Source organism: Felis catus, chromosome D1 (assembly GCF_018350175.1).
Source record: "Felis catus isolate Fca126 chromosome D1, F.catus_Fca126_mat1.0, whole genome shotgun sequence".
In the NCBI taxonomy this organism is placed as follows: domain Eukaryota; kingdom Metazoa; phylum Chordata; class Mammalia; order Carnivora; family Felidae; genus Felis; species Felis catus.
In genome coordinates this window covers 73,847,340-74,135,697 of record NC_058377.1, presented here as the reverse complement: position 1 = coordinate 74,135,697, position 288,358 = coordinate 73,847,340, and the positions used below count along the sequence as shown (strand labels likewise).

Genomic DNA, 288,358 nt, shown 5'->3' with positions numbered 1-288,358 from the left:
TAATTGAGAATTGAAGTAGATATGGAATGAAGCTTGCATAAATCTGTGTGTAAACAGACTTGTACCAAGCAGCTCTTCCTGTAAAGCCATTCGGGTGTTATCATAGATGAGTGTTGACTGAAGGTATCATGTGAAGATTACTGTGCTTTTTGGAGGAAGATTTAATAGATTTGGATCTTGAGGACTCAACTGATTATGTCCTGGCCTGATCTCTCTCCTTCATCCCTTTGCCTCATCAGATTACTTTCCATTTGAGCATGGGTGGAATCCCATATGGCCTGTAACATCTGAGGTGTTGTAGTAACAGCCTCTGATTCATACTCAGATACACACATGAGGCTTTGACCTTTCTGATTAAGGATTACAGACAACATTTTGTTTTATCATCATGTTTCCCATTTCTCTCACATCCACTTGATCATTTTTGTATTCATTCTTTCTCAACAAATATATATTGAATAATTATTTATTGAGTACCTCTGTAACAGGTGCTGTGCTGGATCCTAGGCTATAGGGATGAAAAGCACCGGTCCTTGTTTTCAAGGAGTTTATGGTAAAAGAAACAAGGAAACAAATAATTGTAATCCATAGACGGATAAGCTCAGGAGGCATTCCTGCTGCTATTGTAGCTTCTGGAGGATGGTTGCAGTTTGTTTCAGAGATCCCCCTTTAATTCAGTGGCACAATCTGAACTAAACACATATTCATTCATGGGAGTTGAAACCTAGTTTCCTCTTAGAGGTGGTAGCATGGCAAATAAAACAGCACAGCTGAGCAAGAGAACAGCTAGTTTCAGGTTCTTATGCCATTTACAAGCTGTGTAACTTTGGAAACAGTAGCAAAGAACCGTTCTGAGTCTCTGTTACTCTAAGGACAAGTAAACAATATAGGGGTGCCTGGTGGCTCAGTCCGTTAAGCATTCGACTTCGGCTCGGGTCATGATCTCATGGTTTGTGAGTTTGAGCCCTGCATTGGGCTCTGTTTGGACAGTGCTGCTTGGGATTCTCTCTGTCTTCCTCTAACTGCCTCCCCCACTTGTGCTCTCTAAATAAATAAATAAATAAATAAATAAATAAATAAATACACACACAAAAAAAGTAAACAATATAAATAAACGTACTTTGTGAAATGGAAAACACTATATAAATTTAAGAATTTTTTAAGGAGAAAAAAGCAGTTTGCCACATGCAGGCACAAACTAAAGACTAATAAGCACAACTTTTACTTTGGGTGGGCCTAATTTTTTTTTCTTTTTTTTTTTTTTTTACTTGAAAAGACATTCTTTTTCTGTCTGAAAGGATCTTTTAATCATACATATAAACCACACTGTGATAGGCAAACCAGATCTTCCTTTTGCCTAAGTCTCCAGTCACATGGGAATTAGGAAGTATGCATTTTAGACCCTCAGTTTGTGTATAATACAGTATTAAAATCCCCATAGATGAGCCTTAGAATAACTGCAGAGAATGATTTTCCCTAAAGGGGTACATACTGTATAGCTGGGCTGCACTTCAGTCTTACTGCACACACACAAACAGTTCTCCATACATTCTGTACCGTATACACCCACATTTAATATATTATTTAATAACTCAGCACTAAAAATTCAACATGCCTGTTGCCATCTTAGAAGTATAACATCTTGGTACTACAACTTTTAAAAGATAAATGCTAGTTATCTAGTTACATGAATGCTAATGTGACTTTTCAAAGTTTGATGAGGTATTTGTATAAGGATTTGGAGTTAAAACATGTAATAAAATAAGTGTTCTTGCCGGTGGTGATAGTATTCTGTATTGAAGAGCCACAAGGAAAGGGAAAAAGAAGGAAACTTGCAATTACCTAGTGCTTCTTATATGCTAGGACCTGATCTAGGGAATTTACATACATAATTTTACGTGTGTATGTGTGTGTGTGTTTAATGAAAGCACCTGGCTAAATCACGTATAAGAATAATGAGAATTAAGATGTATATAGGGCTAAACGTTTTATATCAGTTTTCATGTGCACTGCTTTAAAATAGGATGGGGGAAATAGGAGTTGCCAACATGTGGGTCAACAGTTGTATCTAGAAACATCATTGTAGACAAAACTGCATTACCACAGCATTAAAACTATACATTTCAACTTTGTTCTCTCTCCTGAACTGCCATGCATGTAGCATAGTTGCTGGGATGAAAATAAAATGATGTTACAGGCTAATCTCAACTGCTTGCCAAACACCTCCCCAGAATGATCCACATACAATTCAAAATCAAAATACAGCATGTTCATACTGAATTCATCTTCCTCTTAAAAACTTTTGCTCTTGTTTTCACCTCTTAATAGATTCCTATCCAATGAGGTGCTTAATTTAAAATTTAGAACCATCTTTTAAAATCTTTCTCCCTAGGGGCACCTGGATGGCTCCGTCGGTTAAGCGTCTGACTTCGGCTCAGGTCATGATCTCACATCTGTGAGTTCAAGCTCAGATGCTGTGCTGACAGCTCAGAGCCTGGAGCCTGCTTCAGATTCTGTGTCTCCCTCTCTCTCTGCCCCTACCCCACTCACGCTCTGTCTCTCAAAAAAATGAACAAATGTTAAAAAAAATTTTTTTTTAAATCTTTCTCCCTACCCAAATCTCCAATAAAATATACTGGGCAGATTTTATACTATATAACGCCTGGACATCTTTTGCTTTCCTGCAGTCGTTCCTTAAGGTGTCATTACGTTTCTTCAGGGTTATCAGGATGGCCCAACTTGACAAGCAACTTTCCTCTCCACCACAGTTTATCCTTCATTTGCTAATTTGCCCAAATCTCAGACTGACTACAGCCTTTCTTTGGTTTACAGCCTGTTTGCAGAGAGAAATTTGTCCAGTCGACCAATGATTTTGAGTCCAGCACATCTCTTATTTACCACTCCAGCTACAGGCATAATCTTATTAATACAAGAGCCTCATGAGGGAGATAATAATATTTCTATTTTCTGGATGAAGAAAGGTTCAGAATGGTTAAGAAATTTGATCACACAGTAAATAGAGTAGTTGGAATTTGAATTGAAATTTCACTGTAAAACCCACTTTCTTACCTAAAAATGCTTCACTTCCTGTACCTATATTGCACAAACACTGAACTGTGATCACACAAAATGCTGTATTAGTTTTACTTGTTATTTTCCTGGAAGAGACACATGAAAGGACAAAGACAGCAAGTTTCCAGATTTGGAACACTTTTGGTCACAGGAGTATTCTGAAGGTATGATACCCATGCAGTCTTCCGGAAAATTGTTTTTTCAAGGATTTACCTCAAGAAAATAAAAAGTTCATGGCATAGAAGAAACAGTAACTTATGGGTCAGAACCCTTTTGTTTGATTTAAAAAAAAGGGGAGATCAACCTTCAGGTGTGGCTGGTTCCAGATACTCAAACAATGTCTTAAGTCCTGCTTTATTTTTCAGTGTGCTCTTCTCCTTGTTGTTATCACTCAGTAAGTCTTCACTGGATGACCTCCATTAGCTACCGGCTTTTATCATTCAAGTGTAAAGATAAAAGAATCTGTCTTCTTCTAAATTATAAACAAGTTCTTGGGCCTGATTCTCATTGGTCCAAACTGGGTCATATGACCATCACGGACCGCACCTCCACCCCCCACCCCATTAATCTGGCTAAAGGCTGGCAATCCTCTGATAGGCCAGTGTAGAGCCATGAGACTACCCTGGGGCTAGGTGGGCAGGATAGAATCAGGTTCACCAAAACCAAGTGGACTGCGAGTGGGAGTCAGGAGGAGTCTCCAGAAGAAACAGCTTCTGTTAACAGAGGAAGAGGGAATAGATGTAAAATATAAGGTACAGCACTATCCTCTATAAGCAATGAACCAATAAGCCAGGAAAATTGTAGTTAGGATCAAATAATCACTGATAATGTGGCATTTGATGCAATTATTAGATGTTAATGTACTAACAATTTGCAAATGAAATTCCAGATGATTTCAACACAGGGTTGAGGCTCAGTAAAGATTTGTTGAATGAATGCATGAGACATTTGGAAGTTTGGGATAGAGTAGGCAGGGGAAAAGAGAAGCAAGAGCCTTCTAAATTCTTTGTCTTGTTAAGGAGAGAGTTGTAGATACTGATTAATCTTGGTGCTGACAGGATTATGTACGTTGAAGTGTGTTTATTAAGCATTTAGGGATAATCACTATTAAAATAGGAAAAAGATGTGGAATTTCTAAACCACTAGATTACAAAAGGGAGGGGAAGCAAAGAAAATTTGGTCAATCCAGCAAAAATCTGGTTGGAAAAGAAATAGTGCATTTTAAAACTAAAGATACCCATGATATAAATGTGTTAAATTCTCGTTATTAAAAGGTAAAGATTTTTCTGTTGAGACAAAATCAAGTTTTATGTTGTTTAAATTTTTTTTTTAAGTTTATTTATTTTTGACACACAGAGAGAAGGAGCATGAGCTAGGGAGGGGCAGAGAGAGAGGGAGACACAGAATCCGAAGCAGGCTCCAGGCTCTGAGCTGTCAGCACAGAGCCTGATGTGGGGCTTAAACTCACGCACCATGAAACCATGACCTGGGCCAAAGTCGGACGCTTAGCGGACTGAGCCGCCCAGGTGCCCCAAGTTTTATGTTGTTTAAAGGAGACAAATGTGACAACACACAATAAAGGGATGGATAAAGAGAAACTAGGTAAGTGATAAAATAGAAGGCAGGAATCGAAAAACAGAATTCAAGGCAAAAAATTTAAAGGGACTTTTGGTCTAACTTATAAGTGATACAACTAATATGATAGCATGCCTGTCTCAAAGGCTTATATGAGGATTACAATCCTTTGAGAAAGGCTTGCTACCTAATCTTCATTTTACAGATAGAAAAGCCAAGGCGTGGAAGAGTTAAGTAACTTGCCTGAGGCCACAGAGCTAAGTAAATGGCAGAACTGCATTTGGCCTCAACAGTGCGTGCTCTTAATTCCTATGCTCTAAATGCACACGTGTATAGATCTTTGTATCCTACAGTGGAAAAAAAAAATATTTGGGCTCTTCATATTTCGTTCCCATCTTCCTGGATTTCTAGGGAGATGGTAGCTATCTTGCACTAAGGAGGGGCATTGTGATTAGTTGTAGTCAATGAAAGAAAAGCCATAGCATTTAAGAGCTGGCATGCCACCTCACAGCTCTTTTCTCTCTGGTGACAGCCACAGATTGAGACAGTAGAGGCACAAGGTGGAAGTTACCAGAATCCCTGAGTAAGCACCCACCCAGAGAAGCACATGGAGAGAAGCTGCCCTGCAGGGTCTTCCAGTGCATGTTGGATTTAGAGAGAGAGAAATGAACCTTTATTGTGTCAGCATAAAAAAAGGATAACTTGTTATTGCAGTTAGCCTGATTATTACATACCCCCAAATGAAGAATTCACATTCTTTTCAAATTTAATGGAATATCCATAACGTTTGATAATGTGATGAGGCACGAAGAACATCCTCATAAATTTCCCTAAGTAGAAATAAGATAGGCACATTCTCTGACTCCAGTGTAGTAAATAAAAACATTTTTTAAGGGAGAAACCAAAAGAACACAACCACATGGAAACCTTTAAATAGTGGATAACTTTCTAGGAAAATAGTCAATACTAAAATACTCAAAAAGAGACAGAAAACCTTGAAAGGTTAATAATATTCACATTGGAAAGATAGTAAAAAAACTATCCTTGTTTCTATCTCAAGGCAACAGAAAATGGTGGGAAATTTCTGAATTCTACAGAGACAACAAAATGCTGTTTACAAAACTCGGTAAGAACAGTCACACACACAAAAGAACTATAGGCCAGTTTTTCTATTAATATGGATGCAAAAATTCTAGACAAAATGCCAGCAAATAAAATTTAGCACCATATTAAAAGATATATAAAAATAGACATTTTAAATAGACATTAAAAAAAAGGTATATAAAAATAGACATCATGACCAAAGTGAGTTTATCTCACAGGTGTACAGATGGTTTACGTTAGGAAATCTTTTTTATTTTTTTTATTTTTTACATTTATTTATTCTTGAGAGACAGGGACAGAGCACAAGTGGGGGAGGGGGAGAGAGAGAGGGAGATGCAGAATCCAAAGCAGGTTCCAAGCCCTAAGCTGTCAGCACCGAGCTCACAAACACAGGGCTCGAACTCACAAACCATGAGATCATGACCTGAGCCGAGGTCAGATGCTTAGCCGACTGAGCCACCCAGGCGCCCCAGGAAATTTTTTAATGTACTTCACTATATTAATGCATTAAAAAAAGAAGAGCTGTGTGATCATTTCAGTAAGTGCCAACAATTCATTTGATAAAATTTAACATCTATTTCTGAGAAAAACCCCTTTATAGTCTGAAATAAGAAAACTTCATTAATATGATACCTATAGCAAATATTCTTAATTAAAACATTAGAAACATTCCCATTAAAACCTGGAACAAGGGGTGCCTGGGTGGCTCAGTTGGTTGAGCGTCCGACTTTGGCTCAGGTCATGATCTCACGGTTTGTGGGTTCAAGCCGTGTTGGGCTCTGTGCAGACAGCTTGGAGCCGGCAGCCTGCTTTGGATTCTGTGTCTCCCTCTCTCTCTCTGCCCTCCCCTGCTCATGCTCCATCTCTCTCAAAAATAAACATTAAAAAAAAAAAAAAAACCTGGAACAAAACAGGATATTATTATATGAAACATTGTTCTGACAGCCCTACCTAATACACTGGATGAAAAACAGATAGGTATAAGGTATAAATATTAAAAAGAAAGGATTAAACAATGCTATTATTTTTACAGTTTATTTTGTTTTTCATTAATCTTTTTCTTGTCAAATAAAACACAGAAACAGAAAACTGCGTGAAACCAATGTGCATCTTATTGAAAAAGCAAATACTGCGGTATCCATCACCTAGCTCAAGAAATAGAGAACTTTGTCAGTCAACCAGAAGCCCATCTATATGCCTGCTCTCAGTTGTAACTCCTGCCTTCCCCCAAAACAAACCACCCTGCTGACTTTTATGATGATCACTTATTTGAAAAGTGCTGTTATTTTTTTTTCATGTGCCTTTTCAGAGGATATGACTGTGTACCTATGAAGTCAAGAGACTCAGCTGACTGACCTATTAGAACTAATGAGATCACTAGGATGGACTTTGCTCCTACAGTTATTCTCTGACTTTCTAAATCATCCATTTCTTCTGCCCTACTGGATCATTCATTCTTTAGTATTTCCTATCTTAACAACAACAACAACAATCCTTCCCTTTACCCCATATCCCCCTCTAGCCGCTACCACATTTTTCTGCTCGTCTACAACAAAACTCCTCTGAAAGAGTTGACTCTGTGACCTAATATCACCTCTGCGCATGTAATCTGGATTCCCTCTGTCCCACACCACCAATTCCCAATTGTCCCACAATTGCTTTTATTGGTAATCCCAGACTTCCCTGTTGCTGAATCCAGTGGTTACATTTCTGTCCTTGAGTTGAAGTAGCATTAAATGCAATTGACGATTCTTTCCCTCTTCTTAAAACACTTTCTCCTCTTGGCTTCCTGGACACCACCTTCCCCTGAGTTTTCTCCCTCCCTGGTGTCCATTCCTTCAGCCTCCTTTTCCTCCTCTTTCTGGCCTCTGAACATTGGCATGCCCCAGGGCCCAGTCCTGGGCCTCTTTCTTGTCTCTTGACACATTTTCTCCCTAGAAGTTTCATCCAGCCCTGTGATTTTATATACTATCTTTATATATGATCATTATACCAGTGACTTATAAATTTGTATCTCTGCCTGTGATCTCTTTCTGAATTTTGGACTCCCACTGCTTGATGCCTACCTGACATTTTCATTTGGAAAAAAAGGAGGCATATCAGACCTAACAAGTTCAAAACAGGACTTCATTTTCTACCCCTTACCAAACTTGCTCCAAATGCCAAGCAAAGAGCTTATAAATCATCCTTGAAACTCAGGTTCCCTTACTAGGTCCACCACCCCTGTCATCAGCTGATCCTATGGACTCCACCTCTGAAGTTGGTGGGTATTTCATTCTCTTTGTCTCTACTTTACCCATACCCACCATCATATCTCTCAGCTGGACCCCTTCAGTAGCCTTTCAGCCAGTCTCCCTGCTTCCACGCTTAACTCCTTACACCACACCCACAACGAATCTCCCCTTGTCCACCTTAGAACTGGAAGGAGGGAGAAGGGGGTGACTTGGGGGCCACTTTAAACTCCAGCGTAAAAGATTGATTTGACTTTATAAAAACAAAAACAGTTGCAAAGTATAAGACATCTGTAATGAAATTAAAGACGAATGAAAGGCTTAGGGGATAATGATGCATATATAATAGTTACTATCCATAATATTTAGACAGCTCCTCCCTATCAAGAAAAATATAGCCTGATTAAAGAATGAGCAGTGACAGGAAATTCACATGTGAACAAATGTCTGAAAAGATGCTCAGCTCTGCTAATAATTAGGAAAGAGCTAATTAAAAATTAGATACTTGTCTTTGCTACTCAGATTATCAAAATTGAGATTAATTGCATCCACTGTTGGTTGGGATGAGGATGTTGTTTTATATTCTTGGGAGTAGGAATGTAAGCTGATATAATCTTTTTGGAAGGCAATTTGGCAGTATTGCACATCTGGGAATGAGTTCTACAGAAATGCTAGATTGAATGCATATATGGGCACATATTTGCAAATAGGTTCTATCATTCAGTTGTCATTAATTGAACAAATATATTGAGAAACCCCTATGTGCCAGGCACTGGGATAGCCATTGGAGACTTAACAAAAAAAACAAAAGCAAAAAACAGAAAATTTTTTCCTTGTGGGAGATATAAGTAAATAGAATCACACAAATAACTGATAGCTGTTGTTACAAGTGCTCTGAAGTAAAAGGGCAGGGTATGAAGAAAGGGGCGGATGAGAGCCTAGTTTAGACTGGGGGATAGTTTACTTCAGGGAAGGAATTGATCCTTATGTGAAAACTTAAATAAGGGATGAGAAAATATAATCAGGTGAAGAGTCAGGGTTGGAGTGTGAGGGTGGAGATCTTCAGGGTAAGGATGTGGGAAGGTCCTGAAACGGGAAGGAGCTTTGCAGAGAGGACTAGAATGCAATAGTAGAAGGAATGTGGTGAAGAAAGGGAGAGTGAAAGGGCAACAAGCCAGAGAGGTGCATACGGGCCAGATTGGAGGCCTTTGCAGATGATGAAAGACTTTAAACTTCATCATATGAATAATGGGGAGCCTTACATGGTTATGATCAGTGTAGTGACATGATTGTGTTTGCATTTGTAAAGTGTGGCAAAAATTATCGTGTAGACTCGACAATAGTTTTTGGCATATTTAAAAAATGAGAATGGAGCGGGGCACTTGGGTGGCTCAGTCAGCTGAGCATCTGGCTTCAGCTCAGGTCATGATCTCACAGTTCATGGGTTTGAGCCCCACGTTAGTCTCTGTGCTGACAGCTCAGAGCCTGGAGTCTGCTAAAGATCCTGTGTCTCCCTCTCTCTGCCCCTCCCGTGTTCACGCTCTTTCTCTCTCAAAAATAAACATTAAAAAAAATAAAATAAAAATGAGAATAGAGGAAGAGAAAGGAAAGCCAGTGAGGAGACAATTGCAGTATTTCAGAGACAAGATGGTGTATTTGACTGGCAGAGTGGCAGAGGAGATGGGGAGGAATGCATGAGTTCAAGTCTGTATTAGAGATAGAAGAGACCAAATTTCTTCATTTGTGAAATGAAGGAGATGAGAAAGAAGAATATGCAGGAAGGACAGAGACTTGAGGGGGGGGGGCAGGGAAATCATTTACCTTTTCTATTGAGGTGAAGTTCACATAACGTAAAATTAACCGTTTTAAACTGAACAGTTCAGGGCACCTGGGTGGCTCAGTTGGTTGAGCGTCTGACTTCAGCTCAGGTCATGATCTCACGGCTCATGAATTCGAGCCCCATGTAGGGCTCTGTGCTGACAGCTCGGAGCCTGGAGCCTGCTTCAGATTCTGTGTCTCCTCTCTCTCTGCCCCTCTCCTTGCTCATACTCTGTCTCTGTCTCTCTCTCTCTCTCAAAATAAATAAACATTAAATTAAAAAAATTTTTTTAATTAAAAAAGAACTGAACAATTCAGTGGCATTTAATAAATTGACAATGTTGTGTAACCACTACCTCTGTCTACTTCCAAAATATTTGGAATCAGATCATTCCAAAATAAAACCCTATACCCATTAAATACTTACTCTTTAGCTCCTCCTCCCCACCCTTGGCAGCCACCACACTGTATCTGTTTCTCTTGATTTACCTATTCTGGATATTTCCTATAAATTGAGTCATACAATATATGGCATTTTGTGTCTAGCTTCTTTCAGGCAGTGTAACATTTTCCAGGTTCATCCAGGTTGTAGCATGTATGAGTATGTTCCTGTTTTTTGTTTTTGTTTTTAAATCACTGAATAGTATTTCATTGTATGTATATACCACAGTTTGTTTATCCATTTATCCACTGATGGGCATTTGGATGGACATTTGTTTCTACCTTTCGGCTATTGTGATGAATGCTGCTGTGAACATTTGTGTATAAGGATTTGTCTAAGAATCTGTTTTCAGTTCTTTTGGGTGTATACCTTGGTGTAGAATTACCAGGTCATATGTTAATTCTTTGTTTAACTTTTTGAGGAACCACCAACTGTTTTCTGCAATGGCTGAGTCATTTTATACTCCCACCAGCAGTGTGCAATGGTTCAGATCTCTCCACATCCTCACCAACACTTGTTACTTTCCCAGGGTCTCTTTTGGATATGTTAAGATGCCAGTGTGTTACAGAAGTGGAGATATAAAATAAGCTATTGGACATAGAAGATCTGGAGTTCAGAAGGAAGATTTGGGCTTTGAATATATATTTTGGAATTGTTGGCTTACCAAGGGCACTTAAAGACACGAGAGAAGATGACATTGGCAAGGAAAAGTGTATAGACTGTGAGGAGAAGAGGGCCTTAGATCTTTGCTCAGAAGAACCATGGGTATCTGGAGGGAAGAGGAGAAGGAGCTGGCAAAGATCAAGGGGGGGGGGGGCAATCCAAACATACCACCAAGTCAGCTTAGCAAATGAGAAGTGGAGTTGGGATGTGTCCTGTCTCAGATAGGTTCTGCTGAAGATCCAGGAAGTGCAATGAGGTGTTTCTTCATTACCATCCATGGCACCAGTACTTTCTATATCTCAAAAGGCACATCTCAGGATCAGAAAACTCCTTGCTATAGATTTCCACAGAAATAGAATAGTACAAACATAAGGAGAAAGACCCTTTCCCATCTTCTAATTTTGGTACAGATACGTCCACATCCTCATCTCTGGAACCTGTGAATATGTTATTTTACATGGCAAAAGCGACTTTGCAGATGTGATTAAATTAAGGATTTTGAGATGGAAAGATTATCCTGGATTATCTGAGTAGCCACAAAGTAATCAGAAAGGTCCTTACAAGTGATAGGCAGGCCAGTCAGAGATTTAAAGATGCCACATTGCTTGCTTTGAAGATAGATGAAGGATTAAGACAAGGGAACTTTTTTGAGGTGATGGAAATATTGTATATTTTGATTGGTAGTCGCACAACTGTATATGTTTGTCAAAACTCACAGAACTGTACATCTCAAAAGGGTGAATTTTACTGTGTGTAAATTATACAGCAATAAACTTGACTTGACATGATCTCAGTTTGCAGGACAGAGTCCTTCCGGCTCCGTGCTCTTAGCAGAGCCTGCTTGGGACTCTCTGTCCTCTCCCTCTCTCTCTGTCCCTCCCCTGCATGCGCTGTCTCTCTCTCTCTGAATAAATAAACTTTAAAAAATAAACTTGACTTTAAAAAAATTGAAGAAAAAATGTCCTACAACTATAGTCTTCAGTCCCTAGACTGAGCACTCAACCAGTAAATAACTTCGTCCAAATTTTTGGTTTCTGTGCCATGTTGTTCACATATTTTTTTCTACTAATATAGCATGCTCATCTGCCTGCAGCTTTAAATTTTAATTGGAAGAGTAATGAGCATTTCCCTTCTAAAAAGTTCAACAATTGCTCTGCCTCAAGGAATAAGGGAAAGCACCAAAAGAATGGTGACGAAATAACCTAGAAGCACAGAGGCATGTGGGAGGTGGGTGAATCCCTGCCTTGGTGCCAATCTGGAGAAGCAGGCAAGACTATAGGCAGGAGGTCATTATGTTGAAAATAGATGTCATCTTGGTTTGGAGGGAATTTCCGACTCCGGATTGTTTAATGTTAGACTTATGTAGTTAAGGATGGCCTGGCATTAGCTTAATTAAAACACCAGTCCGTTGTACCTAAAGGCTAAGGCGCGCGAATCTCTGCACAGGCTGGCAGGGACGGTCCTCACCGAGCAGGGGTCAGCTCTCGGCCAACTCTCTCCAGCCCGGCAGGCGAACGGCCTTCTCATTGGCCACTGTCCGGCTGCCTCGGGCGTTCATTGGCCCTCTCCGAATCCCGTTTACTATAAGAGGCGGGCAGCCCTGGTCCGCCGGCAGCACCAGCTTATCGCCGGCGGCAGCACCACAGGTGAGTGGGGTGGCTCCTACTGGCGGGGACCTGGTCGCGGATCTGGGGACGGTGGGCCGGCACGGGGCGGAGGCAGGGTCACTCCCCCAGGAGGTAACTACTCTTGGGAATCTGGATCTGGGGAGTCAGAGTTGTACCCCTGTGATGACTTTTCTCCTTTCCTTCTACCCTCTTTGGGGAGAAAAGACACAATTTTTGAGGGCCTGCTGTGTGCCAAGAACAGGCTCTTTACACATCATCTTATTTCACCTTCACAACAAATCCTGTGAGGTGGGTATTTCTTGCATTTTACATTTCTCAGCAAGTTCACAGTTGAACTGAAGTCTGTATGTATGACTCCTTTATGTTAGCAAACACAAATGCATTCTTCTTCCTTTCCTTCTCAAATAGCAACATCTCTTTCTTCCTTCTTTCATTAAAGGAACCATCCCTTAGGGGCGCCTGGGTGACTTAGTGGGTTAAGCATCTGGCTCTTGATTTCAGCTCAGGGCATGATCTCATGGTTGGTGGGTTTGGGCCCCAATTTGGGCTCTGTGTGGACAAGCCCGGAGCCTGCTTGGGATTCTCTCTCTCTCTCTCTCTCTCTCTCTCTCTCTCTCTCTCTCTCCCTCTCCCTTTCCCTCTCTCTCTCTCTCTCTCTCTCTCTCTCTCTGCCCCTCCCTCCTTGTGCTCTCTCTCAATAATAAACACACATTAAAAACAAAAAAGGGAACCATCCCTTAGACATTTCCAAAGGAAAGAGTATTTCAGCTGCAAAGCCTCTCAGCCTCACATCCATCTTTATCACCGGCACCCTAACACAGTACTAAGAGCTTTGGTACAAACTTACAACTGACAAACAGTGCTAGTGGTTCAGATTCAACAGGTAAGCTTAACCTTGCCTCTGACCGTTTGGTTTCAGTGGTTTAAAATTAATTCCCAACTGATGTTCTAGTCTAGTTGGCTTGAGGGGTGGGGTGGGAAACTAGAGTTAAACTTTCTGGTCCAGTAAAAGTTTGTGCCTGTCAATTAATTATTAAAGAAGAATGGAATTCATTTATTTGCTTTAAAAGGAGATGCGAGCACAGCTTAAAGTAACTACAAGTGTTTGCGTGAAGCCATAATCTGTGGTTTATGAATTTCAGCACTGAAGTTCACTTGTATACATGTTGTTATCATATTAGCTTATCTTCAGATAAGGATGTGGCTTCTATTTCCATTTTCTTTGCCAGTGCCTGTATTCCCTAGAAAAATGCTTTTCATGGACACTGTTTTCTTTTGTATTTCATTTCTACTTTCATTTTTATTCCCTTCCCCCAGTCAGAAAAGAAAATCAAGATTCTCTGGAAGATTCTCTCCCTCCATACCAGTCCTTCCCACACCATTTAGTTCTGTCTTCAAACAGCATCCGTGCTTCCAAATATTTTAATTTGATAGTTCTTTATGATTATTAGATCAGATAAATTTAAATTATACTTGTTACTGATTAAACTGAGGGGAGAAAAGAGTTAGTCAATGTAAACACTTTGACCTCTACTCTTTAAAGAGACTGTTGATCTTCTGACCTCCTTCTTGGGATGTCCTCCATATTTCCAATGGTATATCCTCCACACCAGTGCATCTCCAGTCAAGCCAGGAAATGCGGCAGGAGAATGACTCCCTGCCTTTTACAGGAAAAGGGAAAATACCAGTTGGCATTGGCTCATTAGAGTGTTACTTTAAAAATAAAATCTATACTTGTCTTGATGAGATACGGGTTTAAACAAGTGTGACCTCTTGGACACTCGATAGCTTTTATCTTACCAGTCTGTGCTGTGGGTTTTTCTTCTGAAGGAGTAGGAAGGGATAGGTATGTTGAAGGGGGGAGGGGGGGGAGGAGGGAAAAAAAAAGTGACAAGAGAAAATTTTGAGGTTCTGAAAAGGCTTTGGGGGTAATTGAATAAAGGAAAAAAGAACTTATGCTTCATAAGCTCAACCAGGCAAAATTATGGCCAACTTTCAGTGGAGATCAAACCCCTGTGCTCTGTAAGCTTATTTGGGGGGATCTGGTGGTGGGTGGAGGGTGGCAATAGGGGAGTGAGTGAGAATTGTTTTCTTCTAGTTTCTTAGCAAAAGTTCCTTTTGAGAAACTTCATTCTTATATTGACTTAAACAAGAGGGATAGGAATGTTTCAAAATCTCAACATAAAATGCCTTGTACATGATAAATATTCAACTAATGTATCCTTCACCCTTCTCTGCCCCAACCCACTAAAGAGATATTGGTAGCAAAACTGGATCCATTCCAGAACCAGGGAAAGAAGAGAGAATTATGAATCCCAAAAAGATGGAGTGAGATCAACCATGAGTGTTAGTGCCTTTTTACAGTGGTTCCCCGAGGAAATTAAGGATTGGTTTTGAAATGTGAAAGGAAATCTTTATATAGTTTTATATGAAGAGTTGTATTCTAATCTCTAAGAGATCATTGAAGGGTGAACTGTCAGGCTATCTGAAATTCTGTCAGTTTTCCCACTGACTGGCAAAAATCACCTTTCTTTGCTGTTCTCTGATCCTTGCTCCCAGTTGTTAAATTTGCTTTCATTATGAACATGGTGGTGGTCTAGGAAGTAGCTTTTATTTGCAGAATCCTCTTCCTTCAGCATGTCATGGTGACAATATCAAGGAAAATGGGGACTTAGTAAACAGAGGCTGACCGGAGTCTTCATCTGTTTGTTTGCAAAAGAATTGCTAAATTCTTCACTTGTGATTTGGAACAGTATATTTTAGGAGTTTCATAATAAAAGAACTAATGAAACTGAAAATCACCTCAAGACAAAAGAATACTTACATTTTATGTTGCAAAACAACCTTTACCCTCTTGTAAAATGCTTAATTCCCAGAGCAAGAAAAATTCTTAGCTAAGGTAGTTTAGAATGTCAATTTTATTACATTTAACATTTTGTCTTTTTTGGAAGATGGGGAAATTTGGGATGCACTTCCCATTGGTAGAGCTAATATTTATTGAGTACTTGGTGTAGGTTAACAACTGTTCTAACAGTTTTATACATTATATATATATATTTACTCCTCCTTATAACCATGAGATTGATATCAATTATCCTCCCTCCAATTTTGTAAATAAGGAAACTGATGCACATAGAAATCAGAACTTGTCTAGATAAATTTGTAGATGAATTTATTACTAGCAATTTGCTATCTGGTTTTATGTCTCTCTTATTGTTTGTATCTGCATATAATAGGACAAAATCACCCATGCTCTGGGTGGAACAAAAAGAATGACAGTTAGATAAGAATGTTTCCAAAGATTTTCACATCTCTAAAAGCAGTGTGAGAATGCATCCCTGAATTTTTAGCCCAGAGCCACCAGTTCAGACTTTCCTGTGTATACTTAAAGTTCACCAAAGGGTCAGTTTCTTTGAAGCCATAAGTCTCTCTTAGGATCTCTTGTTTCTCATCCATCAATCCTTTCTGATCAGACTTATGGATGGGCCAGAAGCCATCTCCAATTAGCTTTAGGATATTGGTCATGGCGTGGGGGAAATGAGGGGGTGATGTGCTCCTCAGATATCATAGCTGGATCTCAGGGTCCCATTCTCTTCTGCTTATTTGTACTTATTGGGAGGTCTGCCTCTCCTTCCCCCACCCCTCATACATAAGTCTGTGAATTCTTTGGAGGCAATTTGTCTTATTTTTTAATCTTTACTTCCTTAACACTGACTATGATACTTCATACACTTGAATGCACCTAAGTTGAAATTTCATTTACCATTAGTAAACAGTTGAGCTACAGAACAATCCAGATTATTATTAAATTTAACTGGAGTGTTTGGTTTTAAAGTATTTGACATAGAGACTGTTTTAGTTATAGAGAATAAATTGACACAATTAAAAATATTTAGGGGTGCCCGGGTGACTCAGTCGGTTGAGCGACTGTCTTCAGCTCAGGTTATGATCTCACCATTCATGGGTTCGAGCCCGGCATTGGGCTCTGTGCTGACAGCTCAGAGCCTGGAGCCTGCTTCAGATTCTGTGTCTCCCTCTCTCTCTCTGCCCCTCCCCTGCTCACACTGTGTCTCTCTGTCTTCTCAAAAATAAATAAACATTAAAAAAATTAAAAAAAATATTTAAGCAGTTTTGATTTTAAATCCAATGAATAAATAAGTATTTGTTAAATGTTGAATTATATATCTCAGTCTTTTCTTGGTGCCCTAAGTAGCCTAGTTTCTTTCTTATGTGGGGAAAACATCAGGATGCCAAGTCACATTTTGTGTTTTAAAATGGGTGAGAGAGTACCGGGTTTTTGAGTTCCAGTGAACTGTTTGGTAATTTTGCTGTATTAGAAAGGTTAAGAGGCACCTGGTTGGCTCAGTCGGTTAACCATCCCACTTCAGCTCAGGTCATGATCTCACCGTCTCATGGCTTGTGGCTTCTAGCCCCGTGTCAGGCTCTGTGCTCACAGCTCAGAGCCTGGAGCCTGCTTCGGATTCTGTGTCTCCCTCCCTCTCTGCCCCTCCCCTGTTTGCACTCTGTCCCTCTATCTCTCTCAAAAATAAATAAACATTAAAAAATAATTTTAAAAAAGGTTAAATAACATGCCCAAGGTCATATACTGATAAATATCAGACCAATGAATAGATATGTCTGACTTCACCTTCCAAATATGTCTGTACACTATTTAGCAATGTAAATAGGTGCTCGAGAAGATGCCAAGGTAGATCTCTAGTTCATCTTCTGAGAAGACAGCTCTCAACTAGATGCCAGGAATTTTATACTACCTTCTATGTTTCTGAACATAACCAAATACTCACTGAAACCGAGCTACAACTGCATCTGTGACCATTGCTATAAACAGGAGGTATATGTTGTGGCGATATTGAACTCTGAGGGGAATGGACTTGGGAAGATCAGGGAAGGCTTCCATGAGTTAATGAAGTTTGAGCTGTGGGGAATTTGACACAGTCTATGTGACTTCAAGCCACAGCATCATTCTATACCTGTTCTGGGTGATACTGCTTCAGACTTGGATCCATGAGTGTGAGCAGCTAAAAGGCAGTGGAATTGTTCACATCCATCTAAGTTGTTAAAAGTTAATTCCACTAGAACTGAAACACAAAACTGGGCAATTAGGAAGAATTAATAAGAAAACTAATAAGAATAAATACTCCATATACTGTTTCCATTTATTAATCCAGATCTTATTTTTCAGGTGAAAGTTATTATACTCCACTTTCATGCCCACAATATCTTTACCTCCCCCAACACACACACACAGAGTTGGATTTATAATCACATAGCTCTTGTAGGCTAATAGGCTAAATGGCCTTTCAGGGCCCACAGCCTGGGGGATTCCAAGTCGGAGAAGAAAGAAGATACTTAATGTGGAACCAGAATTCTCTTGGCTAGCTGTTATTCTTGTAGCCCCCATGTGTCCAGAGCTGCCCAGGCTCTTGAATTTATGGAAAAAAATAGAAGGCCTTGTCCTTGTTCTAAGGGGCTTGCTGCCCTGTTAAAAGACAAGACGATGGGAATGCAAACTGGCACAGTTACTCTGGAAAACAGTATGGAGCTTCCTCAAAAAACTAAAAATAGAACTACCCTACGACCCAGCAATTGCGCTACTAGACATTTATCCAAGGGATTCAGGTGTGCTGTTTTGAAGGGACACATGCACCCCAATGTTTATAGCCGCGCTATCAACAATAGTCAAAGTATGGAAAGAGCCGAAATGTCCATCGATGGATGGGTAAAGAAGTTGTGGTATGTATATACAATGGAGTATTACTCGGCAATCAAGAAGAATGAAATCTTGCCATTTGCAACTACATGGATGGAACTAGAGGGTATTATGCTAAGTGAAATTAGAGAAAGACAAAAATCATATGACTTCACTCATATGAGGACTTTAAGAGACAAAACAGATGAACACAAGAGAAGGGAAGCAAAAATAATATAAAAACAGGGAGGAGGATGAAACATAAGAGACTGTTAAATATGGAGAACAAACAGGGTTACTGGAGGGGTTGTGGGAGGGGGATGGGCTAAATGGGTAAGGGGCATTAAGGAATCTACTCCTGAAATCATTGTTGCACTATATGCTAATTTGGATGTAAAATAAAGAAAATTAAAAAAAAAAAAAAGACAAGACGTGTGCGAATAAAACTTGAATTTAAGACCCAGTATAAATAAATAAAGTGCTGAAATTGTTGCGGGAGAGGAGGTAGGCTTTAACAGAGAAAGAGTGGCCAGTTCAGGCACAGTAGGAAGACTGTAAGAAGCCAGTAGGCACGAATCATGCCCTGAAAGGATTGAGTTAGAAAAAAAGAAAAGGAAACTACTAACATGCATTGTATGCCTATTATATTCCAGGCACTGTTAGGCAATGTTTTATCTTACGTTGGTCTCATTACAGTCTTGCAAAGCATGTCTACAAATCCATGTTTCACAGGTGAGGAAACTAAAACTTGGTTAATGTTATCAAGTATTGTCTTTGGTTTCAAATATTGTCAAATACAGCCTCTCTTGCACAACTTCTCTTTTCGACCTCTCTATTTTCATACTTTGTTTTTAGAGAAGTACACCAAACTCATCATGATTGAAGACAATAAGGAAAATAAAGACCATTCCCTAGAAAGAGGAAGGGCGACTCTCATTTTTTCCTTGAAGAATGAAGTTGGTGGACTAATAAAAGCACTGAAAATCTTCCAGGTAAGCGCTCTCCATATTTTTATACTTTTGCATAAAATCCTTCTAAAAGGAGTCTCCAGAATTACATTTAAAGTGTAAACTATTGTAAATTCTTCTTAAGCACTTCAATTTCTAAAATACTGCTCAATTCTCATTTATGGAAGAGAAGATACAAATAACTAATAAAGGAGCCCAGAGGAAAGAGTCACTTCACGGATTTCAGAGAAGCAAATTTTCATTTTATTTTAATTAAATAAAATATTAAAATTTAATATTTAATGACATATTCATAATATATTTAATGATATTTTTAAGATAGCAAAATAACAAAGATTCTACAGTTATACCGTTCCCTACTGTCAAAGCTTTAATGCATTTGGGACTTAAATACACCTTTGGTATGAGGGTAACTTAGTATAATGCATAGGGAAACAATAGGCGGAACAATCGGTAGTGCCTTAAAATGTTCTTGTATTTTGAGGCACCTGGGTAACTAATTGTCCGACTCTTGATTTGGGCTCAGGTCATGATCTCACGGTCTTGAGATCAAGCCCCGTGGGGTTGGGCTCGGCACTGGATATGGAGCCTGCTTGGGATTCTCTGTCTCCTTCTGCCCCTTCCTCTCTTGCTTGTATTCTCTCCCTCCCTCTCTCTCTCTCTCTCAAAAAAAAAAAAAAAAAAAAAAAAAAAGTTCACATATTTTGATCCAGTAATTTCACTTCGATAAACCCATCCTAAGGAAATAGGGGTCAGTCAGGCAGAACATGAATATTTACTAAGTACTTACTGTGTGCCAAGTGCCCTGCTAGAATCTAAGGATGTAGACCTGAACAGAGTAGACACAGTACCTCCCCTCACAGTGTATATAATCTAGGGAGAAAGACAGAAAATAAACAAATAATGATAGTAAATAAATAGTTACATGTGTATAAAGTGACCTAAAAGAAATACCAGATAGTACTATGATAGCATTGAACTGGGGGACCTAACCTGGTTTATGGGCTTAGGGACACAAAGACTTATTTATAAGAACTAAAATTATAAACAAAGTACTTGTCCAAGGGGAGGGAGCAGGTTAAATTATGCTAATAGAACTTCACTGGCATTAAACTCTTACGCTCTGGAGGCAGACCACCTGAGTTCAAATCCTTGCTCTGTCACTTATTGGCTAGGTGACCATGGAAAAATCAATTGGTCTCTCTGTGCTTCAGTCTTTGCATCTATAAAGTGAGAACCCTGCCTCCCTCATAGGGTCATCGTGAGAAATAACAGAGTTAACATATGTAAAGAGCAGATGTTAGCTCTTTTAAAAATCAAGTTTATATCATATGACATGCTTTTTTATAGCCATGTGAAAATAATACTTCAAGGAATTAAACATTTTACATAGAGACCAGTAGTCTAGAAGAGTTTGCGATGAAAAGCATGTTTTTCTACTCAATACACCAACCATATCCTAGTCCCATTCCCTAGAGGCAACCACTTTCAACTATTTCTGGTGTTTAATTCCTTTGACGCCGAATTTATGATATCTAAATATTGTTTCGATCCCTCTCTTGGAGTTATCAACTTTACATGATATTTATTTATTCTCTCTTGTGAATGATACTGATAACCATCACTTCTTCCTCTTCCTTCTCCCTAAATTTGATAATTACATGATTATTTTAACTTCTTTATTGATTACCTTTGAGTTTTTAAATAACATACCTTTATTTCTTCTTCTACCCACTGTCTTTTTTATTTTATTTTTAATCAAAGAATGTGTGTGCATGGTTTAAAAAGTGAACCCACACCATAAAGCTTATAAAGAAAATAGTAGTCTTCTGCTTCATGTCTTTTCATTTTTAAGGTAAGTTTAATTTATTTTGTTAACCTTAGGGCGGAGGGTTGACTTAATCATATATCTTAGATCACCTGTAAACGATCATCATCGACTTATACAGCCTCCTCCTGTTTTTTTTTTAATTTTTAAAAATTTACATCCAAATTAGTTAGCATATAGTGCTAGCCTCCTCCTATTTTTTATTTTTTATTTTTTATTTTTTTAACGTTTATTTATTTTTGAGACAGAGAGAGACAGAGCATGAACAGGGGAGGGGCAGAGAGAGAGGGAGACACAGAATCTGAAACAGGCTCCAGACTCTGAGCAGTCAGCACAGAGCCCGACGCGGGGCTCGAACTCACGGACTGCGAGATCATGACCTGAGCCGAAGTCAGACGCTCAACTGACCGAGCCACCCAGGAGCTCCTCCTCCTATTTAAAAAAAAAAAAATTTTTTTTTAACGTTTATTTATTTTGGGGAGCTAGAGAGAGCGGGGGAGGGGCAGAGAGAGAGGCAGACACAGAATCCAAAGCAGGTTCCAGGCTCTGAGCCTGTCAGCACAAAGCCTGACGCGGGACTCGAACCCACAAAGTGTGGGATCATGACCTGGGCGGAAGTCATTCAACCGACTGAGCCACACAGGTGCCCCACCCTCCTCCTGTTTTATTTTATTGTTCCATTCGATTTCCATTTCTCCCGCCTGATACACAACTGCTCTGATATGTTTGATCTGTACACTGAGTTATTTTCATGTGCACTTTACAATATGTGGAGTTTTTTGTGCGTGTCTTAGTAATTTACAATTGTAACCGTATGATACACTTTTTCTTTCAGTCAGCACTACCCATGTATCCATTTCCTTTGTTCTTCTAACTGTGGCATCATTTCCAGGGTGCACTCATTCTACTCATCTTCAGCCTGCAGGAGGCAACTATTTGAAGCTCTTTTAACTGTCTTTTCTAGTGCTTACTTCTATGGGTTTTTTTTGCTTGTTTTGTTTCTTGTTTTTTGAAAGATTTTATTTTTAGGCAATCTCTATACCCAAGATGGGGCTCAAACTTACAACCCTGAGATAAAGAGTCGCATGCTTTACCAACAGAGCGGCCAGGCACCCCTACTTCCATGTTCATAAACAATATGCTCATTCTGCTATTTCTTGATTTTTTTCACTCGTAGATATTACCTACCGATTTCTTGCAATGGAAGTAAAGACTTAGCTTTTTTGACACAGCTCCCTTTCCAGTGGCACCCTCAACTTTCCTTCCCCTGAATCTTCCCAATGCAGTCATGTCCCAGTTTTTGGCTATGCCAGTTTTTAATGTTTTCAATATTAAAATTATATAAGTCCTGCTCAAAGAAGGCCATATTATCCATTATTTTGACTTCCTTTTTGGTAAACAGGATTACAATTTAGTGTTTAAAAGCATGGAAAGTTTGGGGCGCCTGGGTGGCTCAGTCGGTTAAGCGTCCGACTTCAGCTCAGGTCACGATCTCGTTCGTGGTCCGTGAGTTCGAGCCCTGCATCGGGCTCTGGGCTGATGGCTCAGAGCCTGGAGCCTGTTTCAGATTCTGTGTCTCCCTCTCTCTCTGCCTCTCCCCCGTTCATGCTCTGTCTCTCTCTGTCTCAAAAATAAATAAACGTTAAAAAAAAAAAATAAATAAATAAAAGCATGGAAAGTTTGAATTCCAGTTCTGACACTTATTAGCTGTGTGTCTTTGGGCAAAATGCTTAACTTCTCTGTGCCTCTGTTTCTATAATTGAAATACATGACAGGGAATGTCTCACTTATTACTTCTACTTTATATAAAATTTCCTGGATCTTCCTGACTAAATTTTTCTTGCAGATGGAAAATAATAATTTTAAATTATGTAGTTATATTTCCTAACCAAATTCCATCAAAATTTTGATTTTGATAGTGTTCAATTTATAGAGTAATTCAGGAAGAAATGACTTATTGCTTCTTTGTCTCAAAAAATGTAATTTAGCTTTATATTTATTCATGTCATCACTCAGAAAATATTTATTGGGGTCCCTGGGTGGCTCAGTCAGTTGAGCATCTGACTCTTGATCTCAGCTCAGGTCTTGATCTCAGAGTTGTGGGTTCAAGCCTCATGTTGGGCTCCACACTGGGAGTGGAGCCTACTTAAAAAAAATATTTATGAGTGCATTCTTATTATAAAAATTAATAAGAAATGGATTAAACCCCCCTTTACCTCTTTCTAAAAAAGTTTTAATTCCAGTGTAGTTAACATACAGTGTTATACTCAGATACCACCTCACGCCAGTCAGAGTGGCTAAACTGAACAAATCAGGAGACAACAGATGCTGGAGAGGATGTGGAGAAACGGGAACCCTCTTGCACTGTTGGTGGGAATGCAAACTGGTGCAGCCACTCTGGAAAACAGGGTGGAGGTTCCTCAAAAAGTTAAAAATAGATCTACCCTATGACCCAGCAATAGCACTGGTAGGAATTTACCCAAGGGATACAGGAGTATTGATGCATAGGGGCACTTGTACCCCAATGTTTATAGCAGCACTCTCAACAATAGCCAAATTATGGAAAGAGCCTAAATGTCCATCAACTGATGAATGGATAAAGAAATTGTGGTTTATATACACAATGGAATACTACGTGGCAATGAGAAAGAATGAAATATGGCCTTTTGTAGCAATGTGGATGGAACTGGAGAGTGTTATGCTAAGTGACATAAGTCATACAGAGAAAGATAGATACCATATGTTTTCACTCTTATGTGGATCCTGAGAAACGTAACAGAGGACCATGGGGAAGGAAAAAAAAAAGGTTAGAGAGGGAGGGAGCCAAATCATAAGAGACTCTTAAAAACTGAGAATAAACTGAGGGTTGATGGGGAGTGGGAGGGAGGCGAAAGTGGGTGATGGGCATTGAGGAGGGCACCTGTTGGGATGAGCACTGGGTGTTGTATGGAAACCAATTTGACAATACATTTCATATTTAAAAAAAAACATACAGTGTTACATTAGTATCAGGTATACAATATAGTGATTGAAAGCTTCCATACATAAACCAGTGCTCAACACGCCAAGTGCACTCCTTAATCCCCATCACCTATTTCACCCATCCCCCCACCCACTTCCCCCCGACCCAGCTCCCCTCTGGTACATGTCAGTTTGTTCTCTGTAGTTAAGAATCTGTTTCTTGGTTTGTTTCTCTCTCTTTTTTTTTCCCTTTGCTCATTTGTTTTGTTTCTTAAATTCCACATATGAGTGAAGTCATATTGTATTTGTCTTTCTCTGACTAACTTATTTCACTTAGCATTATACTCTGTAGCTCCATCCACGTCATTGCAAATGACAAGATTTCATTCTTTTTTTATGGCAGAATAAAATTCCATTGTATATGTGTGTGTGTATATATATATATATATATATATATATACACACACACATATGTATATGTATACATATATTTATGTGTGTGTGTGTGTGTATACATACACACACAACATCTTCTTTATCCATTTTTTTATTGATGGATACTTGGGCTCCTTCATAATTTAGCTATTATAAATAATGCCCCTATAAACATAGGGGTACATGTATCCCTTCTAATTATTGTTTTTGTATCTTTTTGTGTCAATACACAGTAGTGTCATTACTGGATTATAGGGTAGTTCTGTTTTTAACTTTTTGAGGAACCTCATACCGGTGGCAAGTGGCTGCACCAGTTTGCATTCCCACCAATAGTGCAATGCAATTTCCTCCACATCCTTGACAACACTTGTTATTTATTGTGTTTTTATTTTAGCCATTCTGATAGGTGTGAGATGATATCTCATTGTGGTTGTTGGGTTGTTGTTTTTTTTTTTTACAAACTTTATTTATTATTTTTTTACGTTTATTTATGAGACACAGAGACAGAGCACAAGAGAGAGAGGGAGACACAGAAACCAAAGCAGGCTCCAGGCTCTGAGCTGTCAGCACAGAGCCCCATGCGGGGCTTGAACTCACAAACTGTGAGGTCATGACCTGAGGTGAAGTTGGTCGCTTAACCAACTGAGCCACCCAGGCGCCCCTCATTGTGGTTTCAATTTGCATTTCCCTGGTGATGAGTGATGTTGAGCATCTTTTAATGTGTGTGTTGGCCATCTGGATGTCTTCTTTTGAGAAATATCTGTTCATGTCTTCTACCCATTTTTCAGTTGGATTATTTGTTTTTTGGATGTTGAGTTGTATCAGCTCTTTACTATACATTTTGGACACTAACCCTGTATCAGATGTATCATTTGCAAATATTTCCTCCCATTCAATAGGTTGCCTGTTAGTTTTGTTGATTGTTTCCTTCACTGTGCAGAAACCTTTTATTTTGATGTAGTTCCAAAAGTTTCTTTTTGCTTTTATTTCCCTTGCCTCAGGAGACATATCTAGAAAAATGTTGCTACAGCCAATGTCAGAATCTCTCCTGTACCTCTGATCAACTCCAGTATATTTTGTAACTGGCTTTCTTCCATTGATTCCATGATAAAGTCTGTATTCCAGGATAAACCTTGCCCATTCCAATTTTCCAATATCCCTGATACTCTTTTTTTCTGGTCAGTTCATGTTCCTAATAGTTCTTACTTCATCCCTACCTTTACATATGCAGTTCCTCCTGTTTTGAATCCGCCTTCTTCTTTTCTGTCTTCCCACTCTATTTCTTAAGACTCATTTCAGTTCCTATCTGCTCCATGGAAACTTCTACTTCCTCCAGCCCATAATGCTTTTTCCCAGGACATCTCTGCACCCAAATACTTATTACTTCTATTTCTTTTAGTCTTTCATGTGTTAGCTTACCAGATTATAAACTCCTTGCATATCTTACCTTTCTTTGTATGCTTCACAGCGCTTACCTGGCTATATAGGTGTTCACCAAGTTAATTCAAATTGAACTGGTTAGTGTTGGAGATTAGCTTTTCCAACCTTGTAATTTTTTTGTTTTTGTTTTTGATGGAAAAACTGTTGGGTAATTGGTTCTTATGTTTCATTATTATGTCACCGGGGCTGGTCCTCAGCTATCCAAATTGGTAAGAGAAGATATCCTCCTCCCACAGGCTTGCACATATGGCACCCAGCTCAGGCTGGCATGGGAGAGAGCAGAAGAAGCAATCTGCTTCAGCTGGTTACTAAGTTTGTAGCTTAAGAGATTTGAGGTATTAAATACTCTGTTCAAGCTGTTCAGCTAATTTTATTAAATGCATATTCGCAAAGGAAACTTTTCTTTCTAAAGGACTAACATTAATATCCCTTTTTGAAAACTAGCTTTCATTTGTGAGAATCTTTGAAAAGTTCTTTTTATCTAGGAGGTTTGAGAATTCTACCACTGAACCACCAGTGCTCACAGGTTTGATATTTTGGTTTGAAGGCCATCCATTTCTAGCAATTCGACGGACTTTCTAGTGGGTGATTAATTTTTCAAACTTTTTTGAACAGTACCTAATTAGGGGGAATTACTTTGCTTGTTGCATCAAAAACAGCCTCTTTCTCCTTTGATATTATGGTGAGTGTGGAATTGATTTTTAGTGGTAATGAATGTGACGAGCTCAGTGACTAATACCATTTGAGGCTGTCATATGTATCTTCACTCTCTGCTTTACACAGGAGAAACATGTGAGCCTGTTACATATTGAGTCCCGAAAATCAAAGAGAAGAAACTCAGAATTTGAGATCTTTATTGACTGTGATATCAACAGAGAACAATTGAATGATATTTTTCATCTGTTGAAGTCCTACACTAACGTTCTCTCTGTGAATCCACCAGATAATTTTACTGTGAAAGAAGACGGTAAGTTCGAAAAGTGAAAATCCCCTGAGAAGATTAAGTACATCATGTGTGTCCAATCTTGTATTTATCTTGGAGGCATGAAAATAAAAATAAAACACTGTCTCCTCAAATTTCTTACAGTCTAGTAGTGAAGGAAACCCCAAATGTAATTGCTTAAAATACTACAGAACAATTATAAAGCAACATTTTTATCAAGTGTGAGGGAATGTGAAAAGGAAACGTTGGGTGCAAGAAAGAATTCAGAATAGTCAGAAATTGATTAAGTTTTCTCAGTTTCCAAATCATCAAACATTTCTTGATTTCACAAACCTTCAATTTACAATCCCCGAGCCCTTAGAGACTCCCACAGGGCCTACCATCTGGCAGATATTAAGTGTTCAAATTTGTTGAGAATGTTGACAGTTGCTGATGATTATGGTATGAATACACTCTTTACATACTCCTCCCTGTCCCCACTCCCACCAAAAGCAAGTGAAAAGTAACACAGCCTTCTAAGGTTTCAGATGGCTAAGATCTTCTGTTGTGAAAAAAATCCTCATAGTTTACTTGGGACAAAAGACAAAAAGATAATCCAACCACATTGTATATATGTTACTCAATTTAAAATAGTCCCTTTAAGAGAGCCAAAGCATAAGAGACTCTTAAAAACTGAGAACAAACTGAGGGTTGATGGGGGGTGGGAGGGAGGAGAGGGTGGGTGATGGGTATTGAGGAGGGCACCTTTTGGGATGAGCACTGGGTGTTGTATGGAAAACAATTTGACAGTAAATTTCATATATTGAAAAAAAAATAAAAGGAGGTAAACAAAATGAAAAAAAAAGAAAAGAAGCAAATGAAATGTCACAAAAATATTATTATTGATTTAAAATGTATTTTCTGAAGTAAAATATTAATCTGTAAAAAAAATAAAAATAAAATAAAATAGTCCCTTTAGATTATGCACGACATTAGGGCATAATCAGGACTGATGCCGATCTGTTATGCATTTGCATGGCTGTGTAAGTTATTAAAAATACTAATATGCTTCCATTTCTAAGTGGCAGATAGCTGCTTCCCCAAATCCCTTGAGTGTCCCCCCCATGCCCAAAGTCCCTGTGCTCCAGATGCTATCCTAGGTGTCCCAGGCCCACCACAAACAAACAAAGGATTAACATCTGGCAGAGCAGGAGCCTAGGACTGGTGCCCCTGTGGTATTCGGGGTTAAATCTGACTATCAATTCTGGGTATGTTACAAAGAGCATTAAATGGCTAGAACAAGAAGGATTGAATTCTAGTCCTCTCTCTTCCAATAGAGATGAGTTACCTTGGATAAATTACTTCTCATCTCTGAGCTTTGGTTGCCTCATCTATAAAATGAAGAGTGTTTTAGGGGCTAAATGGTTCAGTTGGTGTTTAGGGAACACCAAGTTGTGTCAGATGTCTCTACTAAGAAACAGGGATACAGATATACGTAGTCCCTCCCCTAGAGTCCTTCCCATTCTTTCCTGTAAGACACAGATATGAACAGATAATGTTTTAAAGAATCAGAAACAGTGTCACAGGAGCCCAGAGGACAGAGAAATAGCTCAACCTACAAGGTCAGGGGAGGTTCATTAGATCTGAGTCTTGAAGGAAGAGAAGGATATTTTCAGGAAAACAGAAGGATGGGGTGGAGGAGGAAGTGGGGGTGGGTTATAGGTTTTCCAGGGAGGAGAATAGCATATGCAAAAACCCCAGAGTTCTCAGAGGGCCTGTATGTCTCAGGGAGGGTGAGAGATCAGAGTGGCAAAGACATAAATGGTCTCTAAGATCCTTTGCATCAACGAAAATAAACGTTCATTCTTATTAAATTTGTACCTTTGGTCTGCAAAGTTGTACATCCTTACTCTGCTCTTTTAAGGATAGCTGAGTTTTAGGTTTTTTTTTTTTTTTTTTTTTTTTTGTACTTTAGGTCTATTTCTAAAGTACAGCATTTCTCCAACACCTAGGAACTCAAGGAAATCAAAAAAAGTTTTAAGCTCAAAAATTTTGGATAAACTTTACTTATTAAGAGATAGAGCAATATACTTGTATAAATTTTGCCTCAAAGTACAAGCTAAGATTAAAAATCTCCTCCAAATGTGTCCATGACTTTCTTAATTTCTTCTTCCTTCTTGCCTTATTTAAGATCATCTATTCCACATTCAGTGGTTTTGTATTTTGCAGGTATGGAAACTGTTCCTTGGTTTCCAAAGAAGGTTTCTGACCTGGATCATTGTGCCAACAGAGTTCTGATGTATGGATCTGAACTGGATGCAGACCATCCTGTAAGTATCTTTAATAAATCTTTTCAAGAGAATATTTTAAAGCAAACTAAAAATTAAGGGAAATTATTTTCTTTTTTGGAGATTGTGGTTATTCTAGACTAAATAGGATCTTGTTTCACTCTGGATTTTGGGAAGTTCTGGTAGTCTTCCTTGTTGGTGGAATCCAGACTAAAGGCCTGAAGAGCATCCAACCTCAGTGGCTCCAAAACACCTGTCGCATGCCTGGCATTCCTATTACTAAGAGCTATTCCAAAAGTTATTCTAAAATGAAGACAGAATCTGAAGCAGTTTTTATTTATTTATTTATCTATCTATTTATTTATTTATTTATTTATTATTTTTTTAATGTTTTAGTTATATTTGAGAGAAAGAGACAGAGCATGAGGGGGAGAGGGACAGAGAGAGAAGGAGACACAGAATTGGAAGCAGGCTTCAGGCTCTGAGCTGTCAGCACAGAGCCTGATGCAGGGCTCGAACTCACAAACTGTGAGATCATGACCTGAGCTGAAGTCGGATGCTCAACTGACTGTCCCACCCAGGCGCCCCTGCAGCAGTTTTTACTAAAGTGGGGCATGGATTGTTGGAAAGGCATGTAAAGATAGGAGCGAGAAAGACTGTCCAGCATGATTGATTTATTAGGTGGTTGATGAACTACAAAATTGTTTCTTTGGAAAATTACCTGGGAGACAGTATAGGCATGAGTTGGAGAATTAGTAAGCCCAAAGCATCAGGGTTGTTTATGGAGTTCTTCGGTCCTGGGAAGGTGGAGAAAAAAGATCGCAATTCTGGAGTCAACACCAAGGTTTTGATCTGCCACTTACTAGCTGTATACATTGACTGTGTATTGCCTTATCCAGTCCTTAGCTGATCTGCCTATTTTTTTTTTCTATAATATCTTATTAGGCAACTTATTAATTGCGATTAATACATTGCTGTACTTGCTCAGTTGGATAGATAAAGCACACATATATGAATAAACACAAGATCAAATTGTGAAAAGTGCTAAGTGGCACAGATAAATTGCTTTGAGATGTACACAAGAGGACAAACACGTCTGGTTGAAGAGGTCAGAGGTCAACCTCTTAACTAGGCTTTGAAGGATTTTGGCAGGAAAGAGATGGAGAGGAAAGATAATTCCTTGCAACATGAGCAAAGGGTCAGAGGCAAGAAAATCTGGGTCATGTTTACGGAGAGGTGACTAAGTCAGTTTTACTGATCTACTACCAAGTACTGCTGATTTTGATATCCTAAATATTGCTTCAATTTGTTCCTTATTTATACCACACCTTTAACTCATCTCCCAGCTTCCAGCTTGCCACCTTAAACCCATACTCCTCATAGTAACTAGAGCAATCTAAAACCTCAGGATGAAAAAAAAATAAAAAATAAAAAATAAATAAAAAAAAGAAACGGGGCGCCTGGGTGGCTCAGTCGGTTAAGCGTCCAACTTCAACTCAGGTCACGATCTCGTGGTCCGTGAGTTCGAGCCCCGCGTCGGGCTCTGGGCTGACAGCTCAGAGCCTGGACCCTGATTCCGATTCTGTCTCCCTCTCTCTCTGCCCCTCCCCCATTCATGCTCTGTCTCTCTCTGTCTCAAAAATAAATAAACGTTTAAAAAAAAAAAATAAAACCTCAGGATGATCATTATCCCTTTTCTGACTAAAGATCACCACTGATACCTAGGTACACATCTAAGAAAATTGAAAACATATGTCCACGCAAAAACTTGTACACAAATGTTCATAGTGGCAAAAAGTGGTCCATCCACTAGTGAATAGACAAGTAAAGTTTGATATGTCCCTAAAATATAATATTATTGGCCATAAAAAAGCATGAAATACTGATATATGCTACAATATGAATGAACCTTGAAAACTGATAGTAAAAGAAGCCGGTCACAAAAGACCGTATGTTATATGATTCTTTTTATATGAAATGCCCAGAATATGCAAATTCATAGAAACAGAAAGTAGGTTAGTGGCTGCCAGGGTCTGAAGGTGAAGGGAAATGGGGAGAGTTTGTGAATGAGTATGGTGTTTCTTTTGGGGATAAACATTTTTTGAAATCATAGTAGAGGTAGTTGCACAACACTGTGAATGTACTAAAAATCACTACTCTGTACACTTTAAGATTTTATGGTGTGTGAATTATATCAATAAAGCTGTTACTCACTCACTGATTGATTGATTGGTTGATTTATAGAAATCACCAGTGGCTTCCCATTACCCAAAGATGGAATCCAGGCTGTTTCAGACCTTTACTAGCAGACCTCAAACCAGTCCACTCCATGCCCCACCTCCTCCTCCAAACTCCAGCAACACTGGGTTGCTCCTGTTTCCCTAGGCCCAGAATGCTGTTTTTCAGCTCTGCACTGTCACTGCTGCTGTCCTTTCTGGCCTTTTCCATCCAGCTATCTCCTTTCCTCTTTTGAGACTTAGCTTAGGAGTTGTTGTTGGGAAACCTTTCCTGACCTACCCCCCCCCCCCCCGTCCCCCATACTCTTTCACATACTGTCTGGGTTGGGACTTTCTCTCTCTTTCAAAGTTTCTCTTTTGAGTCCCAGTGGCATTTTGTGCATATCTCTAATAAGGCAGTTATCATATTGTCTCATAATAATTGGTGGATATAAACTCCTTGAAGACTCAGATTGTGCTTCATTCATATTTGTTTCTCTGGATTTTAGCACAAGGCCAGGTGCATAGTAGGGGTTTATTAATCTGTGTTAAAGAGAAGGAGACTCATTCTCCCCTTTCATTCTCCCCTTGTTTCTTATTTTGCATTATTGGCCGCTTTCTCCTGGGTTTTGCATTTTGATGTCTTATTTTATCTATTTTTTAAAAAATTTTTTCCTAGGTATAGATTCTAATGTTACTATTTTATCTTTTTATTATCATTGTTTGCCTTTGCAAATACGATTATGTTTGCATTTTGCGATAAAATCTAAGGCTAGATTAAGTTGTCATGATTTTGTGTGTTATTAACTACTATTTTATTAGTAATTACTATTACAGGAAACTATAACTGAAGATGTAGGCAAACGATTAAGAAAAAAAGAATCTCACCCTTGGTAAAGAGTCGTGTATTTAACTAGGATGTTGCTTTTCTTATTCCTCAAACTATTTTATTTTTGTAGTCACTATAGGATTTTTGTGTCTTTGTATCTATAGAATCTTTTGTCCTGGTAGCAACTATCACATAAAGCTTTCATGTAACATCGACTTTAAAACAAAAATGATCATCAATTTCTAAACAATGCTTACTCAAAATAATTCTGTAGCCCTTTAATTTCATAGCTTGAGTAAAAGTGAAATGTTTCCTAAAGATCATTTGTCAAGTATTTTTTAGGGTGGATATTTAAAAACTTTTCTTTAATTATCAGGGCTTCAAAGACAATGTCTACCGTAAAAGACGAAAGTATTTTGCAGACTTGGCTATGAACTATAAGCAGTAAGTATATTATAAATAACACATATAAAATAAATGAATAGAATAAGTTATACTCATTTAGTAAATAGAAAGTGAGTGCTACTATTTATTGAATGCTAATTCAAAATAACATCTGTGTCTCATTAGTGGAGACCCCATTCCCAAGGTTGAATTCACTGAAGAGGAGATTAAGACCTGGGGAACCGTGTTCCGAGAGCTGAACAAACTTTACCCAACCCATGCCTGCAGAGAGTATCTCAAAAACTTACCTTTGCTTTCTAAATATTGTGGATACCGGGAAGATAATATCCCACAATTGGAAGATGTCTCAAACTTTTTAAAAGGTAATAAGTGAATTACTTTTTTGTAAGGGGAATGTTGAACTCTGTTGTGATCATGACAGAATTTAAAAAAATTTTTTTAAATGTTTATTTTCGAGAGAGAGAGACAGAGTGTGAGCAGGAGAGGCGCAGAGAGAGAGGGAGACACAGAATCCGAAGCAGGCTCCAGGCTCTGAGCTGTCAGCACAGAGCCCGACATGGGGCTTGAACTCATGAACCGCGAGATCATGACCTGAGCCCAAGTCGGACATTTAGCCAATTGAACCACCCAGGAGCCCCATCCATGACAGAATTTTTAATAAAAGAATAAAGTCAAGGGGCTCCTGGGTGGCTTAGTCAGTTAAATGTCCGACTTCAGCTCAGGTCATGGTCTCATGGTTTATGGGTTCAAGCCCCGCATTAGGCTCTGCACCAACAGTGCACCAACAGTGCAGAGCCTGCATGGGATTCTCTCTCTCCCTCTCTCTCTCTGTCTCTCCCCCCACTTACATTCTCTTTCTCTGTCTTAAAATAAATAAATAAACTTAAAAAATTATTAAAGAAGAAGAAAGTCAAGTACATAGGAGGTCAGATTTTCCTTACTCCGTCCTGGAGTATTGGATCCAATATGGGGCACCCCATTTGAAGAGGGACAATCATAACTTGGAGTCGGTGTAGAGGAAAGTGAGCAGAATTATAAGGGGATTGGAAAACATAGTATATAAATAAAATTTGGAGGACGCTTAGGATATTTAGCCTGGAGATTTAGAGGACATTATAGCTTTATTTAGGTACCAGATGATCATCTTATGTAAGAGAGGAATTACTATGTGGTCCTAAAGTAAATGACAATTGGATTGAAACTGCAAGCTTTTGGCTCAAAATGGAGAAGACCTTGTGTTAAAAGAGCCATTTAGAAATGGAATGGGCTCATGAGATGATTATTTCTGCCTCCCCGGAGGTTTTCATACAAAAGCCCTATACCCACTTGTCTGGGATATAGTAGAGGAGATTCAAGCTCCTTAGGGGAAGATTGGTGTAAATGATCTCTGAAGCTCCTTTCCACACTAAGACTCTATCAGTTTCCCAAGGAAGATGTGCAAGTAGAGGCATTAACAGAGTAGGTTAATTTTTTTCCTTTTAGTTCTTCATGCTTCTTTGGTTCACGTTTCCTTATTTTTTCTAGCTAGTTTAGGATGTAACCTGATCAGTAATTTCCAGGGTTTACAGTATGTAAGAAAAATATATATCCCCTTTGATCTCACGGAACAAATAGAAGTTATGCTTTTCACTCAAATGGTTTAGTTTATTTCCACCGTGGTCTGAAATTCCTATCACTGAATTTCTTACATAGATTGTCATAAAAGTCTATGAATTTACTCAGCTCCATAATTCTTATTAGTCAACCACTATGCACAAAACTAAGAACTAAACAGGAAAAGGCATGATAGTTTTACAAGGGAAGATTTCGTGTCCATGGTTCCTATAAAAACCAGATTAAAAAAATAGTGATGGGGGCGCCTGGGTGGCGCAGTCGGTTAAGCGTCCGACTTCAGCCAGGTCACGATCTCGCGGTCCGTGAGTTCGAGCCCCGCGTCGGGCTCTGGGCTGATGGCTCAGAGCCTGGAGCCTGTTTCCAATTCTGTGTCTCCCTCTCTCTCTGCCCCTCCCCCGTTCATGCTCTCTCTCTGTCCCAAAAATAAATAAACGTTGAAAAAAAAAAATAGTGATGAAGGATGACAGAGAACCAATGCACATGACCTCATGGGTCTTACAAAGATGGACAAGTATATGCTATGGAAGTTATCAAATTAAATTTTCTTGAGATTTGGAGGAAATATTTTGTTATGGGTACAAAACTGAAAGCTATTCACTTGGGGTCTGGAGCTTGAATTGTCTGCAGAACATGTTGCTACAGGTGTTTCAAGAGAAACTGCCAAAGAGGGAAACCAAACTTAAATGATACTTCAAACAAAACATCAGTTGGAAGGAGTTCTCTGCACTGTCAAATATGGTAGTCCCTAGACACGTGTGGTTGCTTAAATAATTCAAATTAATGTAAATCAAAATGTTAGTTTTCTATCCACCCTAGCCACATTTCAAGTGCTTAATAGCCATATGTGGTTAGTGGCTACCCTATTGGGCAGCCTAGATATAGAACATTTCCATTATCATGGAGAGTTCTATTGGACCATGAAATCTACCCATCAGAGTGGGAGAATCCAAGTACAAAGCAACGGGGTGGAACTGGAAGATCAGAGGGTGAGGGTTTGAAATGAATGGAAAGAGTAGAGCTTATAGAGTTCCCCTGAGCCACTGTGGCCTACTGGCTGGTCTCTTTTTATAGAGGGCATACGCAGTTATAGCTGTTGGGGAATAAACGAGCACCATCCAGTTTAGAGAAAGTATAGAAACTACTTTGCAAGAGGTAATACTGTCTAAAAATGGCATAGATTAAAAAATCGTTCTGATTTCAATTAATAGATCTTAGGTTTTTTTTTTTTTTTTTTTTTTTTTTTTTTTTTTTTTTTTTGCAAAAGGAAGTAAGATTCTCTAAGAGATATTCTAAATCCTTTAGGGAGACAATAAGGTGTAATATAAGGTGACCTGGGCTCCCTTTCTACCTTTATTATCTACTGTGTGACGTTGGATACTTACTAAGTCTCTGAGCCTCAGTTTTATAGTCATTACAATGAGGAGAATAAACTTTAATTCAAATTGCAAACATGAAAGGAGGTATGATGTATAAGGTCTAACTCATTGCCTGACCATAGTAAGTGCTTAATAATTATCACTTCCCCTTAGTGCACACATGACACATTTTAGTTTCCATGTTCTCCCTCAAAGTGTTACTTGGTACCACTGGCAGTATTAAAGCGTGGCGGTAACTGGTCTGTTTGGGTGAAGATTTTCTTCATTTTCTCCTTTGCTTTGCAGAGCGCACAGGTTTTTCCATCCGTCCTGTGGCTGGTTACTTATCACCAAGAGATTTCTTATCAGGTTTAGCCTTTCGAGTTTTTCACTGCACACAGTATGTGAGACACAGTTCAGACCCTCTCTATACCCCAGAGCCGTGAGTACTTCTACTTCAGCCTTCATTCATCAAATAGTATTTGTCATAGTGGTACTCATGTCATGAGTTTTGTGTGAAGATTAAATGAATGAACGCATGTGAAGCATTGAGAATAATGCCTGGCACATGATACATGCTCCATGCTCTGCATATGTTAGCCATTAGCATTACCATTAGTAACTGACAACCTGTTAGGTGCCAGGTGCTATTCTAAGCATAGGGAGTGTAGCATTGAAAAAAATCAGGCAGAAATTTCTGCCTTCGTAGAATTTATATTCCAATGGGGGATAAGGATAATAAACAAGTAAATAACATATTATATTTGATGGTGAAAAGTGCTATGGAGAAAAGTAAAGCAGAGCAGGAGGAAAAAAGTGTTATGTGTGGAGTGTTTCTGTTTTGGAAAGGGTGATCAGACAAGGATTCACTGAGAAGGTGAAATTTGAGCAGAAACTTGATTTGGTGGGGGTGTGGGGGGCACACGTCTATGGGTATCCTATGTGTGTATGTTTCTGAGTGGCCTAGGTTTTGAACCAAAATAGTTTCTCTGCTACATTGTTAGTGTCCTTTGTGATCTATTTCCAAGTAATACCACCTGAATAGAAGGAAGATCAGATTCTGGCTTGATTGAATTGTTGATTTTGCATTTATGTGTGACATAAGCATCACAGTGTGACAAACTTGTACCTCTTTTTCAGAGATACCTGCCATGAACTCTTAGGTCATGTCCCCCTGTTGGCTGAACCTAGTTTTGCTCAATTCTCCCAAGAAATTGGCCTGGCTTCTCTTGGAGCTTCAGAGGAGGCTGTTCAAAAACTGGCAACGGTATAAATCTGAAAATAGCTGTGTAGATCAGTAATTCTTATCTGGGGTGGGATATGAGTGTCAGTTTAAGAGTACAGATTCAAGATGGCTGTTAGATTTGTCTTTGTTCATATTTAATTTAATTTAAATGATTTCTTATTTATTTATTTATTTATTTATTTATTTTTAATATGAGATTTATTGTCAAATTGGTTTCCATACAACACCCAGTGCTCATCCCAAAAGGTGCCCTCCTCAATGCCCATCACCCACTTTCGCCTCCCTCCCACTCCCCATCAACCCTCAGTTTATTCTCAGTTTTTAAGAGTCTCTTGTGATTTGGCTCCCTCCCTCTCCAACCTTTTTTTTTTCCCTCCCCTCCCCCCATGATCTTCTGTTAAGTTTCTCAGGATCCACATAAGAGTAAAAACATATGATATCTGTCTTTCTCTGTATGAGAATCTCTTATTTCACTTAGCATAACACTCTCCAGTTCCATCCACATTGCTACAAAAGGCCATATTTCATTCTTTCTCGTTGCCATGTAGTATTCCATTGTGTATATAAACCACAATTTCTTTATCCATTCATCAGTTGATGGACATTTAGGCTCTTTCCATCATTTGGCTATTGTTGAGAGTGCTGCTATAAACATTGGGGTACAAGTGCCCCTATGCATCAGCACTCCTGTATCCCTTGGGTAAATTCTTAGCAGTGCTATTGCTGGGTTATAGGGTAGGTCTATTTTTAACTTTTTGAGGAACCTCCACCCTGTTTTCCAGAGTGGCTGCACCAGTTTGCATTCCCACCAACAGTGCAAGAGGGTTCCCATTTCTCCACATCCTCTCCAGCATCTGTTGTCTCCTGATTTGTTCATTTTAGCCACTCTGACCTGTGTGAGGTGATATCTCAGTGTGGTTTTGATTTGTGTTTCCCTGATGAGGAGTGACGTTGAGCATCTTTTCATGTGCCTGTTGGCCGTCTGGATGTCTTCTTTAGAGAAGTGTCTATTCATGTCTTCTGCCCATTTCTTCACGGGACTATGTTTTTTGGGTGTGGAGTTTGGTGAGTTATTTATAGATTTTGGATACCAGCCCTTTGTCTGATATGTCATTTGCAAATATCTTTTCCCATTCCGTTGGTTGCCTTTTAGTTTTGTTGTTTCCTTTACAGTGCAGAAGCCTTTTATCTTCATGAGGTCCCAATAGTTCATTTTTGCTTTTAATTCCCTTGCCTGTGGAGGTGTGTCAAGTAAGAAATTGCTGCGGCTGAGGTCAGAGAGGTTTTTTCCTCCTTTCTCCTCTAGGGTTTTGATGGTTTCCTGTCTCATATTCAGGTCCTTCATCCATTTTGAGTTCATCTTTGTGAATGGTGTAAGAAAGTGGTCCAGTTTCATTCTTTTGCATGTTGCTGTCCAGTTCTCCCAGCACCATTTGTTAAAGAGACTGTCTTTTTTTTTTTTTGCATTGGATATTCTTTCCTGCTTTGTCAAAGATTAGTTGGCCATACTTTTGTGGGTCCAATTCCGGAGTCTCTATTCTATTCCATTGGTCTAGGTGTTTGTTTTGGGGTCAATACCATGCTGTCTTAATGATTACAGCTTTGTAGTAGAGGCTAAAGTCTGGGATTGTGATGCCTCCCGCTTTGGTCTTCTTCTTCAATATTACTTTGGCTGTTGGGGGTCTTTTGTGGTACCATGCAAATTTTAGGATTGCTTGTTCTAGCTTCAAGAAGAATGCTGGTGCAATTTTGATTGGGATTGCTTTGAATGCATAGATTGCTTTGGGTAGTATTGACATTTTAACAATATTTATTCTTCCAATCCATGAGCACAGAATGTTTTTCCATTTCTTTGTATCTTCTTCAATTTCTTTCATAAGCTTTCTATAGTTCTCAGTATACAGATCTTTTACATCTTTGGTTAGGTTTATTCCTAGGTATTTTGTGATTCTTGGTGCAGTTATGAATGGAATCAGTTTCTTTATTTGCCTTTCTGTTGCTTTATTATTAGTGTATAAGAATGCAACTGATTCCTGTACATTAATTTTGTATCCTGTGACTTTGCTGAATTCATGTATCAGTTCTAGCAGATTTTTGGTGGAGTCTATTGGGTTTTCCATGTATATCATGTCATCTGCAAAATGTGAAAGCTTGACTTCATCTTTGCCAATCCTCTTACCAGGCTTCTCAAAAAGAAAAGGGAGATGACCCAAATAGCTAAAATCATGAATGAAAATGGAATTATTACAACCAATCCCTCAGAAATACAAGCAATTATCAGGGAATACTATGAAAAATTATATGCCAGCAAACTGGAAAACCTGGAAGAAATGGACAAATTCCTAAGCACCCACCCGCTTCCAAAACCCAAACAGGAAGAAATAGAAAACTTGAACAGGCCCATAACAGCGAAGAAATTGAATCAGTTATCAAGAATCTCCCAACAAATAAGAGTCTAGGACCAGATGGCTTCCCTGGGGAATTCTACCAGACATTTAAAGCAGAGATAATACCTATCCTTCTCAAGCTGTTCCAAAAAATAGAAAGGGAAAGAAAGCTTCCAGACTCCTTCTATGAAGCCAGCATAACTTTGTTTCCCAAACCAGACAGAGACCCAGCAAAAAAAGAGAACTACAGGCCAATATCCCTGATGAATATGGATGCGAAAATTCTCAACAAGATACTAGCAAATCGAATTCAACAGCATATAAAAAGAATTATATACCATGATCAAGTGGCATTCATTCCTGGGCTGCAGGGCTGGTTCAACATTTGCAAACCAATCAATGTGATACATTACATTAATAAAAGAAAAGATAAGAACCATATGATCCTGGTAATCGATGCAGAAAAAACATTTGACAAAATTCAGCATCCTTTCTTAATAAAAACGCTTGAGAAAGTTGGGAATGAAGGAACATACTTAAATATCATAAAAGCCAGTTATAAAAAGCCCACAGCTAATATCATCCTCAATGGGGAAAAACTGAGAGCTTTCCCCTCTGAGATCAGGAACAGGACAGGGATGTCCACTCTCACCTCTGTTGTTTAACGTAAAGTTGGAAGTTCTAGCATCAGCAATCAGACAACAAAAGGAAATCAAAGGCATCAAAATTGGTAATTTAAATGATTTCAATAACATTAAAGGAGGATGTAAGATTTTTAAGGTTCATCAAAAGGAGACATGGGCCTTAAAAATGGTAGAGAAACACTAGAGTTCAATAACAATAGTTTGTAGATATTTCTTTGGTAAAAATGATAGGCCCTCTAAAGATGATGCTAAAAATATTCTTTGAGCACTAGGTACCAGATGTCGTGCTAGAAATACAAAGATGAGGAAGGCCTGGTTCCTGCCTTCAAGGAATTTATACGCTACTTGAGGAAGCTGTTGTGTTAGGATGGGATGAACTGTACAGCGAAGTTCAGGCAGAGTGGTCTGGGAGGACAGAGAACTGCTTGGGGGAGGTTTCATGGAAGAGGAACATCTGGACTAGCCCAGGGAAGATGAGTCATGTTTTCACCTGCCAAGAAAGGGAGGAAGAGCATTTCTGGATGAGTGCACACAAGGGAAGACAGGAGGTGCTTGGTGTGTCTGGGGAAATGATGAGAAGCTGGAGCAGCATGTGTTAGGGTCGGGGAGATAGTATGAAATAGGCTAGACGATTAGAACAGTGCTTCTCTAGTTGTGGGTCGGGGACCCCCTAGAGTCCCTGCAACCCTTGCACAGGGTCCTTAAGTGAAAGACCCACTCAGAGTGCAAAGTGGCTTTCAATATAAGAAAGGCTAGAGTTCATTGGTATAGTTTCAGACTCCACACTACAGCTGAACTCTAAGAAATTGCCACTTGTTGAGTTCTGATGCACCAAAGAGGAATACCCACAATTATCTGAAAAGGCTATTAAAATATTTAGCCTTCTTCCAACTACTTTTCTGTGTGAGGCTGAATTCTCTTTGTATACTTGAACCAAAACAACATATTGCAACAGGTTAAATGCAGTAGCAGATGTGAGAATCCATCTTGTTTTCCAGCCAGACATTAAATAATATCTAGCCAGATGTTAAAAAAGATTTAGAGCAATGTAAAACAATGCCTTTTTCCTGACTGTTTTTTGTTTTGTACAGTATAAGTCACTTTGCATTAAATTGTTATGTTACCATAACATGGTTTATTACATTTTAAATTTAATCAGTAAACATGTAAATGTTTTCAGTTTTAACTTTTACTGCCGTAAATATAGCAAGCTGTAACCCACATAAACAAAAGATCTTTCAGGTCCTGAGTAATTTTTAAGAGTGTGTAAGAGTCCTGGGAACAGCAGTTTGAGAGGGGCTACCTTAGAACAAGCCCAGATTATAGAAATACTTGTGAACTGGTCTGGGGGTCTTGAACTTAATTCCAGGACACTTTGGGTCAATCTCTAAGGGTTGCAGTTTGTTTTAAATTGAGCTAATTTAGGATGTGAAAGTAATATCAATGTCCTTTTGCAGTGCTACTTTTTCACTGTGGAGTTTGGTCTCTGTAAACAAGATGGGCAGTTGCGAGTCTTTGGTGCTGGATTACTTTCTTCGATCAGTGAACTTAAAGTAAGAGCTGTAAACCTCTGCATATAGTCATGTTCACTTAATATGATTGATACGACCAGAAAGAGTTTTTGGATTTGAACAAGTGTCTACTATGGAAAATACTTGGGGTGGCAATAAACATTACTAAAGAGACAATTTTCTCTATTTCCCAAGTTTATAGCGATATCTTAAATTGTTTTTTTTATTTATATGTGGACTTTAATTACTTAATTTCTCTTTTTTGAGTATAGTTGACACACTATAGATATATCTTTTAATAAAAAGTACTTTAGAGCTTTTGCTTGCAAAGTCTTGCTGTTCTCTCATCATTTTTAGTGTGCTAGCAATAACTTCTCCTAAATTCTAGAGAATTCTTTGAGATTGATTATTTATCCAATAAAGGAATGAACTAAGTATGTTTGTTGAGTAATGGGTGTGTGTGAAACACTGTCCATGGTACTGTCTTGCTCTCAAGGAGCCTACGACCTGATGGTGGGTACAGTCATGTATAGGAATAACTAGTACAGGATGGAAAGTAGGTGTCCTAATGCAGGAATATATAAATAAAGATCACTGGGGGGCTCTTACATGGAAAGTGTGTTAGAACAAAGCTATGGGATGATCTTGGGGCACTTATGGGGAACAGCAGTTTGTTTTGCTGAAGTATATTGTGGGTTAAATAATGCTGTAGGAAATAAGTTTGGAATTGTAGGTTGGGGCCATTGCATTAGTACATTCAGAGGTGTGCTGATTGTGGTGGTTGTGTGTAGGATGTGATCCATAAAATTAGACAATATTCTTTGATTCACTGACTATCTTCTAGCATTCACTTTCTGGACATGCCAAAGTAAAGCCCTTTGATCCCAAGATTACCTGCAAACAAGAGTGTTGCATCACAACTTTTCAGGATGTCTACTTTGTATCTGAAAGCTTTGAAGATGCAAAAGAGAAGATGAGGTAAAGTATATCTTCCTCATGCCTAACTTTCCTCTGCAAAAGATAAGTCCAGGGGCGCCTGGGTGACTCAGTCAGCTGAGTAACTGACTCTTGATTTTGGCTCAGGTCATCATCCCAGGGTCATGGGATCAAGCCCCATGTCAGGCTCTGTGTTGAGCATGGAGCCTGCTTGGGATTTTCTCTCTCTCTTCCTCTGCCCCCTCCCCCACTCGCGTGACCTCTGTCTCTAAAATAATAAAAATAAATAAATAAATAAATAAATAAATAAATAAATAAATAAAAATATTAAAGAAAAATATAGGTCCAATAATGGTAACAAATCACAGAAGTAAGCAGCTGGATAATTAGAAGCCTACTAGGTACCTTCTGCCTGTGATATATCTCCCTTTCACAACAAATATTTAGAGTATGTTGTTTATGGTGATGTTTGGTGACTGCATATATGAATCAGATACATTGAGAAATTGGTTTCTTCTCATCAGAGTTTATAATCTAATAGGAAAAATAAACTATATACAAATTGCTACGTAACAACATAGGAAGCCTTACAGCGATACAGATGAAACTTTGTTCTCCATTTTATTCAGGAGCAATTTGTTCCAGATGGAGGAACAGGGAAAGTTTAATGACATCTGAAAAAGCACTTGGAGGATAAATAGGATTTAGGTATGTTAAGTTTTAGGCTAAGGAACAGCATAAAAAAGGTAAGGAGATGGAAACATACAAGAGTGTGATGCAATCAAGCTATGTGTTATTTAACTATTGATCAGCTAAGTGTATTGTTAAGAAAGAAGGACATTGGAGGCAGAGAAACTACTTAGGAGATTTTTGTAATACTTCAGGTGAAAATAAGGGTCTGGGTCAAGACTGTAGGACTATAGAAGCAGAATTAACAAAACATTTGTTAGAAGGTGTCATGAGGTCACATTGTGAGATCGTTGTGGGAAGACATGCTCCTTGTCTTCCAGGGATTTTCTGTTACTCGAGGAGTTAGGCCATGCACAGAACCAAATAACAATACTAGCAGGGCTTCCTCTAACACATATGACCCCCTTTTGCAGACTAGAAAAAGGGGTCCCTTCTGGGTAGACCAGTTGGATTGCAAGCTGCATTTCAGCCCTTACTCCTGTACAGCTGTCTTCAGGTGTGTTCCTAGGGGTCTTGAACACAATTGTTCTTGGGGGTGCCAAATGAGAGGTTCAAATGTTGGCCTGATAAAGAAGGCAGAACTTTAATGTGTGAAGAAAGGGTAGAAGTTAGGTCATTTGAGAAGAGGCTAGAGGATGACATTCTAAACAGAAAGAATGTCCATGTGCAGGAGGCAGGCCTCCTGGCCTGTTCCTGGCCTGTTTCCATGTATGTGTGTTTGTGTGTGTATAGCTGTAGTTATGTAAGTCACAGCTGAGGAGTCTGTTACTAGGTGGTCAAGGGCTACCATTGTCTACTGATAAAGCTACTGTAGTTGGTCTCCTTAGCGTAGCCAAGAGATATATAAAGGAATAAATCATTAATACAGTCATCCACAGGATCTTTCCCTAGAAATGCAGGGGTGGATGTGTCTTTGACAATTTTAGGTTTCCTACCTGTGTAGGATTCCAGGGGATCTCTGCAAAGGCAGTGTAGGGAAATAGGTCAAATTGGCTGTGTCTTTTGTCTAGTGTGTGAAATAGGTTTGCTATTGCTCATTCCGTTTTCATCATTCTGCCTCCTAGAAATTGATTGCCTCTTATTTTCTTCAATAGAGAATTTACCAAAACAATTAAGCGTCCGTTTGGAGTGAAGTATAATCCATACACACGGAGTATTCAGATCCTGAAAGACACCAAGAGCATAACCAGTGCCATGAATGAACTGCAGCATGATCTTGATGTTGTCAGTGATGCCCTTGCGAAGGTCAGCAAGCAGCTGAGCATCTGATCCTGAGAGCATCTGAGCGCCAATTCAGAGAGAGGCCTGGGGGCCAGCTCCTGCTTTTCTTGAAGACCTGGTCATGGAGGGACAGTAGCCAAACAACATTCTCTACTCCCATTCCTTAATTAGTTCTTTGGAAATTTGTACCTGGATACTCTATACCACTACCTTTTTTTTTTTTTTTTTTTGTAACAGCTTAGTGAAATATGATTCATATACCATACAATTCATTGACCACTCATTTAAAAAAAAGTTTTTTTAAACATTTTGTTTATTTTTGAGAGACAGAGACAGAGAGTGAGTGTGGGAGGGGCAGAGAGAGAAGGAAACACAGAATCTGAAGCAGGCTCCAGGCTCTGAGCAAGCTGTCAGCACAGAGCCCGGTTTGTGGGGCTTGAACCCACAAACCGTGAGATCATGACCTGGGCCGAAGTTGGACGCTTAACCAACTGAGCCCACCCAGGCGCCCCTGACTGACCACTCATTTTTTATAGAGAAGTTTTTTAACCCCATGGATAGATCTAATACCGGCTTGATTCTCTTTTCCCTAATTTTTCTTGAGTAAAATGACCTTTATGATCATTTAAAATGCCTTGGTGGGTATCATGGAGCTGACCCATATTGACACCTAAGATCCTTTTATTTCTAAAGTATCTTACTTATCATTGGATTTGTGCCAAGCTTGATCGCATGCAGAGCCATAAAGTTAATAGGAGACCCACTGTCTCCACTGCTAGCATGGGCAGAAGTATAGAGACCTTTCCACATGAAGCACACCTCATAAAGAACAAGTAGTCTAGTTTCAAGTATGGTATCTTGTAAGGAAATAGGAGTAGCTAAATCTGGAAAGGTTGATTAGGGCATCATCCTCAAGACCAGGTTATGAATTTGGGACTTTATTTGGTGGGCACTAGGGAGCCCCTTCCCATGTGACCATCCTCCTTGAGTGAGACCCTTTGTTTTCTAAGGCACTGCATGATGCTGGTTTTGTTTTAAAACTTTTTTTAAACGTTTATTTTATTTTCGAGACAGAGAAACAGGGCATGAGCAGGGGAGGGGCAGAGAGAGACGGAGACACAGAATCTGAAGCAGGGTCCAGGCTCTGAGCTGTCAGCACAGAACCCACTGCGGGGCTCGAACCCACGAACCATGCTATCATGACCTGAGCCAAAGCCAGACGCTGACTGAGCCACCCAGATGCCCCATGCTGATTTTGTTTCAGATTATCTGTTCTACTCATGGGTCCAGCGGGGAACTTGGAGGCCAGGCATTTGCAAGGCCCTATACTCAGACGTGTAGCGTATCATGATGGGATTTGCCCTTAGGTTAGCAGAAGATATTGTCAAATGGAGAGTTCAAACTGAGACAGGTGAGAGAAGCACAAAGTTAATGTTGGAAAACTGATGTTGGGCACTTCATTTCCAAGGTTTAAGGTGAGACTGTAAATAGGGAGTCAAGGCATAAGGGTGGAGGGTGGGGAAACGGCTGAGGAAATGGGATGTGAGAAAGGTCAAGAAGACCATTTTAGGTCTGACGCTAATAATGCAAAGGTGCAAGGACTGGTTTTTATGTGGTGTCTGCTGTGTAGTACAGGGAGTGGGCCTGATACAAGCAGGTGAAGCTGGACTCCTCAATACGTGCTGTGTCTGTTTAATTTGCTCCTTTTCTCTTCCCCACTCCCTCCTCAAATTTCTTCTGTCTTTGGTCTTCTCTTTCTGCCATCTCTTTATGGGAAATGTTATCCACATCCATGACTTCAATTATTATTTTGTATGACTCCCGTGTTTGCAATTCTAACCTTGAGATCTTTGTTGAATTTTTGCCTCTGAAGTCCATCTGCCTGCTAGATATTTTCCATCTAGATGTCCCATAAATCAGGCCAATGTTGTACAACTTCTTGTGGTACCATCCACATAGAATGAAATGGGTTTATACAACACGGTAGACCTGCCAAGTATCTCACACTCAGTAGGTTAAAAAAAAAATAACCCATGAATAAAAACCTCAGGATCACCTGAATATTACACCCCACCAAGTTCCTCTCCCAGTGATGTCATTTCTGTTAATGATATATTATGGGTCATATTTTTAGCCAATTCTTCATTCTTAATCAGGTACTTAAAAAACTGTCTTTACTTTTTTTCACATTAATAGTCAAATGGTATACCATTTAACACATTGTATCTCAACAGACCACTAGATCTTTTCATTTATTTTAAGGCCACAAAAGAAATTATAGAAACTTAAAAAAATTTCTTTTATTTTAGGTCATACAAGGAAATAGAACTGGGAAGAGTAATTCATGCTATTTCAGATTTTTATATTACTTATAATTTTAGTTAAGTATAACTTAATATACCTTTGATAGTAATAGATCTAAGTCAGCAAATCTAAAGTCATTTAAAATATTGATTAGCTAGTTTATAGTTAGTGAATTTGGTTGCAAGGAAATCTGTAAGAAAACCATGATAGATAACAATTAATAGCAAGTTATGCATATCATATTTGGTTATTTTCATATAACTTTGATCATGGTATAAAGAATCATAGTTTTTGAATTTTAAGATTGTGGTATTTAAAACCACTCTGCATAAAGCACACTAAAATCAGTGTTAGAGCACAATCAATATTACTTATAACTTCAGAATAATGGAAATATTTAATGATTGATTTTAGTTCTTCTAACCTCTGGGCTTGTGATATTTATTTGGTACATCAGGAGTCCTGAGAGTCTTAGAATTTTAAATAAATATTTTAAATATATGTCGTTAAGGCATCTAAGAATATGTTAATATTTACTCCAATATGAGAATAGAATTGAGTCGAAAGTTTGGTTTATAATTCTTTTTTTTTTTTTTTAATTATCTCAGAAGGCTAGGGCTTCTTTTTTTTAATTTTTTTTTTAACATTTTATTTATTTTTGAGACAGGGAGAGACAGAGCATGAACAGGGGAGGGTCAGAGAGAGGGAGACACAGAATCTGAAATGGGCTCCAGGTTCTGAGCTGTCAGCACAGAGCCCGACACGGGGCTTGAACTCATGGACTGAGAGATCATGACCTGAGCCGAAGTCGACCACTTAACTGACTGAGCCGACCCAGGCACCCCTGGTTTATAATTCTTAATCAATGACTTAAAGATGTAGGTGGTATCTTTCTGACTTTTTGAAGAAAGCTCTAAAAGCTAGCTGGTTGTCAGAATACCTATATTTCTTAATCTGCCTATGTTGTAATTTGGAGTTATATATTGTAATGACACACCAGAATGTACACAATTATACTTAATTTGTAAGTTGGCTTCAAAACTGAAAAAGGAAAAAATCCTGGAGTTCTTTAAAGGCACACATAATAGAGTCCATATAGTAATTTCTAGGAAATGTATAAAGATGCTGTGGTCCATTTCAGTCTAGTGTTTATTGTACTATGTAATATATATTTATGATTTGCAAGTTTGTTATTCAAGCAGATAATAATAAATGGACACAAAATTCATGTTCTTAATAAGCCTTTTTTTTGTCAAACATGTTAAAAACGGATTTCAATATATATTAGCAATTTTATAAGTTTAAGAAATTTATAACATCCTATACTTCTTGAAAAGCTTGTGAATATGAGATATAAGGGGAACCCAACACACTTGGAACTTAGTAACTACTTTTGGAATTTTTGATAAAGTCTCAATCTCATGTTTCTCATCTGAATCATTAGCTAAATCTACTTCATTGAGGTATTGGAGGAATTATGTTGTAAAAGGACATTGTAAAAAGAAACTTGTTATCCAGATGTAAAGAATCATTAATACACTCACTGTCCTGATCCAGGATCTCCCATAGCTTCTGGATGACTTTATCTTCTTCCAGAAGGAATTCACTTTTGCTTCTAACAGGCAGTATATAATGGCATGCAAGATCTTCTTAGTCCAATTAGGGATTAAGCTAATTTGAAGCTGAACTTCAGTCTTTGTGAGGGCTGGTCTATTTCCGGTTCACTCTACTCCCAGGGTGCAGTGCTTTAGGGATCCCAAAGGAAAGCTATGGGTGTGTACGAGGGCTTCTCTTTGGGGACCCTGGATGCCTACTTTTGTCCCCTCCTCCTGTCATTCTCCTCACCCCTATAAGATTGCTGAAAGTACTGTTCAGCTTCTCAGCTTCTCAGCTGCAGCTTTCAGCCCAGTTTCTTAGCCTCCAAGTCACTACTTGCTAATTAGCAAACACTTCAAGTGGAAAAGCAGTGCCAAATATAAACTCTCAGCTTCCAGATCTTGGCCCTTCAAGTTCTGGCTGCTTTGATAATTTTCCAATGACTTGAAATAGATTTTTAAAATACTATCCCCCAGCTTTTCTAGTTGTTCTTGTGAGAGGCTTGATCTACAGCTAACTAATTCGCCTGTATCAAAAATGGAAATCTGGGGCGCCTGGGAGGCTCAGTCGGTCCAACTTCGGCTCAGGTCATGATCTCACTCTTCGTGAGTTCGAGCCCCGCATTGGACTCTGTGCTGACAGCTCAGAGCCTGCAGCTTGCTATGGATTCTGTGTCTCCCTCTCTCTCTGCACCTCCCCTGCTTGCTCTCTCTCTCTCTCTCTCTCTCTCTCTCTCAAAATTAAACGTTAAAAAAAAAAATGGAAATCTAACCTGGGAGTAAATTATCTAACTTCTTTGAGCCTCGGTTTTTCTCATCTATAAAATAAGATAATCTAAAGGAAAACATTTCTTAATTTGGATGGTACATAGATATAGTCTAGGTGGTCCCAAAGTACTTTATACTTTCCTCTTAAGGGGAAAAAAGGCATTTGAAATTGATATCATCAAATAGTTTGGCCCCATTCAGGAACTGCCACTCAACCACGCTGCTAATGGGAAGAGGTACTCAGTGACATGTATGTAGTTGAAATAGTGACAACATCTCAACACTTCCAAGAAATTGTATTAAAAGATATAATAATATAACTGTAAGTTAACTGAAATATAGATGCATGTATATTCAAGGGGTGAAATTGTATCCTTCCAGATCCGCTCTCTATCAAAACTGACTCTGTAGATAGTTCTACTTGCCCCTTCAGCTGAAATCTCAGGTCCTGGCCTCGAATTTTCTGCTCATTTTCAGTCCTTGGCTTCTAATTTCTCTCTTTCTTGTTCCTCTGTGCCCACTCACTAGGATGCCTCTGGCTCCTCCAGGGTTTGGGAATGGTGGTGGGAAGGAGAGGCAATGAATAGAAAGTTCTGTTTGGTTTGATACTGTCGTGAGTTGGCATCAGTGCTTTCTGTACTTGGTAAGTATTTAATGCTGACTCATTCTCTGTGGGTGTTTTGGAAGACCTTCCCACCTCCTTATTTCTTGGGAATCTCTGGATGTGGGTAAATCTACCTCTCTGACTGGGCTGTTGTATTCATCTCCCTCACTCTCTAGGAATCTAGTGGTTAACTCTATTGGGGTGTCCCTTCACCCTTCCAGAAATTCCTCTGGACAGGGTCAAAACCACCCCCTGGCCAAACTGCTCCAGAGTGGGAAATACTTGCCTGGGAGATACTCTGGGTATGAAAGACCTGTCCAAAGTATCAATCTCTCTTTGCTCAACTATCAGAGTAGTTATCTGGCCACAAGCCACCGGATTTCTCAGCACAAATCTACAGACTGCCCAGGCTTCAGACTGGAGGGATACATACCAAGCTCTCTAAGTGGTTCTGCAGAAGCACCCTTTCCTGAGACATGAGATGGGTGGAGCTCAAAGCACATTGACAACAGTCCCCCTATATCCTATCAGAATTCTCTCTGCCTCTCCAACCTCTTTATAGACTGGAAGTCATATGCTGGTTTCTCGACATCTCTCTCACAAATTTGTATTTTTCTTAGCATGGTCATGGATGTTCTCAAGATGCCTCAGCCTGGGAGAGGAAAAAGTGAGGTGCTGCCCTCAAGTGGACTTACAGGCAGAAATGCTAAGGAGTGGTTGGTGTGAAAGAACAAGAAAGGTGTGTTCAGAGCTCCCTGGAGATACATACATTCCAGGGCTCCCAGGCATAAAGGGTGGTGAGGACTGGAGGCTTATGTCAGCAGAGGAGGTCAAGAACTAGTGAATATGGATTATCAATTTTTTTTAATGTTTATTTTTGAGAGAGAGAGAGACAGAGACAGAGACAGGGAGCAAGCAGGGGAGGGGTAGAGAGAGGGAGACCCAGGATCTGAAGCAGGCTCCAGGCTCTGAGCTGTTAGCACAGAGCCCAACATAGGGATTGAACCCACCAACTGTGAGATCATGACCTGAACTGAAGTTGGAGGCCTAACCGAATGAGCCACCCAGGTGCCCCTGAATTATCTTTAATGTGACCCATTTGTACCCACAAGATTATGTATGTCTTGGAAAATGCAGGTTATGTACAAAAAAAGTACAGCAAAGAAAATAAAATTCAGCTATAATCCACCACCCTGAGTCTATGTGTTTGTGTGTGTGTAGAATTGCTATAGTATATTGCTATAATACTTTTATGACATATCATGAACGCTTCCCTTATTTAATATTTTCCAAAACATATTTTTTTAAATGGCAACCTAGTATTCCACTCACTGTATGGCTATGCCATAATGTAATCAATTTAATTTTGGACTTTCAGGTAATAAGTTCTTTCCTATTATGTACAACTCCCTAACAAATAACTTGCATTCTAAGACTTAGTGCAAGGCTCTGATTATTTTCTTGTGATAAATTAACAGGTGTGGAATTTACTGGGTAGTTTACATTCATATTCCTAATATGCATTACCCCATTTTCCTTCGGAAAAATTGTACTTGTTTAGCTCCCACTAGTAGTGTAGAAGGGTATCTGATAAAAGCCATTTTATATGAAAACCTTTGTTGGGTGAATATTATCCAGTATTGATGATCGGAATCAGGGCAGGACCGTGCTCTGCGCGCTGAGGGTTAGAAGGCTGCCCTGGCAGGAATCCATGAGAACCAGCCTCCTCAGTTCAGTGTCCCGAGGTCTAAGTTCCTACACACTCGTTTATCAAAGAGCTTTCTCAGATTTTGCAAACACACACCAAAGCAGATCCAAAGGCAGCTCCGCTAAGACACTGGAGGGGACCCTTTCCACCCCTCCCAGGCTCAATTTTTCCCGGTCAAAAGGTGATACAATCCCTGCCCTGTCTGTCCTTCCAGGCTATCTTGGGACTCCAAAGAAATAAAAACGTGAAGGAGCGTAGTGCACTCGTATATTACTAAAAATAGAGTGCAAGGGAAGGGAGAGAGAAGCAGAGAGGCACTGCAAGGCTGGAGGCGGGAGGCTGACTCACTCAGAGCGCGCCCGGGCGGAGCGACTGGGAGGCGACTCCAGAGCAATTAAGGGGCTCCCGCGGGCCCTTCTCCGCTCCGGCCCCGCCCCCACAACAGACCACGCCCCAGCGACGGCCCCACCCCCGCGCCCGTCCCTCTCCCTCTGCAGACCCTTCCCCAGCGCCGGCCCCGCGCCCACTATAGACCCCCTCCCTCGGGCCAGCCCCGCCCCCACCTCATTCCTCTTCCCAGCTATGGCCCCGCCTTCACCGCAGACTCCGCCCCCTCATCGGCTCCTCCCAACCACAGACCCCTCCCCCGTCAACCCCACACGCCAGTTACTAATCCCTCCCCTGGCGGGCTCCACCTCCGACCCCTCCCGGAAGCGCCGGCATAGCGTCCCCACATGGAGCGCGAGCCAAGAGCCTCCGAGGCCGCCCATGAGGCGGCCGTGCTTTTCGCCTGGGTACGTGACTCCGCCCCCGGGCCGGGGCCGCTGGGACTGAGGGGCGCTGAAGGGATGGGAGCTGGAGGCCTCCGCGTGGGCTGTCGTGGGCTGTCGTGGGCTTGGTGGCTGAGGTCCCGGCCGGGCTCTGGGCTGGGGGACCCTGGGCTGGGGCCTGAGGAGGAGAGGGTCGGGAGGCAGGGGTCCTCACGGGTGACTTAGGGGCCTGCTGGCTGGTGGGGTCCGAACCCGAGGGGCTGCGGCGCCGGGGGAAGCATCTGCCTCCTGGGCAGAGCGTGTAGTTCCGCCAGAGCCCTCAGGCCGGGCTAGCGCCTGGAGAGACGGCGTGGAGGTATCGCCCCGTCCCGGAGCCATTGTAAGGCCACCTGTGCTCGTCACCCTCTCATTGCCCGGAGGATGCCGGCCCCTTCCCAGCCCCGCCCCAGCCTGGAGAGAGCACCGTTTGCTGCGAGGCCTGCAGTATTTGGCCGTGCACATTTGCTGATCTTCGTCTGTGACCGGATCTTGCCTGTGTTGGGGGCGTGGGTGTCTGCTTAATGTCAGTCTCTTTCGCTAGAAGCGTCATGAGGGGGGATGTATTGTGCCTGTCTTGTTCACGGTGCCTAGCAGATATTTGGACGGATGAATGAATGAGACCCTTTTGTATGCCTATGTGCTGGTCTTTGGGGGAAAAACACAAAACTGAAAGACCCAGCTCTGGCGTTGAGGGAGCGGGATAACACCTAGATTACTGTTAAAACTACCATGTATTTGACTAGTCAAAAAAAGGTAATGATCAGCACCAGGCAGCACTTGTTGAGTGTAAGCCTGCATATACCGGCAGAAGGGAGATCGTGGGGCCTGAGGTTAGCTGGCTGGCTGAGTACTGTCTTTGGGGTGGCACTTGAGCCGGGGGTGGAGTTGGGGTTGAATGTGTGCCTGCGGTGGGTGCTGGTGCTGGCTTTTCCCAGGCGGGAGACTGAGGTCTGGGTGTCAGATAGGGCCTTGTCTACTGCTTGGAGGCCTGATGGCCTTCCCGCTGCATTATGTGTGTGGAGGGGTGTGTTAGTTTGCTAGGGCTGTCATAGAAAAATACCAGAGACTGAGACGTCTTAAAAAATGGATTTTATTTTCTTGTAGTTCTGGAGGCCAGAAGTCCAAGAGCAAGGTGTCTGGCAGGTTTACTTTCTTCTGGGGCCTCCTTCTTTGGCTTGCAGATGGCCGCCTTCTTGCTGTGTCCTCATGTGGCTTTTTCTGTGTTTGAGAGCATCCCTGTGTCTCCTTCCTATATTGGATTAGAGCCATACCTTTATGACCTCGTTTAACCTTAATTATCTTTTAAAAGGCCCTATCCCCAGATACAGTCACCTTCTGAGGTACTGGAGTCTAGGGCTTCAACAAATTAATTTTAGGGGAACACAATTTCCCTAACAAGGGGAGATTTACCTCCTTGGGGTTGTGTGTGTGTGTGTGTGTGTGTGTGTGTGTGTGTGTGTGTGTGTGTGTGTGTAGTATGTCTGGAGTGTTTGTAAGGAAGGGAGGCAAGTACGGCTAACATGTTGTATTGAATTTTTCTTTGTTTTGCTTTATCCTGGATTTTGGGCCTCTTGCTGTGTTTCAGAAATTGAGTGCCATAATTTGAGCCCCAAGTGCATGTGTCTCTCTCACTTTCTGTTCAACAGCTTGTAGTCCTGGTAATGGGGCAGCCACAGAGATCTCCGGCCTGATGGAGGCATCCTGTGCATATGTACTCCACAGCATGCACATCTTTCATTTGATCTTTCCTAGGTAGGGCCTCATCAGATCATATATTCATTCACTATATTCATTCTAAAATATATACACACTTTCTCTGGGGCAGCATAGTTTCAGATGCATTTTCAGGGAAAATGGCAGTGAACAAAACAAAGTTCTTGCCCTCATTGAGTTTACTTTGCAGTAGGGGAGGTAGACAGTAAACAACTAAGCAAATGTAATGTCAGGGAGTTCTATGAAGAAAAAGCATAAAAAGGGAATAGAGTGATGGGGTGCTATTGTAGATACAGTCATACAGTTAGTGTCTTGCCAGGTAAGCTCAGGGCTGAATTTCACCAAAAATCCTTAGGGACATGGTATAGCTTAGTGAAAGGAGGAGGGCATATCTGACTTCTTGCCTTCCCAGCTATGCAACTATGCAACTTAACCTCTCTGAGACTTAGTTTCTTCATCTGTAAAATGAGAGCCATAAATGTCTATCTCCTCTGTTATTGTGAGAATTAAGGGTGAATACTAAGTATTGAGGAAGCAGTCAGTAATTGGCAGCTAATACTGCCCCTGAGGGCCTTGGACCTGTGCCCTTGCCATAGCTTGCTTTTTCAGCGTGGAGTCCTTGCAGCCCAGGATGGCTATGAAATAGACCATGAGGGGCAGGAGTTTGTATGTATGTATGTATTTTGGGTAGTTATTTTAAATTATTTTTCTTCATTAAAATGTCTTAGAAAACAAACACATTTGGAAGGTTTTACTACTTATCTCTAGGAAGAACCAGCCAGGAGTAATTATAAGGAATTATGAGGATTTCTGAAATCTAAAGATTTTTCTGCAGGTCTACAATTCTTTATCTTCAAGTTTGAATACAAAAAACAAAACAAAACAAAAACCTCCAAAACTCAAACTGACCTGACATAATGCTATTTATAGTCTATGCGCAGTTAATGTATTTGTACCTTTTACTGCAGAAATAATACTATTTTGCTTATGGGGTGCTGCTCCTGGACCTTGCAGCAGTATATATGATTTATATACAGTATTATTTTTTTTTAAGCCTATAAAAGCCTGAATCTGAAATACATCTGGCAGCAAGAGTTTTGGATTTGGGATTCTGGACTGTTATTTCATAATAACAAAGATAGACATATTGCCCACCAAGGGGAAATCTGTTCCCTTACAGGAATCTCACCATGTGAATCTTAGAGTCTCAAAGCATTGTACTTGGAAAGGCCCTTAGAGATCATTGCCAACCTCTTTCACTGTACGATGAAATAACAGTGAGGTGACCTGCTTGAGGGCACAAAGCCCTCAGTTAACTTTGATTAAAGAAGTCCTTGCCAGTTTTCTCAGCGAGGGCATGAGAAGGGACAAGTCCAGTGCATTTCCCACCCACTTGGCTGCTATTTCCTTTCCTTATTTCTTTTCTTAGCCTCCCTAGAGAATTGGCTTTTATCACAAGGAACTCCCATGCTGTCTCCCAGAGGCAACACATGTGGGCTGGGGCATTAGAAGGAGAAGGCGAGGACTATCTTTGGATAAATAGCGGATGCTAAGAGCTCCTCTCATGTGGAAATCGTCGTGTTCTGGGTATAGGGCCACTGTCTAAGTATGGGTTGCATATAGCAACCTCTTAAGAATGAGCTTATGAAATCTCATCTGTTAGAGGCTCTGGGAGGTATGTCAGGATGAGAAAGATAGGGACAGGTAAATGCACATTGACAGTTGTGTTTCCTGTACTCTTTCATCCTTGTCTTATTTATCCCTAGGGTGCAAATAGCTACGGGCAACTTGGCCTTGGCCACAAGGAGGATGTGCTTTTGCCCCAGCAACTGAATGACTTCTGTAAACCTGAATGTGTCAGGAGGATCACGGGAGGAGGGGGCCACTCTGCTATTGTCACAGGTAACATCCTTCTGGAGTAGATATTTCTTATTTAGACATTTCTCCCTAGCGTATTGTATTGCCATCTTTCATCCTTTTGTATTTTGCAGAGGAAAACATTTTGGTGAAAAAGCCAAGTTACCAGTAGAGAATTCTAGATTGTCAGAGCTGAAAGCCCTTCAGAGATCTAGGCTCTCCACCCCCATTTATACAAATGAGGCTTGGAGAGGAAAACCAGTTGCTTAAGGTTACAAGACAAATTAATGGCGGAGTTGCAACATATACCACATTTCATACAATATATTGTCATTTAGCTTTCACATGTTAGAGTTAGAAGTCTTTGCAGTTAGAGTGAATATTCCTTGAGAGCAAGAACTTTGTATTTTCTTTAATTTCCTTCATAGTACCTATGATAGTACTTAACGAGTACTCCAGGTGCCATGATATTGGAAAGGATGGTGTATTGAATCCTGATTAAGAACATGAGTTCTGGAATCAACTGCTTGGGTTCAAATCCTGGTTCTGTTATTAGCTGTGTGGCCTTGGGCAAATTAATTTCTCTGTGCCACTTTTCCCTCTGTTACATGGGGATAAAAATGATGAATGAAGGGAATCAGTGAACTACAGGGCTGCATTATGACTTTCATGGGTCCTTGGCACTCTTGCCTTTGTGGACCCCTTCTTCCTTAAAGAAATATTAAGAACTATATTTTACGGCAGCTTTGATATAAAGATTAGTATAATCCAGGCTAGATTTAGCATTGTGTATTCATTATTATTGCATTTATTTATTTTTTTTATTTTAGAAGAATATAAGATTAAAACATTTTTGTGGGCCTCTGAAAGTATCGTGGGCCCTAGGCATTCTGCCTAAAGGATAAATGAGCCCCACAGATAAAGCTCTTACAAGAATACCTGGCATATTATAAGTTCTAAATAAATGTTGGCTTTTCTTATTATAGTAGATGCTCTATTTGGTGATTGGCCACTGCTCTAGGACTTGGAGTTTTCATATAGATGCTAGACTTGAGCCCCTTCGCCCTATGCCATTTGGGCCAGTGCACATTAACGTACATGGCTTATTAACGCGGGTGGGAAAAAATTTATTGGGTTTGTGACTGCAGTTAATTAGTAAAATCCTTTTACTCGCTTTGATAGTTGTAATTTCCCCTGTGCACACCATCACCAAAGCTTTTGCTTTCTGCAGATGAAGGAGGCCTTTTTGTTTGTGGCCTGAACAAAGATGGGCAATTGGGGCTTGGTCACACAGAAGATGTTCTGTATTTTACCACCTGCAGATCCCTCCTTGGCTGTCCTGTCCAACAGGTGGCCTGCGGCTGGGATTTTACCATTATTCTCACAGGTGAGTTCACTCATGGGTAAATCTTTATCACCACAAAGGCATTGGGTGAGAAGAACTCGATGGTGGTGATACTGATTAAGTGAAAGTCTCTTTATGTGTAAACATACATACAAATTTCTCTTTGGTTGTTGAGGAAAGTTGTGGGTGCCTTTTGCAAGGAGAGTTTGAACAGCAAAATTTTGGGCTGGAAAACTTTTACTAGAGACTAGGGAAGAGACTGGATCACCTTTGGTGGCTACTTCCTGTCCCAGAAATTCACGATAGCTGTGTGCCTGGGCTAGCTGGCCATTAGTACCGGTGAAGGGTTACTCATGGGGAAATGTGGTGGGGAAGCAGGAGGAAGTCAGCGGTCACACAACAGTGATGGCCGCTTTTCCCCCACTGAAGGATTAAAAAAAAAAAAAAAAAAATGGTTGGGCACAACTCTTTGCTCTCTGCAAAGCCGGATAGCAGAAAAGGGTGTAGAGGGATATGGCCAAAGGGCTAATAGGATAATGCTCTTGGGAGCAGCTAGCAATAGTTACTTTTTGTCAGCTGACTTCTCCCCAGAAGTAGTTTTGTCCTGTCTAGCTTGCCATTCTGGATGGAGAAGACCATGTATAGTTTCTGACTAGACTCCCTCTTTGACACAGTCATCTGGCAAGGGCATTTTCTGACCAAATCCTCCCCACCCCACCCTTGTAGATTCTTTTTTTTTTTTTTTTTTTTTTTTTTAATTTTTTTTTCAACTTTTTTTTAAATTTATTTTTGGGACAGAGAGAGACAGAGCATGAACGGGGGAGGGGCAGAGAGAGAGGGAGACACAGAATCGGAAACAGGCTCCAGGCTCTGAGCCATCAGCCCAGAGCCTGACGTGGGGCTTGAACCCACGGACCGCGAGATCGTGACCTGGCTGAAGTCGGACGCTCAACCGACTGCGCCACCCAGGCGCCCCCCACCCTTGTAGATTCTTATGTGCACAGCTCAGATCCCAAACTTCCACACATAGCTTCAATTACTGTTCCCTACATATCCCTGTTGTTGCCTTGTCTTTTATTCTCCACATTCTTCATACTTTTCTTTCTAGAAATACCAAGCAGAATGTTGTTCTCTCTCTGGAACAGTCCCTTTTTCTGATGACTCATATCCTTTCTTCAAAACCCTGCTCAGGCATCAGCATCTCTCTTTTGCAGAGGGATTCTGTAATAGGTGCTGAATTTGGTACTAATAACCCTGAATAGTAGCCATCATTTCTGAAGTGCTTATTGTGGACCATGTTGGGGTTGTAGGGAGTCTGTGAATAACACTCTATTTCCTGCTCACTTTTGGAACCAATTGTGAGAAAGGTGGAGAGCAGTCAGATAGCTGGAGATCACACTGTTGGCTTTTCACTGACAAAGGCTATGTTGGAGAACAGGGTTAATGGTCAGGCCAAGTGCTTCTGCTAATTCTCCTCTGATCCAGAGTTATTCTGCAAACAGTAGGTTATCTCTGTAGGGGAAACACTTACTGTGCATCAGTCTAGAGTACCTGAGAGGAAGGTGCCAAGCCACACATGCTCTTCCTTCTCCCAAACTTATCAGTTGGTTAAGTTACCCCTTTTCTCCTGGAAAGCAGGGAGCATACGAAGGGGCAGGGAGAGAGGCCTGAAGTATTAAAATAATGAAAATTATGTCACATGGAAACATGAAAAGTGGGGCGTGGGGCATCAGTATCCCATCCCAGCACCAGGCTAATGTTCTATAACAGATAAGTTGCCATTAATTAGGTAGTGTGATAGAGAATCTGTAAAATGCTTAGCCCAGTGCCTAGTGTTTTTATTCCTAGAGGAACAATAAAAGCAGGGACTGTGGTTTGAATGTGCTAAAGTGTAAGCCCCTCTTCCTCCTCTCATTCCCTTTGCTCCTTCCATCCTTCAACATTTACTCACTGGTCAAAGATATCTTACTTCTGAGGTTATGATTTAAATATTTGAATTTTGCAGAAAATGGTCAAGTTCTGTCATGTGGATCCAACTCCTTCGGCCAGTTAGGAGTTCCTCATGGCCCTCGAAGATGTGTGGTTCCCCAGGCCATTGAGGTAAGGATGGCACCTCATATATAGCTGACCCACATACTATTGAAGCGTTTCCCTCCCCAGACTAAGAGACTGGCTGGGTCCCTGAAAAGCCATGAGCCACTTAGAATTTAAGTTGAAAAACTTAGGTTCTTCTGGGAAGGATTAGGTTGGGGGGATGGAAGCTGTTAGTGAAAAACCTCTGTTAGTCCTCATACACATTATGAATGTTTGTGAAATAAAACATTGAAGGTAATATATGTCATAAAGGCATTTTAATGACATTTTACAATACTAAAATTAGTAATAATGGGAACTATGTTAGAAACAGGTCCTGATAGAAGCGACTTACCTAAAGACACTAAGCTTGGCAAATAGTATATAGGCCAGTAGCGCCCAATAAAAATATGGTGTGAGTCACATATGTAACTTAAAATTTTTAGTAGCACTATTCAAAGAGTAAAGAGAAACAAGTGGAATTAATTTTTTAAAATAACAGCTTTATTGAGATGTAATTTACATGCCATAGAATTTACCCTTTAAAAATGTATAATTCAGTGGTTTTTAGTAGATTCACAGAGATGTGCAGCCATCAGCATTATCTAATTTTAGAACATTTTCATCACCAAGAAAGCAACTGTGTACCCAATGGCAATTACTTCCCATTCTGCCCTCCCCCAGCCCCTGGCAACCACTAATCTGTCTCTGTGGATTTGCTATTCTGGGCATTTCATATAAATGGAATCATACAATATGTGGCTTTTTGTATCTGGCTTCTCTCATTTCATATGATGTTTCAAGTTTCATTCATATTGTGGCGTGTAGGTGAAATTAATTTTAATAAATCCAGTGTATTCAATGGATAATTTCATTTTATATGTCACTAATGTAAAAATTTCCTAATGAGATACTTTATATTCTCCATTTTTTTTAAGATTATTTATTTTGAGAGAGAGAGTGTGTATGTGTACATGCTAGTGGGAGAGCCTCAGAAAGAGAGGGAGAATCTTAAGCATGCTCTCTCCTATCCGCATGGAACCTGATGCAGGCTTGATTCCATGAACTGTGAGAACATGATCGGAGCTGAGATCAAGAGTTGGACGCTCAACCAACTGAGCCACCCAGACGCCCCTATATTGTCTACTTTATACTAAGTTGAACTCTGGTGTGCATGTTGTTCTGTGAGTGATCTCAGTTCATACCTACTCACATTTCGGCTCTTTAGTACCTACATGTAGCTAGTGGCTTCATAGTGGACAGCACAGGACTAGACAGGACTCCTGGCCCTAGTTCAGAGCCCTTTCCTCTGCATCATATTTAAAATGTACACATTTTTGTGACATTTATATGATAAGTAGTCATAAGAGGGCTGTGGAATTTTGAAAGAAATATGCTGGGATCTAAAATGAGTTCACCACCTAAGCTGCTCACGTCTAGCTAATTTTCTTGAACTCTGACTCAGAGTGGGAGATCTGTTTTCACTGGAGAGAGCTTGGTCAGCTCCTGTCATGTTGCTGAATTACAATTGCTGGTCTGTGGGATAGTATTTGAGGTCATGATCTCCACAGTGTTGTAGTGTGTTTGGGCTGCTGTAACAAAAATACCATAGATTGAATGGCTTAAGCAACAAACATTTATTTTTCACATTTCTGGAGGCTGAGAAGTACAAGATTGGGGTATCGGCAGATTTGGTGTCTAGTGAGGACCCCGTTCCTTGTTCATAAACACTTATTTCGCTGGACAGAGTTGCCCTCTGGGGCCTTTCTTATTAAGGGCATTTATCCCATTCATGAGGGCTCCATTCTCATGACGGCTCCATTCTCATGACCTAATTAATAACCTCAAGAAGACCCCATTTGCAAATACTATCACATTGGGTAATAGGTTTCAATATATGAATTTCAGGGGCACGGAAACATTGAGTATGTAGCACATGATATGCACAGAAATCTAGACTCTATAGTCACTTGTAGGAAGTGTTACAGTTGCCAATTACAAATGGATGGTTTTTTTAAGAACCTATATACATTGTAATTAATGTAGCTTGGGTCACATGATTAAAGAAGACAGAGGAAAACAATCGTTAAAATATGTTGGATGACAGAATCAGGAGGTGAAAACATTTGGGATACATCAAGGCTGTATCCTCTTGAACAATGGGAGGAATGTGGCAAAGTGAAATATAGTAGAAATTCATTCATTTATTTAATAGCAACTATTGGGTGTATAGGTGCTGGGTTTAGGCAGTGGGGACAAAGGTGAGGGTCTTAGTATTTGAGGTCTTAGAATTTAGTGGTACATGTTAGCATTTGAGAGTCTTAGAGTTTAGTGGTACGTATTAGATATAGAGACACCTAAATGTTAAACTATGGTAGATGCAGGTGTAGCCTCAAAGGAGGGAATATTTTAAGTCTTTCTAGGGGGAGGTGGAGTGAGAACAGGCTTATGCAGAGTCTTGAAAGTTGAGTAGAAATTTACTTGACTTGAGATAGGATGCATAGAATAGATACAAAAGAAGAGCATTCCAGACAGAAGGAACTGTGTAAGCAAGGGTGTAGAAGCATGAAATATCAGGGTTTGAGATACTGCAAGCAGTTTAGTATGACTGGAATATAAGGAAGTGGTAGAAATTCTACTGGGGAGGGGACAGTCAGGGAGGTGGTGCATGGCAAACGGTAAGAACAGTGTGTTAGGTCGGGGCCCGAAGGGGTAGTGAGGAGGAAGATTATTCAGGACACTCTTGCTAATAGTCCAGACAAGAGGTGATCCTGGTCCAAACTAAAGCCATGGCAGTGGGGATGGAGAGGAAGGAATGGAGGTGAGTTGAAGAAATTGAGGAGATTGAATCTACATGTAGAGCCCTTTAGTTGTTGTTGTTTTAAAGAGAAAATACTTAAAGGGCAATATGTTCAAGTTGTATTAGTAGTAAGATTTGATCTTCCCCAAAGCTAATGTGGTTGTGGGTTGTATTAACAGAAATATAGTCTCTAAAAGAAGGGAAGCCAGAGTCCTGTCCTTTTTGGTGCTAATCAGACTGCATATGGGATGTTGTATTCTGTTGATTTAGTGCTTAGGTCCTGGGCATAAAGGTGAATAAGACTTAGATCCTGCCATCGAGGGTCCTAAAGTTTAGGAAGGCCATGTGGATCTGTAAATAAACACATGTAGTAAAGCTGCACAGGGACCATGATTGATGCATATACAACCTCCCCCCCCCCCCCCCGCCCGCCCTGCTTTTTTTTGACAGAGAAAGAGAGAGAGGGAGTGTGCACATGCACACACACATGCACGCATGCCCAGGGGAGGGGCAGGGAGAGAGAGAGTCTTAAGCAAGCTCCATGCCCAGTATGGAGCCTGACATGGGGCTCGATCTCATGACCATGAGATCATGACCTGAGCCAAAGTCAAGAGTTGGACGCTTAACTGACTGAGCCACACAGGTGCTCCTATACAGTCTCTTTTAAAAGAGGGAGATTGAGTAACCAGAGCATATTTAGAGGAGAGAAACCAAGAAGGGAATGGAATTTGAAACCAGGGGATCACTGATGGAATTGGGGATGTTTGGCCAAAAGAAGAGATATGTATTAGTTATCTATTACAGTGTCATAAATTACTCTAAATTTAGCAACTTTAAACAACAGGTATTTACTATCTTAGTTTCTGAGGGTCAGAAATCTGGGCACAGCTTAGCTGGTCTCATGAGGTTGCAACTCATGAGGTTCAGTGCCTTTCTATGGGGTTGTTCAGACATGGCATCTGGCTTCCTCCAGGAGTGATTTGAGAGTGAGGCCAAGCAGGAAGCCTCAGTGCCTTTTATCACCTAGTCTCTAAGCCACTCATCACTTCTTTATTCTTTTCACTAGAAGCAAGTTGCTTAGTCCAGACCACATTCAGCAAGAGGGGAATTAAGCTCCAGCTCCACATCTCGAAGGGATGGGTCTCAAAGAATTTGAAGACTTAGTTTTAAAGTCACCACAAGATATCTTAGAGAGGACATGACAGTGGTCTTCATGTCTTTGGAAAGCATTGTGAAAAGCTGTAGGCAGATGTTTGGCTCCACCTAAGGAGATAAATGGAACTGCACAAAGATGGAATAGGCACCTGGGGAAGTAGTGAGGCTGTGCCATAGGAAGTAGGTGCTTGGCAGGGGTTGGATGATGATTTGTGGGGGGTTGTGGAAGGGATCTGGCATTGAATAGAGATTGGACTAAATCAAAGGTCGTCCAGCTAGAACCCTTGGTAAATAAATCTTCATTGGAATGTAGCCATGCCCATTCATTCATGTATTGTCTGTGGTTGCTTGTATGCTACAATGGCAGAGTAGAGTACTATGACATAAACCATATGGCCTGCAAAGTCTAAAGTATTTACTATCTGGTCTTTATTGGAAACATTTGCCAACTCCTGGACTGGATGACTTTGAAGGTCCCTTGCGGCCCTGAGACACATTGTGATATATTATTTTTAAGAGATTTTTCCTTTTAGGGATACATACAGAAGTATGGAGGGATGGAAATGTTGGGAGTTGGGGACTCTAAACCAATCAGACATGTAATGAGGGCTGTGCTGCATTGTGTCAGGGCATAAATTCCAAAGCATTTTGCAGATGGGTGATTCTAAGACCTCAGCCCTTTTCTTTGTTTTCACAGCTCCTGAAAGAGAAGGTTGTTTGCATTGCTGCTGGACTGAGGCATGCTTTAGCTGCTACAGGTAATCATTTTGCTTTTATTTTCAAAATAGGGACATCACGAGGAGAAGCAGCGCTTTAGAGCAAACAAACTTTAAGGAGTAATTCAGAATGTCCTGCTGTGCTGCATTTCTGATTAAAAGGAGAGGACATAAGGCCAAAGTCATGTGGGAAATCTTTAGCAGGTAGGGTGGAAAGAAATGAAGTTTTCTAGCTCTTTATTATGTTCTGGGCATGATGCTAGGTTCTCTTGATTTAATTAATACCTTATTTAATCCTCACAACCCTGCAGTGATGTGAGTTACATTTTTACATGTGAGGAAACTGAGGTCCGAAGAGGCCGAAGTGCTTGTCTAAGGTTACACAGGGGGTAAGGTAGTAAAAGGTAGAGCTGGGAACAGAGTCTGAGGTGGTGTAGTTTCCAAGGCCCACATTCTTTGCTGTGAACTCCACTGCTTGCCTTGTGCATTTTAATGTTTATTAGTTTAAAAGCTTCAAATGAGCTTGTCTCCTGTACTATGAGAGTGTGGTGATGGACGTAGGGCTGACAGTGTGTGTGAGGTTTGAAGGTGGCAAGTGGAGAGAGGTGGTCATCTGCAGAAGAGCAGCGGCCCTTTTTTCTTCCCCAGGCTCATTTTTCTGCTCCCACTCTCGTGGGGTGAAGTGCAGCCCTAACTGGCTGTGGCAGCTGAGGCTCAAGTGTGGATGCATCCAGTCGTGGCCTGGGGAAGGTGGAGGAGGGGAGGAAGAGTCTGGTGCAGCACTGTACTGGTGTCGTCTGAGGCTTAATGTTGCTCATATAGTAAAATTTTTCTTAACCCTATTATTTTGAGATATTTTTCGATTTACATGCAGTTGTAAGAAATAAAATACATCTCATGCACTATTTTCCCAGTTTCTCCCACTGGTAACATTTTGTGAAACTGTAGTGCAACAGCCCAGCCAGCCTTGATACGGTCAGGACACAAACAGTTCATTGCCACAGCCATCCTGCCTGTGGCCCTTTTATAATACCCATTTTTATACACCCTTTTATATTTTCTTTTATGCGTCTATTATACATCCACTTTCTACTTACCCTCACCCCTTCTTAGCTCCTGGCAAGAACATTATATAAATGATATCATACAATATATAATTCTTTAGGGTTGGCTATTTTTGCTCAGCATGATTCCCTGGAGAGTCATCCAAGTTGTGAGTATCAATAATTTGTTCCTTTTTATTGCTAAGTAGTAGTATTCTGTGTTATAGATGTACCACTGAATTAGTCATCTCAGGCTGCCATAACGATATACCACAGACTGGGTGGCTTAAACAACAGGAATTTTCTCACAGTTACAGAGGCTACAAGTCTGCGATCCAGATGCTATGAGGGTTGGTCTCTGGTGAGGCCTCTCTTCCTGACTTGTAGATGGCTGCCTTCTTGCTATGTCCTTACAGGGCATTTCCTCTGTGCGCTCATGCAGAGAGGGAGACGTCTGGTGTCTCTTCTTTTTTATAAAGACACCAGTTCTGTCAGATTAAGGCCTCACTCTTATGACCCATTTAACCTTTATTACCTTCTTACGGACCGCTCCAAATACAGTCACACTGTAGATTAGGGCCTCAACATGTGAATTTTTGGGGGCACAACTCAGTCCACAACAACACAGTTTCTTTCACCATTCACCCACTGAGGGACATCTGGTTGTTTCTAGGTTCTGGCTATTAAGTATAAAGCTATAAACATTGTGGGCAAGTTTTTATGCAAACATAAATTTTCATTTCTCTGGATAAATGCCCAGGAGTGTGATTGCTGAGTTGTATGGTAGTGATTACATCTTATAAGCAGCTTCTCCTCTTAGATTAGTGGGACTGGAGAATGGCCTATTAATGGTTTAATTCCCCCTTTCCTCCCAACTTTCTGTGATTGCTAGTCTTACGTATACATTTCTGTCCAGTTACAAAGCAGTACGGTTTCCATTATGTGTTTGATTAACTTAATTGTAAGTCCTCCTCTCCCATTTAATCTGTAAATATTTCTGCAGGCATCTCTAAATGATAAGGACTCTATCGAAAACATTAACAAAATGCCATCATCATACCTACAAGAAAACTAACAATAAATCTGTAATTTGATCAAGTATCCAGCGTTTACATTTTCTTGACTGTCTCAAAAATATATTTCTTAACAGTTTGTTTAAATCAGGGTTTGAATTATGTCTCTACACTGCAGTTGGTGGATATGTATGTCAGGTATCTCTATTTTAAAAAATATATATTTATTCCTCTTAATTTTTTTATTATGGTAAAATATACATAACACAATTTACTGTCTTAGCCATTTTAAATGTACGGTTGAGTGATGTTAAGTACATTCACGTTACTGTGCAGCCGTTACCACCGTGTATCTCCAGAACTTTTTTTATCTTGTGAAACTGAAATTATATCCACTAAACAATAACTCTCCATCCCCCCTTTCCCCCAGCCCCTGGCAACCACCATTCTACTTTTTGACCCTGTGATTTTGACCACTCATACAGGTACCTCATATAAGTGGAATTGTATAGTATTTGTCTTTTTGTGGCTCATTTCACTTAGCATAATGTCCTCGAGGTCTGTCTGTTTTGTAGCATGTGTCAGAATTTTCTCCCTTTTTAAGGCTGAATAATATTCCATTACTTGGATATGTCACATTTTGCTTATCCATTCACCGGTTGACAGATGCTTGTGTTGCTGCCATGTTTTAGCTATTGTGAATACACCTGCTATGAATGTGGGTGTACAAATATCACTTTGAGATCCTGCTTTTGGTTCTTTAGGATATATACCCAGAAGTAGAATTGCTGGATCATATAGTAATTCTATTTTCATTTTTTTGAGGAACTGCCATACCCTTTTCCACAATGGCCATACCATTTTAATTTCTGCCAGTAGCACGCAAGGGTTCCAAATAACTTTACATCCTTGCCAACATTTGTTACTTTCCGTTTTTTTTTTTTTTTTAAATAGTAGTCATCCTAATGAATGTGAAATGGTACCTCATTGTGGTTTTGTTTTGCATTTCTCTTATAATTAGTGATGTTGAGCATCTTTTCATATCTGCATTTCACCATTTGTATATTTTCTTTGGAGAAATGTCTATTCGAGTCCTTTGCTCAGTTTTGGAATCAGATTTTTGTTGAGGGTTTTTTTGTTTTTGTTTTTGTTTTTGTTTTTTTTTTAAAGTAGGCTTCATGCCCAGTGTGGAGCCCAATGCAGGGCTTGAACTCATGACCTGAGATCAAGACCTGAGCTGAGCTCAAGAGTCAGACGCTTAACGGACTAAGCCACCCAGGTGCCCCTGTTGTTTTTGAGTTTTAAGAGTTCTGTATATATTCTGATTATTAATCCTATATCAGATATCTCAAGATTCATTTTGCTCCCTTTTTTACCCTTTTGCAATTTATTTGTGGAAGAGATGGTAAATTTTGTATTCAACAATTGTGTTTTTTTTAATGTTTATTTATTTTGAGGAGAGAGACAGAGTGTGAGCAGCGGAGGGGCAGAAAGAGAAGGAGACCCAGAATGCAAAGCTGGCTCCAGGCTCTGAGCTGTCAGCACAGAGCCCGATGTGGAGCTCAAACCCAAGAACTGTGAGATCATGACCTGAGCCGAAGTCAGATGATTAACTGACTCAGCCACCCAGGTGCCCCTGTATTATTTGCGTATTGTGTTTTGCTCACATTGTGCTCAGTCATCATCACTTATGTTTCACAAAGCAGACTTGTCTGTTTATAGCCTAAAGGACTGTTGTTTGTAGGATACGTTGAGAGGAGTGGAACCTTAATGTGCTGTTGGGTGACGGATCCTAGTTACACACATCTGACTGTAGATTAAATATATAAAATGTCATCTACACATTTGTATGAGGTTCAGAACATGGGCACATGAATTAGATTCAGTGGATAGGGAAATAAAAGGCCATTCCACTGAAGTAGTGACTATTAAGAAGCTATCTTGCAGTCATAAATATGTATTTATTTGGTAATTAGGAGTCATTGAATTTATCTTGGTGTAGTGGAAAAGACACTGCATTAGGTGTTAGGAGAGCTGAGTCCTAGTATTTTCTCTGCTACTAGCTCCCAAGGATGACCTTGGGCAGATCACATCCTCTCTTCCAGACCTCAATTTTCTCACCTATTAAATGTGAGGAATGGACTTGATAATCATCAGGGTTCTTTCCTGCTTGGTCTGGAGTTTGAGTTGTCCTTTCAGGTTAGTCATGAATAAGGTGTTGTTCTAGTAATTTGACTCTGAAAGAGCCATATGTCCTGGAATTTTTTGGAGGGAGTTTTAGTATGTGGGAATTTTCTTGAATGGTCTTAAATTGCCCTGAAGATTGGACTTGTGATTGGCTTGGTGATAACCAAGCCATAGGACCCCTCGAAGCCCTGAGCCTGTCCCTAGTAGGCGTGTTAACGAGAATGAATGGAGAATCTCCCATGACAGTGAGGCTCAAAAAGCAATCTGGTAGTAATCCCATTAAGCATTTTCTTCATTTCCTCCTCTGTTCCATTGGGAAGCAAGTGGCATTGTGTTCCAGTGGGGAACTGGTTTGGCATCATCTGGACGGCGGTTATGCCCTGGGCAGACTCTCCCATTGTTTTTGACAGCAAAGGAGCCAAGCAGAGTGACAGGTAAGGCCCTTATTTCTTGAGTCCTATATTTATTCTTTGTCAAGAAATAGTGACACACACAGGTAGGAAATGGGTAAATGGAATCTTGCTTTTGCTGTTTCTTAGTTCCTCTGTCTTAAGTCTCTGTGTTGGCTGGTCTGTTAGTCTTGTTAGACTTTTTGCGAACCCAGTAAAAGTACCTTCCTCGATGCCAGAGTTTGCAGCCCGTTGAGAGATAGATGCGAGTCAGTTAAGTGGAGACCAGAATAGTAGCACTAGAACTGTTAATAGTTAGGTTGGAAGACATGACTTAGGTGTTTGGAGATAATGTGTAGCAATAGTGAGCCTCTAGATTCTGAATCCCAGATTGGATTTACTCACCAGGCACTGTGGCAGGTGCATGGCGTCAGCCCCGCTAAGCTCACTGCATGGCTGGGAGCACATGAGGAGGCACCCTCTCTGCAGGTAGGCACATCCCAAAGGGAGAACCTAGAAGGACTGTGCCTCACATGCCCAGTTCCTCTTTCCCAAAAGGAGAGCAGGAGTGAGTGAGGAGGTAGAGAGAGGGGCCAGGAGTGTTACTCTAGGGAAATCTCTGTACATGGGCACATGAGTAGGTAGTGAGCACTATGCCCATGGGTCTGTTGGTGTGTCTGTGTTGGTCATTTAGTCTGTAGGCTTTCTCTCCTGTTTTTCACTCTGGGGCCCAGCCTCTTTCGGCTTCTCTCTCTGCTCACCTCTCCCTCTGCTCTGTGCTCTCACGGTGGGCCCCTCTCTTTCTCTGTATATAGCACCATGTCTGTATCTCCTCTTCTTCCTTTTTTGCTCTCTTACTTTGTGGCCCAGTCTTCTGAGTGTTGGCTGTAGGAAAAACTTGCACAGGAAACCTCTACTCTCCTCTAGGTGAGAGCAAAGGAGGAATTTTTGAGGGTGGGATAGGAAGTGGGGAAAGAAGGGAAGGGAAAGCCATGGTGGGAGTGATATACAAGGTGTTGGGGTTGTTCTGATTTTCCTAAGTCCTGGAGTCTCTCCTGTTCAGCTGGCGGTGAGATTGGTCACCCTGAAGCCCAGTGGTGGAGTTGGGGAGGGTACTCTTAGAGAAGGAGAAGGGGGCACTGGGTGCTAGATAGGCAGTCCAACTCACATGACCTTGAAAGCATTCATAAAATAAACTCATACTTCCCAGACATTTTTTCCTGCCTCATCTAGGTATTCACTGCTCCCTGGGCATTTTCTGCTTTCTCATTCCTCTGTGTCTATGGGTAAGCTGTTAACCCTGTCTGAAATGTCTTTTCCTTCCTGTTCCTTCTGGTAATCTTTATTCTGTTGTGATCATTTTTCAAAGCATAGCTCAGATACAGCTTTCTCAGTGAAGAGTCTTCCCTCTTCTGACACCATTGCATTTTCTTCACATGCCTGGATAGCACAGTGTACTGCATTATTATGAATTGTTGATATGTTTTCCCACATGCCAAAGACTGAGCTTTTTCAGGGTAGGAACTGTGTCTACTTTCTCTTTCAGCATAGGACTTGTAACTGGAAGAAATCAGAAATGCTTTTATTTGATTTAAATGACTTGTTTGGGTTCTGATTTGGGCACAGCTTACGTTCCAAGTTGATTGGGGGAGTTTTATGATGAGACATTAGAATAGATCGTGAACTTCCTGCCCTCAGTCTTTCCCTTTTTATTCCTCCATCTTTACTTACTTGCCACTGCTTCTGGAGCTGCAGCCCTGGGTGTCCTTTCCTTGCCTGACCACAAGGCCTCTTGCTTCCTCTCTGATGAATGTGTTGGAAACACCTGTTTTGTCCCTTTCTCATTCTACAGGGTACTTGAAGGTGTGAAGGGCATTTTATTAAGACACTAGTTAATTAAACAGAAGTGTCAGAAAAGACGGGGGCACCTTGGGTGGCTCAGTTGGTTAAGCATCCGACTTCAGCTCAGGTCATGATCTCACGGCTCGTGAGTTTGAGGCCCGTGCCAGGCTCTGTGCTGACAGCTCAGAGCCTGGAGCCTGCTTTGGATTCTGTGTCTCCCTCTCTTTCTGCCCCTCCCTGCTCGTGCTTTGTCTGTCTCTCTCTCAAAAATAAATAAACTTAAAAAGTGTCAGAAAAGAGTTGCAGAATAGATTGTATTTCTCTGCATGTTAGACCCAGTGACCACAGTTTCTAGCAGAGTTGGTTGGGATTATAACTTGTCAGTGAAGGCAGTATAATTAAGGGAGAAAAAGTGCTGGATTTGGAAAGCAGGTTCAAATTCTTAGTTCTGCCTGTGTGTTCTTTGGAGTTTTGGGTTTGCCTGCATGTGATGGCAGCTGAATGTATGAGATCTTGTTGCTTCTAGGCCTGCTGATGGACAGAGCTAGGAGATAGACATGTGCACACACACATTTACACATATGTACACCCGTGTCTATTTGTCTGCTTCTACCAGGAGCTATGATGGTTTACAATGATTTCTCTAAGACAATCCACTATCCCATGGTCGATTCTAGCCTTCCACCTTTTTACGTCTGTACCTTTCCTCTTCTCTCTGCTAGTGAGAAATCTGGCTTCTTTATCTCCAGTAACACTAACTTATTTGTTCAGTCCCTTGGTAGGTAACTAGTCTCCCCACCATGTCGTTCGTGTTCTTGGTCAGCGCCACCAACTTAGACCAGCCTGCTCTGGCTGCAAGTTTCTCCTGGGCCCTGGTGGTGCTGCCTGAGCTCCTTCTCTGCCCAGTTTGTTCTGTTGTGAATGTGATTTCAAAAGATTTTTTTTTTTTTTTTTTTTTTTTTTTGTAGGCCTGGAGAATTCTAAAGCAACCTGTGTTCTTGCTGGCTCAGATCACTCAGCTTCGTTGACGGGTTGGTACCAGCTCTTTTAGTCTAACATGCCATTCAGAGTTCTGCACCATTTCTGCCTCGCGTGGTGGATGTTGGACACGGAGGGAAGAGCTGAGTCAGAATTCTGCTGCCACCCCTGGTCTTATCTTAGGAAGTTTCTTTACCTTCGGAGACTGTTGTCTTATGTATCAAAATACTCTGGATAGTTGTGAGAAGTGAAGATGAAAATACATGAAGGAAATACCGGCTCACTTCCTTTCCTCTCAACTGTACAGTAGGGATAATATCTTCCTCTGAGGGTAATTGTGATTGCCAAATCACACAGCCAATAGTTAGTTTATATATCACATTGTTATCTTATCCATCAGATCCATTTTGGTGTCTAATTCAACTGTGTATTTTCTCTAGATGTTTGCTCTCAGATTAACCTGTTTTATCCACCTCTATCTTCTAGTCTATTTATCTACCTGTCTGCTCTGTCTGTATTCATCTATTCTTTATTTATCTACTTGTCTCCATTTTTATTTACCTTTCATCTTTGTATCTTTCTATCTAATCTATGTGTCTGTATATCTTTCTAAATCGAGTTATGCACATAATTCTCTAATTTATTTGTATTTTTATGTATTTTTCTAACCTATTTTGTATTTTTATGTATTTCTAGTCTGTTTCGTCTCTTTGATCCCTCCATCTCTGTCTAATCTGTTTTACTCTCTCACACTATATCTCTCTTTTTGACTATGCATCCTTTCATCCATTTGACACCCCCCCACCAATATAGTACAAACTTCCCATTGGCGATGCAACATATTCTTGGAAGTGAAGGTGACCTCTTCCAAAGGTTTTCTTTCAAAGCCAAGATTTCCCTGATCCCTACCAGTAGACTGAGACAAGAGGTCTGAGAGATTTATTTTGATAAGACTTCTCACATGGAGCTGAATGCAGGGCATTTTTTAAGCAAAGGGGAATGACTTTCACACTTAGTATTTTCAGTGTTTTATGTGGAAATTAAGGTGTGTACACAGTACGTGTAAATTAACAGTGACGTGCGTTCTTCAACATCAAATTTGTAATGCAGTCCAACTGAGAAGCTGCTACTGTTTCCAAAATACAAGAACCATAGTGTGAGAGTTTAAATACATTATACATTCTAAACTACAGATAACTGGTGATTTAACAAATTCAAAATAAGCAACCAACAAAAGAAAAATCTACTTTTAGCCTATGTCTCATATTAGGTAGACTTACATATATGTTGAAAGTGTTGAGTTGAAGTGAATGCCAACTATAAAGGACTCCCCTGGGCATCTGGCCCCACCTCTCCTTCTATAGAGGAAGGGCTGCAGACCCCAGGGTGAGAAGTGACTAGTTCATGCCCTATAGTCAGTGGGGGTTGAGGAAGGCATTCTTTTCTTTTCTTTTTTTTTTTTAATGTTTATTTATTTATTTTGAGAGAGAGATGGCATGAGCAGGGTAGGGACAGTGAGAGAGAATCCCAAGCAGGCTCCACACTATCAGTGTGTAGCCCAATGTGGGACTCTATCCCATGAACTGAGAGATCATGACCTGAGCTGAAATCAAGAGTCGGACACTCCACTGACTGAGTCACCCAGACGCCCCAGCAAGGCATTCTTTTCTGAGAATAAGAGTATACTAAGAGATGTTTCTAATCTGTCCTGATTAATTTGATGGCAAGTATTATGTAAACTTAGAGATTCTCTAATTGCTTGCTAAAAGTTTCTTAGAAAATCTTATGATTAGTGAAATTATTTATTATTTCATATGTGTAACACTTTTATTGTGTTTTTAAAACGGATGTTGAGTTTTTATTTTATTGAGATGTAATTCATACATAAAATTTGTCTCTTTAAAGTGTATAATTTAGTGATTTTTAGTACATTCAGAAAGGAAATTGGTTTTTGATACTTTAAAAGTGGGTTAAAAATGATCAAGATTAATATCCCTTTCTCCTGGTCTAGTTCGAGCTGTCACACACTGGATTTTGCTCATTGCTCTTTAGACCTTTACTCTGGAGTTGTGGTGGATTATATAATTATTTGGCATTGCAGGAGAATTTAATTTTGCCTGCTGATGCAACAGTGTAATGATCCGCATGTGGAAGACAGTTTGTCTTTGCAAAAAAGCTGGTTTAGACTTACTAAGATAAATGAAGGCTTATTATAGACACAGGCGCACTATGAGTGGCATCTTGGTAGCTAACCAGTCCATTAAATGGGTTGAGACTGGCTGAGGGGGTCCTCATAAGGGATCTTCATACTTTGTACACTCTGGTGAAGTCCAGGGAGGTTGCCCTCTCTCAGGGTATGAAATAGACCAGATTCACATCATAGAACTGCAGAATGTCAGTGCTGCAAGGTCATCTGGGTGATAAAATGGCTCCACTGGTTTACACTCCCTCATTTTAGACCTGATGAAACAGAGGCCCAGAAGGTGAAGAGATGCACCCAGTATCAAATAGCTATTGAGGGCGTCTGGGTGGCTCAGTCGGTTTAAACGTCTTGGTTTTCAGCTCAGGTGATGATCTCACAGTTCGTGGGTTCAAGCCCTACATTGGACTCTGCACACACAGTGCAGAGCCTGCTTGGGATTCTCTTTTCCTCACTCTCTGCCCCTCCCCCACTCATTCTCTCGTTCTCTCCCTCTCTTTCTCTCTCTCTCTCAAAATATATAAACTTAAAAAAAAAAAAGCTTGAATAGTAGCTCTGGAACTTGAACCCCGAATCTTGGTCTGATGTCTTTTTCGTTATACTCTTTGGCTTTCTACCAGACTGCCCTATGGCAAGCAGCACTGGAAAACTTTTTTGGAAGGTCACAAAATGCAATGGAAACAGAGGGCTTGGTTTCCGCTTCCACTTGACTTGTTATTAGCCATGTGATCTTGAAAGTCATTTAACATCTCCAACCCTTGCTTAATTTATCTTCTAGAAGAATGCTAATCGAAAATATAATGTGTGCACCATTTCAAAAAGTAAAAAGCAGGTAAATTAATTTTAATAATATATTTTATTTGACCCGGTATATCCACAATATTGTTTAAACCAGTAATCAATATGAATTTTATTAAGGAGCTACATTCTTTTTTTTTTTTTTCCAATGTTTATTTATTTATTTTGAGAGGGAGAGGGAGAGCATGCATGAGAGAGAGGGTGTGGAGGAGGGGCAGAGAGAGAGGCAGAGAGCAAATCCCAAGTAGGCTCTGCACTGTCAGTGCAGAGCTTGATGCAGGGCTCAATCTCACAAACTGTGAGATCATAACCTGAGCTGAAATCAAGAGTCGAGTGCTTAACCCACTGAGCCACCCAAGCACCACCCCCCCTTTTTTGGTGTGCTAAGCCTTCGTAATTTGTTGTACTTTTTTGGTTTTACAACACTTCTCAATTTGGACTGTCCACATTTCATATGTTCAGTAGCTACATGAGCGTGCTGTGTGCTATAGAGTAGAGTGTAGAAACTTAGAATGTTAGGGTTGGTTGCAAAAGCTCTTAGAGACCATTCAAAGAGTCATAAAGTATAGGTTCTTGGGCCAAATTTTGTAGTTTATGGCTCCATTTGGTGTGGCTTCCAGTTAAAAATGGTTTAGAACGTGAATGCCTCGTAGACTAGCATGTGTCCTCTAGCTTGCCACTGTGGCCCACAAGTCTCTCTTGTGGCTGATATCATCAATTACACTGCCTGCCCTTCTAGGCCAACCGCCCTCCCCTCTGATTTTCAGCTGGTGAAACTAAGGCTTAGGAAGTGATTTGCCCAAGGTCAGTAGCTAGTTAGCAGGTCCAGGAATAGAAGCCAGCATCACTTGACTCTGAATTTGCTGTCTTTCTGTTAATTCACATTGTCAGTCAGTCGCATTGCTGCTTATACCTCAGAAGGACTATGAGGTTCCAGTGAATTATGGTGCTGCACAGAAGGGAGGCAGCAGCATGATGTTTTCTGCTAGACAGGGTGTGTAGAGAAATCCTCCCAGGTCAGAAAAGTTTAAGCTTAAATAATGTATCTTTTAACCTGTTATTTAAAAAAATTAATACATATTTTTCCTAACCACAGGTAATACAAGCATACATTAAAAAAATGTAGAAAATGGAGAAACATGTTTTTCTTAGGGTAGACGTTCAAGAAATATTTGCTGAATGAATTAATGAAAAAATAAACTCATACGTTCCTATTCCTTGACAGACTAGGAAGAACATTTGGCCTCGTTTCCTATTTATAGAATTAAAAACAATCTTCTACGTTAAAATGCCGTACATGAATTTTGTATCCTGCTTTCTGTAGGCCACGTTGTAGCATAAGAATAATACAACTTCTTTTAGCCACTTTCTTTTTTCAGATTGTGTTATTTTCCATCATTTTGAACTAATGTTCCTTCACCTCTTTTGTTCCCCTTCTGTTTGTTTAAGATGCAGGAGAGCTGTATGTTTGGGGAAGCAACAAGCACGGGCAACTGGCTTCCTTGGCTGCTTTCCTTCCTCTGCCCCAGAAAATAGAAGCACATTGTTTTCAGAATGAAAAGGTCACTTCTGTCTGGAGTGGGTGGACACACCTGGTTGCTCAGACAGGTGAGAGAGCAGCAGAGAATTTGTGGTTGGTGAGAGCAGTTTTGGCGGGAGGGGACAGCTGTCTAAACAGCTATGAATGCTCAGGGCTAAGTAGGTAGGTTTTGACAACGAAAAGCTTTAAGGACTGGGATGGGGAGGATCTGGGATCGAGTTCTGTGGTCAGCCAGATATGGAGCCTTTCCTGTCTGGATCAAAGGGCTGCACCCAAAAAGGCAAGGCTGGGTTAGATGAACTCTTTCTGGTCCTATGAATTCCTTGAGGTTTTGAGAAGGAACCTGTTGCAGCAGACGTTCCCAGAAATTTGTCCAGGTTGTTGGGGAGGTGGGGAGTCTTTGCCTTGTCATAGCTGAAGAGATGACTTTACTTGCGTTTCCACCTGAGTCTAAATTAAAGGTTTCAGAAACTTGAAGATTGGTATTTGAAGATTGAGGCAGGAGCATTATTTTGAATTACGGCTGGCATGATATTTTGATTTAAATTTCCATTAACCCTAACAAACCTTTGGTTTGGACATCAGCTGTTCCCTTATGGTGCCATGCATGCCATCCGGCTGTTGGCATCTTTATCTTCTCTTGAGTCTCCATTTCTTTCTTGTCTTCTCTGTGGGGCAGTTCTCCTTTTGTGGTCTCCACATGGCTGATTTTGTTCTCTGGGGTTGTTGTTTTGTGGCCTCTCTTCTTCCCTGCCTTCCCACAGCTCCTGCTGACTTTGGTAGGGTTTCTCAGACAGGCAGTTTGTGATTCTCAAGATCTGTTATCATGTCAAAGTCTCTTGAACTTCAGGGGTTCTCAGGAGTCCCTTTGCCTGCCTTTGGCCTGCTTGTTAGCTACACGCAGATCTCTAGGCTCCCAAATACCTACCTAGTGACTGTCAGTTACTGCAGTGCTTTCTGGTTTTTGTAGGTGCTCGGGTGAGCTTCAGTTATCCTTGGGAAGTCCCACATACTACACATGTGAACACACATACACTCGTGAGTGTTCGTATCGATGATGCTTTTAATTGGTCTTTTAAAAAATTTTATGACCATTTTGGAACAGAGGCCTGTGTAACAAAGGCATAAAATAAACTTTCTGTACTGACCACTTCAGAGGCTGCTCTAAAGGGGAAAAATCATGACTTTTCTCAAAGAGGTTTAGACTGCTTGAAGATTGGGACTGTCTACACAAAGTCTTCCTTCTTTTTTTTTTTTTTTTTTTTTTTAATTTTTTTAAATGTTCATTTATTTTTGTGTGTGTGTGAGAGAGAGACAGTGTGAGCCGGGGAGGGACAGACAGAGAGGGAGGCAGAGTCTGAAGTAGGCTCCAGGCTCCGAGCTGTCAACACAGAGCCTGACACGGGGCTTGAACTCACGAAGCGTGAGGTCATGACCTGAGCCAAAGTCGGACTCTTAATGGACTGAGCCACCCAGGTGTCCCTACACAAAGTTTTCTTAAAGCATAGTAGTTGTTTATTTGTATAATTGTTAATATTTGTCTATTACCCCAGACACTGAGCTCTGTGAGGGGCGGCACCATTATTAGTCTTGTTCACTTCTGTATCTTCACTTTCTAGTTGAAAGAGAGTAAATATTCAAATGCATATGAGTCAGGGTGGACAGCTAGGATTTCTGATCTCTCTTTCCTTGGTGTCACTGGTTCTCTTTGCATTCATGACTCCAACCAAATCAGTTATTGTTTATTGGGAACCCATTGAGCAATGTGGTGAGTGTGGGAGAAACAGAGGAGAAAAGAACTGGGCTGTACCCTCCGTAAAATGTGTAGACAGGCCTAAGTCTAAGAATATAGACATGGAAGACTTTACCCTCCATCCGTCCATCCATCATACGATGGTGAGGATCTGTTTATGTACCATACCTTGTAGTATATCTAAATCCTGCCCTCAAGGAGCCCCTTGTCCATTAAGGGAGAGAGACCTGTTATCCAGCTTCGGTACATTACGGTAGGAGATACCTAACAGTGGAGCTAAGACAGTGCGCAGGAGTGCCATAGAAGGTAGCAGTAGTGTGAGTAATTGGGTGTTAACACGTGGCTGTTTCATGGTTAGTCAGTCTTCAAAGAACTACAGTGCAATGAAATACACTTACTACCAAATGGCAGTGAGTTCGGTTGAGTTTGTCAGTAAACCCCTTAACCAGTTATGTAGCTGACCAATGAAAGACACAAAGATGCTGCTTCTTGGATGCTAACTTTGTAGCATTGTAACTGATACTGATTTCGACTTCTGGGCTAAAGCCCAGCCCTCCCGGTGGGAGGTTGGAACCCAGGGCCCTAACACTGTTTGAGTCACCCCAGCTGCTCTGGAGCTCAGCTTCACATCTCCACCTCCACTTGACAGCAAGATTTTTTGGTAATGTTTCAGCTGTTTAATTAGCTTGTTAATTCAGATCTCTTGTGTGTATACTCTGTCACTTTCCCCTTAGTCCAAGAATGGTCGTAAGCTGGTCTGTCTGAGTGTCCTGGCTCTTGTATTGAATTTGGGTAAATGGGAGTCTCCTGCTTTTTGATTCACCAATTTTGCACTCCTTCTAGTGGTAGTAGAAGCTTTTGCTCTGGCCCAGTGTCATTGAGAAGAAACACCCAGGGCTCCTGGTTTAATCAGACTCAGCTGCTCATATTAATGGGAACAAGATTTGCTCACAGGGTCAGAAGCAGCTCATTAGTGGAACAAGGAGTTACTTGACTGTAGTTGTACAAGCTCCAGTGGTGAATTGCTCTTGGGACCTGCTGGCAGGCCACATCAGCACAGGGCTGCTCTCGGTCTAATTCTGGAAGGCATTGGTTGTGTGATCCTGATTAAAAGAAGGATCTATGCACACTGGCCATATATCTGTCCAGTGAGATGGGATGGGATGGAGTGGGTTAGGATGACAGACAGAGAAGCGGACTCTGCTTTTCCCTATCTCCATGGTCCCTAGACCAGTGATTCTCAACCATAGGCGATTTTGTGCCCCAGGGAATGTTTGCAATATCTGGAAACTTAGTTGGTTGTCACAACTGAGGGGTGCTGCTGGCATCTATTTGGTAGAGGTCAGGGATGCTGCTGAACATCCTGCAATGCAAGGGCAACACCCCACAACAAAGAAATACCTGGCCCTGAATGTTATTCTCGCCAAGATTGAGATATGGTGCCCAGGACTCACACACATCCCTGGTGGTAGGTGCTTAGCTAGGGCAGTTCACATGCTATCAGGATAACTTTAGAACTTGTCTGTATGGGAATCTGGGATGCAGTCTCTGCCCTCCTTCTTCAGAAGACTGGTGCCTGCCTGCAGTGTTTGCGATGGAAAAGTACTTTTCTCTGTTAGTCAGAGGCACTTGGAAAGAGTCCAAGAGAACCTGTTCTAATCTGGGAAAGTTGGCAAGGATACCTGTGTCTCAGGCTGGAGGAGCTGCATTCTAGAAACCTTTCCTAAGCTGCTTAATATCCCTGATCATTGTTCTCAGGAACTTCGTGGGACTCCTGGGTGTCTTTATCCAGGCCCAGTGACCTGCAGCTGTCTCATCCGAGAGTCATGATTTCCCGGCCCAAGGTGCTTCTAGTAAGATTTGGGTGGCAGATCTGGGTGCCTTCCTAGCTTGGCGACCTTCACCTTTCTTGGCCTCTATTTCCTCATCTCTCACGCAGTGTGTTAAAACCTGCCTGCATTCTACGTGGGGCCGCCGTGAGGTTCAAATGAATGAATCTGTGTGAAAGATCCCCAGTAATTGTAAACTTCTGTACACACCTAACTAAGTGAGGGGTGCCTGAAGCTGGGATGTGTGAGTATATTAAGGAATAAGCAAGACTTTTAGAAAGACTTCCTTGTCATCAGAGTCTGTGCAGGGCTTGAGACATACCAGCTTTCCCCGAGGGCTTATGCGCTGTCCAGAGAGGCGATGCTCAGTGCCCAGCTCTGAGAGGGAAAGGTTCCTAAAGTCTTTCACTTACACATAGCTGGCAAGTGGCTGTTTCATTAGGAAGAGTTAGGACAATCTATCTTTGTGGCCGCCCAGGTAGTTTTTCTGTGAAAATCTCTGATCACACTATTGTTCCTTCATGCTACTCATCCCAATTTGTAATCATACATACCCACCCTGAGAGAGCCGTGTCTGTTTTGCTTGTGGCTGTGTCCCCAGCACCTGGCATAGGCCTGGCACATAGTAGATGGTTAGTAGCTAAATTGCTGAATGAATGAATAAATGGCAAGGTAGAAAGCAATGTGGACTTTGAAGTCAGACGGACCTAGGTTTCTGAGTCTCAGCTTTGCCCCCTTCGTGAGTGCGTGGTGGTGGGCAGCCCCGCCTCTCTCCACCTTTGTGGCCACCACCGTAGGTCAGGCCCCTGAAACCTCTTGCCTGGATCCTGCAGTGGCCTCTGACATCTTCATCCTCCTACACTCACTCCCTTCCCCCCAATCTGTTCTCTACACCTCGGTTGGAAGGTCTTTACAAACCCATCGTTTCACGTTCCAGTGGCTTCCCAATGTTCTTATGATGAAAACACACTCCTTAGTGGTCCCGCGAGGCCCCATGTGGTCTGCCCTCTGCCTGCCTCGCTAGCCCTGTGTCATACCATGCCAGCTCTGGCTAGCCAACCAGTCTCCACTGTGGCCTTTCCCTGGTATCTTGAATGCATCATGTATTTCCCACCATAGTGCCTTTGCGCCTCATGTTCCCTCTATTTGGCACGCTTATTCCTATGCCCCTTCTTCATTTTGACTTAGTTATATCCTTTTCTTCTCAGATCTCAGCTTGGTCATTTCCTCCCTAGGGAGGCCTTCCCTTGCTCTCCCTGACTAATCACTTTTTCCTTTTATCTGTCTCATAGCACTACAACCTCTCCTGTGTGCTGTTTTTTGTAGATTCCTCCTCCCCTTAGACTGTGAGCTCTATAAGGGCAGGAACTACAATTGGTTTCGCTCAGCATTATATCCCCAGTGCTTGGCAAAGTAATTGGCACATATGAGTTTGGTACTCAGTAATGTTGGGCAGATGAAAACATGAGCTTATTTTCTCATCAGGAAATGGGGAAATATTGCTGACCTTGTGTGAGGATTAAATGAGATGTTGTCTTAAATCTTCCAGTATCCGTGGGGACTGGGCTCATGTGTCGGTTCAGTACACATTAGTTTCCTCTGCTCTTGAAAGCTCTGGAGCTCTCTGGAGGTCACATGCCCCATATCTTCTCCTTCCGGCAGAAGTCTCTGTGGCACTGATGTGGATGTCTCTGGACAGGTAACAGGTTGATTCAGGACTCTCCTGGAGAGTGCGGAAAGATCAATGCTTACAAATGCTAAGTGCTGGTTGCTGGTGATTTATTAGAATCTCAAGGGGAATGATTTACACAAGATTCAGACCTGAATGTGGGATTGGTCAGAGTGTCTGGAATCTGGTTGCTTCCCTCATACTGGAAGCTTTCCCTGAGCCACGCAGTATCCCCAAGTAGCCTGTGGTCTCACAAAGGCTATAGACTGAGAAAGTGAGCCCACATACGATTGTTGACATTCTTCACTTTCTTCAATGTCACCAAAGAAAGTCCTGGAGAGTTGGAGGTTTTAGAGAATCCGAGATGGCAGAAGACATCTCCTTACCTTGCCGATGGGAAAACTGAAAGAAGAGAGCAGGTGACCTTATGGCAGCATTTAAGCTGGCAACCTGATTCTACTTTTCAGTGAATTTTCCCCCCTCCCATCACAGTGCTCCTGGTTCTTGGTTATATCCTTTTAACTGAGATATGTTTTATTCTTTTGTTTCTTTAAAGTGGAGAACTGCATGGCACACATGGAAGGGACCAACTCTTAGCCACTCTCCTTTCTTCAAGTGTCACTGGCCAAGAAATATTTTATTCTATTTGATGTCTAAGCATTAGTGAAATCCAAGCCCAGCAATTGATTCACACTATTTTTTTTTTTTTTTTGAGTTTATAAATATATCTAATGCTGATTTTTCTGTTTTGGGGCCAAGATCCTTTCTAGAGTAGGGTGACAGTGTATATTACTCCATCTTCTTTGGGACCATGTATCGTGAAACCTCAACCGAGCTCAGGAGATTCTGACCTCATGGGCTCTATTTAAAGCAGATGCTTTGGAATTCATGATGTTTATGCTTTAGAACTCTGAAAACACAATGGTTGAAAGTCAAATCGAGCCCAAAGGACTATTTTGAAATGAATAGTTTTTGCTTCTCATTAAAGTCATTAGTTTTTATCCTAGAATCCTTAGAATGTCAGGAATGGATGGGAAATTAGAGCTCATCAGGCCCAACTCCTTCAGCTTAGAGATGGGGAAACTGAGGACTGATGAGGGGAAGGGCGTGAAGGAGGTAGGGCAGAACTCAGATCCCAAAGCTCTCGGTCCGGTGCTCTTTCCACCTTGTCATATTCTTTCCAGAGATGATGAGGAGATGTGGATGGCTTTACTAATCAACCCAGGGACGTGAACCAGGAATAGCAGTTCCTTCTGTACATGAAGTTGTTTCAAGAAAACTGATTCTTACCTGAAATGTGTAGCCGTAGATTCCCTTAACAGATTTGTGTGTGGAGCAGAAACTAGGAGATGGTGCCCAGGAGCAAGGGTCAGGAGGCCATTCTAGGATTCAGAGAAGCAGCTGCATTTCTGCTTATGATAATACAATCATAGTTCTTTTTTTTTTTTTTTTTTTTGAGAGAAAGAGGGCACAAGTGAGTGAGGGACACAGAGAGAGAGAGAATCACACAAGGGGCAGAGAGAGCGAGAAGTGGGGCTTCTCTGGGGTTCACGTTTTACCTGAAGCGGGGCTCGTGCTCACTGGAAGTGGGACTCAAACTCACCTGAAGTGGGACTCAAACTCACCCAAAGCGGGGCTCGAACTCATGAACTGTGGGATCATGACCTGAGCTGAAGTCACATGCTTAATGACTGAGCCACCCAGGTGCCCAGTCATAGTTCTTACGGACCACTTTTATCATTATATAGCGCTTTTGTATCCATTTTCTCATGTGAAGTGGCAACATGGGTGTTATCCTTGTGTCACAGACAAGTCCCTAATTGGTTAGCTGCCTTTCCTTGGTCTACTAGACTGGCAGAGCTGAAACTTGAATCTGGTCCCTAAGCCTGCTATTCTGATTCCAAGTATGTATCTCAGAATGCTCTTACTCATTAGCATCTTTCTCCAATTTTTGATTCTTCTAAACAATAAGGAAGGAAATTCTTAGTTATCCTTGATCCTTCAGCAGTTATTTGTGGAATGCTTACTTATATGTGTATAGCACTGTGCTACAGGGGTGCCTGGGTGGCTCAGTCGGTCTGACTGGAATTTGGCTCAGGTCATGAACTTGAAGTTCGTGGGTTCGAGCCCTCCATTGGGCTCTGTGCTGGCAGTGTGGAGCCTGCTTGGGATTCTCTCTTTCTCTGCCCCTCCTGAGTTTTTTCTCTTTTTCTCAAGGTAAATAAATAAACTGAAAAAAAAAATGTTTAGCACTATGCTATAGAATACAGGGGAATATAAAATACTTCAGGAAGCTTGTGGTTGGATGAACAAATGAAATACTTAGTAGAAGAATAAAAAAGAATGTGGCAAAGAGTCAGAAGAGTGGCCAAGACACTGAAAGCTCTAGGGTTTCGAGGGAAGGAGAGGTCAGTGTGGGGGAGGGTGGTCAGAGAAGGGTGCGAAATCCTTAGGGAAAGTCACATTTTAATGGGTGGAGAGTTTGGGACTTGGCTCTGTTGCTTTCTTTTTGTCCTCTGGCAAGACACAAACCCCCCTGGTCCCTTTCTTCCTATCTGGGCAATAGGAAGTTGTGGATGTAGTGATCTCTAAGGACCATTATGGCTCTGAAATTCTATCCTATATTCAAATAAAACTGGCCTAAAGAAATAATTATGGAGCTGTTGGAAGATTAAGTATAATGCCATTCATTGCAGCCTGATTTATAATGACAACAAATGTGTGGACACAAAGAGGGATTGTAGGGGGATCAGTTAAAATAAATGATGATACAACATATGTTAGAATAGATAGCTGTTAAATAGAATGCTTTAGAAGGATATTTAATGACAGAAGAATATACTCATTATATAGTAAGTGAAGAGTAGTTTACAATAAGTTACCTCATTATAACTTCTATTTTTTTTTTGTAAAGAATGTTTGCATAAGAAAGACTAGAAGGAAACAACGAGAATTTTCTCTCTGATGGTGAGATTATGTGAGGCTTTTATTTTCATTTATATTTTTATGTTAAATAGTTTGCAGTCTGGTTAAGTCTGATTGAATGTTAAGATTAATTGAATAAAATTTCTTGCCTGTCTGTGCAGGGAACTAGCCCCTTCACCACCCTTTCCTGGGTGTATGTCCTTGACAAGTCACTTCCATGGGCTTCACTTGGGAGGCATGGAGGTGAGGCAAGAGACTATAGAAGGAGGCAGGAACGCAGAGATCTATTTTTGGCTTAGTCATGAGTCAGCTTTGTGACCTCGGACAAGTCCCTTCTGAACATCCCTGAGCCTTGGTTTCCTCATCTGAAGAGGGAAGTTGGAGGTCACAAAAGGTCCTTTGAGCTTCAAGCTATGCTTGTTCTGAAAGATGGGGGTTTCTCCACTGTCCTGGATTGGCTCAGGGCCTCATTGGTTCCTGGTGGCCTTGCTTTCTTTACTGCTCCTCTGCACTGAGTGCGAGCTGATTTTTTCCTGTTCAAAGTCGAGGTGGGGATTGAATATACTTTGTTGATAGGGCTTGGAGCTGAGAGGGTGTAGTGACAGCATTACACCACTAGAGGGAAGCATTGTTTGATTCCTCTTTCCCACTGTGCTCTCTGCTCTTCAGGAGAATTGCCTTGATTTGCCCTGATTTGGTTTCAAATTCTAGAATTTTAGTATTAAAAGGACTCTGAAGATCATCTGGTAGAACTCCTATTATGTTGCAGTTATGATATGATAGAGGCAAGAAAAGGCAAGTGACCTATTTAAAGTCACACAGTATGTTTTTTTCAGGGTCTGCACTATAGCGTTTAGGAGAAGGCTGCAGACAAGAGCCAAGAGTGTGGTCACATGAGTCCAAAAAACGTAGACAGTTCCGACGATTGTGCAGGAACCTGAGAGATCTGCCTGGATATACTTTACCAAGCTGCTCTGGCCAGGTGTTGAGAGGCCTGGATATAGAGAAGAAAAGATATAACTCTACCCCAAGGAGTTCATGTCTGGTGGGAGAAGCACGTGCAAACACGTGGTGCTGCCCCAGTGTGTCTTCCTTGTTTTCTGGTTTCTGCCTCGATTGGGATCTGTGCTGTGGTGGTGACTTGGAGGCTGGCTTATGGAAGGCCTGCAGGTGTCTGCATGAATGATGCCCTCCAAGGTTAGGAGATAGATGCCCCGGGTACCTCCAGTTTGTTATTTCCAGTGCATCATTTCAAGCAGTGCTCACATGTTCCCATGCCTGGTCTTACCATTTCTTGAGGTTTGCAAGGAATCCTGACAGTTTGTTTCCCAACTTTGAAAGGCTTTGTTTCCTTGGCCCTGGGCTGGCTTTATTTTTGGTTTCCAGGGTGCCCATCAGCCCTAAGCATTGTGGTTAAGTGGAATTATGGCTGATCTGTGCAACCTTGGGCAGTTCCTTCCTCTCTCTGGGCAGGGAGGTGAGGTTCTCAGCTACAGTGGTGTCATCTCTGCTAGAGAGATGAAGTTCTGGTGTTATTTTTGGTTTTTATTTGGCAATGAATACCCATTGATCTGTGGTCCATAGAAGTATAGAGTGTGTCCAGCTGAAGCAGAAGCAAGATCCACCCTTTGAAGCAGGATCATTCGAATAAGGGGCATGCCGGGCGGCCTGGCCAAAGCCAAGTGCAGCTGGGCCTACAGGGCCACCAGATGGCAGCAGTGGGCAGGCAGACAGCCTTGGGATGAGGTGAGTAGGGCCAGCATCCAGAGTCAGAATTAGCAAGGTCAGATCTGACCTAGAGGTCACCCAGGCCCTCTTTTTATGGATGAGAAAGCTCAGGCCCAAAGAGAGAAGAGGTTACCTAAGGTCTTGCTGTGAGTTAATACCTGATTGTCTCCTCGCTTGTGAGGAGAACTGAGATTGGTTTGGCCTCTAGCTGGCTGCCCCCCAGGAGAGCCAGGAGACAAAGGCCTGGGCCCTGGGCCAGTGAGCCAGAGGTGGGAAGGGAAGAGGACACAGTGAAGTGTCCGCCTTGATCTTGGTTTCTTTGAGTGTCTGGTCCTGGTGATTTTCATCCTTGCACGTGCAGTAAGGGTCGTGTCTGTTGTCTTCTCCTGCCTGTTGGCCCAGTTCTCTGGGCCAGGGCCCTTCCATAGTCTGTGCCGTGATGGGATCTTCCTCAAGGGTCATCTCACAGCCTCCACACCCAACAGATAGGTAGGTGCAGTAAGACACGAGTTGACACGATTGGTTGAACAAAAAAAATTGTTTTAATTTCCCAGGGGGTCAGGTAGGGCAGGGGACCAATCTTTGCCAAGCACTTACCATGTGCTAGGTGCTCTGCCAGGTGCTGCTGCTTACATACTCCTCATAACTCTGTGAGGTAGGCTTCACTTCCCTTGCCTTGCAGGTGAGGAAATTGAGGCTCAGGGAGGCTGAGTGGCTTGTCCAAAGTAACACAGATAGTTAAGCAAAACGGACACTTCAGCCAAGCTCTGTGTGGTGTCAAAAGTCCGATTCATTTCATTGCATCGTGCTGCCGCCTTTCAAAGTGTGCTGGAAATGTGGCAGGTGTCTCAAGCTTCAGGGCAGGGAGGAGCAAATGTTGTTCTCTCATTCTGGGAGTCGGGGAGTCATGGTGGTGGGCTGCTGGGGAGGAGGCCTTAGAAGCAGTGAAGGGCAGGCAGTCCTGGCAGGTTCGGGTGGAGGCTGAGGGGAGGCCGAGTCTCTGTGCCTGTGCTCCAGCAGTTCCTCTGCCAAGAGTGCTCATCTCTGGTCCCCACGAAGCTACTGCCGCACTTGGGCACTTTCTGCCCATCGTCACATAGTGGCCCACCCTGTCCCCCCCCCCCCCCCCCCATCAGAGGTAGCCACCACCATCTTCTCAGCACACTCTTCTCCCTGCCCTGCCTTATTTTGCTCTGTAGCAGTTTTCACTGCCTGAAACCATGGTATCTTTATTTGTTTACTTGTTGTCAGTGTCTTCTCAGCAAACGTGACCCTCCTGGGTGAGGGACTTGTTCTGTTTTATTCACCTCTGGGTCTCGCCTGGCATAGAGGAGAGGCTCAGCGAGTGTGAATTGCATGGGACAGCTGCAGTTTTTGGATGGGGAAGCTGTGCCATTTCAGTGGCTGTGCTTGGGAGACCCAGCCTGGGGCCCTGCCCTCTTCCTGCCTTCTTGGAGGAGCCCAGGGCAGCGAGCCTCAGCTCCCTGAGGCTGACAGTGATGTCTGGTGCCCTACGGTCTCAGGGCCAGCTTTGACCCTGTGTGTCTCCAAGGCCTTGCCTTGGGGTCCTTGGTTTCCCTTTCTGTCCACAGTGGATGGGGACACCAGTCATGCCGCGAGCTCACCAGATGGTTCTGGGAAGGGCTCAAAGGTCCCAGGCAGAGGATTCAGTTTCCATTCAAGGAATCCTTCTCCTCTTTCCTGGTGGGGATTGATTTGTTCCAGGAGCTTTCTAAAAGTGAGCATGCTTTAAGTGACTGGCCTGTAATTTCACCATCATTTTTAGGTTCTTGACAGATGGCACTGTGCTTGCCCTTTCTCAGGGGACCTTGCCTGTCTCATGGGAGCTGTCAATAATCATAGTGACAGCCAGTGCCGTAAAGTGCTCTCAGATGTGTGCCAAGAGGAAAGTGGCCCATTTTGAGGAATCTTGGGTCAGCTTTTTCCTAATCTGAGAGTGACTTTTTACTTTAAGAGGAAGCCTAATGTGGCCAAAAGAGCCTGAGGAGCCAGGCACAAGTTCTATTTGGCTGCTTTTTGGCTGTGTAATCTTAGGCAAATCATTTAACTTCTCTGGTCCTGAATTTCCTCATCTGTTAAATGAGATTCAGAATTTCTTTTTTTTTTTTTTTTTTTAATTTTTTTTTTTCAACATTTATTTATTTTTGGGACAGAGAGAGACAGAGCATGAACGGGGGAGGGGCAGAGAGAGAGGGAGACACAGAATCGGAAACAGGCTCCAGGCTCTGAGCCATCAGCCCAGAGCCTGACGCGGGGCTCGAACTCACGGGCCGCGAGATCGTGACCTGGCTGAAGTCGGACGCTTAACCGACTGTGCCACCCAGGCGCCCCGAGATTCAGAATTTCTAGTTCTTCTGCCTCACAGAGATGTATTATGTCATTCGTTCATTCACACATTCCTTCCTTCATTTCTTCACCCTGTTATTCAACAAATATTTGTTGAGTAGGCAGAGGTGAGGAGAAGGCGTTCCAGGCAGAAGGAATACTGGAAACGAAGGTATAGAAGTGGGAGGCGCCCCTGGGCATCGTTTGCTTAGCTTGGGGCCAGGTAGAAGGGACTGGAAGCGTTCAGGTATAATAGGCATGGGTCCTTATTCAGGCTTTATCTGTGAGCAGTGGAGGGAGAAGCTGAGGTTTCTGTGGGGGTGGGGGTGGTGGTGGTGACAAGTGGGAGCGATGAAGGAAAGGCCCTGCCTCCGGGTGGCTCTTGCAGGCTCCTCTGTCGCAGCCTCATGCTTGCTTTCCTCTTCAGGTCTCATCTCTGTGGCTGATTTCTAGGTACTTTGGATTGTCAGAGTGGGGGCCCCATCCCCCATGAACGAGGTGACTCTTGGAATGCACGAGATTGGTAGGGACTGGCATTAGCTGGCTCATTGGTCTACCTTCTGGGGAGCTGTCTCGGGCCACGTGGAAGGCCACTTAGGAAGCCGTCCTTTTGCCTTCAATAAGCATTTTTTAAAGGTCTAAAAATGAGCAGTTTTGGGGCTTATCCTAATCTCCCTGAGGAGATGGGGGTGTGTGGGGAAGGGCTGTTCACATTTACCAGAGACACACTGTGTGTCGGGCATTCTGCCAGGGCTTTACAGAATCATCTATTTAATCCTTACACAAAGCTTGCTGAGTAAGGCTCGCTTCATTTTACATGGGAGGAAACTGAAGAGAGGTTAAGAGATGTGGGCTCACCCTACCTGGTTACTTAGCCTTAAAGTGCTCAGTGTGCAGTGGGGGTCGGACAACATCACCTTGTCAACTCGAGGGTGTTGTGAAGACCAGGTAAGATCCTGGATGTGAATGCACTTTGTGAGCTGGAAAGCGCTGTGTGCACAGGCAGGGAGTCAGAGTAGTACCACTTCCCAGTGAAATTGCCGGAGATTTGCTTGTGTCCTTCCTGCCTGGGCAGATAGAAAGTTCCAACCTTTGGCTTCTCATCTGTGCGCTTTCCTCCAGGCAGCCCCGGAGTCTGACTGTGGCTCCACTCAGCACTTCTCCCTTTTAAGCCCACAAATAGGCAGGACGCCTCTTTTTTTTTTTTTTTTTTTGTAAAGCAAATTAACCCTGTTGTACAAAATTAACATCAAAGTCAGACTTTTTTGCCATGTTGGTGAAAACAATAATAAGTCGTGGAATTTTAATGCTGCAGGGGACCATCTTCTCCTTATTAGAAATGTGGGAAAACAAGCCCCAGGGAAATGGTTCTAAAGCTAATGGATGCAGAGCCAGGGTTGGAACCCAGTGGGACCTGTGCCCAGGGCCTCTTCACTGCCCCACATCGCCCCTCTTAAGAGAGACTTCAAGTGCTTCATTGCCTTTATAGAGGAAGAATCCAGCTTAATAAATTTCATTACACCAGCCCCTTTATGTAACCAGGCTGTTTCCGGGTCCTGGCAGATGGTCCATAGTAACAGTGCTTTGCTGATTTGGTTGGAGCTGATCCTATGAAATGAAAAATCCTGTGCAGCAGATGCCTTTCCCAGTCTCTGGCCATGGAAAAGTCAGCCTCTCCAAGGAAGGCACTGTAGCTTTGGTTACTTACTGTCTCTGGTGTGACCAGAGGTGAGCGACACTGGAGGGAGACTTCAACCATGTCAGGTTTTCACAGAAGGTCACACTGGAGACTTAGAGTTTCTTGGCAGGTGGGGCACTGGTAAAGAGTGTTTCTTCTGGTGCCTGAAGGACAGATGGGAGCAGAAGCAGAGTGGGAGGGTGATGAGCAGATGTGGAAGGGAAGGACAGACTGTCCCACCGTGGATCTGGCCTGGCGGACCTTCACACATTCTGAGGCCACGCACCTGCAGATGAGCAACTTGAATATAAATGCAGTGTTTGTCACCCACATCAGCCTTGACAGTAGTCTTTGATCTCACGCCTCTCCCAACCCCTTCCATTGAAATTACCAGGCCTCCAGGTCTCGTGATTATCTTGCCTTTTCTGGTGGCTGCTGGATCATAATGGGTTCTCCTCAGTGGCCTCCTCTGGCCATGCTCATTACTGACACTGTTTGATGCGAGTGGCAAATCCCCAAGCCATTGTGTGTGGAGTGGGCGTCACTTCCACGGGTCACTCCTTACCTTGTCCTGCTGCTCAGTTCTTGCCCTTGAAGGGCCCTCAGACATGGCAGTGGGAGAGTGCTCCCCTATTTGTGAGTGCAGCTCTGTTAGGATCCCTACAGGTCTTTTATGCTCACCTGTCACGAAGAGCCCGGGAGAGTTCCCTGCGGGTGCACTTGGAGGAAATTTGAGAGGCACCAGCCAAAGTCATGTCCCAAGACATTCTCACTGGTTGAGCACACACTGGCATCCCAGGACAGGCTCCCTCCCCTCTTTGCTCCTGCCCCTGGTGAATTATTTGCCCACTGAAAGCTTGGGGCAACCTTTGTCTCCCCTGTTTGAAGATCTTAACCTGCACCCCTCAGTAACCAAAAGCCAGTTTCTCTTTGGAGTGCAAGTAGTGTTTCTGGGGGGTTGTGGGATTTTTTGGGGTTTCAGAGGTGGAGTCCTAGCTTTCTACATGACAGTTTTTTTTTTAAATTTTTTTAACTTTTATTTATTTTTGAGACAGAGAGAGACAGAGCATGAATGGGGGAGGGTCAGAGAGAGAGGGAGACACAGAATCGGAAGCAAGCTCCAGGCTCTGAGCTCTGGGCCATCATCAACCCAGATCCCGACACGGGGCTCGAACCCACGGACCGTGAGATCGTGAGCTGAGCTGAAGTCGGACGCTCAACCGACTGAGCCACCCAGGCGCCCCTCTACATGACAGTTTTAATACCATGGTGAGCTTTGCAGGATTCACGTCCCAGTTTATGGTTTGTCTCTGGGCCTGTTCCTGCAGGGCCTCAGGGTGGTCTGCAGGGGGAGCTGTGTTCCCACAGCCAGGTGCTGGGATTTCACTGAAGGACTTAAGTGTTCTTCTCTGCAGGCCAGTGTGCTTGGGAACTGCGTCTTTCCTTTTCCTCGGCAAACCAGCCTCTCAGGTCTCATTCCCAGCTCCAGCCTGCAGCTTGGGCATTGTGAGTCATCATCGGCAGCAGAAAATGCGGCCTCGCCAACAGCTGGGTGCAGCACCTGGCCTTTTTTCCCCTTCTCTTTTTGTAACTTCATAGAGATGGAAGCTGCTGATGACCTTTTGTAATGGACGGTGACTGAAGGTGGAGGCCAGGGCTAGGGCAGCAGCTCTAGGTAGGGAGAGGAGGACCCTGAGGAGATGGGGTGGGGAACGTGTGTCTTTCTTTCACCCAGCCCTTGGGCCTTCCAGAAAGTCATTCCAGGGAAAAAGGCAGTGAGGGACTGCGTGAGCTTCACCCGTCTCTCTTCTTTTCTGCCAAAGATCCCAGAAAGCCTTAGTTGATGCAGGTAGCAGTGGGGGCTGTGAGACGTTACTGGTGCCTTTCTCAGAAGCTGTGGACAGGATGTAGTAGAAGTCAGGGTAGTCTGGGTTCTAGACTTGTTTCGCTTCTAACTCACTATTTACCCTTGGGCAAGTAAGTCACTTTTCTTCCTGGGCCTCATTTTTCCGGGCCTCACTTTTCCCCAGCAGAAGCAGACAGGATAGAGTGCTCTGAGGTCCCTTCCTTCTATGAGTGAGTCTGTAATGAATGTAAAGAATTTTGAGCCTTGTTCCCTTGATCATCTTGAACATCTGAAAGCTGTAACTACTTCTCCAGATGAATAGCGCTAACTGCAGAAGGACAGAGGTATGATTCTCACTGTTGAAAAACTTAGGTCTTCCTCCTTCCTTCTCCCCACAAGGCAGTACAGAGGGAAGCAGGGAAGCAGAGGGATTCTAGTTTTGGCTCTGCCAAAACACATTGTGTGTCCTGGGGCAAATCATTCCTCTCCTTCAGCCTCATTCTCGTTTTCTCGAAAGTCAAGAGATTAGACTTGCTTCCTGGCTCCCCGCCCCCCCCCCCCCCGCCCCATTCCCCTGCCCCCATCCCCACTGGAGCCTCCTACTAGCTCTTCTGCAGGGTGTGATTCTTAGCTGCAGAAGCCCTGGGGTATAGTTTCCTTCCTTGCTGGGAGGGAGAGTAGCAAGATTATTTTTTTTAATTACGCAGCTAAGATTAGGCAGCAATCTGCATTTTAAAATGTTATTAATAAGAGTCTAAAAGTGTGCGAAGAAGCTCTGGAGTTTGAATGTGACATGAGCTGGGAAACATCTGCAGAGCCCCCAGCCTCCACCAGAGAGTTCTCTCCGGGCACCAAGCAAGCGCTGGGTATGACCAGCGGCCTGGTGTGTGCCTGGACCCTTAGAGGAGCAGGGGACCCACTCATTCAGCCAGAGCAACCCTCTGAGAGCTGGGACTCACAGACCAGCCTCTCTTGATGGTCCTTCACAATCTGGCTTTAGAGAAAAAGTGATGGTTGTAATATTACTAACACCTCTGCTAGAGTTTACAAAATACTTTCATGTCTATTGTCTCCCTTACTTTTCATCACAGTCCTGAGAGGTAGTTAGAGCAAGTTTCATTGCTCCTACATGGGTTGGCTGAGTTCTCTTAAACTTAAGATTCTTCATTTAAGCAAGGTGGTGTGCAACAGAGGAAAAGCACCAGATGGGGAGTCGGGAGCTAGGTGCTGGTCCTGGGCCTCTGCCACCCTCCCCAGCTCTGCCTGTTCCTTTTCTCTACTTTATATTCTCTATAGCACTTAGAGTCGTTTGCTGGGGCATATGTTTTGTGTGGTTTTTGGTCATTTGCCTGTCTTCCTCCTGCTTTAATATTCCTTGAAGGAAGGACAGAAGAGTTCTGTTTTGTTCATGGCTGTGGCCCCTAGCACCTGGGACAGCACCTGGCATATAAATAGTGGGCAATAATGATGTGTTGAATATTGTGAATACCTGGTTCTGCCTCCAAGTAGTTAGTGTGACTTGGAAAAGTTATTTTCTTCAGTTTTGTCTTCTCTTTGGGAAGTCAAATGGGATGGTCTCTGATGTCCTTGGTTGCATACAAAAGTCCGTGGTAAGAGCGATGCCTAGTACTCTTCTGTCAGCGAACATTGAGCCCCTGCTCTGGGTCAGGTCCTGTGTTAGGTGCTGTGAGGAGTACAGAGAAAATGTGAACGGATCATTGCTCTTCACTCTTTAGTGGGTATGGTGCTTAATTTTATGTGTCAACTTGACTGGGAGATGAGGTACCCAGTTATTTGGTAAATATTTTGAGTATTTCTGTGAAGGTGTTTTTGGGTGAGATTAACATTTATATTATAGACTGAGTAAAGATTGCCCTCCCTAATGTGAGTGGGCCTCATCTAATCAACTGAAGGCCTGAATAGAACAAAAGGCAGATCCTTCCCCAAGTAAGAGGGAATTCTCCTGCTTGTCGGCCTTCTAACTGGGGCACCAGCTCTTCCTGCTGGGCAACCTTTGAACTGAGATATTGGCTTTGCAGATTTTGGACTTGCCAGCCTCCATAAAATCATGTGAGCCAATTCCTTGTAAATCTCTCTCTCTCTCTCTCTCTCTCTCTCTCTCTCTCTCTCTCTGTCTCTCTCTCCTATTGGTTCTGTTTCTCTGGAGAACCTTGACTAATTTAGAGGGCCACACAAGGCATCTCATCAAATAATCTTACATTTGGAGGCATAGAATAATTGTTGGTGCAATGGTACAAGCATCAGGCCAGTGGCTCCCAAAGCAAGGGGCGTCAGAACAAGGGGATGATGGGAGACTTTGGCCGTGGCATTTGAGCCAGGACCTGAAGGGTGAGAAGGAGTTCTGTAGGTGGAACAAGTAAAACCCACCAGCGTTATGGGCTGACCAGCCTTGCGGACTGGAGCCCAGCATGACCCGAAAGCCTGGGAGGGAAGAAGCAAAGTATGCCCTTGACAAAGGGGCAGCCATCCAGCATTGAGAGAACATAGGTGTTTACGGAAAAGGATTGTGTGGAAGGCCAAGGAGCCACTTAAATAAACTAGAACCCAGTTTGGGAGAAGAAAGCATTCCTCCCTTTTGTCTGGGAAGCCCCAGCCCTGCATGGTATAGATAGTCCTGTGGCTGGCCTAGGGCCGCCTCAGGGTGCAGTCTGTCTTGACCTCTATTACCAGTGCTCCTGATTTGACAGCTAATAGAGTCAGTGATGAAAATGGAGCAGCTGTGTGGAATGCCTGGCATGTTGTAGGATTCTGATCTCTGCCATGTAGGCCAAGGATGAAGCTCGTGCAGTCACTCAGCAGCTAGGCTCTTTGCATCCCTGTAACCCTGAACAACCTCCAGAAGTCCTTGGGAATGTTCACTTTTGAAGAGGCACTGTGACCCAGCAAAAAGCAGTATATCCTCTGCAGGGTAGTGAGTGAGGGCACCGGTTCTGGTGCCAGGCTGCCGGATTCCATCTGCACTCTGCCACTGACAGTTGCGGGACCCTGAGCCTGAGACTTAACCTCTCCTGTGCTTTAATTTCCTCGCCTATAATTTGAGGATTATAATAATGCCTACCCATGAGGGGATTCTGTGGACCGAATGGGACAACCCATGTAGAGTGCCCTCAGAATATTAGCTGTTATTATCATCATCATCATGATAGCTTTGCAGCATACTAGTTGTGTGATCTTGAGCAAGTCATTAAAATCCTGTGATGTTTCTTTACTGTAAGATGGGGCTCACACCCATCATTCAGGGTTGATTAAGTTAGAGAACAATGGCAGTGCCTAAAGCAGAGTGGTTTTTTTTCTAAATTAGAAATAATTTTTTAATGGTGAAGGAGAAATTAAAAATATTATCATTTTTTTAATTGAAATGCAGTAGACTCACAATGTTGTATTCAGGCATATATTGTAGTGATTCCGTGTGTATACATTATGCTTTCCAGATACCTATACAAGTGTAGCTATAATGCGAAAGCATGCAACACTTTATTACAGGATTAACTATATTCTGTAGGCTGTACCTTGTATCCCAATGACTTATTCATTCCATAGCTGGAAGCCTGCAACTCTTTCTCAAAGGTGTCAACTGTTGTATTTAACCCAAGTATTTTGGTGGTAAACACCATTACCTGTAGTTCAGCATGTGTGACCTCCTCGTGGCCGATTTGGATGCCTTTTATTTCTTTGTGTGGTCTGATTGCAGAGGCTAAGACTTCCAATACTGTGTTGAATAACAGTGGTGAGAGTGGACATCCCTGTCTTGTTCCTGACCTTAGGGATCTCTCAGTTTTTCCCCCTTGAGGATGATATTAGTGGTGGGTCTTTCATATATGGCCTTTTTGATCTTGAGGTATTTTCCTTCTATGCCTACTTTCTTGAGGGATTTTATCAAGAAATGATGCTGTATTTTGTCAAATGCTTTCTCTGCATCTATTGAGAGGATCATGTGGTTCTTGTCCCTAAAGTAGAGTTTTACCCAGAGTCAGGTCTCAGTAAAATTCTCCCCAGTCCCTTACCTTTTGTCATTCTCTTTGTAGGCTTCTTCTCCCCTTTTCAGTTGGACAGCGTATGGGGGAAATTTTATTCCTGCACTGACTTCTCAAAAATTTCAAACCTTTTCCATGGTGGTATTGTTCATGATACAACTTTGGAGACTAAGGAAATTTCACTAAGAGATAACAGGATATACAGTCGATCCCAATCTTTATTTGAATTGATAACTATCCGACTGGTGCTTTCTTTCAGGACACTGGTCAGACTAAATATTACAAAGATACTAATAAAATTGGATTGTAGGGCACTCATTTTGATAGTGAAGATTTTTAGACATCCTTGTTGAAGTTAGATCAGGAAATGGCTCCAAAGCCATTTATCCCAGTCCTCTTATTTTATGTATGGGAAGCATAGGCCCCTGGAGGAGAAGGGGCCTGTTTAAGGTCACACAGCATAGAAGAGAAGCCAGGAAGAGGATCCAGGTCTTCTGAGTCTTAGGTTAAAGTTTCTTCTCCCTTCCCCACTGCTTTTTTTTTTTTCTTTCTTTTTCCCTAGCTTTAATCTGTTGGTATTGCATGATACTTCAGAGGCCTCTGATGTGCCAGACGCCATGCTTGAATCTTTTCAAAATCAAAATTTTAAGACAGAGCATTCAGTGCTCTTCTCCTTCTTTGGTTGTCTGTAGAGACATTGACCCCAAGACATTGGTAGGTGGGAGTTGACTGAGAAGATGTGACAAATTGGTAGACACTGTGGGTGGACACTGGAAATCCTTCATAAGGCTATGGAGTTCAGCCAGGAGAAGGAGAGTACTGGTGGCTAACATTTACTATGAAATGTCACATACTTTTTGCAAAAATATCCTTACAACAACCCTACAAGTAGATGTTATTCCCATTTTATAAATGTTGAGTAATTTGCTCAAGATTATGGAACCAGTGAATGATAAAATTCAGTAATTAATTTCATTTGTTCATTTGTTTATTCAGGCCACAGATATTCGTTGAGCACCCGCTTTGTGCTGAGCATTATTCTAGGGTGCAGGGATGTGCAAACACAGGCAGTCCCTGAAGTCATAGAGTTGACTGTCTGAAGGGGAGACAAACATTAATCAAAAGTGTTCCTAATGAGTGTACATTTATAAACTGAGATAAGTGCCTCAAGATGAGGAACGTGGTTCTCCAAGGTTGTTGCATAGAGGAACCTGACCTGAGCTGAGGGCTCAGGAGAGTTGAAGAGGCAGTAGGAGTTAACTAGGTGAAGGGGGCTGGGTAGTGGAGACAGCCAGGGACAGAAGGAAGCAGTGTGGCGGCCTGTGGAGGAGCAGCACGGCATGTTCATGCACATTCATGGCCTGGCGTTTCTGCTTCCAGCACCTGTGCTCTGAGCTCTGAGCTCTCTCCCTCTGCACTCTTCTCCTTCCATGGGAAGATTAGGCTGGGAGACTCCAGTTCTGTGCTTGACCAATTCTTGGTTATTAGCGCCTTTTTTTTTTCCCTAATGTTTATTTATTTTTGAGAGGGGGAGGGGCAAAGAGAAGCGGGGACAGAGGATTCAAAGCCGGCTCTGTGCTGACAGCAAAGCCGCCCTATTAGTGCCTTTTTATAAAATCTCTGTCCATGTGGCGGAACAAGGGATGAGTTATAGAAATCAGGTTCTTCTACGTTAAGGCCTTAGAATTAATAACCTGAGAGTAACTGGTGTTCGTCAGCAGATGAATTACAAATGTAACAAGTTCCTGACTGGAGGATGGCTCACTTCTTACATGTGTGTGCTCTAGGAGGCTTTAGCACCTGGGATATGCTATGGGAATATGCATATGGAATATGCTATATATATGAGGAGCTGTGTGGCCTTTTCTCTGCCTTGACCCAGGGGTGTTCTTTTTATAACATCTACCTCTGTTTGCTAACTCCCTTTGATGCCTTCAATGACACTCTTCCCTTTTGGGACATTCTTTTAAGAAAGGGTGAAGGTTCCTTAATTTACAGTAATCCATCTTCCTCTCACGTTTAGGACCCCTTTCCCTGGAATGGGGTAGAAATTCCCCTTAGCTGAAGAGCTTAGATGTTGCTGGAGTGGCTTCTCACCTGCCTTTACCACCATTCCCGACAGCCTTCCTATGGATGCTAAAGGAAGCTACCTCCTTGAATATTCACCACCTCCCCAGCCTCCTGAGTCTCCTCTGACTTCCTCTGCCCCTGCCAGGGCTTTGCAGAGAGTTCTCTTTTTCCTCACTTACTTCCTCTTTATTTATATTTGACTATTTGTTTGCAGAAGGCCCCAGAAGAGTTAACTCATTTTAGTAATGAAATAATATTTCATGATTCCCATCGATGGGACCCCGGATCTGGCATTTTAGCCCTTTTGTCTATTTCTTTTAATGTACCACCACCTTCCCACCAATCTTGAAATCTGAAATCCTGAAATCTCAGAGTGGTGTTCATCTCCTCCTGTTCCCTTTCTCTGACATCTGATAGGATGGCACGCCTTGCAAATTCCCATCTTGTTTTCCGCCCTGTGACTTCAACCCTTGGTTCAGTCCTGATCCATCTTAGGCTTGTGTAATTGTAGTGGCTTTCTTTCTTCTTTCCCCTTTCACTTACTACTGCTGTGCCTTTGGGTAAGCGCCTAGTTTCTTATCCATCAACTAGGGCTGGGAAGAGTGATAAGCAGAGTACCATATAGAGAATGCTTAGACCAGTACATAGCACACAGTGGATGCGATGCAAGTGTTGGCATGAATGTTCTTATTACTGGTGCCTCCACCTTTGCCTCATGCGCCAGCCCCAGACACTCCTTTGACCAGACATCACCCCCGTTCCCAGTGTGCAGTCTCCCCATGGTCTAGTTAGCAGCAGTCTCTAAAGTGAGCATGTGAGACTAATTGCCAGGGTATGGGAAGAACAAATCATGACTCCTTTTATGTGTTTTTATCTCGTTCTTTAACATTTTCTACTTTGTGAGTATATTTTACACTGTATATTTTTAAATAAGGGCATATTTATAATTTATGTATATAGGTAATACAAGTATATATTTTAATAAATAGATGAATATATGTGTATATGTAATGTGTGTACATGTGTATATGTGTGTATGTATATATATGTAATACACATATATACATGTAATATACATGTATATATACATGTAATATACACATATATAATATATATATATACACACACATATACACACACGTATACCTATACATACATACATATAATTACATAGTATGTTAAAAAATATTTTACTAATAGGTGAGTACAAACCAGACAGTTTGGGAATCCCTGATCTGGAAGGTGAGATGCAGACCCCGAGCCTGGCATTTCCCTGTGGTGGCCCCAGCCTGCAGTTCTGACCTGCTTTCCAGTCCCTCTTCCTCGTGACCCTCACTCTCTCTCTACCTGACCCACCCACCTTGTGCCTTTTGGTTTCTATCATCGCTTGTCCCCTCTCCCTACTCCTAGAATATTCTTCCTCATTCTCCCATTTTCTTTTCCTATCTAGAAGTTCCCTTGAATGTTGCTTCTTCCATCAAGCCTGCCAGGAGAATTCCAGCTTGAAATGGTTTCTCCAAGTTCCTTAGGCATACTTTGTCAATGCCACTTACTTGGCCCCTGTTGTTTTCTGTGTTGTGTTGGGATCTTTTGCCACCTGTACTTAATGTCTTGGCTCCATAGTGATTTTATGTCAATTTGCACATGGGCATACCTTGAAATTATATTTTACTTGCTAACTTTATTTTGTGCTGTTGGTCATTTTTCTCATTTATCTGAAGATACACACTTATACTTTTTGGATGCCATTAATGTATCTATCTTTTATCACAGTAATACATAATTCTTTACTATTAGTAAAAAACTCATTTGTTACATTTGTGCTCTGAATCTCCTTGGATTTGATAGTATACTTCTGCTTGAGACATATTTTTGTCTACAGTGCATTAGTGAACATTTTTTTGTATGTGGATTCATTGTTTTCTTTTACTCTGGGTGACCCAACATCATTTTCCTGTGTTAGATGCCTTCATTTCAACACTTACAGTCCTGAGTTCTGCGAGGTGTCCTGGGAAGTGAGCTGGTATGCAGAACATATCCATGTGACCTGGGCTTTCCCCCTCCTCAAATACTGTAAGAATTGACAGCAGCTGGGCAATCACTGGAGCTACCAATGGTGTTGGAGTCAGAATACACAGATTTTAATCTTGATTCCACCACCTGTTGGTTGTTTGGTCTTGACCAAATCATTTACCCTCATCTGTGAAATAAACTTAGTAATCTGTACCCCCTAGAATTATTTTGGGGATTAATTGAGATAGTGGCCCTGAATGTGCTGGGCACCTAAGAAGTGGTCAATATGTGTCTGTTTAAAAGAAAAGGAAAAATAAGAATCTCCTTTTTTTTTTTTCTTTTTTTTTTCTGCGAGCCTTCTGATGCAGAGTGTATTTTGGGGAGAAATAGACAGATAGTGTCAGAGAGTGCACCTACCTGACTGAGCAAACCTAGGCTGGAGAGTGAAGGCTGGACATCCAGTCAGCCTGGTTTTGGGGCTTGTCTCTAATAGAATGTCTGTGGCCTCCCCAGGGAACATGAGAATTAATTAGTTAATCTTTGTAAAGTGCCTTGAAGTTGAAAAGTGCTATGTAAGTGGAATGGTTGAATTGCTATTGGAGATGGAGTAATGGCGGCAGTCTTGCCTGTCTTCACATCAATAATCAATAGGAGAGAAGATGCTAAGATGTTTTACTTGATAAGAAAGGATTCATTGTGGGACTTGTGATAACATAATTCTTCGATAGTCTTGCAGATAGCAACGTGCTGGTTCTTTCCAGCAGAACAATGCTAGGGTGAGCTCAGAAGTAACAGTCTCCTCTTTTAGCTTCTTGGGACTCTCCCTGCTAAGGCAGTCTGGTTGTAAATCCTACCCAGCTCATGTAGAGGGACCGTTTGTCATTTTTGGATGCTTTGTGGGTCCTGGGAACATGGGCTTTTTTGTGGGTCCTATAGAAGTGAGGGAAGGATATTGAGTGTTGAGTGTTGGTTATCCAGTGATGCAGACCCATGTGAAAAGCCAATACAGAATAGTACCATGGGCTAGTAGAAGGAGATGTGGCTTAGCTGTGTGACCCTGGGCTAGTCACTTCTCTGAACCTTAGTTTCTCACCTGTTAAATGGGAACATAGTTGTTGATGAGGACAGTAATAAAGGTGGCTCACAGGAGGGTGGGTTTCACCCTTTCTGTGGAGGATTGAGGGGTCAAAAAAGGCTTCACAGAACTGGTGGTACATGAGCTGGACTGTACAGGTGGAGCCATAGCTTATCAAATGAATAATGTAAGGAAAGGGCTTCCACGGCAAAAGGAACAACACATGTGAGGCCATGAAATAGCATATCCGAGGGAACCCACTCCTAGTTCCTGTCATATACCTGGTACCCCATGGGCTGCACAGACTTTTTTCCCTCTTTGAGGAAGCTCAGAACTTCTTGTGCACTTCTTGGTATCTCCATTGGTGTCCATGAGCAGATTGATTCTGAGGACTTTATCCCTTCAATATTCCGACATTTCCCCTATGAGTCTGTAGTTGTATTCTAGCTGACACTATAAACCATATGTTGAATGTGGGGCCAGATGAAGCCTTGATACCAAACACAGTAGTATCATAATAGTAGGTTTGTCTAGAATTTAATATGCATTGCTTGGTGTTTTGTCTCTTAAGCAGAGTTTTTCTTTGTTAAAATAAACATGTATAAAGAATTTATACAGCGCACATGGTTATGCATATTTATTGCGGAGAATCTGTTAATAATCTATGCCTCATCGGATTTTGCATTTCTGTTGAAATAACAAATGTGGCACTTGGTACAACTGAACGAGTTCGGTGAATTTTTTCTTATCTGGGAGAAGAAAGGCGTTTCTCTTTTTTCCAAATTCCATTTTCTTCAATCATCTTTTGCACTGGCCAGCTTCCCAGGTGGTGCATCTGGGGAACTGAGGCTTTCCTGGCTGTAAATGATTTTGTCTTTTTTCCCTTCTCTCACTCCCTTCCTTCTCGCACACGTAGACACTTGCCTTGGGACTATGAGAATTGCTTTTTTGGGTAAGAGCTTAGACTCTGAAGATTCTTTTATGTTATATGGAAAGAAAACACATGAAATTGGCTTTAATGGTGCTAAGAGATTATGGCATGGGGCAGGTCAGGAGCCTGGGGGACTTCTGGGTAGCCGATGGGCCCCACCATGTTGGGTGAGAGGGAGGAGAACCTGAGAATAGAGATCTGGGCAAAGTGCAAGGAGAGATAGAGAGGCCATAAAGTGTGGTTGAAGAATTCCCTGTAGCCTGGTGCCTGTCTTTTAAAATGCAGGTGCACGGCTTTAGAGTCTGCCGTCTGCTGGAATCCAGCTCTGGTGCTCACTGCACCACAGCTTGATCTTGGTCATGTCGTTTTACCGAACATCAGTCCCCACATCTGTGAAAGTGTGAATAGTTGTGCTTTCCCTGTAGAAGATAGGATGGTTCCTGGTACATGGTAGTTGGTCCTAAAATAAATGTTCACAGTTTCTCTTGTAATTCTTTGCCTACCCATGAGAGTATAGCTGTGGAATATAGCCTTAATTCAACTAATGTTTGTTTTTAGAAACCGGCAGAGTGTTTACCTGGGGCCGAGCGGACTATGGTCAACTAGGGAGGAAGTTGGAGTCTCGTGAAGGCTGGAAACTACAGAGTCATGATTCATCCCTCCCCTGCTCAGGACCACAGAAGAGCATGCCTTCCTGTCTGCACTGCTTAACAGGAGCAGCTGAGGTAGGAATGACTTTCCATAGATGTGATACATCTCTTTTCCTTGTCTTTCATCGAAACAGTTACTGAGGTCCTACGGTGTGCTTATAGTGAAGGCATTATGGTATGGGTTCCATGCAGGACTCTTGCCTCAAGAGGCAAGAGGGGGTCCTTGCCTCAAGTTGCTTGTGGTTTAACATGGTAGAAGAGGGAGTTACCTATACCTCAAGGCAGACCGTGTGTAACTCCTTTAGAGAGATTCCAGATACTCTGTGTCCACTTCAAAGAATGAGAAATGAATCCAGGCTACTGTGATCGGGTTAGGCTAGTGTCATAGAGGCCACAGCTTTGAGCGGTGCCTTGGAGGATAGATCATGTTCGAGTAAGTGTCTGTAAGAGAGAAGAGGACTTTCAGGTAGGCACAAAGGCCAGAACAGAGTCACAGGGTAGGAAAGTAAAGAAACTATTTGGGGAACCACTGGTGGGTCAGTTTGCCTAGAGCGTGGGGTGTCTGTAGTATCCAAAAGATGGGTTGCAGCCTGATCAAGGGGGCTTTTTTACTGAGCTAAGTGTTTTGCACTTCAGTTTATGTTTCCCAGTGCAGAAAATACTGTAGTTCAGTTGCTTATCAAGCCCCTTTAATTCCCTGAAATGTCTTGAATTTCTACATTTAAGGCAGGAGTCTTAATTTCTCCAGGGTGTGTGTTTCTGTTACTAAATTTTACTTTACTGTTGTCCTTAAAAAAAGAAAAGGCTAGGTTTTTGAGAAGAATGAGGATGGCCACGGAGGAAATGTGCCTCTGAACCCAAGTTGGCTTAATGAAGGAGTTCAGTCTTCATTCAGAGTCTGTGAAAAAAATTAATAAGCCAGCGAGACTTCTGTAATTAGCATCAGACTAATTACAACCCTCTTCATACCTAGAGGGCTTCCCTTCCCCCGGGGCCTGCCTGGCCTCCTCCTTCCGGGTATGTAGGACGGTTCTCAATTTCTGCTTCACATCCCAGACCGCTCCTCCTGGGCCTTTCCTTAGTGCTGGGTTAAGTCTGTCTGTCTTTCTTGCTCTCTCTTTTTCTTTAATTGACAAGGCACTCATTAAACAAAATCAAAAAGGCAATTTAGACATGGTGGTAATAATAATAATAATAATAATAATAATAATAATAATAATAATAAAACCATCCTTAATCTTAACCACCTTAACAACATTCCCTTTTGCATGTACACATGTACATACTTTCCAAAGTTTCAGTGATAGTACTTATGATATTTGGTATTCAGTCTTCATTTATTTTATCACAGATGCTTTGCTTTGTTTTTCTGATCTCTGAGGCCATTTAAAATGGCTGTGTAACATTATATGATTCGAAGGCTCTGGGATTTTCCAAACCATTCTTGGAATGTTAGACATTTATATAATTTCTTCTCTTTTGTCACTGTGGTGGATTCTGCAGTGAATACCCTTTTGAAGTGTTTTTTAAGATACAGTCTTAAGGATGAAATTGCAGGGGCAAAGGCCATGAGCATCTTTATGACCTTTGCTATATTTCTCTAGATTCTGTTTGAGAGAAGTTGACCTCCCCAGCTGCGAATGAGGGAATGCAGCATTGTAGCTAGTACTGTCTGCTTAGCCAGTGAAGGTGCTGAGAGCTTGGTACCAAGTGCATTAAACCCTTTATTCTTCTCTGTCTTTTCCAGAACATTTAAGACTCCATGGTCAGGTAGCACAGCAGAGGCACAGAGGCTTCACGGATTTTTCTGAGTCTCTGGTTTTATTGGCAAGATCAGGATAATAATACTTACCACAAAAGGTCATTGATGAGGATTATACCCAAGGTTCTTGGCATGTCGCAGGCACTCAGTAACTGTTGGGTCCTTTCTCTTCTTTGCCTTTTAACACCCTGTGGTGGCCATCGTGTGTGGCAGCACTGTGACAGATATGGCCAGTGGAAACCTACAGCCTAAGAGCCTGACATTGATGTGACTTTTGTTTAGCTTCTTAGTAGAGCAATCTGAGGAGGTGGCTTGAGCCTGGAGTGCCATGGCCACTCCATTTTAGTGCTCCCTCCATCTCTGCTCCAGTCTCTGGAGTACTGGCACGTCTATTTGCTGGTCCCACTGCAGGTTCAGACGCCAGGCTATCTCCTTTTGGTAAATTGGGTCTGGGGATTATCCCCCCTGTTGATGTCCAGGTCTGACCCATCAGACATCTATTTGCCTGAGGCCCAGAGCCAGGCCAGTGGGCAGCTATAAGCCACTAGGAGTGGATTCACCTTGGAAAAGATAAAAGCCATCCTTGAGTAGGTATTGCCCTGGGAGGGACTTGGCCAGGGAGGTGCAGAGACACCTGGGGAGACAGGAACAGCCTTGAACTAAGCTGATGATTCCTGACCTTCAAGGAATTAAGAGTGGCCCCGTAGCTGACCAGTTGCCTTCTTCTGTGTCCAAGGGATAAGCAGAGTGAGGAGTGAGGTGTCTGGGCTGGGATCCAGAGTGACAGCCCACAAGAGGAGAAAGCACAGGTGGTTTAACCATCCCGTCTTGTGAACAAAAGAAAGCAAACGAACACAATGTTACTTGGTGGTGATTATGGTCCAGGCAGCATACTAAAAACTTTACGTGTGTTATTTCATCTTCTCAATAAAACTGCGTGCCGGTGTTATAATCACTGCTTTATGAATAAGGATACTCAGGCTCACAATGGGGAAGTCACTGGCCCCAGATCACACAGTAGGTCAACAAACAGTGGGGTTGGGACTTGAACTTGAAGTACTTGAAGCTTACATACTTTCTGTATAGATGAAATAAAGTTGCATCTGTCCTTTTGCATATATACCCTCACCTGGATGAAAGTTCTGGGAGTCTGGAAGGCAGAGTCTCTGATTCCCTGAGAGCCTCAATTCTTTCTTCTGAGCCATGCCTCATCTCCAGCCTGAGAAGGACTTTGAGATTATAGACCTGGCAGGCTTCCCTTTAATGTTCTCACAGTGGTGAAGACTATGTGTTTCATGCTCTATCAGCTTGGCCTTAGATACTCGGCCGTTTTGGCCACTCTTAGAAAATTCCAGGGATAGCAGAATAATTGGGATTAATCTCCCCCATGTACACATCAGGGCAGAGTGTGTGTGAACCACAGCAGTTTCTCAGACCCCAGGCAAGGCTGCCATGTTTCCCAGGGAACCTTGGCTCTAAACTCTGCCCAAAGATGGAGGCAGAAGTACTTGTGCTCACTTAGTGGGTCCATAGGGGCTCCCTAGGATTCTGAAGCAGCTAGAGCTGGGCACCTGGTGTGTTAGTGGAACCATCAGAAGACCTGCTTGACTGAAGGTAAACAGCCTCTGAGGGGACAAGGTCTGGATTAGGAGTCCGAAGACCTGGGTTCTAGCTCTGGTTCCGCCCTGATTGAGTGAATTTGGGAAAGCCCTTTTCCTCCTGTACCCTTAGTTCCCCCATACGTAGGTGGGGCATGTTAGACCAGATGATTCCTGATGTTTCTTACAGATCTAAGAGTACCTTCCATTTCTGATTCTTATTTTATGGAAATGATCACTACTTAAATTTATAATGACTCTTGCCCCTGGAGTCCCTCAGGGTCATAGCCAAGATCACTTGACCCCTAGCTGCTGGCTCAATTTTGGCAGACCTGAGCATGTTAACTGATCCAGAAGTTCTAGGCTTTAGTACCACCTGAGCCTTGCTCTGCCTTGTTGCCTTGGCTCTGTTCTCTGCCCTTGTTCCTTGTCCCCAGGGGCTCCTGTTCCAGTTTAGGTCATTGGGATTTTAGTATGATGCTGCCGCCTAGTCCTCCCAGGACTTGTCGTTCAGCTTTGATTCCTGTCCCCGTGGCCGTGACCTTATTGCCAGGGGCAGGCAGACGTTTGTGACACTACTTCCTACCACCTGCCGCCCTTCCCACTGGCTCTGTGTGTGCTGTCCCACATTTCCTGCTGTCCTGAGTTTACGTTCTTCTTGGCTTTGGGATCTTGCCTATTCCATAGTCAGCCTAGTAAATGTTGGTTGATGTCTGCCACGTGCCTATGTTGACCACACGGTGGTGGGGAGGGAGGTAGTTACAAAGATAAAAAAATACATGTCTGTGCCCTCAAAGAACTTCCAGGTTTGTAAATCCTTACTGTATAGAGTGGATGTGCTATTAGAATTGCATATGAGGGGCGCCTGGGTGGCGCAGTCGGTTAAGCGTCCGACTTCAGCCAGGTCACGATCTCGCGGTCTGTGAGTTCGAGCCCCGCGTCGGGCTCTGGGCTGATGGCTCGGAGCCTGGAGCTTGTTTCTGATTCTGCGTCTCCCTCTCTCTCTGCCCCTCCCCCGTTCATGCTCTGTCTCTCTCTGTCCCAAAAATAAATAAACGTTGAAAAAAAAAAAAAGAATTGCATATGAAAGGCCAAGGGAGCAGGGAAGATGGAATGATTTATGCTGAAGACAGCAATCGAACAGAAATGTTGTTTGAACTGGGTTCTTAAAAACAAGGAGTTTAGCAAAAGGAGGATATTCCAGGCAGAGGGGATAACATCAACTGAAGCTGTGAATCTAGATCTGTTCTAACTCCTGGAATGGTCAGGATGCCTGCCCATCCCAGTGGGCCAGCCTCGGTTTGTGGTCTAGCTGTCTGTCTAGCCTGTCCCGTCCCCACCACCCATCTTTCTGGTAGGATTACTGTCTGAAGGAAAATAACTTCCACAAACGTTATCTCATTTGATCCCAGCATGTTGCTGTGAAATAGGCCAGACTTGGAATGATTATCCTCCTTTTACAATCGAGGAAACTGAGGCCCAGAGAGGCTAGCTAGGAATTAGGAGACCGCCAAGACAAACACCGATTCCCAGTGTTTCTGAGGGCCTTGTTCTGGGCTTATTCTGCAGCCATGGTCCTGAGTCATGTTCCTGGTTTAAATTCTGCCCACGTTTGGTTGAGGAGCACCAAATCCCAGTCAGGGAGCTCAGTGTACATGTGCATGTGCGTGCACACACACAGCTATTGGAGCAGGAGCGGGAAACGTGGAGATAAACAAGAGTGGAACCAGGGATTGGGTAATTGTCAAGCCCGGATGCCATCAACCCTCACTTTGCTGCAGGACTAAAGCTGTTTGTTGGAGGATCTACCTGTGCACTGGGTCTGGGTGAAATCTGTCAGAATGAGTGGGAAAGAAGCTATTTTTAGTTTGCAGAGTCACTCACTCGGCTGTGCTAGCTGAGGTTTGAGCCAGTCCCCTACGCTTTCCACAGTGTTATTTCAGAAGGAGAAATACCACTCGGATGCTGTGTAAAACCCATTAACGAACCTGGAAGTTTCCAGGGCGTCTTTGTCCTGCAGCTCCCTCGGAAGGCTGCCCTTCCTGAATGACCTTCCTCCTTTCCTATATTTAATGCACTTCTAATTTTAAGTTTGTGTCAAGACCGTGGGACTTCGGTGCCCTAAATAACACAGAGATCTACCACCAGCAATCAGCTGAGTCCGGAGGGCTCTGACAGAATTCAATACAACCTGAAAAAGCATTCCCAAGTAGCTCTCTGGTAAGTAACCTCTAGCATCATTGCCGTTCTTGGAGGAGCATGAGGTCTCTGAGACGAGGCAGCCCCGGCAGCCCAGACCTTCCAGGTGTGGCAGGTTTTAGAGGCCACCCCAAATGGGGTAGCCGTGTTCACCCAAAGACTGTTTTTGTTCGGAGGTTAGCACAGCTAGCATATCTGTGCTGCAGCTGCTGACCTGGCAGGAGGAGTAATCACACAAAACGAACGTCGAAGCAGTGGACTGGATTTGTCCGTGTGAACACTCGGAAGAGACCGGGCTGTTTTGTTTGAGAGGGATGCTGAAGGACACGATAACAGCAAGCACTTCTTTACTACCTGCCGTTCTCTTATTTACTCACATTTATCATCTCTTCCCACTAAAATATTGGACCTGGGAGTGCAAGGGCCTTGTCTGTCTCGTTCAAAGCTGTGTTCCCGGTGTCTAGAATAGCTCCTGCACTGTGTTGGTCCTCAGTGGATGTTTACTGACTGAATAAATAAAAACAGAATGAAAGAAACGGTTTCAGTGGTACGTGACCCTCGTCAGCTCCTCTGCGCTCTCTCCCTACAGTCTGTGCTGCTCAGTCCCAGGCCAGCTCGGGAATAGGCATTTCCATGTGTTCAGACATTTGGGCATCACATGTCCTGCAGAGCCAGAGAACAGATAGGCTCTGACCCCGTCGTATGTTTGAACAACCCAGAAGTTTCTTACGGAATCTGTTGATAATGAGGCTTGTAGTCCTTTAGTGCTTCACAATTTACCAAGTGCTGTCACACATGTTCATCTTCAGTTTTTTTCTTTTATCCAGCAGATGCTTATGTATGCCTGTCTGTCCAAGCACTACGTTAGGCAAACGGGGGAAGCAGAGAAGGTGGAACAGTTCCTGTGTCAGATGCTCGTGAGCTACTGGCGGGGCTCAGATCAGTTCATTACGGGACAAGCTGAATGTGACAAAGGCTGGAAAAGAGTCTGATAATGATCCCATCCTTTCCCGTGTCCTTGGGGACCTTTTCTTTCTTGCATTTGCAGCCCCTCTGGTTCTGTTGGATCCTGTAGGGTTGGGGTGTGGGGTGGTTGGGGTGGGAGGTGGTGACTGGAAAGGCTTCCTAAATTGGAAGCTTTGACATTAAATTATTTCTCAAGGGAGCTAATGCAAAATAACAGGGGAATCTTGGCAAGAGCTTGCATTAGGAGGAAAGCAGAGGAAGAGCAGCCAGATAGAGACTGTGTATTGACAAGAGAGGGAGAAAGCAAGCCAGGAACTGCAGTGTTCTCAGAAGCTAAGGAAATTTCAACAGGGAGGTCAGGGAGGTCGGGGGCTGAGAAAAGATGGCTGGGTTTGGCGATGGGAGGTTTGTGGTGTCACCTCTGAGGGACTGAAGCTGGGACATAGGGAGTGAAGAGATGGCGAGAAATGCAGGCTGCGGGTGCATTTCCAGAGATTCTGTGGCCAGAGGAGGATGAGAACAAGGTCGGGAACTGGGAGGAGAGCTTGGCTCGAGTTAGTTTCGTGAGCTTGGGGAAACTGGAGTGTGTCAGAAGGCTGAAGCAGAGGATTAGAGAGAGGGAGAGCGCACTGTGGGTAGAGATGCAGGAGGCAGGGGGTTAGCGGAGCAGCGCGCCCAGGGAGATGAGAGAGGCTCGAAATCTCTGTGAAGGGGTTAGTGATAAGACGGAAGGACGCTTTCTTGCAGGACAGGAGTAAAGAAAAAAGGGGACATGCGAAGATGGAGGTTTGGAGGTGGAGAAGAGAAGTACTTTCATTAAGGTGTGTCCATCTTTTGTCGTTATGTTGCATCTTCCTTTTATTTATTCAGTAAATGTTTACTGCATCCCAGCATGACCCACACACAGTGCAGGTGCCAAGAATTCACAGAGCAGTGACAAAGTTGGTGCCCAGTGCTGTCACACGGTACTTACTAGTTGCTACGGTAATTATTAATACGTCTGTCTCTGAACCAAACATTGAGTTCTTGGAGCACAGACACTGTCTTATTTACCTATGCGCATTGAGGGCCCAGCTTGATCCACAGTGAGGCATTGGTGCAACTGTGCTGAGAAAAGGATGAGAAGCCCTGTTGGGTGGCCTAAGTCTTCCTGGTTAGGTTGAAAGTCAGCTTGTCTGCTGGAGTGATGACGTTAATGTGGGCAGGCCTCTGGGCAGGGATGAGTTGGCTTTACTCTGTAGTGAGTCCCTCCGGCAACTACTGGGAAATGGCAAAAAAAAAAAAAAAAAAAAAAGACACTTTTACTGGCTCTGACCCCCAAGTGGTGGGCAGGACAGTTGTTGCTGCCCTCATTCTGGGGGCGAGGGAGCAGAAGTTGAGAGAGAAAGCTGGCACGAGCTCCAGGTTACGCAGCACATGGTTACCCGGTTCAGGGCCTGGAACCCGGCTCACAGAGCCCTCACTCTTCTCATGGCCAGCTCTGTACAGCAACAGCTTCCTCGGGACGGTTCTGACCAGAATGTTGCCCTGTGCTCTGGCTTTGGCTCTCACTGGGTGGTAGTTCTGTCTGACGGACACCTAGCAGCTCTCTCCAGACTTGCAGTCTAGGTCACTGTCTAGTGAGGAACAGCAGGAGGACAAGGATAGCCCCAGCAAGGACAGGGGCAATGAGGTTCACTCACGACTGTGGTCAACCATAGTCCTGGCTGGGGTGGCGGGGCTGACAAGCCAGTCTTGAATGTAGAGTGAGACCTAGGTTGGAGTTTCTGCTCTGTCACCCACAATCCGTGTGACTTCGGGTCAGTCAGACCTCTCCAAATTCTGCTTTAATCTTGCCCACAGGGCTATCAAAATATGCAAATAAGATCTATAAGGGTTTCTGTAAACTCTAAAGTGACGTACAAGTGTTCTATTGGGTTCATTGGATATGAGCCACTCTGTGCTTCAGACGTGGGTTTTGTTGTAAGAATGGGTCAGAGCTGCTCGTCTGTCTTAATCACTTGGGATCTTAGGAGCTACATAGAACTGTCCTGGATCTTGTGATAAACACTTCCTAGAATCAGAATCAGTGAATGTAGTGGAGGCCAGATGCTTGGTAATCCACGACCAGTCTCCACGCAGTGCCACAGAGTGTGGATTCCTGTCGAGGTTAGCCATCAGTGTCGACAGCAAAGATGTTTCTGGCTGGCTTTCTCCCAGCTGCAGAGCAAATTCATCAGCCCTGATTTAAAGTCCCAGTGACCTCATGTGTCACCACCGTGCTCTGCAGCATTACGACTGGCCCAGGCCGCACTCAGGGTCACCCTAGAGCTGACCAGCTGTCTTTTGTTGCATTTGACCTTGAAAACTGGGCTGTCCCAGGGTGAAAGTAAATCATGCAGAGGTTTAGAGGGAAAGCAGAAGCCAATGAGAGTTTAAAGGAGGCTGCGGTGGTTTGATGAGAGAAATGTGAGTTCTGTGAAGGCCGGTTGGCCAAGGGACTAAAACTGTCTCCATCTCTGCCACTGTCCTTCTAGCTTGGACCCCCATTATCTACCACCTAATTTCAGTGGCATTGTCTCAAGGGAGAACCTGTTGTCTCTAGTTGGGCCTCATTCCAGCTGCCCCCACCCAGCTGCCAAAATGATGTACTAAAATATAAATCTGATTTTGTTATGCCCTTAAACCTTTTTTTTTTTTAAGATTCTTAATAATACAGAAAAAAATTCATTCCCACAATAAACATTTATTGGAACCCTACTATATGGAAGAAACTTAGCCAAGTCTTTATGATATAGAGGAGGATAAGACCCAGCCTCTTCCCTCAAGGGGAAGGAGAAACACAGTCTGTAATCCCCACAGCCAGTGTGCAAAGAATGGGGTTACTAGAGCTTAAGTTTTGGGGTTGTTGTTGGCCTTGTTCACCACTGTATCCCCATCACCTTGATTAATGACTGGCACATAGTAGGTGCTCAGCAAATAATTGTTATAGGGATGAATGTGTGCCTTTACTTTTCAATGGCTTCCCACCCAGAATGAAGTCCAACATCTCTGGCTTGATATAAGAAGCTCTTCTTGGGGCACCTGGGTGGCTCCATCGGTTAAGTGTCCAACTTTGAACATGATCTCACAGTTCAGGGGTTCAAGCCCCACGTGGGGCTCTGTGCTGACAGTGTGGAGCCTGGAACCCGCTTCATATTCCCTGTCTCCCTTTCTCTCTCTCTCTGCCCCTCCACTGTTTCTGCACATGTGTGGGCGCTCTCTCTCTCTAAAATAAATAAATAAACCTTAAAAAAAATTAAAAAAAAAAAAAAGTTCTTCTTGATCCTGTCCCTGTCAGGATACCCAGCCTCACCTCCTACCAGTCTTTCCCTTGCATTCTGCATTTCATCTGTACTGAACCAACAACATTATCATATTGTTTGATACTTCTGAGTCTTTGCACATGCTGGTTCTTCTGCTTCCCTTTGCCCTTGGCTGCTGGGACAATTGCTACCCGTCCCCCAGTGGGTAACAAGGATGATGTCTTACATTCATCTCAGTATTCCTGCCATCCGGCCTGACAAACCTGCTTCTTTTTTCTTTCTTGATTGAATTTTTCTTTGCTTGGTGTCATTACCCACTTTTCCTTGACTGTTGAGCTGCTCTCTCTGAAGCTCTTTTCCACCTTCCCTCTACTTTCCTTGTCCCTCATCCTTCTTGAGATTCCAGATCTGGAGTTTGCTGTGTGCTGGCTAATGGAACCTGGCCTTCCTTTTGTCTTTCTGAAACACCTTCTCCCTTCCACGTGGGCCCTGTCCAGACAGCTGGACCTCTCTGCCAGTTCCACTGCACACGAGCTATACCCTGAATAGGGCATGGATTTTGCCAGTCTCATTACCCAGGGACTGGACTCTGTGTCCTGGATCCTGATCACTGTCTGGGACCTTGTTCTGAATGGCTGATTCCTCAGTAAGATGCCATCTGCTTTATTTTGAGGGTTGAGGCTGCTTGGAGCTTCCTGCTTGGAGGCCCTTTTTGGTATTGGCACTGGCCCAAATCAGCCCTCTCACTGCCAGGCCCCTCACTTTATATTGGATGGCTGTTTGAGGAGCCTGCCCTGTAGTCACCCCTCTTTCCCAAAGGTTATTTCCATCTAGTTCCAGCCCCGTCTTGGCCTGAAGTATCCTGAGATGCTGAGACCTTGCCTGGTAGGCACCTCTTGCAGTAGATAAAGAGAAACGCTCTGGTTACTTCCAAGGAAGCAAAACCAGGCCATTCTTTTGGGATGTGGCTCTCAGAACCCCAAGACCCCCATTGGTGGAGGGACCACTGAATTATGACTAGAAGGGAGAAGTTAGTCTTTGTGTGATTACGTAACTCCCTTTTGTGATGCAGTGGCTCTCTCTGTGGGAGCACTGTCAGTGGTGGTAGGGACCTCCCACACCTGCAGATTGCTGTTTGGGAGGGAGCTCTTTTCCCTGAACGCCTGGTATCATCCAACATTGGGGGAGACTGGCTGTGGGTAGCAGAAATGGAAGAAATCAGAGATGTCTTTGCAAAAAGACAGTTTCTACGACAATCAATTGTGAGGCTTTTGGCTTTTCAAAGAGGTCAGAAGTGTGAGAGGAAAGGGAAGCAGGAGGCAGAGTGGAAGCCTGCTTGTAGGCGCTGGGAGGCTGCCTGTAGCTCCCATGAGGACCTTGCCATATGCCACTTCAGGAGACCTAGCTGGCTGGGGACGGTTGCTCACGGCTGCTGAACAAAATGTAGGTCGTTGTAGCCAGTGCTCCCCAGGATTGTGTGAGGAAAGTTCCTCACTCCAGAAAGGTAACTTAGTCATTCTTGAGGATCTTCTTTGTGGTTTTATTTCCACGTGATTCCTTTTGAGTGAGATTTTTTTATTAATAGTCTGGAGCATGCATATCATTTGAAGATAGAATATGTATGAAGGAACAATAAACAGAAGAAGGACTTGGAAGAATCAAGAAAGTTAACGTTGTGGTTTCATTCTTGGACAAACTGCTTTACTTCTCTGAGCCTCAGATTTTATGTCTGTATAATAATAATTATTTGGCCTACCTCTTCAAGTTGTTGTCAAAATGAGGTTGTGAATATGAAAACATTTTGTAAACTGTGAAGCAATAAATGTAAGTTATGTTAGTCGATTTCTTTGTCATATCCAACTTTCTCTGGGTTTTCAGGAAACCTCAATTTCCTATAGCTCTTTGGAAATTGTTATCTGTTATCATAGAGCTGGAATTGATGTGAATCGTTTCCATGATTCTTCTGTTCCTCTTAATCCATCAGTACTTGTTGAGTACCCAGGTTGCATTTGAGCTGTGGACTTAGAATATGACAACAGGGAGGACACAGTCCTAAAGCTCTGTAAAATGGGATGTGATTGATAGTATAAGTCTCCTACAGGTAAGAGCTGAGAACTTGTGAACAGAAAGATCTAGAGGTGGTGTCAGGGAAGAGTAGTTGGTTAGGTCTCTTGAGTCTTTGGGAAAGCCTCTTCAAGCAGATGACATTTGAAGGCTGGGCCAGACTGAATTTGAAGGGGAGAAGATCAAGTCTCTTCAGGCTCCTGAAGGATCTATGGGAGCTGGTTCCTTAGAGGTGACAAATGTGGAGATGTTGTTGGCAGGTTTGAGTACTCAGTTAAGAAAGACTTAATTAGGAACAATAGGAATTTTTAGAAATGATAATGTTAGCTCCTATATATTGATCATTGTGTACCATGTATTGTGTTAAGCACTGTATAAATATCACTTTCTTTGTTTTCTCGACGTTTATTTTTTATTTTTGGTAGAGAGTGTGAGTGGGGGAGTGGCAGGGAGAGAGGGGGAGACAGAGAATCTGAAGCAGGCTCTGTGCTGACAATAGCAGGTTTGAACTCAAGGACCACAAGATCATGACCTGAGCTGAAGTCAGATGCTCGACTGACTGAGCCACTCAGGAGCCCCTAAATCTCACTTTCACTTCTTACCACATGCTGGTGAAGCATATACTATTTTATCCCTATTTTGCAGATGAAGAAACTGAAACTTGATGAAGTAACTTGTCTGAGGACACAGGAAATAGAGCTAACGTAGTGGCGTGTGATGGACTAGAGGGCATGCAGGTGCCTAGATAGTGGTTTTCCAGGTTGGAGGACAAAAAGGTAACTGTGAATGGTGCTCACCTCACCACCACCCCTAGAAGTCCAGGTGGTTCCAGAAGAGGTGGAGCCTGTGACAGCTCATTATCTGCTTCAGGGCCTGGGCGCAGGCTAGGGGAGGTGAGCAGAGCCAGAGTGGCTTTCCTTCCTCAGAAACTGCCACTTTAAAGCTGGGACAATGAAGTGTGCCTTTGAAGAGCTGAGAAAAGATATTTTATTTCCTTATGATCCCTTCTTGGGCTTCTGTTCTCATTCAGAGTGGCAGCAAGGATGAGTTTCAGAGTATCCCAAGCCCAGCTCCCTTGCTTGCAAACCCAAATTGTACCACTTCACAAGGTTCAGGTTACAGTTCACCCAGTTGAATTCTTTTTGGACAAGGCCAGTTGCCATTTCAAATATAAGCTACTTGAGGACAGGTAAGGTACCATGTCTCAGTTGCAGCTGTATCTTTAGGGCATGGCACAGTGTCTGTCAGAGAGCACGTGGCTAGGATTTGTTATGGAACTGAATGGAAACTTTTTCTCACTTAGAGTCTGAGTCACGTGTGGCTACTTTGATTTTACTCTAATATCTGATCACCTCATCTGTGGTCATCTTCCAGAGGAGAGCATATGGTGCTACAGAGTGGGCACTGTATTTTAGGGTTGTTTTGGATCCCATGCCTGTCCTGTTGGGCAGGGGGTAAGGGGCTACTCACACAGGAGGCACCTGGAGAAGCCTTGGGAGAGCTCCACCCACTCTGAAGCCAGCTTGGAGAGACCTGCTGTGGGATAGCTGTGTTGGTAGCTAACAGAGTTGTGATACATTACTTCTGGAAGGAGAAGAACAAAAACAGAATGCTGACTCCTCTCGTCTCAGCATGAGGGTCGTGGAAATATAAACATCTTCCTTCATCTGCGGTGCTCCATCCCTCAGATGCCTTTTTAAAGGTGAGGACACAGAGGCATGTAAATGGTACATTTCCCTTTGCACTCCTCAAGGTGAAATTTCTGCTACTGCACGGGGACTTGCGGGAGCAGTTCTGTAGTTGCTGCTTTACAATGCATTTATCATTCTGCTCCTCTGGCACATTTGGCCAAGCTGCATAATTCCCCCGTTCCTTCCTACACTCACCAGCTCTGTGATGATGATGCATCTGGTGGCCAAAGCCTCCCCGATCAGCCTGTGTTATAGTGTAAAGAGCAATGTATTAGCTAATGATGACAGCAGGTGGCATTCACCAAGTCCCAGTGGGGTGCCAGGTTTTCTGCCAAGCGCTTTCTAGACATCATCTCTTTAATCTTCATGACAATCCAGCAGAGTTGAAATTATTCTTCTTCAGTTTGCAGATGATGAGAGTGAGGCTTGGCTGTGGCTACTTGTCCAAGGCCACATGACTAATAAGTGACATAGCAAAGCCTATGCTATAAGATACCAGTTTCCATTTTGAACTCTAATGTGAGTTCACTGTGGGATCTGGGGCCAGAGACTCTGCTTCCCTGGGCTTCAGTTTCCTAATCTAATGAGAAGCATTCCAAGGGTCTTCCAAAGCTCTAAACCCAGTGCCACTCTGATTTGGTTAGATCTCTTTACTTATCTGGATTTCCTTAAGCTTTGAGAATTTTTATTTTGTTTTATAGTGGCAGGCTAGCTGCTATGTATTCATTCTTCACTAAAAACATTAATATCAGGCAATTAAGAGTATACATGACATAAAATAGCATGGGTCAGTACTCTCCAGTAAAAATGGTCTGTATCGGTCCAGTCCAGTAGCTGATAACCACGTGTGGCTACTGAGCACTTGGAATGTGACTAGTGTGACAGAGGAACTGAATTTTATTTATTTATTTATTTAAAAAAATTTTTTTAAACGTTTATTTATTATTGAGAGACAGAGAGAGAAAGAGCATGAGCATGGGAGGGGCAGAGAGAGGGAGACACAGAATCCAAAGCAGGCTCCAGGCTCTGAGCTGTTAGCACAGAGCCTGGCTTGGGGCTCGAACCCACAAACCGTGAGATCATGACCTGAACTGAAGTCAAACACTTAACCGACTGAGCCACCCAGGTGCCCCATGAATTTTAAATGTTATTTTAATTTAAATTTAAATGGCCACATGTACAGTAGCTACTATATTGGACAGTGCAGGTATACATAGTATAATAATATAAAACCAAATAGAGTATATAGATTCTTCCATTCTCATCTCATTTGTAACATGTCTCCTGTATTCCAACTAAGGCTTCTGATTACCATGGTTAATTTTTCTGGAGGTTTAATACTTGATATATTGTTCCACTTGTATTCTGCTTTCAAATTTTAGCATACTCAAATATGCAATATTGCATCATTTTTCTCCTGCTTATGAGGAAAATAGAAAAGATGGATAGTGCTATGTCATTTTTCAGATAGGGAAACTGAGGCATAGAGAGGTTAAATACGCTCCTAGGAACTGAATAAATACTTTTTGCGTGGATAAGTGATTTACCTAAAGCCATTTTTGGAGTTTTAGACCCAGGACTAGAAACTTAGGTCTTTTGATTCCTGGCCAGAGTTTCCTTTATATTTCCTAACACTGGTCTGCCAAGCATAGAGTAGAGAGACTCTGCTCATTGAAATTCTTTCAATGTTAGTGGGGGAACTTTTTCTTTTTATTTGATTCCTTTGTGTACTATTTGATTTTTTAATTTTATGTAGGCATCACTTGATTATAATAATAATATAGATATTTGAAAAAAATATATGAAATGCTGAGTCTGCATAATGGCACTATCCCTGTTTTGTAGTTGTTGAGAGCTGTCATGCTAGTCAAACAGACAAGCGTGTTTTTCATGTGGAATCTGTGGTCAGAAGAGGATTGAATCCTATCCTGATTCCATTTCTGGTAATGGTGAAATAGTTCTTTTGGACCAGCCCTCTCACAGAAAACAAGTATAAATTCAGACAAAATGTAAAAAAGAACTACCTGATCGAACTGGAGAGTGACCAAAATCAGGCCCATTCTTCACAAAGATATCAAGGTCCTGAAGGTCAAGGAAAGACTGAGGAACAGTTCCAGACTGAAAGGATTCTAAAGAGACAGGGCAACTAAATGAAATGTACTATCAGGAACTAGATTCTTTTGTTGTAAGGGACATTACAGGAACTAAATAGAGTCTCAAGTTTTGTTGGTAGTTACATACCAATGTTAATTATTTAGTTTTTTAAATTTAAATGTTTATGTATTTTTATTTATTTTTTAGAGAGAGAGGGCATGCGTGGGGGAGAGAGGTGGAGGGAAAGAGAGAGACAATCTCAAGCAGGCTCCATGCTCAGTACAGAGCTTGGTGCGGGGCTTTATCCCATTACTCTGGGATCATGACCTGAGCCAAAATCAAGAGTTGGATGCTCAACTGACTGAGCCACCCAGGTGCCCAGCTTTTTAGTTTTGATGGTTGAATTGTTGCAATGTAGAGTGTTGACAGTTTGGTTGACAAATACTCTAACATATTTCTGAGTGGTAGGGCATCGCTTTGCCTAATTCTCTCAGAGATCATTCAGAAAAAAATAGAGAAAGAGGGAAGGTAATATAGAGCAAAGATGGCAAAGTGTCAATATTTAGGGAATATGGACGAAGGGGTAAACAGGAGTTCTTTGTATAGTTCTTGTAACTTTTCTCTGAATTTATTTCAAAATGAAAAGATTTTTTAAAACTTAATATTGAATGGTAATGAAAATAGAACACATAAACATTTGTAGGATGTAGCTAAAGCAGTGTTTTGAGGGAAATTTATGTCTTTAAATGAATATATTAGGAAGAAAGGACAAGATTCAGTGACTTAAGGTTCCATCCTTAGAAGCTGAAAAAAGAAAAATTAATCCAAAATAAGTAGAAAAAGGGAAATATTAAAGATAGGAGCAGAAATTAGTGAAATAGAAAAAAGACAAAAATAGTGAAAAATAATAAAACCCAAACCAATTCTTTGAAAATATCAATAAAATTGATGAAGCCCTAGCTGGACTGATAAGAAAAAGGAGAAAAAGATTGTAAAGTACCAGTGTCAGTAATGAAAGTATGTAGGTCACTACAGAGTCTACAGACATTAAAGGATACTAAAGGAATATTCTGAACAACTTTGTGCCAATAAATTTGGCAAATTAGATAAAATGGATGACTTAAAAAAATACAATTTACCAAAACTGACACAAGATGAAATAGAAAATCTGAACAGTTATACATCTGTTAATTCATTATCAAAAATTTTCCCACAAAGAACCTTCTAGGCCTAGATGGTTTAACTGGTAAATTTTATCAGATATTTAAGAGAAAAACACAAGTTTTACACAAACTCTTTCAGAAAATAGAGGAAGAGGAGTGAATGCTTCTCAAATCATTTTGTGAAGTCAGCATGGTTCTGATACCAAAACTTGACAAAAACCTTACAAAAAAAAGAGAAAATTATAGACTAGAATCTCTCATTAACAAAGATGCATATATATCTTTAACAGAATATTAGCATATCAAATCTGGCAATATATGAAAAGGGAAGTTCGTCATGACCAAGCTGTGTTATCCCAGGAATAAAAATTTGCTTTAACATTTGGAAAAAAAAATGTAATTTTCCATACTAACAAAATAAAGGAGGAAAGCCTTATGATCATTTCAACAGATATAGAGAAAACATTGAGAAAATCACAATGTGCTATCACTGTATACTTCTTAGGTATAAGTAAGACAAGACAATAAGATGAGAGATAACAAATGTTGACAAGAGTATGGAGAAAAGGGAACCCTTGTACACAGTTTAGTGCTAATATAAATTGGTATATACATTATGGAAAACAGTAGGAAGTTTCCTAAAAAAAATTAAAACTAGAAATATCATGTGATTCAGCAATTCTACTTCTGGTTATATATCCATAGGAAATGGAATCAATATCTTGAAGAGATCTCTGCACCTCCATGTTTATTGCAGCATTATTCACAGTAGATATGGAAACAACATGAGATATGGAAACAACATAAATGTCCATTGATGGATGAATGGATAAAGAAAATGTCACACACACACATGCACGCACACACACACACACACAGAAGAATGTTATCCATCCCTAAAAAAAAAAAAAAAGAGGAAGTCCTACCATTTGTAACACTATGCATGAACCTGGAGGACATTATGCTAAATGAAATAAGCTAAACACAAAATGTCAAATGCTGCTTGATCCCACTAAAATGTGGAATCTAGGAAAGTTGAACTTATAAAAGAGTAGAATGGTGGTTGCTGTGTGGGGAATCAGGGAGTTGTTGGTTAAAGGGTAAAAATGGCTTAGTTATGTGAGATGAATAAGTTCTGGAGATTAATGTATAGTATGGTGACTATAGTTAATAATACCGTATCATATACTTGAAATTTGCTAAGTGTGATCTTAAGCATTTTTACCACACACATGCACACAAAAATAGTAACTGTGTGAAGTGATGGATGTGCTAATTAGCTTATTGTGGTAATCATTTCACAATGTATGTCAATATCAAATCACTTTGTACATCTTCAATATATACAATTTTTATTTGTCAATGATACCTCAATAAAGCTGGAAAAATTTGACATCCATTTGTGGTAAAAACTCTTGGGAAATTAGAAATAGAAGGGAACTTCTGCAATCTAATAAAGGGCATTTTTAAAATGCAAATGTCATAATTAGTGGTGAAAAATTGAAAGTGTTTCTTCTAAGATCATAGTAATGCCAGTGTGTTTTCTCTCATCATTTTTGTTCAACATTATACTGAATGGTTCTAGTGAGTGCCTTCAAGTGAGAAAAAGCAATAAAAGGCTTAACAATCAGAAAATAAGCAAATCTATTTTCATCCACAGATGGCATGATTGTTGACATAGAAAATCTTAAGGAATCTATAAATAACTATTAGAACCAAGAAGTGAATTTAACAGAGTTCAAAGTCAGCATTCAGAAATTGATTATATTTATTATATAGCAGCAGCAAGGAATTTGAAGATATTTAAAAAGCAATTTCTTTTATAGTTACATTACAAACCATAAAATATTTAGATAATAAATTTGACAAAAAAGTGTAAAAGACCTGTACATAAAAACTACAAAACTGTGCTGTGAGAAGTTAAAGACCTAAATAAGTGGAGAGATATATCATGTTCATGGATCAAAAGACTCAATGTTGTTTTCTGTTCTCCCTAAATAGATTTGTAGATTTAAAGCAATCCCATGCACAATCCCAGGTGGCTTTTTTAGGGGTAGAGATTGACAACCTGACTCTATCTAACGTATATGGAAATGTAATGGACCTTGAATAGCCAAAGAAATCTTGATAAAGTCGAAGGATTCACATTACCTGACTTGAAGATTTGCTATAAAACTACAGTATGTCAACAACAAAAATACAAATAACTTGATTAAAAAATGGGCAAAGGACTCGAGTAGATATTTCTTTAAACAGGATATACAAATGGCCAGTAGCATGTGAATAGATACTCCGCATCACTAATCAGTAGGGAAATGCAAATCAAAACCATAATTGCCTATGACAATTACCTACATTTATTGTAGTGAGCATTGCATAATGATTAGAATTGTCTAATCACTATGTTGTACATCTAAAACTAATATAACCTTGTATGTCAACAATACTTCAAAAAAAAAACCTACAACGAGATAACACCTCACATTCATTAGGATGGCTGCTATAACAAAAACAAAACAAAACAAAAAGTAACAAGCATTGGCCAGGATGTAGAGAATCATGCACTGTTAGTGGACATGTAAAATGGCACAGCTGCTGTGGAAAACAGTCTGGTGGCTCCTCAAAATATTAAATATAGAACTACCATATGATCCAGCAATTCTTCTTCTGGGTATGTGTTCCAAGGAATTGAAAGCAGGATCTTGAAGAGTGTTCATAAGAGCATTTCACAAGAGCTGAAAGATGGAAGCAACCCAAGTGTCCATTGACAGATGAATGGATAAGCATAATGTGGTATATACAGTCAATGGAATATCATTAAGCCTTAAGAAGGAAGGAAATTCTGACACATGTTACAACACTGATGAACCTTGAGGAAATTGTGCTAAGTGATATAAGCCAATCATAAAAGGCAAATACTGGATGATTTCACTTACATGAGATGCCTCGAGTAGTCAAAAATAATAACCACAGATAGTAAAATGTTTATTCATAGTGGTCCCAAATTGAGAACAGTTCAAGCATCCATCAATAGGAGAATGGATAAAGAAATGTAGTATAATCATACAGTTCAAAAGGAGTGAAATGATTCATCCAACAACATGGATGACATCTCAAAAACATTATTCTGAGTGAAAGAAGCCTTACACAAAAGAGTACACACTGCATGATTCCATGTATGTGAAATTCTAACAGGCAAAACTAAAAGCAATAATATTAGGTACACATCATCTCTGTTTCATAGATGGGGACACTGGCACTCAGAGAAGCTAAACCCTGGTCCAAGGCTGCACAACAAGTCAGTGGCAGAGCTGGGCCTGCCACACAGATGTCCTGACTCCCAGTGCACCATGTTTTTCACCACCCTGGGTGGCCTTGTTAGCATTCTGGGATGTTAGTACATCAGTACCTTGAGAGGAATGCTGAGGGTGCAAGGTGGCTTAGATTTCCTCTGACTCCTCTTTTTGGCCTGGAAGTGCTCTTCCAGCTTTCCTATTGACCCTACTAGATTGGACTCCATTGATCTCATAGACCCCTTCAGTTCTCCTCTTCTTTGCTAGACTGGAATAGGGAAGGAGCAGTCAGGCTGCAGAGTGCACTGACTGGGTTATTAGAAAGGACTTTTTTAATCTTTTTTTTTTTTTTTTTTATGTTCATTCATTTTTGAGGGAGAGAGAGAGAGAGAGACAGACCAAATGTGAGCTGGGGAGGGGCAGAGAGAGAGGGAGACACAGAATCTGAAGCAGGCTTCAGACTCTGAGCTGTCAGCACAGAGCCAAATGCAGGGCTCGAACTCATGAACTCTGAGATCATGACCTGAGCTGAAGTCGGATGCTTAACTGACTGAGCCACCCAGGCGCCCCTAGAAAGGATTTTTTTTTTTTAATTTTTTTTTTCAACGTTTATTTATTTTTGGGACAGAGAGAGAGCATGAACGGGGGAGGGGCAGAGAGAGAGGGAGACACAGAATCGGAAACAGGCTCCAGGCTCTGAGCCATCAGCCCAGAGCCCGACGCGGGGCTCGAACTCACAGACCGCAAGATCGTGACCTGGCTGAAGTCGGACGCTTAACCGACTGCGCCACCCAGGCGCCCCTAGAAAGGATTTTAAGGACAGTGCACCGACTGGGTTATTAGAAAGGATTTTTCTGGGACTCTTTCCTCTGCACCTCTAATTAAAAATAAAACAGGCAATAACTATGCTCCTCCTCCTTTCCAAATATTGCTGAGAATCTTTGTGATGTTCTTGGTTGCATGTCCTGGTGATATCTGAGCATTATGTGCAAATTGAGAAAGGGACTGACAACACCACTACCAAAGGGGTTTTCTCAAGGGAAATGACCACGTCTAGAACAGAATAGCTATCTGCTGCCAGACAGACAGGATTCCGCTGACTGTGAATTTGACCTGGAGGCTGGCCTTTTCTGTGTGTTTTGCACTCTGGGGATACCCTTTGGGTCTTTGTTTCCCCCTGGCTCATCCACCCTTCTACTCTCGCCTCAGGCTAACTCGTCTCCCAGGAGTCCTTCAGGAGTCACACAGCCTGTGATGCCTGGGCACCCCTGATGATCCAGAGGAAGCCAGCAGCACACTGTATTCATGCAGTGAGGTGGCACCTCAGCTTCTATGCAGTTAAATGGCCAAATTAATTCACTGTTGTTAGCAGTCCTCCCAGCTGAGAAGACTCATGGCAGTTCAGAATGTTCTGGTGCAAGAGGGGGTGCTGAAGAGAGGTGGATTTTTCTGTCTACACAAATGCTCTTGCCTGATGAACCTCGATACATCATTACCTTGGAAGCCAAAGGTCTGGGGAGGTAGATGGAGACAGGTTGGTGGGTAGATAGAAATCAGAATAATAAAGTCCATCTTCCTTTTTAAGTTAGAAAGAAAAAACTCTTGTTTCTACCTTGTTGTCTAGCTTGTTTATATGTTTTTCTACTCTTCCTTCTTTCCTCTACACTAATCTTCCTTTCTCTTTCTCCTTGCCTCACCCCTCTGTTCTTCCCACCCTTGTCCCATTCTCCACTCTTTTATCTTATGTTTTCTGACAATATGAAAACAAGGAATCATAGGGAAAATACAACACATCACCAAACTCTTGCCCACTCCCCAGGTAACAGAGTCACTATCTTGGAGGAGTCCAGAATGTAATGTTCGCTGATTCAGAGCTTATCACATATTATGCATTGTCCCACACAGTTTATGTTGATGAAAGCAAGGCTGTAGCCAAGTCAGGGAGGACCAAGAAACCAAGGCAGAAATGGATTACCTTTCCCTAAACTCCTTCATTTCATCAGTTTAGTTTCCCTTGATACCCCCATGTACTCCTTCCTGTCTTCTCTGGTGGGCAGTATAGATGATTGCAGCTTTGTTCAAGCATCTACTTACCATTGAGGTGCTGTGTGTTCACTTTCTTTAACGTGGTTCTGTGTCATCCGTCCTAAAGAAGCAGGGGCTTTTCTGTCTCAACCTATTACTAGCATGTCCTGTCATTTCCTGCTCGCTCACTGTCCATTATTTCCAAGTCCCAATGTTTTGATCACTGACAACCTAAAATTACTAAAGTCTCCTGTGATCTTCAGCAAAAAGACCCACAGGAGGTGGAAGAGTCTGGGGCGCCTCATAATATCAGGGGTCTAGAGTCCCTGGAGAGCCAGGGTTTCTCTAATTTAACATGTTGAACTGGAAGTCAGGACACCCATGTTCTACACCTGGCTTGCCAATAACTTGCTGCATAGCTTTGAATAAATCACTGTCCTTTGAGTCCTGGTTTCCCCATCTGTCATAAGCTTTGGTGCCTGTAGGGGTGTAGATAGAAGTTAAGCTTCTTATACTGTATTGTGACCAATCTACACCCCTACTCAGGTATATTGTCTTTTAAAATGCTTGGTGGGCCAAACAAAAAACATCTAGAGGTTGTATTTGATACTCTTACTCGTTCTTTCCTCTCCCATGGCATACCTGGGACCACAACTGCAGAGTAAAGCCTTGGGACCAGTTTAAGCCCCCAGGGATGTTACCATGAGCACTGTATCCCAGAGCCAGTAGCAGAGGCCCTAGCAACATGTTTGCTGGCCAGAAGGGCCTTTACCACTTAGAGAGTTAGTAGCTGGTAAGGGCACAGTAGCCATTAGCTTCTAGGGTTGGTCCCCTTTAGGGTCTCTCTTTCTTGGCCACTGACTGCCTGCTTTATCCTTGAGTGTTAGGGCACTGGTCAGGAAGGGTACGACCAACCCAACCAAGCTCTACCCTGCTAACAATGCAGGACACATCTTGTGGATGGAGGGATTTCACAAAGGGCTCTAGAATCCCAAGTTACTAATGTCTTACCCAATCAGGGGCCTTGTGGTCATACAATGCTGCTTGGGTCCTCTCCCCACGGATTCCATTTTAAGAGCATCCTTACTGTTAGAAAGCTCATCCTTCCTATTTGTTTTTATTACTACTCTGGGAGGTAGTAGGACAAGGACTTTTTAAGTATAATTTTAAATTTCTGGTTATAAAAATAGTGCATGCTCATTGTAGGATTATAGAACATCAAAACCATCCATAATTTCACAACCTAGAGAAAACCACTTATAACATTCTAATGCATTTCCCATCTTTTATATTTATTTTTTATAAAATAAGATACTGTGTGTATTGTGTGTTTGCTTTATATCTAGATTTTCTACCTGCAATTATATTGGGAACATATTCTCCATATTATTAAATTTTCTGTAAAATAATCACTAACATTAAGAAATAATATTCCATTATTTGAATATTCCACAATTCATGTGATTATTTATGGAAATTTAGATCCAAATTTTTCCTACTAAAAATTGTGTCTTGATCAACATAACTACTTCAGAGATATTGAAGGTTTGGCTCTGGACCAATAAAGCAAATATCACAGTAAAGTGAGTCAAACAAATTTTTTGGTTTCCCACTGTAAAGGTTATGTTTACACTATATTGTAGTCTGTTAAGTGTGCAATAGCATTATGTCTAAAAAAACAATGTATGTACCTTAATTAAAAAACATTTTTTTGCTAAAAAGCGCTAACCATCATCTGAGCTTTCAGTGACTTATAATCTTTTTGCTAAAGGGTCTTGCCTCAATGTCAGTGGTTGCTGATTGATCAGGGTGGTGGTCGCTGGAGGTTGGGGTGGCTGTGGCAGTTTGATAAGACAACAGTGAAGTATGCTGCATTGATTGACTCTTCCCTTTAGGAACGATTTCTCTGTAGCATGCGATCCTGTGTGATAGCATTTCACCCACAGTAGAACTTCTTTCAAAAATGGAGTCAATCCTCTCAAGCCCTGACCCGCTGCTTTATCAGCTAAGTTTATGTAATATTGTAAATCCTTTGTTGTCATTTCAACAATCTTCACAGCATCTTCACCAGGAGTAGATTCCATCTCAAGAAACCACTTTCTTTGCTCAGCCCTTAGAAGCAATTCCTCATCTGTTCAAGTTTTTTTGTGAGATGGAAGCAATTCAGTCATACCTGCAGGCTCCATTTCTAATCTCATTTTCTTGCTGTTTCCACCACCCTGCCGTTATCTCCTCCACTGAAGTCTTGAACCCCTCAAAATGCATGAAGATTGGAATCAACTTCTTCCAAACTACTGTTGATGTTGATATTTTGACCTCTTCCCATGAGTCACGAATATTATTAATGACATCTAGAATGACGAATCCTTTCCAGAAGGTTTTCCATTTACTTTGCCCAGAACCATCAGAGGAATCACTGTCTTTGGCAGGTGTAGCCTTACAAAATGTATTTCTAAATAATAAGACTTGAAAGTCAAAATTACTCCTTGACTTATGGGCTGCAGAATGGATGTTGTATTTGCAGGCATGAAAACAGCATTCATCTTGTTGTACATCTCCATCTGAGCTCTTGGGTGACCAGGTGCACTGTCAATGAGCAGTCACGTTTTGAAAGGAAGCTTTTTTTTTTTTTTTTTTTTCCTGAGCAGATCTCAACAGTGGGCTAGAAATATTTAGTAAACCATGTTGTAAACAGATGTTCTGTCATTCAGGCTTTGTTTTCTATTTACAGAGAGCAGACAGAGTAGGTTTAGCATAATTCTGTTTGTTTGTTTATGTATTTATGTATTTATTTAGAGAGGGTGTGCGCATGCACACGTGCACATGAGTGGGGGAGGGGCAGAAAGAGAGGGAAGGAGAATCACAAGCCGGCTTCTGCACCGTTGGTGTGGAGCCCTCACGCAGGGCCTCCGTGAACTGTAAGATCATGACCTGAGCCAAAATCAAGAGCTGGACGCTCAACAGCCTGAGCCACCCAGGCGCCCCAGATTCAGTATAATTCTTAAAGGCCCTAGGATTTTGGGGATGGTAAGTGAGAATTAAGTTCAACTGAAGTCACCAGCTGCATTGCTTCTAACAAGAGGGTCAGTCTGTCCTTTAAAGCTTTTTTTTTTTTTTAAAGAAATGTTTATTTACTTATTTTGAGAGAGAGAGAGAGAGAAAGAGGAGAGAGATCCCAAGCAGGCTCTGTGCTGTCAAACCATGAGATCATGATCTGAGCTGAAATCAAGAGCTGGACACTTAACTGACTGAGCCACCCAGGTGCCCCTGTCCTTTAAAGTTCTGAAGCCAGGCATTGACTTCTTTCTAGTTGTGAAAGTCCTAGATGACACCTTCTTCCAACAGAAGGTTGTTACGCCTACAGTGAAAATATGTTCTTTGGTGCAGCCATCTTAATTAGTTATCCTAGCTAGATCTTCTGAATAACTTGTTACAGCTTCTACATCAGCAGTTGCTGCTTCACCTTGCACTTTTATGTTACGGAGACATCTTCTTTCCTTAAACTTCATGAACCAGCTTCTGCTGGCTGCAAACTTCTGCAACTTCTTTGCTTTTCTCAGCCTTCATAGAATTGAAGAGTTAGGACATTGCTCTGGATTAGGCTTTGGCTTAAAGGAAAGTTCTAGCTGTTTTAGTCTTCTATCCAGACCACTCAGACTTTCTCAGCAATAAGGCTGTTACCCTTTCTTATCATTTATCTGTTCACTGGAGTAGCACTCTGAATTTCCTTCAAAAACTTTTCCTTTGCGTTTACAACTTGGTTAACTGGCACAGGTGTCTTCACTTTCAGCCTGTCTCAGCTTTTGACATTCCTTCCTTGCTAAGCTTAACCATTTCTAGCTTCTGATTCAAAGTGACTCTTCCTGGGGCACCTGAGTGGCTTAGTTGGTTGAGTGGCTGACTTCAGCTCAGGTCATGATCTTGTGGTTTGTGAGTTTGAGTCCCGTATTGGGCTCTGTGCTGACATGTCTGAGCCTGGAGCCTGCTTCGGATCCTATGTCTCTCTCTCTCTCTCTGCCCTCCCCTGCTCGCTCGCGCTCTCTCTCTCTCTCAAAAATAAACATTAAAAAAAATTAAAGTGACTCTTCCTTTCACTTGAGCATTTAGAGGCCATTTTAGGGCACTCAGTGGCCTAATTTCAGTATTTTTGTGCCTCAGGGAATAGGGAGGGCCCGGGGAAAGGAAGAGAGATGGGAGAATGGCTGGTCCGTGGAACAATCAGAACAAACATATTTATTAAATTCACTTTCTTATATAGGTGCAGTTTGAAGTATCCCCAAACAATTACAGTTAGTAACATCAAAGATGACTAATTGTAGATCATCATAACAAATGTAATAATAGTGAAAAAGTTTGAAATATTGCAAGAATTGAGTAGAGTTAGGAGAAGATGGTGCCCTAGGAGGACACTGGGCTCTCCTTGTCCTTCTGATTGCTTGGATTCCACCCACATCTGCCTAAATAACTCAGAAAACTGCTGGAAGACTAGCAGAACGGACTCTCTGGGGCCAAGCGTAGACAAGAGGTCCACAGAAGAGGGTAGGAAGGGTGGAGAGGTGGTGCATGCTACACAGACTGGCGGGAGGGAGCCGGGGTGGTGGAGGGGCAGCCCGCCAGGCAAGGCAGAGCCCCCGAAGTCTGGCTTGCAAAAGCGGAGGGGCCGCACTCCGTGAGTTCTGACAGCCAGCAGGACGTAACATCTGGAATGTTCAAAGTCAACAGCTCTGCCCTCAGAGAGCAGGAAAGGTGAGAGGATGCCGGGAGGGAGAATTGTTGAGCCCCGAAGGACAGAACTCGGGGAACAAAGGCTCTGGCAAATGCCATCTCCCTCTCCTATTCCCCAGCCGAAATTCCAAACGGAACCAGTTCCTGTCACTGAACTTGCTTGCACCGTGCAAACGCCCAATGCTGTGCTTCTGTGGATCCATCACTCTGACGGGCCTACCTCCCTCCCGGTGCTGCAGGGCCCCTCCCACAGGGGACCACTGACTGCAAAGCAAGCTAAGCCTGTCCCTCCCACCCCTGTGCACCTTGCGGATCCACCCCGGCTAATATGCCTTTGGCCAGATCCCATTGAAGCAGCACCACAAGCCTGGCAGTGTGCAAGCAGCCCAGACAGGGGCCACACCACTCCACAGTGAGTCCTGCCCCTGGGAGAGGGGAAGATAAGGTACACACCAGTCTGACTGTGGCCCCAGCGGTGGGCTGGGAGCAGACATCGGGTCTGACTGTGGCTCCACCCACCAACACAAGTTTCTCTGGACAGCGCAGGGGAAGTTCCCTGCAGTTTGGAGCTACCGCAGATACTACCCAAAATGACGAACCGGAAGAATTCTCTGCAAAAGAAACTCCAGGAAGTAGCGACAGCTAATTAATTGATCAAAACCGATTTAAGCAATATAACGGAACAAGAATTTAGAATAATAGTCATAAAATTAATCACTGGGCTTGTAAAAAGCATAGAGGACAGCAACGAATCTATTGCTACAGAGATCAAGGGACTAAAAAATAGTCAAGAGGAATTTAAAAAAATGCTATAAATGAGGTGCAAAATAAAATGGAGGCAGCCATAGCACGGATTGAAGAGGCAGAGGGGAGAATAGGTGAATTAGAAGATAAAATTATGGAAAAAGAGGAAGCTGAGAAAAAGAGATAAAAAAAAATCCAGGAGTATGAGGGGAGAATTAGAGAACTAAGTGATGCAATCAAACGGAACAGTATCCTTATCATAGGAATTCCAGAAGAAGAGGAGAGAGAGAAAGGGGCTGAAGATGTACTTGAACAAATCATAGCTGAGCACTTTCCTGATCTGGGGAAGGAAAGAGGCATTGAAATCCAAGAGGCACAGAGAACTTCCTTCAGACGTCACTTGAATTGATCTTCTGAATGACATATCGTAGTGCAACTGGCAAAATACAAGGATAAAGAGAGAATTCTGAAAGCAGCCATGGATAAATGGGCCTTAACATACAAAGGTAGACACATAAGGGTAGTAGCAGACCTATCTACTGAAACTTGGCAGGCCAGAAAAGAATGGCAGGAAATCTTCAATGTGATGAACAGAAAAAATATGCAGCTGAGAATCCTTTATCCAGCAAGTCTGTCATTCAGAATAGAAGGAGAGATAAAGGTTTTCCCAAACAAACAAAAACTGAAGGGATTCATCACCACTAAACCAGCCCTACAAGAGATCCTAAGGAGGACTCTGTGAGTGAAATGTTACAAGGACCACAAAGTACCAGAGACATCACTACAAGCATGAAACCTGTAGACATCACAATGACTCTAAACACATATCTTTCCATAGTAACACTGAATGTAAATGGACTAAATAAATGCTCCATCCAAAAGACATAGGGTATCAGAATGGATAAAAAAAAACAAGACCCATCTATTTGCTGTCTACAAGAGACTCATTTTAGACCAGAGGACACCTTCAGATTGAAAGTGAGGGGATGGAGAACTATCTATCATGCTACTGGAAGTCAAAAGAAAGCTGGAGTAGCCATACTTACATCAGACAAACTAGACTTTAAAGGCTGTAACAAGAGATGAAGAAGATCATTATATAATAATTACAGAGTCTATCCACTAGGAAGAGCTAACAATAATAAATGTCTATGCACCAAATACGGGAGCCCCCAAATATATAAAACAATCACAAACATAAGCAACCTTATTGATAAAAATGTGGTAATTGCAGGGGACTTTAACACCCCACTTACAGAAATGGATAGATCATCTAGACAAAGAATCAATAAAGAAGCAAGGACCCTGAATCATACATTGGATCAGATGGACTGGACAGATATATTTAGAACTCTGCATCCCAAAGCAACAGAATATACTTTCTTCTTGAGTGCACATGGAACATTCTCCAAGATAGATTACATACTGGGTCACAAGACAGCCCTTCATAAGTATAAAAGAACTGAGATCATACTATGCACACTTTCAGATCACAATGCTATGAAACTTGAAATCAACCACAGGAAAAAGTCTGGAAAACCTCCAAAAGCATGGAGGTTGAAGAACACCCTACTAAAGAATGAATGGGTCCACCAGGCAATTAGAGAAGAAATTAAAAAATATATGGAAACAAATGAAAATGAAAATACAACAATCCAAACGCTTTGGGATGCAGCGAAGGCAGTCCTGAGAGGAAAACACATTGCAGTCCAGGCCCGTCTCAACAAACAAGAAAAATCCCAAATAAAAATCTAACACCACACCTAAAGGAAATAGAAGCAGAACAGCAAAGATACCCCAAACCCAGCAGAAGAAGAGAAATAATAAAGATCAGAGCAGAAATAAACAATATAGAATCTAAAAAAAGCGTAGAGCAGATCAGTGAAACCAAGAGTTGGTTTTTTTGAAAAAATAAACAAAATTGATAAACCTCTAGCCATGCTTCTCAAAAAGAAAAGGGAGAGGACCCAAATAGATAAAATCATGGATGAAAGTGGAATTATTACCACCAATCCCTCAGAAATACAAGCAATTATCAGGGAATACAATGAAAAATTATATGCCAACAAACTGGACAACCTGGAAAAATGGACAAGTTCCTAAGCACCCACACACTTCCAAAACTCAAACAGGAAGAAATAGAAAACTTGAACAGACCCATAACCAGTGAAGAAATTGAATCAGTTATCAAAAATCTCCCAACAAATAAGAGTCCAGGACCAGATGGCTTCCCTGGGGAATTCTACCAGACGTTTAAAGCAGAGATAATACCTATCCTTCTCAAGCTGTTCCAAAAAGTAGAAAGGGAAGGAAAACTTCCAGACTCCGTCTATGAAGCCAGCATTACTTTGATTCCCAGACAGAGACCCAGCAAAAAAAGAGAACTACAAGCCAATATTCCTGATGAATATGGATGCAAAAATTCTCAACAAGATACTAGCAAATCGAATTCAACAGCATATAAAAAGAATTATTCACCATGATCAAGTGGGATTCATTCCTGGGCTGCAGGGCTGGTTCAACATTCGCAAATCAATCATTGTGATACATCACATTAATAAAAGAAAAGACAAGAACCATATGATCCTGGCAATCAATACAGAAAAAACATTTGACAAAATTCAGCATCCTTTCTTAATAAAAACCCTCAAGAGAGTTGGGATAGAAGGAACATACTTAAACATCATAAAAGCCATTTATGAAAAGCCCCAGCTAATATCATCCTCAATGGGGAAAAACTGAGAGCTTTCTCCTCGAGATCAGGAACATGACAGGGATGTCCACTCTCACTGCTAATGTTTAACATAGTGTTGGAAATTCTAGCATCAGCAATCAGACAACAAAAGGAAATCAAAGGCATCAAAATTGGCAAAGATGAAGTCAAGCTTTCACTTTTTGCGGATGACATGATATTATGCATGGAAAACCCAATAGACCTCACCAAAAGTCTGCTAGAACTGATACATGAATTCAGCAAAGTCACAGGATACAGAATTAATGTACAGGAATCAGTTGCATTCTTATACACTAATAAGTAACAGAAAGACAAATAAAGAAACTGATCCCATTCACAATTGCACCAAGAATCATAAAATACCTAGGAATAAATCTAACCAAAGATGTAAAAGATCTGTATGCTGAAAACTTATGAAGGAAATTGAAGAAGATACAAAGAAATGGAAAAACATACTGTGCTCATGGATTGGAAGAATAAATATTGTTATAATGTCAATACTACCCAAAGCAATCTATGCATTCAATGCAATCCCAATCAAAATTGCACCAGCATTCTTCTTGAAGCTAGAACAAGCAATCCTAAAATTTGCATGGAACCACAAAAGACCCCCAACAGCCAAAGTAATATTGAAGAAGAAGACCAAAGCGGGAGGTATCACAATCCCAGACTTTAGCCTCTACTACAAAGCTGTAATCATTAAGACAGCATGGTATTGACCCCAAAACAAACACCTAGACCAATGGAATAGAATAGAGACTCCGGAATTGGATCCACAAAAGTATGGCCAACTAATCTTTGACAAAGCAGGAAAGAATATCCAATGCAAAAAAAAAAAAAAGTCTCTTTAACAAATGGTGCTGGGAGAACTGGACAGCAACATGCAAAAGAATGAAACTGGACCACTTTCTTACACCATTCACAAAGATGAACTCAAAATGGATGAAGGACCTGAATATGAGACAGGAAACCATCAAAACCCTAGAGGAGAAAGGAGGAAAAAACCTCTCTGACCTCAGCCGCAGCAATTTCTTACTTGACACACCTCCACAGGCAAGGGAATTAAAAGCAAAAATGAACTATTGGGACCTCATGAAGATAAAAGGCTTCTGCACTGCAAAGGAAACAATCAACAAAACTAAAAGGCAACCAACGGAATGGGAAAAGATATTTGCAAATGACATATCAGACAAAGGGCTAGTATCCAAAATCCATAAGAACTCACCAAACTCCACACCCAAAAATCAAATAATCCAGTGAAGAAATGGGCAGAAGACATGAATAGACACTTCTCTAAGGAAGACATCCAGATGGCCAACAGGCACATGAAAAGATGTCCAACATCATTCCTCAGCAGGGAAATGCAAATCAAAACCACACTGAGATATCACCTCATGCCAGTCAGAGTGGCTAAAGTGAACAAATGAGGAGACTATAGATGCTGGCGAGGATGTGGAGAAATGGGAACCCTCTTGCACTGTTGGTGGGAATGCAAACTGGTGCAGCCGCTCTGGAAAACAGGGTGGAGGTTCCTCAAAAAATTAAAAATAGATCTACCCTATGACCCAGCAATAGCACTGATAGGAATTTGCCCAAGGGATACAGGAGTGCTGATGCATAGGGGCACTTGTACCCCAATGTTTATAGTAGCACTTTCAACAATAGCCAAATTGTGGAAAGAGCCTAAAATGTCCATCAACTGATGAATGGATAAAGAAATTGTGGTTTATATACACAATGGAATACTACGTGGCAATGAGAAAGAATGAAATATGGCCCTTTGTAGCAACGTGGATGGAACTGGAGAGTGTTATGCTAAGTGAAATAAGTCATACAGAGAAAGATACCATGTGTTTTCACTCTTACATGGATCCTGAGAAACTTAACAGAAGACCATGGGGGAGGGGAAGGAAAAAAAAAGTTAGGGAGGGAGCCAAAACATAAGAGACTCTTAAAAACTGAGAATAAACTGAGGGTTGATGGGGGGTGGGAGGGAAGGGAGGGTGGGTGATGGGTATTGAGGAGGGCACCTGTTGGGATGAGCACTGGGTGTTGTATGAAAACCAATTGGACAATAAATTTCATATTAAAAAAAAAAGAAATATTGCCAGAATTACCAAAATGTGACACAAAGACACAAAGTGAGCAAATGTTGTTGGAAGAGTGGTGTTGATAGATTTGCTGAAAGCAGTATTGCCTCAAATCTCCAATTTGTAAAAAAAATATAGTATCTGCAAAGTACAATAAAGAGAAGCACAAGAAAACCAGGAATGCCTGTACCCGAATTTTTTTTATCACATCTCTGATTATTTTCTCAGGAGGCTTTTCTAGAAATGAGATTCCTGGTTCAAGGGATATAGACTTTTTAAGGTCTCTTGACATGTAGTATGGCAAGAATTATTAAAGTTTGCATTTTAGTCCTTAATCCTGATGCTGAACACTGGTAGAGTGACAGATGCCTGAGTGTCTGAAGCATCTCACTTGAAAATTGCCTGTACCCCTCAAATGAGGAACGGATTTTATTTATTTATTTAAAAAATTTTTTTTAACGTTTATTTATTTTTGAGACAGAGAGAGACACAGCATGAATGGGGGAGGGGCAGAGAGAGAGGGAGACACAGAATCGGAAGCAGGCTCCAGGCTCTGAGCCATCAGCCCAGAGCCCGACGCGGGGCTCGAACTCGCGGACCGCGAGATCGTGACCTGAGCTGAAGTCGGACGCTCAACTGACTGAGCCACCCAGGCGCCCTGAGGAACAGATTTTAAAATGCTTTTGTCTGGGTGCCTGGTGGCTCAGTTGGTTAAATGTCTGACTTTGGCTTGGGTCGTGATCTTGCCGTTCGTGAGTTCGAGCCCCACATTGGGTTCCATGCTGACCTCACAGAGCCTTGGAATTCTCCCTCTCCCTCTCTCTCTCTGCCCCTCCCCTGCTTGTGCTCTCTCAAATTAAATAAATAAACTTTTTTTAAAAAGTTCATAAAAATAAATAAGTAAATCGCTCTTCTTATCCTCAACCCTGTTGAATGGCACTCCTAAATCTGTGGGTCTGTCTTGTGATGGGTCTTGCCGGTTTCCTTGGCCAGAGCCACATCAGGACCAGAATGTAGGCCCTGGAGGTCAGGAGGCTTCCTATTACCTTGCATTGACTAAGAGGCCAGCCTTCCTTATTAGAATATGGAAAAAATGCTGCCTTGTTACTTGTCACATGAGAATAATGCACATGAAAACACATTGAAAACTGTGAAGAACTCTGTAAATGTAATATTATTAAGGTTACTTTGGATTCAAATAATAATGCTGATATGACTACTAGGACATTATATAATGCTTTTGGCACATTAGAGGGTATGATATTTGAATGATGGCATGGGACTTCAGAGAATATTTACCCTGGCCTCTTATTTTACAGATAAGGAAACTGAGGCTCAGAGAACTTAATTATCTCCAGTGTCACGCTGCAGAATAAGCGTGGCAGCCAGGTCCCCAGACTCCTATCTCCTTTTTTTGCCACATTCGTGGACTTCTAGAGCCAAGTACAACAGTTAATATGTTGCCAATGTGTGCTTCTAATGTACTGTTTCACACTTTTTTAAAACTTGAGGTATAATTGATGTACATTATTTTCGGGTGTACAGCATAGTGATTTGATGTTTGTATATATTGTAAAATGATCACCACAGCATGTCTAGTTAACATTGTCATTGTACATAGTTACAGAATTTTTTTCTTGTGATGAGAAACTTTAAGATTTACTCTCTTTGCAACTTTGAAATATGCAATACAGTGTTATTAACTAGAGTCACCACGCTGTATATCACATCATGGTGTTGTTTATTTTATAACTAGAAGTTTCTACCCTTTGGCTCCCTTCACCAGTTTTTCCCACTCCCACCCCCTGCATCTGGTAACTACTAATCTGGTCTCCATATCTGTGAGCTTGGTTTTTGTTTTGTTTGTTTTGCTTTTTATTTATTTTTTAATTGTTTATTAAGAAAATTTTTTTGATGTTTACTTATTTTTGAGAGAGTGAGAGACAGAGCACAAGCTGGGGAGGGGCAGAGAGAGAGGGAGACACAGAATTCAAAGCAGGCCCCAGGCTCTGAGCTGTCAGCACAGAACCCGACATGGTGCTTGAACCCGCGAACTGTGAGATCATGATCTTAGCCGAAGTTGGAACTTAACCTACTGTGACACTCTGGAACTCCTGTTTTGCTTTTTAGAGTCCATGTATAAGTGAGATCATATGGTATTTGCCTTTTTCTGACGTATTTCCCTGAGCATAATGCCCTCAAAGTCTATCTACATTGTCACAAATGTCAAGATTTCTTTCTTTTTCATGGATGAATAATATTCCTGTGTGTGTGTGTGTGTGTGTGCGCGCGCATGTGTGTGTGTCTGTATGTACATACTTGCGTGTGTGTGTGTGTGTGTGTGTGTACAGACACACACACACACACACACACACACACACACACACTACATCTTTTTTATCCATTCACCCTTTGGTGGGCACTTAGGTTGTTTCTGTATCTTGGCTATTGTAAATAATGTGCAGTGAATGTAGGGATGCATTTATCTTTTTGAGTTATTAGTTTTATTGTATTTACTTCAGATAGATACCCAGAAGTGGAATTGCTGGATCATAGGGTAGTTCTGTTTTTAATTTTTTGAGGAACTGCCATACTGTTTTCCATAGTGGCTGTACCAATTTACATTCCTACCAACAGTGCACAAGGGCTCCCCTTTCTCCACATTCTCAGCAATACTTGTTATTTCTTGTCTTTTTGATAATAGCCATTCTGACTGGTGTGAGGTGATACCTCAAGGTGGTTTTGATATGCACTTATGATTAGTGATGTTGAGCATCTTTTCATGTACTGGTTGGCCATTTGTATGCCTTCTTTAATTTTTTTAAATGTTTATTTATATTTGAGAGAGACAGAGACAGAGCAAGAGTGAGGGAGGGGCAGAGAGAGAGAGAAGGACACAGAATCCAAAGCAGGCTCCAGTCTCTGAGGTGTCAGCACAGAGCCTGACACAGGACTCAGACTCATGAGCCGTGAGATCGTGACCTGAGCCGAAGTCAGATACTCAACCAGCTAAGCCACCTAGGTGCCCCTGTATGCCTTCTTTAGAAAGATGTCTATTTAGATCCTCTGCCAGCTTTTAAAATGGATTGCTTGTTTTGTTATTAAGTTATATGATTTTTAAAGTATATTTTGGATATTAACCCCTTATCAATACACGGTTTGCAAATATTCTCCCATTTGGTAGGATGGCTTTATTTGGTTGATGGCTTTCTTTGCTGTGCAGAAGCTTTTCAGTTTGTTGTCATTCCACTTTTTAATTTTTGCTTTTGTTGCCTTTGTTTTTGGAGTCAAATCCAAAAAACCATCCCCAAGATTGATATCAAGGAGCTTATTACTTCTGTTTTCTTCTAGGAGTTTTATGGTTTCAGGTCTTATATGCAAGTCTTTAATCCATTTTGAGTTAATTTTTGTGTATATTGTAAGATAGTGGACCAGTTTCATTCTTTTGCATGTGGCTCTGCACTTTTCCAACACCATTTATTGAAGAGACTGTCCTTTCCTCATTGTATATTCTTGGTTCCTTTGTTAGAAAAACCGTATATGCATAGGTTTGTTTCTAGGGCTCTATCATGTCCCATTGATCTATGTGTCTGTTTTTATGGCAGTACCATACTGTTTTAATTACTATAGCTTTGTAATATAGTTTGAAATCAGGGAATGCGATACCTCCAGCCTTGTTCTTTCTTAAGATTGCTTTGGCTGTTTGGGGTGTTTTGTGGTTCCATGCCAATTTTAGAATTGTGTATTCTATTTCTGTGAAAAATGTTTTTGGAATTTTGTTAGGAATTGCATTGAATCTGTAGATTGCTTTAGGTAACATGGACATTTTAACAATATTAACATTTCCAATCCAATAGCATAGAATATCTTTCCATTTATTTGTATCTTCAACTTCTTTCATCACTGTTTTATAGTTTTTAGTGTGCGGGTCTTTTACCTCCTTTCCTAAAACTATTCCTAGGTATTTTACTCTTTTTGATGCAGCTGTAAATGGAAGTGTCTTCTTAATTTCTCTTTCTGCTACTTCATTATTAGTATGTAGAAATGCAACAGATTTCATCGTACATTGATTTTTTATCCTGCAACTTTACATTGTCCATTTATTTTGGTTCTGACAGCTTTTTTGGTGGAGTCTTTAGGGTTTTCTATAAATAGTATCAGGACATCCGCAAATAGTTACAGTTTTACGTCTTCTTTTCCAATTTGGATCCCTTTTATTTCTTTTCCTTGCCTAACTGCTCTACCTAGGACTTCTAAGATTATGTTGAAAAAGCTAGTGAAAAAGGGCATCCTTGTCTTGTTCCTGATCTTATAGGAAAAGCTTTTAGTTTTTCATTGCATATGATTGTAGTTGTGGGCTTGTCATATATGGCTTTTATGATGTTGAGGTATATTCCCTCTATACCCACTTCGTTGAAAGTTTAATCATAAATGAATGTTGAATTTTGTCAAAAGCTTTTCTTTGCATCTGTTGAGATGATTGTATGATTTTCATCCTTCATTTTGTTAATGTAGCATATCATGTCAATTGATTTTTAGATGTTGAACCATCTTTACATCCCTGGAATAAATCCTACTTGATCATGCTGTATGGTTTTTTTAATATATTGTTGAATTCGGTTTGTTAATATTTTGTTGAGGAGTTTTGCATCTATGTTCATCAGGTTATTGGCCTGAATTTTCATTTTTTGTGGTATCCTTGTCTGGTTTTTATATCAGAGTAATGCTGGCCTTGTAAAATGAGTTTGGAAGTATTCCTTCCTCTTCTATTTTTTTGGAAGAGTTTAAGAAGGGTTGGTATTAATTCTTTGAATGTTTGGTAGAATTTGCTAGTGAAACTGTCTGATCCTGTACTTTTGTTTGTAGGAAGTTTTAAAATTATGATTTGATATCCTTACTAGTAATTTATCAGTTTAGATTTTCTTTTTCTTCATGATTCAGTCTTAGAAGTGTTGTGTGTTTCTAGGAACTTATCCATTTCTTCTAGATTATCCAATTTGTTGGTGTGTAATTGTTCCTAGTAGTCTTTTATGGGCTTGTCTATTTCTTTGATATCAGTTGTACCGTTTCCTCTTTCATTTCTGATTTTATTTATTTGAGCTCTTGTTTTCTTAGTGAGTCTAGCTTCTTTTACCAATTTTTGTTTATATTTCCAAAGAACCAGCTTTTGGTTTCATTGATCTTTTCTACTGTCTTTTTGGCCTGTATTTCATTTATTTCTGCTCTGATCTTTGTTATTTCCTTCCTTGTACTAACTTTGGGCTTCATTTGTTCTTTTTCTAGTTCCTTGTGGTGTAAAGTTAGATTGTTTGAGATTTCTGTTGCTTCTTTAGGTAAGCATTTATCAATATGAACTTCCCTCTTAGAACTGATTTTGCTGCATCTCATAAGTTTTAGAGTGTTGTATTTTCATTTGTCTCAAGGTGTTTTTGATTTTTCTTTTGGTTTCTTTATTGACCTTTAGGAGCATGTTGTTTAGTGTTCACATATTTGTGAATTTTCCAGTTTTCTTCTTGTAATTGATTTCTAGTTTCATACCATTTTGATGGGAAGAGATGCTTGATGTGTTTTCAGTATTCTTAAATTTGCTAAGAATTGCCTTGTGACCTAAAATATGACGTTTTGGAGAATGTTCCATGTGCACTTGAAAAGAATGTGTACTTTGTTGCTTTGGATGACATGTTCTGTTTATATCTCTTAAGTCCATCTCGTCAAACATGTTGATGTTTCTTTATTGGTTTTATGTCTGCGTGATATATCCATTGATGTAGATAGGGTATTAAAGTCTTGTACTATTAGTTTATTTCCTTTTTTCCCTTTAGGTTTGTTAACATTTGTTTTATATATTTAGGTGCTGTATGTTGGGTCTATAAATATTTAAAATGTTATATCTTTTTGTTAGATTGACCCCTTTATCAATATGTAATACCCTTCTTTGTGTCATATTGTAGCCTTTGTTTTACAGTCTATATTGTCTGACATAAGTATAGCTACCCCAGATTTCTTTTGGTTTTCATTTGCATGGAATATCTTTTTCCATGCCTCACTTTAAGTCTGTCTATGTTCTTATAGCTGAAGTGAGTCTCTTGTAGGCAGCATATAGTTTTTAAATCTGTTCAGCAACTCTGTGTCTTTTGATTGGAGAATTTAGTCCATTTACATTTAATTATTGATAAGTATGTACTTATTGCCATTTTGTTAACTATGTTTTGGCTCTTTTGTAGTTCCTCATATTCTTTCTTCTTTTACTCCATTTCTCTGTTGTTTGATGACTTTTTTTTTTTTTTTTACCAGGATGCCGAGATTCCTTTCTCATTATCTTTTGTGTATCTATTATACATATTTGCTTGGTGGTTACCATGAGGCTTACATATAACAACTTACACAGTAAAACCTTGGTGCAAGCGTAATTTATTCTGGAAACATGCTTGTAATCCAAAGCACTTGTATATGAAAACGAATTTCTCCGTAAGAAATAATGGAAACTCAGATAATTCATTCCACAATATATTCATATATATTGCCACCTTAGTGGCTGGTATGAGGGAGACCAGAGAGAGGAGGGTTATTATGTAGGATGACTTTCACTATCACCAATGGAATCACTGCTCTCTATTGATTCAATGGAATCTTTTTCTTTTTGTGCAACTTTACAAGGAACCTATCCAATGACACTTGATTTTGCCTCATTTTGAGGATTTCACATAAATCTGACATTGTATTGTCATTACACAGATTCATCGCTTGCACTGCTACAGCCTTATTTGGATGGTGCTTTTCTACAAAATTTTGCACTGTTTCCCACATTTTACACATCTCCTTGATCTCATTTGAAGTGAGGGATTCCAACCCCCTTTTCTCCTCCTCCTTTACACATCTCCTTGATCTCATTTGAAGTGAGGGATTCCAATCCCCTTTTCTCCTCCTCCTTTGCAGACAAGATGCAGATGTAGACTTATAAAGTCTTGCAGTTTCGACCACTTGCATATCTCGTTCATACTTCTCGATGATTTTCTTAACTTCCACTGTAATCATCTCCTTCTTCTTACCACCTTTCTTTTCAACCTTTTCCTGCATGGGGGGCCATTGTATACACTTGCACGGATATGACTACAGTACAATGTTAATAAACTCTTGTCATACACTGTATTAATGTAACTGGCAGCAAGGGTGCAGAGGAAAGGGTTTATATCTGCAGGCAGCCTGACCTAGAATGAAACAATACTTCATGAAGCTTACTCGTGTATGGAAAAGCAAAGGACTGTCCATAGGTGCTTTGAAGTAACAAAAAATACACTAGTGCCAGTTGTGATCGCCCCCCAACATTCTGAAAAATCACTGATTTCTGCCAGACACCTTGGCCTTAGACTGAGCATCCAAGCATGGGAGATGATCACCCACAATCCTACAGCAAAAGAGAGAGAGAGAGAGAGAGAGAGAGAGAGAGAGAGAGAGAGCGCCATTGGCTCAGTTGTGATCATGTGACATTCGGTGTCATGTACTACTCCTATTGCAAGACATCAGTCATTGATCAAATTAAAATTTATTAGAAATATTTGCTAGTCTTGTGGAACACTTGCAAAACAAGTTACTTGCAATTCAAGGTTTTACTGTATTTATAAAAAAGTCTATTTTAAGTTGATAACTGAAGTTTGAATGCATTTTAAAGCTCTACATTTTTACTCTCCCCTGTGCCCATGTTTCATGTTTTTGATGACACGTTTTACATCTTGTTGTCATGTGTATATCTACCTAATTATTGTAGTTAGTTATTTTTATTAGTTTTGTTTGTTAGCTTTCATATAGCTTTATTGTTTTCTTAAAGCTTTATATGTTTTCTTCTTACTAATTAGCACCCTTTCTTTTTAGTTTAAAGATGTCCTTTTAGCATTTCTTGTAAGGCTGGTTTAGTGGTGAAGAACTTCTTTAGCTTTTGCTTGTCTAGAAAACTCTTTATCTTCTTCAATTCTGAATAATTTTGTTGGGTAGAGTATTCTTGTTTTTTTCTTTCAGTACTTCGACTATATTGTGTCACTTTCTTCTGGTTTGGAAAGTTTCTCTAGAAAATCTGCTAATAGTCTTCTGAGGGCTCCCTCATACATATATAACAAGTTGTTATTCTTTGGCTGATTTTAAGATACTATCCTTGTCTTTACCTTTCAACATTTTAATCATAATATCTTGGTGTGGGTCTCTTTAGGTTTATCTTTTTTGAAACTCTCTAGGCTTCTTGGATCTGGATGTCTATTTCTTTTCCCAGATAGGTAAGTCTTCAGCCATTATTCTTCAAGTAAGTTTTCTGCCTTTTTCTTTCTTCTCTTTCTGGGACTCCTATAATGCCAATCTTAGTTCCATAAGCCGCTTAAACTATCTGTACCTTTTTTCATTCTTTTTTCTTTTTGCTGCTCTAATTCGGTGTCTCTGCCTGGTCTTCAAGTTCACTTATCCTTTCCTCTCTTTCATATAGTCTGTTATTGAACCTCTCTAGTGTATTTTTCAGTTTAGTTACTGATTTTTCAGTTTCTGTGACTTCTGTTTGGAACTTTCTTACATTTTTTCTTTTTGTTAAAGTTCTCACTGTTTATCCATTCTTCTCCCAAGTTCAGTGAGTATCTTTATGACCATTGTATTGAATGCCTTATTAGGTAAGTTACTTATTTCTGTTTTGTTAAGGGGTTTTTTTCCTGGTGTTTTATCTTATTTTTTCATTTGGAACCTATTCTTTTTCCTCATTTTGCTTGACCTTCTGTACTGGTTTTTATGCATTAGATGAAACAGCTACTTCTTCCAGTCTTAAAGGGTTGGCCTTATGTAGGAAATGAATCTCATTGTTCAACCCTGTCCTAGCTCTTGGTTGTCTCTGAAACCTTTGTGATTGTCCAGGCAGTCTATTTTATTTTTAATAGCTTCCAGTAGTTGAGGGTGTGCCAAAACCAGTTGGTGTCCCAAAGGGGATGATTTTAGTCAGCACCTGGTTTTAAGCTTATTAGAAGTCAGACACTCAGGCAACAGCTTTTAAATAATGCAAATATGTACAGTGCTTTGGGACTGCAGGTGTAAATTCTGCTGGCCCCAAGGGTCAACCAGTCTAGAGGCTTCCCCTGGGCAGCACAAAATCAGGGCTCCAGACAAAGGTACAAGATCTTTTCTGGGAGATACTGGTAAGCTGTAGTGAGGCAGCAGGAGAGCACAAAGATGGCATCCTCTGGCCTATGTTCCCTGACTCCACCTCCATGGCCTCTCAATGTGTGCCAAACCCAAAGCCTACCCGTAAGGTTGAGGGTTTAGTGCCCTCGGATGGTAGCCTGCCAAAAACCATCTCTCTCATTGTTACAGCCCCATGGAACTCAGGAACACAAATACTCCTAGTGACCAGAGCAGGACCATCAAGGGGCATCCCCGGGGCAGTAGCCATAAAGAGTAGGGCGTGAGATGTAAAAACTGAGGTACCAGACATATATAAGATCTTCCCTCCAAGAGATTCTGGTGCTCTGGAGCATGGCAGAGGGAGAGCACAAAGATAGTGCCTGTCCTTTGAGGTCTCAGGAAAAATCTACAGTCAGTATTTAGATGTATGTTTAATTAGAAACCTGCCCCTCAGGCTATAGTTATGATGATAAGCTAATAGGCCTCCTTCCAGAAAGATAGAGCTTCTGGGTCTGTTGCTTCTTGCTGTGTTCTGGGTTAGTAGCTGTTTAAGAACTGTTTCTCCATTGGTTACAGTCCCGTGGGACCCAGGAGCAAAAGCCCCACTCACTACCAGAGCCAGGCAATGTAGAGGTGTCTCCTGACAGCAGCCACAAAAATCAGGGCACCAGAGACAGGAGCAAGTTCCTTTCTGTAAGATACTGGTGAGCTCTAGGGATGCAGAGGGAGAGCACAAAGATTGAACACCAGGCTCTATTCCCTGAGAGGCCCTCTGTAAGCCCCTATAAGTGTGCCATACCAGAGGCCTGGCCTTCAGGCCAAAGCTCCTGGACAAGCAAATAGGCCGCTTTCTCGGAAAGGCTGGGGTAGGGCTCTTTTGGTCTTTATCTGTGCAGTGCCCTGGGAGTAATAGCCTGCCAGGAACTGTCTCTCTGATTGGTACAGTCCTGTAGGACCCAGGAATGCAAACCTCCTAGTCTTCAGAGCCAGGTGATCGAGGGGTATTCCCCAGGTGATAGCTGTAAAAACTGGGTCACCAGGCATAAAAAGCAGGGTACCAGATGTGTGTAGAAGCTTCCCTCTGGGAGATACTGGTGCTCTGGAGTGTGTCAGAGGGAGAGTGGGAAGATCATGCCTACTGGCTGGAGGGAGGCAGAAGGGGAGCGCAAAGATGGCACTTGCTGAGAAAAGAAAAGAAAAAGAAAAGAGAAAAAGAAGAAAAAAAAGGGAAATACAAAGGAGGAAAAAAAGATGGTGTCTGCTGGCTTTAGCAAGGCAGAGGGAGAGCATGGAAGATGGCGCCTGCCAGCTGGAGCATAAAGATGGCACCTGCAGGAAAGGGAAAAAAAGGAGGAAGAAAACCAGATGGCACTTGGCAGCTTTAGCAAGGCAGAGAGAGGGCAGGAAAATGGTGCCTGCCAGCCTTTGTTCCTGGAGAGTGTCCCAGCAGGCCCCTGTCCCTCAGTCCAGCACTCAAAGATTAGGGAATGAGTGCCATTCACGTAAAGTCTGGGCACTTTTCAAAGTGCTCCTTCTGGGCCCTGGGACAGGTCAGTCTGTGTGTGGGCCCTTATGAGAGAGTCCTTAGTTCACCACAGCCCTGCTGGTTGTCAAAGGCAGGTATTTTGGGGGCTTGTCTCTCAGTTGCCAGTCTTAAAAGTGGGGGTGCCTGGTGTGGAGTATGAACCCTTTGCTTCTCTGGGAGAAGCTCCAGGTTTTGAGTTCCCTCCTGATTGTAAGTCACCACACCAGGGGTGGGGTTTATTCATTGTGTCTCAGCCTTTCCTACCCGCTTTGATGTGGCTCCTTCTCTTTTGCTCAGTGTGAAGGGATCGCTCTGCCAGGTTTTAGGTTTTCTTCAGAGGAGATCGTTCCACATACAGCTGTAGATTCAGTGTGTCCATGGGAGAAGGGGAGTTCAGGATCTTCTGACATTGCCATCTTCCTGTTTAACATTTTAACCAAAAACCTTTAACACCCTGTTTTTTATATTATACTGATTTGTTTTGTATGTCATTTTAAAAGAAGTGGATGGAGTTCTGGGAAATTTCACACAAACTTACCATTGGATTATGTCTTCTGAATTAGTGAGCCTGAATTAATGAGAGTTATGCACACATGTTTTTATTAAGTCCATGAAGACCTAATGGCAATGGTCTCTGAGAAAATTCACCACTTGTAACCTCAAGCTCTTTCTCCCCTGGTCTCCCCATCCTTCTTCTTCATTGCCTTGTAATATACTGTATACTCATTTCTTTTTTTTTTTTTTTTTAATTTTTTTTCAATGTTTATTTATTTTTGGGACAGAGAGAAACAGAGCATGAACGGGGGAGGGGCAGAGAGAGAGGGAGACACAGAATCGGAAACAGGCTCCAGGCTCCGAGCCATCAGCCCAGAGCCTGACGCGGGGCTCGAACTCAGGGACCGCGAGATCGTGACCTGGCTGAAGTCGGACGCTTAACCGACTGCGCCACCCAGGCGCCCCTATACTCATTTCTTATATTTATTATCTGTGTTCCTCTACTAAATTAAAAGTGCCATGAGAGCAGGATTGTTTTGTCCCTTTTAATTTCTCAGTGCTTAAATCAGTGCTTGGCTCATAGTAGCATTTCATAAATATTTATTGAAGGAGTGAATGAATAGTTCTTGAATTAGGAATAGGGTCTTTGAGGTGGGTATGAAACCTGGGATCTAATTCCAGTTCTTAATTGCTATATGAGCTTGGGCAAGTCTTTCTTCTCTTTGGGTCTCCTTTTAGCATCTGTAAAACAAAAGCATTGGCTCTCTTAAGTTTCTTCCTAGCTCGAAAATTTCATAGTTCTGTGCATTCTTGGTTTTTAAATGCTTAGTAGTAATGGAACTATTTTTTTTTATTTTCAAATAAAATGTTATGCAGAACCTCAAAATGTAAAATAGATAAAAATGGAACTGATCTGATTGAATTGGGAACAGAGATAGGAATGTGGGGGAAGGGAGAATAAAGCCTTACCACTTGGCTACCGCTCTTCATGGTAGCCCCTGGGGTGCATCCAGGGAACACAGGGCTCTGTAGGACACAGTTTGAAAACCTTTCTCTACATTAAGTGAGAAATGGGAACTGGGTCATATCTCTGAGTAAAATTTTGTTTGTTCTCAGATGTGGATCTGAAAGAGAATGTTGTATAATGAAAAAAAAGTGTTAGATGGTAGACTTGTAGATGGAGTTTTCTTTGTACAAATAACTTCCTATATTATTATACAAAAATAAAATTGGGATAAAAGTTTTTGATTATGTGAGTTTATTAGAAACTCATTTGGTTGAGGTTACTTAGTCCATGTTGGTCCCAGGGCACCTGGGTGGCTCAGTTGGTTAAGCATCTGACTTTGGCTCAGGTCATGATCTCATGGTTTGTGAGTTCGAGCCCCACATCAGGCTCTGTGCTGACAGCTTGGAGCCTGGAGCCTGCTTTGGAGTCTGTGTCTCCCTCTCTCTGTTCCTGCCCCGCTTGTGCACACGTGCTCGCTTGCTCTTTCTCAAAAAATAAACATTAAAAAAAATACATGTTGGTCTCTAGTTTATCTTACATGGCTACAAATATCATGTAGCCTGAGGCCTAGAGATCTGTTTGTTTTGTAATTGCCAGAGGATTAAGTGTCTTTGTGAAGTTTTTATATTAAGATTCCCAGTTGTGGCCCCACCACTAGTCCCCTCACATTGAAGTGGACCTGGACCATTGTAGTTAATAGACCTAATGTTTAAACTGTGGGTCTTACTTGGAGGAGAGCTGTCAGGTATGTGGGTTTAATAGGATAGTGAATTAAATGACACGGGCAGTTTCTTTTCTCCTGAATCTGTAACTGGATTGAACTCTGTCTGGCGTACCAGCTGGGAAGCAAGCTAAGCTAATATTTGTCTAGCTCTGTGATCTGAATTGTTTGAAGGATGGTTTGGCTTGTTTGAATTTGAGTATCCACTAATAATCAGGAGAGATCGAAAGCTCTTGTTTTGTCGAGTACATATTTACCATGTATTATACTACCTTTTATTAATATAGCAGCTAAAGAAACATTCAGAGTAAATTGTCTATAGACTCATTTGATTGGTATTCCTTCCTGGATAAAGAGCAGTGATATATGTATTTAGATACTACCTTTCGTTCAAGGATCTCAGCACTTGAAAAAGTTGTTTTTTAGTGTTTTTTTATTATTCGGTTTATTCTGAAGATCACTTGAATTTTGTTAATTCTGTGAGCATTTTGAACTGTATATTTGAAAGAAGTTATAAGCATAGTAGTAGAAACTTTCTTGTGGTTTTCATAGGTAAAGCAGGTACACTTGTTGATGGCTCATTGGTTGCCCCAACTGAGTGGGCCCATTTGTTGCTATGGCAACTCTAGCATCACTTGGGATTATTCAAACTCGATTTTTCCAAAGATGCTTATTTCGATGGTCCAAAATTTGAGGATAAATGCAACAACACTGAGAACTATTTTTCAGCTTCTCTACCTGCTCACCTTGATATTTGTGATCCTTAAAGCAGCATATTTTTCTTTACCTAATTTTAAAAGCTTTTAAAAGTAGCTTGATCTTCAGTAGAAGTTTTATTTGCTTGTTTGATTTGAATTTAGGGGAATCTAGGTACTATCTCTTAGTAACAACTTGTTTTTTCATCTGCTAGTCACAACAATTTAGTGAATTATGGCAAAGATTATCATGTCATTTTATATATGAGGAACCTGAAGCCTGGAGTGCTAAAGTAACTTTCCCAGAGATGATAGCTGATAGTGCCTAAGCAAAGACAAGAACCCAGGTCTCTCGATTCCCTGATTAGTTCTCTTTCCAATAGAAGTCCAACTCAGTGCATATCATTTTTTGCCCCTGTTTGTCATTTGGATGTCTCAAGATGACATTAATCCATCAGTAAAGATTAAAATGAGAGAAAATCAAAATTTAAAAAAAAAAAAAAAAAAAGGGGGCGCCTGGGTGGCGCAGTCGGTTAAGCGTCCAACTTCAGCCAGGTCACGATCTCGCGGTCCGGGAGTTCGAGCCCCGCGTCGGGCTCTGGGCTGATGGCTCAGAGCCTGGAGCCTGTTTCTGATTCTGTGTCTCCCTCTCTCTCTGCCCCTCCCCTGTTCATGCTCTGTCTCTCTCTGTCCCAAAAAATAAATAAACGTTGAAAAAAAAATTAAAAAAAAAAAAATAAAATGAGAGAAAATCAATGGGAACTAGTCGTGAATTGGAACATTATTAAATTTACAACCTTCCACACCCAGAGAGTTGTTTATGCTTCCATTTAAAGTGAAAGATATTAGAAATGAACTATCTTTAGATGGATTTACGATTAGCCATAAATGTCTTTTCCTTTATGACCTTTAGAACATCAGGTCATCTCTACAGGAAATTTGCTGTTACAGTAAAGCTGCCTTTTCGTTATTATGTTGTTCCTCAGTATTTAACATTTGTGGTCTGCTGGATGAAAATCACATTTGGACTGTAAAATTAGACCTAACTTGGCATTGAATTTCATTCCAGGAAAATAGTGTTTTAAAATCAAATGTATTGTCTTAAAATTTAGTTGTCGTAAAATATTAATGTGTAACCTAGCATAGTCCTTGTCATCATGGGTGCTTTTTATTACATGGTTGTTCCCACATGTTGAAATATACAGTATTCCTAATTAAGGTCACTGACTGAATTAACATGCATAAAAACACTGCACTGCGCAGTATGCACTCTCAGCCCCCAACCACCCAACTTGAAGTTGTTCTGCACTGCTTTTCCCACCCTATCGTGATAACTAAACAGGAAAAGACAAAACACAGCTTTTGGATAGCAACTAAGCTGTGCTGGGTTGGTTTAGCCGCCTGGTGGCAGAGGCCAAGAAATGTCTCAGTATTCCTTCAGTACCTCTTTTCTCTTTCCGCTGATCCTGCCCTCTTCTCTCTTTTGTTGTTCAGAGCTCGGCAAATCCTACTTTAAATAATATCTTTCTCATATATATATACTCACATATGTCTTTCTCCCTCTTTTAATTCTCCTTTCATTTTTATTTTTATTTTTATTTATTTATTTTTGAGAGAGCGAGAGAACACTGTCAGCATGGAGCCCCACACAGGGCTTGATCCCACAAACTGCGAGATCATGACCTGGGGCCAAATCCAGAGTCAGAGCTTAACTGACTGAGCCACCAAGGTGCCCCTCCCTTCATTTTTGTAAAAAAAAAAAATTTTAGTTTGTTTTTGAGAGAGAAGAGAGAGAAAGAGAGTGTGAATAGGAGAGGGATAGAGGGAGAGAGACACAGAATCCGAAGCAGGTTCCAGGCTCCAAGCTGTCAGCACAGAGCCCAACATGGAGCTTGAACCCACCAACCACGAGATATGACCTGAGCCAAAGTTGGATGCTCAACCGACTGAGACACCCAGGCACCCCTCATTTTTTTTTAATGTTTATTTACTTTGAGGGGGAGAGAGAGAGAAAGAGAGTGAGGGATGGGCAGAGAGAGAGGGAGAGAGAGAATCCCATCGCACAGAGCCCAGCGTGGGGCTCAGTCTCATGAACCGTGAGATCATTAGAGTCGGACGTTAAACCGACTGGGCCACCCAGGTGCCCCCCACCCCTGTAAAAAAAGATGTAAAAAAGCAAGGAGCAATAAATTTACTGGCCTCACATTTATTGCTCCTTGCCTTTTTACTTTCTGTCCTCCAACTTATATGGGTCCAAAAACAAGTCACCTTAATTGTGGCTGCTAGGTCTGAGAGTCCTGTTAGTGAATATGTGGGAACATGCTCTGAAGTGATGAGCTGTCAGCAGAAGGGATTGAACAGCCCTATATTCAGAAATGAAGTACTTCACAGGAAAAGGCCTGGGGCCTTCGCCTCAGAGGCTTCTGAATATGCGCAGACTGTCCTTTCTGCATCAGACTCAGCACTTCTGTCTCTTTCTTCCTTCTCTAATAAACCTGTTTTTCCAAAACACCATTTTTTTTTAATTTATTTTTTTTAGGTTGGCTTCACACCCAGCATGGAGCCCAGCTCAGGTCTTGAACTCACAACCCTGAGATCAAGACCCAACCAAACTGGGATCAAGAGTCAGATGCTTAACTGACTGAGCCACAAGGGTGCCCTCATTTAAGATGTTTTGAAAAACTAGTTTCTTACCCAATTTTCTTGTTTTTCTGTTAGGTTTAATGGACAACTTAGTTCTCTACCATTTTTACTGCAAATGTGCAACAGTAGGTGCTCTAAGGAGGTGATTTCGCACACCTAAGCTTCAGAATCACCTACAGGACTTGTTAAAACAGAGTGCTGGGAGTTTCTCATTCAGTAGGGTCTGGGGTGGAGCCTGAGAATTTGAGTCTAACAAGTTCCCAAGTGGCATTTATGCTGATGGCCATTTATGCTGGGGCCACATTTTGAAAACTACTGCCCCAGGGTTATGTGGCCTTTACGGTATGGATACTGGGCAACACTTTACAATCTACTCTTTGGCCTAAGTGCTTGCCATGGCCATTTTCTGGCCTATGAACTGGGTTCTAGTCTGCTGCTTAGTCTTCCACAGCTGGGACCACTTGACCTGTAGCCTCACACTTTAAGGACAAAAATTACATGTCACCACTGTTTCTCCAGCCCTGTTAAGAATGGCCAGGATATATTAAAAGGTGCTTAGTGAATGTTGGGTATGTGTTTGCAGGTGAGAGTGGATGTTGTTGCAAGGCAGCAAGGCTGGGGTATTGAGTATCATTTATAGCATTGTTTCCATAATGAATGGGTTACATTACTCTGTGTGGCATTGTTTGTGAAGTAGGCATATATATTGCCCCCATGTCCCTTCTAGTAGTGTTTTTGTTTTTGTTTTTGCAGTACAGGCCAGCAATTCATTATAGCTATTCCTATTATAATGGAAACAAAGAAAGGAGAAACTTGTTTTCTGGATACACTTTATTTGGCGATTTTATTGACTAGCCTTTGTAATAATCCAGTTGTCTTAAAAAAAAAAAAAGAAATGAAAACAGTCTTAAATACCCAAGCAAGTGACAAATGGTAGCTGTTTTAGGGAGTGACTGTGATGATATTATCTGGTAAATTGCAAATGTAGAAGAAGCAGGTGCAGTGCTGAATCAGGAGACTAAATAGGCTCAGGAAATACTGTATTAGCTCTTGCTTATGACCATTTCATCAACTGTGTGAGGGTCAACCTAACATCAGATCAGTGTGTGCATGATTGAAAGGTTTTCCTTTTGCCCACTGATCACAGCTGCTTGGCATGCATTTAGAATCTCAGATCTTTAGTGCTATAAGGGCCCTTACATTATCCTAGTCCAACCCCTTGTATTTACAAAAGGCGATATGAAGCCTAGGTAAAAGAAAGACTTGCCCCAAAGCATGAGCCTAATAGGTGGCAGAGTTTGGATTTGAGCCCTGTCCTCTGATTCTAGGCCGAACCCTTTTGTCATTATACTGGGCTGCCTTCCCCCTCACTGATCTTAGGGTCTTTTTTTTTTTAAGTTTATTTATTTATTTATTGAGAGAGAGAGAGAGAGAGAGAGAGAGAGAGAGAGAGAGAGAGAGAACATGCCAGAGCAGGAAAGGGGCAGAGAGAGAGGGAGAGAGAGAATCCCAATGCAGCTCTGGGCTGTCAGCACAGAGCCCGACACAAGGCTCCATCTCACAAACTGTGAGATCATGACCTGAGCCAAAATCAAGAGTTGGACGCTCAACCATCTGAACCATCCCTGCGCCCCTGGTCTTATGATCTTACTCAGTGACTATAGCCTACTTGTAGACCTTTGGGTTCCCTTTAGTTTCCTAAGGACAGCATAAGTGGGGAGGGGAGTTGTGTATGCTTCTGTCTGAATGCTTCAAAGGCCATTTTCTGGCCTGAGAAATGGGCTCAGTCCCTGCCATTTTCTCCTATAGCTGCAGCCATTTGATCTCTACCTGCAGGCTTGGTCCAGGGCCCAGTGTTGTACTTTGGTCAGGGAGATTGAAGAAGCTCATGTTCAGAGCCTGGGAGTCAGTAAGATGTCACCTGGGCTGCTACCAGTTCCTGACCTGCCCCAGTTCCTGTCCTGTTACCCTGAGCCTGATTCTGTCTTGATGACTTATCAATTCCTGTAGGTTGGCACCCTGCCTTGTTATCCATTGTTTCTTCACTAGGGAAGAGTTGGTGGTAGGGGATGGGGTAATGGGGTAATATTTGTTGAGCATCTATTTTGTGTTCACCGCTCGAGCCACATTACATTATTTAGTCTTTGCCACATCTGTATTTACATTACATTTTTTAGTCTTTGCCACATCTGTATGAGGTATTATCTCCATTTTACAGTTGAGGAAACTGAGGCTCAGATCATGAGACTTGGTTAAGACAATAGTGCATGGAGCTGGGGTTCAAACTGGGGTCTGTTGAGCTCCAAATTGCATACTTTGACCACTATACCTCTCAGGCCCGTAGTTTGTCCATAAACTCCAGTTCATTCATCTGTTCAGTGAGTATTTGTGGAGCACTACTACATTCCAGCCACTGTGCTAGTCTCCTAGATTGCCCACATGGAGCTTACCATCTATTGAGGAAAAGATGGTAGAGTAGTAAAACGGAGATGCCATGGGAGCGTGTAGCAGGCAAACCTAACCGGGTCCAGGATGAGATTGGGGTACAAATCAGGCAAGACCTCCTGGACGAAGAGATATTTAAGCTGAGACCTGTCCCAAAGCATGAAAGGACCTTGCACCTTGGACCTGAAGCAAGGCTAGTGTGGCAGGAACATATTGAGCAGATACTAGAAATCCTCCTTTTGCTGCCCACCTGCCTCGCACATTACCTGGCATATAACGGGTGTCCAGTGAATGTTTGCTGACTGAGTGCATGAATGGATGAAACAGTAAATGAACGGCAAGGCTGATCTTATATAATAACATAATAAGTTACCTTGGAATGATTCATAGTTCCAAACGGCTTGTTCCTCCAGCTTCTCTTATCTTTTTGTTGTTTTGGGTTTCCTTGCTCTATTTTGAATGTCCTCACACGTGTCCTGCCTTTCCTTCACAGCCATGGGGTGTCTTCCTGTCTCAAAGAGAGCAAAAGCTGAGCTGCCCTATTATCCTCTTAGTGGCTGCCTTGAGCATGAAGTTTGAAATAGCGTCAGTGATTTGATTTTTTCCTCTGGGGATCTGGCAATTGAAAATAAATGTAGAAAGAGCCCCAAAGGAGGTTTTTCTTGGGGGCATGAGAGATGACAGCACCAGTTATTGGTGCACTTTGACAATGCAGAGTTATATAAGTAGATGAAAAATAGAGGCTATTCCACCAAAGTCAGCTTGCCTTACTTAAATGCTTTTATATTCACAAAAGTGGGTGGCCCAGAGTGGTTGCTGGAACTCCACTATTTGCAAATTCCTAATTCGTGACATAGAGGAATAGAATTCTATAGATTGAGGTTTAGCAAATGTTAAACAATGATCATGTGCTAGGTACTTTCACACTGCATTTAATAGCTAAAATATAAACAATATCCCATTTCTAAAGAATCATTTCTGACCTAACAGTTCTGGTAAGGGTGGCATAGAATATTGCAGAGCCTGAAATAGGTGAGAACAGCCTACTTGTTAGTATATGTTGGTCCAGAAAAAATTCCAAGCCAATTTGAATCCCAATTTTTTCCAGGCCTCCGAGGTCTTCTCTTTCTGTTCTAGCTTCTGAACTGAGGAGGAGGTGTGGCTCACAATGAGTTTGAAGGTCAGACTTGATGGACACAGGTAAAACTGAGTAAATGATCTTTGATCCTTGCTTGTTTTTCATTGGTTGATTGATTCATTCACTCATAAAATATTTGTTGTCGTTTCTGGCCTTCTATGTTCAGGCCACCATAGGTAGAGACCAGTTTTCTGCTACTGTTCTCAGAAAGCTTACAGTGCATGGGTGAGACAGATAAAAGCATGTGATAGAAGATGAGGTGGGGAGTGTTGGGGTGGGCACCTAGTGTGACATGGTCAGTGAGGGCATCCTAGAGAAGGTGAATCTTAGAGGCCTGCCGAGAGTCAGCTGTCAGTAATGACTCACACAGATGAGCCACCGTCCCTCCCTAAGTGAGGATTGAGGCAAGCCATAGTCCATTCAGTTAAGTATTCAGAGTAATCCTGCCCATGTCCCCACCACAGTAAGAGTAGGGCTGTTTAAGAAGGATATTCAGAAGGCCTGTTGCTTTTTCCTCTGGGTTCTGTATAAGGTTTAGAGGTCTTAAAGATTGTTTTTTGCAGGCTAAGTATAGCCATAGCCAATGGCTTATAGCGAATTTTATAGTCACATCTCCACTTGAGATTTCTGTCAGAGTTGTTTGGAGAAATCAGGTGGTTAGAAATCCTCCCAGACGAAGAATGTAGTTATTGTGTGACCCTGAAATCATAAGGTGGAAGAAGGCCCTCTGGCAGGTGCAGTGAGGAACTTTGGAGCTGGGCTCTGAGGGTTACAAGTTATTTTTTTTTTACAGTGTGCTTATGATGTAAAATGGACACTATGATATGGAGAGTGCCTCAAGAAAAGGGCCCCTTTCTGAACTGCTGGTGACCTACACAGCCATCAGGTCCAGGTCTGACCTTCATTCCCCTCTGTTCTTTCTTCTTCCCCCCTTCCTCCCTCCTGTCCTGTCCATTGCTAGGGAAACGGGCAGTGGAGATACAGTGCTTGCATAGTGGGTGATGTGGCCATGCAAACACAGACAAATAGTTCTACAGTGTGCAGTGGAATCCCATATCAGAGGAGCAAGTGGTGATTCTCATCTAGAAAGAACGGGGCGAGGGCAGGGAAGCTGCCTCCCAGGGTCACATAGCACATTAGTATAGCCTGAGGACTAGAACCAAGGGCTTAGGATGTTTTCTCTGCTTGTCTCAGAGTCTCACTGACTCAATGAGACTTTCGCAGCTGCATGTCACCAAGCCAGAAGTTGGTCTTCTCTTTGGATTTGGAATCAAGGGCAAGGTTTGTTTAGTCTCTGCTATTTCCAGTCTGTACTTCTCCCCTTCTCTTTCTACCTAACGGGACTGACTTGTGTGGGTCTGTCACCCCAGAGGTTGTGGCCCTCTTTCATCTCTACCCTGCCGTATTGGTCTGGGCAGTGTTCCTGTGAGTGTGGCCTTGTCTGTGGGCTTCCAGCTGAAACTGAAATTCTGGTAGGTGAGGACCAGTCAGGAGACAGGTGGAGCGGGGAGAAATGCTGTGGTTTCAGAGGTGACCTCTTTGCTGATTTTAGAGTTCTGTTCAGTGCCTGCTGGCAGGATGCCAGTACCAGAAGGAGATCTGGACTCACTAATGCTTGGTTCATGGTTAGACTTCCGTGCATAATTAGTATTTTTAAAGTCATTTTGTCTAAAGACTTCAAATTTAGAGACTCTAAGTACTTGAGAGATCTTTTATGGATCGCAGCTGAGTCTAAAAGGATCCTGCAGCATCTCTCCCCAGCCCTTACTACTGGCCAGCTGCTTCTAATCACTTCAGTCAAGTCCTGTGACTGACTCATTCTTCTTCCAGCTTCTTGCAGAAGAGGTCATGCTCCAGGTTGGCTTGGTCTTTCTGAAGAGCTGCAGAACAGTGTTTCTCAAACTTCATTGTTCATGCAAAATCACTTAGGGATCTTGTTAAAATGCAGAATCTGATTCCATAGGTCCAATCAGTAGGTCTCCTCTGCATTTCTAACAAGTTCCCGGCTGATGCCAATGCTGTAGTCTCAGAACTACATTTTGAGTAGCAAGGAAATTACTGAATGTCAGGCATAGCCAGAGCCATAGAAATGGATCGCCAGATCAAAGCCTGTGACTGCATCAAGGAGAATATAGAGACTCAGCCAAGGAGAGTGACTCACCTGAGGTCACACAACAAATTGGTGGAAGAGACCAGGACTAAAAATTAGTCACCACTTTCCCTTTGTGTTGGATATGCTTTTCCTCTGCTGACCTGGAGAGAAGTAGCAATAAAAAAGTAAAGAAATAGAAATTAGATTTCCTTTTTGCATTCTCAGGTTTAGAGCAACCTCACAGAGCCAAACTCTTACTGTCTAGACCTGACTGGGGCTCTTCTTTCTTAGGTTTTAGTGAGACGTTTTTGTATTAGCCTCAGGATCTTCAACAGAGCTTCCCTCATTCTACTCTTGCTGCGCAGCACTGCTTGTTGGACAGAGCTGAGTCCCTTCCACACCAGTGCCAGAAGGTGCCAGATGGCCCAAAATGCATCTTTAGATGGAATTCTTCGACACCAGGAGCGGAAGGTGGGGCTAGGACACTGAGCGAGGCAGCAGTCTGCAGACCTGACTTAGCACCTCGGCTCTTAGCATACACTCGTTGGCAAAGGGGACATACTGGGAACAGGGTAGGTAGGTTTGACCCAGAGACCCTGCCAGGAACCGACAGCAACCAGAGAACATGGCAAGAAACAACAGTACTTTTGTCAATCAAGGAGGTCGTGTGTGTGGGGAGGGGCATAGGAGCAGGTAGTCTGCAGTCATGTAGGTGAGTGGGCAAACTTTCATCCTATAAATATTTATTGTGTGCCTGCAACATGCCAGAGGCTGAGCTGTGCGCTGGGAGATGTGGAGATGCATTCCTAGGAGCTCTGGTCTCTGGAGGCTCCTGGGCAGATTCTGCATCAAGACAATCTCTTGGAGTAATAGTAAGGCAGAACTCTGGTCTTGGTAGAATGGGTCACCAGGGGGGGATTCAGATAGAAGGAACAGTTCAGGGTCATAGTCATTGGGACTCTAGCACAAAGCAGGGCTTGTTTCCCAGAATAAGGCAGATGCTTAGTAATGAAGACCAAAGAACAAGGTCAGAACAGGAATGGCAGCACAATGAGCTTGCTTCTGAGTTGCTAACCTCAGATACTTTAAACCTTTCCTGAGGATGGTACTGACTGGTCAAGGCTGGGCTGGGGCTGAGCCTGTAGGTAAAGGTCACCTGGTGAGGACATGGTTCCAAGCACCCTGATACCAGGAGGGTATAGACACGCAAGCTTGCCATCTGTTCCCCTGTCTTGGCCCTGGTTGTAAGAAGCATCTTACTCTGTGCTTATGGAGAGTCAGGTTCTGGAAGCTTCACAGGATCAAGCCCCCTAGAGCAGCAGAAGTGGCGAGCGGCCCCACTCCCCACCGTCATTTGTACTAACACGTCCCAGAGTCTCGGGGTTGAGATATCATTATGATGGAGGCAAGTGCTAAGGCTTCAGTGGGGAAAGTACTGGGTGAGTGAGTACATGACTTGAGCCCACAGACTAGGCTGCATTTGAAAGTGCTATCCAGTGACTGAACTAAAGAGGTGCAGTGGTCTTAATGATGGGAACAAAGGTGAACAAATGCCTGGCACCTGGTAGCCCTCAGTAAATATTTGTTGATTGAGTAGGTGTTAACCAAATGCCTTATAGTTTGCAAAACACTTCCAAATACACTGTTTCCCACAGGATCTGTGAGATAGGTAGAGCATTATACCCATTTGCTACTGAGGAAGCTGAGGCTCAGGGTGATCACACAGCTGGTAAATCACAGAGCTGACACTAGACCTCAGGTCTCCTGAGTCTTTTTCTAATGTTCCCTCTTTGAAGACATTTCTTTTTTTTTTTTAATTTTTAAAAAAATGTTTATTAATTTTTGAGACAGAGAGAGACAGAGCATGAACGGGGGAGGGTCAGAGAGAGAGGGAGACACAGAATCCGAAGCAGGCTCCAGGCTCTGAGCTGTCAGCACAGAGCCCGACGCGGGGCTTGAACTCATGGACCATGAGATCATGACCTGAGCTGAAGTCGGACACCCAACCGACTGAGCCACCCAGGCGCCCCTGAAGACACATCTGAAAATGCACACAGGTGCTTCCAGGTATCTTGCTGTTGTACATTTGGTTTTTGGTACTTATTAAACAGATTTCATTTTTTAATGCAAAATATTTTTTTTTATAGGAAATGTGCCTCTCTGTGTGCATTTTTACCAAATTGAGCCCTTGGGTGTCTTTATTTTTAATAAGGAAGAAACACTTGGGTCTGGAACAGCTGAACCAAGCACCATTGCTGCCTACTCATTAGCTCTGTCTAATTAGATTGAAACCAAGGAAGGAAGCAGCAGAGGCAACCATTTCGTTTCGCAGGAATGATCATGTATGGCCTTGAACCTTCCCTCGCTTTCTCCTCTCTCCAGGAGACCATTAGAATGCAGCTCCTTTCATAGGACAGTAGTATATTTCTATTGTAGAGAAAGAGAGACAGAGATTGGGAGGGAGAGGGAGGAGAGAGAGACATTGGCGGGGGGGGGGGGGAGAATCTGGAGGAAGAGAGAGGGAGGAGGGAGAGGGGAGGGGGCAGGCAGGAGGGAGAGTATGTGTGTGTGTGTGTGTGCATGACAGACAGACAGACAGACAGACTGATTTCTGGGACCCTAGAAACTTGGTGAGTCATTGCATCTTTTTGTTGGCACCCAAGCATGTAGGGCAAAGAAGCTATTGTTTTTTCTTGAAGAACAAACTAGATAGAAACCATTTCTCTGAAGTACTTGAAGGACCTTGGAGTCCTGTAAACAGCTTTAAAAAAAAAAAAAAAAAAGTACACCTGAAAGGTTTTGTTGCTGAAACTTGGTCCCCAAGTTTGCATGTGAGTGGGAAAGTGCTGGCCCTGATCCCAGGCCTGTTGTAGGTGGTTTTGCCCCGTTGTCACTGGTGACTGTGACCTCCGGGCCTGCTCACCCCCAGTCACAGCTTTCAGCTGGAATTTTCCATATTCGTGCTCTTCAGTTGTTGCACAAATTGTGAGGCAGGCAATGTGGAGAGAAGGGGATTTATCTAACTCATAAAGCTGTAGTTTATATGAAGGAGCCTTGGGGATCACCAAGGACCAACTGCAGTTTTTCTGAGTCTCCGTCTCTGCCCAAGCCCTTGAGCTGGCTTCCTTCATTTCCCCCTTCTCTCCCCGTCCATCTCCGTTCCCTCCTGCACCCAGCCCACATCAGCTCCTCTCATTGCCCTGTGTGTCCCCGAGACTTGACCCCTTCTCCCACCTTCCACACAGCCACCAGAGTGCCTGTGCCATTCACTGCCTGCTCAGAACTCTGCAGTGGCTCTTCAGTGTTCCAGAAGCCCATCTCCTTGGCAGGGCAGGCAGGGAGTTGTTAGCTCTTCTCGATCGCTTCAGCCTGTGTGTTACTGCTGCTCCTGGTACAAACCCGGCTTGCACCCAGACCTGCAGTCTTGGGTGTGTGCCAGACTCTGCCCTGCCTGTGTGCCTTTGCAAATGCTGTTCCTTTGACTGGAGTTTAGTTCTTTAGATTTTAAGTCAAGTGTTATCTAGCTCCTCTGTGAAATTCTCTGTATCTAACTCAGGCAAAAGTAGGAGCTGTCTCTCCTTTCTGCTCTTAGAGCAGAACATCCAAACATATTCCTGCTGTATTGTTTATCACATAATTTTGCAGCAGTTTGTTTGAATGTGTATCCCTTTCTCTTACCCTCTAAGTCATCGAGCATTTGCTTTCAGTCTGCTCTGTGACGCCACTATCACCTAAAGATTTTTAAAGTACTGACTCTAAATCAGGCCCTGGGCTAATAAGTAAAGGGTTTATGTACATCGCTCATTTCCTCCTCTTTGGGTGTAGAGCTTATCATTATCTCTACACTGCCGACTAGAAATTGAAGCTTAGAGAGCTTACGTGACTTGGCAAGACCACAGAGCTAGTAATTGGTAGACCTGGGGCTTGTGCTGGACACAATGCTAGACGCTGTATATATAATGTTCATTATGACACAGCCTCTACCCTCAAGGAGCTTGTGGTCTGGCATGTGAGGCAAGTAAGTCAGACCGTCAGTCCAGGATGCTAATCCAGTGACGAGGAGGATCAGGGGGCTTCAGTGGGTTGCTGGGGCTGTGTGCATACCCACCTTGGCATTCCTAGCACTCGCGCTATGTTAAATTATTTTCCCCTGTGACGGGGACTCCACGTCTCTGTCATCTTTTGTTCCAGTCTGTACTCTCATGTGTTCTGCCACAGCACCTTCCTTTACATGGAGTCTGGAATCGGTACTGCCTACGCCCTGGACCACCCTGTCCACACGAGCTGCCCCAGTGTGGGAGGAATGTGTGTGAGAGTGTGAAGGTTTCTGGAGTACCAGGAGTCTCTGGAGATTGCCTGTCCTCAGCTCATTTGTCATTGCCTAGGCTTCCTGGAGCGTTTCCATCCTAGGAAATTTTTTTTTGGCCTCAAGACAGAACTTCTAAGAACATGTCCTAGGATTGGGCCCTCTGGCACGGTGGCCCTCTCACCCCACCAGCTCTGGCCGGCCTCTGCTGTATGCTGGATTCTGTGCTGCTTGCAGAGTGGAGGGCACTGAGACGTGGCCCCTGCTTTCCAGGGGCTCAGGGTCCAGTAGCTGGAACCAGGTGAGGGGCAGAGGGCTGGCTAGCCCTGCAGGGGTCCCTGGGCCTAAGGCAGGGCTGGACCAGTAGACGGGAGTCAGCTGGGAGGGGGAGGAGGGTCGCATGGGCAGGGCAACAGGCCAGCTGAGTCGGCTAGGGAGTCGCTTAAGCGGAGGTGTGACCAGGCGGGGTAGACTGTCTGAGGTCTGAGTGAGGAGAGGTGGGAAAGGGCTGGGGTCACTACCTGAGTTTCCTCCAGTTAGGGTAACTCCCAAAGGGGAGTTAGTGTCGAACCAGGCTGAGGCCCCCAAAGGATGCTGTTTTGATCTGACATCAAAAGAGGTGAACCCAGTGCCCCGCCAGGAAAACATTCCAATTTGTTTCAGAGGCACAAAGAAAAGGAGTCAGGGGAGTGGGAAGCAAAAGGTAAGGAGCCTCTCCTCATGTGTGCATTGTGCCAGGTTATTATTTAGTAATGTGTGTGTTATTTAATTTTCCCGACTGTTGCCCAAATCGACATTGACAGTAAGGAAACTGGGACTGAAAGCCATGCAGCTGGTAACCAGGAGAGCAGTGTTTGAGGCCAGGTGAGGTTCCAGAACTTCAGCTCAGTGTGCTGCCTATTCCCAAGGGACTCACAGATACTCCCCCTCCCACCCCAGGGACACAGTTGGATCAAGTCCTAAGTACCACACAGGAAGCCCCAAACTGACAGTGTGAAAATGTCAACCAAGGAGCAGAAAGTTGTTAATGAGCTCTTTGCCAGCATGCGCCGTTATACCTTGAAAAAACCCATGCTTTCCACAGAGTCAGGTTCTTTATACCTTCTCTTCCCTGCTCTGAGCATGACTGCCTCTTCCTAGGCCTCTCCAAAAGCTCTGGGTAATCATATGACCCTGCAACCTCTAAGAGAGCCCTCTGTCTCGTCCTGTCTGCGGGTGCCTTGATGGATAACCCCAGACAATTTAGGCTGGCCTGCCAGAGCCCTCTGTGTGAGTGTGTGTGATCCGTTTTACTGCCAGAGCTCATTTGGGTTCTTTTAATAATTGAAGGCCAGTGTTAAACGTTTCATGGTTTGTCCTTCATGGATAGGAGTGGTTTTCTGTGTGTAAGTGATACGCCCTGTCTCCCAAGGATGCTCCGTTTCCTGAAGTGCAGCTGATTCAGCATGTGCACACATTGCCACTGGGTGGCTTAGATTTCATCAAATCCTCGTTTAAGGAGAGATCTCTTCTGTCTCATCTTTGAGACCAAGCATGAGAGGCTGGGTGGCTGGGGGCCACAATCACTTTACTGGGAATTCAGACGAGGGAGGGTAGGCTCCAGGAGACATGCTCAGCCACTTCCCATTGTGCTGAGGAATCTATGCATTTTGTCACTTCAGTGTGAAAGAGGGACCATTGCAGGTCTAAATACCTGTAATGTTAGCCCTGCATTGGTCATTCTAGGCCAATTCCCATTGCAGATTCTCCCAAGTCTTTCTTGCTTTTAGGCCTCCCTGCCCTCCTCACCTTTCCCTGTACTCTGCTGACTTTTTCCCCCTTTCTCGCTCAGCTCTGGCCTTGCTCTTCCTGAGAAAGGGCTTCTTCTCTGCACCCTGCCCCCAGCCCTGTGTGTCTCCCCCTCTTTCCTTGTGAGAGTTAACTTGTTTGGTTGCCTTTTGCCAGTGGACCAAGAGCTCTTTGGGGATGATGGAATCACGACCAAATGAACAAATCGAGGTAGTTCATAAATTCTACTGCTGGGAAAATAGCAATAATAAGTAAGACAGTTGACATTAATTGAGAACCTGTTATGACTCAGGCACAGGGCTAGGTGTGCTATCTCATTCAACTGTCACAATGGCCTTGGATCGTGGAGGTTAGAGATTATACAGAGAAGTCAAAATTCCTGCACTTTCATCGTTATCCTTGTTTTTGGACTGACTCATCATAAACGACCTGCTTTATAATTTAATAATGAGTACTTTTGAAACTTAAAAAAATGCTTTCTTTTAATTTTGCAGTTTCACAGTTTAGCATTGAGTACAATAATGTATCAGATGACTGTCAAAATGCAGAACCAACTCTTTTGCTGGAAATAATTACACTCTGCCAACTCTGTTTATTTTGAGCAGCTCCAGTGGTTAATGTGCTATGCTGTAAGTTGAGCATGTGATATATGGATTATGTGGTGGTGGGGTGGGGGTGGGGAGTGAATCAGAGTGGCAGTGAAACCAAGTGTAGACCCCAGACCCACCGGATGGGTGGTATAAAGGGAAATAGAACATGTCCCTTTGTTAAGTACATTCCCCTGAAGATAAGTTTGTGATTTGACAATTTAGACAGCTGAAAAAATTAGGAGCTGCTTTGTTGGAGAAGCTGGCCTGATGTTTCAGACTTGCACTTAGGAAATGAAACCATTGGCCCTCTGGTCAGAGTGCTTGTTTCTCAGGCTGTAGGCAGTTCAGAACCCACACACATAGACCTGCCTCCCAGCTAGGCCAGGTCTGCCTTCTTGGCTGGTTCTCTTGGCTGTATTCTCACATTTCTCACTGCTTGCTCCTTATGTCCTCCCAGATGGGTCACTGTCCCCTCAGAGGTGGCCTGTCTAAAGCAAGACCTCAGCCTGATAGGAAGTTAGAGCTGGACAGATTTGTGTTTGCATTCAGACTCCCACTACAGACCAACGACTGTGTTATTTAGGGAAAGTTGTATTGCCTTTCTGAGCCTCCATTTTCTCATCTTAAATGGAGGAGCCTCCAATTTCTCATCTTACATTGAACAATTATTTTGAATGCCTGTTATGTACTAGCCACTGTTCGAGGTATTTGGGAGATAGAAATCCTTGTCCTTGTGGAATTTACATTTTAGTGAGAGGAGACAGACGTTGAACCATGAACATGATAAATAAGAAAATTATACATTAGGAGGTAACAAGTACAATAAAAAAGAAAAAAGAGCAGGTATGGGACTTTGGGAACTCTAGAGGGGAGCTAGGATGTGTGGGTTGCAGTTTTCGATGGGCCTCACTGGGGTGGTAACACTGGAGCAAAGATGTGGAGTTGGTGAGGGACTTGGCTCTGCAGATATCTGGTGAAGAGCGTCTCAGCACAGAGGCTCTAAAACAGGTGGCATGCTCCTGGCATGCTCAGGAACCCACAAGGAAGCTAGCATGGCTCAAGCAGAGTGAGCATGGGCGAGGATAAGAGAAGCTGAGGTCAGAGAGGTAATGGCGATAATATTCCCAGGGTTGTGAGGATTCAGCGAAGTGATGTCTGTAAAGCACCTTGCTTTTCCATCCGACTGCCCGCTTTCCCATTGGTGTTGCTATCTCCCAGCCACTCAGGCTCCAGACTTTAGTGAGACTATGATGACTCCCTTCTCTTTGCCCTGTTGCCAATCACTTGCTAGGCCTGTACCTGGGTCTGTGTCTTCTGTCCCTATCTTCTTGTTCCTCTTGACCTTAACCTGTTGGTGGCCTCTCACCTGTCTCATCATAGTAGCCTCCTAACCGTTAGATCTGCCTCCTCTAGTCTCTCCATTGCCGCCCCTCCCTCCCCTTTCCTTTCCGCACCATGATGCACTATTGAGCCACCCTCTCCTGCTCATTAATGTACTCATTTATTCATTCCTTTGTTCATACATCAGCATCTTTTGAGCATCTACTAATGCTCATACTCATTTGAATTGAGTCTAATGGAGGAAGCAGACTTGAAAATAATTACAATACCAATTCAGAAATGTTTGTTTTTACCCTAGCTTTTTTCAAAAAGGATTTGGAGTTCAATGGATTTATTATATAACATGATGAGTAATGTGAAGCAGCTCTCTCTATATGTGCAAAGCAAAGTTCCGAGCTCTCGACCTACCATTTAAGTTTCCCTGCTTAGGCACAGACCTGCTTTCCTAGTTCCACCTCCCACATCTGAAGTGAACCTTTTGCTTCAACCAAGGAGACACCGTGCAGTTCTACACCATGACCTTCTCTTTCACAGCTCCGTGCCTTGGTTCAGACTCTTCCATTTGCTGGGAGTGCCAGTTTTGGCTAATCCATGTTCTAGCTGTCTGTCCTTCCACACTCAACTTTAGATGGCACTTCCTTGGGAAGTCTTCCCTGATCCTAGACCTAAGTGATCTCTCCTTTCTTTCACCTTCCATAGCATTCTCTTCTGTTACTCACCACATTCCACCTTGCATGTTAGGTAGTGGTATGTGTATGTGTATGTGTTTCTGCTTTTTTTCCTTACTGGACAATGAATTCCTTGAAGTGTGGATCATTTTCACTTTTTATCACCCATAGCACCTGGCATAGCACCTTTTCCATAGGAGGCATTCAATAAATCCTTTAGTGAGGGAGTAAATGGATGTTTCCTGAGCCATAACGTCTGGGGATGGATTTGCTTTGGAGGCATGTTCTTCTCTTATGCTGATATGAACGAAGTATTAACGGGTTTCTGGAGCTCATAGGTATTGACCCTGCAGGGAGCTGCTACCATCTGGTGCCGTAACTCAGAATGCAGTTTCTTGTAGAAGTCATGATGTAAATAGTCTCTGCAAGTGGTTCCATCAGTGGTTCCAGATATCTGGCTCAGAAACACACGCTTTTGGAGGCTTGCTCCTTCATAAGTTGGGGGCTGCTTCCTTTTTGAATTTGCTCCATTTGTACCAGCAGGCAGGTGGTGTCTGCTTAGCCATACCGTCAGCCGCTGTCCACAGGCGCCACGGGGTGGAGAAAGACACATAGACCCACTTCACAGAGAGATGACCAGCTCTCCTGCTTCTTAGTTGTATTACCTTCAGCAAATTACTTTACTGATTTAAGCCTCAATTTTGTAACCTGTAAAACAGGAATAAAAATACATACCACTAGGCAGAGTGAAGATGAATGAGGTAACCTGTGTAACGGATAGCGCCTGGTAAGTACTTGGAGTGCCATTTAACAGCCATCAGGACAGTACATTTAGTTCCGTGCGTCTGTGAAATTCCTGTGGTCCAGGACTGTGGCTGCTCAAATCATATTGTGTATGAGTCACGTGGGCACTTCATTAAAATGTGAAATTTGATTTGGTAGGTCTGGGATGGGGACCCGATTCCGCGTTTCTGATGCGCCATGTTGCTGATCCAGGGACCATACTTGGAGAAGGAACATGTTAGGTCGATGGTTCACAAATGATAGCCTGCCTCTGAATTACCTGCAAATCTTGTTAAAACAGATTTCTGGGCCCCACCTCTAATGATGTACTTATTCAGTAGGTCTGGGGCAGGGCCTGAGAATTTTCATTCTAATAATTTCTCAGGTCTTGCTGATGCTGCTGGTTCAGGGACCACACTTGTAGAACCACTGTGCTAGGGAGATAATAGGGACGAAGTTAATAAGAAGCAAGAAATAAATAATGGTAGTTCTTCCACTGTGGGATACTTGTGCTCTCTGCTCTTTTAAGTGTAGATGTCCATATGGTAACTATTATTTGACCAGGCTCTGGAATGTCTTATTAATAATTAAATAACAGCAACAACCAACACTTACTGAGCGCTTACTATGTGCCAGAAACTGTGCCAAGAGCTTTATATAGTTCCACTTAATTTTGATAATAATCCTATGCAGTGGATACTGTGATTTTCTAGCTTGATGTTTCTCATGCTAACCAATTCATAAGAATCACCTGGTGTGCTTGCTAAAAATACAGATTTGTAGTTCTCTACTTTGGTGATTTTAATTTAGTGAGGTCAAGTGCCCCATAGATGATTTTTATGATCAAGTGAAGCCGGAAATCTTTGCTGTAGCTAATAAGCTATCTGCTTCTTCATGTATGCCCAGTAGAAAATTGCCAATTTCGAAGAAATACCATATCAGTATTAACACAGTATGTTTGACATTAAAAGTTGCACTAATTCACATTTTTCTTTGAGAATTCATAAAACCTTTCATAATCTCCAGATGCTTTAGGGTTCCCATTTTGACTATCCCTGGACTGTAGAGGTGCAGAAAGGCCAGGTGATAGGGCATTTTATTTACTAGAAGGCCAAGGAAGCCCATACTGACAATATAATACTTGATTCTCTTGAGGGAGAACATTTTGTTTGGAATGTTATTCTAGGAAATTGGTCTTCATTGCATCCAGATGGATTCTGTGTTTCCACAGGGTTTTAAGAAAAATGAAAAGAAAATGTTGTACTTGCTTCTTGTCAGGCCAGAGCTTGTTTGCCCACATCAAGGCCAGCTGGCCAACCACTTGCTTGGAGCACACCCCATCACACTACACCAGCAATCCCAGTACCTGCTGGTCTCCCTCACCTAGCCATCGTCTTCAGCTCCTGTGTGGTTTTCCAGCCACTGACTTCTTTGCATGACTTGCCCATTTAGCCTATGGTGGTGTATTCCATATTTTGTTGGAACTATGGCTAAGGTTGTAAAAAGGGAAACATTTTAGAGTTGTAGATATAGTTGGAAATTAAACCCCTTGCCTGATCGGGGAGACCCTGTCTGCATGCCTTGATGGAGGTGGACAGTGAGGTATAGTGAGGGTGAGGTTGGTTGTCGGTTAACTGTGCCATATTTTAGCCATCAGGAAAGACAGTTCTGAAACCAAAGAAAATTGAGGGTTTTTTGTTTGTTTGTTTTTAAAGTTCTACTGATGCTAATCTGAGTTCCTTCTTGGGCCAGTTGACAGCCCTCAGAATAATTTTCTTTTAAAAACATTTTTTTAATGTTTATTTATTTTTGAGAGAGAGAGGGAGTGAGCACGAGTGGGGGAGGGGCAGAGAGAGAGGGAGACACAGAATCCGAAGCAGGCTCCAGGCACCGAGCTGTCAGCACAGAGCCCAACACGGGGCTCAAACTCACAAACTGATCACGACCTGAGCCAAAGTCGGACCACTTAACAGACTGAGCCACCCAGGCGCCCCTCAGAATAATTTTCTGATGCTGATGGGAAAAGTGTTTCAGTTTGATGGAATGAACACTGTACCCGGAGTCAGAGGAGCTGAGGACTCAGGTCAGCTCCCCCTCTGATTTCTTCTGTGATCTTGGCCCACTAATCACCTCTCTGGATATCAGTTTTATCTTTAAAATGAGGAGATTGGGCTCGGTAATCTCTGGATCAGCTTGCTATTCTGTGATCTTGTGGTCAGCTGTTCCCAGGAACATGTGCCTGCCATTCACCCATTCAGTCAATATCTATTGAGCATCTAGTGTATTTCAAGTACTCTCCTGGGCACTAAGGGGGATATATCCACAGATAAGGAACTCTGATCCATTCACTCACTCCTGCTTTCATTCATTCATACAACAAGCATTTATTTTTGTGCCAAGCACTGTGCAAAAAGCCATGAGAGATACAGAGGTGAATAAGACATAGGTTTTGTTGTCAGGCAGTGTGCTGTCTTGAAGGGGTTCCTAACCACTTTTTCTGAAAGAAAACCTCTCCTTTTATTCTCCATCCCCTTCCCCTACTTTTAAAAGTACCACCTGACCTTACTGTGTATTATCTGTCTCCTTATCAGAATGTAAGCTGCATGGGAGCAGGGGCTTTGTTTTGATCACTGTTTATAATCTAGTACCTAGAATAGTGCCTGACATACAATAAACACTCAACAATCTTTTAACAATATCTATATAAGAAGCTGGAAGTTATATGCCATAAAACATATTTAGATAAAGTGCTGTGGAAGTTCAGTGAAGAGAGAAATCACTTCTAACTTAGGATAATCGTTTTGAAATCTGGTTGCATATTACAAATACCTTAGGAACTTAAAAAAAATCAATTGCCTAAAGTCCTACTCCATACTGAACAATCAGAATCTCTGTGATGATTGGACATCAGTATTTTGTAAGAGCTCCCCTGGTAATAATAATGGATAGTTAATATAATGTTGACCAGAATAATCAGGGCAAGCTGCATAGAGAAGGTGGGATTTGAGCTGGCTTGAAAGTCAGGTAGCATTTGTCTAAGAAGGAAGCATTTCAGATGGGCACACAGCATAAACCAAGTGCAGAGGCAGGAATCACATGAGTTCAGGGATAAGAAGTAGTTCATTTCAGCTGGAGCCTACAGGACACAAAGGGATGAATAATTAAAGCAAAGCTATAAAGGTTGGCTGGGACAGTTTGAGAAGGTGTTTGGATGCTAGGCTAGGGGATTTAGGCTTCATTTGGTTTTGCAATCAGTGAGAATTATGAATGATTTTTAAACAGATGTGATGTGATCAGAGTTCTCCCTGGCTGCCCTGGAAGATGGCTTGGAAGTAGACAGGGAGACCCGCTAGGAGGCCATGTAGCATGGGTTCAGCTTTGGGCTGCATCACTGGCGTTGGAGAGGAGGGCTGAGGTGGAGCCAGGCTGCAAGGCCTGCCCACCTCCCAGCCATGGTTCTCCTTTGAGGGCTCTTGGTGAAGTCACTAACATTGCAGCGATCAGTGCCTTTTGACCAAGCCAGGGCATCAGGCTGTACTGATACTCCTAGCCCAATTTTTTCCTATGCATGACTGATGAACTGGTAGTACAGCCAGTCCTCCTTCCAGAAATGATAGGCCATTTTATCCAGAGAAGCATTTCTACAGGCAGAATTCGGTACCATGCCAACCTACCTTTGAGACAGAGGTTTCTGTTGTTTTAATATGGCAATGTGTGTCTTTGCTTTATCTCTGACTAATTCCAGCACCATGGACACTATGGGTTATGGCTAGTAGAGATCAACCCTAGCAGGATCTGGAGCTACTAATTTCTTTTTTTTTTTTTTAACTTCATTTATTTTTGAGAGAGACAGAGATAGTGCAAGTGGGGGAGGGGCAGAGAGAAAAGGAGAGAGAGAGAGACTCCCAAACAGGCTCCACACTGTCAGTGCAGAGCCCCACATGGGGCTTGAACTCACGAAACTGTAAGATCATGACCTGAGCCGAAACCAAAAGTCAGACATTTAACCAACTGAGCCACCTAGGTGCCCCTGGAGCTACTAATTTCTTAAGTTCTGGGTGTACTAAGGACATCCTGCCTTCAGCACGTTAGAGAGCTTTGAGCAAAGGCTGCGGGCCATGGGCCAGGGGGTATGTTTCCAGTAACCTCATAGCAGAATGCTCCTCTACAAAGAGCTGAGGCTTTTGGGGGCACAGGACATCTGCATAGGCAAGGACACCCTATGTGTGTGGGGCTGGGGGAAAGTGGGGTTGGTGGAGGAAGGATGGTGATTGGGTCCAGTTTGCTGATACAGGCTTGTGCAGAGAGGACTGCCTGCCCTTGGCCAGATGCTGCTGGTAGCTACTTCATCCCCAGGGTCATTTACTACCCAAAAGGACACAAGCAGGAGTTGCTAGTGCAGATATTTTTCCTTCCCTCTGTCTGTTTTGCCAAGGCTGACCTTATTCACAGTCAGTCCCTCAGACATGCACAGACTTGAACAGATTGCAAGGAGCTTTCACACTCTGTCTCATTGGAATTTCGCAGAAGTCTTGTGAATTATGACAGGAGTTGTTGATCCATTTTACTGATGAGAAAACTGGGGCTAGGATGGGGTTAGGTATCTTATTCTAAAGTCATGCAGATACCAAGCACAAGTAGTTGAGATTTGTCCATGTAGGAGCCAAAAGGCAACTTGTCAGAGCTGCTTAAGATAGTATTTATGCACATTGCAGCAGAAGTTAACAGTGTAGCTTCTTCATTAACTAAGTGGATGACTTTGGCAAGTCCATTCTTGTGCATCTCACTATTATCAGCTATAAAATGAGAATAGTTATATCTACTTAATAGGATTATTTGAAGGTTAAATAATCATTTATTGAGAAGAGTGTTCAGTGCAATGTCTAGCATAAACTGGATGTTCAGTTAGTTCAGTTCCTTTATAAAAAAAAAAACCCTTTTTCTTGAAATAATTATAGACTTACAGGAAGTTATAAAAATAGTACAGAGAATCCTGGGTGTCCTTCACCCAGCTCCCCCCAATGGTAGAGTCGTAAGTAGTTATAGTATCAAAACTAGGAAATTGACATGGGTACAATACCTATTGTTAACTATACTACACATTTTATTCAGATTCCCTTGACCTTTTAAGATAAAAATTAGACTATATTACTCCTGAGTTTTTTCTAGCTCTGAAATGCTCTATACAGTGTCTTCATTGTCCTTGACTTCTGTGGCATCTGACTTTCTAGAGACTTTGTCCTCCCATGGTGTTCGTGGCACAGTGCATCTCTCGTTACCGCCTCACACCTTCTCAGCCTTCTTCACTGCTTCCTGTCTTCTATACTGTATGTCTCCCCAGATTCTGTTCTTAGCCCCTGCTCTTCCCTGCTGGGGTTTTGCCTTGGGTGGAATCTTACTTCCGTCTTTACTCGAGGATTCGGAAGTCAGTATTCCCACCTCAAAGTGCCAAACCTCTCTCTAGTTCCTGTTTCTGCCTATTTGCTGAATGTAAGCTCTAATTTATCATATCTAAAGCAAAACTTGTCATTATTTAAACCCCAAACTAGTGCCCTCCTGCCTCTCCCCTGGGTACTTCCCTGGTTCTTTCAGTGAATCACCATTAAAACTGCCCAGAGCTGTATGAGGAAATTTTGGGGGGATGGATATGTTCTTTGTCTTGATTGTAGTGAGGGTTTTGCTGGCTTTATATCGATGTCAAAATTCCTCAGATTGTACATGTTAAGTAAGTATATGTCAATTACACCTCAATAAAACTTTTTTTAAAAGTTAAAAAAAAAAAATAGAACTGCCCAGAACCAGACAGCCTAGGTCTCGATCCTGGCTCTGCCACTCAGACAAGTTAACTTCTCTGTGCCTCATTTTCCTCATCTGTAAAAGGAGCATAGTAACAGTAACTTACTATATAGGATTTTTGGAGGAGTAAGTGAGTTAATTTAGGTAAAGTGCTCAGAATATTACCTGCTGCAGATTAAGCACTGCAAGGGTTTGTTGTGTCTTATTCATCTCAGCTTATAGTGTCTGGCACAGAGTGTTTGATAAGGTGTTTATTGAATGAATGAATGAATGAATGAATGAATGCTGCCATAATCTTGAAGTGCTATTTTTTCCCCTTAGGTTTTATCCAAATATTTCTGCTTTTTTAAGGTCCAGCTTCAGTTCTGCATTTCTTCTCCTGAGTCCACAAGGCCCTCCTGGCCTTCCTCCTTTCTCCCCTCCCTGCTGTTTTATGTTAGTGTTTTTGTCACTGAAAGCCAGGTTTCTTTGTTTAAGCAGCCTCGTGTGTGTGTGTGTGTGTGTGTGTGTGTGTGTGTGTGTGTGTGTCATGTCTCCATCTCCACTGGATGTTTCCTGAGAGCCTGTGTCATTTCTAATTTTTTTTCTCTACTTCCCCTTTGCCAATGCTGGGCATACAGTATATGCTCTGTAAGAGTGGAATGAATAAATGAATAGTATATGATTTGCAAGGTATTATGAAGGCTTCATACAATGAGACAAATTTCCACCAGCTCATTATTAAAACAAACCCAAAACTTACAAAATTTATCCCCAAAGGGAAAATTTCCAAGTATGCGTAGGTGGCAAGTGGTCCCAATTCTGACCTTCTGATCTCACCTTTCCTTTTGGGTCTTGAGGGGGCTGTAGGCCTCCTTTAACACCTTGGCCCAAGCTCAGAAACAGACCTTTCTCTGAGTCCCCTGAGCATAGCTGAGGCAGACTGCTGGCACTGTTCTGAAGACTTGTCTGGACCACAGTGAGGGAGCCATAGGGTACTCAGCAAAGGGGAGGAGAAGACCCTGGGTCTCTTGCCTCAGAGATTGGGTACAATTCCTCTGACTCTGGCCTGATCCTCTGTAGGATCTTGCTGCAGCCTCTTGCTTACATGGAGGGTCCAATCTGAAAACTAATTTGTTAGGAGCTCCTTCTTGGACACCCTGACATTTTGTGTCTAAGACCAGAGACCTTGGTTTCTATTTCTCTTGATACACATTTCGTTTTTCCAATTTGAGAGACACACTCAGGATGACCACTATTTAGGCGACACTCTTGACATTCCATTTCTTATAGATGTAGTTCCATCTTGTCCTCTGTGCAAATCTAATAATATAATGGTACCTTAGCCATATCATCAATAAGACGTACATACTGTGACAGTTACTCAAACAAAATAGCACATTATTCTGTGCCATCCCTGCTGGGCCCTGATCTAGCTTACAAGTTGATCATTACTAGTGCGATTCCTTTGGATTAAGCATTGCCTTTTCCAGCAGCATCTCCTGCTGGGGATGGTAACATCAGGTCCCTCATATCTTGGAGCACATTCATTTATCAACATGCATTCCTCCCCTTTACAAGAAATCTGGAACAATTTATAAGCACTCGATGCCTCGGGACAGAAGAGACACAGCTTCTGGTCAACATTCATAATAATAGGCTCTGATTACATTATTCTTTTCATTTACAAAGTGTAGCATGCCTCATATGTTTCTTTAAACAGTTCTATGAAATGGGTGTTGTGTTCCCATTTTTACCAATGAAGAATCTAAGGTTCCTAGAGAAAAAGCTTGGCTTGTCCAAGGCCATGGAGCTGGTAAGTGGTGGAGTGCCTGTTTCCAAACCCCGTTCCCTTTCCATTGTACTTCCTGGCCCCTCCTCCCAGTATCTTCTCTTTGATCTGCCTAGGGTTTTTCTGGCTTTAACCCCAGGTTTTTATTTGATTCCAAGATAAACTATTTATTATTTTCTCTGCTGCATCCATACCTTTTTAGTCTTGGGAGAGTTCCCTAGATTCCAGCAGGAAGTTTACTCCCCTCAGACCCTGAGATTCTGTTGTGACTTCCCATGCTGACTGCGGAACTCCATCTATTCCCCCTCGCTAGAGCTCCCACTGGTCTCTGCCTTTATTTTTCCCACTGTCAAGTTTATCTTTGGTCTGAACCTTAGACCCTGCTTTGTCCCTTGTCTTTTTTCTCTTGGTCTGTCCCATAGTTCTTAACGGTTCTTCCTGTGAGTCTTGCTTCTTTGATAGACTAAGGCTCGCCCTCCTATCAGGTAGGCTTAATTTCCCACATTTGTTTGTTTGTTTGTTTGTTTTTAAAATTTTTTTAACGTTTATTTATTTTTGAGACAGAGAGAGACAGAGCATGAACGGGGAAGGGGCAGAGAGAGAGGGAGACACAGAATCCGAAGCAGGCTCCAGGCTCTGAGCCATCAGCCCAGAGCCTGACACGGGGCTCGAACTCACGGACCGGGAGATCGTGACCTGAGCCGAAGTCGGACGCCTAACCGACTGAGCCACCCTGGCGCCCCTGTTTGTTTGTTTGTTTGTTTTACTCATTCATTTATTCATCAGCTATTTTCTGAGTACCTATGTCAAGCACTGTTACTTAGACATGGGGAGGGAAAAGGGCATGTTTCTAAGATGTTAAAGCATGGTTGAGAAGACTAAAGAATCAGGACCCTTTTATAATTCACTATGGTAATGGTTATGAAGGCACAAACAAAAGATGTTTGTGGGAACATAGGAGGAGGCACATGTAATCCAGATTTGGGGGGTCAGAGAAGTCTTCTTGGAAGAGATCATGTCTGCACTGTGTCCAAGGAATAAGTTCAAGTTGGCTTAGAGTGCGTCGTGGTGGTGGTGGTCATGGTGGTGGTAGTGGATTGAGCTGTAGGGAGGCCAGAATGAGCTATGTATGTGCAGACCCAAAGCTGTACGTTTAGGGGACTGCAAACATTTTAGCCTAACTGGAATGGAGATTGTAGGGATGGTGAGGGGTGAGACAGAATAAGTAATCTGGAATCAGACTGTGCAGGGCTCTTATTTTATTCTGAAGGTGATGAGGGGTCATGGAAAGATCCTAAGTAGAGGAGAGACTTGTTTAGAATAGTGTTTGAGAAAGATCACTATAGTGCCAGGGTGAAGGGTAGATTGCCGAGAGACACAGATAAGAGGTGAGTCAGAAGACTCAGGCATTGATTGAAGCCCGAATTGAGAACTTGAACTAAGGTATGACAGTGATAAAGGAGAAAAGTAAATGGTTGCAGACTATAAGGCAAGTGGAATTTCTAGGGCTGGTAGCTGATCAGCTGTCCATACAGTTAACAGGACGCATACTGTTTTGCTTCACCCTTATGTTTGTCTCTCTTATCTTCTCCTACATGCAGTCCCTTTTTACTGTCAGAAGAGAGACCTGATGTTTGATTCTTGGTTGGCTCTGTTTACCCATCCTTCTTCCCATGCACCATTCCCCCTACAAGGCCCTTCTCCTTTTGGCTAACCCTCCCGCTGTCATTGCCTGAGCAATGTCCAGGGCATTCTTTCCATTTACATTTGGAAATCTGGGTGGCACCGCAAGCTAACTAAGAGGTGTCACTCAAGTTTCCATCTAGGGAACCTCCACTTCCCCTCTGCCTGGATAGTGCCATCATCTTTTCAGAGTGGTTACCTCGAGAGGAGTGACATAAAAGGTGACCTTCTTTGCTGAGTTACCTCTAAAGGAGGAAGAGGCAAGTATCTCCCTTGCAGTTTTAGAATAGAAGATCTTTAAATACAGTGGGAAAGAGCATGTAACTAATTCCCAAGAAGAGAAGAGGAAGCCTGATGTGAGGAGATTGAAATGCTCCAGCTTGGTGGCACTTGGCACTGTCCTCCCCGTGGTAGTGCTGACCAGTTTAATCTTTTATGGAATAGAATAGAACACTAGCATTGGAAGGGACCTTAGAATTCATCCAAATCATCCTCCTCATTGTGCAGATGAAGACTTTGAAGTCTCTAGGGGTGGTATGGTTTGCCCAAGGTCACAATTAGCTATGGCAGAACTGGGACCAAATCAAGGCCCTCTAGTTCAGTTCTTGTTTCACTAGTCCCATGAAAGTACTTTTTTTTTTTTTTTTTTTTTTGTCCTAAGTTTGACAGTTTGACACAGGAGAATAAAGAACAGGCTCTTTTAATGATAGTATAATTTGATAGTCCCCCTTTTCCCAGGAGAAGGGAAGTAGCTTATCCAAAGTCACAGGGTGAGTGAAGGATAGAGGGGTCTCCAGACTTGTAGACTAATGTTCTTTCCAGCACAGTCCAAGGTCTCACCCAGGACCCAAGACTGGGACAGCTTGGCTCCAGTGACACTGAGCAGAATCATTCTTCAAATGCACCACAACCACAGTCAATTTCATAAGTTCAGAAAGACAATTTCTTTCTTTTTTCTTTTTTCCCTGTTTTTTTTTTCTTATTTGATAAAAGTGTATGGCTGTGGAAATTACGTCAGTTTAATTAGGCTGCTTGACACAGTACTTTTCCACTGAATTTACTAGGAACTGGGAATTTGTTGTAGCAAACTGCACTGCAGGCTGCAGTATCTGATTGGCATGCCAGGAGCATCACTAGCGAACAGCTAAATAGAGATTGGGGAGAAAACTGGGTCAGGAAACAGGCCTCCTGTACCTGCAGCGGCTGTGCAAGGCGGCGCAGAGGCGGCAGGTGGCCACAGCATGGCACTGTCTCCCAGACGCTGAGCCACTGATCACCCTGCCCACCCCCCCAAGCTCTGCACTGCAGCCCCCCCCCACCTTTCCTTTGCAGGTGATTGTTCCTGTAGCCATGTTGCCTTCTATTTCTCTACAGACTGTAAAGCTTTAATACCTGACAGCTCAGGAATGTCATTTTCTCAGTAAAAAAGTCAAAGATTGGTTCAGATGGAATCTTAAACCACCAGAATTCCAAATCGTGGAGCAAGTCTCTTAGCTCTCCAGAGAAAGGTTTGTCAGGGGGCTGGAACTGGGTTTGAGAGTTCCATACAGTGATGAGGAAAGGGTTGCAATGTTCCCATTTGTTTCTTTCCAGTTTCTCCCCCCTGCCCTCACCCTCCAATTATATGACATTAGTCTCTGAAAGTCTCAGTGCTGAGCACGAAGACAAATCGGGGGCTTCTAGAGGGAAGAATAAGTGATTATATTAGAAGGGTCAGGGGGAGCTTCTTGAAGGCAGTGGTATTTGAGCTAGCCTTTGAGCAATGAATTGAGTCAAGATATGAATAAATGAGGGGAGGACTCTGGTGGCGACTGCTTTGTGGAGGCTAGACACCTCCCCAGTCATCTGGGGCTAGAATCTGCACATTGGAGCTGACTGGAACCTGTACATCTAAGCTCCTTGTTTTATAGATGGGCAAGTGAAGGCATAGAGAACAAGAGACTGGAACAGAGGCCAGCCCAATGCTATTATAACCATACTATCTATGCCCAGTTATGTACTTGTCCTCATTTTGAATGGGACTCTCAGAACATCTACTTCCTCCTTTGGGATTTCACTTCTGTCATCTCCTTTCTGATTCCTTTCATGTGAACTCAGAGACGCCCAGTGGTCTCCACCTATAAATTACCACTTGGGAGGGAACCTGGGTCCTGCTGGCACTGGATTCCTAGGTCACCCAGATCCCTGCTAGACAGTCATATCCCTTCCTTCCTCAGGCCAACCCACATTAAGCCAGGACTGGTTTTTCAGTAGGGCTGGTGCCTCCCCAAGAATGCTTGGTAGGAGTGGGTCTTGCCTCAGAGCGGGGGCTCGAATGCTCACAGAAAGAAAAGCTGAGTGTAGCAGGAATCCAGGCCATTGTACTTTTATGTTATTTTGTGAGAAAATTGGGCTTATTTTGACTGAAAATTGTTTTCAATGAAGTACACTTAAATTTACTGAAATTTGCTTTAAAGACAACTTTTGTTAGACCATTTAAATTCTGTACAGCATCTCTTTCCCTTTTGGGGAGAAATCAGAGGGTGGGAATAAAACAGTCTCCCTAGTAATTTTCCCTGAATCTTTTGGATGGTCTCAATTCAATATGAGGAATTCTGTCTTCAGACCAAGAACTGATGTTACAATTGAAATGCAGAAATGTATACCCATTTTCTGATAGACATACCAAAGTTTGCTAATCAGATGAACCATTTGTGCAGGATCTTTCAAAGCCAACTTGAAAGCCAACATGCTTTGGAAGATAGTTGACCATTGAAATGTCAAGTAGTCTCTGGCTTGAGCTAAGTGGAGTGAACAGAAGAACATGCTCAGCAGACATCAGACATTCTGGCTGTGAAATCAAGCTTTGATGGCCCTAGAAGTCAGGTGGCCAGAACAGATCCAGACCTCCTCAAAGCAGAGGTTCCCTTATTTTATTTTACTTTATTTTATCTTATTTTATTTTGGGTTAGAGCATGTGGTTTTAGATGCCTTTAAATAATTTCCCTGGTCTTGGAAGGTATATTCTTCTGTAAATTAGTAGGCCTTGCATCTAGTTGGCATTTGCTGAAAGAGAGAAAGGGGAGAAGGGAAAGGAGGAAAGGAAAGATGAAATACTTCTTGGTGCTTAGGCAGGTTTCTACCCAGAGGCTGACACATTCATAGAAATTTCCATATATTCTCATTTTGAGGTCATACTAGGACTTGTCCCCAGAGTGAGCATCATCTGAACAGTTCATAGAAGTGGTTGGAATAGACAGAGAAAAGCTGGAGAGAGATTATAATTTGAAGTTTGTCAAGGGTGACCTATCTTGCTTGCAGAGTTACATAAAGGGAGGCAAAAGGCAGGGCTTCAGTTACAGTGGATGCCCGGGCATGATGGAAGCTCTCTGGATGGATAGTCTTTCCTGAACTTGTCCACCCCTGCCCATAGCCTCCTTGGTCAAGGAGGCTTAAGAATGGTCTTTAGTCTTCAACCATTCATGTTGGCCATTGCCAAGGGCAGCTTGGAGAACCCATACTCTGTTCCCTGAGGACCGCCCCCTCCCTGCTGCACTGGTTCAGGCTGTGGAGCAGGCCCATACTCTCATTTCCAGCACTGGAAATGCTTTTCTGTTTCTTGGAGCCCTCATTAGCCCTCCCTAGGGAAGAAAGTATATGAGACACAAAACCGGGAAAGGGTCTAAAGCAGTGGACTTCTTACATTTTCTCCTCTTCCCTCTGCTTTGCTACTCTCTCAGCCCTTGAACACTTCCCTGAATGTACTTCCCTGGCCCTAGACACCCGCCCCCCTATTCTGATCATAGAGCAGATGTGGGCCGACTCCTGTGGTGCTGTGTGGTCATGCCTTCAAGGCCCGTAAGGCTGAGGTGAAGGAGGGGCTGTAGTGCTCACTGCTGATAGCTGTTGTCTGGTCCTTTACGATCGTCCATAGACCTGGAGACTCCCTTTTCCTTCTCTCTCCATGACTGTCCTTTTGCCTACTTTGGTGGCTTCCTGGTTCTGATGCAGGTTAGGAAGATCACGCAGCTTCAGTGTACCTGAAATTCATTCCTTCCTTTCATATCCATCCATCCAGTTACCAAATCCTAGGATTCCACCCCTGCGCTTTCCCACATGTCCATCCCCATCTACTCACTTCTGTTGTCACCTGAATGACTGCAGATAAGTTTCTCTTCCCAAAGCTCTGCTCTGGCAATGTCTGCCCTGGTTGTAGCTTCCACAGTACCAGCTTGCACTGCTTGCTGCCCAGGCCCCTCATCATTTACTTTTTGCATCTCAGGCTCTTCTATTAAATGTTCATTAAACGTTCTACGATCCATCCAGAGCAACCTTGTCAGAACAGAGAGCAAAAAAGCAAATATCTATCTTCTTTCTTGTCATTTCTCTCAGATGAATGAATTAAATATTTTTATTGCCTTGAAGATTAATTATCTTCTGTCCCTGGGCCAGCTTTAATATTCTAGCTGTATCTTCTTGTGACAGGGACCTGGCAATTGGAATTTCTGCCCTCACTCTAAATTTGTGCTTTTGCCAGATTTCTCCACATCTCCACACCATGCAGGCTTCTGCAGTGAGTCGCTGTCCAGGGGTTCTGAGAGAGCGATGTCTGACTTGCAGGATTTAGCTTAAGTACTAGATCGGAGATCTCAGCACTGCAAGACTTCCTGAAATATTCTGGTTCTTTCTGGCACGTGAGATACCATTATTACACTTAAGAAATAAAACACTCAAGACCCAGAGTGTTCAAGTGACTAACCCAAGGTCACCCAGCTCATAAATTTTGGACCCTAATGCCAGACTAGATTTTAGGCTATAAATGCACTTTATTGTGTCCATATAAGCCTTTATTTTATTTGGATAAAGTACCAACTCTCTGAATTTCTTTTGCAGGTAAGACAACTTGAGACCTGTTTTCTCAGTACTATGCCTTGTCAGTGTAGAGAAAGGCAGCCTAGAAGAAGTGACTTCCTCCCAAGCAGGTGATGTCTAGTGGCTGGGCAGACCTCCCTGTTTCTTGCTCCTCAGAGAACTCCTGGAGTCAGTGTGTGGGACACTTGGTCATGATTCTTGTAGGCCCTCATGTACAAAAGGAGGTTTTTGTTTGTTTCGAAAGTGGTTTCTCAGTCCCTCAGGACCACCACGTGCTAACTCCTCATCTCTGCTTGTGTTCCACCTCAGGCTAAAAAAATTAACTTGTGTTCTTCCTGCATGTACTGCTCTCCCCAGGTTCTCCCCCTCCCAGCCCATCCCTCAGTTTTCCATGTATTCCTCTGTCCTCCTCATTACCTAGGCTTGGAGCCCTCGGGGACTCAGCTTGATAGGTGTTCTCCAGTCATTTAGTCAGCACTCACCAACCCTGTCATTTTTTTCCTTGGGCCTGCCTTGGAAATCCAACCATTCCTGTGTGCTCCCTTGGGGCTGTCACCAGCCACAGCCAGGTGTTTGTGCTCTCTTCCTCAGACCACTACAACAGCCTCTTAGTGATCTCCTGGTCGTTAGTCCTTCATCCGTCATGCAGACTGGTAGAGTCTTAAGTATTGACCCACTTTTGAGTTTAAAACTCCCTTAAAACTACCAAGCCAAAACATTCCAGTTCCTTCATAATCTACCCTTCCATCCCCAGTATGAGTTATTCATACCAGTCACACTGAGCTACTCATGTCTCCTACATATTTAGTGATTCTTTGCTCATTTGTTCCTTCCTTCCTTCTCTCCCTCCTTCGATGAGAAAATATAATAACCTTTCTTTGCAAGCTTTTATTTATTCAACAAGTACACTGCTAATGTGAAAGGGAAAAAAGGGGCTTTGGATTTAGTGACTACCTATAGTGTGCCAATAATTTGCATATATTATCTTATCTAATCCTTTGATTTTCCTGTGAGTTGGGTTGAGTTATGTTCATATTACAGACGTGGAAATGGAGGCCCCAAGAAGAAAGCATGTGCCCTTCTGCTAAGCTGTGGGCTTGGTGCTAGAGGTGGAGTGGTTGGTAGAAGCTGAAAATCTCTAGGCTGGCAGGAGGGATTGAGCAAATACATAAACAACTGTCATGGAAGAAAGTGCTGTTGTCCTAAGATCTGTAGATACAATGCTATAGAAATCCTGAGGATGGTGAAATTTCTTCTAGCTAGGAGATAGGGAAGACTTCATGGGGAAGGTAGATTTTCACTGAGTGCGAAGGATAGGCAGTAATTTGACCAAAAGAGGTGGGATGCCAGGACAGGAAAGGAGGGACAAGCATAGACAGAGTCACAGAGAGGGAAATGCCCTTGGTGTCATAAGAGATCATCAGTGAATGGTCCACTTTGGCTGGAACACAGAGATCTTGGTTGGGAGTGGGGGGAACGTAGCAGGCTATAAGGCTACAAAGGAGAGCTATAGCCCGTTCCCAGGTGGACTTAAATGTCTGGTGAGAAGACTCCAGGTTTGCTCTATAGGCACAGGGAAAACATGGGTAGGTTTTGAACAGGAAAGTTGCTAGTCAAAGCTGAGGTTTAGAAAGGTTACCTCAGGCACCCAATGTATTGGAGAGAAGGGAAACAACAGAGAAAGGAAATAATTAGAAGCTATTATAATTTTCCAGTACAGATATTCTGAGGGTCTGAAATAACACAGTGGCAATGGGGATGGAGATGAGGGGCAACATGAGAGCAGAACCAGGGAGACAGGATTATAGAAATCGGTGGTTGGTAGGACCGATGAGTGAGATGGGGATTCCTAGGTGATTCCGAGGGAACTGTGAGGATGATGGCAGCAGCAACTAACAGAAAGAGGAAGGCCAGGAGGGAAAACAGATGTAGGGTTGGGAGGGATGGGGGTGGTAGGTGGTGTGTTCCGTTTTGTTCAGGTGTGATTTTAGGTGCACAGAATTGCCTGTTTTTGCATCTGTGCTGAGTGCTCTTCACCATGATTGCCACCATTCCTGATCCCCTCTGTCCTTCCTCTTTTTCAAGAGAACTTTTTGCTGCCTTTTACGGTCCAATTGAACGAAGCCCTCAAGGGGACCTTATCTTTGAATTTCTGATGCACTGTCGATGCCTCTCAGTATTTCCCGAGTCCAGTCTCCCCAGTGTGTGCCCCACACACATAACTGTACACGGAAAGGTGGGATGAGCATCTGGTGGTTACAGCTGACATAATGACAACGGTAGTTTGTGTTTGTTTGAACGTTTATAATTGGTGAAGCGCTTAGGATGGTCAGAAGCACGTTGCATTTCCCTGCCAGACCGCCCCAGGTAGGGTCACTGAACCACTGACTCAATAAGCTGAAAAGGTTATTAGGGAATAAATGTTAGGTTTTACTTTACTAATAAATGCAGTTGAAGACATTAGCACATAGCATATGGGAGAGTTAGGATGATTTGTAGCTGCCATAAAGAGGTAGACTCTGTTAGAAAGAATGGTCAAGTCTGAAAATATATTTCAAATGATATCAATGCTAAGATTGATGTTCTCTGGGTATTAAGAATAAAGACTCTTAGCATTGTACCTGGCACACAGCACTCAGTAAATGTTTGATTATATTACTACTGATGGAAAATTTGAAATTGTAGAAGGGAAAAAAAGCCATTGTTTAAGATGGGACCAACATTTTGATTAGTATGGAAATAAATGCAATGCTTTTAAAGTGCCCTGTAGAAGTTTAAAGTTGTTGTTAGTTGATGAATATAAAAGTGTTTGTTTGCTCATAACATTATCATAGCTGACACTCTTAGAAAGGATCAAACTCAGAAAATTTTGGAAGAGTTGGTTTTCTCTTCTAATTTTTTTTTTTTTTTTTCTTTAACGGAAGATAAAAGAGGCCTGGGGAAAAAAGACTGCTCCACCCTCTTGTTTCTCTGGGCCATCAGATCTCCAAATGGATAAAGGGGCAAGTGAACTAGCCTATAAGTGTCTACTTTCTCCAAGGTACTAAATATAGGTAATTGAATTCAATCCTCATGATAGTCGTGTGAGGTTATTGCTTTAATTCCAGCTATGCAGATGAGGAAATTGAGGCTTACACAATCTTAGTAATTTGGCCAAGTTCACAAAACTAACAGGCAATAGGACCCGAAGTGAAGCCTGCTTTCACCCAGACTTTTGCAGCAGCCTCCTGACAGCCTGTGATGGAGAGCCTTGCTGTTGCATGTGGCAGGGGGCGGCAGCTTCTGTTTACAGCTTCACACCAGAGCTGCTAGAACAAGTAATTCATTCAAAAATATTTGACCTCTGTTTTGCCTGAAGGCAGGGCCAGATTCCTGAGTTCCTCAGTCACCATTGCTGTCTGCTACTTATTTAAAAGTGTTCAATTATTTGGAATACTCAAGTCTCTCAGGATGGCCCTTCTATCAATGGGATGTATTGTTCCAAGGAACCGGACAAGAGAAATCTGTGTGGCATAGCTTTTTGAAAACTTGATTATTCCCCTCTCAGAATGTGTGTTCTAAGGTTTCAAACTGTGTTGTTTTTTATAGAACTTTTACTCACATTAGGAGCTAATGGGGACATCTGTCGTGTTAGAGTGGCAGAGAAAGAAATGAATGTGCAGTGATATGTTTTGTGAGTGGGCCTCCTCAGCTCCAGTGCTGGACTGAGGGTTCAGGTGAGGCAGAAAAGTCAGACAGGAAGCAGCTGGCACCAGTCAACCCACTGACCCCAACCTCGGCTTTTTTTCACTATAAATTAGACTTGTCTATCTGCTCTATCACTATGAATTGGATTTGTTTTTCCTGGAGTCATACTAATGGAATCATATAGTATGTATTCTTTTGTGTCTGGTTTCTTTCATTCAACAGTGTTTCTGAGATTCATCCATGTTATATGTACCAGTAGATTGTTTCTTTTTTATTGAATAGTATTCCATTGTGTGATGTACTGCAGCGTGTTTATCCATTTACCCATTGCATTAGTTTTCTCTCGCTGCGTAACAAATTACCACAAACTTAGTGGCTTCAAATAGCATCTCTTTATTAGTTCATAGTTCTATAGGTCGGAAGTCTGGGTGGGCTTAGCTTAGGATTTCACAAAGCCAACATCAACTTACCAGCTGGGCTGGATTCTTATGCAGAGACTCTAAGAAGAATCTGCTTCTAAACTCATATAGCTTGTTGGCAGATTTCAATTCCTGTGGTTAGAGGACTAAGGGCCGTTTCCTTGCTGGTTGTTGACTGGAGGCTGCTCTCAGCAATTAGTTGCTGCTCCCCAGTCCTTGCATACAGCCCCTCTATCTTCAAAGCCAGCTACAGTGCCTCCAGTCCTTTTTGGGCTCCAAATCTTGCTGGATTCTTCTGCCATCAGCTGGAAAAAACTCTGTTTCTAAAGGGTCTGCATGATTAAATTTGACCCACCTGGAGATAGCCCTTCCATTTTTTTGGTAGACTTTCATTTATAGAATCGCCTTTCTGATACGAAGCTGTATTTTGACATTTTAAGTATTTCTATCCATTGATCCTCATTCTGCAATCTCATTCTGCAACCTGATTCCCTTTCTCCCTGTGCTGTGGCCCTTGTACTATCCAAGTTTTCTCTTCTCCAGGTTGAAAACACTCACTTTTCCTCTTTATTTCTTACATGACATGTCGCAGCAGAACAGTAAGTTTGCTTTCTTGGAATCACACGTGTGATTGGATTGAAATTCGGCTATGCCACCTACTAAGTATGATGTTGGACCAGTTAATATCTCTGAACCTTGATTTCCTTGTCTATGCATGCTTAATGGAATTACTTCACAGATTACATGGGCTAATGCATGCAAAGCTCTTAAGCACCTTCCCTGTCACATTATAGACACCCAGTATATGTTAGCCAATATTATTCCGTCCGTATTGTTACCCTTTCCCCAATTTGTTCTCTTTCTTCTGGATGTGATCTATTCTGTCAGTGACTCTGCCTGAATCGTACAAGTGCCTTTAAGAGGTTTATAGTCCTTTACTCAATAATTCCACTTTAGAAAATTTATGCCAAGGAAATAATCAGAGATGTAGGCAACGATTTTTGTTCCAGAATGTTCATCGCAACACAATTTATAATGACAAAATATTGAAAGCGATCTAAGTATCCAGCAGTAGGGAAAAAAATGAAATTAGGGTACATTTCTATGATGCTACCAAGCCATAAAATCGCAATTTCAATGTAAGTAATGACATAGGAAACATTATGTTAAATACAAAAGTCATGATATAAAACCAAATATATAGCATGACCCCAACTGTGTTTCTGAAATTATATATATTTTATTCACACACAAATATTGGTAGGGAAAAGAGTGGAAGGAAATACACCACATGTTCGTAGGTGGTGGGATTATAGGTGTTTTAAAATTTTCCTCATTATGTTTTTTTTTTGGCCATAACTGTGTATTACTTTTATAAACTGAAAAAATATGAATAAACTTTATTTAAAAATTATTTTGTGTGTGTTGTCCACCACAGAACCTCATAATCCATAACTTTGTCTTGAACCAAAAAAGGTGTAGAGTCACATCGTAGATCAAGAAGTTACCTCTGATGGTCACTTAGCTGGGAGCCGGAGTGAAGGCAGTGGGAGTCTAGCAAGCTGCCCCTGGGGACAGGCCAGCAGCGATCATTAGGCTGCTGACTTGTGGGGCTTCACTGGCAGGCTGGGTCACGTGACACCAGTTGCTGGAGATGCAGTCGTCATTGTTAGTACTGTGCTCATTGTTACGCTGCACGTACTTGTTATGATAAGCTTTGATCGCTCTGTCACATCTTATTTGCATTCTTGACTTTTTAATCCCAGAAAGAACACAGCTTTAGGATACGGGCCTCTAGATTTTGTTTTGTTTTATTCTAATCAAAAAAGCAAAAGCGATCCATTATGTGAGGAGCTCCACCTGGCCTCTTGGTCAGAGGCCACGTTCAGGTGCTCTGACCCCATGCCTGGCAATGGACCAGCCAAGCTCTGCTGTGTCGCTGTAGTAAAGATGACGATTCCTGGGCCTTGTATACAAATGGCTCAGGGTCGGGGCGCCTGGGTGGCGCAGTCGGTTAAGCGTCCGACTTCAGCCCGGTCACGATCTCACGGTCCGTGAGTTCGAGCCCCGCGTCGGGCTCTGGGCTGATGGCTCGGAGCCTGGAGCCTGTTTCCGATTCTGTGTCTCCCTCTCTCTCTGCCCCTCCCCCGTTCATGCTGTGTCTCTCTCTGTCCCAAAAATAAATAAACGTTGAAAAAAAAATTTTTAAAAAAAACAAATGGCTCAGGGTCAGCCTGTCGGCTTGTTTTTTACTGTTACTATTATTGAGGATAGAATCAAGATAGGAGGGGCTGTGCCCTCTCCCTCCACACAGTAGGGGTTCACTTTGTAATTGTTTCCATCCTGAGGTATCACTCAGAGGCTTTTCCTCAGGCCTTGTGGGAATATACCTGTCTTGTTTTGGGAGTCATTCTGTTTCTCCACTGACTCAAATTCTCAACATCTAAAGGATAATCTAGTTTCTGAATTCAATGGTTATTTACAGGGCTCCAAGCATTCAGAAGACTCTGATAAGGAGCTGAGAAAATTCAAGAATAAATCCAGCGTCATTCATCTAGCATTTTCCGAGTACCTGCTCTGTGCTGGACTCTGAGGCAAGAGCTGTGGGAGAGAGGTACACGGATGAGTGACTTCAGCAAGCATGTGTTTAGGACCTACTATGTGCTCACTGTGTGAGCCAATGAGGAAAGAGATCAATGAGACACGGTCCTCATGTTTAAGAAAGTTATAATCTGTATAATCTGGGAAGAGACACACATGTGAACCACTTAATAATAGGAAGAATGAGTGCTATTTCTCTAGCAGAGTTATAACTGCTCCCTTCTGATGTGGCCTAGCCACTGACTAGCTATATGTTTTTAGTCAAAATATTTAACCACTCTGTTCCTCAGGTAATCTATCAAATGAAGGTATAATGAGTTAATTCACATAAAGTGCCTAGAATGGGATTTAGTCATCAGTAAATGTTAGCAATCCTTCTTGTTCTCCTTTTCTCCTCCCTCCCTCCTTCCCAAGGATGAATGGTAAAGGTTCCCTGCCCCGAGGGGACAGCATGAGCCAGGCATGATGAGATAGTGGGATGCTGTGCATGGGGTCTGATGAGGCTGGCATACGAGTGTTTGTGGATGATTCTACTGGGGAGAGAGGCTGGAGAACCCCACTAGGTCCAAACCATGGAGGATCTTCCAAACAAAGGAATTTGGACGTGGGCAATGGAGAGCAAAATAGTCCATGTGTACTTCAGGAAGAGCATTTTGGCAGAGTAAGGAGAGATTGGGGAGGGTAGGGGGCACCAAGGAAGCTGCTGCAGCATTTCAGGCAAGAGCTAAGACCCAGACCATTTCTCTGACTCTTTCAGTGTGACAGAGGCTGAGGAAGAGACTTAATTCTCTTTCTGTGTGCCTGTGGGTTTCTTCCTGAAGGAACATTGGTTTGAGTGACAGTCTATCCCATGTGTGCATATGTGTCCTCTGTCTCTTTCTTCTGTGAAGATTTAACATTAATGGAATACTATTATCTAATGTACAGAGTGTCTTCGTAGTTTTCCAGTTGTCCCAGTGATGCCTTTGATGGCAATTTTATACTTTAATCCAGGGCCCAACCCCGGATCATATATTGCATTTAGTTGTCCTATCTTTTTGCTTCCTTTAATCTGAGATAGCTTGTCTTTATCTTTTATGGCATTGATATTTTTTAAGAGTATAGGACAGTTGTTTTGTATAATGGCTCTGTTTGTTTTTTTCTGATTTTTCCTCATGATTGGATTTCACATAGGCACTTTGGGCAGGAATGCTAAATAAGTGATGTGTCTTTAATGCATTGCACAAAGAGACACCTGATGTCAGTTTATCCCATTATTAGCGGTGCTGACTTAGATCGCTTGGGTAAGGTGGTGTCCGCCTCATTTCTCTGCTACAAAGTTACCCCTTCTCCCTTGTTAATTAAGAAGTAGTCTGTGAAGAGATACTTGGAAACTATGTAAATATTCCATTCCTCTTCAGATTTTTGCCCTGTAATTTTAACATCCATTCATGATTCTTGCCTGAATTAACTATTACTATTGCCAAATTATTTTCTTTCCCAATTATTCCTTTTACGTCCCTGCTCCATATTTACTTATTATTCAGGAAGTACTTATGAATTTTTATTTTGTTCAGTGAGTTATAATCTACTACTGTCATTATTCATTCTGATATTCAAATTCTCCCTGGTTTAGCCAGTGGAAAACCCTTCAGGAAAACCTGGCTCCTAGTATCCTTTTGACATCTCCCTGTCATTTTTTGATCACTTCCTTACTTCCTGGCACAAATAGATGTTCCAGGCTCAAATTGTTCTTTCCCTGTCCCAATCCTGGAAACAGCCACTTCTCCAGGAGTTCTGATTCTTTTTAGTCAAATAGTATTTAAAAGCCAAGATTGGTGTACCAAGTGAACTCACTGCTGCTGAGATGTCATTGCTTCTAGGAAATTTCATATTGGTTGGACTCAGTGCGTGTGCGTGTGTGTATAAAACTGTGAGTTCATACTGATACCTTTCATTTGAATCCAATGTCCACAGGGTTTCTCTTTGCTATGTTTTATTCCGTATTTGTATTTCCTTTATCTACAGTGAAAACTCTGGTTCCCAGCGACATTAACATATTTTCTCAGTAGCATGGTCCTACAGTACATCCAAAATGCTTTCAGAATTGATACATGTGTTCTACTATAAAAAAAAAAAAAAAGAATCTACTAAGTAAAGTTAAAGATCTTTTTTATAGCTCTTTTTGTTTTTAAATAGAAGTTATTTAAAAAACTTTAAAAGTTACTAGGATTGGTTACTTTTTCCCTCTTGAGAACAGTTATATTATTCATTTGAAATAAGTTTTGCCTAGAGTCATACACTATTTACTCTTCTCTGTCTGGTTGCTTTTGTTCACCATTATTCTTGAAGATTTATCCATGTTGTGAATAGTAGTTTTCCCCCCATCGTTACAGAGTATTCTGAGTATACCACACTATCCATTCACTGATGATGAATATTTGGTTAATTTTATGTTTTTTATTTATTATGAATAAAACTGCTATGAATGTTCTTATGTTTGTCTTTGGATGGAAGGACGTAATCGTTTGGGGTACGTGGGTGTCCTGGCATCTGAATCTGTATATCTGTCTTTATATCTGTATGTCTAGCTTCTTGGGAACGATTGTTTTCCCCATTCTAAGCGAATTCCTTTCTCCTCTAAGTTGTCCTGTGGATACCAGGTGTTCCTGCTTCCTGTGGCGACACCTAACAAAGTTACCACTTGGTAGATAATGCCAAGTCGTTTTTCAAAGCAGTCGTTGAATTTATGTTCCTATAAGCAGTGTAAGCGATTTCCAGTTGTTAGACATCCTCACCAGCACTTGGAATTGGCAGTCTTTTTTTAATTTCAGCCTGTCTTGGCTACTAGGGCAAGGGTTAAATTGTTTTTGAGGAACACACTACAGGACGTTTGGCCTGAATCTATTAATGACCTGTATTTGAGGTTGGTTGTTCAGCTCACGTGGTTTCATGCTGTTCTCAAGGGTTTAAGTAGCTTAATGGTGTGTCTTTTCTGAAATCTAGATGCATTGTTGTGTTAGGTGTTCTCAGTTTGTAAGGATCAGAGGTACTCCTAGGTTACTGTAATATTGTAAGGATGGATATAAGTGGAGAAAAGAGGTAAAGCAAATATCTCGTAAAAGAAAAACTCGAAGGTCATTTAGAACATAACCCAGCTCAGAAACCTAGACCTTCTTGTGCCATCAGCAGTAGGATCAAGAAATCCATTCTAGTGACTTTTAGCTGCTCTTCTCTACTTTGATTGTTCCTGCTGTTCTGACTCTTCTGCCTATAACCGCTCCTTATGTTAACGCCTCTTGTGTCTATTTCTTCCAGCTACTGCTCCAGCTACCAATCGGAGGACTCACTCCCTACAAGCCCTTTCAGGCAGAATTTTCTCATTAGGCCACTTCGTAGGCTATGGCCAACCTATGCGTTAACCTACTTTCAGACAGGTATCCATCTGTAGTCCATCCATACCAGTCAGGTGTGGCCACAGGAAGCAGGAGCATCTTGTATCAACGTGGCAGCTTAGAGGAGAAGGGAATTCCCTCGGAATGGGGAAAACAAGCATTCTTAGTGTGTGCTAGTTTAATTGTGTATATTATTTTCTAATTACTGTGTATATTGTATTCTAATTCAGCAGACATTTCTTAAGCCCTCTCCTTTTCTGCCAATAGAATAACTCTGTTGAAAAAGGAAATGAACTGGTGTTCATTGTGAACCTATGCCAGTTCCTAATACTTATAGTTTCTTTTTATGTGTTCCCAAGTTATATATCTTCATATGTTGTGGACACATATCTGCAGAACAGAGTCCGGCTCAAAGCAAGTTTTATTCTGTAGACAGGGGAGCATGAAAGAATTTGGGGATGTATGAGATCTATTTGGTTGTTACTATCCCATTTTAAAGATGCGGGAACTGAAATCCAGAGTGGCAAAGAGATTTGCCCAAGGCCACACAACCGGGAAGTGGCAGGAACCACTTCTGATTCCATAACTAGAGCTCTTTCTCCTATTCTACACTGACTGGGAAGACATGCCCCACCCCCTGTGCCCAAATTATTAATAGTAGAAAGGAGATTTGACAAAAGTAAACTTCAGCCAAAACAAATGGGAGGATTCAAGAGAAGATCTGGGAGGCTTCCTCAAGGCTGTGGGTTTGGAAGTGAGTCTTGTAAGGCTTGGTCAGGTTTATAATAGTATAGACAAGGGAGAATGGTGCAAATAAAGGCCCAGAAGTGGGGAAACAGATTTTCTAGGAACAGAGGAGCTACCTGTATTTCTGGGTTAGTGGGTTTATATATAGCAAACGAGAAAGAAATCAGGTATGGTAGGAAGTTAGGAGGCTTTGAGACTATGGCAACTTCCAAATTAAAAAAAAAATCAGATCATGACATGACAAAGAGAAGAAAGCTTGAAGTCATAAAAGAGACTTAAAAGAGTCCAGGCTGTAGTGAAAAGGACTGAAGAAGGTGGAGCAGCTGGAGATCAAGATATAGATTTGAGAGTCTTTGAGAAGGCAGAACTAATAGGATGGAGACAGTAGGAGATAAAGAGAGAGTTGCCACTTGAGAGTTTGAGCCTTAGTGATGGGGGCCGTCTGGTGCCAGTATCAGAAGAGAGGCGGTATGTATTATGGTGAAGCTCACAGGCTTGGATCAAGGCTGACTTGGGTGTACACCCCCCCCCCCCCTGACTTGGGACCAGTGATTTAACTCCTTTGAGTAAGTTTGCTGATCTGTTGTTGAGTAGGGACACAGATTCCCACTTCCCAGAGTAGCTGTGAGGTTGTGAGGCTATGCAGGTAGAGTGAAATTCTGTGATGCCACATGCCTGGCATCCAGACACCTAACAAATTTTTGCTTTTCTCCCCAACCCAACCTCTGTTTGAGGAAGTAGCAGAACCTACTTGAAGCCTCTTCTTATGTGTAATCTGCACTTTGAAAAAAAAGGAATTGGCTTTGGAGGAAAAATGGGTTCTTTGGGAACCCAATCAATGGGACTTTGAGTTGGACAGATAGCCTCTTATTTTTTGGCCTCCTTTGACATCTAGACTTCAGTAAAAAAAAAAAAAAAAAAAAAAAAAAAGACGAAGCCCTCACAAAGGAGCCAGAAGTATCTTTGCAAGGCTAGGTCCTTCCAAAAACAAGCAACTGTGCTGCCTCTCTGCTGCCACGATGACCTCCATTTGGGGCTATTTCTGAGCCGAGGGGTAAAAATCCATTGGCTGACAGGACTGCAGTTTGCATGTAAAACACGCACAGCCTCCCAGCCTGCTTTTTTAACAGGTTTGGAAATTCCCGTGGTCTCCTCAGAGTTCTACACACATGACAACTGGGTTTGGGCGGAGTTGTAGCAAAGGCTGCACCGAGGTGCCCATTCCCTTCCGTTAACCCCCGCCGCGGGGAGGCTGCCTTTCTGGAGCTGCTCCCAACACGCTTCTCTGGGCCATGGTGCCTGCCAAAGACTCTCCCCGAGGCGCAGAGCCCAGGCTTCGAATCCCTCCTCCGAGTCCTTGGCAATGGCCCGCCTCCGCGCAACTGCCTCGTTGCCATAGCATCCGAGGGGCGCCCGGGCCCATTGGCACAGGGCGGGAACCAATCAGAAGGCCCCGCAGGCTGCTGTGCTCCAGGATGGTCCCTGGGCTGCCACCAACTGCTCCTAGGAAGATGAGGGTGGCTCCTGGCCAGTGGTGCGGAACTGGCCTAGATCCCACATACTCTTCTTGGGATCTTAGTGCTGTTTACCCTGAGCCCTGGTCACACCCCATCTCCCCGCCCTGATATCCTCCTGTTCAGAGTTGAACTATCTGGTGGAGTTACCCGCAAGGTGATGGCTTCCACAGGGAGGGCAGGAGCAAAGCTTTGTTGCCACTGTACAGCCGTTTCCTCCAAGAGAAAACTCTGGAGCAGCTTCTTGATTGGTCCAGGGGTGGGCCTTCCTAGCCCCAGGAGGATGTTGTCTGGGACTTGAAAGTCTAGGGCTGTCCCAGTTTAAGATCCCTTGCTAACTGGCATATGATTGCCAGCTATAAGGAACTGGAACTGGGTGGGCGGTTTATTTACATCCTGTTTGCCAACAGGAAGGTTAAAACGGTTGGGAAGACAGAAAAGTGGAATCGGAAAGATCATAGAATCCTGCACCTTCCCTAGCAGTAAGATACTGGGCAAGTGACTGTACTCTCTGAACCCCAGTCGCCTCACTTGTAAAACGGTTGTAACAAAAGAACCTATGTGCTAGGTTTGGTATAAGTTTAAATGAGATAATACAGGCCAAGCAGTCAGGTGCCTGGCCATAAGCACTCAGTAAGGGACAGTCACCTGTGTTTAGAAATGGTAGAACAGTACTGACCAGAGCTAGAGTACTTACATGTGGCATTTGGCAGATATTTTCACGTTAATGTAATTTTTGCTTATTCATTTAGTTATTCATTTTAACTCATTAATACATTCAGCATATATTCTCTGGGCACCTACTCTCTGTATCGTTCCAATTTTAGTATATGTGCTGCCGAAGCAAGCACATATTCTCTGGGCATCTACTACCAGTCACTTCATCCCTGTCCAACTGTATTTAGTGGGAGCCAGCCCCCAGGGGAGTAGAGACTTTCTTCCCAAGAACTGATGGAGTCTAGCCTGGCAGGAGGCTCTCTGGAGGATCTTGGCACCACGGGGAGGCAGTTGGGAGTTTGGAAATTGTTTTCTGCACTCCTGCCTCCTGTGGCTGAGGTGCCTGAACAGAGCAGACCCCTTTCACGTTTGAGCAGCACTGAGTCATAACAGGTTTCCACAGCCACTTTTGTTCCCCTCACCTGTGTGGAGGTGTGCTCCCTTTGCCTGAAGTCCCCGATCAGCAACCCGGAACCTACTTTCTCTGTAGCGGGACTCCGTCTCCCGGGGCTGACCTCCTTTGCTGCTCTACTGCACTTTGCCTTGCTGGAGTTCCTGAAACAATTCTACTCTACTCTTCATGCTCCTGTCACCTGTACACTGTGCTCCTGTAGCGCTGTTCCCTTCCTGCCTCACTGTGCATCTCAGTGCTTGTCTCCAGTTGGACCGGGGTGACCACACCCCTACTCATTTGTCTTGAGATCACCTAACTCCTCGGGGCCCCTCATCTTTTTACCCCTTCCCCCCTCCAGCTTCACGCCCTGTATACTTGGGCTGTGTGACAGAGACGTTACTGGGGAGGCACTCTGCTGGATGTCTGAGCAACAGAGGTGCTTAACACACGCACACTTCATAAATAGACATCTCATATGTGATAAGGCCATGATGCATAGTGCTGTGGGGGTAGGTAGGGTGGAGCAGCCTTGAGACTCAGGGAAGTCTTTACCAGGAGGTGATGTTTGGGCAGTCTTAAAGGATTTAGCTAGGTAGACAGTGGGAGAGAGGAGATTCAAGTCAAGGAAAAAAGCACACATAAAAGCCTGAAATTGCCTCATATTCTTAGAAAAAATGTACTGTAGTGTGAATGGGAAAAAAAAGGAATATGTTATTTGGGGTTGAGGGTTCATGAGTAGCAGAGAGAAGTGAGGCCAGAGAGCTAAACAGGGGACTACTCATTGTGGGCTTGCAAGCCACTGCTGGGAGCTTGTGAAGGGCTTTATATAGAGGCATGACATTCAGATTCATATGTAAGAAAGGTGAGACAAATGGCTGTGAGGTGATGGAGTGTCTCATTTGTCCTCCGGCAGTTTTGTGAGGCAGACGGGTTGACGCTATTATCTACCTGTTACACCCGAGAACACCGAGGCCTGAGCAGTTAAACATCTTGCCAAAGGTCTCAGGGCCAAAAAGGAGAGGACCTAGGACTCACCTGGCTTCCTGGCTCCGAACCTCTTCCTCCTGGGCATGCTGCCATTGTTAACAGAGTCTTCTAGAAAGCTGCCTGCAGCTGGGTGGTTGGGTATATGCTGACAGGAGCAATATGAAGCAAATGGTCATTGATACAATCTTGTTGAAGGAGTGTAGCGCTGGGATTCTGTGGCCTGTGGTGTTCAGTCTGCTGACCTCTATGCCATTGCACGTACAGCAAGAAGCAGTGGGGAGCTTTGAGTTTCAAGCTCTACGTTGCCTTGACAAAATCCATTCATCAGTGTCTCGCTCATTAATTCAGAGCAGCATCTGCTACCTGATACTGGCATTTGTCACTGGCTTGTTTCTGGAAGCCCCTGGTCCTCCAGGTTGGTCAGCTCTGCAGCCTGCAGCCCCAGGGTGAGCCCTGGCAGTCAGAGGCAGCCCCTTTCTCTGTATGCATTTTGTAAAATGAAATAGCTTTATTTTTTTAAAACAAAGTAACATTTAGCAGTACAGAACATAAGCTTGGAGACCAGGCAGTCCTGGGTTTTAGTTCTGCCACTGCCACCTAGCTAGCTATGAAAGTTATTTAATGTGTATGGGCCTCAGTGTTCTTGTCTCTAAAATAAGCACAGTCAAGCTTCCCTGAAGGGACTGTTGTGGTGATTAAGATGAGGTTACATTTGCAGAGTGCCTTGGCATGACGCTTGGCTTTTTAAAAAAAAAATTTTTTTTAATGTTTTTACTTATTTTTGAGACAGAGAGAGACAGAGCATAAGCAGGGGAGGGGCAGAAAGAGAGGGAGACACAGAATCCGAAGCAGGCTCCAAGCTCTGAGCTGTCAGCACAGAGCCCGACGCAGGGCTCGAACTCACGAACAGTGAGATCATGACCTGAGCTGAAGTCGGACGCTTAACCGACTGAGCCACCCAGGCGCCCCAGGTGCTTGGCTTTTGTATATCCTCAGTATATGGTGACTTTAATTCCTGCACTTGTTGCTCCCCCCACCGCGACTACTACCATCACAGTTAAAGACTATTTGAGAAACAGAGAATAGGAGTAACTGTCTTATAATCCTACCATCACAATGCAGCTACCATTATTATTTAGGTATTATGTCCTTTAAATCCTTTTCCCCCACAACTTCAGAAGATACCAGATTTTATAACATTTATTTTATAGCCATATTTATTTATTATGTTCACCTCTGTAGTCGGAGCTGCATTATGTTTATTTTCTATATTTTTAATTGTTTTCTGATTATAAGATTACCATATAAAATTCAGACAGCGTAGAAAAAGCAAAAGGAAAAACCATAGGAATGAGTGCATACCTCATTCCTAGCCCTGAGGCTATCACTGTTAACTTTTGATGTAGTTTCTTTCGGTCTTTCACTCACATTTTATTGTAGAGTTGAGACACAATCTTTGTGTAATTTTGTGTAACTTTTCAGTTCATAGGATATCATGAGCATGTTTCTTTACTGTAAGCATTATTTTTCAAAGCTGCATAGTAGTCCATCAGAGGGCTCCACCATAATTTACATAAGCATTCCCCTATTGTTAGACACGTAAGTTTTTCCCAATTCTTCAATCTAAGCAGCTTCCTATGGCAGAACCTAGGCACCCAGCCTCAGTGTAACCAGAAAGCATATAATGAACTTGTGCTGTATGTATGGCCCTGGGTGACACATGGTGGAACCCCTCAGCTAGACCCTGAGCCTGCCCCCAAGGGAGCTCAGAGACTAGACACCTGGAAATGCTGGGACGAAATATGCAGGTGGTTCTTTGCCAGATACTGTCAGGGAGTCCACGTAAGAGTGGGTATCTCTGTTTCCTGTGGAAGCTGTGATCTGGAACACACAGCTTTTACAAAGACAAAAGTCTCAGAAACTTTGCTGACCTTTCTCACCTACCAGTGTGTTATTAGGCCTCCAATGCTCAAATGCCTTTTCATCCTGTTACCTTGACTGTCAGGGGCCTGTGCTAATGACCTTTGAATATCACTTCCAAGTGGTTTTCACTGGGAAGGAGTGAGAAGCTATAGCATCAAGAAAGGAACTTGCCTGAAGCTTCGAAGAATCAGAGATGCTCCAGCCCTTGTTTCACTGCACACTTGCTCTGGCACCCACGGCAAATAGTTTCCTCTTCCCAAGCCTGTGTTTTCTCCTTGCAACATAGAGAGATTGGACTAGATGATCTCCAGGGCCCTTCCAGCATTGACATTCCATGGGGACCTGAAGCCTTCCTCTTGCTAGGAACTGAAGTGAGCATCCTGATAAAGGTCACAAGATCCTTCTCCGGAGTCCAGAGTTTCTTTTAATTAATACCTGGGGAACCACTTATGCTTTTATATTCCCGCTTACTTCCTTCTGGTAGCAGTTGGGACATGTGGAGACTGAAAGGCAGGAAGCGCTGCTCACTTGGTGAAAACACTAGATTCTGAACCCCAAATGATTCTTTGTTCTTTTATGTATTGGGTATTTTTTCTTTTATGTGCTTGGTTTTTGCATTCACTCTCTCATTTGGCAGACATTAACTGAGTCCCAGACCCAGACAGTTAACCGAGACTCAGCCCTGTTCTCAAAATGCATGCAGTCTAGCAAAGAGACAGAAAAAAATGTAAAAGGCAACAAGAGAATTGCTACAGTGGGGTACATACAAGTTGCATAAGGAAAGGAGTGTTGAGTCGCCTAGAAGCAAAGGAGTCTCAGTGGACACGTTGAGACTTTAAAGGATGAGTGGAAGTTTTCTAGGTAGACAGTCGAGGAGAGGGCATTCCAGACAGAAGAACCACACGTGCAAAGGCCAGGAGGTATGAGAGTACATGTCGTGTTCTTTGTGGGGCTAGGGGGTGAAAGGGACAAATAGCAGATGAGAAGAAGTCAAACATCTTTCTTTGAACAAGGAATTTTCTTTCTCTAATATAACTTATTTTTTTCTTTTTACAGGTCTCTTGTGGCTCAGAGCATAATCTGGCAGTGATTGGTAAGTAATGAGTAGCCTGCTAACTGTGATCTGAAAGTCCTGTGGCAGAGTTGGAGAAGACTTTCAGTTAACCCAAGGCCAGGGTGTGTGTGTGTGTGTGTGTGTGTGTGTGTGTGTGTGTGCGCACATATGTTGGGGGACATGCTGGGAAATGGAAGTCTTTGGTTGACCAAGGCTTTACTAGAAGCCCCTTTTCTTTTCTTTTTAAAAATGTTTCTTTTGAGAGAGAGAGAGAGAAAGAGAGAGAGAGAGAGAGAATGAGTGGGGGAGAAGGAGAGAGGGAATCCCAAGCAGACTCTGTGCTGTTAGCACAGAGCCTGACATGGGGCTAGAAGCCCCTTTTCTAAAAATTTCTATCCATATCATTGAGCGTCTTTTTAAGGTCCCTGAGCTGGCTCCCCTCCCCCAGGGAGTGGCATTTGAGGATATTAAAGATTTTATACACTATGAGGACAGCATATGTAGAAATCCAGATATGAAAGAGGAAGAAGATTGGGCTGCTCTTGTTTCTTTGAATAAATCCCTTACTCCAAGTTCTTTCCTCTTTCTTTGGAGATATAGGGCTCTGCTCACTGCCCTAACTGCCTTGTATTTCGTGGCACTCAGGTACTCCCAGATGAAGCCAAGCTTCTGATTAATTGAGGTTTCCTCTTAATTGACTCTGGATAACCAGGGTTCACTGTTTTTATAATTAGGCCTATGAGTAATTCCTTTAAGAAGCTTTCTCATTACTTCTATAGGTAGACTAGTCTCATCTCACAGAGCATTAAAGAGACACCAGTGTGGGGCCTGACTGTCTGAGTTCAATACAGACTTCCACTTCCTAGCCGTGTGAACTTGGACAAGGCACTTAACCCCTCTGTGGGAGGATAGTAGCGCGTACCTCCTAGGGTTTGTTGTGAGGGTTCCAGGGGTTAATATATATAAAGCACATAGAATAGCGCTTGGCTCCTAGTAAGGGTTTTAGCAGTGTTCACTGTTATTATCTGATATTTTTTGTAATTGCCCTCCTCTGGGCTCTAGCTCTCCATCTGTAAAATGGAGGGGTTAAAACAGAAAATCAAGGTTCCCTCCTGCTCTGATATTTTCGGATCCCATTACAAACCCATCACTGCTAGCTTTCTGTTGGTGATTTCTGTTTCTGGCTACTTCTCTCCCAGCCTCTGACTCGGCTTCTGAAGGGCAAGGCCCCTGCATTTTCCTTTTGTTTTCTGCCTGTTTGCAGTACCCAGAGCAGTGCCTGGTACCCGGCAGAGACTCGGGCTCTGTTTTCTGAATTGAGCTGAGACTGGCTCAGCCGCCTGCGGTGGCAGCAGTTTGAGGCACTACTTTGTAGGCCCAAACGTGATGTGCAAGGAGGCAGAACCAAGGACAGCTGAGGAGGTAGGCTGCCAGCCAGCAGAGGGGGGTGGGGAGTAAACTGGGCTGGAGTCAGAGAAGGAGCGAGAAAATGTAACAGCAAACCTGCATGCTTCGCAGCAGCACCACATACTCTATTCCGGAACTGCTCCAGCCTGGGTGTAATTAAGACAAGCTACTCGGAGAATCAGAGGTGGTGCCTAGGATGCTGCTGCTGCGGCTGTTGTCACTGCACTGGGGGAGACGTTGGCTCCCTCTGAGACCAGCACAAACAAGAAGATTGTAGGGAATCTAACTATGAGAAAGAACACAATCCAGATGAAGGCGGGGCCAGAGCTCGCAGGGCAGCAGGCTGAGCTGAGAGAGGCAGCCTGGGGCTGTAGAAAGAGCATAGACTCTGCGGGCAGACAGCCTTGCTTCACACTGGTTGCATCTCTTTGTGAGCCTCCATTTCCCCCCCCCCCTCATCTGTGTAATGGGGATAAGTCCCATTTTGCAGGATTGCTGTGGGGATTGGTGCATGTGAGGTACCTGGTCTATAGTGGGTATGAGAGAAATGTGTATGTGTGGATAATTCTGTTTGTTTCTCATTTCTCTTGGTCCGGGTGGGGAGAGGGGAGAATGGCTTGTTAGTGTAACCGAGCTAGTGAAGTAATTGTTACTTGGGAGAGAGGAATGATAACATTCTGGAAGGGTGTCCAGCGTTACCCAGGTGAGGAGAACATCAGAGGCAGCGGAGAGCAGGTGTGCCGGTGAGCTCTTGGGGGGTAGACCTGTTATTTTTCTGTTTTGTCCTCAGTGCCCTGGTCCTGGCTCACAGTCTGTTAAATGAATGGTTGCAGAATCAGAAAAGGTGGGCCCAGTCACAGGGCTCTGGGCATATTTACCTGCCTGTGTGTGAGCTGGGAGCAGAGGCTCCCCACTGGAAGAATGGGGCCCTCCATGGGTGCCCTGCAGGGCTCAGGCTGTGCTGTAGGAAGTGACAAGAAGTGCCTGTTAGCCTTGGCAGAAGGCCAGAAAAGAGGGAGACAAGCTGGAGGAGGAGAGTTCCTATGGGCTTAAAGCCTGGTTCTCACAGCCAGCTCCTCCCCTCAGCCCTTCTGCCATTGCCGACTTTAGATGGATTTCTCTGCCTTCAGTCTCATTCCCTGAGATCTGGGCTCTCTGCGCCTGGTGCTAAGTCTCCCATGTGATAGGCACAAAACAGTTATAGAATAGACTGGAACAGAGTATAAGGAAGCCAAACTTGCCCCAAGTGTAGAAACAGCTTTGATGTGTAGTGAATGTGCAATAGACAGACCAGAAGGGGAGGTGAAATAGAGCCTGATGGAAGGACATGACTCAGGATCTGCTCTTAGAATGGACACTCCACAAAGTATATTTGTTGTACCCATTTTATAGAGGATAAACAGGTTGTCCAGGGACAAGTAGCAATAAATAGTAGAGCTGTCTGCTTGTCTTCCAAGACTGCTCTTTTGACTCTCATATCCTAGGACCTGATGCATTATGGGTGGTGGTTAAGAAGAGCACAGACACCAGGGCCAGATCGCTTGGACTCAAATTCTGGCTCCTACACCTATGAGCCATGTAACCTTCTATAAGTGGCTTAACCCCTTGGTGCCTTGATCGCCTCATTTGATATGCCTTGATGTGCCTTGATCGCCTCATATAATATTATTGGCCTCATAAGGTTGTTATGTAGAGTGCTAACAGTGCCTGGCACAAAAGTAGAAGCTCAATAAATGTGAGCTGGTATTATTACCATAATCATTGTCATCGTCATATATTAAGACTTCAAGGAAGGAAGTAATTGTAAGATGGGTATAAGGAGGCCTGAGGCTCAGGATGGGAACCTCAAAAGCTAGAGAGGGAAGCATCTTCCTCACCCTTCAGGGACCAATGCAGGATCTCACCATAGCTGCAGAAGGGATTTGTAAATTGGAGCCTGGGGACCCCAATCTGGGGGATCTGGAAATCCCAACAGCCCTAGAAACAGTGCTAGCCCAGATTTGTTCCAGATCAGGATTCTGCTATCTGCTGCCCCAGACGGGGATTCAGAACCTACCATGTTCCAGCCTGAAGCAAACCCCGCAGCAGCCACATTTCCACTTTTTTAGGGAATCAAAATAATTCCACTCTGCTACTTCATTTGCTTCCAGGTTTCTTTTTTCCCCTTCTTCTGCAGTTTGGTTTGGTTCTTTCCTTTGTTTTCCAATGAGGCTTCTCTTGACATATTCTGTGTTTGCCACCAGGTATCACCAAGGCTAGACAGGATGGTGAAGTGGTGTGAGTTCCTGCTTTAGAAAAAGGAAGCCAGGGATCGAGAATCTCAGGTGACAATCAGGAAAGAGAGAGCTGAGGCCATTGGCCACAGCTGGCGTGGCCACTTCTAACTGTGTGCCTTGCCCAGTCAGTCCACCTCAGTGAGTCTGATTCCTCATCTGTAAAATCTACCTACCCCTAAAATTGTTCTTCCAAGTGGCATAGGTATGTCAGGTGGCTGCTTAGTGCCTGCCACATAACAGGTGCTCAGCAGGTGCTCGCTCGTTTGGCAGGTTCACTAGTCCTTCCTTCTTTCCCACCTAGGATTTCCCTCCATATCTGACAGAGCTGGCTGGCTGGCTCCCATTCGTGGGCATAGACTGAGGTCAGCAGGAGTGACATGAGGGCATTTGACCACCACTTGCCCAGAAAGATCCCTGCCTACCAGAGGCTGGCTCCCAGGCCAGCTCTGTCTTTGGGGCCCTCACCTCTATGTCTGGCTGAATTGGCTCCAGCTGTTTTGCTTCCCCTAGGAGCAGCTTATTTTGGCTTGAATGGGCAATTTGTTTGCCTTCTCTCCTGATGTGCAGTTGTTCAGCCTTCCCTTCCTGCAGAGAAAAAAGAGCTGACTGCATTTCCTCTCTCCCCGCTCCACACAAACCTTTGGAAAATATTTTTTTTATTATTGGTGGCCTTCTTCTGGAGCATTCAAGCCTGCCAGACAGGCATTGTTAAAGGGTTAGATATTTGGCAGGAAAGTGTCGTGTCTCCTCCTCCTCCTCCTCCTCCTCCTCCTCCTCCTCCTCCTCCAAGCAAAACCAGATCTTCTACCAAATTGGAGCTATAATCTATGTAAGGATCTTTTATTGTCTTCATTTCACTGATAATTTCCAATTATTGAACCTTTGTATCTTTGTAATATGTGTGGCACAGTGTCTGACCTTGGCTTGAAACCCATCAAACAGGGTCATGTAAGAATTTAATAGTGAGAACTAAATCTTTTTTGACAGTAGCTCTTCCTCTGAGAGGCAATACCTCCAAGCCCGAGGGTACTGCAGAGACCTTAGAGGCAAGTAAAAGCCTGTATGATCCTATGCACAGTGTGATTGGCAAAGCAGAAGTGCTTTATATTATCTCATTTAATCCTAATACCGAATGGATGAGTTGGCACTACTGTTAACCCCATTTGCTAGATGCGGGAAGGGGAAGCGTAGGCTGAGCAGTTTGTTGGGAGGAATCTGCATGTCAGGTCTTTAACCAGGGCTTCTAACTTCAGAGCCTGTGGTCCACTACCCGATGCTGCTTTCCTGCAGACCAGTGACAGTCCAGCCTATTTTTAAGGCCACCAGATAAGATGATGTCATCTCTTCATTTCAGTATTTAGTTCCCCTTCATGTTAGCAGTAACTTCTTCTGTCTTCCAGACTAAATGTCTTCTTCAGGGGCACCTGGGTGGCTTGGTCGGTGAAGCGTCCGACTTTGGCTCGGGTCATGATCTCACGGTCCGTGGGTTCGAGCCCCGCGTCGGGCTCTATGCTGACAGCTCAGAGCCTGGAGCCTGTTTCAGATTCTGTGTCTCCCTCTCTCTGTGACCCTCCCCTGTTCATGCTCTGTCTCTCTCTGTCTCAAAAATAAATAAACGTTAAAAAAAAAATTTAAATGTCTTCTTCAGATCCAGCAGTTCTCCGTATAAGAACCAGAGAGAATTGTGAAGTTGATGACATTGTTTTGGAAAACCACCCCTTTTAGGATTCTTCTTCCCCTTCTCATTGTCCCTTACCTCTTAAAAAAATTACTTCACTTATTTAATTTTTGAATAATTAATACATGTACATGATTCAAACTTAAAAGGCATAAAAAGATTTAAAATGAAAAACTTCCCTCCTACCCTGTCCCCCATTTGTCCAACACCCCAAAATCCTTCTACCACATGTGCAGTTAATGCCTATTATTAGTTTCTTCTGTATTTTTCTGGTTTCTTTTTGGATATATTAAGTAAATGCTAAGATATCTTTTTATCTCCCCTTTTACATAAACGGCAGTATATTATACACACTTATTAGTGTCTTATTTTTTCTTTCAACAGTTTATCTGGGAAGTCTTTACATATCAGTATAAAGCCTTCCTACGTTGTTATTACAGGTACATAATATTCCAGTATACCTATGCACCATGATTCGTTCAACCCTTGCCCTATTGATGGGCATGTAGATCATCTCCAGTCTTTTTGCTATTCTAAGTAATAATGTAGTGAATAACCTTGTGTGTGTATGTGTATATATATATATATGTATATATATATATATAATTTCATATGTGAGATGTTGAAGTATATAGATTATTGTATCAAACAGTAAGTGTATCTATTTTGCAAGATAGGAACTACCTTCATAGGAATTATACCATTTTTCACTCCCACTAGCACTATATGAGTACCTGTTTCTGCAGCCCCCCTAATAGTATGTTAAGAAACTTGGGGATTGGGGTACCTGGGTAACTCAGTCAGTTAAGCCGACTTTTGACTTCAGCTCAGGTCATGATCTCATGGTTCCTGAGATCAAACCCAATGTTGGGCTCTCCGCTGACAGTGTGGAGCCTGCTTGGGATTCTCTCTCTCTCCCTCTTTCTCTACCCCTCCCCTGCTTACGCTCACCCCCCCCCTCCAAAATAAATAAACATTAAAAAAAGAAAGAAAGATTTTTGCCAATCTGATAAGTGAAAAACAACTGAAGGTGGTTTTTGGCTTTTTTTACTTTTTAAATTGAAGTACAGTAAAGTGTACATATCTTAAAGTTTCAGTTTGGTGAGTTTTTCATATGTGTATACCTAGGAAACCACCACCCAGTACAAAATACAGAACATTTCCAGCACCCCAGAAATTATCCCTTCTCAGTCAATACCCCACCCCGAAAGTTAACTACTATTACAACTTCTGACTCTAGAAATGAGTTTTGCCTGTGGTTGAACTTCACATTAATGGTGTTATGCACTGTGTACTCTTTTGTGTCCAGCCTCTTTGCCTAACACACTGCGTCTTCTATCTTGTCATTCTTTTTTATTGGTAATAGTCCACTGTATGAACATGCCACAACTTGATCCATTTAACTGTTGAAGATTTGGGTGGCTTCCAGTTTGAGGATTGTGAATAAGGCTGCAATGAACATTCTTACACTCGTCTTTTGGTGAACATGCACATTGATTTCTCTTGAGTACGTAACTGAGAGTAGGATTTTTGGATCCTATCTTTAGCATTAGTAGATAACTTCTCAACAGTTTTCCATAGTAGTAGTGCCCATTATATATTGCCCATCAGTAACATATGGGAGTTCCAACTGCCAGCTCCTTGCCAGGTATTTTCAGTCTTATTGATTTAGGCCATTCTGCTAAGTGTGTAGTGTGGAACCTCACTGTCATTATAATTTGCATTTCTCTGATAACCAGTGATGCGTAGCAATATTTCATATGCTTATAGGCCATTTGGGTAGCTTCTTTTGTTAAGTGCAAAAACTTAAGTGCAAACACTTTAAAGTGGATTTTGCCTATGTTTTTCTTACTGATTTGTAGGCATCCTTTATCTTTCAGATTCAAGACCTTTGTTGGAGATATATATATATTGCGAACATCTTTTCCCAGTCAGTGGCTTGCTCTTTTGCTTTCTTAATGGTGTCTTTTGATGCATAGATATCCTTAATTGTAATGAAGTCCAGCTTATCAGTCTTTTATTTAGTGGTTTGAGGTATTTTTGGGGAGCCTGGGTGGCTCAGTCAGTTAAGTGACCGACTTAGGCTCAGGTCATGATCTCGTGGCTTGTGAGTTCGAGCCCCGCATTGGGCTCTGGGCTGACAGCTCAGAGCCTGGAGCCTGCTTCAGATTCTGTGTCTCCCTCTCTCCCCCTCCCCCACTCATGCTCTGTCCATCTGTCTGTCTGTCTCTCTCTCTCAAAAATAAATAAACATTAAAAAAATTAAAACGTTTTTGTCTACTCCAAGGTCATGAAATGAAAATATTCTCTTTCTGTTCATCTTGAAACTTTATTATTTTCCATTTTACATTTAGGCTTAAAATCCATTTCGAATTAGTTAAAACACACACACACACACACACACACACACACACACACACACACACTGCTCCCAAACCATTTATTGAAGTTTGCCCTTTCCCCGTTGAAATTTAGAGGCTCCTTTGTTGTAAATCAAGAAACTGTCTATATGTGTAAATTTGTTTTTGGACTCCTCTTTCATTAGTCTGTTTTTCTATATGTGTGCTAGTACCATACCACCTTGACTGCAGCTTTATAATAAATTCTAATATCTGGTATTGTTAAGTCTTCCAACTCTGTTCTTCTTTAAGATGATTGTGACCTCTCTAATCCCTCTAGTTTTGGATATCATGAATGAGGATTGAGCACCTTTTTGAAAGTTAGGAGCTATTTGTATTTTCTTCTTTTTTTAAAAAAATGCTATTTATTTACTTTTAATGTTTATTCATTTTTGAGAGAGAGAGACAGAGTGCAAGTGGGAAAGGGGCAGAGAGAGAGGGAGACACAGAATGGAAAGCAGGCTCCAGGCTCCAAGCTGTCAGCACAGACCCTGATGCAGGGCTCAAACCCATGAATGGCGAGATCATGACTGGAACGAAGTTGGACACTTAACTGACTGAGCCACCAGGTGCCCCTGTATTTTCTTCTTTATGAAGGGTTTCTCCATAGCTGTATTAGTTTTTATTGCTACTATAACAGATTACCAGAAAACTAGTGGCTTAAAACAACCCAAATGTATTGTCATAGAGTTTGTGGTCAGAAGTCTGAAATGGGTCTCACAGGGCTAAAATCGGGGTGTGAACAGGCTGTATTATCTTCTGGAGTATAGAGGGAGTGTTTTCTTCCCTCTTCCAGCTTCTGGAGGCTGTCTGCATTTCTTAACTGTGGCCCCCTGCCATCTCAAAGCCAGCAGTGGCTGGTTGACTCTTTCCTGTATCACATCATATCACTGACTTTTCTGCCACTCTCTTCCACATTTAAAAATCCTCATGATTCCATTAGGCCCCCTCTCCTGCCCTGGATAATCCAGCATAATCTCCCTATCTTGAGGTCAGCTAATTAGCACATTTAATTTCATCTGCTACCTCAGTTCTCCTTTGACATGTAACACTCACAAGGCTCCAGGAATTAGGACTTTGGGAGGACATTGTACTGCCTGTGCTTCAGGGTCCTTTGCCCTTTTTTTCCAGTTAGATTGTTGGTCTTTTTATAATAAATTTCTAGGACTTTTTATGTACTACAGAGGTTAGGCCTTTGGGGGTTCAGACTGCAAATATATTTTCTTAGCTTCTTTTTTGTTTCTGCTTTGGTATTTTTGTTTATTCTGTGTTGTTTTTGCCATGCAACTTTTTCTTTCTCTGTAGCTGACATTTATCAATCTTTTCCTATTTGGCTTCTGGATTCTGAGTTAGAGAAGCCCTCTGCACTCTAGAGTATAAAGGAACTTCTCATATTCTACTCTAGTACTTTAAAAAAAATAAAAAAAAATTTAATGTTTTATTTATTCTTGAGAGAGAGAGACAGAGACAGAGCATGAGTGAGGGAGGGGCAGAGCGAGAGAGGGACATGGAATCCGAAGCAGACTCCAGACTCTGAGCTGTCAGCACGGAGCCTGACACGGGGCTTGAACTCACAAGCCATGAGATCGTGACCTGAACCGAAGTCGGATGCTTAACTGACTGAGCCACCCAGGCGCCCCCCCCCCCAAATTTTTTTAATGTTTATTTATTTTTGAGAGAGAGACAGAGTGTGGGCACGGGAGGGGCAGAGAGAGAGGGAGACATAGAATCCGAAGCAGGCTCCAAGCTCCAAGCTATCAGCACAGAGCCCGATGCAGGGCCTGAACCCATGAACCGTGAGATTGTGACCTGAGTTGAAGTCAGACACTCAACCGACTGAGCCAGCCAGGCACCTGATTCTAGTACTTTTTATGTTTGTTTGTTTGTTTGTTTGTTTGTTTTTTAACTTGTAGGTCTTTGATCCATTTGGAATTTATCTTGGTACACAATGTCAAGTGTGGATTCAACTTCATTATTTTTCCAGATGGCTACCCAATAGTGTCTCGACACTATTTATTGAATTCCCTTTCTTTGGCTGCCTTCCTGGGTCCCATTGCTCCCAGAGTAACCCTAAGGCCTAAAGAGAGGCAGTGACTTACCCGAGATTGCCAGCTAGTCAGTGGTAAAGCTGGGGCTAGATCTTGGGTCTAGCTCGTGCTGCTCAATCTGAAGCTGGTAGCTGGTTCTCAAGGTGCTTGCTTAGATGGCTGTGACCTCCTGGGCTGTTTGCTGAGGCAGAGCAGCCCCTTGGTTCCATGGTTTGTCAGCACATGTCCTAGGTTGTGCTTCCCTCAGCTCCGGAGTGAGGTATAGTCATTGCCACTCTCACACCTGGCTGCTGCAAGCCCTGCATTTTCTTCTTTACCAGGCCAGAAATGTGATAAGACTTTTGGCATTCAAGAGAGATGTTTCACCGTTAGTACAGAGATGTTTTTACAGACCGTTGATTATTGTTTAAATTACATTTCTGTTCAGTCATTTGTTTTCCAAGGCATGGCCTCACATCACAAGGTGTGCTTTTTAGCTTTCAATAAAGGTGGTTTTTTCGCTATTAATCCTAAAGAGGCAGAGTTTGTATCAGTCCACAGGAGTCAGTCTATAGGAGACCACAGGTGAGGGTGCCAGGCTGTCAAAGAGGCTCACATACTTGCTAAATTACTCGATCTCTCATGCCAGCCTTTTTGGGCACAAGAATGATTGCCACATTTTAGCACAATGCTCTAGTCCTTCTAATGTTGCTTATAGTAGCAGAAACTACAGTTGTGACCCAGTGTACTTGTTTACAAATACTCATGGGCTTGGAGCCTGGCAAAGGTGGTGAGCCAAGGTAGAAATTACAAAGAGGTAGAGTGAGCCAGAGCAGCCTTCTGCAATGGAAGGTCTAGTCCCACTTTGCCTGCCACCAGCTCCCTGTGTGATCCTGGCCAGTCACTATCCCTCTCTGGACCTGACGACCTCCATGAGAGAAATGTTTCTAAAGTCTGCTGTACCACTCCAGTCTGTCCTCATGTCCATAAATTACGTTGCACATCTTTTTAAAAAAAATTAATCAATTCATTTTAAAAATGTTATTGCGGTACGACCATTTAATTTGAGGTCACTCTCATAATAGATTTTTAAGTGTACAATATACTATCGTTAACTGTAGGCTCAATGTGGTACCACAGACCCCTGGAACTTACTCATCTTCCTTCCTGAAACAGTTACTTTTCTCGGCGTCCACGATATCCTGCCCTCCTGGTTCCTTCTGTTTCATTGGCGGCTGCTTCTCCTTAGTCTCCTCCATGGGCTTCCCCCCTTCTCTGCCTGAATGCTGAAGGTCTGAGCACTCCGGGGCTCTGTGTTAGTCCCCCTTCTCTTCTCTCTGCAGGTTTTCCAGTCAACTTCCTCCAGTCCCATGGCTTTAAAAACTTTTTGTATGCTGATGACTTCCCAATTTTTATGTTCAGCTCTGACCTCTCCTCTGAGCACCAAATTATATATCCAGGTTGCCCTTTGACATCTCCACATCAGTTTTAAAACAGTATCTCCAATTTAACGTGCCCAGAATAGAACTTTTGTCTTTTTCAAGACCCACGCTACTGGATCTTTTTCTCAATATTTGGCATTACCATCAAGCCAGTCACTTAACTCAAAAATCTAGGAGTCCACGTGGATTCCTCTTCTTTCCTTATTCAGCCTCACATCTAATCCCTTAGGAGTCTTGCTGACTTTCCCTCTAAAAGTATCCTGAGAACATCCACTTTTGTCTGTTTCCACTGCTACCACTTAGCCCAAGCCATAGAGTCTGTCCTCAGAACTGTTTCTACAGTCTTAACTTTGGCAGGGTTCCCTTCTCTTTCCTGCCACCAGTACGAATGGAGTCCCTACAGGATGGTTATATGGTAGCCAGAGTGCTTTTTATGTGTTGTACCAACCATAATGGACCAGATTGTCACTGCTTGCCTTGCATGCAGGGAGTGCTTCACATGTCTGTTAAAAACTGACTGATTCTTACACACAGATTGTCCTCGTTCCTTGCCTTCGGCCCTTACTGGTGGCTGACAATATGCCACGTGGCATTCTGGGTGCTGTGGAGGAATACAGCCAATGCTTGTTACCTCACGGAGCTCACATTTAGCGGGAAGGAAACCTATGAATTAAGTCTGGCACATAATATGTACTTAATACTGAATGAATCCCAAGCAGAGAGTGATAAGAACTAGAGGAAAAGGTGAAGAGGAAGGAATGATTAATTCTGGGAATCCTCATAGAAGAAGGTAGTTTTGAGCAGAGGAAGAGAAAGAGCCTTGTGTGCTGAGACACCAACATGAACAAAGGGAAGGAAGGCTTTAAAGAGTGAATCATGGTTGGGGGACAAGTGGCCAACCATCAGGACAGCTGAGGGTCAGCTAGGACCAGGTCTCCCGTGGCATGCTGAGTGGCATTGACTTTATTGTACAGACAGTGTGGAACCATTATGGGTTATTTAAGAAGACACTTCAGAAGCTGACAATTATAGCAGAAGATAAAGGCTTTAAAACAATAGATAATGCCTTTTTGCAGAGAAAAGAGAACAGACAGTAGTTGGGCACCTACTACATGCTGGCAGCATTCTGAGCATTTTGCATATATCATTTCACTTTGTCATCATCATGCAAGATAGAAAGTAGGCAGATGAGAATTGTCCCTATGTTTCAGATGGGAAACTGTAGACCCAGAGAGGTGGAGCCCAGGATTCAGACTGACATTTGTTGACTTCACGGAGGTCTGCACTTTTCACTCATCTTTTTACCTTCCTGCAGGGGTCAGGCTTTGGCTTAATTAGCATATCAGGCAGCACCAACCAATCTTATAGTGTGCAGGTGACTTTGGAAGCCAGGAAGAAGCAACAGCAGAGCTAGTACTGGTAGTACTTGTCCGCAGGGACAGAGACCAGCCCTTTCCATTGTCTGTCCTCAGAGCATTGCACCTAGGGGACACGTGCAGCATGGGGCAACTTGGACAATGACCAAGAAGTCAGGCACATGAGCCCACTCTGTCCTTCCTTAGGAACGGGCTTCCTGAGCCTGGGTGGCACTATGAATGCTTAGACTCAACTCACAGTGTTGCCCCTTAGCACCCACAGGGCTTGGCTTACCCTTGTGTCCTAAATACCACCTACCCCATGGCTGCTGTCCCTGCTCTGCTGGTCTCTTCCTCCCTCTTCCTCGTGGATACACCTAAAGCCCTTAATGCAGAATAGCTGTGACTATTCATTCCAAAGTACTCTCTCTGGGCAGGGCTTCAGCAATGCTCTGTTTGCCCTTTTGGCCATTCATGGATTTATTGATTCATTAAGAGGCCTGGGCCAAGGGACCTGAGTGCAAGACTAGCTCCTGTCACCTTGGGCAGGCCACTTTCCTTCTCTGGGCCTCCTTTATGGATAAAAGAAGAGAGTTGTGTAAGAGAATCTTCAAGGTCTGTTCCAGCTCTGACACTTTCTGGGTTTTGTTCTTCTGTAAATTCACACCTTGCCCCTAACATGGCGTTAAGTGAATGCTTCTCAGAAGAGATCATGTTTAAGGTGGGTGGGTCTTAAAGGATGAGTAGGAGGAGAAAGGCATTCCAGTGAATGGGATCAGCATGAACAAGAGCATAGAAAAGTCATCGCAAATTAAGGGAAAAGAAGGGATCAGGAAGGGAACAGAGAGCAGTGGGAGACAAGGCTGCAGGATATCTGCAGCCCGGTCACAGAGGCCTTGAATGACAAGCCAAGGAGCTGGGACTTCATCTTGCACGGTAAGCAGTAATGTATCATGATACAGCTCCTGTGCTATACTTTCTCTTTCCATGGGTTAAAATTGCCTGTTTTTTCCCCTCTTTCTTTGATTGATTTTCTATATACTTCAACAGAGGAATCATAGAGGAATGGCAATGGGTTTGATTTTGTGGCTTTGTAAGATATTAATTCAGTAAGCTTGTGCTTCTCTTCTTGAAATAAGAAAGATGCTGCTGACCTTCTGGCCCTTAGCACGCTGAATGTCTGATTGCTCTGACCGGGTGTTGTGGCTCCAAAATCCCCATCAGACTCCTTGGCCCTATCTTAGGTGCAACTCTAGGCCCAGCTTGTGGCTAGTCCTTTTCCTTTGGTAGCCAAGAGGCTGACGGACAGGAAGCTCACAGCATAGCCCTCGTGTGGCATGTGTGCAGACGTGAGTGGCTCTTATGTGTGTTCATGGCTCACAGTGCCCAAAGGTCTCCAACTCACCTGTTTTCATTCTTGCAGCTGCTTGGAGGTTTTTCAGGGGGAGGTTCAGTCCTTACCATGCAGGTGAGGACAGGGAGTCTTAGAAAGGTTGCCAGATTTGCCCCAGGCACCGTAAGATAGCGTAAGGAGCCTGAGGTGTTGGAGTTAGGAAGCCATGGGTTCCAATTCCACCTCTGCTCCTTAATATCTGTGTGACCAGGGGTAAGTCGCCACCCTCTCTGAACTGTGGGTTCTTCATCTTTGAAGATCAAGATAATAGCTTCTGTAAATGCTTGTCACTGGAGTGAATTGTGTGGCTTCTGGAAAAGCTCTTGGCACAGAGTAGGTGCTCAGCATGTTTGTTTCTGACTCACTTCAGGGCTCTTTCTGGTATTTCGCCTTGCTTCCCATATGGCCCTCTTTGTCATCTTGCTCCTCTCTTCTTAAGCCAATGCCACAGACATATACTAGTGAAAATACTCTTCCTGTGTACCCTTTGTACAGCTGGGCCCTGTGACTGGGGCTCGAGGACACAGGTCATGGTCCCTGCTTATCGTCTCGTTGGGCGTGTGTTGAAGCACAGAGGGTTCGGTCTTCATTCCTGAAGCAGAGCCAGGGTGATGTGACCATCACATGTGCCAGTGATATCCTTCCTTCTCAGGGAATTTACCACATACGTAGCAGGAGCCAGACTAAGCTCTTACATACGCTGTCTCACAAAGCTCTTACGCACTCTCCTGCATACTCCTGTGCTTGTATCTTATGTACACTTACGCTGTAACACACAATCCTGTTTCACAGATGAAGCTTAGAAAAGTAAACATCTTGTAAGATCTTAAAACTGACATTTGGTGGGACTATTTGAACTAGATTATCTGACTCTGGAGCATGTGCTTTTTTACTAGATTACTGCTTGTTTGTAGCCGAATAGTATGTGTGTGTGTATGTGTGTGTGTGTGTGTGTATTGTGTATTGTGTGTGTGTGTGTGTGTGTGTAGTGTGTGTGTGTGTATACATTGTGTGTGTGTGTTAAAAAGTAAAATAATAAAAGGCTTAAAAAATGGCAGTTTCTGCCTCAGCTTTTCCCATCCCGAGACCCATTCCCAGAGCCAGACATTTTGAATTCTTTTCAGGTATTTATACCTCTGTTTTTCCAAATCAAATGCTTACTTAAGATATTTTAATTTAATCTAATTTAATTTTTTTATTTTAAAGTTTTTTTTTTAAGTTTATTTATCTTGAGAGAGAGCGAGACCATGGGGGAGGGACAGAGAGAGAGAGAGAGAGAGAGAGAGAGAGAGCATCCCAAGCAGGCTCCGCACTGTCAGTGCAAAGCCCCGGGTAGGGCTTGAACTCACAAACTGTGAGATCATGACCTAAACCGAAGTCGGATGCCTAACTGACTGAGGCACCCATGTGCCCCAAGATATTTTAATTTCAAATAAGGCAAATTTTATCCCTTGATTTTCCTAATATAAATAAAAATTTAATTATCTTACTCCACCACTTCCATTTCCTCTCCCTCCATCCTCCCAACTGTACTGAAATCATTAGTCCGTTATTATGACCAGTGTGACTCTCTCACTGCTGAGCCAAGTAATACATCACGACATAGCTTCTGTGCTGTATACTCTTTTTCTGGGGTAAAATTACCTGTTTTTTTCCCTCTTCCTTTGTTTGCTATTCTCTATACTAACCACTAATTTTTCCCAAATGCCCCCAAAATACCTGTAAAACACCTCTTCACCTCTTGATACTCTTTTCCATAGGGTCAAGTACATCAACTCTGTTAGCAGTGTCCCCACCCCAGACCTATACAGGGGGTTATCCTGTGATTTCTGTTTACTGCTGTCCTGTCATACACCCTCTTTCAACTCCCTGTCTTCCTCTTTCTTTAGATCGTTCTCTTATTTTAGTGGAGCACATGTTCCAGTAGCTTCCTGAGAAAGAATAGTTGGAGATAAATTTTTTGATCCCTTGAATTTCTGAAAATACATGTACTCTGTTTTCACACTTGATTGACAGTTTAGCTGTGTGTAGGATACTAGGTTGGAAATCCTTTTCCTTCTGATTTGTGGAGGTTTTTTTCCATTGTCCTCTAGCTTTGAATGTTACTATTGAGAAGTCTGTTTTTTCTAATTTCTGTTCCTTTGTATGTCACACACACCACCCCCCCCAACCCCCCGCCGCCTTTGAAACTTTCAGGAGCTTCTCCTTCTCTTCACTGTTTTGAAATTTTATGATGGTGGAGGCGACTAGGTAGCTCAGTTGATTGAGTGTCTGATTTCGGCTCCCGTCATGATCTCGCGGTATGTGAGTTGAAGCCCCGTGCCAGGCTCTGTTTAGAGTGTTTAGAGCTTGGAGCCTAGAGCCTGCTTCGGATTCTGTGTCTCCCTCTCTCTCTGCCCCTCCCCTGCTTGTGTTCTCTCTCCCTCAAAAATAAATAAATAAACATTAAAAAACAATTTATGATGATGTACCTTGGTGTGGGTGTTCTTTTATTCATTGTCCTGGTACTCATTGAACTCCCTCAATAGGATATTTGTGCCCTTTAGTTCTGGGAAATTTTTCTTGAAATAGTTTTTGGTAATTTTTGTTTTTATTTGTCTCGGTTCTCATTTTCTGGGACTTCTTAGATGTGTGTCGAATCTCCTGGACTTATCTTCTAATTTTCTCAGTTTTTCTTTCTTCTGGGACATCTTTTTACTATTTTGATCACTTTCAGGGAAATTTCCTTGAGTTGATTTTCTAACTTTTGTAATGGAATTTTTTTTGGCTATCATTTAAAAAAATGTTTATTTATTTATTTTGAGAGAAAAGAGAGAGAACACGAGCAGGGGAGGGCAGAGAGAGAGGGAGAGAGAGAATCCCAAGCAGGTTCCACACTGTCAGCACAGAACCCCACATGAGACTTGAACTCAGGAAACCGCAAGATCATCACCTGAGCCCAAATCCAGAGTCAGAGCTTAACCAACTGAGCCACCCAGGCTCCCTTAGGCTATCATTTTTAATTTCGAGGGGTTCTTTCTTCTTCTTTAATCCTCTTTTTAAAAAATAATTTTCTATTCTTGATCATATTGTAGCCTTGTCATCTATTATTTCTCGATGGATATTATTGTGGAGTTTTAAAAATGTTTTCTTTTGCTGTCTGCCTTGCCTCTGTTTCTTCCACTTTTTTCTTTTCTGTTTCTTTGTTTGGGTTTTGTCTTACCTGTTGGAGTCTTGCCGGAAGTTGCTTGTTGCCCAGCAGATATGCTCTCTGCACCCCTCTGGGTGCCTCCCAGAGGCTGATCTCTGTGGCCTGTATCTGACTTTTGGTAAGATTTGGCCAATGAGAGGCATGGCAGGAGATCTGAGGACTGGAAAAAGATGAGGTTAGGGTATTTATTTTACCAGCTTGGATCCCTGCTTGGTTACCACAGCTCCTGCCACCTCGCATCTCTCTCCATGACTCTACCCTCTCTGGTTCTGCTAACCACAACCTTCCCTTGCCTTTACTGGCTGAGAGGTGGTAAAATGCTAGCTTTACCTAGTAGTCCTGGGGCACTAAACTATCCCTCTTGGTTTCCCTAAACATTGTCCCTGGCTCTGAGAATGGTTCCTTTATAAAACGCTTCCCTGCTACTCCTTTGATGTGGAGCCCGTCTTGTACTGAGACCCTGACTGTTAATAGAGGTTTTCCTCTGTAAAAGCTTCATGATCTTTGGCTGTTCGTATTGGAAAGTGAGACACTAAGTGAGGCTCTGTGTGCATAAGGAGGGCTCATTGACTGGTAGACTTCCCTGTAAAATGTAGGACAGAGGAGTGAGGGAAGCTTTTCATTTATAGACCTCCAGAGATAGTATTTATGGGATTTTTTTCTAATCTCTTGCCTTGGGAGTATATATGCCTGGTTGTTGACTTTCTAGAACAGGATGGAGGAAGGAGACTTGGGTCCCATCACTCATATACAGACTGTCACTGAAACCATTTGTCTCATCCTTATCCTCACTCCTACACTCAGTGCATCTGCTGTTTCCTGAGTCCAGGACCTCCCTGGGTCAGTTTCTCCAGAGAATAAATATCTAGTGTTCCCTTAGGGATGACAGGAGGTAGGTTTCCTGGTTGTGTGCGTTGGGAAGAATGTGAGAACCTAACTGTCCCATACATGTGCTTTCATCCAGTCCCTCCGATTTCAGCTCTGCCTGTACCCCACTTTCAAAGGCACTTGGTACCTCTCGTCCATGAGGCTTTCTAGAGTTTTGCCAAAAAAGTGGGTTCCATTTTTACTGTCCCCTTCAGCCTGCACTGGGCTTCAGCCTCCTCCATCCACTCTGAGAGGTCAGTTACTTCCTCCATCTGTTCTTCCTCTGAAATGTGTTGCACTATCTTGTCTGCTGTTGTCTCCCCTTCTATTCCCCTTTCCTTGTGGATTTATACTTTCTTTAGTTCATTCCAGTCAGTTGAATGGGGCTTTGGAAGGGAGTAGAGATAAAAGACTGGGCTCGATCTTCCCTGATCAGTGGGATTCCTAGCTAGTTTTTGTAGCCCACAGCTGCAAAGGGCAGAGGAATTGGCCCCCGAGTGGCCCAGAAACTGAAAGGCAGGCTGTGAGCTGATGGAAGGTAAGCCACCCAGAGCTGGAGCCTCAGCACTGTGAGCTTTGTGATGGTGGGTTTTGTGAGTTTTGTATCATTTTATTCAGGCAGCACCACTTATATAACTTCTGCATATGAAGAGAATTTACTGCCATCAATTGGGAACTGACTAGTAAAATATTCAACAAATAGCATCACAGAGCAGAAGGCAAACAACAACAAACCCCGAGTAAAATGATAGGGATTATTGAACAAATGCATTTTAAAAACTTAATTTGGGGGCGCCTGGATGGCTCAGTCGGTTGAGCATCTGACTTCGGCTCAGGTCATGATCTCACGGTCTATGGGTTCAAGCCCCATGTCAGGTTCTGTGCTGACAGCTCAGAGCCTGGAGTCCACTTCCGATCCTGTGTCTCCCTCTATCTCTGCCCTCCCCCACTCTCACTTTGTCTCACTCTGTCTCTCAAAAATAAATAAATGTAAAAAATTTTTTTTAATAAATAATTAAGGAAAAACTTAATTTTGCCAAATGAAGTGGATGGCCAGAGGGTTATGAGCTTCTACTGTGGGAGGTGCCTGCCTTCCCGAGGGAGGAGAGCAGAATTTTAGCTGCTGTAATCTCAGGAGAGGCCTGGGGTCACAGAACCACATACTTTAGAGGAGACTTTAGAAATGGTCTAATCTCCACAAAAGAGGAAATGAAGCCCTAAGTGAGGAAATGATTTGCCCTAAGTCACACAGCAAGTCAGAGGCTAAGCCCGGGATGACAGCCCCCTAGTCATGACTCCAGCTGGGTCACCACACCTCTTTGGAGTTGGAGACAGAGCATCAGCAACATTTGAGGTGAGCTCCAAAGGCCCCACCCTTGTCACTGTGACTTGGCAGCCATGGCATGGGGGGCCCTTGACTTGGCTCATTTCTGGGTAATTCCTGTTGCTTGTCCACACTAGACACATCGTGTCCTCCATTTCCACCCCCTGCAGCAGCTTACAGGCTTTCAGTTCGTGCAGCCCGGTATAAGACAGAAATTAGAACTGTTTCCTTTTATTCCCCAAGTTTGAGGCTCTCTCAAGGGGTTGCTATATGAACTCAATTGCATTTAAAAAAAAAAAAGAAGAAGGTAAAGACTTCAATAACTCAAGTCTGGGGTTTGGGGAAAGTAAGGGAAAAAAAAACAAGCCAACACAGTAAATTACCATCTCTCCAATATTTACTGACCATAATAGCAGTAATAACTGACATTATTGGCCCTTACCATTGACCATGTATGATTTTATATACTTTATGTGCATTATTAATTGATTCTTTACATGAAATATAAGGTAGGTACTGTGATGCTTATTTTAAGGCACAGAGAGGTTAAGTAACTTGCTCAAGGAGAAGAGCATTGTGCTGGGTGCCCTGCAGTATAAGGGGCTGGGTATCTAAAGTGGTAGATTCATAATTAGCAAGTGATATTCTCCCAAAGTATTCAGTAGTAGATTGATAAGAGCTGTAAAAAGATCTCTTGTAGCTGCCAAAGTCTCCAGCCTCAGACTGTCCTCACAAAGGCAGAGAAAAAGAATGTTCTACTTTCTGAGATATCAGAAAACTGGGAGGGTTTCTATGTGCAAAGAGTGACAAAATCAGAAACAAAACAAGAGTGGAAATGTGAGCTGAAGCCAACAAAGTAGCATTTCACTAGGTATAAATGTAAGAGTGGGCTTAATGGTAGAAGTTGTGAGTCTTGGATGTTGACTGTCTAGATGTTTCCTAGCCAGCCTGCAGTGAGGTCAAGGCCAGGGAGCCAGCCATGGCTGCGGAGATGTGGACAGAGGGGAGAAGACAAATTTGGTGGCTATGTTGCCTTTAAACTGTCAATGGGACAGGTAGTGGACCTGTCCTGAAGACAAAAAGTAAAGGGGTCTCGTGAGAACATTTGTGGGCAGGGGTGGGGATGTGGTTTTGAGTATCTCAGGTCATAGCACCGCATCTGTGTGGCCACACTGCAGAATAACGTCTGTCCAGAGAGAGCCCGCCAGGTGCTAGTGTACTTGGGAATGGTGCGTTTATAGAATTGAAGTGGGTTGGAGCCAGCAAGGATCCCAGAGGCTCTATTCTACTCCTCATCTGTGAATGAAATACTTGAGTCTTGGAAGGGGCAGTGATAGATAGGTTCCAGTAGTGAGCCAGCCAGAGGAGAGGCCCAGGCTGATTGAGTAAGTCAATCTACCACCACTCAGCCCAGAACCCTATGCTTCAAACCATGTGTTCTCAGAAGGGAGTATTTGAAACTGTGGCACCTTGTAAACCCAGGACTGCTTGTCCCCTAGAGAAGATGTCTTTTTAATCTGGCTCTTTAGACTGTTCTGATGCTTTTGTTAATCTTGTATTCTTTGTGACTTTAAGTAATTTGCATGCCCTCCAAGGACTGTAATTGAACAACTATATAAATAAAGATAATAATCTGATTCCCCTCCCTTGCATTTATAGAGATTTCCTGATGTAACAAGTATCAGTATGGTTAGAAAAGAAAGGTAATAATTTTGCATGAAAAGCAAAATAGAATAGCACAGTTTTAATAAATATTGTTTTAACATCATTCTCAAATGAATGCGATGTGATTTTGGGGGGACACTAAGTCCATGAAAGAAACTTACTAGGTTTCAAATGTCAGCTCTGCCACTTTCTATCTGTGTTACTTAGAGTGAATTACAACCTCCCTGAGCCTATTGTGTGGATAAAGAAAATGAGAATGCTCAAAGAGTTATTACGACAATTAAATGGGATAATATATGTAAAGGACCTACCTTAATGCCTGAGATATGATACCAGCAGTACAGGAAGATCTCTGTAGCCCCACATACTTGCCAAAACTTGGAATGATCCAGCTATCAATTTTACCACTTTAATAGGTTCTATCAAAGTAAGAATTCTGTTTCAGAGACAGGGTATATCAGCCCAGGTTCAACCAGAGAAACAGACCCAGTAGTAGATACATATTAAGAGATTTAATGCAAAGAATCAGCCTATAGGACTGTGGAGCATGATGAAGGAAGTCTGAAACCCATAGGGCAAACCTTCAGGGTAGGCAGGCTCATGCTAAGTCAGTAGACAGAATCTCATCCTCAGGGAAACTCCATTTCTCTTCTTAAGGCCTTTCGTCCGATTGGATCAGGCCCATCCAGATTTTCCAGAATAACCTCCTCTATATCAAGTCAACTGATAATAGAGGTTAATTACATCTACAAAATATCTTCACAAGCAGCACCTAGAGTAGATTTGTGTTTGAATAATTAGGTACAAATTGCCACATAACAGTGTCACATGGTCCAACTTGTATTTTCAGTTATTTATTGTGAAAGGGGGTGGAGGGGCAGAGAAGGAGAGAGAATCCCAAGCAGGCTCCATGCTGAAAGCACAAAGACCGACTCAGGGCTCAATCTCATGAACTGGGAGATCATGACCTGAGCTGAAATCAGGATTCAGACACTTAACCAACTAGCCACCCAAGCGCCCCATCCAACGTGTATTTTAAATCATTCTGGAGTCAGGAGGGAGGCTGAACTGAAGGGGAGAGAGTCTGGAAGTGGAGAGATGAGTAAAGAAACCAGAGTATTACCTTAAGGGAGGGGAGATGATAACCTGAAGTAAGTCATGGCAATTGAGATAGAAAGTAAGAAGATATTTGAGAAACCAAGCTCAGTTTATTGGGATTAAGTGACACAGTATGAACCGGGTTGAGATGGGAAGGGGAAAAACAGGCACAATCACGGATGGTATCTGGTTATCTGCTTGGGAGACTGGGTAGATGTACTGTCACTGACTGAGAAGGGAAATACATGGAAAGAGGAAAGAGTAGACTTTAGGCAAGGTAATGAATTTATTTTTGAGTATAACAGAGTGCGCGATGCCTGTGGAACATCCAAGTAGAACTACCAGGAAGGAGATTGGGATGAAGACTTTTAACTCTTTAGAGAGGTTAAGGAGTTTCTGTAGAGAAAGGTTAATGAAGCAAAACCAGCTAAGTAGTTTTTTCTTCATGTATATATGGAAGGTGTTTCTGCCAAGTGGCCCTGCTTTAGGGTTGGTTTTGTCATGCCTTTGTTAATGTTGCATCAGTCTGACTATTCTGTCATTATTCCTGCCCCTGCAGGGCAGAGACTGCTTTCCTGGCCCTGTTTTGCAGGGATCTCCCCATCCCTAAGACTTTCTTCCTAGATGTCAAAAAGCCATTGTTAGGGTTTGGTCTTCAATAGGAGCCCATACATGTGAGGGCTGTGTCTCCTTGAGGAAAATCCAGGACGGAGTCGCTAATTTCTGGGGAGTGACCTGAAAGCACATAACACAAAGTATGATTCATGACTTCGTGTAGCAGCTCACTATCCCCAGAAAACACAGCCAGCCCAAAACGGCTGCCTGGGAAGAAGCACCCTCTGCTCTCCCAATTTCCAACCCTAGACCTCCTCTCAACAGTTCTGCAGATGACAGGTGAGAGTTTCTGCCCTGGGAAGTACGGGAGCTTGGTGATGGAGAGGGAACACTATTCATTGAGCACCTCCTTTGTGCCAGGTAGGGTGCTGGGCACCTTCCTTCATGATGATCATGATGACAACAGTGATGATTGATTTAATTGTTAGGGCAGCAATGTAAGATAGGTACTATTATTATCTGCATTTTACAAGTGAGGAAATCAAGGCAGAGAGATTAAGTGACTTGCTAAGGGTCACACAGTTAGTAGATATCTAAGGTAGGATTTGAAAAAATGTTCTGATTCCAAAGCCTAGAGTTTCAGACTTTCTACTGCTTCTTTCTGGCCCTGACACAGCTACATTACCCTCCCTGGTCATTCAGGGGAGTGAGACTACAGGGATTTTCTTATACAGACCTCACAGATTTCTGTCTTCACAACTTTAATGAGTGGGTGGGTTGGGGGAAGCTGTGGATGTGAATGAGGAGACATAGATTCTTATACCAGCCTCTGTCTGACTTGGACCTTAGACATTAACCTTTTGCATCATCTATGAAGTTTTCATCATCTATAAAATGGAGAGACTAACATTTACCTCCCAGGGTATTATGAGCATTGGATGAAGAAATCGCCAAGAAAATGTTTTTGTAAACTTTGGGAGTTATTCTGTTATGTTTGTACCAACTGCCCTGCTTTTCAGAAAATCCTCTCCTATTATCTTCCCCAACCCTGACCCCTCTTGTCCTTTATATGATTTATGGCATTCTCATCACTTAAAAGTCTCTGATAACCATGCCTTGAGGCAGGAGGCCACTGAAATTCTTATATAAATAATTCTACTTCCCTGAGCCAGCAGGAGGGGGTGGGGTGGTGGAGCAGATTTAGCAGCTGCCAGAGCTATAGCCAAGAGAAGTCTTGTCAGTCAAAGGAGTGAATCATTCAAATGGCTTCTTTGCTGCGTCCTTCCCAGAGCCATAAAGGTAAATTGGATAGCACTATTGCTTTCATCATTCACGAGGCTTAAAGGGAAGCTCGCCTTCTTTCTTTGAAAGGTAGCAGGCATGTGTGTTTGAAAGAGCATGAGTTCTGGAGCCAGACTGACCTGGGTTCTGTTCCCAGCATCACCACTTAATAAGCTGAATGACCCTGGGTAAGTCCTCTCACCACCCCGAGGCTCAGTGTCCTCATCTATAAAATGGGAACCATAACACCTGCCTCATAGGGTTGTCACACAGCTCAGAGGAGATCACAAAGGGTCCAGCATGATAGCAAGTGCTCGTTAGACTCTCAGTAACACTTACTTCCCCATGTCCCTGAGCTGTGGGAATGAGCACCTTGGGATGGTAGGTTTGATGAGTGAAACGGTCTGGTTTCCAGAGTGCAAAGGCAGAGGACTCAGCAGTAGACACTGGACTCATAGCTCTACTTTGAGCTCCATCGTGCCTGAGCTTTAAAAATGTGCAAGTGTCCCTTCATCCTTCCAGTGTAAGAGTGGTGGGCCAGGGTGAGGGTGGCCAGGGGACTGTGCCGCTTCTCCAGAGGTGCCTATTCCACTTTCACCTTCCTCCTCATCAGTGTCCATCACGGTCACCTTGGGTATCAGCTTCGAGGAAGCCGTGCCGATGCTCAGACATGAGTGCTCTCCCTGGTCTTCAGCAGGGTTCTCTCACTGCCCAACCGGGCTTCAGCTTTCTCCAGCTGTTACAACTTGGGGAGATTTCATCCATCCCCCCTGCCCGTGTTCACTGTGCAGTTCACTTCACGAATTTGGGGAACACAGCAGTAAATCTTTTTCCAGCAGTTCCTGTCTCTCCCCTCCATTCTCAAGATGCACATGTTAACAGTAATAAATGTTATTTTATGTCACCTTGCAGTAGCTCCCTGTTAGTCAGGAATTTGGTTTGGTGGTGAAGAGCACAGGGTTTCAAATCAAAGAGACGAGGGTTTGAATCCTAACTCTGCAACTGAACACTGTGTGACCTGGGTCAAACTACTGAACTCTTCTGAGTGTAGGTTTCCACATCTATCAAATGGAGATAATAGTACCCATCTCCTCGGACCTCAAGGATGGGTGAAAAAAATGCATGCAGAGCCTCAGCGCAGAGCCAGGCATACGGCGAGTACATAACACATTGTAAATGGGGCACCATTGTTAGAGCAGAGGAGACAGCAGCCTAGGGAGGTTAACTCATTTGTCTAGGATAGGCATATCCCTATTTTCGGTGAAAGGAAACTGAGGCTGAGAGGTCACAGATCTTGCCCAAGGTATACAGCTAGTAAACTGCAGAATCTGAGCTATAAGCCAGCTCTCCTGACACCTCAGCCGGGTCTCCTGACATTTTACTGGAAGCCTCTGCAAAAGTGGAATTAATGCCCCAACTCATTTATAACTGGCCCCCTGGCGGTGGAGTCTGAGCTCAGCCTCCCTTCTGCTGAATCCTGCTTTCTAGAAATGGGCTGCTGGTAAAAGACGTATGTGCACACACAGGTTGTGTACAAATACATACATATAAATGATGGAGCAGGAAAATGTCCTGGGAAATCATGATTCCCTAGAGCGCTCCAGGAATGCAGTATTTTGGCTAATGGATTTTCTGAGTATTAACTTCTTGGTTTCAGGTCTTGTTATGGGTCATTATGAAATGCATTGCAGCCAGTCACTTCCTGGGGCTAGAACGGGCTGTCTAGTGAATGTAATTAAATCCTTCTGAAACGACAGAGGATATTGGCAGGATCTCCAGTCATTGTCATAATGACCAGTTGTAATATTCAGGACTCTAATAATCTGTCTGTCTGGATCTCTTATACTCATTGTGTCATTCAGTCATGGCAACGGCTGTGTGTGTGTGTGTGTGTGTGTGTGTGTGTGTGTGTGTGTGGAGAGTGAAGGCAGGATGAAGAGGTAATTATCCCCATCCCACAGATGAGAAAGGTAGGACTCAGCATGAATCCTCATTGCGGACAATAGAGCTTGATCACAGCAGGGCCAGAATTGAAATGACATTTGCCGAGACAATGTAGTAAAGCAGAAAAAACAAACAAACAAACAAACAAACAAACAAACAGTTTTTTTGAGTCAGAGATACTGGGCTTTAAACCCCAGTTTTGACACTGCCTAATGGTGTTGACCTTTGAACAAGTTACTCAGTCTTGTGGTCCCAACATTCCTCATCTGTAAAATGGCAAGAAGAATATTTCCCTTTTGGGATTATTTTAAGGTGGTTCTAAGTAATGTATGTGAAGCAACTAGCATCATGCCTGGTCAGAGTAGGTCCTCAGCACATGGAAACTATTACTCTTCCATCTCCTAGTCAAGCATCCTTTCCAGTCTACCAAGATGTCTGCTGCTATGATCTGGGACGTACAAGGGATTGGACTGACCTGTCTCGAGCCCATCAAACTCTAGAAGTGCCTTTTGAAGTAAATCTATTCTTATTAGCTTTAAGAGGGTGGGTCTTTTTTCCCCTTTACCTCTAATAATAGAGGCCCAAGACAGACTTTTATTCAGTAGATATACTTAAATAATTTTACATCAATACCATAGGTGCTGTAAAGCAATAAAATCAGTGTCATATATGGATGTTATAATGGTAAATGCCCACACTCTGGAAATGCTTTTTGGATCATGTTGGTCTGTCTTTTATTTTTTTAATTTTTATTTAAAAAAATGTTTAATGTTTATTTATGAGAGAGAGACAGAGCACGAGTGGGGGGGGGGGGCGTTGGCAGAGACAGAGGGAGACACAGAATCTGAAGCAGGCTCCAGGCTCTGAGCGGTCAGCACAGAGCCCAACGTGGGGCTCAAACCCACGAACCACAAGATTACGACCTGAGCCAAAGTCGGACACTCAAACGACTGAGCCACTCAGGCTCCCCTGTCTTTTAAAAATATGCATAGAATTTGAATAGGTAAACAGGAGACATTTCATGTAGGATCAAAGGTGCAGAGGTAAAACAGTGTAAGATATGCTTGGCTTGGTTAGAACAGAAACTATAATTGCTGGAGGAGCATACATGATAAGGTCAGAAAAAAATAGACCCTCATATAGAGCTTCACGTGTGTATATATGTGCATAAACATACACACATTGGGGCGCCTGGGTGGCTCAGTCGGTTGAGTGTCTGACTCTTGATTTCGGTTCAGGTCATGATCTCACAGTTCATGGGATCAAGGCCCATGTTGCTCCAGCCCCACATCAGGCTCCACGCTGATGCCATGGAGCCTGCTTGGGATTCTTTCTCCCTCCTCTCTCTCTTCCCCTTCTCTCTCTGTCTCTCTGTCTTTGTCTCTGTCTCTCACTCTACAAATAAATAAACTTGAAAAAATACACTTATTACTCTAATATCCTACCATGTCCATTGCCAATCTAAAATCCTTAGTTAGAAGTGATCATAAATATTGGCTGAATAGATCTTACTGCTTTCAGCCCTAACGTGAAGGAAAGCAACATGCTGCACAAGAAAGAACCCTTGACCAGGAGTTAGGAGACTTAGGTATTGCTCTTGGTTTCACTTCCTTTCAGCGGTGTGACTTGGTCAAGACATATAACTTCTTAGGGCCTTCCTTACCTCCTCATTTACAAAAACAGGCCCCTTTTGGAAAATCCTTTGGAACTATTTATCAAGAGCCTTCAAGATGTCCGTTCAGTTTCATTCATTAATTCATATCCCGGAGTTGTCTCCTAAGGAAGGACCTTAAATATGGAAATAGCTTTCTGGTTAAAGATGTTCGTCCTAGTGTTTGTATGATTTAGTTAAACTAGAAGCTGCCTAAACATCTGGTAATTGGGATTGGATAAATTAAATAAATAAAATAAATATAAGTAAATATATAAATATAAAAATATAAAATATAAATAAAATAAATTGGGATTGACTAACTTGCAATATTTACTAAGAGTGACAGCATTGGTCACTTTGTAGAGTAAATACAAATAAAAACAAAAATAAAATAAAAACAAAAAGGCATGTATAAAAAAAGTACTGGACAATATCGTACTTTCCAATGTAGGCAACATTGTTGGTGTCATCCAGGATCCTTCACGATCTGGCCCCAGTTGTTCACACCAGCTACCCTGTGCCACCACTATTTGCCACACATGGTGACCACACTATGTTAACCTTAGGGCATTTTCCCAACAGACACTGTGTGTGCTTTTGTATGTCCTGTTCATTCTTTCTGAAATACACTTCCCTCCCTTGCCTAGCAGGTGAATACTTCACTCTCCTTCCAGTTCAGCTTTGGGTTTCTCCGACTTCCTAGAAGAAGTAAATTGTACCTTCATCTCTGTTTTGTACATTTTGTAAGAGGGCTCTAACATGTCTGTAATGGTGTTAGTCTTCCATGTCTGCTTCTGTTTCCACGCATAGACTGGAGCCCCTTGAGGGTCAGAAATGTGTTATCACCAAATCCCTAGTGCTTAGCAGACAGCCTGGCATTTAATGGGCACTCGATACATGTTGGTTGAATTGTTTTTCACTTTTTACTTTTACTTTTTGCTTTTTCGTGTTTTCTGCATATTTTATAATTATGCATTATCCTTATAATGGATGAACAATAACAGTAATTCATCCACCCATTTATTTTTGAGGTGACTGGCCTAACTCAAAAGTTCTCAAACCTGTCAGTGTATCACAAATACCTGGAAAGCTTATTAAAATGCTGAGTCCCGTGTCCTGAGACAGGTGTCCCGAATCCCAAAATCTACGGCAAAGACCTGGAATCAGTATTGTCAACAAGCCACTTTGGTTATTGTGATGTTTAGCCATGCGTGAGAATCTTTGAATTAACTACCTCTAAGGGGCTTTCACCTTAAAAGCTGTCTAGTTCTCAGAGTGGTTCACTCGCCCCTGTTCCCACTGCCATGCAAGGCTTCAGCTTGAGGGCATCATGGAGCAGCAGGCCAGACAGTAGAGATTAACTGTCCTTGCGTCATTATCAAGCACCTATTTTTTGCCAACAACTGCTTTACATACAGCATTTTTTTATCTGTAAACACCGTGAGGTCAGTTTTATTATGTCCATTTTATGGATGAGAAAACTGAGGCAAAGGAAAGTTAAGTATCTTGCTCAAGGTTAAATAATAAGAATGCAGTGGAGCTCATCTTTGAATTTAGTCCTAACAGATTTCAAAGCCCAGGAGCTAGAACCTCTGTTATCGCCCCTTCTCTACGTTCTCACCCACACAAAGCATCCCGTCAGGGCAGCCTTGCTGTGTGCAGACGTGCCCAGTGGAGCAGGGTGAGCACTGGAGCCCTCTGCCCTCTGCGCGGACGTGTGGGATTAGCATGCTTGGTGGACAGCCATGTGCCACATAAGCAGAAGCTCCTGCTCACCAAATGTGCTCTGATGCCCACCCACCTGCTTCCAGGGTGCAGTGAAGCAGTGGAATTCAATTTGCAGCAGTGACCTAAGAGGGGCTATTTTTAGTAAGAAAGTAGGTCAGGGTCTGCAGCGGTGCTGCCTGAGAAATGAGCATCCTCCCCTCTCACCAGGAGGCTTCTTCACTTCTCACGCAGCCAGCGTGGAGGTGAGGAAGGCAGATCTGACATCCTCACATGACTGCACTTGTAATCGTCACTGTGGAACTACTTGGGGGGGCGGGTAGGGGGACACACATATATATCTGAAACACAGAGGTTCTTGTCGGGGATTGCCCAGGGTCCTGGCCTCAATCTTCCTCAAGAGATTAGAATCCCTTCAGAAAACATCTCGAACATGGTAGGAGGTTCACGAATGGTATGGCCACTACATGCCAGCTACTATTCTGGGTTTGATATGCATTGTCTCATTTAAACCTTGCATATACCTCTACAAAGTAGGTATTATGATCCCCATTTTGCAGATGTGGAAACTAGTCACAGAGAAATTAAGAGACTTACTCAAGGTCACGGCTAGTATTTAGTTTGAGACTTCAGAGCTGATAATAGACGATCAGTCCATCAAACCATGTTGGGGGTGATTTTTTAATTCTCACTCTACCTGTGCCCCATTTTGTTTGGTACCTCAGAGAAAATGTTACAGAGATGGCTTGCTTTCTCTAGCCAGACTTGTCCAAGTCAGACATCCTTTTCCTTTCAGGACAGGAAAGGGTACCCAGGACACAGACTTGTTCCCCAAAGAGGAGAACATACATCCCTGCATACTGCTGCCCAATCACTGAGGCCAGGAGTTGCCAAAACAAACCAACCACCTGATTTCCCAGGGCCCGGAGTGTCTCGAAATCCTCTGCCCCGCTTTCTCTGCCACATATTAACTGCGGATCTGTGGCAAATTGCAGGGCACTCATTGGCGACGCACAGGCGAACACCGGCTTGTTAACAGAATGTAGTAATTGACATATCGTGATTCATTATGCACAGCACGGAGGACTGTAGCAGAAGCCCACTTTGTGGCCAACCGCCGCTGGCACCACCAGCCTTGAGAATTTGTTCCTGGCTCTGTTCTGGCTCTCCAGCTGGAGAGCACCATACCTTTAGGGGCCAGAAGCAGCCTGAGGCTTCTGTCTTATCCTGCTGCCTCCCTCCAGGCAAGGAGCGGGGCTATTTCTCCCTGCCCCCAGGCTGCATGACCTTGGAGGTAGGTTATTTGTTCATCCATTCATTCAACAAACATTTTTTGAAAATGCGCCAGGCATGCAGTGGGGAATGAGGCAGATAGTCCCAGCCCTTACAGAATTTATAGTCCCTCTCTGAGCCTTAATTTCCTTATCGTCAAATGGGTGGGAAAGAAAGAACTGGATTGGTCAATCTCTTCTAGCCCTAAGATTTCAGAATCTGTAATTCTGGGTTATAAACATTTATTATTGAGTCACAGTGTCAATCTTAGTCATTCGTATCCAGTGCCAAAAAGAAAAAATAGAATTTCAGAATCTGGATGGGAACCATGGACATAAGCTAATTCAATTTCTTCACGTACAAATGAGAAAAATGAGGCTAAGAGAAGGGTGTGACTTGCCCGGCATATCGGTGACAGAGCCAGGATGGGGAGGCCAGTCAGCTGAGCCCACCTCTCCTGTGGTCCTCCTGAGGCTCCCTCCCCACTCAGCACTGCTGATGCACCCCTCCTTGGAACCCTTTCTACATTTAGCGTCTCTAACACAAAGCTCTGCTGACTCTCCCTTGCCGTACCTCTCTAACCACTGCTTCTGGGCTCCCTTACCAGCCTCAGAGCCTGAGACCTGCCACGTGGAAGAGAAGGAGTAGCTCTGGTAGCTGGGCCTCACAAGGTAAATGGAATCGGAATTCATTGTGCCAAGACTGCCAAAAAGCAGGACATGAGGAAGTTGAGGCAGAGTATGTAGAGTTTGCTGTCAGAGTTCTCGAACAAGCAGTATGGGCAAACCTCAGTGAAACTGAAAAAAGAAGGAGACCCAGTGGAGATGGCTGGTGAGAAGCTGCTCAGTGAGCTCACAGAACACCTGCAGAAAGACCTGCCTCCCCTCAAGCCTCAGAACCGCTACCTTGCCTGTTGCCTACATTTAACCAGTGGAAAGTCTAAAGCTGGAAGGACAGAGGATCTTTCTGATATTCTAGTGAGGCAAGGGAATTGAGCTGCCTATGGAGAAGTCAGTAGCGGGAGGCTCTTCACTTTTTCAGTGACCAGAATCTTCCCTCTTGGGCAAAGAAAGACGCTGTAAGGTATAGCAAGGCTTTAGCCGACTACTGAAGTTCTTCTTTATCTGTTGCTCTTCCCTTCCCTCCATCACAGCCTGGGAACCCATACCTTGAAGCACTGTCCTTGATTAATTAATAAAGATTAATGCCCTATAGCAGTCCCCTAAGATAGAGGTGGTCAGAGGTAGGAGAGGGTGGAGAATACTGTTTTTGATTATGAAAACTTATATCCATTCTGTATACCCACTTTAGTCTCCTAAATCTGTTCTTCTCCACACTGTACTATTATAAAAAATAATTTTCCAGTAGGCACATAATATTGTCCTGAAAGAATTACCTAGCACATATGTATAAAATATGTCATGGGTATTTATACATACATACATATATATATATATATATATATATATATATATATATATATATATTATATGTGTGTGTGTGTGTGTGTGTGTGTGTGTGTGTGTATATATATATATATATATATATATATATATATAATGCTTAATAGTAAATCATTCTGGGATGCCTGGGTTGCGTTGAGTTTCCGACTTCGGCTCAGGTCATGATCTCACGGTTCATGAGTTCCAGCCCTGCGTCGGGCTCTGTTGCTGACAGCTCAGAGCCTGGAGCCTGCTTCGGATTCTGTGTCTCCCTCTCTCTCTGCCCCTTCCCTGCTCATGCTCTGTCTCTCAAAAATAAATAAACGTTATTAAAAAAAAAAGTAAATCATTCTGAATTTTTGAAAAATGACTTCAAGTCATTTGGCTGTAAGCCAGAGACCTGAGTCTGAAGCATTGACTCTTGTGTGCCCTTGGGCTAGTCACGTTCCCTTTCCGCCCCTCTGCTCTCATGTCTGCAGAGTGCAGGTGATTGATTGATCAGTGGTTTTATTCACCTGGACTGTGAACCAGTTCTACCAAATCACTCAGGATAATTATTAAACGTACTGATTCCTGGGCCCACTTGCACATTTGTAGAATTGGGAATTGAGTGCTTGGAAATGTTTAGTTCTAATAATGTCCCCGGTGATGCAGCCAGGTTTTGAGTAGTTGTCTTCCGAGAACCCCTCTGGTTCTGATGTTTTAGAATCCTCTGCCTTCTCTCTCTCGCTCGGTTTCCTGATTTTGTCTTAGCCTTTTTGCCCTGGAACCTCCCTCACTATACTGCGACCCTCTCAGGAGCAGGGGCCCTATCTTGCCCATCTCTGTTTCCCTGGCATCCACCACAATGCCAGGGAGGTGCTCAGTGAGCAGAAGGAGAGAACAAATGGCTTTCACGGCCTTGCTACCACTGATGCACATCCAAGTAATTTCCAGAATTCTTCCTGCAGACTCAGTCATTATAAATCCTCTGATTTCAGAATCTAACAAAACTGGATTTGAATCTCTGTTTCACGTCTTACTGTGTCATTTAATCTCTTTAAAATACAGTTTCCTTCATTATAAAATAATAGCACATCTTGCTCACAATACTTGTGAGGATTAACTTACTGTATGAGAATGTGCATGTAAAAATGCTTGACATATAGCAGGAACTTATTTACTTTGTCTGCTTTCTTCCTTTACATGGCCAATGGTGAGTGACGGGAAGAGGGGGGACTCAGAAGAGTAGATCATGCCCAGGCTGGCTGAGAGGATGACATTTGGTGCTTTGTCATCTCCTGGCTTCCTGGGATCCTGAGGCTCCTGACTGAGGCCCAGGCATCTTAGGTGGATCCCTGCTTGCTTAGCTCTGGGCACCTTAGAATTCAGACTTAGAATCTCACTCCAGATACAGCATGTTCTTTCTCTTACTCTGCTATAGGGATGTAGAAAAAGAAGTAAGCAAAAGAAATCCAAGGAAATATTATAGGTTTAAGTGCCCCATGCAGGCCTGGTGTCTGGGCTTATAGTGAGAAACCCAAGTTCATTCAGAGAGGTTACCTCCTGGGGCCAGAGATCTTAGGGTTGGTTTTGTTAACACATCAGCTCCCCTCTCCACATACTCTGTGTTGGAACTGCCACAGCATGCTGCTTTTCATAAAAGTCTCTTTTTTTCAAACCAAGTCCAACTGTTTCAGCCCCAGAAAGGCAGCCAGATTAGCTCTCTTCTGGGCAAAATGGTAAATGATCACCCTCTCCCACCCCACAATGCCTCCAGCACCACACTAATCATGACAGCCACCCCTTACCCAGTGCCTACTGTGCTTGAATTTTCATGACATCACTGTGAGTAGGTATGATTAGCTCCATTTTACTGGGCAGCAGGTTGTAATTAAGCCTGTAGACTTTAGAGTCAGACTGAGGTGTAAATCCTAGCCCCACTGTGTTTTAGCCAGCCCCCTCTGAGTCTCAGTTTCTTTATCAGCAAAATAGAATTAATAATGTAGACCCCATAGTACTAGGAGGACTACATGAATACCACATGCATGGTGTATTAAAATAATTGTGCCAGTCACGTAAAATTACAAACTAGGATAAATGCTATGAGAGAAAGGGACAATCTGCCATGAGAGCATATAATAGGGATCCTGACCTATTTGCTGAGGAGCTAAGATCTGAAGGGTCTTTAGGAGTTTTTTAGGTGAAGGGAGTGGGTGGGGTAGAGGGAAAGCTTTCTAGGCATTATGTACCAGTATGGCCCCTAAGGTGAGAGGCAGCTTAGTGCTTCAGAGAATGGAAAGGCTCAATATGACTTGAGTGTGGAGAGTGGGGAAGAGTATAAGAGAAGAGCCTGGACAGGGAAATTAGGGCCTTGTTAAGGATTTTTTTTTTCTCTTTATTCTAACAGCATTGGGACCATCGGAGCATATGGAACAAAATACATGTGTTGCACATGTGGATAGAGAGATGACTGATTTGGTATTTGCAAGAGATCTTTTTTTGTTGTTGTTTATTTATTTTGAAAAAAAAATTTTTTTCAACGTTTATTTATTTTTGGGACAGAGAGAGACAGAGCATGAATGGGGGAGGGGCAGAGAGAGAGGGAGACACAGAATCGGAAACAGGCTCCAGGCTCTGAGCCATCAGCCCAGAGCCCAACGCGGGGCTCGAACTCGCAGACCGCGAGATCGTGACCTGGCTGAAGTCGGACGCTTAACTGACTGCGCCACCCAGGCGCCCCGTGTTTATTTATTTTGAAAGAGAGTAAAAGCAAGCACATGTGAGTGGGGGAGTGGCAGAGAGATAGAGAGAGAGGGAGAGAAGGAATCTTAAGCAGGCTCCACACTCAGCACGGAGCCCAACATGTGGCGCGATCTCACCAACCGTGAGATCGTGACCTGAGCCAAAATCAAGAGTCGGATGCTTAACTGACTGAGCCACCCAGGTGCCCCTACAAGAGATCTTTTCGACAGTGGTCTTGAGAATGGGTTGGAGGGTGCAAGAGTAGTTGTGGGGAGACCAATTCATAGGAAGCTCTGCATCTGTCCCAGTGAGAAATAATATTGGGTAGAGCTAGAGTAGTGATAGCAGAGATGAGGCAATGAGGGGGGTTGAGATATTTAGAAGGTAAATTGCAGGACTTGATGATCACTTGGCTATAGCTATGAGGAAAGGGTATAAAGAGTAACCACCAGGTTTCCTGCCATTCTAAGCTTAAAAAACAAAAAAGGTGGAAGAAAACCTGGTTTGAGTAGAAAAATATTGATTTGAGAATTCGAACACACTGCACTTGAGCTGCCTTTTGTGCATCCAAGTGTAAATGTTCCATGCCCAGGGCCGTCAACGGTAGAACACAATGGCCTCGGGATGCCTTTGGACAGTCTGACCCAGATCCAGCCTCTTTGGGGGTCAGGCTTGTTTTAGTCCAGTTGGTCTGAGGACTCAGGTTTGCTCCCCACCCCTCGTGGTTCTGTTTCCTTACCAGAATATCCTGAAAAGGGACACATGACAGAATTCAGCCTATAATGTCTGACCCATGAACAGTCTGGGGAGAGTCTGCTTTTTCAGGGGAAATAATTCAGATATTGATGCATGTTGTTTGAGGTGCTTTCTTCCCAGATCTCTGGGTGAAATACTCGTGTTTGATGTGTGTCCTTTTATTCATTTCTTTATTCATTTATTATTAAAATATTTGCTATTAATACATATCTATGATGTGGCAGGCACAATGCCAAGTCAGAAAGGACCCCTGGTTCTTTGGGAAGTGACATCCCCAGAACCCATTTGGCACTGCTGTTCTTGTGATCATAAAGATGCCAGCAGGAAGCTGCCCTTTCTCTGAATGCTAAATCTCCAGGATGCTGAGCTGCTGACTCTTATCAAGGGGGCATGTCCTTGAGTTCAGAGAGTTGGTTTGTCGGGGGCTCCCTCTGCAGCTACAAGTCCCAGGTCTGTATCTGGGCCTCCTGTCTTTTGCAGACTCCCTAGACAGTAACTATATCAATGCCAGTTTTTCACTTTGAATGGGGCTCAGCTGGGCAGTCTGAGCCCTACCACCCAGCCCACGCCTGTGCCATGTGTTCTGGTTTATTGTCTGAGAGCATCTCTTTGTGTCCCTGTGAGGGGAGAGAAGTGGCAAAGCAGGCTTTGTGTCCTCCCATGGAATGGTCGAGGAAGTTCAACCAGTGAGCAGGGCGGTTATGGGGGAGGGGAGCAGAGGAATGACTCATCCGGCCTTGGCACCGCGTGATTGGAGTTATGAATACCCGAGTGGAATAGATACATGCTCTAAGAACATGTTTGCCTTGTGAAAATCTAAACCCATGAGCTACATGAGTGACTACCATCATGAAGTGGAGCATGGTGTCCTTTGAAAAATCCTCTAGTGTATTTAATGTGCAGTGAGGGAGGGGAAGAACTATGCCAAGTCAGGCACTCAAGGAAAGCTGACATTCTTTGTGTCAGTGGAACGAAGAACTTCTTACAACTGGAGCAGATGGTGAGCCCCTGTTAGGGGAGATGTTCCTGCAGAGGGCTGACCATGTGTCAGGTGGGACAGAGAGACTGCTTCCCAGGGGTGGGATGGTAGGCTGAGAATTGCATCTCTGAGATTCTCTGGTTCTTGGCTTTGCCTTTCATCTTCACAAGTAAGTCTGTCAAGGACCTGAAGGGTCCTCGAGGTCAGAAGCACCTCAGCTAAATCCCAGCTCCACCTCTTCTAACTGTGTGATTTGGGCAAGATGCTCTCTGCATGTCCTTCTCCCAGCCTGCCAAACCAGGTCCGTCGTACCTTGCAGAGTTGTGTATGTACCAGGGTCAAATGAGTTAAGCCTAGCAGCCAGCACCCCAGGATGTAAGAGGAGGAGAAGGCTGTGGGGCCGCTGATCAGCTGTCAGCTCTGTGGCGTGTGCACATGGCCTGGATCTGCATGCTCGGCTCAGAACGTTTGTTGCTCCCAGAACACATATGCAGGCCATGCGTCAGCTCACTGGCAGCCTGGGGTGGGCTGGGACATACTGTCCTGTTTCTGCCTGAGGAGACACCCGCTCAGCAAGCAGTTAGCCCACCTGGCTTAAGTTTCCCCGAAGAATTCACTCAGTCTTCTTTAAAGAAAATCCTGCCCGGTGCCGAAGGTGGCACATTGCTTGCAGTTTGACCCCTGAAGAATTCTGGCTGTGTCCCTTTATCATGCCAGCTCTCTCCTAAAGCTGATTTTATGAGGAGTTATTTTCCTAATGTTTTGGATACAGTCCTGCAGCATGTTTCTGATGGTGTTTTAGGGAGTTCACCCTGCTTTTATCTTCCAGGGGAACATTAGCAAGCTATAGACTAGTCTTTGAATGGAGCTGGTGCAGTCACTGTAAACTCAAGGCGATTTGCTGCCTGAAAAATCCTTGGCACCCCAGGCATCACTCTGGCTTCGTATGTCACCACGTAACATACTTGAATCATGCCAACCTGAAGATGCTTGTCCCTGTTTGGGGTACCCATCACAGAGATCATGGTTCCCAACTGCACACACAAGGCAGAGTTATGTTCATCGGTTATTTTCTCCTCTGGCATCCCTGTAGGCTCCATGGGGTGGCGTTCTTGGCCCCTGTATTCAGATTAAGAGAGCGTGGCTCTTGCAAGGTGCAGTAGTTTGTCTGAGGTCACACAGCTAATTATCGGCAAAGCTGTGTTTCAAATCCTGGTTTTCTAAGGGGCAGCCTGACAGTGAAAACACCATCTAGCGTTTGCATCTCAGCTATGATGTTCGTGAGCTGTGTGACCTTGCACAAGCTAGTGATTAATATTATAAGTGGTTATTAATATTAACAGTAACATTTACAAAGCACCTGGTACAGTGTAGGTGCCCTCCACCACGTCTCCCTGCATCCTCACACTAGACTTGTGAGATAGGTTTTATTATCACCCATTTTACTGATAAGCAACCTGAAATTCAGAGAGCTAAAGTAACTTGTCTGAGCCTCAGTTTCTCTATAAAATGAGAATGTTGATACCTCCTTGGGAGGGCGATTGTGAGGACTGAATGAGATCATGTGGGTGCACTGCCTAGCTCAGAACCTGCCGTGGAGGTGTGTGATCAGTGCTGCTTTGCTTTCTCTAGTTCCCCCCCTGAGGCTAATCCAGTGGTCTTTCCACTGCATTTCATTTAATGCATTTAGAAGCTGAGGTCATTCTGAAGTCCTCTCCCTAGCTTTCTTCATCACACTTCGCCAACCCCCAGAAGCTACTTCCAGTGTCTGATCTGAGCTCCCTGTCAGATACCGCCTGTTTAGTCTTATGCCAGTTCAGGAAACACCATCCTTCCCTGGCATGCTGCACCACACCCCTGACATTTGCTCCAGGGCTGTGTTCTGGAACGCTAAAGCCTACTCTGGCCTCTCCAGCCGCAGGGCTCTCCCCCGTCCTGACTTTCTCTAAGGTAAATACAGGTTGTTTTCCTTATTTTGGCATCCTGCCCGGATCTTTCAGGTTGTTATGTTGTTTCACAAGGGGTCACACATGGAAGTGACCTCAAATACAGGTCTCCTGACATCTAGCATCATGTCCTACAGCTTATCATAATTTAATGTTTAAGAGGAATGTGCAGTAGGTCAGGGGGAAAAATAGGAGACCTATCTTTGGGGATCCTCAGAAATGTAGTCATTTGACTTTCAATAAATATTTATTTATTCAGCACCTACTTTTGGCCAGACCCCGTATTAGATAGTAGCTATGGCAGTGACGGAGGCAGGTCTGTCTTCCATGGAGCTCACATTCTAGTGTAAGAGTGTTTTGTTTATAACAAAAACATAAATAAGTCAGTAGGATGATTTTAGGTTTAAAGTGCCATGAACGGAATAAATAGAGCTCTGGGGTGGAGAGTAACTAGAAGATATGTTACGCATGTTGGATAGGATAGTCAGGGAAAGAGTCCTTGAGGAGGTGATATTTTGAGCTGAGATCTCAAATGAAAAGCCAGGGCAAGAGCATTCCAGGCTGAGGGAGCAATGAAAATAAAGACCCAGAGGTGGATAGGGCCTGGCCATTCGAGGAGCAAAATGGAGATCAGGATGGCTGGGACACGGTGCGCCAGAGGGAGGAGCCATAAGGTCATAGAGCACGACCTAGATCATGTTGGGCCCTGGAGGCCACAGAGGAATTTGGGGTTTTTTTCTAGAATCAGTGGGAAGTCATTGAAGGGCTTTAAGCAAGGGAGTAGTGTGATCTTAAAGAAAACTGAGGTGGCTAAGTGGAGAATGGATTGTAAAACGTGAACTGGGAAGCAGAGATGCCAATTAAGATGCTGTTATAGGGGCACCTGGGTGGCTCAGTTGGTTGAGCATCCGACTTCGGCTCAGGTCATTATCTCACAGTTCGTGGGTTCTAGCCCTGTGCCGGGCTCTGTGCTGATCGCCCGGAACCCAGAGCCTGCTTCAGATTCTGTGTCTCCCTGTCTCTCCCCCTCCCCTGCTCGTGCTCTGTCTCTCTCTCTCTCTCTCTCAAAAATAAACATTAAAAAAAAAAAAAAGATGCTGTTATAATAGCCCAGGAGAGCTGACAGTGGCCTGGATGAGGTTATGACAGTGGAAGCAGAAGCAGATAAATTTGTGATTATGTTGAAGTTAGGGCAACAGGGTATGAGGAAGGATTAGATGAGGTAATCCATTCTGCCCAATCTACTCAATACCTGATTAGTGTCGATCAAAGTGATACCTAGTTTCAGCTCCTAAACTGGGGGCAGGGGGAGGCCATCTGGCAGCAGGTAGACTTGACAGGTAACAGACCTGACTGCCGGCATGCGCCTCTGCAAGTTTGGGAGACTGTAGGCAGAAGCTACTTCTTGTATCTTGGAAAGACATCTTGGAGAAGTGAAAAAGGGAGACATTTTCAAAGAAGTCATTCATTCAGTAGTCCTGTAGCAAGGGCCTTATCTGTGGCTGGTGTTCTACTTTTGGTGAATAAGATAGGGCTCTGCTCTTTAGGGCCTCCCCTCTTGGGAGAGGTAGAAATATAAATAGACAAATCTCAGTCTGTATAATGGCAAAGAGGACAAACAAGGGGGTGTGGGAACATGAAGGAGAAGGTTAACTTTTTATAGGGTAAGTAAGGGAAAGGTTCATAAAGAAACTTGGCATTAAAAGAGGCTAAGGAGACAACTACACTTCAATAAAAAAGTAATTACAAATAGTCAAAATAATACAACTAATGGCCAGGAACAACTCAGTTTATGAACATAAATACCTAATTATTCTCTACTAAAACAAGGTGGGGTGGGATGTAGGGGTGGTAAGAAGAAAGAGCATTCCAGAAAAAAAGGAATAGCATTTGCAAAGGCCCGGAATCTGGAAGGAGAGGGGTGTATTCAAGAAATAGAAAGCACCTCTGTGTGGCTAGGGTATAGAGTGTGCGGGGCAGAGGTATAGGCTGGTGCCTAAGGTTATTGACTGCACTATGAAGGGTCTTGTATGCCATGTTGACAGTGTTGGACTTAATCCTTAAAGCCAGGTGTAGTTGGTAGAAAGCAAATAGCTCCCCCATAGACCTCCAATCCATCAAGTCCCCATTTCCTACTGTATCTGGATGCAGCCTCAGAAACGCTCTGAACACAGGATCCCAGGCAGCCACTTCTAGTCAGCCAGAACTGGCAGAGGAGGAGGCCTATCCACCATTCCCAAAAGAAGATGCATCTGTGTATGAGTTTAAAGAGGGAAGTGTTTAGGACCCAAAACTACCTTTTACAGTTGTCTCATCAGCTGCAAGCATAGGTTGGCTACCTTGTGTAAGACATGGTGGAGGACCCTAGAGGGAGAAGTAACGATCTAGTCTGAAGGAAGATATTTCTGAGTGTGGCCATGGTTGTATGAATTCCAAGGGGGCAGTGCTGAGGCAGAAAGTACTAGGCTTGCAAGGAATTCTAGTCCACTAACCCTTGAATGGATGCCCTTGACCTATAGGAAAGTGCAGTGCTCCAGCAAATGGAACGCTTTGTTGTTCAACTGACAGTGGTCCTTTCCCCAGGAAGCTGTCTTAAAGAGGCCATATAGCTCCTTTGAAGAAAATAAAATGTCCTGGGCCAAGGAACCAGGAAGTGACCATTAGTCTCAGAACTCAGTCATGACTGTGATTGTCTATGCCGGTTCCATATCCCTGGCACCTAGCACAGGTCCTGAGTCAATGAATAGGGAAAAGAAAATAAGCAACCTACCAGCCAATCAAACGTGGATTCTAAGCCCAGCTCCTGCACCTCAATTTTGTCAGCTATGTAATGACCTGGTTGGTCTCCACGGCCCTTTATTGTGCTGTCCTAGGATATGAGGATGATGCATAGAATGGTTCAGAGCAAGCCGAATCATCACTCATATTTCTGATATGCCACAAATACAATCAGAATAAAATATCAAAATTAAGCACTACTTTACAACATCTCAGATATGCCTTCTAAAAACAGAACCTGTGTCTGTTTCTGAGATGTGAAGAAAATGTATTAGGTTATGTTAAACAGCAAGATTGTCCCTTTTGTAGGAAAAAAAAAAAACATGAATTAAATCTTGTCTTCCTGACTGGGAATTTTAATTGGGATTTGAGTCAATTTGATCTAAATTTGAGCATCCATCTAAAGAACATTTATTGACATCTGCTATGAGCAGGGCTTTGTGCTGGGCATGTGGGAGATAGGAGGATGAACAAGATATAAGATGAACAGGATCCTTCCAGGCAGAAACTGACAGTCTAGACATGGAAATAAAACATATACATACTTGACTGTGACCTTAGCTGGGAAGAGGATAAGCTGGGACAGGCCAGATCCAGGGCTAGGGGAAGTCAGAGAGAGAAATCCCTTCGGCTACATCATTTGGGCAAGAAGTCTGCCTTTTACCACACTGTGTAGAGCTGAGAATTCACGGAGCCACCATGGCCGTGAGGTTGTGCTCAGTGGCCGCCTGGATCTCCCAGTCAGCCTGCTGCCACCAAATTGAGTATCTTAGCCCAAGCTGTTGTTGGCAGGGAAAAATTATCTCAGGTGTTCAGCCCTTGGTTTTTATGAGCAACGGGTATGCTGCCTTGCCAAGCTTGGTGGCCCTTTCAATGGCTCACATCCTTGGGGTTGATTTCAAGAAAAAGTTGTTGACTTTAATAGGGATTTCTATTCTTTCTTTTTTAAGATTAGAAACTGTTTGCCTGTGTGACCCTTATTGCTTGACTGCCACTGAAATTCAGGATCTAACTACAATGGGAGCATCTGCTTTCTGACATTTACCCAACAATGACTTGTCAAACCCTTCACTGTGCAGGGCCCTGTGCTAAGTGGGGAGCAGTCTCGCAAGGCCCTGCCCTCAAGGAGGGCAGAAGGCTGTGTGAGCCAGACCCAGGAAGAGCTGTAATACCAGCTGTGAGAGAGGGCCAGATGAAGGACCAGCAGTCAGAGGAGAGAGTTTGCTTTTGGGCTGAGGCATAAAAGGAAAACCTGAAAGAGATCTGTGTGATTTGGACCTTGAAAAATGTAGGAATCATCCACATTGAAACAGGTGTAGTAGGCTTTCTAAAATAATGTCAACAGCGCTGAGGAAGCAGAAAACTTCAGGCATGTTTAGAAAACTGGGAATACTTCAGTTTGACTCCAACAAAGGGAACATAAAGGGAAATATGGCTTTCCAAAAAGTGGGACCTAAGTCAGTTCAAACTGCTTTAACAAGATAGCCTAGATTGGGTGGCTTAAAAAAAACCTTTATCTGTTATGGTTCTTGAGGCTAGAAATTCAAGATCAGAGTGCCAGCATGGTCAGGTTCTTGGTGAGAGCCCTCCTGCTTCACAGATGGCCGTCTTCCTGCCATATCCTCACATGGCGGACAGCAGAAAAAGAGGAAGCAAAGCTTTCTTTTGTGTCTCTCTTTTTTTTAATGTTTATTTATTTTGAGAGAGAGAGAGAGAGAATGAACATGCACAGGAGGGGCAGAGAGAGGGAGAGAGAGAACCCTAAACAGCTTCTCACTGTCAGCACAGATCCCGATGCAGGGCTTGATCTCCCGAACTGTGAGATCATGACCTGAGCCGAAATCAAGAGTCGGACACTTAACCAACTGAGCCTCCCAGATGCCCCTGCATTTCTTCTTCTTTTTTTTTTTTTTAATGCTTATTTTTGAGAGAGAGAGAAAGACAGAGTGTGAGCAGGGGAGGGGCAGAGAGAAAAGGAGACACAGAATCTGAAGCAGGCTCCAGGCTCCGAGCTGTCAGCACAGAGCCTGACACTGACATGGGGCCCAAACTCACTAACTGCAAGATCATGGCGAGGCTCAAACTCACTAACTGTGAGATCATGACCTCAGCCAAAGTCATCGCTTAACCAACTGAGCCACCCAGGCGCCCCATCCTTGTGTTTCTTCTTATAAGGACACCAAGCCCATCATGAGGGCTCTACTCTGATGACCTAGTCACCTCCCACAGGCCCCACCTGCAAAAATCATCACACTGGGGATTAGAGGTTTTTTTTTTTTTTAATGAAATTTATTGTCAAATTGGTTTCCATACAATGGGGATTAGAGTTTTAATATATGAATTCTGGGGGGACAAAAACATTCAGTCCATGGTAAAGCCAGATCACAGAGGGCTTCCTTAAATGTTCCAGGGTGAGGTAATTAATATATTTAATTCTACAGGCCATAAGATGTCACTAATAGGAATTTATTGGAAAGGACTTTGGAGATGAGCCAGGCAGCCCTCTGTCGCACACATAAAGACTGAATCTCAAAAAGGGAAGTTAGTAACCCAAGGTCAGACAATAATCCATGATGGAGCTGGAGATGGAGGTAGGGCTAGAACCAGATCTTCTGAATTCAGATACAGTGGTCTTTTACACTCCAGGATGAGATCCCATGCTCTGGGGAGATTAGTGAGTCTTTCTAGTGGAGGTAGATTGAGGAAAAAGGAAGGGCTAAATGGAGAGCCTTGGGAAGCATTTATATAAAGTTCAGAAGAAAGGTAACACCCGAGGTCTTTAATTAGGGCCGTGGCCATGGGTGGTGGGGAAGGGCTGATGGGAGAGGCAAGGCAGGGGTCCAATCAGCAGGGTGTGAACGTGGAAGGCAGACCAGAGGAAGATGTCTACTTGTACTTTCTTTGGTTGCTGCTCTTTACTGGATTGTCCAATTGGATTCCTTTCGTTAAGCTACCTTGAAGTGGGAAAGAAAGGGTACAAATCCAAAATAAATATGTCACACGCATTCAGTATTTCCTAAGTCGAGCCTTTTTGTAATTTTTTTCTTCCCTTCTCCTTTTTTCTTTTTCTCCTTTTTTTTAGTCCCTCTGTCCTTTTCCAGAACCTGGCCTTCCAGGTCTTAAGTCTTCAGGAATGTGATCCACTTCTCAGCTACCAGCCTGGCTTTCCGGTTTTATGCATGGGATATGAGAACTGCCATCATTGTCCGAGTGTCTCTGGTTTTAGGTTTCCTGCCAGGCCCCGTGAAGGTGCAATCCGTATGACTTGCCTCTCATCCCATGACTCTAGGCTTGGAACCAAAGCCCTGAAACAACCTCCAACAGAGACTGAGCCCCATGATATGCCAGGCACCCGGCCCGAGGAAGGCACCAGGCTGAGCAGTCGTCATCTGGGGGCCTGGCCCCAGGTCTGTATACCCTGTGCCTCAGAACCTGGGGAGCATTACAATGCAGATTCCTGGGCTCCCGTCTTACACCTCCTGAATCAGAATCTCTGGGGGCAGGAGGTCAGGACTATTTTTTGACAAGTGCCCCCACGTAATTCATATGTACCTAAAGTTTGAGACTCTGCCTTAGATCATTTAATCATTTTTCTGCGCTTCAGTTTCCTTGTTTGAAAATGGGGAAATTATGTATTCAGTTACTATGAAAATAGAGGAGCACTTTGGAAAAATGCTAAAAATTTTATATATATACATATATATGTATATAAAACTAATATATGTGTGTATGAATATGTATAATTACTATATATATATATATATATATATATATATATTACCAAGCTGGCAGTCTTGGGGTCAAGAAAGTTTAAAACATTTCTCAAACAAAAATATACTGAAAACTGCTAAAAGGTCTGAGTGTTGACACTTGGAGCATATATGTTTACCAAGAGAATGAATATGTAAATGAATACCTCCAGGAAAGATAAACCTTGAAGTGAGGTCATTAAGCTTTCTCCTCAATATCTTCCACCTCATGCGCTCAATCAGCATCATTCACTGGGTACCTAATATGTGTCAGTGTACTGTGCCAGGCTGGGAATATGGAGATAAATAAGACATGGTCCCTGACCTCAAAGGGTTGGAGATCAATATGGAAATGAGCATTCAGTACAGTATGATAAGCACCAGCTCTGGGGGTGGGTTAGAGAGGCGGTTGTTAGTGCTTTGGCAACAATAGTCGAACCAGCTGTCAGGGAACGTGTCACCAAGGAGGTGACCCTGGAGCTGTATGTTGAACACAAGTGTGGTTTTTCCAAGAAGGAAAACATCTTTCACAGTCCTTGCCACTGGCTTCCTTCTTTCATTCCATCAAATTCTCTCATCAGTTTCCTCCCTTCCTCCTCCATCAAACCAGTCTCAGGGACCCAGTGGTCTTTGTCACTTCCTCCTTCCCCCTCCCAAAACCTGCCTTCACTCTAAGTCAAGACTTCAGTTTAGTCATAAACACTTTGGTTTAAAAAAAATGCCTTTTTTGTGTGTGGAGGGGTGCAGTTTACGTTGTTACCTGAAGTTTTCACCTGAAGTGATTTTAAGCTCTATGGGAGATTTGTTTATTTGTAAATTTGCCTTTTACATCAGCCAGCTGATAGGAAAGGGGTTGTGCTTTGTTGGTTAGTTGGTTTTGGTGGGGAAGAGGATTGATGATAAGTGGTTTTCCCTAGCCTGTGTTATTTTACTAGATAAATAATCACTATTTGGCTTACCTGTAAAGAATCAAGGATTAACACATAGTCTAAGTTCAGTTGTAAAATGACGTTCTTTGTGTGTTAAGGTAGAACAACACTGGGTAAGGAATCAGAACTTAAACTGACATAGCCCTTCACCAAGTACCCTGACCATGTACATCCTTTCTACTCAAAAAGCGATCCACAAACCGTTGGCCAAGTCCTTGGCTGGCACTAATTAGAAATGCAGAACCTCAGGCTTGAGCTGAGATCTGCTGGGTCAGAATCTGTACTTTTTTTTTTTTAATTTTTTTAATGTTTTATTTATTTTTGAGAGAGACAGAGTGTGAGTGGGGGAGAGTCAGAGAGAGAGGGAGACACAGAATCCGAAGTGGGCTCTAGGCTCTGAGCTGTCAGCACAGAGCCCAATGCAGGGCTTGAACTCATGAATGGTGAGATCAGACCTGAGCCGAAGTCAGATGCTTAACTGACAGAGCCACCCAGTCACCCCGAGAATCTGTATTTTTAACAAGATTCCCTGGCAATTCATTTGACATTAAAGTTTAAAAAAAAAAAACATGAAAATAGTGACTTATCCCCATTGATTAAGACAGTAAAGTTCAGAGATTGAGGAACTTACCCAAGATCACATAACAAGCCCTGCTCTGTTCAATTCTAAGTTCAGTGCTGTCTGCTGTACAGCTGGGCTTCTTTGTGTCATATTAATTAAAGAGCACTTTAGTGGTTCATGGTCAGTGAAGAGGGGGAACAATGACAGTTTTTCAAAGTACAAGTGCATCTTCTTGAGAGCTGTAGGGAACAAGGAAAGTCTAAGGGAGCTTTGACTGTATGCCAGGCACTTGGACAAGTGTGCATTACAGGTAGCCTTGTCTCCATTTTACAGATGGTAAGAAATCTTTGCATTTTTCTCAGTGTAACCAACCTGTAGGGACTCTTAGCAGAAGTTGAAGGTGATATTAAGGTCTGATACTAGGACTTCCTGTGTCAGAGGTCAAGGAACCAGAGATGTTGTGAGCACTTTTTTTATCCTTAAAGTAAGATCCAATTCCTGTATAAAGCCAGCTTCTTCCTTGACTAGTCAGGTTTGGTGGCTTCCTACTCTTTCCAAAGTCAGGAATTCAAGTTTCGGTCACTTGGAACTCCTCATGATTTATGAACAACTCTGTCTCATAGAGTAAAAGAGGTTTTCCCAAAGAGGAAAAAATAGCTTAAAGAAGGCCTTGAAGAATCAAGATGACAAAATGTATTATTTATAAGGACCTAAAATAAGTGCCGGATCCTCCACTCAAAGTGAGCAGGCGACAGCCAAGTGCCGTTGTGGAGTGGAGCCCAGCGACTCCAGCTAGATCCATGTAGCAGGGCTGGTCAGCCACGGCCCCACTCAGTATTCCAGGGGTCCTTCTCGGGAAGTGGCTCCTGCTGCCGATACAGGGCAGCCTGTGTAGCTCATATGAATGGGTCCCAATTACAAATGAGTACATCAGATCAGCTGAATGAGGAGATTGCTTGAAAGAGAATAGGAGAAAGGCAGTGCAGTGAGAGTCTGTGGGTATGAAACACACACACACACACACACACACACACACACACACACACACACATACACACCATTTATAGGATTATATGGAGTTCCTGACTTAATAACCCAAGGACACAGGTATGTACTGGGAGTAAGGAGGAGGCCAGGCAGAACAGGAGTAGATGCGGAGTATCTCAACCTTGCCTTCGCTGGCCCCTGGTTCCCTAATGGAGCGTGCAGCTGCTAGTGATGCTGTCTGTGCAGAGTAGGCCCTACTGCATCCAAGAAACAGCCACTTCTTGCTGCATTACAGATCTTTTTTTACTCAAGGCTTGGCTCATCATTCCTGAAGAGCTTAACAATAGTTTCTCTGTTTTAAGAGAATGTTTACAAACACCTCTCCTGCACACAGCTCTCCTGCTCTTGGAAGCAAACTCAGGGTCAACAAGTCTACATTTTGGCCAGTGGGAAGGAAGCAGAGTTAGTGCCTAGGAATCTCTGATCAACAGCTGGCATTACAGAAAACCCATTTCCCTGCCACTCATCCCTTGACTCTGCCATAAGACCTTTGTTACCTGGGTGCTTATGATACTGACTTAGACCTGAGGACTGTATCCCAAATCTGTTTGTCCATAGAGAGCAAGATTCAGTGGCAGGAGGGAGGTCACTGAAAAATAGAAGGTGATGCCAAGGGACTTCTGAAGAAACACAGGCAGTCATGAGATTATATTCTGGCTTCAGAGTGACTACGAGTTTGCTTTTGCCAATGGGACAATGGGCTGGGATTTGAACCGAACCCATAGCCTTCAGAACCTCTCACTTGTTTCTACTCCTTCCTCTACTCCTTCCTCTTCTCCTTCCTCTTCTGTTCGTCTCTTCTGGGATGTGGTGACTACACTGAGGAAGATTGGGGGGAGATGTTTTCAGTAGCTCTTGCTGTATCTAGAGCTTGCTTTGTGTTCTCTGCTGGCTGCTGGCCTCCTCCCAGCCATGAGAGCTGGCTGTCGTCCATGGGTCCTGATACCGTTCCCTGGTAGCATCACCCTGTATTTCCACTGCTTCTAATCTCAAAGGTCTTCTAGTTTCCTCTTACTGGAATGGTACCCCTGGAGTACAGGGCACCCATTCAGTAGGGTTGGATTCACCTTCATGCCCTGGCAGTGCAGGCAGCCTTCAAGAAGATGAGCATCTGACCTTCCTACACTCCACACCCCAATTCAGAATAATAAGATTAAAAGAAATCAATTTAAAGATTTTTTTAAAGTTTGTTTATTTTTGAGAGAGAGAGAGAGAGACAGAGCGCAAGCAGGGGAGGGCAGAGAGAGAGGGAGACACAGAATCCGAAGCGGGCTCCAGGCTCTGAGCTGTCAGCATGGAACCCGACGTGGGTTTGAACTCACAAACCATGAGATCATGACCTGAGCCGAAGTCAGGCGCTTAACTGACTAACCCACCCAGGTGCCCCTTATCAGCATTTTAAAATCCAGGTAGCTACTAAATATGTGAGTGAGAGGCAGCATGGTATAGAAGGACATGGTATTTTGAACCAGTTTGGCTCATATTCCATTTCTACTACTTTCTAGCTGTGTGATCCTGGACTCGTCACCTGATCTCTCCAAGTAAGAAATGCCTTGGGGCGCCTGGGTGGCTCAGTCGGTGAAGCGGCCGACTTCGGCTCAGGTCATGATCTCACAGTCCGTGAGTTTGAGCCCCACGTCAGGCTCTGTGCTGACAGCTCAGAGCCTGGAGCCTGTTTCAGATTCTGTGTCTCCCTCTCTCTGACCCTCCCCTGTTCATGCTCTGTCTCTCCCTGTCTCAAAAATAAAAAAAAATGTTAAAAAAGTTTTGTTTTTTGTTTTTTTTTTTTAAAGAAATGCCTTGAAGAGCCCTACTGGAGAATAAAGACAATGCAGAGAAAGTGCCTACATATATGATGTGCTTGACTAGTAGTGGGTAATATCATTATTCTGAAAACCAGAGGTTTCTAAACTTACGCTTAAGAATACCTGGGTTCTTTCCTGTGATTTCCATCATATATAGGTTTTAAACCACTCACTACCCTGGTTTTTATATTTACCACTACTACTACTATTACAACTGTTATTGTGGTTAAATACACATAATAGAATTTACCATTTTAATCATTTTCACTGTACACTTCAGTGGCATTAAGCACATGACATTGTTGTGCAACCATCTCCACCACCCCTCTCCGGAACTTTGTCATCTTCCCATACTGAAACTCTATGCATTAAATGATAACTCCCTATTCCCCGCTTTTCCCAGCCTGGTCATTCTCTTTTCAGTAACATGCTCCAGGTTCTTCAGTGTCTTTCTTCCCATTCAATAGGGGTTGGAAGGGGCCTTTTGGTAGGGTTTTCTTCGAGTTCTGCAAACTCCCACTGGGGAGCCTGGGAGTTAAAGGTCTGTGCCATTTGCAGCAAACTTTGGGGATTGCAGATGGTTACAAAAAAGATGTCAATACAGCTGCTTTGCATAGGATGGATCTGCAAAGAGCCTTCCAAGGACTGGTACATTTCTTCTAAAAATATCTAAGGATGCGGCTTGGCATAGCTTTGGGGAGAAACCAACAGTTTTTAAATTCTTCAATAGCATCTACCTCATGGTGAAGATTAAATGAAAGAATTTGTGTTGAGTTAGTATAATACAGTGCCTGGCACAGATAAGACCTTTATATGTAGGCTGTTGTTACTGTTATTGTGCTGTGCCAGAGACATTATGTATCATGTTTTGGTATTTAGTCCCCACAATAGATAGATATCATCTTCATTTTACATGAGGAAACTACTGCTCTGAGATGTTAACACTCCCAAAATGACCAAGCCTATAAGTAGCAGAGTAGCAGAGTGGGGATTCAAACCCGTACTCTTTCTCCTATAAGAGGCCACCTGTTGTGGTATACCAAGAAAGGAACTCTACGGGTGAGTCATATTGACTTCATTCTCAGCATTTCATTTTTCCACCTGCCCTGGCCTTTCTCTGGATTACTTTCTTCTTGCTATTTCTTCATAAAGACATGTACCTAATGTCCAGAGCTCTCTGGATTTACCGGTCCCAAGTCTTTGCACCATTTTGAAGTGATCACTCAATAAACTCTCTGCTCTAGAAAAAGAAACTGAAACGTGTACAGAGCATGGAACTCTCTGGCTTTATTGGATGAGTATCTAAGAATTAATGAATTGTGTATGGAATTTAGAGCAGTCATTGTGGTTTTGGTCACAAAAGGGTGCTTTCCAGGATATTTAAGTCACCCAGAAGCACTGGGTGGAGTTGGTTCAGAAAAGAAAATGCTTACATTTAACTTCCGTGAGTGACTAGGATTCATTCTTTTTTCAGAAAACAAGGCCACGTCACTCTGTTTTGCTCTTCATCATGGCTCCTAAGAAACTCAAAGTCAATTTGAATGCTTAGGCACACACAGCATGTATATGAATTACCAGGGCTGGCATATTTGGATATTCCTCCTTGTCATGGTTTTAAATTTCCATCTCTCTTCTACTTAGTGTATTATAGGAATTGCCCTTTGGGAAGTGATAAGCTTAGAGTAAGACAGTCAGTAAAGATTCTAAGTGCTTAGAGGTCAGGGACCATGTTTGTTTATCATAGTGTCCCCAGTACATAGCCCAATATCTGGAATGTGGTAGTTGCTGAATAAATGTCTTTAAGTTGAAAAAATGAAAGCTATTACTGAACCAGCATTCAAAATAACTTAAAGCGTGGCATCTTTGGCACTTTTGTTTGGACTTCCAGCTCCCAATCTTATCAAGGTGGAAGCTTTAGACTTCCTTAGACTTTGGAGGTCTACCAGCAAGGAACTGTGTGTGCCTGCAAGTAACAGACACCAGAAATAGAAATGACTTAAACAGAAGTCAGTTTTCTCTCACCATTATGGACTTGAATGGTGTGTGCCCAAAATTCGTAGGTTGAAGCCCTTACCCCCAATATGATATATTTGGAGATAGGGCCCATAAGAGGATGATAAAGGTTAAGTGAGGTCATAAGGATGGTGTCTTCATCTAATAGGACAGGTGTCCTTCTAGAAGAGGAAGAGACACCAGAGATCACTCTCCCTTCATGTGGGCGCAATGGAAAGGCATTCTGCAAGCCAGGAAGAGAGGGTTCACCAGAAACCAACCCTGACAGCATCTTGATTTTGGACTTCTAGCTTCCAGAAATGTGAGAAAATACATTTCTCTTCTTTGAGCCACCCAGTCTATACTATTTTGTTATGGCAGACTGAGGAAACTGATATACTCATATATGAGAAGACTGGTGATATTTAGTCCAAGGCTGGTGTAGTAGCTGTGTGAATACCAGGGGCCCGAGTTCTTTCTATCTCTCTATTTCACTTTCCTTCGTGCAGGCTTTCTTCTCCAAGGTTTTCTCATGGTCCAAGATAGCTGCTAGGGTTCTGGCTGTCACATCCCTAGTCAGGCAGGATGCAGGTAGAGGGAGAAAGGACAAAAAGTGGCCCTATTAGGGTACTGTCCCTGAGGTGATACCCAGCCATGTCCCGCACAACTCATTGGCCAGAACCTAGCAACATAGCCACACCTAATCGTAATGAAGGCTGGGAAATTAGTCTTTTAGCTGGACACATAGCTTCCCTGAGTGAAATCTGGGGACAATGGCTCTTGAGTAGATAACCAGTAGTCTCTGCCTTGAGAAGCATGAGCACTTTGGGGAATGAGAAATCCGGAAAGGACCTTCTCACACAACAACAGTCCTGCTCCTCAGAGCCTGTGAGCCCCCACCAGTACCATGTGGAGATGGCTCTTGTTGTCTGCAGAGTAACCCCAGCCCCTGCTTGGCTGGAGGGAACCACTCAGTTTGTTCTCAGCCACCCTGCCAACCTTTTCTTCCCCATTCACCAGCACTTTGTCCCCAGCCCCGTTCCCTGAGTATGCCTGAGCTCACCTGCCTTACTATTTCCCTCTGCCTGAACTATGCCCTGTGCCCTTTGACACCCCAGTATCTTATCCATCCTTTCAGACCCACCCAAACTCTTCCTCCTGAAAACACCTGAGGTGGCATAGAGTGCTTCCTATCCTAGATTCCTGTGCACTTTGCCTGTGTGTCTATTTTAATATCCATTCTGAGCTTCTTGCAATTAAGTTATGTAGGATATTGTCTCTACTTTTGTGTATGTTTGAAAATTTCTGTAATAAGTTTTTCATGTGTGCCTGCCTCAGGGCAGGGATGGCATCATCTTGTTGCCATAGTACCAGGATTTTTACAAGTATTTATTGGGTACCTACTAAGTGTCAAGCATACTGCTTGACCCTAGGGATATAGCAATGAGCAAAATTGTCCCTGAACTCATGATGCCTGCTAACCTGGGGACACAGGTTAGCAGCAGACGTTAGGCAACAAATTGATAAGTACATAAAACATTGACAAATGTATAATTGCAAATGGTGAGAAATACTGTCAAGGAAAAAACAGGATGCAATGAGAGAGGAAGGCAAAGGGACATATTTTAGATGGTATGTCACATAGACCAGAATTTAAATTCCTGCTCCCCCCATATAGAATAATTCCACACAATTTATGTAGATACTCCCCCATTAAGGAGCTGGAACTTAACTTCCCATTCCCCAAGTGTGGGCTCTGCTCAGTGACTTACTTCCAAAGAGTAGAGGCTGGGAGCGCCGGGGAGGGGCAGCGGAAGGGCACCGAACTTTACAGTGAAGAAACCCAGCAAACATTTCGAGGCCAGATCATCAAAGTTAGCAGCATCAGTGATAAACTGTGTTGATTGATATTATGTACCTGGTATATGACACGATGAGGTGGGCACTTCACCTCTGTGAATCCCAGCCTAACCATGAGTAAAACGTCAGAAAAAAAACACACTGAGGAGCATTCCACAAAATACCTGGCTAGTACCTCTAAAGCGGTCAAGGCCAGCAAACACAGGGAAAATTGGAAGCACCGTAACAGACCCAAGGAGCCTAAGGAGACACGAGAGCTGAACGTGATGTGGTGTCCTAGATGGCGTCCTGGAGCAGAAGTCAGTAGGGGAAAACTCACAAAATCTAAACAGAGCGTATCATTTAGTTAATAACGGTGGCCCTTCGTTGTGACAGATATGCCACAGTTAACATAAGAAGTTAACAATAAGAAGGCCCCCCTATTGGAGGAGAGGCATTTGGGAGCTATGCTATCTTTTCAACTTCTCTGTAAATCTCACACTATTCTAAAATTAAAACTTGATTAGAATAAGTCCCTGCTCTCCTGCTCCCTGGCTTATATGAGTTGGGCGTGTCACTTCACCGCTCTGGCCTCAGTTCGACTATAGGATGGGGGAGACGGCACCCTCACTGCAGGATGGAAAAGAGGCTTCAGGGCGACGGTGTGTGGCAGCACTTTGGAAACGGCGTGCCCACAGTACTGCTCAGCGTGCAGATTCCCCTCCTGCCCCTGTAGTTCTGCACAGGGAGGCACTCCAGAGGCTTCCCCAGAGGCTGCTGTGCCGTGGCACCCAGTGGGGCCCTGCCCTCACCCCTCTGGAGTGCCTTTATAGCCAGGCTTCTGTACAGGAAACGTCCCCCTCACTTCTCTTGACAGCTTGCTCTGAGGGACTAAGACTGCTTTTTTATTTTCGTATTTCACTTGATTTCTACCCACCCCCCCTTGAATTTAGCGTTTCTCTTCAGGAATCAGCATATGATTCAAACCGCCAGTTCTAAATTTAGTATTGCCTGTGATATGGAGAATGCATTTAGTGCTGCCTGGGATATGTATTTGGAAATAATGGTTTTATTTATCCACATCCAGTAATTCTGACTGCCTGCTGGGTTCTTTCAGGAAAGAGTTTGTCATCTCTTTTCCTCCTAATGATGAAATGTTGCCTGCTCAGGTCCCAGAGGCCCAACCCGAGCCAGAGGCTGGTGACTTGAGTCTCTGTTTAATTAAACAATATCATCCCCAGGATTCTGCAGTCATGAGCTCTTTCCAAGGCTTCTGTTTAGAAGGAATTTGGAAACAAGGTCTAGAAATGACTTAAGGACTCTTTAGAGCTTGTAAGCTTATTTCTGGGTGCCAGCATGATAAGATTTGCCCCTTTTTCAGAGAGTTGCCCCTTCTGTGCTAGAATATATGAAAGAAGGCGGTAGTTCCACATGTATAGAGCATGTGACTGTACTTTGGGTGCTGAGGATGCAGAAGTAAATCACATACAGCCCTGCCCTCTGAGAACTACAGTCCATTCATTTATTCAAAGAAATGTATTGAGCCTCTACCGTGTACCTGACACCATGCTGATCATTAGGGTTGCAATAGTGACCCTTTGTCATTAGACAAAGTTCCACTCCCCAAAAGCCTGCATTCTTTTTTTTTTTTTTTTTTTAGTTTATTTATTTATTGATTTTGAGAGAGACAGAGACAGCGTGAGTGGGGGAGGGGCAGAGAGAGAGGGAGAGAGAGAGAATCCCAAGCAGGCTCCGCATCGTCAGCACAGAGCCCGGTGTGGGGCTTGAACCCACGAAACCATGAGATCATAACCTGAGCTGAAACCAAGAGCTGGACACTTAACTGACTGAGCCACCAAGGCGCCCTGGAGCCTGCATTCTTATACATGTGTTTTGTACGCATGTATAAGACACAAAGCAGGAGATAAGGGGTCATATGTGATATGTTAGGGAGATAGTGTGTGTTCGTTTCCCAGGACTGCAGTAATAAAGTACCACAGAGGGGCTTACAACAGATTCATTCTCTCCCAGTTCTGTTTGAAAACAAGGTGATGGCAGGACCATGCTTCCTCCAGAGGCTCTAGGAAAGAAACCGTCCTTGCCTTTTCTGTCTTCTGATGGCTCCAGGTGTTTTGGACTTGTGGCTGCAGAACCCCAGTCTCTGCCTCTGTCTTCACATTGCCTTCTCCTGTGTGCCTGTGTCTCCTATCTGACTCTCATAAGGACATCTGTCATTGGATTTAGGGCCCACCTGGATATCCCAGATGATCTCATCTCAAGGCCCTTAACTTAGTTACATGGTTACATCTGCAAAGACTGTAGGGGAGAACGGGTCCTTTGCTTCTTCCACCTTGGGATGGCTTCTGGCATTCCTTGACTTGTGGCCACATCATCCCAGGTTTTGCCTCCAAGGTCACATTGCCTTCTCCTCTTTTCTCTGTATGTCAGAAGCCCCTCTGCCTTTCTCTTAAAAGGATATTCGTGATGGTGCTTAGGGTCCATATAGATAATCCAGGACCATTTTCTTGTCTTACGATCCTTAATCACAATTGTAAAGACTCTTTTTCCAAATAAAGTCACATTCACAGGTTCTGGGTAGGGGGGCGAGTTACGATATGGATATATCTTTTGGAGGGTCATTGTTTAACCCACCACACAGTGCAAGATTGTGTAGCCTTTGGATATTCACCCTGTGAGGTAGGTTGTATTCCCGTTTTCCACATGAGGGCATTAAGGCTCAAAGAAATTAAGTGCTTTACCCAAGGGCATTCAAAAAGGAAGTAGCAGAATCAGGGATAGATACCAGGAATTGTTGACTTTGAAGCCCATTCTTTTCCTCCCATAGCTCCTGACCAACTAGATTTAGAGGCATCTGTCCTTTGGTTGAAAACACCAGTGGCCATGGGAAAACCACACTTGGCTTTACCAGCATTAAGATCTGGTGGGAACCAGTCAAGTGTTAGCTGTAAGCAGGCTGCTGTGGAAATGGACAGGAAGTTTGGGAGAGGGAGGGGAGAGTGGGGTGGGGGCTGCTAATGAAAAGAGAGGGCCTAGAAGCAGGGTCAGGGTGGGGTATGTACTAAACAAGGGAAATAACACCTAAAGGAGAAGTGGCCGTGCTTTGCCATGTCAGTTTTGCATAGTTCCTTCTCTGGTTCTTTGACGTCTGAGGGGCCCCTGTGCTCACCTGCAGCTGGGGAAACCTGGCCAGACACTCTGGTACAAGCTGGGGGGCCTGAGAATGTCTAGGGAAGGGCTCTCTGGTTTGTGTCAGCTGTTCCCCTGACATTTCCTGAACCTTGTGGTCCTTACCCTGGAGGCAGAGTGGCCAAATAGAAAAGCATCGAAAGCCAAATCCCACTCTGCCTCTCTTTCACTGTGTGACCTTGGATGAGGTATACTTTACCTTTCCAAGCCTGTGTTTTCTTGTAAAAAAAATTTTTTTAATGTTTATTTATTTTTGAGAGACAGAGCAGGAGTAGGACAGGGGCAGAAAGAGAGGGAGACACAGGATCTGAAGCGGGCTCCAGGCTCTGAGCTGTCAGCACAGAGCCCGAGTTCGAACACACGAACCATGAGATCATTATTTGAGCCGAAGTCATATGCTCAACCGACTGAGCCACCCAGGCGCCCCACCAAGCCTGTGTTTTCTTATGTGGAAAAATATGGATTTTTTTTCTTTGAGATTTAAAGGAGATTAAAAAGCCCAAAATATAATAGAGTCAGTAAATGTTACTTCCATTGCTTCAAAAGGCCCACTTTCTGGGCCACAGCAGTGGCTCTCAAACTGTAGACTCTGGCACTTAGAATCCAGAGTATGAACAAAGCCCCCCAATCCCTACGTACACCTACAAGTAGCACTGTTTTCAAATACACATAGATGGTATCATATTGACTCAGATACAGTTAAGTTTAAAAGCTTTACTGAATTCATAGTGACTTTTTGTTATTAAATGTTGCTTTGAACAGTGTATATGGAAAGATCCTGAAGTTCTCTGGTATTGAAAAGGAATCTTCATACTCAGATATGTTGGCCAGCACTGCCATAGCATGGGAGACAGGTATAAAATGACCAGTCAGATTGTGGGTGAACAGTGCTTTACAGAGCAGTGTTTGGGTTCTACAGAAGCATTGAGGAAAGCTAGACAAGCTGCCTGGAGAAATCCAGGGAGGTAGAGAGGATATTTGGGCTAGGCCTTCGAAGATGAGTTTGATCATTGCCTCATTTGGAGAGCGGGCATTGCCAGTAGAGAACAGTAGGTTAAAAGGCACAGAATCCAGGTGGTGAGGACTAAGGTGTGGGGTAGGGGAGGGGAAAGACCAGAAAAGGAGATAGGAGCGGGGTAGGGCCAGGCCTGAATGCCGTGCCAGTGCGTTTAAGATCACCGTAGGCAGGGGAACCAGGGAAGGGTTTGTAGGAGAGGAGTAACAATATTAGATTGGTTAGTTAGCCTTTTAGAAAAATCACTGCCTTGATGGGCAATGGAGCTTAGGAAGCCGGAGAGTAGGAGGGAGGGATATTGGGGAGAAGGCACAGAGCTCACGGCAGAGGAGGAAAGCACAGGGTTTCTGAGCACCACAGCCTGGGCCTAAATCTCAGCTTTGCTCCCTGTCAGCTGAGTGTTCCAAGTACTTGGTCTGTACGTCCCTCAATTTCCTTTTTGTACAGTGGACGTAATAATGTGTCTACCTCAGAGGACTATTAGGAGGATTAAACAAGAAAATGCACTTCATGGAATATTCAGTCTTAAAAAGGAAGGCAATTCTCATGCGTGTTACAACATGGATGCCCCTTTAGGGCATTATGCTAAGTGAAATAAGCCAGTCGCAAAAGGACAAGTGCTGTGTGACTCGACTCATAGGCGGTACTGACAGTAGTCACACTCAGAGAGACAGAAAGTAGAATAGTGGGTGAACAGGGCTGAGGAGGGGGAGAAATAGGAAGTTCTTATTTAATGAGTACAGAGTTTCATTCCGGGACGATGCGAAGAATTATGGAGATGGACGGTGGTAATGATTGCACAACAGTGTGAGTATCCTTCATACCACTGAGCTGTATGCGCTTAAAAACAGTTAACATGGCAAACTTCATGTCAGGTATGTTTTACCATAATTTTTTTTTTTTTTAAGAATAAGACAAAAATGCATTTCAAGTGCATGTTAGTTGATATTATTGTGCTAGGTAAATGATGATGAGGGCCTAAATTAATACGGCAGAAATGAGGATGGAGAAGAGGAAATATCATCTGGATCTTTCTAGGCAGAGCCCATAGTGCCGGGTGACAAGGAGCTATGGGCACAAGGCAGAACCACAACAGCTACTAGGACTCCGCAGAGCCACTCTGAGGACCCATGAATTTCTGCGCTATGTCCTGCAGAGGCTCAGGGCCAGAGCCAGCTGGTGCTGAGTCACCCATTGAGCCTGGTGCTGCCAGAGGCCCATCTCTGCACCCGTCTCCCAGACAACAGCAGCTGCCACATCCCAGGCATGGGTGCTTAAGGCTCTGCAAAGGAAGGGCCTCTGTCGCCCAAAATCAATCCACAGCACTCTTATGATGATGGCCTCTCCTCTTTCACAGGGGATCGGAAAGCCTAGGTCAGAATCCCACCAGAAACCTGAGAGGAGGCAGAAGGGCCCTTCCCTTTGATCACTCAAGTTTAGGCTTGGAACGTCCATTCATACGTCTCATGGAAACCCCGCAGAAACCAATACTGGAGACATCTGTGCAGCCTCAGCCTTGCAGGAGAGGCTAAGCTGTCAGGGAGAGGCCTGAGAAGCTCCCCCAATGGCACTGGGGAGACTGTTCTGCCTTTTTAGAGAGGTACTTGGTGTGGCAGTGAAGTTTTCGGGCTCCAGCCAGAGGGTTTAGGTTCACAACTCAGCTATGCCACTAACTAGTTATATGACAGTGAACAAGCATTAACTTCTCTTTCATTGCCTTAATGACAAAGGGGAGAAAGCTATTTCATGGGACTTTGGTGAAATATAATTGAGATACATACATGTAGGGCCTGATACATGATAGGTGCTTAGTAAACATGTTTTCTTTCTCTGATGTAAAATTTTATACTTCTTTCCTTCCCTCATAACCACCCTGAAAGGAAAAATTTCTTTGTTTGCTTTTTTTGTTTTATAGGTAAGGAAATTGAAATTCTTAAAGGTTAAGAAACATGGGGCACCTGGGTGGCTCAGTTGGTTGAGCGCCCAACTTCGGCTCAGGTCATGATCTCGCAGTCTGTGAATTCGAGCCCCATGTCGGGCTCTGTGCTGACAGCTCAGAGCCTGGAGCCTGCTTCGGATTCTGTGTCTCCCTCTCTCTGACCCTCCCCCGTTCATGCTCTCTCTCTCTCTCTCTCTCTCTCTCTCTCTCTCTCTCTGTGAAAAATAAATAAACTTAAAAAAATTTAAAAAAAAAAGAAGAAACTTGCCTAAATCCCCACAAGAAGTGGATGGTAGCTCTGAGTCCCTCTAAGCCTTTGCACTTGGGAGACTCTGCTTGCTGTGTCTCACTCAGACTGTGATACAAGTAGGTTCATGTATGAGACCACTTCTAGAGTAGACACCCAGTAAGCTATAACCATATAGTGTTCAGGTATTATAATGGGGAAGTGTGTGTCTGGTCATGGGACTATGGCTCTCCTAGGCATCCTTTAGAAGGGAAAGAGAGAATTACATATGGATGTATACATATATGTATATATACATAACATATTACATATATAATGACCTTTACATACAAAGATATTTTTCCCTTTCTAAGGGAAAGGGAGAATTACATATATGTATGTATACACATATATGTAACATATATATAATTATCTTTATATATAAAGATAAATATAATGTATATATATGTATACACATACATATATGTATATATATTTTTCCCTTTCTATCTAAGGGAAAGAGAGAATTAAATATGTATATATGTATATACATACATGTAATATATATGTAATTATCTTTATATATAAGGATGCATATATATATACACATACATACACACATATACACACACACACACACATATATATACATATATAATGTATACATGTATATGTATAAAGTACCTTGGAAACCTCACTCATTCAAAGCCGCCTGTTAGAAGAGCCTTCCTGATAGCAGTGGATATCCATTCCTGGTTCTGTGACCTTCCAACCAGAGGATAAATAAGTTAGCAGCCTCCCTGAATTCAGCCTGGAGTGGTTGCAACACAGTCCCTACCAGGGAGGGTTTGAGAAAGGATGCAGCCTTTGAGTTGACTATCCAGTTTGCCTCTTACCAGCTGTGTGATCTTAGTCGAGTACTCAAACCTCAATTTCCTCAATCTTTAAAACAGGATTAATAAAACGAACCTGGCAGAGTTGTTTGGATTAAATGCTATAGAGCCAGACTGCCTGGGTTTGAATCCCAGCTCTGCCACTTACTAGCTATATAATATTGAGCAAGTCATTTAATCTCTCAGCACCTTGGTTTTGTCTATAAAATGGGTGTAACCTCACTCTAGAGGTTGTGGTGAAGATTGATTAGTGAGTTAATACGTGGGAAATGCTCAGAGTAGGGCATAGTTCATTGTACATGCTCAGTAAATGCTAGTTATTACTGCTATTATCACTAGCTTTTGTCTCTCCCCAGAGTGCTGGCTGATGGTGACCATGAGCTCTAGTGGCTATTGTAAATAGGCAGACAACTCTTTCTGGGGGGAGGAGAGGGGTGCACAATAGCACCAGCATCAGAGGAGGAGAGAGATCTCTGGTCTTTCAGTAGACACAGAAGACAATGCACCTGTCCTGGCAGGCTTCCTGGGGGAACATAGTACTTTTCCTGGTCCTCAAAGGAGGACCCTTTGGTCTATAATGGGTAAGGCCACTTCTCTATTTGGGATTTCATCTGAGAGGTGATGTCATTTGCTTGTCGCCACATTCCACGCCATTACCTGAGGAAGAAGCATGACCTCCAGACGGGAGCCCAGAAATAAAAGGATTAGCCTAGGTAGCCGGCAGAGTTGATTCTGGATGTCCTGACTTGGGTCACAAGTGGAACAAGGCTCTGTGAGACAGATTTCCCAATCAGGGTATCAAGAACATGATCCCCTGACAGTGGCTGGCTGGGCTTGTGAAGCAGGAGCAGTTTTTGGCTGCACAGTCACCTCTTCACCCGGTGTGTCAAACATCATCATTTCTTACGTATGCCTTAACATGTTGGGAAGTGCTGCTCTGGAGGCCATGCCTTTGAGATGATAAGCAAGATAGTGACCAAGTGGAAACTGCCAGAAGTTCAAATGACAGGAAGCAAAGATGCATGTCCCAACCCCTTGGAGAAAGAGAGGAATTATTAGAGTCAGAAACCTCATCTTGGCTGCCCTGCCTGCTTGTTGATGTGTTTGGGATTGCCGGGATTCTTTCTTTCCAGTGCCCCTAGCATTTAGTAAACTTCCACCTGCAAATCCCACCCTGCCTCTGCTGCACGAATGAGAACTGAGGAAAGAGGTTCTATCCATCCTGGGCTAATGCTGTTCCGGGGGAGGATTCTCCTGCTTCCCCAGAGACACAGCAGGGGTGAGAGGCCTTGGGTGGGGAAAGGGCAGCCCAAGGAGGAAGAGCAGAGGCTGCTTCCTCTGTCACCAGCCCAGAGAAAGCAGCCCCTTTAGGGAGAACATAATCTACCCACTCCGCAGCAGGAGCCAAATAGAACCATCTCTGGCCTGGATCTATCTTCAGGAGGAAGACCACTCATGGAATAACAGAATCCTCTTCTTCCCCTGACACTCAGAGCTCAGGTTTAAAAGCAGTGGGACCCTGAAGTATTTATGCAGACCTAAATCCAAAATCAGGTACTGATCCCAGGGAAGAATGGAGATCCTAAAGACCATGTTTTTGCAAAAGCAGGTTATCCTGCTTGAATGAGCAAACCTGTTCATACTCCAGTGCTTGTTGGTGTTAACTGCATCCCCGTGGAGAAGTCCGGAATCAGCAACACTATTTATGAGGAATTCTTGTCCCGGCATTGTTCAGAGAAATTCTACTTCCTCATGCTCTGTGATGAAACTGGTAAAGCGTGGGCTTTGGGGTCTCCTGTACCAAGTGACTCGACTCTCTGAACCTCAGTTTCCTTATCTGTAAGCAAACATCCGATTAGCAGAACCTACCTGTCAGGTCTTCTGGACGATTAAATGAAATAAACTGGATGAAGATACCCAACCACACATGTATTCATGTATTAGTTGGGGTTCTTCAAAAAAACAGAACCAATAGGACCAATCAATCCTATAGATTGATAGATATCTATAGGATTTAGATTTAGTTGATTCAGTTGATTAGACAAGGCCCACCACAACTGATTGTAAATGTTAATCACCTCTCAAAAAAATGCCTTTACAGCAGCATCTAGACTAGTGTTTAACCAAACAACTGGTCGCCACAAGCTAGCCAGGGTGGCACAGAGTTAACCATTATACCGTGAAAGGGTTAGTGTTCTCAACAAAGACATTTCCTTCTCTCTCTCCTTTTCAAAGGCATTGCTGAGGTCTGAAGAGACTTCACTCAGTGACACCTCTGGCATGTGGGCCTGGAAGCTGTTAGAATCTGGGCAGTGGGACCTGTATGTCCCTCTTGTCTCTCTCAGATCTGTTTCTACTGACTTCACACCCTAGGGAATCAGTGTCTCTACTTCCTGAGCCAAGTCCTGGAGTAGCCTTCGTGATTTTCCACTGAAGTCTGCATTCGGAGCCATACCAGTTTTCCTCTGTATTCTGTCCAGGTTGTTTCTGGTCCACTTCTCTGGTATTTGCAAGGTTGTGTTCATTATTTTTGTTTCTGGGCTTGGGTCAGAAGACCTGGGCAAGACTGTTTTACTTGCCAGGATGGCCTTACCGCCATGGGTTGGTTAGCAGTGATGGAGAGGCTGCAAGGAAAGGCTTGGTGGGCTAGTAAGAGTTAACTTCCTGCCTAGAATGTTTCAGGTGGCATTCTGCCTGGAAGTAGAGAGCTGGACTCCATTCCATCTCAGAGATTTATACATCGCAGGTGATCCAAAGTGCTTCTCAATTTAATGGAATGTGGCATTGCTTTTGCCAAAGAATGCCTGGATGGGACTTCTAAGGCAGCATACGTTTAGGGAAAAATCTCTTGACTAGGAATTAGACCTGGACCCTGCTTTGCCACTACTTCCCCCTTCCCCTTGTGATCAGGGGCAAGTCACTTCCTAAATTTAGGCCTCAGCTTCCTCTTTCACAGAATCCTGGAAACAACACTACACCTTATCTTGGCACAAATACCAACTTACAGCCTTTAGAGCATCTTTACAATTGGTCATCTCATGTTCCTCATGCCCACCTTATATGGTAGGCAAGGTACACGTATGGAAATGGACTGTTACCATTTTGTAGACAAGGTTCAAAGAGATTAAATGACTAATCTAAGTTCACACAGACAGGAGGTGGTATGGCTAGAATTGAACCCAGCTTGTTTGTAGATACTCTTTTGACTATGGTAACATCTATGGAACTATAAAAGAGAGTACACATTAAATTGATAGAAAACCAGTGTGTGTGTGTGTGTGTGTGTGGAGGGGACCCAGTGGGAAGGACAGCAGCGTCAGAGAGGGGGTGACACTGCCGTCATGCTCCCAAAATACCCAAGGCTTTGGAAGGCCAACCTAGTCTCAGTGGACTCCCATAGACTGAAGGAGGGTTGGTCTCTACTCAAATTAAAATGTTTTCTCGTGCTATTGATTCAATTCAGAAAATATTTATTGAGGCTTTATCACAGACCAGGCTCTCTACTGGGGGGCAGAATAAGTAAGCAGAAGTATAATGCAAAGTAGACTGTCAACTTCTGCAAGCAGAAGTATAATGAAAAGTTTTATATTTGAAATGTAAACAGAAGCGTTCGCATTTCCAGTGGAAGGTGTGTGCGATTGAGTCATCTTGGAGAGATGAAGGCAAATACAGCTGAGCCCGGGAGGATGAAGCAGGATTTGACCGTCAGGAAACAGAGGGGGGAAAGGGGTCTCTGCCTTAGTCTCCCCTCTTGGCCCCTGCAGCAGCCACCACTGCTGTGGTGGGACAGGAAGCCAGCTGCCACAGCCTGTTTGCTATAGGACCTGGCCAGCACCAGCCCCGAGGAGCCTCTACCCTTGCTCGTCAGATTTGATGCAGTGCCTGAAGCGTATAGTGCAAAGCAAGAGAGCTTGTGCCTGGCAGCTCTTGGAAGAGTACACAGTAGGAGGGGAGGCACAGGGGGCCCTTGGCAGGGGAACGGGAGGCTTGGAAGGAGGTACCTTTTTTAGTGATTGTGCCTACCCCTCCTAAGGGCCTGGGAGGCTGAGCTATTGCTTTGCATGTGTGATGTTAGACTCAGAGTGTTTTGTGTCTTTATTTTAAAACTGGCATCTCAGTCTCCTGTGCAGTTTTCTGTCAGCTCGTTGCCATGGAGAAGTCGGTTGGGGCTGGAAGCTCTTGTCCCTATCTGTGTCAGCATTTCTGGACCTGCCAGCTGCCTCGTGCCCTTCTACAGATGGAGGGGGCGCAGGACCCTACTTGCTGGGCAGACCCTTTCTCTGCTGCATCCCGATTGCCTTTGGGGCAGAAGTTTCATTCATCTGTGTACTGACTCAGCAACACTGTAGTGACGGCCTTTGTGGGCCAGGCATGGCGCTGTGCTCCGCAGGCACAAAGATGACCGTGGCTGGGGGCGCACGCATCTTCGGGCAGGACCCTGCCAGCCAGTCCTTTCTTGTTCTGTTCCTCAACCTCATTCTTTCTTAGAATGCGAAGGACTGTGTTAGCTTCTCTTCCATTCTTTATAACTGCTCATTTAGAATCTCCCTGGAAGTTCCTACCAGTCTACGTGCTTCTGGATCTCATTTCCTCTCCGTGTCTCCAGCACCCGACTCAGGACCTCAGGCCAAAGAGGGGCTCCCCCAGGAAGTATCTGTCCAATGGAGTCCTTTCTCAGACTCTCAGAGTGTCTGTCTGTCCTTTCTTCTTCTCTTCTGAACCTAGAGGCAGTGTGGGTGGCAGCATGAGCCAGGGGAAAAAGGAAGGACTTTGGAACCAGATAACTCTATGCTTGAGTTTTGGCTCCACCTTTTTCTGGCTGTGTGATCTCAAGCAAGTGGCTTCTGCACTTGGAGCCTTCACTTGGAGCCTTAGTCAAACATAATACTTGTCTTTAAACCTGAATTGCCCAGCAGTCAGCAATTGAGTTTTGACATTTTAAAAAACAGAGTAGTAAGTATTGGTGGCCATTTAACCCTACTGGGTGCTCTCCTTCCACACCCATGTGAGACCCAGTTGATAAAAGGTTCCTTACGGAGAGCCCTGGAGCTGTGTTCTGGCTGGGACCCCGAGGTATGGTATGACCTGATTAAATCTCTTTCCTTACCAAGACCTCAGATTTTGTATTTGAAAAAGCCGGGAATTGGATTGGGTGATCCTGAAGAGTTCTTTTAAATTTTTGTTTGTTTGTTTATTTATTTTTGAGAGACAGAGAGAGATAGAGCACGAGCAGGGGAGGGGCAGAGAAAGAGGGAGACACAGAATCTGACGCAGGTTCCAGGCTCTGAGCTGTCAGCACAGAGCCCGATGTGGGCTTGAACCCACGAACTGTGAGATCATGACCTGAGCCAAAATCGGACGCTTAACCGACTGAGCCACCCAGGGGCCCCTTAAAGAGTTCTTTTAACTCTAAAAACCTGAAAATTCAACTTTAAAAGAAAAACCTTCCCACAGCTGGTGTGACCATCATCACCAGTGCCCCTAGGTTGGAGGCTAGCCTTAGTGTGACCCCTTCTGCCAGTCTCTCAAGCTACTCTCCCAGGAACCTCTGCACTTGGAATGCTGGCATTGGATGCAGAAATCTCTTTTGGATGTACAAGTCCTTTTGAATGCATCTTCTCTGTCCCACCCGAATCCAGAGGCTAGTCTTGGCTTGCATCCCAGGAACAGTGGAGAATTGCTGGAAGGAGGGTTATTTTTCCTACTTCACCCGTGTCTTACTTTTCCTCAAGACCTGTGGCCCTCCTGAGACTGGCTACTGAGGGTTATATTTCCTCAGCTACCTGCAATCTAGGGCTCTGTGCCAGAGGAGAAGAGATACAGGAGTCAGTGCCCTACCAATGTCATAGACCCCAATCTGTGTTATGGACAAGCAAAACAAAGCAGAGCTATAAAGCCTCATAAGAGGCTTGTCTAGGGAATATACCTGGTCCTAGTCCATTAGTCCTTCTGCCTTGGGCAGATTCTTCCCTTCTCCAGTGCCCAGTGTCCTCTTCGTTAGAATTGAGAGGGTTGGGCCAGGGATCTCCCTTCCTGCTCTGGAACTTCTATTCTAAATGCTGTAGCTGAGTGAAGGAATGTTTGTTGTAGACTATCTAGAGGAAGGAGGACTTGAACCGAGCCTTGAAGGCTAGCCTAGGATTTGGACTCACCTAGGAGAAATGGTTGAAGACCTTCCTGACTGGAAGAAATGGAAGGAGAAATAGTTGGAGACTGTAGAGCATAGGTCAGGGTGAAGCAGGGTGGGAAGCCCTCCTGATCAAAGCAGAGGGTTCATGTGGGTCATGAGGAGAGAGAGCAATGTTGGAGGAGGTAGCAATCTCTGAGGGCCCTCATCCCCAGGGACGTTGGGTAGCAGTGGTACCTAAGGACAGAGAAGCAAACAAGGTGGATTAAGACCAGGGCTGTCTCCCTATCTGGGGGCCCCAGCCTAATGCTTCTCATGAAAGAAAGACCTCCACCAAGAAGGCACTAGGAGAAGTCCAGGTCCTTTCCTTCTCACTTCAGCCAACAGGTTCTTGGTTTATAGGATCAGGGCAGGGTGTGGAAGAGAAAGTCTTCCTGAGATAGTGCCCTTCTTTCATGGTCTGTTCCTCCCCAGAGTGTTCCTGGAGCCAGGGTGACTGTGTCCTTGGAATTGGATTCTAGATCCATCTATGAGGCTTATGAAGCCAGTAGTCTCATATCCTAGAACCTGGCTTTGACCTCCATCCTCTGGCTAAGGCTGTCTGACTCCTGTCACCCCTCTGTACCACAGCTTCACAGATGCCAGGCCCTCTTGGTCCTGCCTCCTTGCTTTCTCTCCTGCTGCCTCTCTTCTGCATCCTGCCACTTCTAGATAATGCAGGCTTTGTTCATCCTCTTTCTCTTGGACTCTGCCTCTGCCTCCAAGCAGATCTTCTTGTAGTCCCTCCTCCATGTTCAGTCTAAGTGCTCCCTAAATGTTATCCACTGTGACAACAGCGACAATGATGATGACTGTTATTATCCAGATTTTGCTTCTGAAGCACAGCTCTGATTCTGCTACTCCCTTGCTCAAAAGTCTTAGTGGCTTCCAATAGCTGTTGGATAAAGTCCAAAATCTTTAGTCAGGCATTTTGAGGATTATATTAACTGAGCCATCTGCAGTGAAATGCCCCCTACCTATCATTCCAAATTTCTTTCCTTCTACTGCTTTTTGCTCTTCTTCCCCCAAACTGAACTACCACCATTAGCTCTACAAGCCCATCTACTTCCCCAGCAAGGCCTTTGTTCGAATTGTTCTTCCTACTCAGAAGACCCTTCCTCCCCCTCCCTTAATTTTCTTTTTCCATTGGGAAGTCTCCTCATATTACCTAGACTCTATATTCCTAGATGGTTCATTCTGTATCCCTGATTGCATCTATCAAGGTAAACTCAATAAATGTTTTTTGAGTGACTAGAAAGACCTAGTTTAGCTCCCTGTTTTGAAGCAAGCTTGAAATTAGGGACGTTGGAATTAGGGGAGCTCAGTCATCAAGGCCTGTCCAGCCAGGCCTCAGTGCCTATGAAGTTCTTTGAAGGGATCTGGAAGTTACCCAGTGTCTGTGGGCACATATTCAGCCAGCTCCACATGCTCATGGTTCCTCTATGCTGCATCCAAGCAAAGTGGTAGGAGAGGGTAGAAACCCAGGGGAATCATACTAGCTCTGGAGTTGGCTCTTGCTAGGTCAGGATAGGGGTCAACCATCCAAGTTGTAGGGGCCTGTGTGATCCTTGGAATGCATCCTGGAGGGTCTATTTGGGGTCCTCCAGCAGGAGGGTGAGGAGTCTGACAGCAGGAATCTTAAGGTAATTATCCTGGAGCATTCATATTCCAAGGGGATCTAGCCAGCCATCAACTTAGGGGACAGATACATGGTTCAGGCCCTTAGGTGGTGAGATGGCAACAAAGTGTAGGCAGAGTGTCCGGGTCCTGCCCATCCAGCTACATCTAACTCAGACCCTCTAGCCTCAGAAACCCCCAATTTGGGGGTCACTAATCCTTTGGGCATTTCCAGTGGGTGTCAGTGGGGAGGCTGTCAGAGGGAAATGGGCTTCCTTTCTGGTCAGGATTGACTTGGAAATAGGCATGACCTCAATTTGGAAATACCTTCTTCTTGTCTTCAGTTCCCTTAGGCGGGCAGGACTAGGGGAGGCAGTGGCTGATGTTTGCCAGGCCTGGAGGTGAGTCCTATCTCTTGTCCTGGTTCACAGTCTGGCTCACCAGGCCCTTGCCTCCATTTCAAACTCAGGCCATGATCTAGCCACCTCTGGCCCACTGTTTGGAAAAGTCAATCTCAGGCTGATACTCACTGCCTATAAATGGTGTGGAATTAGGCTAATCAGTGACTCTTAATTCCCCAACAAATGCTAGTGCTGTGCTAATTGCCAGGGTCCACGCAGGCAGATCCCAGGCTGGCGGCATCAAACAAGAGAAGTGGTAATTTGGGGGCTGGAGTGGGGGAGGGCCTGCTTTGTTGGCTGAGCCAGTTAAAAACCATATTACCCCGAGTGAGCCATAGTGCAGAGAGCCAGGGCCTGGCCTCCTTATCAGCCAGCAGCCCCTTAAGTGGCCCACAAGTGTGTTTGCAAGAGCTGAACCTAAGCACCAGTGGGGCAGTTTCTTGTCCATTAATGGGATTTTTTTTTTTTTTTTTTGGTTCATCGAGAAAGATTCCACCAGCAGCCTAGCATGGCACTGCCAGGGCAGCTCATTGGGGATAAAGCATCCTGAACCTAGGTCTTCTGTAACCATGGCAACATGGCATTCCAGACTCTCCAGGCAACCTTACTGGCATCTGCTGCTGTGAAAAATTCAGATGGAGAAGGGCCACTGCTCTTTCTCCAGTAGAGACAGAGGAAATTGTGAAGACAGGGAGCCACGCACCAAGGACTAGATATTAAAGGAAAATGCTGTTCCATTGGTATGGAGGCATCTTTTTTTCTTTCCTTTTCCTTTTTTTTTTTTTCTTTTTTCGTATGGGGGCTTTTTTTTCTTAATTTTTTAAAACTTTTTTTACATTTATTTATTTTTGGAAGACAGAGCACAAGTCGGGGAGGGTCAGAGAGAGAAGGAGACACAAAATCTGAAGCAGGCTCCAGGCTCTGAGCTGTCAGCACAGAGCCCGACGCGGGCCTCGAACCCACAAACTGTGAGATCATGACCTGAGCTGAAGTCAGACGCTCAACCAACTGAGCTACCCAGATGCCCCAATATGGGGGCTTTTTTAAAAAATTATTTTTAATGTTGGGGTGCCTGGGTGGCCCAGTTGGCTAAGCATCCAACTTCAGCTCAGGTCACGATCTCAGAGTGTGTGAGTTTGAGCCCCACGTCGGGCTCTGTGCAGACAGCTCTCATGAGCAGGGGAGGGGCAGAGAGACAGGCAGACACAGAATCTGAAGCAGGCTCCAGGCTCTGAGCTATCAGCACAGAGCCCAATTGGGGGAGCAAAGACATTGGTTTGGTGGGAGAAAAGACGTTGGTGGAGGTAGACGTGTTAGCCATGCCTTTCTGAAACTTGCTGCTTTGAGCCCTAAGCAAAAGCCTGACCATGGCCGCACTCCACCTAGACAGTGTCTTATGCCTTTCTTTCCTGAGGTATGGGAACTGATTGCCACCCCTCACCCCTCACTTTAGGTGGGCATTTCTCATTTTCTGTCTTGACTCACAGTGTTTGCCTTATCTCTTGTACCCACTAGAATCATTGAAACTCTGCATTTCATAGGGGAACTGAGATCCAGAAAGGAAGATGCTTGCCTAACGTTATCGGAGACACAGAGTCCATGGAACAAAGGGATTAAGAACTTAGGATCTGGAAACAGACTGACCTTGGTTTGAGTCCTGGCTCCACCATTTAGTTTTCAGGTGAGCCTGAGCCCCACCTTCTAGGAATCCCGAACATTCCTGCCCAACAAGGGTATTACAGGTGTGAAATGAGAGAATGGAAGTAATACAAGAGATTCCTGGAATGTTGTAAGAGCTCAGGAGGTGTTGGTTATTAAGAGATGGGAAATTCCTTAAAAATGAGGACTATCTTATTCATCTTTGCTCATTCCTCCTTCTTTCCTTGTACACATGGGGCACTCAGAAAGTACTTTATTTGCAGTTGGTATTAGAAGGATGTTTGTTGATGGGATGAAGGCCCAGAAAAACTGTCCACATTGACAGGCTCTACACTCCTGTCAAGTGTTTTCAGCTTTGGTGCTGTTTGGTCTCCATAGGACTGGAGTCAGGCCCAGAGTCCTATGCAACTCAGCCTGCAGAGTAAAGTGACCTGCCCATTCAGGTCCCATATCCAGTTGCCCCGTGGTCCAGCACTTATACTTCCCAGGATTGTTGTTGTTTTTTTGAAGGACAGGAGTAGATTCCTTCAACCTTTGGGGTATATGGTGTTAATGGTAACTAATATATAGCTTTATAACATACAAAGGTTTCTATTCCCTCTCACACAAGCCTCACTGTAGTGTGGAATTGTCAGGAGCACTATCCCTATGTTGAGGATGAAGTCACTGAGGCCCGGTACCAGGGAGTGGCTGGTCTAGAAGCACACAGCAGGAAGAGCTGGAGCAGGAGCATGGTCCCATCTTCTGACTTCAGCTCTGGTGGTCCCCCAAATGAAAACTCTTTGGGTCCATATTTCTTCAGTGGGACTGAGCATTGGGATGTGATCCCCATGAGGTAAGGAGCTCAGAGCTTGGAGTCAAAATGCCTTGATTTTGGTCATGACCCTGTCACAAGGGTGCAGCTCCTAAGTGAGCCACCTCTCTTCTAGACATGCTTGCTTCCTCATCCTCCTGCTTTGGGTTTATTGTGGGGCTGAGGGTGCTTTGGAAAGTCTGAAACTCCAGTTGAGTGACTAGGGAGAGGGGCATTGTTTTCGGCAAATGACATCTCCGTGAGCCACCTTGAGCTCAGCAAGACTGCGGCCTCAGCACGTCTGGATGTGCTATGGAATGACAGACAGCCTGGGTATGTTGGAAGCTACACTCCACTGTCCTGAAACATTAACCATCAGAGCTAGAAGGGCTCTTGGAGATCAGTAAAGCTTGTGCCTTCAGTTTATAGGTGTGGAAACAGAGGACCTGGGAAAGATAGTGACTCACCCAAGTCCCCAAGTCCATGCTGAGTCAGTGGCAGAGCTGGCCCCATGCTCCTCCCATAGAGCCATGCTGCCCATACCCTGCAGAGCTTGACATTTGCCCTTGCTCAGAGTGCCTCACCTGAATTCATTTTATTTTTTTTATTTTTATTTTTTTTAATGTTTTATTTATTTTTGACAGAGAGACAGAGCATGAGCAGGGGAGGGGCAGAGAGAGAGGGAGACACAGAATCCGAAGCAGGCTCCAGGCTCTGAGCTGCCAGCACAGAGCCCGATGCGGGGCTCGAACTCACGGACCGTGAGATCATGACCTGAGCCGAAGTCAGACGCTTAGCCGACTGAGCCACCCAGGCGCCCCAACCTGAATTCATTTTAAAGCAGCAGATAAAGACTTAAAAGTTTTTGGAAGAATTTTGTATATCAGTATTTTCAACAGTTTTTTAAAAATCTTTTATTAGTATATGATCAATGAAGAAATTTTGGATAATAGACAAGTGTTCCACTTAGAAGATAACAAACCGAGTAATATCCTTTTTTTTTTAAACGTTTATTCATTTATTTTGAGAGAGAGAGAGAGTGTGTGTGTGTAGGGGAGGGGCAGAGAGAGGAAGAGAGAATCTCTATGCTGTCAGCACAGAGCCCAGTGCAGGACTCGAACTCATGAACCGTGAGGTCATGACCCAAGCTGAAACCAAAAGTCGGACGCTTAACCAACTGAGCCACCCGGGCTCCCCAAACTGAGTAATATTCTTCAATCTCAGAAATACCCCTGTGGGCAGGTTGCTGTCTTTCAGATGAAGGTTTCAGAGCGATGGCTTCCCCAACCCCTGTAACACCTTCTGGAAGTTTAGCTACAGAAAGTAGGAGAGTAACATTTACAGAGGCCTCTAAGGACTGCATTTAGTTCTATGACTTCCGAAGTAGTTACATATACTAGTGGTGGTGATGGTGGTCAGTGTCTGAAGAGTCTTTTCCAGGTAACATAGCACTTCTTCACAGGTGTTTTCGTTTGATTTTTGAGCATTAGAAGAATCCTGTCAGGGAAAACAGGTATCCTTTTCCCATCTTGCAAATGAGAAAGCCCTGGAGAGATTAACTGGCCCAATATTACACATCTAGTAAGTACTAGAGCTACTGACTTCAAATGAATACTTGCATAAAAAAAGCAGAAGGCGCCTCCTAAATATTTGTGAGCGAATGAATGAATGAATATTTGACTTCCCTTCTAGGGAAGGTGCTAGAAATCCCTGGGACTCGGGGGGGGGGGGGGGGGGGGCGGGGCGGTCTTCAGACTGTGCTCTGGGAAGCTCTAGGATGCTGTGGAGCCAGTGGGAGTGGAGGGGGGCTGAGCACATGGGGCTCTGAGCCCATCACCCCTGCTCTAACCAGAGCAGCTTCAGTAGTGCCTGTTTTGTCCCCTGGGAGACTGAAAACAATTTAGCTAGTCTGACTCCTACATCAGATGTTCATCATCACCTCCAAGGGAGACCCTGACGGCTGGTTTGACGGGGCACTGGGACCCTGTTAACAGATGCAGCACAAATAGTTGTCAGTCTGTGGTTTGAGAAACAGTGGCCAACTACCTAGAGTCGGGGGAGATAAGAGTCAGGAAGAAGCAGAGAGTTACGGCCGGTCATGCAGCCCATAGGTGCATAGGCTCCACCAGGAGTCTAATCCTCTGGTGCTTCATCCACTGCCCTTCCCCCTGTGCCGCAAGGCAGCTGAGCCAGGAAACAAGTGACACAGTGGAGAATAACTGCTATAGAGAGGCTTCCGTAGCAATGCTCAGTGGCTTGCGCCTGTCAGGACACCTCAATCACTGACTGAGGTCTCAGCTAGAACTTGTGTGAAGTGTTATCTACTTGCTCCATGCAAGGGGTCTTGGGGGATGGCCAGAGAGGAGGGATGTCATGCTTTTGTCATGTGCCCCTGCACTGGGGATCCTCCTAAATGTACTAACATCTGGAAGCAAGGAGGGCTGGGAACCGGATCCTGGGCAGGAGGCACAAGGCCACCCCCGCAGCAGCTGGGGAGACAGGGGAGGGAACAAGTGTGGACCAAGCGTGTATCACAGGACAGACTCTGTGTTGGGTACTCTACACCTATGTTCCCAGGGGGAAAAAAAAGGTAAAGGAAAGATGGCTATCCTTATTTACATATGAAGAAACCGAAGCTCAGGTATACACAGTAGGTGTCAAGCAAGATCAAATCCAAGCCTGTCTGGCTCCATAGCTACTGAGCAACAACAATGGTTTGCATATTTCTGGCCCATCCGGTGAGCACTTGAGATACATGCTGCCCAGTGGGCTCCTCTTGGTCTTGGGAGGGGGAGAGGCCTGCAGGCCGCTGAGTAGGTGGGGGTCCTTATTCAGAGGTTGGACAGACTTGGCCAGGCCGAGTTAGCCAAAGGTTGAGTCTGTCCGGTCATTACCTATAATGCCTCTCTTCCCCACAGCTGAGGCTGCAGGCACTCTACAAATTGCGTGTGCCTTCAATACAGGCTGCCCTGGCTGCCCCCTCCACATATACCCGTACAGTGTTCCTTTTGATGGTCACCCCTGGGGACAGCCTACTCAGCTCTTTGACTGGGCTTTCCCCTCAAGGGAATGGGCATTCCCAAGGGAATGGGGCAAGTGACGCCTGTTTATTCCTAAAACAAATATTTATTGAGCACCTTTTATATACCTATAACTATTCTCAGTGCTGGGATTGCAGCAGTTGAACAAAATGAAATTTTTGCTCTCATGAAGTTTTTCATTTCTTAGTGGAGAGACCTAAATATATGATGGGGTGTTATGTGACAGGAAAGAAAATAAAACAGGGTGAGAAGAGAGATGGATGGGGTTGACTGATCAGGGAAAGTTCTCTGAGAAGGTGAAAATTAAACTAAGACCCAAATGAAAGGAGGTAGGACGCCATGTGGATACCCAGAGAAGAGTGTTCCAGGCAGAGGGAGCAGACCCATGTGAAGCTAAAAGCATGGCTGACTAGTTAGAGGAACAGCAAGGAAGCCACTGTGGCTCAGGAGGAGTGAGTGGGGAGGGGAGCGGCGACAGCAGGCATCAGAGAGGTAGCTGGGACCCAGATGGTGTGGAACTGTATAGGTCAAGGACTAGACTTTGGATTTCCTTCTGAGCTAGGGTGCCACTGGAAAATTTGCACCCTGGGGACACATGCCCGGCCTCTACCTTAGACCTTCTAACCCCCTCGTCTGGGAGGGGAATCTGTCCCTTTGGACTGAGCCCACAGGAGGCTGAGTAGTCCCATCAGGGATGTGAACAGCCACGCAGGCAGGGAGCCCAGCGGGACTCACCAGACCTCCCTAGCTGCGGTTGTGTGTTCTTCTAGGGCCAGAGCCACAGGGCCTCTCAGAGCTGCCTCCTTCACAGGCCCTCATTTCGGGTGGCCTCACACTCCCTAGGAATTAGAACATGTTCCAGAGAGAGTCTGGCAGCAGGGCTGCAGCATTTCTCATGCTGTGCAGACCCCGCATCCTCCGGGATTGCAACTTCTCCCGCTGACACCCGCCCCAGGCGAGGAGCGCTGGCTGGTGTGTCCCAGCCCAGCAGGCCACTCCCAGGCTGAGGGGAGGGTGCTGCTTCCCACAGGACCGGCGGGAGACCTTGGGCCAGTCGGTTGTAATTATCCCAAAGGGCAATTTTGCTTCCAAATATTACACATTTTTTTATGAAGTAGGGACATTCACAAAGGCCTGTGGAGTATGCATCATCCCAGTCATGCACTTCCTTCAAGAAAAAAAGAAAAGCAGAAGCTAGAATTCAGCATGACGAAGGCACCAACTCAGGCCCCATCGAGTCACGAGCACACCATTACCTCTGGAGCTGCCCACTGTTCACCTGGTGGCTCCTGCGGTTGTCATCCTCAGTTTCCCAGTTCTCACTCAGGTTGGTAATCCCGTAGGCTCACCAGAAGCCTGTCTTTGGGGACATATTCATTCATCCATCCATCCATCCATTCACATCTAGTAGGCACTTCCACCTTAAAATGTCCACAACAGAACTCCATTTGCTCCCTAAGCCCAGCCCTCCCCGAGGCTCCTCCACCTCATAAATGGCACTACCGGCTGCCATCGCTCAACGAATCCCCATCACTCGCTCCCTGTGTCAATCCGTCAACAGGTCCAAACACCCTACTATCAGAGTAGAATAAATCCGTCCATTTCTGCCCATTCCCCTGCTCCCAGCCCACTCCATCCTGCCCCCTCACGCCAGGTCCTCTGCCAGGCAGGAGCCTCCTGAAAGTCTCCCTGTGTTTCCCCCTTCACAGAGCAGCCTTTTCAAACGGAAGTCAGATCTTCTCACTCCCTGCTTAAAACTCTCCAGTGGCTTCTCAGCATCCTCAGAATAAACTCCTGACTCCTCACCAGGCTTCCCTTCCCTCTCAAGGCCTGCCTCTCCCCAGCTCTCTCGGCCCCACACACATAGAACGGGCAGAACTTCCCGCTCTGGGATTTTATATTTATCATTGTCTCTGCCTGGAAAGCTCTTCCTCCAGGTGCTTGTAGACCTGGCTCCTTCTCACCCTGAGGTTGGCTCAGAGGCCACCTTATTGGAGAGGACTTCCTGAGTACCTGTCCTTTCAATCATATCATTCCATTTTCTTTCTTTATAGCTCTTTATCACTAGATGCATCCTGTCGATTTGTGTCTGCTTGCTTGTTGTTGCCTCAGTAGAATGTATGCCCCTGGAGGACACGGGCCTGTGTCCTGTTCACTTCTGTATTCCTCCTGCTAGAGCCGTGCGTGAACCTTACGGGCACTCTTATGGGAGGAATAGCTATGCCTCCACTCATGCGTTCACTCTGCTGGATAAAACCATAAATAAATAGGTGGAGCACAGAGGACCTAGGGCAGTGGAACTGTTCTGTCTGATGCTATAAGGGTGGATACAGGTCATCGCATATTTGTCAGAGCCCATAGAATGTACAGCAACACCAAGAGTGACCCCTAATGTAAACTGTGGGACTTTGGGCCCTAATGATGTGTCAAGGTGGGTTCATCGATTGTAACAAATGTACCACTCGGGTACGGGCTATCGATAGTGGGGAAGCAGTGAGTGTATGGAGACCGGGAATTTTCTGTACTTCATGCTCAGTTTTTCTGTAACCTGAAACTGCTCTAAAAAAATTAAAGTTTTCTTAAAAGGAAAAAAAAATACATTAATGTAAATTTAAAGGATTAATCCCTTAGTTTTTCCTCTTTTGTACTATTGTATTTTCTTTCTTTCTTTTTTGGCTGTCATGGAGTTCAATAAAAATTTACTATCTGAAAAAGAGAAGATAAGTAAGAGACAGGCTCTATCCCAAAGGGGTTTGATCCTTCTGAAGAGTTGGCATGTGTCCCTGACCTAGCACTCGTACTGTGTGGGGGCCTAGTTGCCGTGTGCCAAATACATCGACCTGAATTGGGTACAGCACCAAACACAGAGCAGACGCTCATTAGTAAGTGATTGGAAAGCAAGGGAGAATTCCTTCTCAGGTTTGTGTCATCCAGTCGTGGCTCCGCTCTAGAGCCCTAATCTTCTGATCTGCCTATAGATTCTTCTGCCCCAGACCCTCTCACCCCTACCCCCACTGTTGTGCTAACGCCCAGCCTCTTCTCACGCACAGTGGTGATTCCCAGACAGGCACAAGGAGGAGAACAGCGTAGGGAGGCTCTGTTGGTGACCAGGACCCAGGAATGGCAGCAGTCCCACTGCCCCTGGTCCCAGAGCTGCATCTGTGCCCCTGCCCCTCCTCTAGTGCCCCTCGGGGATTTCTGTGTCCATTCAGTAAGACAATAATGGAGACAACTTGAAAGTTCTGGCCAGGTCCAGAACAGAAGCACACAGCCCAGGCCAGGGGACGCAGCATAGCTTCTCATGCACGGTTTAGGAGTCCGCAGACCGGGACTCCAACACAGCTCCTATGGCCTCGGCTAAACTGATAGAGGCCGCCTCCAGGACAAGGTATACGTCCAGAGGGGTGTATTGTCTCTAGAGAGCTGTGGCCAGCTCTGGGAACATACTTAAAAAGGAATGATGGCAACCTGGAACCTATTGAGAGGAGGGTCCCTGGCTGGCTGTGAGGACAGGCCAGCAGCTTGTCACCTCCAGTGAAGAAATCGTAGTACTTGAAACGCTTACCAGGAATTGAACTCCAGAGCTGCCACCCTGTGCCCTTAACACTCCACCCACCAGGTCCAGACCCCTGCTGGCAGGACCGGGCTGCACACCAGGCCTACTCATTTCAGGACCTCTCTGTGATCACAGACTGTGATCCCAATACCGTCTTGCCAGGGCTGCTCTGTTCAACGGGCTGGAGTCATGCAAAAGCCCTGGCACCATCCGTGGCCATAGTAGGCCCTCGAGAGGGTTAGTTGCCTTTTCTCTTCCCTCTCTCAGTGCAGCCAGGAAGCCCAGAAAGCCAGCAGTTCCACAGAGAACACAGCACTCAGAAAGACAGTCTGGGGGGAGGATTTCAGTTGTTTATAAAACAGGCCAACACGTTTCCACCTCGTAAGTTCTAAATCCATCATTCCTAGCTCCCTAGATCTAAGAATAGTCACCCAGTGGAGCCAACGTGCCACGTGCCACGGCACGCTCTCTGCGCAGGTGACTGGGAAAATGTGGCCACGGCAGCCCCAGCACCTCCTGCTCCGGGGTAGGGGGAAGTGGGGGCAGAAGGCTGGCCTCTGCCTCTCCCAGCTGAGCTGTTTCTGAACCTCTTCCAGACTCTCATGTTCTCTTCCATGCAGTGTTGATCCAAATGCCTTCCTCCCTGAGCTGCTCCAACCATCACATGCGGTGCCCGAAGTGATGCAAAGGGAGAGGCGGAGAGCAGTGGGAAGGTGTGTAGGTGAGGACCTCAGCACAATACTGCCCCACTCTGGGCCTCAGTTTCCTCTTACGTAACGGGACAGAGACTGACAAAGAACTGGACAACTTTTTGAGATACGGGGTTTTAAAAGAGGTTCTAAAGCAGCCCCAACATTGCAGCCTCAGAATAAGACTGATGAGGGTAAACCCAGAAACTCAGTATGTTTCTGTTTATCATCTGAACCAAGGCCATTCGTCTGTCTTGTCGGAGGGAGCCAGCCTGAAGGCCTGGGGCCTGCTTTCGGCCTCACCTTCCTCCCTCTCATACACATCTACACCCACCCACACTGCCACACAAGCTCTCCATGGCCAGAGGGACTTTTGATTTGTCTCACCCCAGACTCTGCCCACCGTAAGAGGGCCCGTGCCAACTGGGGGCTCAGAACCTCCAGCAGAAGACCACCTGCTGCTCTTCTGGGCAGCCTCCTAGCCATCCCAGCCTTCTTCCTGATAGTGAGCTACAGTCGGCCTACCCATGGCATCTCCTCCCCACATCCACAGGTTCTCTTTTGCCCCTTCAGGAGAGAACGAGGCAGCTCTGTTATCTCACTGGCCATTCATTCATTCAGTTCATTCGTTCTTGGTTCATTCATTTATTCATTTGTTTGTTCATTCCCACAACAGGTATTTGAGTACTAATAGGTGCTGAGCACTGTTTAGGTGCTGGGATATGGCAGCATACAAAACTGAGTCCCTTCTTTTGAAGAGCTGATAAACAGTAAAAAATAAATAAATAAAGCAGATGAGGAGACAGAGATGGGGAGGGTTGTAGACTGCTATTTCATACAGAGTCGTCAGGGAAGGCCTTTCAGATAGATAAGGTGGCATTTGAACAAATACGTGCACAACATGAGGGAATGAACCTGTGGATATCAGGGCAAGAACATTCCAGACAGCAGGAATAGCAAGTGCAAAGGCCCTGAGGTGATTACTGTTTGAGGAACAAGAAGTCAGTGTAGCTGTTCTGATGTCAGTAGGGTGGAACACATGGGACTTGAGGTCGGAGAGGAAGCTGTTGTTTATCTGAGTAAGAGGAGAAGCCATTGGAGCATTCTGAGCAGAGCAGTGCCACGTCTGACTTGGGTTTCAATGGGATCATGCAGGCTCTGTGTGGAGGACAGATGACAAGAGGCAATAGAGGCAGCAGAGGAACCAGTAGGAAGCCCTCAGAGTTCTAGTGTGAGGTGATGGGGCTGGTGAGAAGTGGCTGGTTCTAGCTATGTTTTGAATGTTACCTTCCTAATTCCTTCTTCCAGAGGCCCTTATCTTTTCTTCCATGTAGACACCCAGCCCTCCTCCTCCTTGCTTTCAGCCTTCACCCCATCTGCCTTTCTCAATGCATTCTCAGCACTTCCATGGATCCTGGTCTGGAAGGGCCCCTAGGCCAGCCTGCTTCCACTTACAGCCTTCCCTGAGGCAATTTGGGCCACAGTTCCAAAACTTCCCTAGAGTGATTCTGTGGGTGAACAGCTCCACTTTCTGCTTCTGGAACGGCTCTTTCCTGCTGCCTCAGCTCCTGCCTGAGGGCGTCACGGGCCCTGGAGAGTGATGGATAGACTGGTTATTGAAAGGGTCCTGCACTGTCAATGCCTCTTCCCTCAGCCTGGCCCCGTGAGGCCATTGTCCTCACAGCCATTCTCATGGCCATTCTCTGTAGGAACTGCTTTTCTGGGCAGTGTGACTGGGGACAGAGACTTGCAGCTCTCTGTTCTTGAGGCTTATGGCCAGCGGGCAGTTCTGGCCACAGACGAGGGAATAAAGGCAAGCAACCAGGCATACAACTGAGGTGGATGGCACCCAATTTCAGCATTAGGTGTGTTCCCCTTCTTGCTACTCTCTAGACAGAACAAGGGGCTCAGAAAGACTAGATGCATACACAATCTGAGTGCCTGTCCCATGTGCCCAAGGACTACCTGATGAGTGTGCCCTGTTCTCAGCACCCAACTCCAATCCCAGCTCACAGACTGGTGAGACAAGTGCAAATATAAACACCTGTAGAACCAGGAGGGGTGTGGTGTGTATGCTTAGAGGATTCTGGGTAGTAGGAGCTCAGACAAAGTGAAATTAATAGCCTTCCCACAGCCCAGTGGGACCCAGCCCTATGCTCAGCCACCATTCACTTCTGCAGCAAAAAGATGACACTGGGATCAATGAAAGCAGCTCAGAGTGGGCAGATTTCAATGGATACCCTCTATTTAAGACTGGTGAACTCCTGGAGCACCTGGGTGGCTCAGTCGGTTAAGCATCCAACTTCAACTCAGGTCCATGAGTTCAAGCTCTGTGTCAACCTCTCTCTCTGCCCCTCCCCTGCCTTCTCTCTCTCTCTCTCTCTCTCTCTCTCTCTCTCTCTCTCAAAAATGAATAAATGCTAAAAAAAAAAAAAAGTTAAATAAACCTTAAAAAAATTGGTTAACTCCTACTCATCCTTCAAAACCCAGCTAAGAATGAACCTCTGAAACTTTCAGTGACACCCGTCTCCTTTCCCCAACAGAGCATACCATCCTCTCCTCTGTGCTACCTCTGTCCCTTAGGAATACTGTTATTTTTAAAAATATATTATTGTCAAGTAAGCTATAGTTTTGTGTGTGTTTTTTTTTTAAATCATCATCCTTTGTTACTACTTCTTAAAGTATTTGAACAAACGACAAAATCTTGGCCACCTTTCCCCTCCATTTCTCCCTCTGTTGCTCAGAGATTGTTCACAGTTGGGGATGTATTCTTCAAGCTCTGTACCTATAGAAATATACAGGGGATCTACATAAATTGAATCATACTCTGTGTTGTTCTGCAACCGATTTTCTCTCTAGAATGTCTTAGATATCTTGATGTCAGGCCATAGAAAGCTATCTCATTGTTTTTAGTAGCTGGGTAGTAGGGTCGAGCCATCCTTTCTTTAAACACTCCTCTATAGATGAGTATTTGGGGGCTTCCCCCAGTCTTTTGCAGTGAACACTGTTGTGTGTGGCTCCTTGTGCACACATGCCATTGGTCCCCATAATCCTCCTTCTCATGGTTGTCTTCCCCAGTGGACCGGGAGCCCCGGGGCAGAAACTGAATTTTCCTCATCTAGGTCTTGTGTCCAGCACAGGGCCAGGAAGAAGAGCTTCCACATAAGTGGACTTGCCTGAGCAAATCATGACTGTGTGAAAGGCCTGGGTGAATTCGGGGAGGGACTCTTGATTTTTCTCAGCCCAGACTCTGCCCACCGTAAGAGGGCCCGTGCCAACGGCCGGGGCTGTTGCCTGTGGCCAAGCCTGCGGGGCTGGCACAGAGCACTGGGAAAGAGGGGTGAGGCAGCCAAGAGGGACAGAGGGCTTGGAGAGCCAGCTGAGAGTCCTGGTCTTGGTCACCTTGGTGGCAGGAGACAGGAGGTTGTCCACAGGAGGACCTAGTCCTTGCTGTGCTTCAGCCTGAGTCCCCCACCCAGGCCAGCTGCCTCTGCGTAAAGGATAGAGTAGCTGTTGTAATTGTCCAGGCAAGAGAGCGTGAGGACCTGACCTAGACCCAAAACACTATAGGAGGCCTGAATTCTGGGTTCTTCCCTCGCCATTCCTCGCTCACAGCAGGACCCTAGGGATCACCCTGGCAATTATGGCCAAAGGGGTGGGATCCACGTGAGTTTGGTGGCTGGACACTCAGAAGTTTTTCCCAATTTTACCCAGCTCCAGGGCCAGCTGCGGCCACAATGACATTTACCAGCTTCCTGAATCCAGAGCCTTCTCTGTGAGGCTACTCAGACCTCACCCGTCCTTCTCTCTCTGCCCGGTATTGCAGAAGACCAGCCCCTCCTGATGCTCTAGGTCTTTGTGAGGCCTTTGACAGGAGACAAGGGGAACCATTAGTTGCCTGACTTTTTGCGCACATTCTTCCTCCCTTCCCCAGCCCACCAGATGCAGGAGGGACAGGGCCTTATGCGGCTTCCTCAGGCCTGGGCCCCAGTGCTCACAAGGGCTCAGTGAGGTTTGTGCTTCCTGCAGAGCGCTTCTCTCACCAGCTATGGCTCCTGCCTTCCACCGCTGACCTTGTCCCCCACACAGGTGGGCTGCGACTCTGTACCTTTTCCTAATTACCTGGGAAGCAGGGTTTTCGCTAGAGAGGATAGTATATTAACAGAAGAGGCCCTGGAGTCCCAATGCCCAGGCTAGGATCCAGTTCTGCTTCTTACCTTGCCCGGTTGACGCCATCCCTCTGGAAAACGGGGATAATGTTAGAGTTTACCTTGCAGGCTTGTTATGGAGATTCAGTGCACTAAGTGTTCATCACAGGGCCTGGCATACACTAACCATTCGGCGATGTTACTACATTTTCACACAGTTTGGCACTCGTGAGTGAGCCTGAGACTTGGGAGTCAGGGATTCTAGTCCTGGCTCAGCATGGCTGTGTGACCATGAACAAGTTTTTTCACCCTTTGAGCCTAGTTACGTCATCTGTAAAATGGAGATCATAACACCGGAGTCGTAAATGGAGGTTGCTGTGGGGATTAAGTGACATTTGTATGCAATTGGGAAGTAATATCCCTAGGTGATAGCCTTCTTTCTCATGGTTTGAGATGGCAGCTAGAGCTCCAGCCATCACATCCACATTCCCAGTGAGAAGATAGACGAAGGGACAATGGGTACATGCCATCTGTCTTTGAAGGCAAGGCGCCATAGCTATTACAGAACATTTTGGCTTACAGCTCATTCACACACCCAGCTGCAAGAGAGGTTGGGAAATGTAGTCTTCGTTCCGTGGTTCAGAATGAAGCTCTACCGCACTAGCTCTATCACACATGCTCAGGTGTTTGCCCCTCTTAGGCAAGGCCCTCCAGCAGAAATGTGTCCCCCTCCCTAGCATTGGGCTGTAATCCCAGCACCATAAGGCCCTCTAAGGACCCAGGTTGCCAAGAAGCTCAGGCAGGTGCCACGAGGCCTGAACAGATTTGAGTATTGTGTCTAGCCTGTGCCAGGACCCTGCCAGTCCCTGGGTTCCGCTGCCTGCAGGGCTCTTAGGCTGACGCAAGTATGGTGGGCTGCAAGCCCATCACTTGTCACAGCCTGGATGAGGCCAACTCCATTGAGCCCCATGATCAGGGGGCCTGAAGTCTTAAGAGGCTAGGGAATCCCAGTAACTATGGGCTCTCCACCCAAGGCCCAGCCATGTACCTCAGGGCCAGTAAATCAGGTCTGGATCAATCAGGTGGGTTTCAGTTCCTCAAGGACCTGGTAAGTGCAGGGCACACTGCAGAGAGCCCTCTGTAAAGCCAGGAATGATCCTATAACCTACCTATTTTGAAAACTGGGTGTTCCACATTCCAGTTAGCTTAGGGAGAGGCCGACCATAGGCCATTCTCCTTCCTCTCACTTCTGCATGAGAAGGGCCTGCGTAGTAGCAGCTTGCTGAATCCAGAGGGCCTTCCCACCTTCACTGTGTCCCTTAAAAGACCCTAAATGAGGCTGGTTGGGGGGGGGCATATGAAACCGATTCTCAAATGCTGGAGGGGCTTCAGTACTTAAAGGTCTTGCTGAGAGTCCCTTCTGTTCAGGGCACAGCTCATCTTTCTTTTTTTTTTTTTTTTTTTTTTTTAGTTTTTTTTTTTTTACGTTCATTTTTGAGAGACAGAGTATGAGTCGGGGAGGGGCAGAGAGAGAAGGAGACACAGAATCCGAAGTGGGCTCTAGGCTCTGAGCTGTCAGCACAGGGCCCAACGCGGGGCTCAAACTCCCAAACCGTGAGATCGTGACCTGAACCGAAGTCAGACACTTAACCGGCTGGGCCACCCAGGCGCCCCAAGGCACAGTTCATCTTTCACTTTCGAAGTTCAGCAGCCTGGTTTTTGTTTTTGTTTTTGTTTTTTTTTTTTACTTAGGAAGTTTGTTTAAAATGTTCAGAAACCCCAAACTTCGTGTCGTTCCACCTAGGCCTTCCCATCTGCTGGTGCCCGTCCTCTCCTCCGTGCCATTTGACACTGGCAAGGCCTTTCTTAAAGCCTTTTCCTCCCCTTCCTGTGGTCTGCCTCATACGTGGGTGTGGACCGTCACCGTGTGTCGGGCACTGTGCTGGGGGATGTCCACTTATGCAGTCCTCCTCCTAGCGACCTTATGATGTAGATGGGGACAGAAGTACCATAATCGCGCAGCCATTCGGTAATTTGGGACCCGGGACAGCGGAGCACAGTCCACAGTAAATAGTGGACATTGTATATGTATGCCAAGGGCTGGCGAAGTGTGACCCGCAGGCCGGGTCTGAGCTATGGCCTGTTTCGTATGGCCTTGCAAGCTACGAATGGTTTTTAAAGGGTTATGATAAAGAAGAAGAATATGCAACAGAAACCAAATGAGGCTCTCAAACCTAAAATATTTACTATCTGCCTTTTTAGAATAAATTTGGCAAGCCCTGGTATATAATATGCAAAGTTAGTGCAGATTCTGGAGCCACACTTCCTGGTGTCTAGTGCCTCGCCTCATCCTCTACGAAACGAGAATAATCTACGAAACATGGCTGCCTCACAGGGTTGTTGGAATTAAATGAGATAAAGAATACAAAGCACCTGACTTCGAGTAGGCTTCTTTGGAAGTATCGGGGGAAGAAATTTCTGGCCCTTTGCCAGACTTCTCGACCCAGTGGGCATGAAGGCCCTGGCTCAAGGCCTCTGGCTACCCCGGCCCCTCAGAGCGTGTTTCCTTTGGCAGGAGGAGAGGGACCTGCCAGCTGCCCGTTGTGCCGCGTCCTGGTGGTAGGTCAGCTCTGCCTTCCTCCCACCCCCATTCCTGCTGACCGTCAGCTGGTGCCACTCACCAGGCCCGGGCGCGAAGCCCACACCAGGTGCCGAGCAGGGCCCAAAGGTACCAAGCCTCTTCCACTCTCCCACTTTGTGCCTCCCGTCAACTTGGCCGAAACTCCTGCGTAACCATAGGAGCTGTGGCCCGGGGCTCATCTTCTCTGTGTGCATTTCCTCGCTCGTGGGCCAAACAGGGAGACATCTGTGTTTCCCCAAACCCAAACTTTTGGCCAGTGATTGCCTTCCTACCAGGGAAAAGGAAAAGGGAAAGGAAGGGTAATCCCTGGCCAGCCAGCCTCCCCCTGTGGAAGAGTGGTCTGGGAAACAGATTTTCAGTGGAGAAAGGGTGAAATGTAAAGATAGAAAAGTAAATAAGATCGTTGAAAAATCAAAAAGAATACATTCTGATCCAGACAGGGATGGGCTTTCAGTTCTTAGAAGCAGTAGAAGAAATTGTAAAAGATCAATGAAGTTTACTACAAAGAACCATGAAGCTTATGTTTTATATCAAAAGACCCGAGACAAAGTTTTAAGTCAAACTAAGAAAAAAATATTTGTGCTAGATATGGCAGAGAAAGAATATTCTAAAAATAAAAATCTTTAAAACAAGAAGGCTCTTAAGAAGGCTCTTAACAATAACAAATATTTACATAATACTATGTGGCAAATACCATTCTGAGTATTTTACACCTACTTACTCATTTAACGCTTGCAAACAACTTTATGATAAAGGTACTATTATCCCCATTTAACAGATGAAGGAACTGAGGCACAGAGACACTAAGTAACTTGCCCAAGGTCACTCAGCTAATAAATAGAGGAGCTAGGATTTGAACCCAAACCATCTGGCTTTTGGATCTGAGCACTTAAACCCTTGTATACTAAACAGGAAAGAGATATGAAGCAGACAATACACAAAAGAGGAAATACAAATATCTGAGTAACGTAAGAATTATTTTTCAGGTTTTTAAAAAATTTGTTAATGTTTATTTTTGAGAGAGAGAGAGAGAGAGAGAGTGCAAGCAGGGGAGGGGCAGAGAGAGACTGAGACACAGAATCTCAAGGAGGCTCTAGGCTTGGAGCTGTAAGCACAGAGCCTGGTGTGGGGCTCGAACCCATGAACCATGAGATCATGACCTGAGCTGAAGTTGGACGCTTAACCGACTGAGCCACAGAGGCGCCCCTTATTTTTCAGTTTTGATGGCAATAATGTACAAATACAAACAATGAGAAATCTTTTTGTGTCTTCAAATTAGAAAAGATTTTTTAAACATTATAATGAGCACTAAATACTGGCAATGCTGGAGTAAAACGGAAACTTCCACAGATTGCCATAGTTGTATTCAGGTGGCCTTTCTGAAAAATATTGTGGAAGCATTAAAAACAGTACTCAGGAATCTCAAAAATGTCGATACCAGTTGACCAGGAATTCCCATTTTAAGAATCTAATTTGAGGAAGCAATTAGGTAGAAAAAGATACATGTGCAAAGATACTCACAGGAATATTATTCAAGTTATTCAAAATAATGAAAAACTCGAAACAACCTGCATATCTGTTAATAGGATACAGGTTAAGGAAATTGTTGAATCTCCATAATGGACAATCAGACAGTCATTTTAAAGAAATTTGTTTAACAAAAGATACCGTAAGCAAAGTGAGGAGACATGCCACGGACGTGTGGGAGAAGACACAAATGCATAGAATAGCAAAAAAGTAGAAAATAATACATCAAGAAAACTCACAAATCCATTAAAAAAAAAAAAAAAAAAAAAAAAAGACAAACAGCCAAAGAGAAAAACAGGCAAGAATGTACAGAGGCAATTCAGAAGAGGAGGCGACTCAGGGCTATAAATGAAGTGACGCTCCCTCTCACTAGCAGTCGGGGGAAATGCAGATTCGTTCATTGTACTTATCAGAATAGCAAGAGTGAGAAGGTAAAGATAGAGGGAGGGGCACCTGGGTGGCGCAGTCGGTTAAGCGTCCGACTTCAGCCAGGTCACGATCTCGCGGTCCGGGAGTTCGAGCCCCGCGTCAGGCTCTGGGCTGATGGCTCGGAGCCTGGAGCCTGTTTCCGATTCTGTGTCTCCCTCTCTCTCTGCCCCTCCCCCGTTCATGCTCTGTCTCTCTCTGTCCCAAAAATAAATAAACGTTGAAAAAAAAATTAAAAAAAAAAAAAGATAGAGGGAAACATTCATATCCATCGCTGATGGGACTGGAAGTAACTGCAGCCATTGTGGCAGCTATTAGCCGTGTCTAAATCTAAACGTGTGGCTCCACTCCACTCACGTCTGGGGACCGGCCCTGCGCAGACGCCTCTCTGTACAGGGAGACGTGCTCAGGGGTGTTCATGGCAGCGCTGTTTACAATAGCGACAATATTACTATGAAGTACGTGATATTGTACATTATATATTGTGTAAGAAGAGAGCAACAATTACCGTCATCAAAGAACTGTCCATCGGAAGGGGAATGGATAAGTCAAATAAGATTTATACATAAGGGGATACTGAGCACAGTTAAAATAAATGAACTTGATCTGTGTCAGCTCGGATAAATTTCCAAAAAGAATACTGAGTGTAAAGGGCACGTGTTATAAAGATAGATATTTCAACACTATTTATATAAATCTTTAAAACAGACTAAAAATGCTACGTGGCATTTAATGACATATGTGTAGAAAGTATAAAACCAGTAGCGAACACCAACTTCAAAATAGTGGCTCCTTCCTGGGAGGAGAAATGGCTGGAGGGCAAGAACCGGAAGCAGGGCTTAAACTGTTATCTTACTGGTATATTTTCTTTCTTTTTTTTTTTTTTTTAATTTTTTTTTTTCAACGTTTATTTATTTTTGGGACAGAGAGAGACAGAGCATGAACGGGGGAGGGGCAGAGAGAGAGGGAGACACAGAATCAGAAACAGGCTCCAGGCTCCGAGCCATCAGCCCAGAGCCTGACGCGGGGCTCGAACTCATGGACCGCGAGATCGTGACCTGGCTGAAGTCGGACGCTTAACCGACTGCGCCACCCAGGCGCCCCAATATTTTCTTTTTTTTAAGGGAAGCGTTGAAGCAGCTATGTTGACGAATGTTCTAAATCTGGACGGAGTATGTTTCTTTCTGCTAAGTTATTTCTTGTATCTTTCTGCATATTGAACTATTTCAAAATTTCAAACAAATTATTTTTAATTTTCTTTTTGAATCCTTTGCAGTTCTCTGGAGAAATATTTGTGTTAGTAAGGGACAAAAGCAGAACGAAATATACACAAATATTTACAAATTTCACAAATTAAAGGTTTAACATAGTAGTGCCAAGACCAAAGTCTGCTTTTTCTTTACACTCATCCATATTTTTCATTTTTTTTTTTTTTGGTCAGGAAGATGTATTATTTTTATAAATTGGGGGCAGAAAATTTTTAATGACTACAAAAAACACGAGTGAGTTTAGACCCTAGGAAAGGGTCTAAACCTAGGAAGAGATGCTGTGATGTGTGGGGGCATCATGCTGGTCTAGAGACTCTGGCTGTATGACTGTGTTCATTCAATCTTTTATCTCATCAACGAGCCCTTATTGAGCACCAGCTGTGTACCAGGCTAGAGATACGGCAGTGAATGAAATGTACGTGGTCCTTCCCTCCTTGTAGAGCACATCGGCTAGTGAGGAGGGGACAGTACACACATGACTACACAAGTCATCTATCCACCACAAAGTGCGAGGGCCCCCGTGGGGGTGAAGTCCAAGGGCAATATCAAGAATCTAAGTTAGATCGAGTGGCCAGGGAATCTGGCCTCAGAATGACATTTAACTTGAATTTAAAAGATGAGGAGGTCTGGAGCCCACTAAAAAGAGGACCTCAAGAGAAAGAAGGCCCCACAAGGCATATGTAAGGAATGGAAAGAAGGCAGGGGTTTTGGAACGTAGTGAGGTGGGGGAAAGTAAGGGGAGGGCAGCAAGGTGGTCAGGAGCCAGGTCACTCAGGGCCTCACAGGCCAAGGAAAGGCCTTTAAGGGCATTGGAAGTCACAGAAGTCTTTTAAGCAGGGGAGTGATGTGATTAGATTTGCAGTTGTCAGAGATCATCTAGACGCTCTTTGAAGATTGGGGCAGATGGTGAGCTGCCCAGTTAGTCCCTTGGCTGTCGGCACGGCCCAGCACGCGGGAGAATGGTGCCGGGATAAGGGGAAGGCAGTAGAGATGGAGAGATGGAAGGATTTGAGCTATTTCTCTGGAGGAAGAGTCGGCAGGTCTTGGATTATGAGGTGGGTGGGAGGGAGGAGGTTATGGTGCAGGAAGGAGGAAGGCCGGGTTTGGGACAGGGACAGCTGTGGGGTGGCAGGAGTGAGAAACACTGGGAAGGCTCTGGAGGGCAGGGTGGAAGCAAGGGTGGCGGGCAAGCCACCAAGTACGGTTGAGCTTTGGTCTTGTCACGTGGAAACCGGGGTTTAGGATATTACCTGTGTCCCCAGGTTGACTGTTTGAGCCCGGTTCTCAAAGCCACTTCTACAGCAGTCTTTTCTTGTCCACAGGAGGGACGTGCTACTCTTGGGGCTGGAACGAGCACGGCATGTGCGGGGACGGCTCCGAAGCCAACATCTGGGCCCCGAAGCCTGTGCCGTCTCTGCAGTCGTCACTGGGACTCCTTGTGGGCTGTGGGGCTGGCCACTCCCTGGCGCTCTGCCAGCTGCCAGCCCTCCCTGCATTGGGCCAGCACCCCAAGGTCACTGGCCCTTCCCCAGATGCCGCTGAGAGTGCCAAATCTCAGGAAGCCATGGACAGAGAAACTGGAAGGAAAGACAACCAGAAACTTCTACTGAAAGCCTATCTGACAGGTCCAGAAATGGGGGGCTTGTGACAGAGGCCCTTTAATAAAGCGATTTTTTCCTACCCGAAGTGTTCCCAGAGAATTGCTTGGTCAGGTGGTGTGGTCGGCCTGAGAAGGGGGGCTGACCACAGGCCAGAACAATGGGAGGCCGCCGGCTCAGCGTCTGGGGTTCAAGGAGACAGACATCCTTCCTGCCCAGCAGATGGTGCTGGGACCCCCCCTGAGGGCAATAACAAGAACCTCACTTGGTTGCACGGCTGGGGAGTCTGGCCCCTAAGCGACATTTAAACCGGAATCCCCAAAGGACATGGAAAACAGCAGCTCCAGCCTGTCTTTACCTGGTGGGGACGGAATACCCAGCCCCAGCCCCCGTGGTTATTTTGGTCCAGCAGCCTTCGATTCGGCAAGAGAAACGGTTCCCAGGCCATGCTCAGAGCAGCCAAAGGCCTCCCTGAGGTTTTATTCTCAGCGCCTGGAGCATTAATTTACTGATTTGAGGATTCGTTTGCAGGTGGATACTCAGATGGGAAGGAGTTCTTGTCTTGGTGACTAAAAGAGAGAAGGCCCTGGATGGGGGGGTGGGGGGTGGGTAGGAAGTGGAGATGAATAAGTGGAGGAAGAGTTAGGACTTCTGGGAAGATCCGACAGAGGAGACACCTGGAACAGACAACAGAATCTAGAACCATGAACTCTCAGAGGATGGGTGTCTTCATCCGAGCCAGGCAGCACTCTGGAGCTGGCCTGTGTGACTAATTGCCAAGCTGTGTAGTTTCGGGTGAGGGACAGGCCGCAGCAAAGGAAGGGGAGTCTGACCCTAACCCCTGACATCTGCCTCTTAGCCCTCCTTGCCTCTGGAGGAGGAGGAGGAGGTAAAATGGGGTGTAGGCCAGACCACAGGCCCCAAGCCTCCCCAGGTGGCAGCTGTGACTTTGGGGGACATAGCACCTTTCTGCTGCCTCAGGAAACAGCTTTCCCTGGGGACTGTGTGGCAGTGTCACCAGCTAGCTAGTG

General features: G+C 43.5%; 2 protein-coding genes across 3 annotated transcripts; both read left to right on the top strand.

The window, feature by feature from the left end:
- Positions 1–10,026: 10,026 nt before the first annotated feature.
- TPH1 (tryptophan hydroxylase 1) lies at positions 10,027–44,324 on the top strand. Of its 2 annotated transcripts, none has more exons than XM_003993033.5 (11): positions 10,027–12,551; positions 19,099–19,235; positions 26,659–26,842; positions 29,027–29,127; positions 32,507–32,574; positions 32,701–32,897; positions 35,811–35,946; positions 36,645–36,771; positions 41,239–41,334; positions 42,137–42,270; positions 44,013–44,324. In XM_003993033.5, the coding sequence occupies exons 2-11, from the start codon at positions 19,119–19,121 to the stop codon at positions 44,185–44,187; spliced, it is 1,335 nt and encodes a 444-aa protein (XP_003993082.3). In that variant the 5' UTR covers positions 10,027–12,551; positions 19,099–19,118; the 3' UTR covers positions 44,188–44,324. The 2 variants fall into 2 exon arrangements, with proteins under 2 accessions (XP_003993082.3, XP_023095398.2); XM_023239630.2 differs by lacking the exon at positions 10,027–12,551 and adding an exon at positions 18,587–18,975.
- A 7,366-nt stretch (positions 44,325–51,690) lies between these two features.
- SERGEF (secretion regulating guanine nucleotide exchange factor) lies at positions 51,691–287,409 on the top strand. The gene is given in 12 exon segments (XM_003993032.6): positions 51,691–51,912; positions 55,407–55,542; positions 56,729–56,884; positions 58,848–58,942; positions 63,568–63,628; positions 68,150–68,263; positions 71,029–71,091; positions 75,486–75,644; positions 101,993–102,159; positions 197,420–197,456; positions 287,052–287,297; positions 287,300–287,409. Coding segments are annotated over 12 exon segments (1,386 nt in total). The 5' UTR covers positions 51,691–51,852; the 3' UTR covers positions 287,392–287,409.
- Positions 287,410–288,358: the final 949 nt, after the last annotated feature.

What these genes read in the sequence shown, in the direction of transcription:
- TPH1 (XM_023239630.2), top strand. Translation starts at nt 18,870, where the DNA reads ATGCATTGTATGCCTATTATATTCCAGGCACTGTTAGGCAATGTTTTA. An exon ending in TACAAATCCATGTTTCACAG is followed by an intron (nt 18,976 to 19,098) that starts GTGAGGAAACTA and finishes CTTTGTTTTTAG; the next exon opens with AGAAGTACACCAAACTCATC. An exon ending in AACTGGATGCAGACCATCCT is followed by an intron (nt 29,128 to 32,506) that starts GTAAGTATCTTT and finishes TTTAATTATCAG; the next exon opens with GGCTTCAAAGACAATGTCTA.